Below are 288,358 nucleotides of genomic sequence, written 5' to 3'. Positions count from 1 at the left end.
ATTCATGTGTCACCTGCTGCACCTTCAGTGTGGGAATCACAGCTAGGATTTAATTTGAACATATCAGTGAATGTACAGTCAGTACCAGTCCCATGTGCATATATCCTCAGCATCCAGGACTGGCAAATAGGTATTAATCTCTGTGACATGAGATCAGACACTACAAATCCTTACCACATCTGATGGTATGAACTCATCACTGCCAAGGACGCATCAACACACTCATCTAAGACTCTGTCATCTGTTAAACTGGTCAGTTTTCCTGTGTTTCTTCTTTTGTAGAACTTCATGTAACTGTGAAAGTTCTGTTGCTGGAAACATGATTTTGCCCGTCATTATACTTCTTTTCTAGCTGGATTGTAGCATTCTGGAATACTCTTGTGGACAAAGTGAAAAGCTCTTCAGAATAGCTGTTCTTAAGGGATTAAATGATTATCATCTCTTTCGTGTTTCTTTCATCTTATAATCAACTTCAAGATGGTACTGGATAACTCAGTTTGAAGAGATTAGCTATTTGAAATAGAAAGTATTTGATCTCCTTTTTAGCTGTGTTTAAACAGGTGTATTTCTTTCCATTAATGTTAATATACTTCTGGTTCCTTATAACTGTTCCCTTACTTGAAAATTTGAGTGACATTTGTCTTAACAGGAACTGATATCCTAGGGGTAAAATATCAAACACTCTTATTTACATTGATACTAATAAATACAATTAAGAAATTACAAAATGTTTTTGCACCTATATTGGGTATAGAGAATGGAAGCTTAATTCTTCAGAGAAGGCTTAATAGGAGACAGGACCTTTCACTTGAATAATCACCAGTTTTCAAAAGCTTTTATTATATTGTGATTATATAATTGTTACTGTTCCTAACTTGATTACAGAACAGGTTTTATTAATAAAATTGATATTTTAGTTAATATTGTATGGCTTCTATTTTGATAATTTGTACAGTGTTGCTAAGGTCCATGTGTCCCTGAAGAAATTTCATTTATATTCATTGTTCGCTGAATATAGTGCTTCTGGATTTTCAGTCCTTTTAAAAATTTAATCTTTGCACGTGAGATGTGGCACAAGAATTTCAGTTTTTTATATAATCTTAAATATATTACTGTCTAATCAAAATTAAATGGTATTATTAAAAATGCCTAACACATGCATTACTTTCTTGATCTGTTAGGTATTTACAATTCTGTCTCACTGAAAATAAATTACAGTTTGGTCCTCAAGCTTTTTAAATGTTTTGAAAATTTTTACTACCTAACATTTTGGGTTCTTTTCTGAGGGTTTATCAAGTATTTTGCTTTCATTTGTTGGTTTTTTTTTTTTGGTTTTTTTTTTTTACAATTAGATTAATCATTACTGACCTGGAATATCTGGATTCATGTAAGACAGGCAGTGCCACTACATTTGGAAGAAACAGTGAAATCTCTTATATTCAGATACTTTTATGTACTTTATTATTTTTGTATCTGAGTCCTTTACAGAACAAATAGGGATAACACTTAAGTGTGATTCTATTGTCCTTCATTGGCTCCTATTACAGCAAGCAAAACCTTGCTGTTTTTTGTGAATTTATTTCAAACTGCTGTGTTATTATTTATGTGTATTTATTACTACAAAAGTACTAGTTACTGAGTAACTACCAAAAAAGTACTAACCAAAAAAGTACATCTTATACTCAATAGTAAGAGGTGATGCTTTGGGTATTAGGCACATTTTCAACATTCAACATTCAACTGCTTTAACTATTCTCTCTCAAATCTCTACAAGACAAAATAAGTTTTGTCCTTAATGGAGCTGCAGGTTCTCAGTTGATCCTTTAGGTATTCTGCTCCTGGGTTATTGGACACCTTAAAGATAGAGACATAAAACTTGGCCCAGTATTTCATAGGAGCCAGTGCAGAAGATGAAAGCAGATTTGAAGTGCCTATAGTACCCTGGGCTGGAGAGGAAATGTGCTGCTATGTTCTGTACTATTTTGAGTTTCCCAAGGGCTAATGGCTTAATGCCCAAGATATTGCATTGCTGTAGTCCAGCTGAAAGGTGACAAAAGAATGTACTGCAGAGGCCAAATCATCAACAGTAAAGATAGGATAAATTCTTGTACCTCTTGTACTTAATACCTCTTGTATTTCATTGTCAGAAAGAGATGTCCAGGATCAGTTCTAAATTACAGACTGACTTGTCTAAATGGTGTTGTGTAATATCAGCCAGTAGCTACTGTGCCACAAGCTCTTTGAAGTGTTTCTTCTAACTACCAAGTGTAACTTATCTTTTCCTCAGTTTCTGCTTCCACTTTCTGCTTTTTATCCATGAGCTCAAGTACTGAGGCGGTCTACATAGTGTTTTCAGTGGAGTTCATGACATCTTTCTAGTTCTTTCAGTCTTTGTGTATTTTAAATAAGTTTGAAGAAAAATAGAGCCACCAGGAACATTTTTCTACTGCTCCTCTCTGCTTATGACTCTCTTGAAAGAAACTGTTTCAAAACAGTCAGCCTCTTTTACATGCTGTTCATAATTCATTGGCTGTGTTAAATGTAGAGAGGCTGAATAAAAAGGAGCAGGGAAGACTCCAGTACTCATGATGTGGGTTGTCTAACAGTAACAGTAATGCCCTTTCTAGCCAATGTCCTGAAATAAATTCAGATCATGACAGCTGATTGGTAGCACCCAGTTGAAAGTGTAGGCAAGAAGAATATAATAATCAAGATCTAGCAAGAATATATTTTGAATGTGATGTTGAGTTCAGATGTGTGCTTATAGTGCCGTCTTAACTTGTGAAGCTCAAAGCATAAACTCTGCTGTGATGTGGCAGCTGCACAGTGATGAACAGATGTGCATTTGAAAGCATGAGAACCAAGCAGGCTGTTCACGAAAGATAAACATTTAAGACAGTGAGAAAATTGCAGTGTTCATCAAAGAGGACATTTTCCAATTCTTTCCAAGTTTGCACCATGGGTTTGCAGCCTTGACAAATAATAGAGCTCAACTGACCACCTCTCAGCCTATTCATGTGCCCATGAAGTTCAAAACTCAACTTTTGATCTTTTTATAGAAACAGAATCCTGTTTCACAGAGTATCTACTTTGTCGTTTCTAGAACATTGTCTCAAGAATGACTTAGAGGAATGAGTATTGTACCACTAGCAGGACTGTTCTTCTCCAGAGTGTGTATTTTTTGGAATATTTTCAGATCTGATTCTAACTAGCTTGCAAGATCTGAGAGTTCAGCTTTAGTAAGGCAAAACATGAAATATATATATATCTGTGTGTGGGTTTTTTCCTACAGTCTGCAGGTTAGCTAGAGAACAGTACTTTTTTTTCAGTATGAGAATAAAATATGTTAATTTATGGATGAGACAAAAATTATATATCATCTAGCTACACTGAGTTTAGCTGCTTGATGATGTTTAACTATTTGCATTTCTCCAGGAAACATGGAGATTGCAGGTGATCATGGGCTCAAACTGGAGCTTTAGGTGGGTACATGTCCGCCTCTCAGTCTACCAAAGCTGGGGGAGCAAGGTAAACATCTGTCACACAATGGACCCTTGGCTCAGCAAAGTGATGGTTGGTGAGCAGTCTTAAAGATCTGGCAGCAATGGAAAGCATTGACCATTTGCCACTTGGAATTTAAGTAAGTTTTAAACTAAGTTCCAATTTAGACACCACTTCAATGTAGTCATCTATTTTTGATTAGGTTTTTTCATGTCTTTTCTTACAGGTATCAGCTCATTTATTTCCCAGGTTTTGTCTGTTGTATTTTACAGTTCCTTGTTAAATGTGACCTCAAGCTTGACTAGAATTTTAAGGCAACAGCAGTAGATGAATACTAATGATAAAAATAGTTAAATATGTAAACCATGAAATAAAGCATTTCATGTTTTCAAATAAATCTATTCAGAAGAGATAAAAGATAAAAACTATTAAATACTTTATATATAAATATATATATATATATATATATATATTTATATACATCTAAAGATTTTATTTTTAAATTCCCTTTTTTACTCCTCATCAGACAAGTTAGTATCATGGAACAAATAGTCAGTTTCTGAATCAGCCTCAGGGCTTTTACTGAGTAATTAAAAGCTCTAAAGTTAGTTAGGCATCTAGTTCTCAGCAAGTATGATGGTTTTAAAGCAGTTGTACTTAGTGAAATGGGAAGACCTGAGGAGTTATATATTAGATCTTTTGACCTAAGTACAGTGATTAAGATTTTTTTAAAGATATTAGCTTGAATATTTGTACATTACAGGCTATATAGTTTAACTCATTTTTTCCTAAACATTTTTGGTTTATTCTTCATTTTATCCGTTCTTAACCTTTGTTTCTGGTTCTTGTTCAATAGCTCTTTGATATTAAGTAATAACTCGATGGCGCTACACTATGGTCATGTCAGAAGGGCCCGATAGAAACAGGAATTTCTATTTCCAGACAATTTTTTGGCAGGTTAGGTTTCTGTATCACCTAATATTTTAAGTACTCGTTTTAAAGAGCAGATACCAAAATTGAAGGCAGTATTCCAGTATTGGTGTTATACAGGACATTTTGCATCTGCAGCATAATTAACACTTCTCCATTCTTTCTCAGCTAAAAATGGGTTCATTCTTTATGTCAACATAATATTCTTAAAAGCTCCTGCCAGGTTTTTTTTCCAGTAAGATTCCAGAGCTCTGTATGGTCACCTTTCTATGATAAACCTCCCATTTAGGATACATTTCTTTTTCCCAGACTTCTAGTTTTGACTCTACAAAAAGTATTTTGTTTGAACAGGCAAGCTTAATGCACAATTCAGCCTATTGTATCCAAGTACTTGGCCTTCCATGTTACATACTATTGCATCATTCTCTGACTAATTAATAAATTATTTTTTTTTATAACATGAAATAGCATTTTATCATTATATACTTCTTATATTCTGTATTACACATTACATATTACCTAGTAAGAATTATAGAATGTATTATAGATTATGTGGTACATAAAATTATATTAGACATTATTATAATACATATCTGATTCATTCTATTTAATTCCAAATCAGAGATTAAAATATTTATTAATGATATTGTTCCAACAATTGCTCGTTAAATAAATTCACCAGAAGCACAGGTTTGATGGTGGTTCCAAATGGCAACTTTTCCTTAAGCTCTGCAAGGCATTTTTTATTTTATCTATAAAACCCGGAGATCCTTGTGGATTTCAGTAGATCTTGTCTAAGGGTCAGAAGATTAAGAACAAGTAGTAAACAAGACTCACATAAGCAAGGGTCATTTATATTCAACGACAAATAGTTTTTCCTAAGTGAAACCAAGTGGGAAGATGTGAGAAGACAAACTGCAGTGAGAAGTTGCACAACCAAACAATTCAAGATGTGCCAGTAAACAGATGTAGAGGCTCAGAGATTCTTCTGTAGAGCTTTCCTTGTCAGTAGAAAAAGAAGGCAGAAGTGTTTGAGGGGAGGGGGTCTGGGCTAGTTTGGTCACTGAGAAGGATTCACAGGAAGAAACTGAAGAATTATCTATCCAAGTAAATAATACTTGTACCAAATTATCTACCCAAGTACCACTACTGGCACAACTGGATCAACCATGGCATCGGCAATAAGGAATTCAGAAAATAGGACCAGTTAAGAAAGAAGGGACAAAATTTGTCAGGTCTGCAGTGTCCAAGACTATTTCCATTGTTCAGAGAGAAGAAAATCAGGGAAAGTACACATCAATGGATAAAGTATATTGCAGGTAGAAAATAGGGTATCAAGAACAAAGTGTATTATAGTTACTGAAAGGAGTAGTCAGGCAGTGCACTTATAAAAAATGGACAGTATTTATTGTGGAGAAGAAATAACTGAAGGTAGTATATATTGTTGGTGGAGTTCTCCCCTCTGTTAGTAATTCATTTGTTGTCCATTTTCCAAAATAATTGCAAAAAACTGAACAGCGTTGAAGGTAAATGGAAGTGCATTTCTATCTTAAAAGTAATAGAATTCTGTGACAATTTAAATGCTTCCTCATGCTCTCCTACCTAGCTGAAACTTCTGACTTCCACTACTCTGATAGCAGGTGCTGTTTTAGGAAGCAAAACCAGGGGGATCTCCATCATTTTCTGTGTTTACTAAAGAGCAGAATGGATTTTCTCAACATTTAAGTTTTTAAAGACGTGAAATTAATATACACATTAGTAACAAAGCAGCTGTGAAGCTCTCCAGGAATCCCACCAACAGGGAAGAAAGCAGGATGAGTAGAAAGAACCAGCTGGTTAATCAGAAGAGAAGGCAGCTTGTTGAAGAAGCTGTCATCCCTGAATTTTCAATTGGTGGGTCATTTTGTCGTTGGCAGGCACTCCTTACATTAAGTGTCATTTTTGCTCTCACTACTCAATCAGTATGACAGCTTTGGTTCTAAATGCAGTGAAATTCTTGGTCCTAATTTAAATTGTTCCCTAGTAATTTATTTAGAAATATCAAATAAGTGGAAAAGCAGTAAAATTTGGATGTATCAGATATAATAATTTTTTTACTCTGGATGTAATCTTCATTCTTAAACCATCCAGATTATACATATGGTCAATTTCTGCAGTCTCTAGCAATTGTTTTCAGGTTATTTGGTGGTGGTAGTTGTTTTCGGAATAGTTCTCATGTAATGAGTTTCTTAGAGTGAAATACAGTATTTCAGGTCTGTGTCATCATTGCATAGCTCAATATAAGTGATGTTTCTGCTTACTCTCTGGAATTATATTGCAACAGTATGGAATATTTGTTTGAATTTGTTTCAATTCTTCTCTGAAAGTCCAAGAAAATGTTCTGTTTTTTCAATTGCTGTTTCCATAAGCAGTTTGAGTGTGAAATTTAAAATATTGGGGGGAGGGGTGGGGGTGTCGGCTTTTTCCACTTAATATTTTTTATGCTAATGAAAAGGCAGTAAAGCATTCATCTCTGACTCATGGCAGGCAGACATGTTATTCTATAGACCTTTTGGCATTATTCAAGTCATATGGAATATATTAAAAGAAGAACCAACAGTATGAGAGCCAAATATCATATATCTGTATTACTCTGAAGCTCAGTGCATCAAGGAGAGCTGGGAGAGTGTTGTAACAAGTGACTTTATAGAGCAAATGAATATTGAAAAATATGTCAGTACAAGGGTTAAATAGAATTTTCATACAGTAGACAAACATGATTTGGAAAATTTTATCACTGGGCTACATACAATGAATGATAAAAGTTTTAACAGGAAAGCTGGCTCCCTTGGAAATTGAATCCAAACTTTCTGACCGAAGCAGAGGAAAGATAATGTCAGAAATTGTAGAGAAGCAGTAAAGGAAAATTGCTGAATCACAGGGTAAGTAGCATTTCTTCAGTACTTCAACTTCCTTGAAAATACAAGTTAGATCAAAATCTAATATAATTTGAAATTAGTGAAAAAGGCAGTGGGGTTCTTAGGACCTTTCTCCCTGTGATATCACCATGGGTTTTCTGAGTAGGCTGCTCCCTATGACATTCAATTTAGATTGCATTAAATTATACAATGAGAAAGTTATTTTAATAGAAAATGGGACTTGGATTATCATGGGCAGATCAGAAGAGTGAAAGGGAGACATCATTATACTTGAAATTAGGCATAAAAGAACTATGTCCAGAATCATACAATCATAGAATGGGTTGGGTTGAAAGAAACCTTGAAGATCGTCTTGTTCTAACCCCTTGGACATGGATGGGGCATCTTCCACTAGACCAGATTTCTTGATGCTCCAGCCAACTGGGCCTTGAACACATCCTGGAATGGAACATCCACAACTTCCCTGGGCAACCTGCTCTGGTGTCTTGCCATCCTCACAGTAAAGGATTTCTTCCATGCCTCTAACCTAAATTTCCCCTCTTTCAGTTCGAATCCATTACTCTCTGTCCTATCACTACAGTTTCTGACATAGAGTTCATCTCTGACTTCCCTGTAGGCCCCTTCAGACACTGGCAGGTTGCTCTGAGGTCTCCACACAACTTCTTTTCCAGGCTGAACAGCCCCAGCTTTCCCAGCCTGTCTTCATAGGGGAGATGCTCCAGAACACTTCTCGACTTCTCTGGACTCAATACAACAGTTCCATTGCTTCTTATTTAGGGGCACCAGAACCAGAAGCACTTGCAAAAAGGACTCGAGGCCTAAATAATCCATAGCATTTGAAATGTGGAAAATATTTAATGAGACAATAAATGTATTGCGAAAGGGGCAAGGCAGTACTGCTGAATGGCTCACAGTACTCAAAAGCAGTTCAGATAGTCTAGCATGTTAATTCAAGAAACTGCACTCCTTAGCAGTTTTCTGAAACAATTTAAAGAAAATGCACAACTTTTCTTTACTCACTGTCTACACCTAATAATGAGACAGCAGGAACTTGATAAATATAGATTTTGGAAAATAATGATAGAAATATTTATGAATGCTTAATCTCATTTGCATGGCTACAATAAATAGGGAAAAAACCCCTACTATTCATAGCATGTCCTAAAAGCAGGAAAATGTAAATTGCAGGGAAATCATGATTTGAAGACCCTACCTGTGTGCCTGGCATGCTTCTGTCTCTAAACTAGGAGGACTAGTATTTAATATTGCTGAGCCTTTCAGTGTGGAAGACAAAAATATGGATAACTAAGAAAATCACTTAGTTCATGGACTACTGCAGGAATAATTTACTTATACAAATGGTATATATTTTTATATCTTCCTGTGCTTAAAAAATGGTTGTTAAATAGCAAAGCTTAAAAGGCCAGGTATTATGCCTTCACCTGTAGACATTTGATAAATTGCATTGTGTGTGGAAGGTAGGGGCCTCTGTAACTTGTTTCTCAAAATACCTCAGTTAACTAGAAACCAAAAAACTTTTACAAATAAGTATATGAAATTCCTCAGATTTCAAACTCTGTGACTTGTAACGACAAAGTAGTCATTTTGGATTTAGTTATGGGAAATTTTAATGCTATTTAACCCAATTTAAATGTATCATTATGGGTTTTAAGTCATACATTAGGCAAGAAATTATTTGGAAAGCCAAGTAGCCATTTCTAGGACTTTTAAAGAAATTGTCTGTTTGTTTGTTTGGGGTTTTTTTGAATAGCAACCAAAATGAGCCCTTACTCATGTAGAAATGCTGTGAGAAGGAACTCTGAAATTTTCATTCTCATTGGTGTATCCCTAATGTTATATTTGTCTTCCTGTATTTAATTTATGTGATATATCTGAGTTTCTATAAAAACTTCTGCCTGCATAAAAGAGATTAAAAGACAACTTCCTTCCCAAGGTCAGCTTCAGTTTCTTTAAAGTCAAAGTGAGGACTATCCATCTTTAGTAGTAAAATTAATGATTGCTAAGAATGTTTGCAGAGTGGAGAAATCTAAGCTACTTTGAAGTTACCTTCTTCACTTGCAAATATCTGGTGTATGGCCATGGCATCAGAGGTCTGAGTATAGTTTAATTTATCCTGGCTCTTATTTGGCTTTAGAGACTTGTCCTGCTGATCAAACCTGTTGAAAGCCAACTCAGTGGCAGTCTCTGCTGGCTCTGCAGTACATTCACTACTCCTCTTTTAGAGTAATAGAAAAGATTGTTTAATTCTCTGATTACCACTTAGGACAGATACTGAGTTATCTAGATAAATGCAGGGTTCAATTGCATGTTTTTTACATATTTTGGCATGTTTTATACTGATATGGATCCATGAAAAAAATATTATTATCAGATAAATACACTATATTTCTAACTGCATGACTAAGAGATAGTGCCTATGAGAGAGTCTTTCCACACAAAAAGAATAAATATTTTGGCCAAATTCTGTATTTATGCTTTTACTTCAGGAACTTCAAGATCTGTCTATATGTAAATTGTTGTGGGCTTAGTTGGAAAAAAGCTGAAGTCACTGAAGGATATATGCAGCTGTTTATAAAATAAAAGGCTAGGCTGTATTTGAATGTGGATTCCTTTCTAATAAGTACTTATTTCAGTGAACTAACAAATATAAAACTTCAAAAGGCAGCTTATATTAAACATCAGTCTTTTAGGTTATTCATTTACTCGATTTGGATTTATGGTTAAAATATTCCTGTTAGAAATAAAGTGCCATTTATCTAATCCAGTTTCCTATGAAAATATACTTAGGTGATTTTGGAAGACTTCAATTACCTAAGTGTATAAGAGAATAATTTATATCTCACAGTCAGTAACTTGAAATGCTGATTATTACTCAATTTTCAGTGTCAGATCAGACAACCTACCCGAGGCACTACATACCTTGAAATATCTCTGTATATTTTGCTAAGAGTGTCAAACGAATAGTGACCTGTGAAATAAAGATCAATATGCTGTGACATAGTATTTTCATAATCACAAGGATGAATTTATCATTTGCTTGAGCTAAATGAAAATGGAAATTTAACACTCCAAGGCCATCTTGCTTTCCGATTACTTTTGGCAAGATTCCAAAAATCCACAACTTTTAAATAAACGTAGCATTTCTTCACATTACAACAGCTAGATACTTACTAGTTTATTTGTCATTTACTTATCACCCAACATATTTTGCTAATCTCTGCTGAAAGGCTGTTCAGAAAGTGGTTCTCAATTCAGAGTCAGTGGCTTTCAGGCTGTTGAACAAACACCATATAAAGCTGAGGACCATTTTTCAAGAGCAAACAGCTTCCAAACATTAAAGGTGTGTGTCCTGGTTTATTTATGCCAGTAACTCAGATATTTGGGGTGAAATCTTTGCTTTCTGAAAATTAATGGCAAAATTCCCATTAACTTCAGTTCAGCCAGATTTTCAGCATTAACTTCTAAAACACTCATTAAATGACCTTCCAGCACTAAATTCTGAGAATTCATCATAATATTAAAAAATAATAATTTGCTATTTGTTTATTGTGCAATCTTTCAGGTATTCAAGTCTGTAGTTTATCTTTGAATGAATCTTCTGAATTACTTGCAAATAGCATAGATTATAACAAATATTTTTTTGTTAAAAAGTTCTTCAGTGGTTGATCTTTAAACATAGATGCGTTTTACTTACTCTTTGACACACAGAGTCACTGAGAAGGGCACTTCAGCTATAAAGAGCATCAAATCACTTGCAGGTTCAAAACAAATAAGATGTGGCATTTAATCATAGAGCAGGTGTTCAGGCCATGGGCTTCACAACAGTTCAAAAAGCTCTTAGACAAATCTATGCAATAAATACACATCATAATGACCTGCAGACATACATGTGTGGTTTAAAGACCCCTGAATGTACCAAGGGAAAGCAAATAAAGGAATTGTCACTTCCTAGGCCCCTTGGTAAGTTACTTTAATAGCCCATTAATCTCTTCTTTAAAAAATCAAACCCTTATTTAAGTTCAGAATTCTTCTAGTTTTGACTTCAATTTGTGCCTATCTATGTCATTCCTTGTAAGCATAAAAAGTTATTTACTATCCAAAATAAATTTTCTAGAGTGATACTTATAGTCTTGATTTGAATGGATCAGTCCTTCAATGTCTTCAATCTCTTTTTTTTCCCCACAGAGTATTTTAATATCTTGTTATAAGACATTATAGCAAGACATTATATAATATGCTAGGCATGTTTTTCAGAAGCTGTATAGTTACTGCTCATTTTTCTTCTCAATTTAAGAGAATCTCTCTCTTTTAAGTTCCTCAGTGTCCTTCTTGAAGTATGGGCACCAGAAAATAGACACAGTATTTCCTTCCTAATTTTCCTAACACTGTATTCTGAAATAAAATCAGTCTTGCATTAGTTTTAGATATTATCCTGCTTATACATTCAAGGATTGTATTCACAGTCTTAGGTAAAGCATCAGAGTAGATGATCTTCATTTGATTACTTTCTATGAGTCCTCAGCCTTTTCAGCTCCTGCTTCCAGGACAGCATCTCCATCTCATAATTATGACCTGCATTCATTCTTCACTGGTGGATAAGCTTACATTTCTTTATATTATGACATGTGGTATTTAAAATATTTAAATATAAATTAAATAAATTATGAAATAACAATGAACATGTTATTTATGCAATAATTATTAATAAATTATTAATTTTAATTATTGAAATTAATTAATAATTTAATGAAACTTAAAATTTTAAAAGTGAATTGAAAATATTTAAGTTTCTTTTAAAGAAATCTAATTTTAAATTAATTTTCAAGAAACTGTGTTACTGGTCTATCTCCAGTTCTCATGTTTTCCCTAAAGACTTGGTTAAGGGTAAGCACATCTCAAACTTGTCCTTACCTGAAAAGCAGTAGAATGTCATCATGTTTTAGTCTTATTCCAGAGCCAACAATGACCTGAAGGAATTTAGTTTCAATATTTCTGTAATGTCAGGCTGTCATTCCATATGTTTATTGCCATGTAAGGTTCATCATTGCACCATGAGGCTTGAACTTTGTCTGATCAAATATACTACACAAGAGGTTAATAGTTGATTGATAGTGAAATTAAGCACTAGTACAGATTGTTTATTGCCAACAGGTGAGAGGAATCTTACCAAACAATGCTGAAGTTTCCAAAAAGGTGGGAAGTTGATAGTTTGAGGGGTTCTTGGAATAAATGAAGATAAATATTTATTGAAGGGGAGAATAAAAAAATTTTAATCCAAGTAGGACTTCTTCAGGGAAAAGGGAAGGACATAATGCAAATTGAATTTCAGTATTTTAGGCTGTTGTATATAGATTATTTCCTTTAAATTTTACTAGGTTTTTCTCAAGGGTGTTTTTAGAATAAGAGTCAAACAGGACATCCTATCACTTTGCGTAAGGTTTTGTTGAAAACTGAATTACCAAACTACTTCTTCGGTGTAGAATTCCTTTGAAATTTCCAAAGCATTCAAAGGATAATAGGATGTGCCTCTGCTAAAGAGCATGGATCATTTTGGAATTTTCAGTTTTGTCCATGTAGAAATTAAACCCATTTTTCATGCTGCAAGATGGCAGGAATACTACCATTGAATCCTAATGGTAATGGTAAAGTTTGCAGAACTATAATTCTAGCAATCTTTGTGTCATCTGTAATAGTTGACAGTAATAATAATTAATTTTAATTAAATTATTGATGAAAATTATTGATGAAATCAAATTATTAATGAAGTAATTGAATTATTATTAACTAGATTATGAATAAAGCTATGGTCTGGACATTGGTGTAAACCAATGAAATATTTTTCTAAATGATAAATGAATGTTGAAATCCAACAGTTAATCAGTTTTTTAATTATTTAACTTTTGTAAAAATGTATTTCTAGCAGGAAAGCTATGGAGAACTAAGACAAATACTTTACAGAATACTATTAATACCATTTTGTCAGCCTAATTTATCACTGCATCAAATATTACCAGGTGTATGTAATGAAACTTAGCCCTGTGTGCTAATATCATTAATTGAATTGCTGTCTTCTAGCAGCCTCTGTCTGATAAATAAATATTAACAGTTTTTACTCTTCAGAGATCTTTTTTGACTACTGGAATATTCCCTTTAGGATATAATAACATACAAATTAGTTTATATTTCTTACAGTCACAAAGAGTAGGTCTTCTGTTAACATAATCTTTGTTTCAACATAAGCCTGCAGTATGTGGAAGATCATGGGGCACTTGGGGAAATTTTAAATGTCAGCTTTACCTGTCTTAAGGCTTAGAGGTCATGGGTTGTACTATGAAACTGTGAGGATCTCTACTACAGGTGATTGAGTTTGGGGAATTAGGCATGAGGTGTAGGATCTAAATTAGTGCTAGAAGTGCTAGATTTGCACAGGTTGTACTGTAGTTAACTTTTACCTCCTGTTGATACATCATGATAATTGTTCTTCTTTTTAAAAAACTGAGCCCCTCATATAGATAGACTACACATAAAATATTTTTTACTTCATTATTTCTTTGTAAAGAATTCAAATTTTAGGACTTTTGAGCTCTTAAAAAAAAATATTGGTGTTGGATATCTACAGTTAAGTATGTCTGTTTTGCATAGTCTTTTGGGTTTTAAATACCAAATCTCTTCCCTTATAGAGAAGTCGATCAGGATTCTGATGGCTGCATCAGCTTCAAAGAGTTTGAATCTGCAATGAAGTACGGACAAGATGAAGTATCACCAGTGTACTTTGCCTAAGGAATATTTTCTGGTAAAAAGACAAAGTGAAAACTTCAGATCTCAAGATATTTAAAAATCAATGAAACTTCATTTGTTTCAGCCAGCATTTTAAGAACTTTGACTGTAAGTGTAGCTCTGAAGAACAGCCTTTGAAGATTTACTGTTGACAAGTTGGGTGTATTAATTTACATGTATATGTGTGTAGAATGCTTAAAATATTTGAAATCTCAATTGATTCACAGTCACCCTACTTAGGAACTGTAACTCTGTACTTTTTCTTTTTGACTTTACAGACAAAAAAGGAGCAATTATAATTTCCAGTTACTGTGAAATTTACTTACTCACTTTTTCAACAGACCAAAATATCTCACATATTGTATAGTAACATGTAATAAAAACATGTAAATTAAATTTATGGTAGAAAATGCATGTTGGTTTTGGGTTTTTTTAATCAGTATTATATTTGTCTTCCCTTTATTGTTTTACATACATATGTTGTTCTTTTTTATACATTACATGTTGTTTTTAATTTAACATTTATTAGTTAATTAGCTACATGATTTAGTTCTGAACAATTACCAAGAAATGTATATGTAAGGAAGCAATCATAAATACTTAGCTTTTTTTTTGTGTGGGGGGAGTTTAATAGATTTTAAAATAAATTTTTAAAACGTGGACCTCAGACTTGCAGTCTTAAAATTCTGCTTATTAAAACTTTCAGCTAATGTTTAGGGAAGAATTTGGAGATACACATATGAATGTACACTAGCAAGATGACAGCATTTCCCAATAGCTGAGGGACAGTATAAGGCAGAAGCTTTCACTGGCTATAAAGTTGTCTTCGTCTCTCTCTGTCTCTTCTGTCCAATAGCTGGAAGATGTTCTTACCTGCTATAACTTCATATACATTTATCCAAGCTGTGCTATAATGAGAGAAATCTTTTTTATTCTCTTTATTTTTTCTGTGGTCACTTTGTACTGTCATCTTGTGTTCCTATTAGTAGTAACAAAAAATAGGGATTTCATTACAGGCACTGCCTCTGATCATTTGCCACATGCCATGGCTTCATTTCTGTTTACCTGCCAGTTGTTAACTTGCTTATGTTAGAGATTTTTTTTTTAACTGTCCAGAAGCAGTTCTCTCCTCAAGAGAACTTAGAGTCTGTAGCAGATACCTAATACTGCTGAAAATAAATATCAAAATAACAAATAATAATAATGATCAGCAAGAAGAAGAGAGTACCAATTTTACCCTTAAGTCAAGAGAGTCCCCAATTTTTTTCAATTTCAGTGAGGCACTCCAGAGTACAATTTACAGGTGAAGTATTTATAAAATGATATCTATGTTTTCTGTTCCTGATACATGTATGTTTCTCTCTAGGTACAATGAAACTAGGATCTTCCTCTTTTTTAATTCCGAGGCAGGTAATATGTAAATAACGAGAGGAAGTTGGAGACACTGAGTATATCAGCAGATACACCTGATTCTTTATATAAAAAAGAGGTACCTGCTTGATTAAATGAGCTGTAACTCAAATATCATGCTTTATGTGCTAATCAGTGGGAGCAAACTGGCATTGCCCTTGAAAGGTGATGGTAAGACATGCTAATAGATTGGAGCTTTGCCTTAGAAATGCCATTTCCCAATAGATGAATGTTTTCATAAGAGAATCATCACCATGGATGTTAATTAGCAATATCATCACATGCTCTTCTGAGATGCAGGAGATTGAATTACTATCCCACAGGGATAGTTGCTACAGGTCTATGCACAGTCATGAGAAAATGTATGAGTTTGCTGTATTATTACTTGGACTGTATTTTTTTGTTCAGTAGACCTCAGGTTTTTTATTGCCCAAACCCTATACCCTTCCTAAACACTAAATCCCTGCAGTATTATTTTATTGTGATATATTAATTTATCATTATTTATTATTTTAATTATTTTAAAATAATTATTTAGTTCGTAAGAAGCAGTTAAGAATGCTGTGGCCTCCTGTTTATATTTCTAGTATACCTGTGATTTGTTGTCTAAATAGCTGACAATGTATATGCTATATTGTACATGCATAATATTCTGTTAAATATTTTACAAAAGAGAAATATCTGTGCTTCTAATAGTAAGAAATGTATATACATCTTATATATATGGCAAGGAACTCTAGAGAGGAAAATGCTCTTATCTCCTTTATTTCCACTTGTTCTCAATCCTCATTTTCTCAAGGACTTGTAAAGGTGCTATGAACTTGAATTGCTGAGTTAACATAAACTCTAGGAGAGGCCAATGACATTTTTTTACCGTGTTGGAATTTTTTTAGAAAAGAGCAGATCTATATTAAAGTATGATAAGTACTCTCATTTCTCTTCCCATGGGAACTGACAGAAAGGAACTGCTGATGACCACAGTGAAGTGGAACTGAGTAGGCCATGGTGACACTCTTCCTTTTGAATACTAGAATGGAAATTAATTACTAGCTACTGCTTCTCTGGCTTGGCTAGCAAACTGCAGAAACACTTCAGCCTTGGCTAACACTGGATAAAATTAGGAGTGACATTTATTAGGTGATGGCCTATTCCTACTAATGGTTTGGGAAAAAACCAAAAGCAACGGCTACTCAGCTATTGGGTAAAAGAGGCTACATGCTCCTCAGTTTTTGTTTTCTGTTGCTGGTGTTAGAGCTCAACATCAAATGTCAACATGGTAAGGACTGGCAGAGCTAAGGGCTATGATCAACCTTAGCCTACAAGCTGCAACTCTGTCAACTCAGTTTAACTCCAGAGTGACATAAAATGGGACTATTCACTCCTTAACAGGTTACATTTTATCTGCAACATTTCCAAGAGTGTGAGGACATCAATGATGAAAGTGATATGGGCCAAGATAATAAAATTTTTTTGTTTGATTGCTGCCGTCTTTGCCCCTGGGAGTCATAACTGTCTGAACCTCCAGAACTGAAAAAAAACGGAGTTGCAGTAGCTAAAGAGCTATTGCTCTCTGACAAATAGTTATTCATGTACTTTATGGAACAGGGGATGTTTAGGATTTACTTACCAGAATATTATACTATCTTTTCAAAGGTTATGAGTATATTTGCTTTCTTATTACATAAACTTTTTCTTGTTTTCTGACACCTCATTTACTTAACAAACAGGATTTCCTTGTTGAAAGTATCCATTAAAAATATTTACTTTCCATGTGAGTGATCATCCGTTTAAATTATTTTCAAATGTATCCTTTATGTACTTATCCAATTGTCACCATTTTATAGCAAATAGGTTATATAACCATAAATGTTATCAAAGTATACTTGGTTTGATCCCCTGGGGCTTCTGTAATTCCCTACAGCTTTTGAAATCCAGTAATCTGTAATTTCCTTTTAAAGGATTTGGATGGTTTAGACTTTTTACCATGGTCTGTTGTCTTGGTTTGAAAAGAGAGATGTCTGCTAAGGAAGGCTGAAACTTTCCTTGAAATGGAAAAATGTAAATTCCCCCCTCCCCTTCTGAATTACTGTAATCGTGAAATCAAGGGGCTCTCAGGCAAAGATATGGGAATAGTAATAACAGTTCTTTACTAGGAAAACTAAAATAAAAATACAGTACAAGAAAAAACCAATAAACACTGACAGAGTCAGAATACAAACTGACAACCTGTTGGTCAGGGTGTTGGTAACAGTCAAATCAAATGGTGGCTGCAATCCTCCTGGAGTGACAGATGTGGTTCTGTTGAAACAATGACCCTGTAGAAGGTGTAGTTTTATTCTGAAGGTCTAGTGGTGGTGTAGATGGGTCTCGTCTTCCACTGGGAATCCAGTGGAGAAAGGTTGACTGCGGTGTTCCAAATCTCAGATTATATCCAGGTAGGAATGCTTGGCTTCTCCTCCCGGGTGGAATATCTCACAAAGGCATGATGTAATTTTATCAGTCATGCAGTGGCTTATGGCCCATTAACGGAAGATAATGCCCCTGGAGGGAGGATGGGTTGTGAAAGAGATAAAGAACACTGCCCCCCCTGGTTTTAACAGATGGTAATAGAACTTACTTTTGGTTACATCTTGCATTGCAACCCAAGACATCTGTACTGACAGAAAAAAGGGCAACCTGTTTTAAAATGAAAGAGGGTACAACTGAACTGAACTTTGGACAAGTTCAAAGAAGTTGTGAATGCTCCATCATTGGAAACATTCAAGGTCAGGAGGGATGGGGCTTTGAGTGACCTGATCTTGTGAAAGATGTCCCTACTCATGACAGGGTGATGGACTAGATGACCTTCAAATATTCTGCCCAATCAATCCCATTCTATGTTTCTATTATTTTATTTATTGAATGAACAATTGTAAAACTAGGGTCTTTGGGCAACACAACATTCCTGATGGCCTGGCCAGTGTAATATACTGAAATCTGGGGGAGTTTTCACTGAAAAAGTGTTCAGACAATTAAGTCAAATATCAAGATTGGCCATGCATAATTTCTTTTTTTTACTTTTTACTTTTTTCCCTTATCAAATAATATTTCATCTATTTATTGATAAATCAAAATTAATTAATCAAAATAATAAAAATTAATTCATATGTGCAGTACATCACAGAATAGGCAGTATTTCCATATAAGGTTCCCAAAATAAAACAGTGTGAAGATAGTACAGTAAGTTTGTGGCAGTGTTACTTGTCTTGTCTTTAATCAGCTGTGTGGGTGGTGGCTGACTAGTCAGAGTAACTAGCTGACACACAAAATGTCACAGTTCAAAGAAAAGCTTTGGCATTACTCTCATTTACTATAATATATCAGCTTTACACTTCTCTGGCAATGAAATGCCGTCTTAAAATCAGGATGAATTTCAACTGCATTCTGCATTCCTGATTTGATTCCTTAACGCTATTCTTTGGGAAGGCTGCCCAAACGTAAAAAAGAGTCAGGCCTGTTTGTTTAACATTTTGTGTAGAGATTCCCAGTTACAATCTGAGAAAATACATTGTACCATTGTCTAAAATAAATAGTAGTAACAACTGGGGGTTTTAATCAGTTTTTTTAGGATCCATATTTGAGCCTCTTATTTGCAAGAGGTAAAAAATTAGTGATGAGTTTTAAAAGAGCACAGAGGTTGAAAATGCATTAACATTTTGTCTCAAAGCAGTGCAGTTCTAAAGAGTCTCCTGATCTTCCCCGCTTTCTGTGTATTGGTTTGGTTTGAAGAGTCATTCTGGTGTATGCAAATGAAAATTCATTCTGGAGAACAATAAGCTAGAAGACCATTCTCACATGAAACATGCAGCAGTACCTGAGGGAGACATGAATCTGAATAATGACTACTTTGCACGACCATGAAGTTCTCCTAGCCTTCCTGCATATGTCAAGCAGTCCAGCTGACTATCAGCAACAAGGCATTCCATTCTCCATGTCTGGTTTTCAAATGAAAGAAAAGCCAGTGCCACTGTCCTCAGTGTCCTCTTGAATTTGTGTCTGTGGCTGAAGGCCTTTTCTAGTCCTTTCAATGGGACCTTTGATGTTGATCAAAGAGTAGGGGCAGATTTTGGCAATCTGTTCAGCGTCTTGCCACTCTCATAGTAAAGAATTTCTTCCTAACATCTAATCCAAATCTACTGTCTTTCAGTTTGAGATCATTTCCCCTTGTCCTCTCACTACATTTTCTCATAAAATGTTCCTCTCCAGCTTTCTTGTAGGATCCCCTCAGGTGCTGGAAGGGAGCAATTAGGTCCCCCCAAAGCCTTCTCTTTTCCAGATTGAACAAACCCAATTCCCTCAGCCTTTCCTACTAAATTACTGGTTTTGCACTGAAGTATTTGCTAATGTAGAGTTAGTCAGGGAGTCTGGTGTTTAAAATTGCTTTGATACCCATGCTGTGGAGAACATCTTGGCCTCAGTCAAATGGTATCTCTCACTGACGCTAGGGAGAAGTACCTCCTTGTGTGCTCCAGGCAAGTTTGCATTTGTTTATAAAATTCTTTTAAAGAGTCATTCTAATTTGGCTTTACTATATGCAACAAAAAGTTGAATAATGTGGACAAAGATGGCTTACAAACTAGCTATGAAAATTAAGACAACTACAATGGTACATCTAAGAATGAGTTGCTGTGTTAAAAGGTCTGAGATAGGTCTCCTGAGAAAAGCCTAGTAGCTGCAGAATATTCATTGAATATAGAATATATTCATTTGAACCATAGAAAGGAAAAAAAACCCAAACTTTTAAATACTTAATCTTTCTTGTAAAAGAAAGCTGTGATAGATGTTAAATAATTGTGAAATATTCAGTGGCATATTGAGATGTAGCAGATGCTATGGAATCATGTTATAGTCAAACATTGTACTAATTTTGTAAGTGTCATATATTTGTTAGTATTCTCATTTCTGGCTAAGGGCAATCTTGAGAGCTAGTAATATGAAATCTAGTCATACAAGAGTACAAATAACAAGTCATTGGAAGTTCTGCTCACCCACTCTGTTGGGAAGGCAGCATACAGACATATGTATTTCTCTCAAAAGGCCTCAGAAGTTGAATTACATGACATTCTGATTTTTGACAGAAGTGTCTTGGAAGAGGAAAGCCCTATTCAGTACTGACATCTTGTGCCAAAATAAAGCAGCCCTAAGACTGGACCACAAGTATCCTAGATTTTTCAAGTCCTCATTTGGAAGACTGGTAAACCTGACCCAATAAACTAGCATATATATCAGGAACATGTTTTAAGATTTCTTTTTATTTCTGAGAGGTCTTGGTCTGAATCAATACATTGATTAAATGTTTTGGGAGGGGAGGTGTTACTTGGTTTTTTCATAGCTTTGTAAAATGGACACTTTTTATTGGATATTTAATAATATCCTGAAGTCAGACCTGCAAGGGAAATTACAGAACAGTACAAATGATGGAGCCTAAAAAACTTTTCTGTACAGAGACAAAATTTCACCACGTGAAAGATCAAAAGCAGAGTCTTGAAATTTAAGATAAATGCAAGAAAACTGTAATTGTACTGTGAGACAGAACTAGATCCAGCTCTTTCAAAGTGCAGTCTCTGACAGTTGTAGCAGTAGTGATGTAGCAATAGGGGTGTAGAAGAGTGATGCTTCCCTAAAATGCTGTGTGTGTCCTGCAGCAAGAGGGCCACATCTCCCCTCCCTCACGTACTGTACTATACTATAGATGTGATTCTGCTCTCAATCCACTTGCTCCTCCCTATGTGTCTTTTTTTCAGTCCTGCTTTTTTTTCAGTCTTTTTGAGATGATCAGAACTATGCTCACTACTGAGATTGTGGGAATAGCTATGGCTTTAGAGAGCAGCATAATAATGTTTCCCATTTTATGTTCTATAGCTTTCATACTAAGAATTTAAGATTCATTAGTGAAATGGATGTAGAGTTAATTCAGAAATGTTAGGAAGCAGTTAGATTTATCTTTATTTTTGCCATGATCTTCATTCATACATAATATATAATTGTACAATCATAAAAAATACATACATATATATTATATGTATCATAAATAAGAAATAAAAATTAGAAATCAGACTATTTATAATATTTAAGCACCTAAACAAATAGGAAGTTGGCTCTTTTAATCTGCAAAATGATTGATGCAGCTAAGTGCTAGTTTGTACTGAAATCTAATTGTACATCACTTTGAAAACCCTGCAGGAATTAGCCTGCAGCTTAAGGGCTTTTTGAGAAATTAGACACTTCATATGAATAAATAGGAAAAGGAAGAATTTTAAAAATCAGACACCTACCATAGAAAGCCTCAGACATGCAGTTTACTGAGAACATGAGGTAGATCCTCCGACTGATACTTGACCACTGGTGGATTTATAGACTATAAAGCAATATAATGCAGAATGCTGCCTAGAAACAAGGTTTGAGGTCTATACTCTGCTGTGGTGATACAGCTGTGCTGCTCTGAGTGGGAGGATTCCTCTCAGCATCTGCTGAGAACCCTCTGCACTGCTGTCCTGCGCTCCTTGTTAAGCAAGGAGTGTCCAAATCTCTATGCAATGCCACAACCTCTGTCTGCTTCATAGAGAGATATGCTCTGTTCACAATGATCCATGAGAAAGCTGCAGATTTCTAAACATAGCAAATCACCTAAATTTACTGGACCGTAAGAAAAGTGAGTCATGCAGATTTATTAAAAAATCATTTAATACTGAAATGTATTAAGTGCTTTGACGAACACTGGTCAGAAACTATGTTAACATTGTTGTTGTAAGTTTTGCTCCTAATTGTGAAAACTGTCATGATCTACAGTTCAGGATAATGTGTTAAAATTTAGATCAGGAAAAAACCAGTGTTTAGACATACAGAATAGAAAGCTGTAAGTCACGGGTGGGAAATCATATTGGATCTCTACCTGAGAGCTCATCATGGCAGGAAGAACAGTAGAATCACAAGAAAAAAATATATTTGAAACTCTGATTTGTAACAGTTCTCCATTGCAGTGATTCATCATTGCACTTCTTTGTTCTTTATGGTAGTTCTCTACCTGTAATATGGAACAAAACAAATTTAGAAATGGTGTACACAGGGCAAGGGACATAAAGAAATTCAGGCACCTTTGTCCTCCTGAAAGAATATGAACTTCAGAAATGCCCTATGGGTCAGGTCTGTGGTCCATTAAGTTCAATAGCCTGCCTCCAACTGTGCTCATGGGAAACACTATTTGGAAAGGGCACAGAAGCCAGGATGTTGGCTGCAGTTCAGTCTCCTCGTGCTGACTCAGCATCCACAGACACCAGGTTAAGAAAGCTGGAGGGCACTCTGCTACTCTAAAAGACTTATGAGGTAAAAGCCTCAAACATTTACCAGAAACACAGGCTAAACTAAACTTGAAATGGCTGGGACCCTTCCAATCATAGTTGAAAAAACAAAAGCTAGACTCTGTCATAAGAAAATGAAAAGTCAAAGTCTTTGAAAATATATTTATGATCTTTTATATAGATATATTGTTCAGTATTCTTTTACAGCATGCTCTTTTCTCCTAGGAAGCATATAAATGAGTTTATATTTTAGCTGCTAATTAATAGTGTTCCACAGCCTTCTGACAACAGAGGAAATTCTTCAGTGTCAGCTTTGCTCTCCCTTGCACCTAATTTCTTTGAAATTACTTTTATCATGCTTTCAGCAAGACTATAGCTCTTAACAGGGGCCTTGGTATCAAAGATGGAAAGATTCAAAGATGGACTTGCACATAAAATCCTTCAGTTATATTTTACTTCAAAACTTCTATCTATTTGGGCTAAATATGAGAAAGTTATTTCTCTCAATGACATACCCCTGTATTTCACAAAGATGTTCCCAGTGCAGTTTGTGTATTGCACTAAATGTGTTCAAATGTGGTAAAAATTATGAGCTGTCTACTTAATTATTTGCAGGTCTTCAACAATCTGAAAATTCACACAATCATTAAAAAATAGAATAATAATAAAGAAAACCCAAAAAATATAAATCTTCTATAAAATCTTCAGGAAAGATTCCTCATAAATTTCTAAATGTGTATACTGCATTGCTTTCATACAGTAATTTCAAAATCCGATGCCACTTAGTATGGGATCAAATCCCTCAGAGAGGCTGTCATATCAGACCAACATAAATAGTTTGAATTGGTGATCCTAAAGGTCTTTTCCAAAGTAAATGCCCCCATGATTCTATGATTAATACAATAGACTCATAATTCCAAGTTTATTTAACATGGTCTGATTTTTAAAAATGTGTTGATTGACATAAGTATAGTACCATCCTGTGATTTCTGACTGGGTATGGTATTCTCTCATGCATTATCTGCATTTCTTATTTATAATTGATCCTTTTCATGTCGTTCTTGGACTGTAAAGGGATGTTAGAATGAGTGTAAATGTGCTTTGTACTCCATTTATATTCCTAAAATGTCATAAAATGAACAAATGAAGAACATAAGCAAGGTTATTTTATGTAACTTTTTATGTGTTTAAAGTTGTGGGCTTCTCTGTGAGATTGTACAAAGTATCTCAGATTCCAGGAAATATTACATCTTCCCAAGTGAATGGCAATAATTGAAGTACCTATCTTCCATCTCTCACTTTAGAGGTTTTCTTCACTCCCTCTGTTACACAATCGTTATGGATGTGACATCCTGTTATTACATGAAAAAATAGAGATTTCAGGGAGATAAAATCTCAATTAATACAAGGACGCCTGAGCGTACATTGCTAGGAAGTCTAGCTAAAAATTCTTCAGAAGGAGAATCTGAAGCCAAGACAAATGTTAAACAGATTGCATTTCAGTGTTTTCCAGACATAGTCTGAGTCTTCATACTCTTACATGAATGGCTTCAAATTAATTTCTACGTTTTTCTATGTACTTTTTGACAGCATGAATTTAGTTTACATTATTTTAAACAAGATTTAGACATCTGTTGATAAAGTTGTTATATACAAAGAGGAGGTTTAAACATGTTACTGTCTTTAACAGCCCTGCTGACTGTATAGCAGAAATGCTGATAGAGACTTACTAAAGGCACTGCTTTGAAGAATAGAACTGAAAGGACCCAGAAACAAAAGCACACCAAGCCTGTCACTGTCACATCAGGCTGACCAGAGCTTCTCAGGAACCCTTGGAATATGACACCAGAAATGCATTTCAAGTATTGAGAGAGATATAAAAACAAATTAGTTTGTGGGTTTCATAAAAAGAAGTTACAGTAACATAAAACTATTTTGGGTTTAGATATGATTGTAATAGTAATATTATTTGTGTCTGCTGATTTGCATTCCATTTCACCCAATGCAAATCCAACTGTGGCAGTATTACATAGGCACCAGTGAAGGTAAATGTGGAATTTTTAAAAGTATGAAACTTAGAGCCATGTCTCACTGAAGTTACATGCAACATATTTCTGAAGACCTTAGGGCTTGAGTTGGGACAAAAAGATACACATGAGCTAATTTATATCAGGGAAAAGTAGCTGAAAATCAGATGCTTTCAAATATCTGAGCTAGTTATTCTCTTGCTAACTGTATGTCTCTATATTGTTCTCCACAGCAGAGAAATACCCCTGCACATTTTTCAATATCTCCTCCATAGCCAGTGGAATCAGAGGTGTCAGAGAAGATTTTATTCTTTCAGCATAATCTTGAATGCTGATGATATGTATGAAAACAGTAATCTAGTTACATGTCAACTGTTGGAAGTTTTGTTGGAAGATTTGCAACTACAAAACATCTTTTTACTTGAAACTTATATTTCATTCAAAAACCATTTCTGCCCAATAAACAAGAAATACCCTGATGCCGTTTTGTAGTCACTTTTCAGAGCATAACAGTTAATCTAACTCTACAGTTAGACTGTTACTGTGTATTAAAAAATATATGTGATGTTCAGATACCTGCAATATAGGCCTAGGTTATCTTAAACTTGGCATTTTTATGTCTTTTAAAGCTGCCATGCTGTAAACTGCATGCAATCCAGTAAAAAATCCTGTTTTCTTTCCTTTAAATACAGTTGATCACTATTTCAGGAATATTTAGCACATCAGCATCTATCCTTGCACAGGATCGCAGTAGGCAAAGTACTCTGCAACAATGTCTAAGAGGGTCTCTGCCTCTCAAAATAGGGTATGTAGTTCATCTTTCCTGCTGGTGAGATAAAATTCTTACTCCACTGTTTTATGACTGATTTTACTTATCTCCAGCTATGCAAATGCCACATTTTTGCATGCTTTGCAAAACCTGTTGACGCCCCATCCTGAATCAATCAACAGCAAACCTGAATATTTCACCTCTGTGAAACAGTCTCTGTTATTATCATAAAAATCACATGGGCAACAGTAGGCTGGCAATCTATGTTTGATGTTTCTCCTCCCTGCAGCAGATAATATATGTGCATAATTGCTCAAGTGCCATCTGGTTGCAACTTAAGATGTGTTGCTCATTGATAATGAAAGCACTGATTTGGTCCCCACACATAAAATGGAAGTCTGTTTAACACAAGCATGCATGATTTTGTAGGACCCTGATATAAAAAAAGAGCAATGCCTTGTCAAAACCTTTTAAGAACTGTGTATTTAATAATAGTTGTTGTAAATAGACTGAAAATATGGCTGAAAGAGACGTGATTGTTTTGGAATTGAAAAGTTTAATTGTTGCTATGAGCACGGAGTGGCAGCGTGAAGCTCTCAGCCCATTTAATCACGCTATAGGGAACCTATAGGGCTTCCCTAGCACAGAGGAGAGGGAAGAGTGAGGTTAAAATGTGGTTGGGGCTCAGGCCAGAGTGCACTGCAGTAAATTGCAAAACTGTCTTTGAGACCTGTGTGTATGGCACTGCCCTGGTCTGCTCAAAACGTGAGGTGGTGTCAGAGCAATTGGAAAAAAACCCAGGAAGAAGTGACAACTGAGCACAAATATTATTCAAATGCATGAAAGACTTGCAGATATGAGAAGAAAAACCCATAATAATCCTTTTTTTCATGTCCACTGATAGTGCAAAAAGTAATGTGATTAAACTGTAGCAAGCGAGATTTACTTTAAAGCAGAGGAAACTCTTTAATGAACAGGGAGTGACTGGCAGGGATCTCTTGCCTGAAGCAGTTGTCAAGTGCCCATTAACAAGGAAGCTCTAGAAGAGGTTGAACACATACCTGCCAAGATAAGCTTAGCCCATTCTGCCACGGGGCCGGGAGATGAAAGAATGACCTCTGAGATCCTTCCAACCCCTGCTGTGGTCCTCTGTATTCTGCATAGTCTCATCTCTCATGCCTCTGTAGCAACATTTGTGCATAACTTGTCATTTCAAGGAGCAATGCCCCTAGCAGTTCTTCCCTTTGACCGGTGTTTGAGATGAGAAAAAGGTGAAGTATTATGTATTTGGTTTTTTGAAATAGTTTTTAAAATTTGCTTGTCTATCTGATAATGTTCATTTTAAACACATAGTATTGCCATTTCAAATGTGTGCAAAAGTGATAAGGGAGGTGACTAGCAGCTTATTATTAATTTTCTGCTTTTATTTTCGGGAGATTAACATTCTGGCAAGAAATTTAATTGGACTTTTGTTAATTCTCACAGTGATGCTTTGGTTTTTCCTTTTGGGACTGGAGAGAAAAGCCAGCATCTGGTATTTGAGGATGCTAGGGACTTACACCATATTATGTCTAATATCTCTACTGTGAATAAACAAAATGAATAATTAAGTGAATAATGAAGTCTCCTGAAAGAAGACTTCTCTGATAGTATCTGTGGAATGTTTATACTCCTGTCATTTGTTCTCTTTTGGGCATCTTGGGCAGCACATTGCCCATATGGATATTTGCAATGTATTTTTTTTAAGCAGAACCCAGAATTAATATTAACAGAGGTTGTCAGATATGCAGACACACTTTTGCTCTGTCTGTATGAAAGGGGCAAACATAAGAATAGGAGAATTTGTGTCGTGGCCCCAAGAACACTGACAGTCCTGACTGCCCCTGCCAGGCTTCCCCCAGGGCCAGCTCCACACTGCTTACGGATCAGCACCTCATGTCAGCCCCTCAGGGCCATCAGCCCCTGTCCCAGCAATGCCACAGCCGGGCTGGTCTCCAGCTGCTCACAGCCCTGCTCAGCCATGGGCCCCGACAAGCCTGGCATACCTCTGGGCTCCTGTTCCCAGCTGGTGCCTGCCCTGAGCCTGGCCTTATCCCCAGGGACCTGCCCAATGCCTAGGGCTAGCTCAGCCCCTGGTGCCACCAGCCTGCCCTGCCATCCTGGGGCTGTCCCCAGCCTGCCTGCCATCCTGGGGCTGTCCCCAGCCTGCCTGCCATCCTGGGGCTGTCCCCAGCCTGCCCTGCCATCCTGGGGCTGTCCCCAGCCTGCCTGCCATCCTGGGGCTGTCCTCAGCCTGCCCTGCCATCCTGGAGTTGTCCCCAGCCTGCTCTGCCATCCTGGGCTGTCCCCAGCCTGCTCTGCCATCCTGGAGCTGTCCTCAGTGTCCCCAGCCTGCCCTGCTGCCACAGTGGGCTCCCATGGCCAGTAGGGAGCCACCAGGTCCTGCTGCCCCACAGTTTCTGAGGTGGTTTAAGTTCAGACAAGACTTAAGCTTCATTAGAGGTGTTGTATAGTCTGTCCTGATACAAAACAATTCTGTGACTTGTTGGGATATTTTACTGTTCTTGCTTCAGGGACAGACCTGGGATTTGGTTCCCCTCCTGGATGCAGATGATGTCCTCCAATGGGTCTCCCTGTCCTGCTTGGCCACCTGAGACAACACCAGGCCTCCTCTGGAGTGGAATGAGGCAAGTCCCCATCTTCATATTTTTAGGACTCCTGAGAGAATGATGCCATTCTCTCATCAGCTCCTCCCAAAACACTAAGACTTGGCAGTTTGTTGAACTTGGATATAATACTAGATGGAACTAAGACCACAGTCTTGTGAGGAGCAGCAGAGGGAGCTGGTGTTGTTTAGCCTGGAGAGGGGAGACCTTACTACTCTCTGTGAGTATCTGAAAGGAGTTCTATCCAGGTGGGTATTGGTCTCTTCTCCCAGGTAACAAACAACAGGACAATAGGAAATGGCTCAGCCTCTGCCAGGGGAATTTAGATTGGATATTAGGAAAGTTTTTTCATGGAAAGGGTGGTCAGGCATTGGAACAGGCTGGCCAGGGAAGTGGTGGAGTCACCACCCTTGGAAATGTTCAAAGGGCGTGTGCATGTGGCTTAGTAGTGAAGATGGTCATATGACGTTCATGTTGTACTCAGGGACCTTAGAGGTCTTTTCCAGCCTCAATGGTTCTGTGATTCATGAGTCTATGCCTGTTGGATGCAGACAGTATCTTCCATACGTAACAATTTTGAAATGGATGGAAATGTTCAGATCACTGGTACATCAGTGGCACAAAGGGCGACTCTTCTCATGGTCCACGCAGCAGCTAAGGACAGAGCAAGGGGTAGGAGCTGCTGGCTCCAGCCACAGACCTGCTTCAGCCATTGCTGAACAATTGCTTAGTTTGTCTGTTCATTGCATTTTTAAAATATAAACTGGAAGTAATCTGGTTTGTTGATTTCATTTGCTTTTACAAAAAAAAAAAGGTGACAACACAAGTGACTACTTGATACATCTGTAAATGTGTGGTATCAGGCAAAGTGAAGGTATGTTTGGGGGTTTTCCCCTTGAATATTTTATTAATATTCCTGTGATTAGCTGGAATATTACTGAGCAAGCTGAGACCTGAATTTCTGCTGCTGTGCTGAGGCAACAGGAGACACCTCCCTCAGCCAAATTTCTAGTGAACTTACTGAAGACAGCAATGGGGAAAGCACCACAGGATCCCTAGGGGAACAACACTATCTGCTGACATCTTTAGACAAATTGCTGGGGAAGCCTGACACTGAGGCTGCTGGATTCTGTGGAATTAACGTTATCTCAACTTCAGCTTTCCTCCTTGAATCTAACTCTGTATAAGTAGAATGCAAAGTGATTTTTTTGTATATGTGATATGATAATTAAAGTTAACATTTTCTCTGCACTTGCTACTCTGAACTGTAAAGGAAAGCCAAATGAATTGTCAAGGAGACATGGTGGAAATTAATGATGGGGATAGAACTCAGAAGGGCTCTGGACATCTGTGCTCAGTGCTCTGCTGAACACCAGTAATTGGTTAAAGTCTGTTAATATCACCTGAGGTGAATGTCCTAAGCTTTCCCTGACAACTCTGCTGGCTGCTAGCTATGCTTTTGTGCCTTCATTTCCAGCCCAGGGCCAGACACACTCTTTTCCATTTCCTTGGGAAGAAGACTGAGTGGAATTAGCAGATGACTGCAGCAACTGTATCACCTCTTTGCTCTGTCCCTTGTAGCCTGCACTCACTGCCAGTGGTCAACTTACCTGGTCACAGGTATGTAGTCCCACAGCTTCCTGTCATCTGCTTAGGGTGGAAACTTCAACACCTGGCTGGAAAACATGTAAAATTGTAAGAAGTATTGCTCCTGTCAATGATGGAAAACTGCAAAAATCTCACTCTGAAAATGCAGAAAAACAAGTTAAAAGACACCAATGCTCTGCCACAACATCACTAAGATTTGATGAAATGACAGTTCTTAAAAAAAAAAAAAAAAGATTTTTATGTCTGCTTTCAAACATAATCTTGAATAACAACTCATATTCCCAGTATCATGGCATGAAACCCTAGACAATGCAACTACACAAAGTATAGCTTCTCCAATGTTAAACCACCAGCAAGGACAAACTATTTTTAGAGTTGTCATATATTACTGCACCTGAGCTTTATTGGTCTTCAGATTAAAAGAGGTTTTTCTTCAGAGAAGTTCACTTGAATTTTACACGCATTTACTAAGCCTTATGTTACTATTCAATTTATTTTAAAGCAGATTCTTTGGGAAAAAATTAGAAAGCTAATTTGAATTGATTCTTTGGAGATTCAGGCTTAAATGAAGTGCCATAAAATTGGCAGTCAAAGTGAAAAAATAGAATTGAATTCTATACTTGTACTACTCAATGGACACAGGCACCTTGCTCTTTGATGCTGCTGCTGAGGGTTTTGATGCAGTGTATTTCAGACAATTTAAACACACCTAAGCACGACACTTCACTGAAGTTTTGGTCACTAAGGAACCACAGAGTATTCCTTGTTCAATTGGTTTTTATCAGATAAATTTATGGCTGGCAGGTTCATAAAATTCCTCATTCTCTCCAGGTTTTCAAAACTAATTTTATAAATTCCTAGTGGCATTAATCCTAATATTGGGCAAGTAAGGGAGTTCAGCATTTAGTTGTGGACTTGTCAGGACAATGCTCCTCACTGAGAACCTCCCCTATTTCCATTTCTAAGTGTACCAGATTTGGATAAGAATGTTTTGAGTATCCAGCAGCTTTAATGCTCAATTTAGAACATTCTGTGACAGGTTTCAGATTTAGGTAGCAGATGTGTTTTTTGAGTTTTTTCAGAAACAATGTAACTTTTAGCTTTTACTATCCCATATTACAGGGCATCTAAAATTGTTAACATTTTCAGACAATTTAGGCCACCATGGTCATTCATTATAAAATGAGTAAATATTTTTACAGGTTTTTGGTCAACAGATCAAGCCTGTAGACAGAAACATTTTAGACATCTAGAGACATTTTTCTCTAGAAAAATGAGACTGCTTAACAGAATTTATGCTTTTCTGTAACTGATGCATTTACAGCTTGGGAAATTCACAGAAATAATGGCTGAGGAGATGGTTGTTCAATTTCCCGTCACATAAATTACTGAGTAGATGTTCATTACTCCATCCCAGTGCTGTGCTTCCAACCTAATCAGAGGAAGAAGTAAGGATTTGGAAAAACATTCTGGAGAAAACTCCAGTGCATGGTATTATTTTCACTGCACATACGGCCCTATATTAGAAATGACTGTTATTATGTATGAGTAAATATGTGATGAAACACTGAAACGGAAAAAAATATATATATTGCTTTTTCTTATAAACTTTATTTGAAAACAATTTTACTGAAAGTATCCTTCGTTCTCTGGATTATTTTCTGATGTGCCCAGTTTTCCAAACAATATTAGTCAGGAGCAGACATGCTTATTTGTTTTAGCTCCTGCTGTAAGTGGACACCTGAAGTCAGACACCAAAGTTGATATTTAAATGTGGAAACTAAAATCCCCCAGTCTTTCACACATGCTAAGTTTTGCTACAACCCTCAGTGATCTCAGTGGGAGCTGTGGCTGCTTAACATTTTGAAAATTTGGCAGTTTTAAGTGAGGTGCTTTGTGAAGGAGAGAGGTGTCTGTCTGCCTTGATCCAACTGGAATGCTCCTTGGAACCAGCTGGAAATGAGGGGGGTGTGATGCTTCCCTTGTTTGCTGCACTGCCGAGCTGATGGAGACCTATGGACAGCTCTGTGCCCCTGGCTCTCTGAAAGAAGAGCTTGCTGTTCAGAAACTTTCAGGCACCTGCTATTCAGAAAATTTCTTCTACCCTTTTTGCTTAAGACATTAAGCAGAATTTGCCAACATGCTGGCAGCCACAAACATGTCAAGCTGTTTGGCTCTGGGAAGTGGCATGTGGTGCGTTTTCTCATTCATAGGGCAGAATTTTGACAGAGCTGATCTCTGGATCCCTGGAAATCCTTTAGCATCTGTCATGCTTACATAAAGAATAAAATTTTCTCGAAGTCAGAGACCTGTCCTCAGTGTATCTCAATGGCTAAGAATCTGAAATTTCCCTCTATTGAAAATGGAATTGTTTCTGAATGCTGTGTGCAATAAGAATATAATAACATGAAGGATAAAGAAAAAAATAGAAAAGTAAATTTCATCCAGTTGTCTCTGCTTTGTATTTCTCTTCTCCACCAGAAGCCTGAGTCTTTCCTCTCTGTGCAGAGCAGCACTTTGGGAACAAAGTGATACAACCCTGAGCCAGAAATGCCCCTCTCTTTCTTCCACGTGGGTGTGCAAAAAGACATCAGCACTGTCCAGTTTTTAGATCTCTGTCTTATTTATGTGTTATAATATTAAAATAAGGCAGGATAACCTTTTTCCATAGATAAACATGGCTTTCGGACACCAAATGAAGCACAAGGTTTGGAAACCTGCCTCCTTTCTCCCTGCAGGGTACCTCCTTCCCTCAATCCTGGCTTTTCCATCCTGTGGTTTTCAGTGGCTTCTTGGGCTGAGAAAGTCCATGAAACTTATGCTGGTCCTTGAAGAAACCTGCTGCTCCCTGGGTTCCCACAGCTCAGGTCTGCTCCCTCCTGCCAGCCTCCTGGTATACGCCAAGGCCTTCCCTGTGGCCCCATCCCATGGTCCCAAGCAGAGGAGGCTCCCAGCAAGCTGTTCTACAAACTTGTATAAGGAAAGCAATGGTTTGTTAAGAATCCTGTTTTGATCCTGTTGAATTAAGAGTAAACTACAAGCTTTGTGTTTTACCCATTGATCTCATTAGCAATTTTTTTTCTTGGAGAAGGAAGCTGGCTGGCAGTTCTGGTTGTTACTCAGTTGTAAATAATGATGTAAACTGTTAATTACATGATATTTGTTTATTTGCTGAAGATTAGTAAAGGCCTTTTAAGAGCCCCAGCAGATTTTGGGGGGTTTTTTAATCATGTTGTAAAAGGATGGATCCACACCTGATTCTAAATGGCAAAGTTTAGAGAAAGTATGTGAAGAAAATGAAAGACACTTCCTAATTTTTAGGGGAAAAAAGCTGCATGAGAACAGGAAATCATTGCAAACCATTTAAATAATTTAAGCACTTTTTTATAATTAGGCTTTGATAATTGCAGTGAATTGTTTCTTTTTCATAGCTGTGTCTGAGTCCCTTTGCTGATCTGAGTGCTGTCCCGCAAACAGGGTGTCTTGTGTCTTATTCGTCTTAAGATAAATAAACCCATCATTTTCTCAGGTTTATATCTGATTATAATCAGGTTATAATGATGACTATATTCTAATTATAGTTTTAAATAAACCTGACTTTATTTAGGTATTTATTAGATCTGGTCACCAGAAATAGTAACACAGTAAAACCAGATTTGATTATTAGCTAAACCTTTGACAATATAACTCAAACAGTAGATTAGTTTTCTCTTTGAGTTAAGCAACAGAAGATGCAATTTCCATTCTTTCAGCCAGCATAATAATTTTCTTTAGAAAACCTTTTGGAAATGTTCTTTTACAAGATTCTGACCTTTTTTATTCTCATATCTTTTAGGGGCAATGTGAAAGAAGTAAAGGAGGAAATTCAAGTGCAGGAAGCAGAAGAAGGATGAAACAGGAGAGGGTTTTCTTTTCAGAAAAATGAAAATGGAAAAAAATCTAACAAATCTTTCTATGGGAAGCTGAGTAAGTAGACATTGTTTATTTCAAAAGTACCTACAAAAATAGCAGTATAAATGAAAATATTTGTCATCGTTACAAGCTGCCCATAGGCAGTATTAATGTAATTATTTTACTCCGTATCTAATGCTGAAGTGTCACACCATGCAGATAAGTGCTTTAGAGGTGCCAATAGATAGACTTTTGATATTAAAGACTTGGTATTACCACACAGTAATCAAAGTGAGAAATAGTACAATGGCAAGAGAATAACCTTTATTTGAGAGCTGGGAGCATGTGTCCATAGCAGAGCTGAGGGCAAAGCAGAGCATGTGCTGCACAGTCTGTGTGTCCTTCCTGCTGTCCATGAGCAAAGCAGAGCCTGGCTGAGGTGCTGTGGCCCCCAGGGCTACTCAGCAGCTGCAGTGCCCCACACCTCTGTGGGTGTAACCACTGCTCACATCCTGTGCAGACAAGGCACTTTTGCTCTCTGATGCTTTCCAGGTATAATTTCAATGGGACATCAATATCCAGTTCCAGCCACAGATGCCTTTGCTCTGCTTTAACTATCTGATGACCATGGTAACTCCATTTATTTCATAATTTTTTCAAGCCATCAGAAAAGTAAAATCTAAAAGATATGTCCAAAGAGCCAGAAAATGTACAACATAGACATCTTTATAAAGCTATATTTGTGAGACGACTACAGAAAATTATCTGTCACAAGATTTACAAAACAAGACTTAAAACAAGTAAATTAGTACTGAAAGACTTTACAAGCCTCACAGTAAATCTTGTTTTTCAATATACATAGGAAACATAAAAGCATTGTCATGCCAAGTAACAAATTCCCTTTTCCTCATCACATAACGAGACTTCTGACTGGAACTGTCCCCCAGAATAGTTTGACTTTATCTTTGTTGTTCACATTAAAGCCAGTACATCATTTTTTGACTTTTAGAATCACGTTGACATTTAATTATTAGTAAGCAGAAAATATAATCAATAGAGTTTACTTTAACAGTTACTCACTTTGTCCCACATGATAATGAAGACATAAATTTTTAAATATCTATGCACAAGTGTATTCCAAGAAGCAGAACATTTGTAGTTCTAGAACTCTGTTCCCTTTCTTAATGACTGATGTAGATGAATGAAGTGGTATCCAAATAAGCCAAGTTGCTTCAATTGTTTTACAGTAAAGGTAACTTACAGCTTCCTCTAATCTGATACATCCTCTAAATGGCTGAGGAGAAGAAAGACCATTCACTAGACTGAGGTAAGTGCTCCAAGGAGTGCAAAACTCAAAAAATTTACACCTTTCTGTAACAAAATGCTACATACTTTGTATTTGTTAAGATAATAGTAATAATAATAATAATAATAATAATAATAATAATAATAATAATTTTATTAGATATACAACTAATTTTTTTTTTTAAATCACCATTTTTAATATGCTTCATTCACAGAACTAAATGTAAGCTGTGCTTAGACATGTTTCAAAACTTACCCTGTAATTACAACATATGGAGATCCAGGTGTCATCCCCCTTAAATTGCCTGGCCACTGCACAATGCAATTGAAGGCAGAAATGGACCAGGATCCCTCTGCTTGTATATGTCAGCAAGGAATTATCTATGATGATTCTTTTCCCATTTATCATTTGGTTGAAGATTTTGCAATAATTTCTTCAGCTCTCTTGCATGCCCACTCTACAGCCACGTTTGCACTGTGTTTCTGTGGCATGTGTTGAAAACAATTATTAGCACATGCTGAAGACTATCAAGTGGGATGTTTGCAGCTGTCACTTCACAGGATTATCTTTTGCCTCCTATTTGGGATGATTATGTCTGTTGTCAACAGGCTGTTGGAGGATCATGTAACAGGGGCCAAATGCAAGACTCTTCTCATCAGACAGCACTTAGGGGTAGGAAACCCAAGGGAAATAAGTGCAGGGGACATAAAAAGAGAAAATAAGCACAGTGAAGGAATAATGGAGTTTTGTTCATAGCTGAGTAATGTTTCATAACTTCAGCATAATTTGGCTTTTTGATAAAGCTAATGCTTCATTCAATGCAATTTTATTCTTAAATTACCTGCAAATTCAAAATGATTTTCTGACTACATCATTTGGTCTGACTCAGACATGGCAAATACAATATGAGCAACTCCATTTCACTAAGGCACAGGAGCCTGCAGCTGAGGAAGCCTGAGGCATTTCCTCAAATTCCCATTGAAGTTGCTGGAGGGTTTTCCTAAATAAAGAAAGAGAAGTGCTTGTGATCAGGCTATGTACCTCACAGGGTGGGGATGTGATAGGAAAAATTCCCTGTATCTAAAGGCTTGTCAAAAATACAACCCCCAGAACACAGAGCATTTCACAGCTGAGAGCCAGATGGATGGTGAATACCCTTCACCCAGACCCCTTTCTCCTTTCTTTTTTCATATGTTTAAGGCAGAGAGAAGTAATTAATGATATGTGGGAGAAGTGTAGGGTATTACACTCCAAGAGCTAAAATGCTCACAGGCACTTGATGCCTTGCTGCACTGAGAACTACTCACAAGTTGCTGCTCCTGAAGTCCAGCCATATGTGTTAGAAAAACTAGTGTGAAGTTTTAATGTGCAAGTAGGTAGTTAGACAGGCACATTAATATTTCATGGAGAATTGTTAGATAAATATGCAAGAGGCTTTTATTCAGATCCAAATTTGCCTTTACTCAGGCATTGAATTTGGTAAACAAGAGGTTCAATATTTGATGCTTGAGTGTAGGTATCCATATGAATTGATACTTCTCAGTTAGATAGTGGTTGTTTCTTTGAAATAAGTTCTCAATCAAATAAAGGTTGAAGTCACTGGCACACTGGATGTGCTGCAGGTAGGACAGCAATAAGACAGGTATGGCTCTGTGTAACATGCATTTTTTATATTGCAGTCTTCAGATTTTGTCTGCAAGAAGAGTTTGATGCAATCAGTCACAGCTCTTAAAAGAAAACTACAAAATTCATTGACACTAATTATCTGACTTAAGATAGAGTTTTGTGCCAGTTCTCCATCATCTCCCCCTCCTTGTCTGGCAAAATGAGAGTGAACATTAGTGCAGGTTCCTTTGGGGAGTTGTTTTGGCTGGAGCCTGGCAGGCACAGATGGACAACAAGCTGCAGACCCTGGTCCTGCTTGGCTGAACAACCACACTGGGTCATCTAATGGATACTCAGAGCTGTGAGAACACTTGTTTGCTCTGAACTGCAGCTCCCCTGGTTTCCTTGAGTTGACAACTGGCACACTGTAGCCTCTCAAAAGAATTTCTCTCTGATGCCCATTTTTGGTATGTGACAAGCCTTGTGGCCTCCTTCTTCTCTTCCTTCTCCCACACACAGAGCTGTGAGAAAGCCTCTACCCTTTGTACCCACCACTCAGCTTGCAGGCACTGGTGCTCTGCACAGAACATGCGTCATTAGGCTCATTCCTGGGCCTCCAGCTGATGACAGGGCCTGGTCCTAAGAAGCCCAAATCAGCAGCACAGGCACATGGCATGGTCAGTGTGGGTGCCCCAGGCACTGCTGATGCTTCTGGCCCACCAGATCTCCCTGTTAACACCTGGCTATGTGAGGGTGGCTAGAAAGGAAAAGCCATGGGATAAGGGCAACATATAGAAACACAGGGCTCCCAGAGAATTAGCAGGATGAGGGGAATGTTGGCACTGTGGTGAGGCCTTGAGTACACATCATCATCAATGGCAGTTGATGATGGAAGAGGAACAGCTGGAGAGAAGGGCGTCAAGGCCATTTAGAGCACGGGACATCTGAGCACAGATGCCTCTGCTGCATATCTGCTCATGGTGCCCTCTGCTGCAGTCCCAGCAGCCACACAAGCCTGCTGGTATCCTGTAGCAGCTCCAAGACCACCCTTCTTCCCGGTGCTACATCCCTGCTTTGTCCCTTCCTGTATAGTCCTTTAACCCTGCTAGGCCAAGCTTCTTTTCTTTTATTCATTCCTGCAATCCCACTTGTTGTATGAACTGAGACTAGTTTCTCTGCTACCCCCCATGAAACCAGCAATGCTGCATCCATCTCTTTCTTCCTTGCAATCTCTGATCCCTTCCAGACTGACAACATGGCTTCTGCTTCTCTGAATTCCTTCTGTGCTCTGACACCAGGGTGTTAGATGAGTTTCTGGGAAGACAGGCTTCCCACTCCCAATGTCCTGAAGAAAGCTTCAAGTATGCAGTGTGGCTCCTCTAAAACCCATGATAACCATGTGTAGTCAAAGCAATCACATCTAGACAATGGCTAACATTGCAGATGCTTGGGCTCTTTCATGGTATCCCATTTTTTCCCTATTTTTTTTTTCTCCCTCCCTCTGTTTTATACTTATCTCCCCACCATATCTGGCCCTTCAGTCTCCTTGCCCATACTAGAAAAATGAGGAATCTATGACAATAGTACAAGAGTGTTTTGTGACTATGACACAGTGGTAGATGGCTCTGACAGCACAATTATGTTGAAGCCAGTGGAATTCAGCATTTTTTATCCCACAGCTAAGAATCTGACTCCTATTTTCAAAAGATTCATTCTTTTCAGATTTACAGAAGTCATCCCATGTGTGTTCTTGCTGCTCCTTCTTCTTGTCAAAGCACTTTACTTCTCTGTTCTCACAACAATCTATTTTTTGAAAACAATGAATGAATTTAATAAGAATAATGGTCTTGTGTGTGAGGCTCAATCAATCCAATTTTCAAGCCTTTTCAAAATTTGCCAAGCTCTACAGCTTAAAAATCCACACTTCAGCTTCTCACAGCAAGTGTAAGATGCTTCTTAAATTTCTGGGCAGTTGGAGCATTTGCTATCCTCAGGCAACATCAATTTGTACATTACCACAATGAGCCCAAATTGCTCTCCGTGGTTTGATTCAGTTCCAGAGGCAAATTATAAGATTTAGGCACAACTGGGAAAATGTAGGTGAGAATTTCAAAAGTTCCTTCCAGCACATACAAGCTCAGCTTCCTTAAAACTGCTAGCACTTGTGCTCCAGGTCAGTCAGTATTCAACGTCTGCTCACATAACACTTTATTATACCTCTGTTAAGGTGCGTTAGGAGAGCCCAGCAGGCATACTTCTTATTTCTGAATTGACTGCAAGCTAGTGAACAGATGTGATTCCCTCCCTCTACCCTCCTGAAGAGCCACACGGGTAATTTCACCTGCAGACATGCAGATGAATATTTACTCAGTGCAGGCAAACTACTTACATCTGCTACACTATTTCTCTTGGTTATTTTTGTGACATTGTCAGGAAGGCCTTTACATTTTTTGGCTGAAGCACCCCAAACAATAACTCTATGAATAAGCTGAGAATGGACAATGAACTCATGTGAGTGATTTGTGACCATGGCCTCAGTCAGACTAATGAGAGTGCACATTTCTGCCATGTGGCCATTGCTCATATATTCTTCAGAGGTAGTCAAAACGTAGGCTTTGCAATTAAAAATAAACAAAAACATTTTGGCATAAAACACATTAAAAAGAACAATTACTTAAGGTTTATGCAATGAAAATAACAACTTAAAAAAAAAGGTACTAAACAAAAAATAAGAGTATGTATGAAAAAATATAAAAAATAAGTTGCTACTGTTAAGAAGGCTGAAGTACTGAATTTTAACCTAAAGAATTCTAAAATAGAGATTTATCTGTATTTCTGTGCTATGAGAAATAATCATATCAGACAACATATTTTAGAGTTCCTACTCTATTTTTCTTGTGACACTGCACCTTAGGAAACTGAGATCGGGTCTTTTACTTAACCCTGTTTTTTTAGTTTTTACATTTTTGCATTTAGTAATATTGCACTGCTGTTTTATCTGTTCTTTGTCAATGTTACTCCTAGGCTTTGACGTTTCAATAAAATAATGTTTTCATGTTCAATTAGGAAATGCTATCAGGACATATTTGTGTTTAAACACATTTCAGTGGAAGGAATTATAAAAGAAAGTCCCTAAAAACATGCCTGTTGATATCTGATTATGTGAAGCATGTTTTATCTCAGTTAATTGCTAGATTTGTCTCTTTAACATTGCTTTTACAGGAACAGGAAAGAATACTATTCAAAACACATTGAAGAATAGAAAAGGCGCTGATATTTTCTCTTATTGTTCAAATGACATCTCAAGCATCAAACAAAACATGAAGAGTGAGTCAATATCTTGAAAGCACAAAAACACAAACTGATCTTTTTATTTAAAGTGGTTCCATGTGTTGAGCTGAAGTGGGAGTCCCAGATACTTTCCACTTACAAAAAAGTTTCCACTTACCACATAAGTTTAACCTAAAAACCCAGAAGTGGATTTGGTAGCTTGACATCTTTGAAAGCTCAGCAGTAAAGTTCAGCCAATCTCCCTAGAAGGTTCCATGGAGGAGCAGCCCTAATTAAGGTCTTCTCACCCTGTGCTTTTGCTTTTCCTTGTTCTTGTGCATGTCTTTGCCTTGGAACAAGGCTGAGATTTGGTGCATTGAGCACATTTCATCCCTTGGCCAGCAGCACCATGGATCCCTGCTTGGGGTGGGGAGGAAGCAAAGTTGGACATAGCCATGTAGGGAATTGCAGGACATGCTGCATGGCCTGGGAGCCCCATAGAAGCTCCCCTAGAGCTCTTCTTTCCAAGGAAGGCTTGCCATGAGCTTCTCTTTCTAATCTGACTTGTAGATGTCCACTGTAGGAAAAGGTGCAGGAAAGAGATATCCCGAGACACACCTAACACTGATGGCAGTGATGCTGAGCGTGTGAAGCATGCCCTGCAGCAGCTGTGCCCATGCTTTCAGGGCTGAACAGACTGAAGCAGCTGCCTTGTGATACCCAGAAGCACCAATCTGGCTTCATCCAACTATCCACACCTCCCAAATGTGCCTTCAGAAGCAACTAGAAATACCTGCCCTGTTTGTGCGGTGTTGAGTGTTCTTGCTAATGTACTGCCTCTTTAGCAGGGCACTCAGGATCGAGCTCCAGCTAAGATAACTATGTACACTTTTATTAACCTTGTACACTTTTATTATTAATGCTGTTGCTGTTTGTTTTCTTATTTCTTATCTCAGTCTGTGATCATTGCCTTTTGTGATTCCAATTCTCCTCTTCAGCCCCAATAGGGGAGGGAGAGCAGAAGGAGGGAGTGAAGAAGCAGCACATGGTTTGGAGTTCTGATAGGAATACTAAGTGGGAGAATACCATTCCTAAAACATGACAACACAGCACTTGATTCCTCTGGGCAGGATACAACAGGCCACTGATAAGTGCATGCTGCTGCTAATGGATCTTCCAAAGCTGTAGTTGGTGTAAACACTTTGTGTCTGGCACTTGCCTATGCTGGGTGGAATGGTGTGTCCCAGACTTTCCAAAGCATCTTATGCAATTGTTATGGGGTTCTTCTCTCCATGCTGGGTATTGCCAGGTTGAGAGTAGCTGTGTTGTCTAGGGCAACAGAGGAGTCCTGTCTAGGGGAGGCATACAGAATGACTTGTGTGCTGAACCTTGCTCAGGAAAATTGCTCTGAGCTGACCTCTCAGTTGGGCACCTTTGTGTAACAGGGTACCTGTTTGTACAGACAGGGCCATCTGTGTAATGAGAGCCCAAAGTGAGCAGGATGCTTGTCAGAGGGTATGCTGGAGATTTGGGGCATTACACATGCTGGCTGCATGTTTCCAAAGGTTCCTGCACACAGAGACAAGAGGTATGGGAGATGGGAGCCAGCCTGTCAGAATGCTGAATGCACCATCTGCCAGAGTGTGCGGCTGCCATGGGCTTGGGCCCTGTGATCCAGTGACCCTGAGTCTGAACTTGGATGATTTTTATAGCCAGAAGATATGTAACCTGTGGTGTTTCTGGGCAGAGCTATTTGCTGATTAACCTTGATGACCCTGGATTCTAATAATGCAGTAATTTTGAGGCTAATGTAGCAAATTTAGGCAGAGAAGACCTTTCAGGTGACACTTGTGTAAAGATTCCAATTTAAAAATAAAGTAGGATTAGAAAGAACATAATAGCTAAAACATTTGGCAGCTATTCTGGACTTGACATCATAATTCTTGTGAATTAATGAGAGTTATCTGTAATATTCTGGCAAACCTCTCTGTTCCTTGTTTATCAGCTCTATTATCCCTTGTCATGTTTTTAGTCTAAGCTATGAGACTAATCAGAAGCCAGATAAAATAGCAGAATGATCTCTGCTGATTTCAGACATCTCTGGAGCAGACTCAAATGCTAGTAATCTCTTAGAATATGAACCCAATTTTGAAGGCATTTATACTGATGGAATAACTGCTTGCTCCAGGAAGTTACTCTGCATTTCCATCATTTAAACTCTTCTCCTTTTATTCACCTGTGCACCACCAGACAATGCTTCTGTGCTTTATAAATAACAGTGAGTAACAGCCAGTGATTGTATCCTCATGCCTTCTTTCGATTAAGTTCTCTACGGATTTGGATGGGTAAAAGCTTTATGCTTCAGACTTGCCTTTTATTTGTGCCACTTAAATTTTTCATCTATATAAAGTTATTTTCCCTCTTCAGTCCTTCCCTGTCCTCTCCTGCCTCTGGCTGCTCCTCAGCATTTTAGTCAATAGGAGCTTCAATCGGTGCAAGCACATTAGGAATTAGCCCAAGAGCAAGTGTGATATGAGAAAGTTTCCTATTATTTCCAAAGAGAAGATAAAAGCAAAGGAAAGAACCAAGTATACTGAGCAAAACAAGGACAACAGACAAAAGTACAGGATCAAGGAGGGAAGATCTATTAAACTTGCATTCAACTCAGTGGAAAGAGAAAGGGCCAAGGCATGTAGTGTGTCTGCAATTATCATACAGTGCTTTGGGACAGTGATTTCCAGTATGCTCTTTCCCATTTTGTTTAATTTTTAATTCAAATTGTGTACTAAAAATAGGGAGCATTTTGGAGCTGAAAGAATGTGAATGGCATAGGAATAAAAACCAGAAACTGCAAGAGGAATGCTGCTGTAGCTGAAACAGCCCTGCTGGGATTTTTAGCTTTGTGTCTCAGTCAGTTAGAGTTACAAAATGCAGATTTGCCTTATCTAGGTCATTTTGGCTGGGAGAACACATGGTAGTCCCTTTGTGAAATAAACAATTAGCCGGAGCAAGTGGTCATCTGTCTAATTCTCTGTAGCTACTGCTATTCCCTTCTCTTATGTGAATTTATTTGTACAGATGATTATTAATATCAAGAAGCTTTTAATTTTTGCAAGTTTTATAAAAAAAAGCTGGAACCTCTAGTTTTCAATTTGTATCACTGCAACATGGCTTGTTTGTCCAGAACCAGAAGGTCAAAAGACTTTTATCTAGACAAAATTATGAAACCTTATGCTTACGTATTAGCCTCCTCTCCAGACCGGATAATTTTTTGCCTGAAGTCCCAATCCAGCAACTGCTCTGAAGAGATCCCTTTAAAAAGCAGAGCTATTCCTTCTCTAGGCTAAGAAAAAAACCAAAAACAAACAAACAAACAAACAAAAAACCCACAAAAAACAAAACAAAACAAAAGCTGAAAAATCAGAAAGCAGTTTCATCTAATTCTTCAGCAGCTGTGCTTTACAAGCCTCAGACATCCTCTGCCATGACTGTGTGCATGTGGTGTGGGTACCACTCTTTCCAGCAGCCCCTGGAGGTGGGGCTGCCCCCCTCTGCCTTTGGGTGTCCATTACACTGAGACTGGCATTGGTGACTTTTCATGAAACAGCCGATTTGGTGTGATAAAGACACAAACCAGGGAACTTCCACAACTTCAGCTTTTGGTTTTTGTCCAAGTTACATGTTAAGTGAATTGTAATATTGATAACATAATCTGGTATCTTTGTCTAGATTTCTGTGGGCTTATGGTTGAAAGATGAAATGCATTTGCCTAATTCATATATTAAATCTTACACCCAGGGAGGATAAGAAAGAATAATTACCCTGAATTTTACAAAATTACTGTTTTCTGAGGTTCTCCAACCATGTCCAACTGGAAGGATTGTTACACTCGAATGAACCAGATTCTATTTTTGAAAATACTGGTTCATCCAACTAGAGCAGACAGTATTTTAGAAAAAAAAAAATTATCCATATGTTTCATTTTCTGCCATTTTAAAATCTAATAATCAGTTGTGGTTCAGAGTAACCAAGGACAGGTTAAAGGGCTTTAAATGGTTAAGTCAAGGTGGGACTTGAATTTTCTGACTTACACTGGTATTGGTAGAACTTGGCAACCAAGAGATACCACCAAATATACCATCTGATTCCTGCTTCCAGATCCTGTTTAGCTTTGTAGAATCTGACCTCCTAAATGCTAAGAACTAGGGGAATACTTGAAAACCCTCTGTTGCACTGTCAGTCAAGGAATTTGCTTGCTTCTCCCAGAAAGCTTAGAAAAGTGTTGGGTTTTGGTCGCACTCTATTAGGAATGGAGAAAGTACGACACAGACTCTCTAGCTTTGGTTGCAAAAGACAGCAAGTTTTATTCTTTCTGATCTTCTTTTATAGACAGTTCTGAGAAGGTCCAAGAGATAAAACTCTCATTGGTCATTAAACCAACACATCACCATCACTGAACGTTTAGAAACAGCACCCCTTGACCCTTTCTCACAAGTAAACAAGGATCCAAACAACACCTGCAAAGGTTGTTTTCCTTCTCCAAGGACTGTTTGGATTCCTCCTTATGATTTCTCAGGCCAGAGTGAGAACCTTGTGTGACTTAGTTTCACACAGGCTCAAGCTAATGCCTGAAGCCTAAAAATCTCTTATTTGACCACTGTCAGTTCCCACAGGTTTTTGTTTTTTTAAATTTATTTTTTCCCCCTCATTTTCTTTCATCAAATGTAGCTCCCAATTTCTAATAAGCTGGAGCTGACAGTTGTTCTGGAGTTACAACCAATGTTAAGCATACAGGGATGAATGAGGATTAATTTAAATTTTAAGAGGAGAAATTCAGCTCAGAAGTAAGCCAGGTCATATTCCAAAAGTAGTGAATTGTATCCAGGCCCAGTATGGTGGACAACCAGCATCTGAGCTGCAGCTTACATGCTACAAACAGTTTGTGATTATGTGTATATAAGAAGGGATACTGCAGATAGGTACCCTTATCATTCTCTGAAGTTTTTATAGGTTTTTATAGGTTTTTATAGGTAAATTGTTTGCCAAACGTGAAAATCTCCTGTTTTCTGTTGCTGTTGGAGAAAAGATACTAGAGACAACTGAAAGCAAATTACTGTTGTGTGGCATATGGCTCAATCTGAGCAGTAAACCACAAACCAACCTCATTCTTCCAGAAGCTATTTCATGGAGGTGTCTGTTTGGACTAATACAGCACATTGTTGCTGTGGAAAAGGAAGGCAGGGCTAGATGTCCTGCATCTGCTTTTGCTGACAATCCAGCAGTGTGATTTCTTCTGCAGTAAAATGTGTTGGAAAGCTTAAATAAATCCTTTAGGAGCACAGCTCATGACACAGGCTTGGGGCAGTGGGGATATGACCCTTGTAAGTGATGGGAGACTGAGGTGAGAAAGAAGACTCTTGCATCTTTCACTGAAATAATTCCCCAAACAAGTTTTAAGTTTAGAACAAGTGGGGGAAAAATAGCTTGTGTGGGATCACCTGAATGACAGTGCCTTGCAGAGCAGGATATCCTTGAAATCCTTGATTTCCTGATGACGCACTAGGACAACAGTTCTTTAACACTTACAGGGTATATTTTATCTTCAAAGCTTCACAAACCTTAGCTAATTAATCCTCATAAAGCCTGAGGAGTTACATACATATTGTTACAAGCTATGGACCAACAAAGGACTTCACAGTTGTCACCATGCCTCAAGCTGTGGCTACTGTTGGCATCATCCAGGGCAGGAATTAAGATGATCTTACTAAAAAGCATTCCCCTTCCCACCCCCAACAAGTGGCAGTTCAATGAGACTATCAACAGTGATTTAGAAGTCATGATTCAAAATGAAGTTGGACTACTTCTGTCTACCACAGCGTAACATAGCCTTTCACAGCTAATGCCTGTAACCAAACAGGCAGTGGGCTGCAGCCTGGGGAACTGGGTCACAGGGCATCCAGGGGTGCACTCAGTCAAAATCCCAGCAAGACAGTGCTAGCTCTTGCACTGCTGGAGCCATGCTATAGCCTTGAATGTTCATCTTCACGCCTCAGGGAAATGAAGAAGCAGATCCATAGCAGACATGCACAGAGAAAGTGAGCAGCATTGTAACTCAGCACAATCTGTAGCTATATAGACATATGTATGTATATATATATACATATATATATATTTTTTGTCCTGCTTCTCTTGCTGCTGCTTCTAGAACCATGATACCAGGGGTGAAGCAACTGTCTTGAAGCATCTTGCTGCTGGGATAAAAAAACACCTGTTCCTCCTTAGCATAGATAAGGCCATCTGTGTACAGCTGAAGTGAGATAATATTTAGGAGCCTCATAGGGTACTAAAGACTGCACTTTGACATCTTGTGCTGATCAAGCTCATGGCAGTGCTCCCTTTGAACTTGCTTACTTGTTATGTAGTTCTTCCCACTTGCATAAATTGAAGTAGAATGCAATAATGTGCATGAATAACATGGCCCAGGGAGGGAATGTGTAACACAACCCATGCTGGTAGGAGCCAGCTGATGCTTGGACACCACAGGTCTCTGCACTATGTACCAGTAGGTTTGACATCTGTGTTGTTACATCCATCAGTCAATAAAGCTCCCACTGCCCACCTTTAGAAGGTGAGTTACATGTGAAAACCTGTCTTCTCTGTAGTTACCAGGACTAAAAGAGACCACTGGGATTGTGGGGACCTCCATGAAAACTGCTCTGGTAGATATGCCTTACAGAACAGAGACAGATGTGGCTGCAAGGCAGCAGTTTTCTGCTTGACTGAAAGTCAGACTATGCACCCTGAAGGATATTTGCTTTTGGCCTGTTGTTAAAGACCTACTTTAATGGCAATTCCACTGCCATCTCAGTGAATCTCTTCTAGTGACTCTATATCCTCTTTATGTTTTCCCAATATCTAACCTAAATCTTTCAAATTGTCACTGTTGCAATTACATTCTCATCTGTTACTTCTCCACAATTACTTTCTGTCCAGTCCATCATGGCCATGGAAATGGTTTCCTTTTTCTGTGTGACAGCTTGGTCGTACTTTAGGATGCTGTTGCGTCCCAGCTGGGACTTTTCTTTGATTTAAACAGCCCTGGTTCATTCAGCTATACTTGCAGACTGTGGTTTCTAGAGAAATGATCTATTTTGATCCTTCCATTCGGTATGTCCCTGGTTGTTCCAGGTCCTCCATGGGTCATACTGGTGATCTCACCAGTGCTGAACCAACAAGCAAGAATTACTTCATATGTTTTTAATGTTACCCAGTGAGAGAACTCTGCTTTTTGGGTGTGTCAGTGTTTACTGGGGGCCCGGGGTAGGCACGGACCCAGGTGTCAAGGAGGGACAGCATTTCCCAGTGGCCCAGAAAACAATTAGATGATATATTTACCATCTGATTTTCACTTCTTCCATTTTTCTTTGTACCAAGAATACTAGTAAAGGAACCTTACCTCTGTTAAGAAGTTTCTTCTCTTGTAACATCCTAATTTAGGATTGCTAAAATGCAGCAGCACTAGTGATATCATGGCTGTACTAGAAAATTCATTCCAAAATTAACATACCCAAGACTTGACCAAGTGAAGCAAACTAATTGTAATGGGTGAGTCGTGATATACTGTAGAAAAAAGAAGTTCAGAATATTTAACAGACATACCAAAGGTCACATGAGAAAGACACAAAGGTCAGTATGAGAATTATGTTATTAACATCTTAAGTTTTGCTCCTTCAGAAACTAAGTAATGTAATCCTAATTGAAAGTGAAATACAGCTCTTCTTGTGGAGAAAGACAAAACAAACCAACTAGAAGAACATAAGTACACATACACAAGTATGTAAGAAACACATAATTTTTACCAAAATACTGAATGTGGCCTAGGGGTGTTGCACAGGCGAGTGGCTGCAACTTGGCCAGTGTTGATTTCCATGTGAAATGGATGCACATATTGACTGAAAAATGTGAAAAGGAAAATAAACATCACTGTAAGAGAGAGGGAATTGTGTTTCATCAAAAATGAACTGGTGTTTTGGTGACCGGAAAATTTTCTACTTTGGAAACAGTAAAGAGGGGACTTAACTACAGGTGAATGATCTTTGTGTTTCAGCTACTTCTTCCACTTCCCCAGTCTTGATAAAGAAGCTGATGAACAGAGTCTCCTCCCTACATTTGTCACTATGTGTTGCAGGAAACGAACATAACAAAATTTGGTGCAGGACCTTGTGAAAAGGAAAGGTGTTTTTATTTTATACAAATCTATTTCCAGTCCTTCAAGTTCATTCTTGCAGATTGTTCACGTGTACACACACACGTATTTCTCACGTGTGTTCACACCCACTCAAGAACCTTGTGCTATCTGTGCTCAGGGAGGCAGGGACAAGAGATGCTGAGCCTTGACTACATCTCAGCTATTTCTTTTCTGGCAGCGACAAACTCCTCTTTGGCTAATCCTTTCATACCCTCTAGGAATTGAGAAATTACTGTAGTGTAATAGATTGACCTCAAATCTCTCTCAGTCCTTGCTCCAAGGATGTAAAGCAGGGTTGCTCCCCTTCGTATTTATTTCTGTTCTAAGATTATAATCTAATTTCCTGTTGAGATAAAAGGAGGACAGTGGCAAAACAGCTGAGGTACATCCTTGCTCCCATCTTGCTGTTACCAAAGTGCAAGATTTGAGCTGATGAACCATCTCTGATGGGCTTTATTGCAGAGTAGACAACTGGTCTTCATGGGAATGCACTCCCCAGCATCTACAGCTCAATTTTGCCATTCACATCCTTGGTAATCAGCATGGGTTATTCTTTTAAACCTTGTTCTCATTCCTTATAGTGCTCTGACACACAGGAATTTCCATTAGTAAGTCAGCTAGGTTAATCTTAATAAATATGTCACAAATGTCCACACAGATGATAGTCTGCAGCCAGGATCTTGTAACTTGAAAACTATTTCTTCCAGACTCCCAGAAGCTCCAAACTTAGCAGAGGCTGCCAGATGGAGAGAGCAGGCTGATGCGGCCCAAACACACCTCTCATCCCAGTGAGGAAGGAGATTATTGCTGCCATAGTAGCCACTGTTAGCCTTTGTGTAAGGCTTTGTGAAGGGCATATGTTTATTTTATTTAGATAAACCAAGGGCCAAAAATATAGGCTGGCAACAGTGGAAGTTCTTACTAAAGAAAAGAGCTATAGGAGAAAAACAATTCTGCATTATCACTGAAGACCTTCTTAAATTGTTTCACTATTTCCTGGTGAAGAAGATTTGCCCCCACAGCAGCCCATGCTGCCCAAGAATGGGTGTATCCTGGGGCTTTCTCAGGGCCACAGCTTTCCCCTCCACTGCTGAGGGTACCTCACCCCAGGCAGGCAGGTGAAGAGCTGTCCCTCTCTTCCCCTCCTGCAAGTCAGTCTGTTTTGTCTTTTCTCTAGACGTCCAGGCTTCTTGTGTTAAGGATACACTGGCAAAACTTTATAAATTGCAGCCCTTGAAAGAAAAGACATTTTATAATCACTTTATTTGGGTTACCCTATACATCCTATACAGAGCCTTTCTTAAAGATCAAATATGATGTGGCTATTGAATTAAGCATCCATCTCTTTATACCTATATATATATAAGGGTGACACCCTTAGGTTTGTGAGGAGGAAAAGGATAGTACACTATTAAAGTTACAATTACTGTGTTGGGTCCAAAATATAAATCCATGTGCCAGTTGTTACAACCTAGCTAAAGAGGGGATAGGAATCCATCAAATTATTTTCCTGGAGTTTCATATAGCTACTCATAAGAGTTAAATTAAATGAATGTGTGTGTATGTGTGTGTGTGTACTAGCTAGATTTATAGACTCTCCTTAAAATGTAAATATTTCAGGTCCTGCTGACAGAGCACAGGAACAGAAGCCAGGATTGTTTCACTCACATAGCTGGCTTCAACTCTCATTTATTTGGATGTATTTGGCAGTACTAGAGGGACTTATGCCTGCTTCACACAGCCATTGCTCAGGACACTTGTGAAAATTTGGGGACTTGAGCCTTGAAGCACCATGAAGCAGGAAGGAAGCTAATACTGCAAAAAGCATTTCCTTTGGCAAGTGCTACCCCTTCCCAAGCCAGGACCCCTCAGTGAACCAGAGCCTTCAGGCCACCTCCTAGCTACCACACAAAGTTCTGGTTAATATCTGTGTATTTTTAATGTATTTTTATTCCTCTGTAAGATATTTTTTGCTGGATCTCTAGCCAGGTCAAGCTACTGTAGCTTTGCTGGTTTGGGGTGCTTGAGTATCTAACACTCAGTCAACAGAAATTAAGTCCCTTATTCAGCTGCCAGTACATTATTCAAGTGGCAGGGCAGTCTATACCTGTAAGTATGTGCAACAAGCAAAATAAATTATAAGTGCACTTAACTTCATTATCTGGGGTGGCAGAGAGGGACAGGAGAGATTTTGGCCGGCATCCAGCCTGGCCAGGGTCCACAGTGGCGTAGGCATTGCAGAAGCATTTCTGTCCCTGCAGACTCCGTGGTGGGCTCTGCAGGACTTGCAGCTCTGGCTCAGGCACCGCAGCCCCTGTGCCAGGTGCCACCTCCCAGGCTGCACAGACACCCTCTCTGGGGGCTGCTGCCTGTGACAGTCCTGTGCACCCTCTCTTTGGGACGTGAAGTCTGCTTGGGCTCAGTGAGACCAGTGGCAGTGAGCCCCATCCTGGAGGGCTTCTCCTGCCTCCTAGTCATGCAGCCCTGCTGGATGGTCTGGGTGTCTGCCTCCAGCTTTGACCCATGCAGGACTGATTTACTTTATTATAATAAGTTCTTTTAGTGCCTTCATATTTCACTTCCTTGCCGCATTCTTTTCTCCCAGCCGTGCCTTTCTCTAAGCAAAGCAGTTCCTTCTCTGCTGGACTCCCCGTGCAGGACAGGCAGTCATTGGGCCTGGCAGAAATCCTTTCCCATCTGTTCAGGTTTGATTTCCTCTCGTATGACACCCGCTACCTGAACGCTACAGAGCTCCACAGGGGACCCTTCTCAGTGGCTGCAATGGTATGGACATTTCTTTGAGGATGAGAAAAATAATTTCTGAATTCATTTACCGCAGTCTAGGAGTGTGTATGACCATCTTTTACAAGTACTCACCCTGCAGCTGAGTACCTGTGATTTTATCTTCTTTAATTAATTTTCAGCTCTCCATCTAACTGCAAGAGTTTTGTTACCAGCCTTTGCTTTTCCAGATAAATTCAGCCTTTTTCTGTTTTTCAAAGTAATCTAGGTCTTCCTACATGACATTCCAATCCTTTGCTGTGCCAGCCTACTTCCTAAATTTGTGACATCAAAACATTTATTGATATAAATATATATTTTAAAATTATATATTGATATAACTTTCTTTTTTATAAATTCCTCTGATGAAATTATGGTACAACAGTCTATGAACATTTCTCTCAGCACTTGCCTCAGTAAAAACCTCTTTCAGCACAGTCCCTCCTCCTTCAGAAGAATATATTATTCAGTAAGCTTAGGCTATATTTTATCTCTTTTATTTTCATATCCTAAACTTTTGTTTTATTTAGAAATTGTCCTAACAAATTGCACAGTACTGATCTCAGAAAAATAATTACATAAAATTGTCCAGATTAATTTTAATTTCCTTTCTAGAGGTGCTACCAGTGCTGTTATCCAGTGAGACAGTGCTCCTTGACAGTGTCATTTGGTGTCCTGTTTACTCAGAACTGGGGAGGGATGTCATCCCCTCTTGTTCCCTCCCTCTGAACTGAATATACTGCACTGAACATACCTTTAGGTTTGAAACCATCCTTGAATTACCTTTAAACTTCACATCATTCCCATTTCAGAAAAGTTCTGTTTTTGGTTTTTTTTTTATTTTTATTTATACAGCCGAGGAGCTATTAATTATTTTAATTTTCTTTGCAACTGTATTTCTAAACTCTGACCTTCGAGTCAGTTTTCTTTGCTGATCTGAAGTGCTTTGATTACTTAGATTTCAGGTGATCAACTTTGTTTTGTTTTAAAAGGGACATGAGGTCCTGTGGCAAGAGACACATCCCTTGCGTTGGGATATGTGACCTGGCAAGGGGCTGAAGCTGTCCCAGTCTTTCTGTTGCAGTGGCATTGGGAACAGTGTCTCTCTTGCTGCCTGGAGTGGGGAGAGGGAAAATCGAGAGCTCCATGGTGTCTCAGAGATTTTTTGGCAGGAAATATATATAGGATGATCTCTATATTTCAGGATGGCTGTAGTAATCGGGGATGTCTGATCTCCCTATGAGAGACAGACATTTTGAAGTTATTATTCATCCTGTTAGATCTATAGCATTTCATTAGTATTTTTTCCCCAACTTACTAAATTTCAAATTCTCTCTAAAGTCAAATCCCTGAGTTATTTGATCAGTTTATTTTCACTAGTTGTTTCCTGGTAGTTAGTTCAAGAAATAGTAACAGGTCTTTTTTTGTTCATTATTTGATTTAATTTTAACTGAGCCAGTCCACGCCCACTCACTGCAAAATTTTGTCTATGATTAGTTCTTGTGTGATGCATTCCCCTGCTCACCACTGCATCTTGACTCAAAGTCTCTGAAGAAATCTGGGACTCCTGATCCACAAGTATTTAGGCTGTAATAATTATGGTAGTGTTTGTTCTGCAGTTGAGGCATGGGATGTGACATTTCTGTGAGAGCTTTATTGGGTATTAGAACCTTTCCTGATGCTGTTCCTGGGGGTTGTCAGAGATTCAGCAAAACCAATTTTACTCTTGTTCCTCAGATTTATTTTAGTCCCAGCAGATTGCCTCTCATCCGTGTTGCCTATTCTCTTTATGAACTACCTCATCGTGTTAATCTGCTATGATAATCTCTATTTCCGTATTTCCTGAACAGCATGTGCCTTCCAAGGACTTGTGAAATTTAAGTGATTAAATCAAGTCTTTGTTAGGATAGCATTTTCCTTAGGCTTTTCAAGTCCTTTAATCTGCACTAGTAAAGACTAAGCAGACCTTTCAGTAACTTTCCTTAGCCTGTCTTCTGCCTTAGGCTGACAGAGAATAGAGGCACATACTTTCATCTGGGAATCATGAAGTGTTTCAGTTACACCCTTTTTCTTCTTGCACTGGAGTTTACTGGGAGATCTCAACGAAAACATTAATCATTCCCCCCACCCCTGCCTCTCTTTAAAGCTTGTTTTACAGATCAAAAAAGAAAAAAATAAGTAAATCAGTAATGTCCTCTCTTAGAAACCTGTTTGCCTTGTGTGAGGAACAGGTATTTCTGGGTCTTTATGGGGAATATGTGAGCTGTACAAATACTATGCTAATGATCACCACCCCTTTGGAGGAAAGGAGTGCTCTTAGCACCTTTACCCCATATCATCCCTGCCTGAGGCATGCCAGAGACATAAGCCTCCTTGGTTTTCCCTTGTCCTTTGTTATGTACTCCACCACCCATCTACTATGAGTCACTCATAAACCTAACCTAATTGTGACAAACATGTGAAGAACTAATCTTCAGTTCATAAAATGTTCAGTTCATAAAATGAACTGAAGAGGATTAAATAATGAAGGCATTGATGCCACTTACCTGTTTTGATTTGTTTGTGTTTAGACACATTTTGAAGTCAACAGGGAAGTATACACAACTTGTTGAGCTCAAATATTTCCTGGTTATTTTCTTTTATTTTCTAATAAACAAATACATTTGCAAGTAACCACAATCAAGCAACCCAAGAAGAAAATATTTATGCCATGTTGGCATTTGAAACAGTTACTTAATTTGCAATGGGTGTCTGTTGTCAGGTAGATCCTCAACAGCGTTTCTCATTTTCAGATCTACTTATTTATGTAATCTTTATGATTTACCGTGTCATAGAGAAGAATCCATTACAGTTTCTCCAAGTAAGTGAGATGCTACATTAGATAACCAAGTTTCCTGGAGCTGTTAGCCATATATATTGTAGATAAATTGTTTTTCTGGTGTTGTAAAGTCAAAATAAAGCTGCCAAAACAATAGCAGTATATATCAATATCCTAAATTTCCTATTAAGTTCTCTTTGCCTGTAGCTCCTCCAGCTAGGGGGGAACTGGGTTAAATGGCTCAAGAAAGTAACATTTCTAGCACCTTAATACAAAACAGTGCAGGGCCATATTGTGAAGGCAAAGCTCTTGTGTCATGAAGAAAGTTTTTTTGAATAAGAACTTGATGTCAATTGTGCTTTTCAGTTGTGGAAGCCTGTTGTTTATTGCAGCCCCATGTTTTGTGTAAGTTCCTTCCTCATTTACAATAATTCACATTGATAGTCTTCTAGACTGACACTGCCACCACAAATGATAATTTACAACAGCTTCAGCTCTGATCTTTCAGTGTTGGTTTTCAAGGACTAGAATCAAGATCTATTCACCACAAAGAAATCTAGGAGGAAGTTAACTTACTATTAATATCAATGAATATTTATCTACTATGGGTTAATTTGTTAAACAGAATTTTGGGGTTTTGATAACAGGTCAGTTTACATGACACCAAGCCTATTGGCAACAGAGGGAGTACACCTGTCTCAAAGGGATACAACGACAAGAAAGGCATTGAATTGCTGGAGAGTGTCCAGAGAAGGGCAACAGAGCTAGTGAAGGTTCTGGAGCACATGACAAGTGGCTGAAGGAACTGGGATTGTTTAGCCTGGAGAAAAGGAGACTCAGGGGAGACCTTATCATTCTCTACTATGTGGAAGGAGGTTGCAGCCAGGTGGGGGTTGGTCTTTTCTCCCATGTAACAAGTGATAGGACAAGAGAAAATGGTCTCAGATTGTGCCAGGAGAGGTTAAGACTGGACATTAGGAAACATTTCTTCACAGAAGGGGTGGTCAAGCATTGGAACAGGCTGTCCAATGAAGTGTGGAGTCACCATACCTGCAAGTGTTCCAAAAAATTTGTAAATGTGTGTCCTGGGGTGACGTTATGATACTGGTATCCCCAATCGTCTGGTTTATGTTATATATTAAGTTCTGCACCTTTAAGACTGGCTTTGAGAGCAAGAGAGGGGGAAGAAGAAGCGCGCAGTTTGTGTTAAAGAAAAACATCACTCCCACACATCCCGCTCCTGGACTGTGGTGTCTGCAGCACGGACAGACAGCAGGACAGAGCTTCTCTCTGGCTTTTAGTTAGTTCTAGCTAGCTGAAGCAGAGGAGTTCCCTGGACCTTTGTTTGTTTTTTTCCCAATTTTCTTGGATCTGTGCAAGCCTGCTCTGGACTGAACACCCAGCCAAACCCCGGGAGCTCACGCCTGTGGCCCACCGGGGCCTGGGCCTCGGCACTTTCCAGCGCCGGAGGGACTGATAAGAACCTGAGCGAGCCGAGCTACACCACATGAAAAGGACTTTTTTTTTTTTTTCTTTCTTCCCTCCTAGATTTGCCATCCCATCGAACAGCAAGAGGTTTTATTATTTAATATTACTCAATTTCTGTTAAATAAACAGCTTTTTCCACTTCTCTCTAAGGAATTTTTTCTTTTCCCGGACCAGTTAGTGGGGAGGGGCATTTCCCTGGGGAAATCCCCATTTGGAGTTTTCCTTCCTAATTTGCCCTAAACTAAGACAAATACAGTTTTTTTGGCGCCCAACGTGGGGCAAGAGAAAGTGGAAAAACCTGTACTGAGTGTTGGTTGTATTTATTCTGTATTGGGATAAAGCAGTCAGTAGCCATGTTGTTTGGATACATAATGTCTCTCGGGGTGGAGGCCTTCATGTGGACCTGGTCCCTAAAAGTTTTTGAGGTTTTAATACCTGTCTTTGCCCTCTTTCACAGTAGAGGGGCACGGATTAGAATGGTTATTGTGCTGGGCTCGGTGATAATGATTTATAGGAAGTTTATAGAACTACTGAAGTTTCTGTCAGGTATGTTTGGTTTATGGTTTCTTCGCCCGACCCTGCCTCCCAGTCCCAGTAGCACATTTTAGGAGTTTATTGGTAATTGCACACAGTTTGTTAGAGGAAGATCAGGGGATGAGGCTTTTCAGCCTTTTCTTTCCTTCTTCTCCTTTGAATCTGTTATGTCCCTCTTTGAGAATATCCAGTTTCCCCTGAGTGTTAAGGATACCACATTCCTGGTCACTTTCCTGGTAGTTCAGCTGTTGAGCTTCCTCTATATGGTCTGCAACTTCTCTAGAGTGAGGGTTGAGATATCCAGAGGAGCCAACGAGACCCCTGTCCCAGAAGTAGGCTCAGGTGTGGGAAATCCTGATTGGTGTAGAGAATGGGAGAGAATTGGCCGAACTCTGAAGGAATTTTCTGATCCCCCAGCCTGGGAATTTTCACGTGAACAAATTCAGAACCCAGATGAAGTAGGGAAATATCTGGAAGAGAATTGCTGTGATGATTCTAAGAAGAAAAATATCATTGCAATAAGCTGGGCCCTAGTGTATGCTTATTGCACGCTGCTAGATACTGTAGGGCAGGCAGATAAACCAGCAGCTACCCCAGTCACTCAGGCTGCAGCCAAGCCAGCAGCCAAACCAGACAGTGAGCCTAAGCCAGTGTCTGTTGCTCCTGCCACGAGAGGCATGAAATTCAAAACCAAAACCGATCGGCCAGTAGATGATGATAATGGTGATGCGGGGGAAGGACCCTCAAGACCAGCAACTGACACAAAATCAGAAGGCACTGGTGAACCTTTCTCCCTGAAGGACCTTCGTGGCCTGAGAAAAGATTACACTCGACGAGCTGATGAATCTATAATTAGTTGGTTAGTCTGTCTGTGGGATGCTGCAGGTGAGGCTACAGTTCTGGATGGCACTGAAGCGAGGCATCTGGGGTCCCTGTCACACGATCCAGTTATTGACCAGGAGATGATGAGGGGAGCTGACCCTTATAGTCTCTGGGAACGGGTCCTAAGAAGCGTGGCACAAAGATATCTGTGTGCAGACGATCTCTATATACAGCAAACTCGTTGGAAAACCATAGAACAAGGCATTCAGCGTTTGAGAGAAATGGCAATAGTAGAGATTGTCTTCGTGGGTGACTTAGGTACTAGAAATCCAGACTTGGTGCCATGTACATCTGTGATGTGGCGAAAACTTGTTCGACTTGGGCCACAAGAATATGCTTCTGCTTTAGCAGCAATGAAGCGGGATGACCGGGAGGAGACTGTGCTGGATATGGCGAAGAAGCTTCGAGCATATGCAGATACCGTGCATGGCCCCATGCAGGCAACAATTGCAACTGTGAGAACAGATATGCAAAACTTCCAAAACAAAATAGAGGAGAATCTCAAGAAACTCAGGGAGGACCTTCTTCCAGTCTCGGCAGTACAGACCAGGAGCCCTGGTACTCAACGCAGAAGTTCCCCAGATAGAGAGAAAAAGCTACGAGCTGAGCTGTGGTTTTTCCTACGTGACTGTGGAGAAAACATGAAAAGATGGGATGGAAAATCTACTGCTGCTCTGGCAAAACGGGTGCATGAATTGGAGGACAGCAAGACTCAGGGGGGATACTCTACCAAAAAGAAAGCCGCTCCAGTAGCCTGTAGTCAAACTGACAAGTATGATGATGACATGTCTGACTCCCTTGAAGGAACCTCCAAGACATATACCCATGAAAAGAAGGATAACCAGGCTTAGAGGGGCCCTGCCTCTAGCCAGGTAGAGGCTAGGGAAAACCATGTCTTTTGGACTGTGTGGATTTGTTGGCCTGGCACATCAGAACCACGAAAATATGAGGCCTTGGTTGACACTGGTGCACAGTGCACCCTAATCCCATCAAGATATGTAGGGGCAGAATCTGTTTCTATTGCTGGTGTGACAGGGGGATCACAGGACTTTACTTTAGTAGAAGCTGATGTGAGCTTGACTAGAAATGAGTGGAAGAAACACCCCATTGTGACTGGCCCAGAGGCCCCATGCATTTTGAGCATAGACTACCTCCGAAGTGGGTATTTTAAGGACCCAAAGGGGCTTAGGTGGGCATTTGGGATAGCAGCTGTAGAGACAGAGGGCATCAAGCAATTGAACACTTTGCCTGGACTGTCAGAGAACCCATCTGCAGTAGGACTCCTAAAAGTAGAAGAACAGCGAGTACCAATTGCCACCTCAACGGTGCACCGCCGACAATATAGAACAACTCGAGATGCTGTGATTCCCGTCCACAAGATGATCCGAGAGCTGGAGAGCCAAGGGGTGGTCAGCAAAACCCACTCACCCTTCAACAGCCCCATCTGGCCTGTGCGTAAATCTGAAGGAGAATGGAGATTGACTGTAGACTATCGTGCATTGAATGAAGTGACTCCACCTCTGAGCGCTGCCGTGCCAGACATGCTAGAGCTCCAGTACGAGCTGGAGTCCAAGGCAGCGAAGTGGTACGCCACTATTGACATTGCCAATGCATTTTTCTCCATTCCCCTGGCAGCAGAATGCAGGCCTCAGTTTGCCTTCACGTGGAGAGGAGTGCAGTACACCTGGAACCGACTGCCCCAGGGGTGGAAGCACAGCCCCACCATCTGCCATGGACTGATCCAGGCTGCCCTGGAAAAGGGTGAGGCTCCAGAACATCTGCAGTACATTGATGACATCATTGCTTGGGGAAAGACGGCTGAAGAGGTCTTTGAGAAAGGAGAGAAAATCATCCAGGTTCTCCTGAAAGCCGGTTTTGCCATCAAGAAGAGCAAAGTTAAGGGACCAGCTCGTGAAATTCAGTTCCTGAGGGTAAAGTGGCAAGATGGACGGCGTCAGATTCCTACTGATGTCATCAACAAGATCACAGCAATGTCTCCACCAGCCAACAAGAAGGAAACACAAGCTTTCCTAAGTGCCATAGGTTTTTGGAGGATGCACATTCCTGAGTACAGCCAGATTGTGAGCCCTCTTTACCTGGTCACCCGCAAAAAGAACACTTTCCAGTGGGGCCCTGAACAACAACAAGCCTTTGCTCAGATCAAACAGGAGATCGCCCATGCAGTAGCCCTTGGCCCAGTCAGAACAGGACCAGACATGAAGAACATGCTCTACTCTGCAGCCGGGAGCCACGGTCTGTCCTGGAGCCTTTGGCAGAAAGTGCCTGGAGAGACTCGAGGCCGACCACTGGGATTCTGGAGCCGAAGCTACAGAGGGTCCGAAGCCAACTACACTCCCACAGAGAAGGAAATCTTAGTTGCCTATGAAGGAGTTCAAGCCGCCTCAGAAGTGATTGGCACAGAAGCACAACTCCTCCTGGCACCCCGACTGCCAGTGCTGGGGTGGATGTTCAAAGCAAAGGTTCCCTCTACCCACCACGCCACCAACACTACATGAAGCAAGTAGATCGCCCTCATCACGCAGCGCGCCCGTATAGGAAACCCAAATCGCCCTGGGATTTTGGAGATAATTACAAACTGGCCGGAAGGTGAAAACTTTGGTCTCATTGATGAAGAGGAGCAGGAACAAGTGACACGAGCTGAAGAAGCTCCACCGTACAACCAACTGCCAGCAGAAGAAACACGCTATGCTCTGTTCACTGATGGTTCCTGTCGCGTCGTAGGGATGAACCGGAAGTGGAAAGCAGCCGTATGGAGCCCCACACGACAGGTCGCAGAGGCCACTGAAGGAGAAGGTGGATCAAGCCAACTTGCTGAACTCAAAGCTGTTCAACTGGCCCTGGACATTGCTGAAAGAGAGAAGTGGCCAAAACTCTACCTCTACACTGATTCATGGATGGTAGCCAATGCTCTGTGGGGATGGCTGGAAAGGTGGAAAAGGGCCGACTGGCAACGCAGAGGAAAGCCAATCTGGGCTGCTGATGAGTGGAAGGACATCGCCACCAGGGTAGAGAAACTGTCTGTGAGGGTCCGTCATGTAGATGCCCATGTCCCCAAGAGTAGGGCGAATGAAGAGCACCGAAACAATGAGCAGGTGGATGAGGCTGCAAAGATAGAGGTGTCAAAGATAGACTTAGATTGGCAACACAAGGGAGAGTTGTTCCTAGCTCGATGGGCCCATAATGCCTCAGGCCATCAGGGTAGAGATGCCACCTATAAGTGGGCACGAGACCGAGGGGTGGATCTAACCATGGACAGTATTTCCCAGGTTATCCATGACTGTGAGACGTGTGCCACAATCAAGCAGGCCAAGAGGTTGAAGCCGCTATGGTACAGTGGGCGGTGGTCCAAATATAGATATGGGGAAGCCTGGCAGATTGACTACATCACACTGCCCCAAACCCGCCAAGGCAAGCACTATGTGCTCACAATGGTAGAAGCCACCACTGGATGGTTGGAAACCTACCCTGTGCCTCATGCTACAGCCTGTAACACCATCCTGGGACTTGAAAAGCAGGTCCTTTGGAGGCATGGCACCCCTGAGAGGATTGAGTCAGACAATGGGACTCATTTCAAGAATAACCTTATAAACAGCTGGGCTAGGGAACATGGCATTGAGTGGGTGTACCATATCCCCTACCATGCACCTGCTGCGGGAAAAGTGGAGAGGTACAATGGACTGTTAAAGACTACCTTGAAAGCGTTGGGTGGGGGATCTTTCAAAAATTGGGAGCAGCATCTAGCAAAAGCCACCTGGATAGTTAATACCCGAGGTTCCACCAATCGAGCAGGCCCAACCCAATCCGAGCCCCTGCATAAAATAGACGGAGACAAAGTCCCAGCAGTACATCTCAGAGGTTTGTTAGGAAAGACAGTTTGGATCAATTCTACTTCAAGTACAGACAAACCCATTCGTGGAGTTGTTTTTGCTCAAGGACCGGGTTGCACATGCGGAAAGATGGAACAACACAATGTGTACCTCAGGGAGATCTGATGGTTGGGTGAAGATCATGAATAAATGCCCTTGTCTGTATATAATGTATGTGTTGTAGGGTTAAAATATATATATATTAATTTTGATAATAAGTTGATGATATGGGGATAAGGGGTGGAATGTTCTGGGGTGACTTTATGATACTGGTATCCCCAATCGTCTGGTTTATGTTATATATTAAGTTCTGCACCTTTAAAACTGGCTTTGAGAGCAAGAGAGGGGGAAGAAGAAGCACGCAGTTTGTGTTAAAGAAAAACATCACTCCCACACATCCCGCTCCTGGACTGTGGTGTCTACAGCACAGACAGACAGCGGGACAGAGCTTCTCTCTGGCTGTTAGTTAGTTTTAGCTAGCTGAGGCAGAGGAGTTCCCTGGACCTTTGTTTGTTTTTTTTCCCAATTTTCTTGGATCTGTGCAAGCCTGCTCTGGACTGAACACCCAGCCAAACCCCAGGAGCTCACGCCTGTGGCCCACCGGGCCCTGGGCCTCGGCACTTTCCAGCGCCGGAGGGACTGATAAGAACCTGAGCGAGCCGAGCTACACCATATGAAAAGGACTTTTTTTTTTTTCTTTCTTCCCTCCTAGATTTGCCATCCCATCGAACAGCAAGAGGTTTTATTATTTAATATTACTCAATTTCTGTTAAATAAACAGCTTTTTCCACTTCTCTCTAAGGAATTTTTTCTTTTCCCGGACCAGTTAGTGGGGAGGGGCATTTCCCTGGGGAAATCCCCATTTGGAGTTTTCCTTCCTAATTTGCCCTAAACTAAGACAATGTGGCACTTGGGTTTTTTGTGGTGAACATAGTAGTGTTTGGCTAATGATTGTACTTGAAAATCTTAGAGGCGTTTTCCAATCTTAAGGATTCTATGGTTCTATTATTTACTTCAGAACATTGAAAATGGTGCTATATGGGTGAAAAGAATCAGCAGTCATGTGCTCAATATATTTCAGAGATAAACTTGGTTCTTTATGGTGAAACCTGAAAACAAAGAAACAGAATGGAGAGTGCATAAGCCAATGACAAGTGGTGCTTCTCTGTTCTCTCTAATAATGCAATAAAGAGAAGATGTTCAGCTTCACCTTCTCCTGCATTGCTCTTCCTATGCAATGGAGTGAACCTCTTCAATTTGCTACTTTCTTTTTATCCAGACTAATATGGAGATCCTAATGGAAGTGATTGACACTAAGGCGTGTAGCAGCATCTTGTCACTGAAGAGCATTCATGGAAGCTGAGTGCATGACTTCCCAGCAGAATGAGAGAATACACAACAGAATCATATTTTTCTTTGAGTGTAAGAAAAACAGGAATAGCCAAGGCATTACAGATTGCTAACATGCTTGCATTTTCCAAGTTATAGCATGTAAACATATCCTTTAGTTTTCTATTTTGTTAATACAAAACCTGCACTACTCTTGCTCGTGATCCCTGAAAAATATGTGGTTTGTGAGATTGTCTCTCAAAACCACTCACGTAAATTCATGATATGAGCAGCAACAGCAACAGCAGCTTCAACAAGTCTCTTTTCTGGCACCAGCTCTTCCCTCTCTGAAAGTATAACCTTAAAGGCCAGTAATCCTCCTTGAAGAGGGCTGAGTGTGAGTGGGTGATGCTGCTACCCCTCTGCACCAGCTGCCTGTGTTGCCTTTGCAGCGGGGTTGCGCTCCCCGAGCAGCACAGCTGGTGCTTCCCTAACATTCACTGTGGAGAGGTGTGGCAATGCTGCAGGAGAGTCTCCCTTGCCCATGTACCACCAGGTGTGGCTGGATCTCCCTTTCCTCAGGCTGCTCCACAGGGTCACCTCCTTGCTGAACCAGCACAAAAATTCTGCACTTACACACTGCAAACAGGCTTTCAGTCTAGCCCCTGTCCTCCTTCACAAGCCAGCCCCAGGGACAGAGTCTGTACCAGACAGTTCCCAAGGCAGGCCAGTCAGTAGAGCCTGCTGGGCTCAGGCCTCCTGCACAAGAGGGTGAAGTAGCTGCCATCCCCATTAGGTGAGGACTGTTGTGCTGCGATGCCTCAGCCCATGTGCAGAGCACAGCCCCTCCTCAGCCAGCCCTTTACAACTGCTTTTTCAAAGGGCCTCTTGCTTGCCACTGCTCTTGTGTTGCTAGCTGCTCTCACCCAGCAGGCACAGCAGCCTACTGAGACCTTTCCTTGCATTTCCCATGCAATGCTATATGTTAGATAAGCCTTAAATCGACTGCACCTACTTCAGTAAGTAGTTTGAAAGTGTAGCATATCGCAGAAAAGAAAACCCTTTTTTCCATTAAATTAGATGTTATGCATAATGCAAGCAGCTTTCTCCTTCATCTACACCCAGATTTCATCACGGAAGTCAATTGGAGCTGCATCTTTACAATTAAGAAAATAATTTGACCCAGTTAGGTGTTATAGAACAGACTTCAGTGGATTGCACTGACTGAAGAGAAAGCAGAATGTTACCCATTGAATTTACTATCATGTTTGTTTTGGGAGCTAAATTATTCTTCCTAATTCTGCTAGCAGTGTAATATGCTGTCTCAGTAATGGAAAGCATATGAAAGCAAGCAGATGGTGAAAGCAGAAAAAAATCCCAGCATGTCCTGATAATGTAGTAAGCAAGTTCATTTTTTTGGCATTAGGCTTTCATAACCAAGGAATGGTGATAACAAGTACAGACACATTTTTAGAGCACAGTTCATCAAAAAATACAGCCAGTTTCATTGCAGGGCAATGGAAGATTACTTTTTGAGACTTCTATATAGATAAAACCGAGATGTGAATGTTGTTGAATTAGACCCATGATTTATTATTACTAGAAGATGAGTGACAGAACAGATACTGGTCAGAGTGATTCCATCACAGCTCCTGTGTTCTCTCATATCATTGCAAATGTAGAGTCTTTTGCCCATTGATTTGTAAATATGCAGCCATCCTGCATTACAGAAATACCACAGACCCTTCAATATAGGTTGTGATCACAGAGGACACTATTGGAAATTAAAAATATTTTATTTTCCTTTAAAAGTATGCACCCTCCAGATTGAAATTTTGAAGTATGAGGATGTTGCTTCTTGGATATTTGTGTATATCTGCAGTACATGAAGCTCCCAGTCTGACTCCAGCAGCCTCTTGCTTCTCCTACCCACATGTCCCATTCTTTCAGAACAGAAGGCAGAACAGCCTCAGTGGGAAAAACCCCCATTTGTTTAGCAAGTCTGAGAAAACTGAGACAACCTTGAGTCCCTGGCTGAGCAAAAGGCCCTGAAAGTGGTTTCTGGGGAGGACGCTATCCAGCCTGATGACCTTCAGACTACAGTTTTGAGTCTCAGGACAAAACATGGGAGGAAACAATGCCAGATTCACCACTTATCATTTTAAGATTTGTCAAAGAAGGGAAGATTAATCTTTGTTATGATTTTTGTCTGAAGCAATGAGGCCACATCTTCCTGTAGCTGTAACCTGGACCAACCTGCAGTTTACAGGAGTTTGTTTCAGACAGAACAAGCAAGGAGGAGACATGAAAACCACTGTGGCAGTGCTGAGTTCAAATGCCAGTGTACAATTGTGAGGAAAAATCCAGGTCTGACCTCACTGATCTCTTCTGTTGGGAAAAGAGGTGAAGAGAGACCACCCCATTTCTCATTAAAATATCTAGTTGGTTACAATCCTTTTTTTTTTTTTTTACTAGTACAACACACTGAGTAATGTGAAGGTTTCATTTTTTAAAAGTATATATCATATGTACTGGTTCATTGTTGATTTGAAGAAAAAAAGGCAAAAGTGTGGTTTTGATTGTTTGATCCATCTGAGGACCCTGTGTATTCTGCTTCCTGAGGAAAGTTTTCTCCCTTTATAAATTTAGTAATAACTTGCTGATTTAACCTCCCAGGAGGTTTCTTCCAGATTGCTTTTAGTATCTTTGGGACTTGGTGGTGACATAATTCAGATTTCTTTGATGTCCTCATGTCCCCTTCATTTCATTACTTGGGCAGGACATGGAACAGGGAAGAAATGGAATTGACAGTCTTGTCCTCAGGTCACAACTGTTTTCCTGCTCCTTTGCCTGTGGCACAATTTTTCCTGATGTCACCTCCCCTTTCCAGGTCTTGGACACATGGTAGAGCAGGCAGGTGACCTTTGCTGCCAGGGTCAAGTGGCTTCGACAGCCTGAGCTGGGGCAAAGCCTGAACCTTTCTCCTGGCAGAGCCTTGGGCAGTGACTGACCTGGGGATGGGCCCCAAACCACCTGCTCAGACCCCCAAGCCAAGGCAGTGATGGGCTGGGCAGAGCCCCTGGCTGAAATGGCTGTCAGGACACTGGCAGCAGATCGTGTCAGAGTATCACCTTCCTCTGCTGTGCTGCCACTCTGTAATCCCTGCATCTCTTACAGGACAAGAGCCTGAGGTCCCTCCTGCAGAGAATTGAGACCTTGATCCCAAATTGCTTTAGCTGAGCTCAGAAAGCCTGTTTTCAAAGCAAAGACTGCTCTCTGTGAGTAAATTTTCCTTTCAATTTTTCCTTGAAAATCCTGCAGCAAATGGCTTTAAATGCAGTGTCTGTGTGTAACTGCTCTTTTTGGTGCGTTTCCCGTAATGAGCCATAACATATGTGTGTGTCTTTACACACCTCGGAACAATGCTATGCAAGCATTAGGGGATTTTTCTAACAACTAGTGAATGTGCTGCTTTTCACAGCTCACCCAAACACTCCTGCCTGATAAGCCTGCCTGCAGAGGGACGTTATCTGTATTTCTAGGATCAGCAGAAAAGAGAAAGAAAAAAAGTGGGAGGCATATCTGAATATTTTAAACTGCTAATTCTGATGCAAGCGAGTCACATAGGAGACACTTCTTGGATGGGGAAGCCTGAGGAGGTGTGTTTGTGGTGCTGTAACACTGTCCAGAGAAGGAAGTTCAGTGAGAAGTGCAGAAACTTGAACTCTCTGCTGTTTCCTATCTCTGTGCATCCTTGAGTGAGCTGTTCTGTTTCTCCCTCTGGCAAGCACCATACTGGTATATCCTCCAGTATAGACATCCTCAGACATTCTAATGCACAGTAAGTGAAAACCACAGCAGCATCATATGTACCTTGCACATGTGTATAACAGTGCAGGAGCAGTATTTGCCCCAATGATGTCCTATCTCCATTAGCACAGGGAAGTGCAGCATGCAGATGGTCAATAGCCATCACTCCCCATGGCACGAGCAGCACCTCCAGAGCTGTGCAGACAGGGTGCTTTCCCTGAGCCTGACTTCACCTGAGCCCCTAACTTCTGAACTACTCTAGTCAGAAATGTTCTATCCCTGGGGCTCAGAAAATGTCTTTCTGAAGAGTAAGAATTTTGCTGTTTCTGATTTTTACCTGAAGCAACCCAGCCTGCACTCGCTAACAGGCATTTTTCAGATGGATCTTTAGGCCAAGTCCTTCATATTTCAGTATAGAGCTGCACTGTTATTCAACACATTGCATTTTCCAGGAATAGGCATTTCCAGGAAAATGGAGCTGGATGTTTTTGCCCAGTGGTCGTTCTTCCATCTTTGGTTACTGTCAAAAGCAAAAGATCTTGCTGTAATCCACCTTCCTGGTGAGGATGAGCCTCTGAGACAAGTGTTCCTGCAGAAGCGAGGCAGGAAGCAACACTTGAGAACAGAGGACTGCATGGCTGGAAGGCATGCTTGCTGAGCAAAATATCACATGTATGTCTTTTTGAAAAATCATCTAAGTCAAATTCTGGCTTCAGCAGGCACACAGCACCAACCTCCTGACTATGCCCAATGCTAGCACCAGCTCCACAGCCCTGCCCCACTCTCACCTGGACCATGTCACTCTGTGCAGAGATTTTTGTCTGCACTGAAGTCAGGAAATCCTATTATAGTTCCCACGACAACCATAAATCCAGGTATTCTGAACAAATAATGTAAAACAAGTAGTTAGTTGCACAAGTGTTTCTCAGTAGATGCATAAGAGATCCAAAGGTACAGTAGGCTTGGAGGTCCTGTCTGCAACCTCCACACCTACCCCTGCAAAACCAGAGCATAGCTGAAAGAGGGGCTTGGGGTGAAACCTTTTGACAGCTGCCAGGCACCAGATATTCTGGGGCAGATGTGAAGTTTCTGGTGACTTGAGGCTATAATCCTGGTATTGGAGAAGGTGGCAACCACACTGTATGGCAGAATCAGTGAGCAGCAGGTGTCTGCAGGTGTTCACAGCAATGCAGACTGAGTAGCATCCTCACACAACACTGTGTCTTCTGCTCTATTTATTGCTCTTACGTGGACCTCATAATTTTGGTAGGTGAGGGCTTCACACTTGTTAACATTTATCTCTGCAGAGGCTCTGTGAAGTAAGGAAGAACTGTTATCCCCATTTCACAGGAGACGACTGAACCAGCAAGAGGCCATACATCCACCCCAGGGTCTCAGAGAGTCTGCAGCAGAGTCTGTGCCTCTCAAGTCTGGGGGTCATAACCTCATTTTCCAGTAGTGACAGAACAGATACAGAACCAAAAATTCACAAGTAAATAAGTGCCAGGACCCGCTGGCTGGAGTCCACAGGCTGTGGCCTCCTGTCTCCAGCAGCATTCATATTTTCCTCTGTTGTTTCAAAAATTTATTGTAGCGTTATCTTGTCTAGTCTAAACAATGGTCCCTCTTGCTCTTGAGAGTTGTACTGTGTAAGGGAAAATGTAGAAAATTGTTATTATCCCCAGTGTTTGGGTGCAGACACAGAGGGGTGGATGCTCCACAGCCAGGACCCTACCATCCCTTTGCTACCCCAGCCTCCACTCTCTGTCTGCAGTTGCACAGTGTAAGAACCACCACCAGCCCCCCAGTCCCTCCCCACCTGTTTCAAGGCTGTGCTCCTTTCCTAAGCACAGGGACTCTGATATCTCTCGAGTGACAAGGACGTGTGTGGCGTCAGTGGCATCAGTCCAGATACATATTAATGTCAGAAGAGAGAAAAAACTGTGTCCCACATTCTGAGATGACCCACCATAAAGATCCAAGCTGTGATGTTCCTGACTCTGGATATGCTGTCTCTTAAAGCAGGCAGGAGTTCAAATCTCCAGCTCTGTTTCAGTTCTATCCACTAATAAAAACCCCAGGTGTTACTGGAAGTCCTATCGATGTCTGCTTTGGCATGTGAAGTGTGCATCCCTTGCCTCATTGCCTTAAAAGCAGTAAATGTCTGTTTATCTTGACTGTTACTTAGTAATGAAAACCAGTGGCTAAATCAGGAAAGAGGCTAAACGACAACTTGCTCCACACCCTATTTAAGTCAGGCAGATAGCTGCAAAGCCCTTATCGGTTCCACGTGACTGGGTCTATCCAGAGTGGTTGAAACAGGCCAGCATACAGCACTTTGTCACCCTGGCATGTCCAAGCCATCCTGCTGCTGACCACCCAAGGACACATGGGTATTTCTTAAGTTTCCACAGTGATTAGACACAGCATCCTGTGACAGTTTATGAACAAACAGCAACTCTATTTAGTCATGCCTTAAAATTTGGTAAATGTCCTACGCATAACTGTAGGACTGAAAGCATTTCACAAACCTGGTCCTTCTCTTGATTTAGAAATTCATTGCAGTGCGTAATATGGCTTCATAGGGATTTGTTTGTGTTTTCCATTTTCCACTGGCAAATTGGGAAGAAGGCTATTCAGCTATTTTTGTGAAGAGGTTTGGGAGCTCTGCAAGGAGAGTGCTGTTTAGGTATCAGCTATCAGTAGCAGCCTGTCACACTGAATTCAGCAAGGGAATGGATGGCTCTGCCGCTGCAGCACTCATGGAGGACTCAACTCCCAGATGAATTAAGACTCTGTGTCACTGAGTCTTTTTGCACATTCCTGCCTCACTTGTAAAATGGAAACAAGAATGTTTCTCTGATTGCACGAATTTGGAGAGATTAATGGTACTGAGACCATTACCACAAAACAACACCATGCAACAAATAATTCTGCAACAGCCACACACAGAGCATTCATTTGCCTTTGTATTCAGCAGATTATGAAAAGAGCTGGACTATTAACACCTCTACTCTAGGGCAAAATGCTTGGAGATCCAGACATCCAGGTATCTGCTGAATTTCATGGGGTGTGGTGTCCAAGTTTGGGTTTGAATGTAGAATGCACAGCTAATTCCTACTTAATTTATATTAGCCTGAACCTCAACATGAATGCCAGCCACTGACTTATTAGGAACCTATATCAGCTGCCCATTTTGTGTCTTGGGTCTGTGTCTTGAAATTACTCTATTGCCTGCTGCAATCTACTCTTAAGCTGGAGATTTGTTTCTACAGGAGGCAGGGAAACATGTCACCAAACTACTCCCAGTCTTTTCCAGGATTACAAATCAGGGAATGGTGGGTAGATCTTGTGATTTCCATCCTACAATTCAAGCCAGATGGGCTAGCCTTGCAGCATAAACATTTAAGCAAGAAAAGCAAAAAACTGGAAGAAGTTCTGTTTCCTGATTAACTGTGTTATTATGACTTACACTTTTTAACAAGGTGCACATAAAGCTAGTTTACAAGATAAATTGATCACTGTCTTTGATTCATCCCAATAAAATGTGGAGGTTTTTTTTTTGCTCTACAATACTCTAACCCAACTGCTTGTAACAGGTACAAAGACTAGTATCTGTGACCTTTCCCTCTTGAGAAAAAACAAGGTGAAGACATAAAATGCAGCAGCTATTACATAGCCAGAGCCATTGGGATGTGAATAGGACAGGAATTTTTGCAGGAAGTGAGAGGGAGGATTTAACCTGAATCAAACCTCAAGACAAAAATTATGAACCCACAAGTGCACACTGTATTTTGTTTGTTGCTACCATGCTGTTTACTCACAGTTCCTTCATTTTGATACAGGTATCAATACCTGAAAAGTATTGGATGTGTGGCTGGCATACTGAAGTAATAGAATAGTGGTAAAAATCTCTTTCCTGTTCATTTACCCTTTACATACATGAAAGACAGGACAGTATCAGAAGCAGAGACAAAAAAAGAAACCCAGATAATTAGATGGAACTCATCTCAGAACTTGAAAGCCAGTGAAATAACCAAGATGCTGTGAAAAAATATCTGCCGTAATTAAAATGGCTGATTGGTGAGAGCTGCAGTGAAGGCCAGTGTATGAGGCCATGCTAAAAACATTGCTGGAAGGAGCCAGATCTACATACCTGGGGAAACCCAAAGCCAGAGGAAGTTACATGAGAATTTTAAATCACAGGCTTGCAGGATGAATGCTTAGCTTCAATGGCACACAGCAAACTAGCACAACACCAGAGCAGATCTGAAGCTCCTCTTCCACAGCCCTGGGCACCAGTAGACTAAGATTGACATCATTTGCTCAAGTCTCATCTTGGAAGGCTGTCCAGAACAGCCACCATGACAGGTAAACCACAGGTTTTGACAAATCTCAAAGTAATAGAGATTAAGAGATTAATGGTCTGATTTTCACTCTTTTGACTTTAATGCATGTGCTGTTCTACCCAGGTCTGAGACACTGTGGCAGCCCAAAGCCCCTGAAGCAGACTTGGGGATGGAGTGGCTGAGTTTGCTGAGGTGGCAAAGAGGTCTGGGAGATCTGTCAGCACAGTTGCAGAAGTCGCTTGGAGCAGCATCATAGCACTTTCTGACTGTTCCTCAGCCACAGTGAAGTGGGATGCTCTGTATTTTTAGTCCATGTCTATGTTAAATATTTGCTTGAACCACCTGAGGAAGTGGCCTGTACTGAGCAGGGTTACCTTTTGCTGAGATTGGTGCTGTCACACAGGGCATGGTGGTGATTCAGCAGTGTTGCTTCAGAGACAGAGCAGAGTTACACCAGGGAGCAAAAGCCTTAACCCTGCCCAAATCAGATGTGGGAAAGTGCAACTGCCTGTGCTCAGCAGCATGATGAGGGGAGGGCAGAATGAAGGATGCCACACTGAGAAGGATGAGAAGTGGGAGAACCATAGAGAAGGGAAAAGGCCTGGGAAGCAGATGCTGATGTGAATAAGGAGGTATAGTGAGCATCCCTATGTTTCAGGCTAGATCTAGAACAGCCAGAAAAACTGATTGAATTTTTGTGGTTGCAACCAAAGTAAAAACCTGTAACTGCTGAGTAAATTGGAGGATGACTGATCAACGAACTGAAAAGAAAAACTAATTTTACAAAACATTGAAAACTATCATGCTTCCTAATAATTCCTTCAGAGAGACAGCTGGCTAACTTTGGACAACATAAATGTTTTCTGGTGGTTTTACATTATTCTAAATTCTGCTTCTCAATACTTACCAGTTTTGGTTTTTTTGTTCCCACTAACCATAATGCATATGCTGTCTTATATCCTGGTTACATGAGATTAACAGATAACCTTATTTTTCACAGTCAGTTTTCAGCATTTCTGCCACTGAAGATCCTCTTCTACAGCTTCAAGTCGAAAAAACCTTTGTGGCAGATTTGGTATTGCCTGCAATAATTTATGAATGTGATGTGTTGACATGTTTATTGTGTGCATACATTGAGCTACTTCAATAGCTGGATTGTCAAGATGTGTACCCAGGAGAGAGAAGATGGATCCAGGCATACATTTTTGAGGAAACACTTGGGAAACAAAGCAAGTGCTCCTCACTGTGATGTTTTGGCTGGGCCCCTGTTAGGCTCACTGGAGAGATTTCCCTGGGAGAAATGTGGGCGCCTGCAAAGAAAGACATGAAAGACCCCAGAGGATTTACAGAGGACCATTTAAACAGATGTTTTTGTGAGCAAGATTCTAAAAGGGGTAGAAAGTACTCAGATCTGTAGATGTTTAATTTAGTAGATGCTGGCAAGGCTACAAGAAAAAGTGCATGTGAAATATTTTTTAACCAACATGCTTTATTTCATTGGTTAAGTGGCTCTTCTGTTTTAAAAATGTTTCAGTCATGCGGGAAGGCTGAAGGTCTCTCTTCTCGTGTATGTGTGTGCTTGGAAAATGCATGGAGTATGTAGGCTGGAGCTTGTGTTTGATATAGTATGTGGGAATCAGATTATCCCATTCATGGAAAGGTGAAAGCTTAAGGCCTACCATAAGCAGAAGGCAAGCCAGAAAGATCACTGGCAACCAGAGACATAACAGTAACCATCGGAAGAACATCACCTTTCTTATAAGTCCTTACATATAGTTCTACTAATGACTTTTATTAAACATTTAAGCCTTAGCATTCAAGAGATTCATATTTGTTACAAAAAAGCTGTCCCATTAACACAAAGAACAAGCTGAAACAAAGCTAATGAGCCTTAATACTTGCAGGATAATTCAAAGTTTAAAGGTGGTATTAACAAAAATAAAATAAGAAAGAATGGAAAACTAGTTTCATTGTTCACTAGAGAACCTGAGTTTTTTTCTTTTGGATCATAAAATTAAATCTATTGCTCAACTCTTACACTGTTACTAAAGTAGTGCAAAAACACATATATATGTATAATTAAGTACCCCTATGTGACCATAAAAGGTCTCACTGGCTGTTCAAGGGGAAGGCGAGTGGGATTTGTTGCAGCAGCATGAAAGAGGGAATGGCATTACTACAGTAATCTCCCTGCATTTCTTTACTTTGATGGGGCTCAGCCTTATGTGGTAGAGTGATGGGGTGTACAGCAATGGCAACTGTGTTCCAGTGCAGAGTCTGGGCTGTGTTCCCTGTGCATCTGAGACATAACAGAAAATCGACCAGGAACTGCACAGATATTTATCCTATGGAAATCATACCTCAAATCAGACAAAAAACCTGAGGCACTGGGTATATTAAACATACATGAAAAGTTACGTGAATTTTTTATTTATTTGCCTTCTGGTTTTGCAAAGTCAGATATGAATGGTAAATGGGTAACTGGAAAAAAGTCACTGAATCCTGTCTTGAAAATGTGATCTAGCTTAAAGCACTGGCATTTTAATATTTGTGTTCAAATGAAGAGACCAAACAAGTTCAAGAAACAAACAGGGTAATCAGCACAGCTATAAAATGACATTTTGGAAGTGACAAGTGAGCAGTTGTACAGTGACCTACCTGTACAATCTCCTACCACAGCTATGCTCAATTTCATGTGGCCCCCTTTAGCCACACCACCTGTCCTGGGAGCTCCCCACACATCCCAGTCTTGATTTTACTTCCAAAAAATTTTTGAAGTAAAAAAGGGAATGGATATCAACATAACACAGTGGAGTTGTGGGGCAGGGCACACACAGGAGTACTGTTCACATCTCATGCAACACCTAGCTCCGCTCCTTGATAAATAATCACATCTTGCTACAGCAAGACCTTGAAGAGGCACAAGGGGTTAGAGCTACTCAGTAGATGCAGTCAAGCTCCTTTTGAGCTGCCTCCCCCATGAGACTGGAGCCTTTCCCAAGGGGGATCCCTGTGGCAAAGGACCTCTCACCTGTTTGACCCTGAAGCAAGCACCACACTGTGCAGGCAGCAGAGAGGAGGCAGCAGGGACATTTTTTCCTGAGGTAGGAGAAGAGTCACCTGTGCCCTGGGGCTGCTCTGGGGGCTGCGAACTTGGGCCAAGAGACAGAAATAACCCAGGAATTGTTAGCTGGAGAGCTTGGATTTACAGACTCTCCAGAAGAACAAGGCTTAATGAAAAACTCCAAAGAAAATTAGATACAATGGACTGATGTAGACATCAGAAAACTTCTACAGTATAAATCATAAATTCTCCCCAGTTTGGAGAGAGGTAAGAATTTCATCTCCATTAATTTAATTCGGCAGATAGAGATAACAAAGCAGCCTCTACATGGGAGAGTTAACATTGCTTGGATTGATACAGAGAGACAAGATGCACTTGCAGGCATAGGAAAAATGCATCTCTGAGAAAATTTCCACTATTAATATTTTTCCCTTGCAAATGTGGGTCTTCTAAAACACTCTTTTCTTTTGGAAGGATCTAAATGAGGAGGAGGTGGGAAGTAGAGCTACAAAGCATGTAAGAAAGCCTCAAATACATGAGTGGGAGGAAGGAGGAAGAAATGAAAGAATAATGAAGCTTGCATCACTGAAAGCAAACAACAGAAGAAGGGAAATGCACATACTTGTGGCTAAATTTTGAAGGAACTTAGGCTGAGGTTTCAAATGGCTGTGGTTAGCATAGATGCAGGCACAGAGTAATTCAGATGACCTGATCAAAGAACAAAGAAATGTTAAAACTGATTTAATTAGGAAAAATACCTGCCTTAGAGTTAATGGGTAAGCACAGGAAAAGATGTCTTGTTTGTATTGATGATATGAAGTGGCCCTGAGTAGGGCACTACAGCACCTGTAGTATCCAGGTTCATTACAAGACTTGGGCATTGCTTCCATGGGGCTGGGATTTTACCCTTCATGGAGTCTGTCTATTTGCATCTGTGAGATTTCCTTATGTGATGATGTTGCAAACAGGTATCTATATTTTTAAAAAGAGTTAATAGAAATCTTGTTATTAATGCGGTGCCCAGGGTCCTCAGCTCTAGCTGCATCAACAGCTGAGCCCAAATGTTCAGCTACTCCTGGAGTGTTGTAACTAAAACTAAATCAGGCATTTCTACTTTGGGAGCTTCTCCAGTGGCCATTACTCCAATGGTTACCCATCTGAACCAGGAAAAAAGCCTGGAAGAGGAGCCTGGCGTTGGATTCATTCCACACCTTCTGATTTTCGTCTGTGCTTTGCTCTAAGGGCATTCACCAAGCCAGGCTGATCTAGCTTGACAGTCTTTGAAAATTTTGCAGAGTTTTTGCAGAGCAGTCAGTAGAAAACTTTCAGCTGAACTGAACGAGGAACCTGTGTGTCTTACACAAGAATCCTGTGGGATGGGATTGTCTCTGTGTCACCAAAACCACCTACAAAATGAAAACTGTAACTTTCCTCAGGAAACCCCAAGGCTTTATATTCACTTTGGAATAAACTGAGCCCATCTATCTATTGAAGAGGCGAGCATCAGGAAATCAACAGGAGGTTTTGCCATCTGCACAGACGAGCAGTGCTCAGGCATATATCTAGGACCAAGATGGGGGCAGGGAGAAGTTTCATGCCAGCAAGTTTTACAAATGGAAAGATTTCACTGCTACTCCAGCCTATACTAGCTTTTCAAAATCAACTTGGAGACAGCAAGAAAAAAGGGCAGAGGAACAATTTTCCATTTTCTAGTAAAGCTATATTTGATACAGACAGAAAACCCCATTCCTTCTTTTTTCAAATCTTGTCATCAAAATACAGAGTTGATACTTTTTGTACATTGCTGTGCAGTATGCTGGTGCAAATATCCTTGTGTTATGCCCACAGCAAAGCATGCTGATTTAGGGTTGGCAGTCCAGTAGAGTACTGGAGTTTGGGTAGGCAGGAAAAAGAATTGGGAGGATACAACTGTCATTCTATGTCTATGTCCAAGCTTTGTGTCCAGGAAAGAATGTATCCCTCAGGGGAAAAGAAAAAAAATCTCATCCCATCCTGAACCAGCCATTCCCACATTATGATAAATTGAATCTAAAAGGATAAACTAGACTTTTCCTGTAATCACTACAGCAGTAGCATATACCGTAAGTTCTCATTCTACAGGGTTGGTTAGAGAAAGCTAACTTAAAATTAATAATTAAATGCCCATTACAGGCTTGACAGTCTCCAAGTGTGTGACAGCACGGATGGCACCAGCTCCCTCTGAGATCCTGCCAGGCTTTGCACTTGCAGACGGGCCTCGGTTCAGCCCAAAGCTCCCCCTCACCTGCTTTCCCGGCAGCAAGGCAGAACAAGCAGCGGGAGGAGACCGGGGGGGAGCGCTGCAAAGGGGCAGAGGAGTGGGCAGGAGGAGGCAGGTGCACCCTTGGCATTTCAGGCTCTTCCGACTTGGGAAGGTTTCTCTGTTTTCAGCCGTAAATACGATACAAGGAGGTGTCAGGCCTCGCTGAGGCTTCCGGCGGGTAAGACGGTAAAAAAATAACAGTTTTAGTTCTGCATGTCTCGTTTTTCAACGTGTAAAAGACCGGCTCCGGTGGCACGAAGGCCGTTCCCAATCGCAGGGCGATGGCCAAGGAAGGCAGCCGAGGCGTGTGGGCGCTCACCGGGGGCTGTGCCGCGGCGGGCGGACGGGCCGGGGAGGGCCGGCCCCGGTGGGACAGCGGGCCCGAGAGGGAACCCCTGAAGGAAAAGAGACAGAACACGTGGCACCCGCACCCTCCGCTCGAGCCTGCTGCATCCCCGCTCACCGGCAGGAAAACACCCCCGAAGGGAGCCGCACCTCTCAGTCCGCCCCCGCAGCTCCCCGCTCCCGAAGTTTCCTTCGAGGAAGCCCAGCGCGGGCAGCAGCCGCCAGCTCCGGGAGACGGCTCGGCGGGGCGGGGCGGGCGGGCGGCGCTAGGGCCCGGCGGGGCGCGGCGCCGCCGCGGGGGGGGGGGTGGGGGCGGCAGCGGCGGCGCGGGCTGCGGCTGCCCCCGGCTGCCTCCCGCCGCGGGGCGCGGAGCGGGGCGGCCGCGGGGAGCGCCCACCACCCCGCGGCGGCGCGGGAGCCCAGGACACGGACAGAGGTAACGGCGGGGGCGTTTCGCGGTGTCATCGGGAGCGTGCGCGGGTGCCCGCCCGCCCGGGCTCGCCGCTGTCGCCTCGCCCCGTCCCTCCCGGGCCGGGGAGCCCCGGCCAAACTTTTGGGGCCTCTGGGCCGGCGAATGCCTCGGGCGCGCAGCGGCGCCGCCCCGGGGCGTTAGTGGGGACTGCCCCGCGCGGCTCCCCCCGCCCCCCCGCCGAGCAGCCGCGACGGGCGGTGGGGAAGGGAAAGGAGGAGAAGGGGGAGCCCTGGGGCGAGCCGGAGCCGCGTGCGGGGCGCCTGCCGGGTCGCATCCCGGGCGGGCTGTGCCCCCGACAGCGCGGCCCGTGGGCTCCGGCCCCGGCTCGGCGGGCGCTGATGGGGCAGCGGCGCAGCCGGCGGCGGGCAGCCCCCCCACCGCTCCCTTTTGTTCCTGCGTGCCGCCGGCGCTTGGATCCCCGCCTGGGGAGAAAGCCGCTCGCTACTTCCCGGGCTCCGTCTGTGCCTGCACACCCGCCTGAAGGGCATCCTCCTCCGGTAGTGTCCGTCTGTCAGCCGCTGGGAAAGGGATTTTCCCCTTTTCGCAACAGCTCCCCGTTGCTTGTCGGTCTTCAGTCCCGGCTCTTCACTTAACTGGACTTACCGTGTGTTAATTCCTTCACAATGTATGTGAGTGTCCCTGCGCCCTGGAGAAGGATTTCCTTGTTGACTTGCCGACTGTGATGCGGCCAGGTATTATTTGCATCATCAAAAATATGCCTGTGTAAATCTGCTCGCACGGTTACAGTGCGGCTGCTCCTAGAGCCCAGTTTGCCGAAACTTTAATTGCAGCAGGCGATGTTGTACCGTGAATCCATTTCGGTCAGGGCGGACCGGTACTCGGTGGGATAGCGGCCTCGCCGAGGCAATCGCGTGTCACTCAGGGACAGATCCTGCTGTTTCATGGGATGAATCGGAAACAAAAATCAGAAACAATGAAAATGAGTTTGTGTGGTTTTTAAAACAATCTGACCTGGTAACGTCTGTTAAGGGCACAGTAAATCGGGCAGCAACCCCCCAGTTTTCTCTGGCACAGCCCATGAATCAGCCGGTAAACAGCATAAACTGTGATCACTTTGCAGCCGAAAATCTAAGGCCTCGCAGCCCTGGCTGCCGGAGCGTTACGTGTCATTAAAGTAGCTCTCTTGGAGGAGAGGGACTGTCCCAGGAGCTACAAAATCTATAAACACTTTTCTGATTGGTTTAAAAATTTAGACACAGGAAGCGGATGGTATCTAATAACAGACAAGTGGAGACACTGTTGTCATGGAAACTGAGAAGACTCCCCCCCACCCCCATGTATTAAAAAAAAAAAAAATAGGCAGAAGAAAAAAGTCTGCATATCATCAGAAATGCCTGCAGACCGCCTTGGCTGCTGTTGCCTTTCCCACAGCATCTGTTGAAACCTGAGAACATGCCTGTCAAATCAAGGTCATTTTACAATAAAACCCTGCACCGCCGCCTCCTCCTCTCCTCCCTGGACGTTGTCCCACACTTTCCATCCAAGGAGGAGTTGAGGAGATGCAGCCACCTGCCCCGTGCCCACTGGTGTCCTGCCCCAGCCTGGCCTGCTGCTGGGGAACCTGAGAAAAGGCTCAAAGAAGAGGGATCCTGGGGCTTAAAAGGCAAAAGTAACAAGGGATGACTTTTTTAAAATTTAATGGTCAGGCCATGTTTCTTTCCATGGGCATCTATGGACCCGGGAAATAGAGCTGGGATCGATCTCCCTCTGTTCCTTTGTATTATGAAGTTATATTAAAATGTAATGATTTGGACTTTCATATTAAGGCTGTTTCACAGATCTTCCTCACCTATTAAAAAAAAAAAGGCGATGAATGACTCTTGGAAGCCCTTTGCAATGCTTTTAAGAAAAAAAGGAAACACAGTTCTGTTTTAGCATGCTATGAGGGGAAAAGCAGAGAAATGAGAATAAAATATCCTTCATTGGTGCTGAATGCAGCATGAGAAAATCAGACTATTATTGTCATAAATTGAAGTTTTACTTCGCTGGACTATTGAAAGTTTATTGTGTGTGAAAGGAGAGAGCTATTTTGCTTTTGAAGCAGGAGAGAGCTATTTCATAGCAAACTCACAAGAAAGGTGTTAATGTTTTTGCTTATTTTCTTGGACAGCACTTGCTGATTTCAGATGTTTGTGATTGAGAGATGCCTTTGAGTATTCGCTGCATTTTCTCCAAAACATTTCCTTTTGTTGCTCTCTTTAATCTTCATTTTGTAGTGACCAAGCTGAGAAATAGCACTTCACCCACTGTATAAATTATCACTTTTAAACCTTAAATTACTGGTTTGCTTGTATATTACACTTTCTGCATTATTATTTCTTAAGAGAACCAGAGGCTGGTGAGAGAGGTCTTGCAGATCAGGAGGTAAATTTTGCAGGGGACTGAGGTGAAGATGATCAGTAACCTCTTTACCTGTACCCTTGGATCTTGCTCTCCAGAAAACCCAAGGCCTGACTTTAAAACTTGGTTGCAGTCAGAGCAGGCTGAAGGGATGGTAGAGCCAGAGGGAGCAGAGCCAGCTTCTGATTGAGGAATCCCTGTTGGCAGCTGGGCTGGCACCAGGGTGCAGGAGATGGGGACCCCCCTCCCTGTGTTGGGGACAGGCTTAGGGAGTCAGGCAGCTGTTTAATCCGGCTCACTTCTGATTAGACAGATGCGGCTTTTAATTGCTGTGGGGTTCAGATGGAGAAAGTTTGGCTTGGTAGTGAAAGCGTGCTGTTGCTTCTAGAGGTGAATTTCCTGTTGTTGGGAGCACCCTTATCAGCAGGAAGGTTCATGGGCAGGAAACGTGTCGGTTACTTGTTTTTACACATTGAAGGAAATGAGCTGGATTAGGTATCTTCTAGGTTGACCCTTCATCAGCCTCCACGTCTGTGCAACTTTATTTCTAATGATTTTAGTTTGTGAAAGTTTTATGATGTCAGGCATTCCCAAGGGAAATGCAAGAACTTAAATGCTTGTGTTGTCCTGTCAGTTTTTTGCTGTTATAAAAAAACACCCCACCAGCCTCTCTGGGCTATGTTTTCAGATGTGTCCAATTTGCAATTTTTACCTTTTGAGCCTCATTGCTGATACTCAGCTAGGCTTTTCTTTTTCTTCCCCCATTAAAATGAAAGATCAAAAAATGCACCAGTTATTTTACTAATAGGAGCAGTTCTTACAGTTCTGAACTGCCTTTCATCATGGATCATAAATCACTTTACAGAAATTAATGTTCTAATACCCCCAGAAGTTGTGGGAGCATAGGAAGCTGAAACTTAATATTTCACATCGACTGCACAAAGTTGCAAGGCAAATTAGGAACAGAGCTGGGAGTCAAATTAATTGCCCCTTAATTAGCAATTGCTAATGGATTAAAACTTTGAAAATATGTTTGCGTTTCCCAGGCGTACTCATGCAGCTGCGTGGTGTGTATGTGTCTGGGATGTGGGGCTGGCTGTGAGAATATAAGCAGTGGTTCCAGAAAATGCCAGTCATTTTCTGATCTCTGCCCAGCGTGGCTGGGATGCTAGGTTGGAGACTTGTAAGATTAGACATGGCTTTGGATGAAGGTCCAGAGCAAAGGTGAGGGCTGCGGTTTAGGTCTGTGTGTTCTCATAAGCAGGGAGGCTCAGGGAAATAAACATTTCTCTGATGTCAGCTCACAACAGGGTTTTTATGGTGTTAACCTTTGCAGAGGGTTTTGAGGGGGAAACATGAAAAAGTTATATAAACTTGTGAGAAGCTGCCTGGCATGCTGAATATGTTCAAATGGTGGCTTTTGGTTGTAGGAGATGTCTTGGTGTTAGGAACTGTTCCTGGCAGGAGAAGCTACCAGAGCTGTCTGGAAGCCTAAACTGGACTGAAATGGGACTATCGTGGTTGATGCTGGAATTTGCCAGTTCATGACTTCAGATGTAACATGATGCAGTGTGACTTCGGCCATAATTTTGACTTATTTGTAATGAAATTGCATTTGCCTTGTTACCTTCTCTCATGACCAACCCAAAGTAAAATTGTAACAAAATAATGAAAAAAAAAAAAAAGGACTCCAACAGAGCAGTGTTTTAGTTAAGTGTAAAATTAAAGCTGTGTATTTTCAGAAGTAATCAGCTGATTCTGGGAAACCAGTCTGAAGCTCTGCAAGGCAGGGCAGTTTTTGGGAAGTGATTTCTCTCCTAGAGTTTTCGAAATTCTGCTCCATTTGAAATGCCTCAACTTGAGCTGCCAAGCATGAGAGCAACTCAAGCCCTCCCTAAACTCACTGTAAGACTTTAGGTGCCTTTAGCATCCTTGGAACTTTTCTGAACTGAAGCTGGTTGTCTAGCATAAAGTTTGTACCTTGGATGTCAGCGTAGCCCATGAAAGAGTGAGGCTCCCTGTGTCCCTTTTGTTCCCCTTGAGGATGGATGCAGAGCAGTGGAACAGCCCTGCTTTGAAGGTGCCTGATGAAGGGGACCTGAGGAATGGCTGAAACTCACTCACACAGCTTTCAGGTGGGTTGTGTAGGACCACCCTCACATCAGCCCAGGTGCTGGTGGCCACTTGCTTGCTGTGGATCAGTTTCTCCCCAGCACTCTTAGGGAGGTACAAGGCGCATAAGGAACACATAGAAAACTCTCCATAAAGTGCATCTATTCCATAATGTCTGTGAAAATTGGACAGGCTACGTCTACTGGGGGCAAAGCTTCTACTTAATATGTTGGACAGTATTTTGCTGCTCTTTTATTTCTCTTGTCTGTTGTCTAAGAGTCTCTGCTGGAGATGGTTTTCTCTGCACAGGAGCACTGTGACTGCAGGACAGACAGATGGCAAGGCTGTGTCCTCTGATCAGGCTTGGTAGGTGCCACTGAATGGAAAGATCTGCCTAGATGTTTGACACAGGGATTTTTTTCACAACATTACCAGGAACTTATATCCGTGTTAACTGATACAATGTAATTTCCAATACTGAATGTTTTACCTTTTACTGAAAACAGATTAAAGCCAAATAAAGACAGGTATTATTCCAGGAATGGGATGCGTTTGGCCTGCACCAGTTTCTTCCTTTGTGTACCTCCCACATTCCGAGTTGTGGTGGGACCCTGCACTGAACTGTTTGCTCAGGCAAAGTGTGAGATTCCCTAGGGGGATCCTAATGGCAGACTGCTTACCTGCCACCAGCCTGCTGCTGATAGAGCCCACGTCTGGGCATATTTACTTTTGTTGCAAGGAGAACACTCCAGACTTCCTAACAGATGGGACTTTATGTACAAGGCAATCCAAGCTAGACCCTGGAAAGCATTTTACAGAATGGCCAGAATGGCAGCTTTGTTGAAAATTGCTTCTTAATACTATGTGGTAAAGCCCTTGTTCTTTTTAGTGTAGTTCTCTGCCAGACCTTTGCCTGCCCCTCTAAAAGCAGTGGCCTTATGTCTCCTGTGGCCCTTCCTCTGGTCCCAGGCTCACCAAGGCTGCCCTCTGCACCCCCTGGAATCTCTGCTGACCCTGCTACAGAGCTGCTTTCTGGATTATCTCTTGGGCTTCATAGTGAGGCCAAACTTTTCCCTGGACAAAACTCCAGGCATAGCACACAGACATGAACTCCCCAGCCCAACCCATCCATGTAGAGCCCTGTTCAGCATTACTTCCCTCAGTTACATCTTCCTGTGGACAATTTAATTGCTGGCTGGCCTTGCTGTGGAGAGGAGCAGAGGCATTAGAGGGGTTATGAGAGATTATTAGAGATGGGAGGAAGCTGTAGGTCTGACCCATCTAGATTTAACTGAATTATGTCTCATTTTACTCACAGCTCCAACTTGTTTTGAACTGGATTTTACAGTAGATCATTTGTAGAAGCTGCTCAATTAATATGTTAATTTTAACACCAGATTTTGTAAGGCTTTTATGTTGGAGGTGGTGAAGGGATCCAAATGTTTTGATCCTATTTTTATCATCCTCACTGTGTTTTTCTTACTCTGTGTTTTACAGAGAGGAGTGAAATTTTAATAATTCACTAATATACTTTCATTTCATTAACATTTTATCATTTTGGCATGGTGCATATGGTGAAGCCCGTAGTGTTCTCTTTAAAGACCTGATCTTGCCTCTACATTCTTGCAGCCCTCCAGGTGTGAAAAACCCTAAATGCAGATGCTATTCTACTTCTTGGAAAGTGCTTTTCTTTTTCTTTTAATAGATACTAATCTGAACAAAGCATGTAAGATTTTGGTTTTTTCTCTTTTTTATATTTTTTTTATAAACTGGAAACATTTATACAAGAATAGCTGCAGTGGCTGGGTCAGATACACTAAGTGCCAGGTCTCCAGCCATTACAAAACTTCACTGTGTGGTCTAGAGAGTGTGAATATGCAAGGTGTTATTGTGGTATCCATTGCATCATTTTGTATTGTGGCATGTTTGACTTAAGCAGAGATTCGTACTGGTGTTGAAATGGTTGTGAAACTTTCAGCTCACCTGGCATAGCACAGTGCTTGGTGTTAGGGGGCACAAATAACATGGAACGCTTTATGTAATCTTGGTGATTCGTACATACATTTGCAGAGGTGCTCACCTTGTGTTAAACATGTTTTTTTTAATTGTGATTGAATTTGAAGCTGATGTTCAGCTTTCATGATGGCTCTCCTTCCTTTTTTAAAGTTCCTTTTAAATTTTTTTTTCCTCTATTTTATCATAAATCTGTGAATTAGTGAATGATTTGTTACTGTTAAATAGATATTGTTAGCACACCAGATTATTTCAGGTATACTCAGAAGGCTTAAGAAGCCAAGCACAGGCTTAGGAGTGGGCAGTGGGTAGATACACAAGGCTGGAGAGTGGAAGAGAACGGTCTGGGCTGGGAGCAGTGGAGAGCTAAGGGACATGTAAGAATTTCAGGAGGAGTCATGTTTTGAAAAGAATGTGGATGTTGCAAGTCCAGAGGACAAGAGATCACAGTAATAAATATGGGAGATGTTGAGGGAACTGACTGAAGGTTTTTACTTGTCAAATAGAATATATTTGCCTTTAGAGGCACCAGGACAGAAACTCATCTCTTGTAAGTTGGTATAATATCACTTGAGTTAGTGGAATTACACTGACTTACACCACCTGACGGTGTGTCAGGTGGTATTACAAAAAGAGTGAGGCTGTGGAGAATGGTGGAACTGGAAGAGGTTATAGGCCTAGGCAACAGGGAGAGTGGAAGTTTGTTCAGAAGGGATAGAGAGGCTGGGCAAGGAAAGACAACAAGGTCCATTACAGCTATATTGGGTTTGATTTGATGATGAGATGCCCAGCAAGAGATGTCAGCAAGGCAGGCTGAGAGATGGGCTTGGCTGGAGAGGAGAGTTAGTGACAGAAAGTACTTTTCACATTGGCACAGTAGGAATTGGTGTCAGGGTGAGTAAGATCATGCCCAGGGTGTGGAGACTATACAGAACAGACCAAGGCTAAGGCCACAGCAGGAGCTGGGGGACAGGATGTGGATGTGGAGATACAGAACAATCACTAGACAAGAATGAAGAAGGCCAGAAGACAACATCTCACAAAGTCACGATTGGACAAATATCTTTCAGTATGAAAGGAGGAATAGCATAAAATATTACTTAGGGTTAAGAATAGAAAGGGAATGATGCTGAATTCTTTAGAGACATGAGCTATGAATAATCTGTACTAGTTAGTAAACTTTGAAAAGCTTGACCATAAATAAGCTGCCTCACTTCTGTTGCTGCAAAGTAGTCTTATGTAGTGGTGCAGCAGACCTTAATGTCCTGGGGGTGGTCACAGCAGCGTCACTAATGGGCACTGCGCTGTGGTGCTGCCGCAGCTGCGCTGTGCCGAGCTCTGCGCCAAGCTCTTCTGGGATGATGTGGCCCTGTCAGCCCCAGCTTACCCTGGGGACCCCCAGCTGGGCGCTGTGCCTGCTGCAGCTGGGATCCTGGGGCAGGCTGCAGTCACATTGCTGCTCAGGAAATTCAGAGATGTGCTGGGAAGTCACAGCGTTCTGACTAAATATACCGGCACTCACTGTAGCTGCAGTTGCTGCACCCCAGATGTGAGACCCCAGGTCAGGGAGTGGTGCAGCGCTGAACCACTTGTGGGTACAGGGAAGCAGGGAAGGCAGCAGATGGGTTCCTGCTGATTTGCCGTGGCTGGCAAGAGCACGGCTGGGTTGTGATGAAGAAGGTCTGAGAGAAACATTGCAGCTTCAGTTTGTGTTTTGGTGAACAGGAGATCTCACTTGGGATGTAGTAGCTTTGTGCAAGGAGGAAGAAAACACAGACTGGAAGAAATGAGATAAAATGTGGGAAAAATTAGATTAAAATGTAGGAAAAAAGGAAAAATATAGAAATTAGGCATATATATTAGGATGGTCACCCTTGTTCATGAGCCTGTCTCATTACTGGGGCAACTGTAAGCCATTCATAGTCCTGGGGCCCAGTGTAACAACTGGAACAACCTGCTTGAAAATGGGACCAACTGAATTGTACCGAAACAAGAAAAAAAGGTCCTGAACAGTCCAGCACAAATTGTGTAAAGTTAAGTGTGTTTTTAAAATCCTGTGTTTTTGCCAAGCCAGGGTACCATTTCTGACAGGTGAGGAAATCCCCATTCCCTGTTGGTGACTCTGGTGATCTCCCAGACCAGCACCTCAGAAGCAGCCAGCCTGAGAAAAGTCAGTGTCTTTAGAAACAGAAAGCATTTTGACTTTTCAAGTGGAATGATTTCTCTGTTTCCTATTTGTATGGAAAGCTCCCATTGTAGCAGTTTGAGAAAAAAGGCCTAGCATCTTGAAGCCAGAATGGTCGAAAGATTACTCCTGGGGAAAGCAAGGAAAGATGTGGTGGGCTTGGAGGCACAATAACAGGTGTGAAGCCTTTCAGTGTGGGTCACTCATGGGTGTTCCCCAGACAGCAGCAGTTTCCCCGTTGCAGCGCCTGTCTGAGGCTAGGAATCCGAGGGCCTGCTCCTGTTCCAGCGCAGTTGCTGGGAGGTGGAGGACTGGTGTGTGCAGCAGCCTTGCTCCACTTCCTAGAGGGCTGACAAGGAGGCCATGCGCCCTCAGCTGTCGCCCAGGCTGATCAGAGACTGTGGCTGTAGGATCAGGTTGTCTGGTGGTTTGTGCCTGTTCCGTTGAAGGAATGGAGCAGATGAGAGGGCCAGGCACAAGTATGTAGCCCCTGAGCCCCTTTTAAAGGGTATAATTTTACAGTGCTAGTGGCAAAGGCTTTTTTTTTGCCAGAAAAGCAGTGTTATCTTTCCTCAAAGAGCTGCATGAAACAGCCTTTGCTATGCTGATGTTGAGAATAGTATTAGTCTTGCCCACTTGCCCTTTCTCGCTTTGAGGGTTATGTCCCAAGCCAGTGGACTCTGCCCACTCCTCGTATGGTCTGCACTTGGTTTATTTGATCCAGGCTTCCTCCCGTCTTGCTTTTTTTGCTCTCTGCTCAAATGGGGATGCCCAATCATGGTGTGATGTGGACGGTTCAGAAAATGCTTTGAAATCTGGAGCAGAATTTTTTCTGTAGTGATTTTTAGTCTGAGTTTGTGTTCAATCTTGCTTGCTACTGTTAGCTACTGCTAGTTCTGTGTGGATACAAGCTGGGACCACAGAGAAGCAGGGATTCCAAGTACCCTGCTCTCTCAAAGTCATAGCATGGAAAAACAATTTTCTTTCTGACCCCAAAAACCCACAGTAGATATAAGGTATTTGGAGCAAAAATTGCTCCACTGTAGAAGTCTCTATACCAATATAATTATTTGTCCTGCTTTCATGTTTCACATGCTTTATTTAAGCTCCTGTCACCCACTAATAACATAGGGATATTGGGGAAATTTGGAAGGTATGCACAGTATTACTGGCATTTCTCAAGCAGCTGCTACTAGCCTGCTTACATTCAGTGGATTTCTTACTGTCAAAAACACTTTTAGCACCTGAATGAATGGGCAGGAAACCATCTAAATATTGATTAATGTTGACAGAAACTTCCCTCCCACCTTTCACTCATTCAAAACAGCAATGATGAAGGCAGCAGAATCCAGCTCTTGGGCTATTGGAAAGAGATGGGTTTATTTCAAAAACAGAGCTCTGCTTTGACAGGGTCTCTTGAGTGCTAGAGCTGGGAATCATAGGACATTCTGAGTCAGAAGTGGCCCACAAAGATCATTGGAGACCAGCTCCACAGAATAGCCCCGAGAGTCACACCATGTGCTTGAGTTTGTTGTCCAAAAACTTCTTGAACTCTGTCAGGCTCAGTATTGTGAACACTTCCCTGGGGAGCCTGTTCCAGTTCTCAACCACCTCTGGGTGAAGAACCTTCTTTTTATATTCAACCTAAACCACCCCTGACACAACTTCAGGCCATTGCCTCAGTCCTGTCACTGTCACCACAGAGCAGAGATCAGTGCCTGCCCCTCCTCTTCCCCTCACATGAAGTTGTAACTGCAGTGGAATCTCCCCTCTGTCTCCTCCAGGCTGAACAGACCAAATGACCCCAGCTACTCCTCATGCAGCTTCTCCTGAAGGCTCTTCACCATTTTTGTGGCCCTCCTTTGAACTCTCTAACAACTTGATGGATTTTTTATATTGCAATGCCCAGAACTGCCCCCAGTGCTCGAGGTGAGGCTGCCCCAGAGCAGAGTGGGACAATCCCCTCCCTTGCCCAGCTGGCCATGCTGTGTCTGGTGCCCCCAGGACACAGGTGGCCCTCCTGGCTGCCAGGGCACTGCTGGCTCATGTTCAGCTTGCCATCGACCAGGGCCCCCAGGTCCCTTTTCACAGCACTGCTCTCCAGCCTTTCCATCCCCAGTCTGTCCATACACTCAGGGTTGCCCCATCCCATGCAGAATCCAATATAGATTGATTGTTTCCAAGTGCAAGGGGCAAGAGGTTCAGCCTAGGTGGGACATCTGTAGGCGAGGGTCTTCAAGTTTTGAAGTAAGCAGCGTGGAACTTCGGATGATCATTGGTTCTAGTGCCAGTATGGGCCATGAATGCTGACAAAAATTGAAGCTTGTACCCTTTTCATGACAAAATCTATTGATTGTGATAGTCCTGGCTGATTTTGGTGAAGATTTTGCCTCAGCAAATAGCTTGGCATTTGATCATGTAAATAGTTTATATTTCAACTCCACCTTTGTGTATTCACGTGGAGCTCCCTAGGGATGCAGTTGCAGTGGTTTTATGGATGCAGAATTTGATGCTCCATTGCCATTACTGATATAGTGATGATGATAATGGTTATCACTAACTTGTATCCCAGTCTAAAGTATTAGTATTTGGCTGTTCCTCAGACATTTTTGCTCTGTCAAGTGCATCTTCCATTGATACCAAAGGTGATTTATGTGACTCTTCCCATTCTGGCAGTGTAAGTGATGCACATATGGCTCTTTGGAGCCAGTGGATGAGAAGGTCTCGTAATGCACAGGTGTGCTGCAACATAGATTTTTGTTGTTTAACTGTGATATCTTTATTTTGTTCTGAACAACACACAATCCATTACCCGTTCGTGCAAAATTCAGCATTTTACTGGCTGATGACGCGGGGAGCAGTGGCCAGACTCGGGCCCCTGGAAGCATTGTATTTGTCTTTATTGACATACAGTCTCTTAAGCCCATGGACTGAGATCAAAGTCTTGTGGCACTACAGGAGCAAGTGAAGATGGGCTGTCAACACACTTGTCTTTTAGTGGGGAACTTTGATGTGTAATGACTGAACCCAGGTAGCAGCCTTTCCCTGAGTTACTGTCATCAGGTTTCTGTCTTGGCCACCATGCTGTACTGAACTGCAAGAACATAGTTGTCTCTAGATTTGGCTGGCTGAACTTTTAAAGGAGGAAACAGAAAGACAGATGTGGACAGCAGGATCACTGAAGACTTTTTTTAATACTAGTAAAGCTAACTCCCCTAAAATGCCTAAGTATCAGTCTAAAGAATGGCTTTGTCTATGAGCTTCAGAAGAAGGAAACATTGTTAAGCTATAGAAATGCATATAAAGAGTTTATTACAGTATGTTAATTACCACTGCTTTTAGTTATCCATTATTAATGAAGTGATTTCCTTCAAGATAATGACATGTACATTTTCATGTATCTTTGTCAGTCAGAAGCACAAGAAGATATTCCTGTTCTACTTCTGCCTTGTGGTATAAAATAATGCAAGTCCATTGAAGTCAGAGGTGGATAGCTGGGGAGAAGGCAGCTTCCTTTTTTGCTAGAGAGCTTTAATACAACATTGTTTTATTTCTGCACATTAAAGTTAATAACACAGCAACTGTATTTTGAAGTTAAGTCTTTGTAGGATCTCTATATGTTAAATATCTGCGAACAAACTTTATAGTTGCTCTATAGGCCCTCATGATATATCATTTTGAGCTGCCTTCTATCTATTACATTTTATCTGCCTGCAAAATCCATTTCTAATTCTGGCCATATCTCCTTTGTGATCACTTGCCAGAAATCTATTCCCAGGATTCTCCTTATTTTAGTGAAATATCTCTGCTTCAGCACCTTTCCCAAGGTGGCTGATCTAATCAGGGCACTATCAGTTATCATTTCTCATTTCCTTTGCTAGCTCTGTCGAATGCAATGCACAGCCTAACAGAGTGTCATTCAAATACTCTCAGTGACCAAGGCTATTTCCCTTTCTTTTACCCTGCAAAACTCAGTTTGTATGTGGCTTCTTAAGCATATGCCCTTTGCTTTCTGCATGTGACTTATAAAATGCACTCTGGGAAGAGTTAATGTTAAGCAGATGAAATAGCTGCCTCTTTATTCATCACAGTTAAGTTCCATTGATGGTGGCCATCTGGATTTAAAATCCCATATCCACAACTTTGTCTTTTCAGGTAGAGAAGAGCAATAATGCTTCATTCCTGCCAACTATGTGTAAGAGAGCCCTGCTTTGCCATCAGAGTAATTAAATTTTTTACCTCCGTGTTGCAGAAATTTGTTACCTCCCTGTTGCTAGCCTCTGTTCTTGTCTTTTTCCATATACATGCTTCTCTTTTAACTAGGAGTGTGACTGTGTGCGAAGGTCAGCATACACCAAACAGGGTGCTTTTGTTTCTCAAATAAAGAGTCACCTGTGTAGTTGGATCCTCTGCTAAGGTTAAATGTGGTTTCTATAGACACAGGTCCAGCAGTAGCATTTGGTTTTGGCCTCTTTTTTTTTTTTACATTGGGTGACAAACCTCTTAGTGTTATCTTAGATTGCTATCACAGACTAATGCTTGTTTTAATAAGTGCGTGGCTAACTATTCCATCCGCTCTGGAAGATGAAGTTATCCATGTGCATCCTCACAGCCCTTCCTTCTTTGCACCATTTAACACTTGCTGTCACAAGCCCTGCTTTGCTGCAGACTCGTTTCTCCAATGGTTTTTGTGAGGGCCGAAGCCTAAATCCTGCATTTCAGGAGGAGAACAGGGAGCAGGCATTCACCAGACTGTCTGCGACTGGGGGGTCTCTATACACCTGTCCCGTCTGCAAAACACCGTGCAGTGCAACACTTACATGATCCTGGGAGCTTGCCATGAGCTCAGCTCTTGATTTCTTTTGAAATTCATAGAACCAGGTTTTTTGGGTCTTTTTTCCCCCCACTGTTTGAATGAAACAAACCTGTCTTCAAAGTCTGCAGCAGACCAACACATGTATTTCTCCTGTAGCCTGTTGCAGGCTACAAAATTAAATATATTGTTTTCAGACAGGGAGAGGAAAAATTAGGAAAATGTGTTTTAAGTTGACAGAAAGAAACAGTGTGATTTGTTATTTTATGATAACATTATTGTTATTAAGATACAACACCAACCAGGTGCTCTGTGTTTCAGCTCTTTGGCACATCTTTTGCTGAGCTATGTCCCAGATTGGTGAACTTCTGGGGTAGGATATTTGCAGTCCCTCCTGGCTGTCCCTTGGACACTGTCCCTCTGGTTGGCTGTGGAGCTGCAGAGTGGGGAGCATCTGCCCTAGCAGGGGATGGCAGAATGAGCATCTGGGTGTCCTTGAATGGCAATTTCCAGCGTGGCTAAATAACAAGGATGGTGTCTAATGGCTTAAAAAACTGCTCATAGTGGATTTTTTTCTTGTTATTTCTTCACTGTAGGAAGGTAGAGAAATCTGTGTTAAAATAATAATTAAATGCTGACAGTACTAAATTTCTACCCAGCATGAGTTGGCAGCAGTTGCAAACCAAAACATTAGGTCATTAAAGAGAAAAGAAAAACCTGATTAAATACCTCTGAATGTTTTTCTGATTAGGTATTCTTAAACAGAACCTGTGGCTGTAAGAGAAGGGTGTACTTGACAGCAGCAATTGCTTTTGAGGGGAAAGGTAAAATACTCAAGTTTTAATCTGTATATATGTGTATTTCAAAGGATTTCTTGCTGATCTTAGCTATGAGCCACCACAAAATCTCCCTGCCAGGAAATAGGTGAAATCGCTTCAATGTTACATTTCTGGAAAGAACAGTTAACAGTGACTAATGTGCTCAGGGCTTTGTTTTGGTCTCCCTTTCCTCTTCTCTGGCTGGACAGAGTTGATTTCACACTTGAACAGTCGTGGTGGACCTTGCTGTAGCATTGGTAGTAGTGAAGCACGGTGAGGCTTGGGGCTGGCTGCAGTGTGCATCCTGCAGACACAGAGAGAAGGGTTTCTGCCCCAAGGAGCTTGCTGCCGTGGGGTGGTATGTGAAATCAGGTGAGGATTCAGAGGGGAGAAAGAGTAATATTGGGTACAGAAACCCCCTTCATGGCCACCTCATGGCCAAGGGTCCACTGCTCTTAGAGGTGAGCTGAAGGTGTTTTTGTAAAAAAAACCCTTTTATTTCAAGCATTGTTAGCTGAGGAGACTGCAAAGTAAAACTTGTCAAAAGGTGCATTTATAGGCTGCCACTTTTTACCTCCTGTTTCTTCCTTTGATGCGCTGTATTATATATTTGCTCCAGTGTAGTCTGTAGCAATGTTTTAGGGGCTGATACCAGCAGCACACAGCACATGTCTGGCACTCCTTTCAGGTCCTCTTTAAGGAGTGTTGATGGAGATAGCAAGGAGAAGAGTAATCAGAGTTGCTGGGCAGCTTTGGTCAGTGTAGCGGAGTGGTGGCTGCTGGGCCTGTGGGAAGCCCTGGAGCTTGAGAGGAGTCAGTGGGGTGCTGAACATCCTGTCTCCAAGTGCCAGGAGCATCTCTGAAAGCTGTATGACCTCTGTGGCCAAAACACACTTCCCAAGCATATGCTGAGTGTGAAGAATATTCTGGCTCATGTTCTTGATCCCAGTCCCATTGTATCAGAGCAACTCATTGTCTAGTGTGTTTTAAGATGCCAGCCCTGTGAGACACCACGGGGTCATCCGTCCCTCTTCCTGCCTTCTGGCCTTTGCATACTTATATTTGAGAAACTGAGGAACACGGAGTAAGAGAGAGGATTCACAGATTATTTTAAACTGTTCTGTTGGTCAAAGATTTAGCATAGGGCAATGCAACTTTTTCCTGTGTTATTATACTCTTTCCTGCACCCAGAATATGCATATGAACAATGGTCTCACAAATGTAATTTCTGCTACCTCTAGGACGTAGGGCAAAGCTTCCTCTGAAGGAGTTTGAAGAAGGCTCAGCATCTTGTGCTTAAAATTTTACTCAGCACTTCTACTGGACTCTTCTAAGGTCAGCTGGCATATTCATTTTTCCCTTGGGAGCTGTAGAATTTACACACTTTTTTTTCTTCACTATGCATTCCAGAAAGCAATTTCTCAGGAAGAGCGGTTCTACTTTAATCTCCAGATTATCTGTGGTTTATTTTTTCTCCTAGATAAAGAGGCTAAATAATCTAAGTGTAATTAAGGCAGAGCTGGGGTCTCTGTATGGGCATATGTGTGTCCAAATTTGAGAACTACTGCTTTTAGTTGCAGTGTTGCAGCTGCATGGCCTGAGTACATCAGTTATTTGGAGGTGAGCACAGGTGCTCCAGTGAGCCTGGCCTCTGCTTAGGAGTCAGTTCTTGAGGCCCCTGGAAATACCCTGGAGTAGGAAAGCAGAGCAAAGGGCATATTTCTGCAAATGTTAGAGCAGTGATTTTTTGCAGTTAAATGCAGTGACCAAGAACAACGGAAGATTTTGGCTGTATTTCTCTCCTATATGGAAATGTGCCAAGCAAAGAACAGATGGGGTCAAGGGACTGCCTGGGGTTGTCTGGGTCTTGGGCTGCCTCCATCCCAGCCCTGGTGGGAGCAGAGTGACCTGCTCTCATGTCTCTTGCCTTTGCTGCTCTGGAATTCCTCCTGCCTCAGTCACAATCCTGCAGAGTGGCACATGCCAGGATATCCGTCTGCAATGTGCCATGGGGGAATTAAATTCCCCCTGCATGAGGACTCTTCCTTGTGAGAATCTGCCATCAATAGACCTTTGTGACAGAAAGTGGCTCTGAGAGATTGGACCTCCAAGTTCATGGGTCTTTGTACTACTAGCACTGGGTTGAGACAAACTATTTCTCTACTGACATTAATGTATTTGACCCTATAGAGTGCAAGGTAGCCAAGCAGTTACAGGCCATTAATCTCCAATTGCTCTTGTCAAGTATTATATCCATTAATCTGGGGCCAAATAGTAGTTTAGTTGTTGGCATGGGCCATGATAAGATAAGTTATCTCCTGGTTAGTACCGAGTTAGTATCTAGTTAGCAGCTTTTGCAACCCTATATACAGATGCCCTCAAATTTCACCAGTTGCTGCACCAAAGCTAAAGCTCAGCACTGGTTCTTCTACTAAATGTGCCTTCAGAACCAGCTCCTTTTTCTGTGCTTGGATGGTTGGCTCAGGGAAAGCTGGCTGATGCACAGGTACGTATGGACAGGGGTTGCCTGCTTTTAGCTCTACATGGTGCATCACTTAGCCCGAGACACCCCAGAGGCAGCTCCCAGATGGGCTGCTTTTTCACCCTGTGACCTCTTTAGGCACTGCTGGAAGGTAGGTGGGTTGTGTTGTTTCTGTGCACATTCACACACTGATTTTGTTGCTCCACTTAGCAGAGGAGGAGCACTCCAGGCGTCCTGCAGCAGAAATTCCCCTTATTCTTGGACACTGCCCAAGGGTTACTCGTCAGAACAATAATTGCTAAAAAGTAAAGATGCTGAGCAGTAAGACTTGTGAAGTGCTTTGATAAGCCAGGCTGTGATGACTGTGTATAGAGGGGTGTCCTTTTGTTCCATGAATGGCTATAAAAGGCTTCAGTAGCCTTTCTCTGGCAAACTGCTGGTGTGCGTAGTCAGGAGTTCATCTGAACGAGTTTTGCAAGCTCAGTGCCACCATACACATACTGATCTGTGGTTGCTGCTGAAGTAAAAACTGTTAATGTTTTAATGTATTAAGTTCTGCCTGCACCCTTCTGTATAGAAGTCTTGTTTTGAAAGTATAAGAAAAACATGAAGATGTTTTAACATAGCAAAAAGCATTTCTTCCTACACAGTGCCATTTCGGAGAGGGAACAGCTTCTCCTACAGTTCTGTTTTGGTCTAGGTCTCTCTCTTCAGAGATTTAAACATATGCTTATATCAGTTCCTCAGCTGGTGTATATCTGTTGACATAGTATATATACTGGCATAAAACGTGGTCTGCATTTACACCTGATGTGTTTGCCATTCATCTTCAAACTTAGCAGAGTCCTCAGGTTTTAAACATAGTCCTTTAACAAAACTGTAGCATGAGGGCTTTGGGTTTTTTTGTTTTTGTAACAAGAGCATTGACATTATTCTCAATAGTAAAGGAAAAGGATTGGGAAGTTGCTTTTTATCCTGACATCTATAGGTTTTTTTTGGGTTATGCAGCAGATGGGAATCGTAATGCTCCAGGTAGAACAGGCTGTGACACACCTGGAGCAAAATCCAGATGTGCTGGGTGTTTGTGAAGAGTTGTCACTGCAAGACTTGTCCTTCCCTTGGGAAGCTGGTTGCAGCTGGAAGCAGGTCTATGCTGGTGGGGCACATAACATGCTCTGGTTTTGCAGCTTCAGGTCTGGGTCAAAGCAGGGATTTCCAGAAGTCCATGAGTAAAGCTGGAGCGCAAACTCATTGAAAATCCATGTGTGTCCAGGTAAGTGTCTGCAATCACTCACAAGCCATGGCTCTACTTAGAAGAAATGGAACGGAGCACATTTGTGAAGTGTTGGGACCACTCTTCCTGGCCATGGGAGGTTTTGCTTCCAGGTTTTATTTGTTTGCGGATTTTTTTCTAGCTGAAGTAGCATTTGAGGAGATAGGGTAACAACTTTAACCTCTGTTCAGACCATCTGTAAAGAAGATGGTAATTATTAGAGACTGGGATGAAATCCTGGTCCTAATGAAGGATGTCAGTGATCATCATTTTGAAGATGCTGAGATGATCTGTGGTAGGTTGGCCTCATCAGCTCTTTTAGATAATCTGTAAAAGACTCTGTTAGGCCACAGGAATGCAGTTCTCTAATTTTTGTTCTCTTGCTTGCTCCTGTTGCCCTGGTTTTGTTTCTTTTCTCCCTAAATCTAAACATTTTTAAGCTTTCATTCTGTGTCCCATGCATGCATTCTTTTGCTAATGAAATGATCGTGGTCAGATTTCAGTCTTTAAAAAGTAAGAGCATCAGTTTGATTCTGTTTCATTTTTGATCAGGTTACAACAGATAATGCTGACCTTGTCTGAAGATAAGGGATACAATTATACTTGAAGTGCAAAATTTACTAAGTGCAAAGTGATATGAAAATAGGCTTGGGTTTTTTTTCCTACAAAATTTAAAGGCATCAAATAAGCTGAAGTGATTTTGAATGTGGTGTTTGGGCCTCTCTTTTTCCCTTCAGTTCTTCAAATGTATGCTACAGAAGAGCATATTTTTGAAACTGTGTAGTGGAAATAAGTAATGCCTAAACTGTGTTATTCAAGACTTCAATCTAGTTCAGCTGTTATTAGGACCACTCTTAAATAAGTCCTTTGGACTGATATAGGTGACTTCCTGCCATAAATACCATGAAGTTTCTATTTTATGTAGTTTGATTTTGTTACAAAATTTCCACTTATTCATCTGCTCTGCTATGATTTTTTTTGTGTATTGGCAACATCTGTCACAGAGTTTTAGTGGGCCTACGTGTTACCAACTTGCTCCTTAAGACCTGCCCTTGTGCCACAGTTGTTCCCAGTCACAGGATAAGGCAATCACAAAGTATTCCCATCCCATGGAGGCATCCTCTGCTTCTGCAGCTTGGACACTGGAGTCAAGCAAGGTGATTTTGCCTGCCTGTGTCCATAGGGGTCAATGTATTTTGCTTGCAGCACTGAGGACTATGTAATTGGCAGTTGTGGTGACAAGACTAAGACTTCAGGTGTTCTGTCAAATCTGACAGGGAGTTGCCTGTTTGCTTTTTGTTTGGCAATTCATTGTAAAAACACAGCAACAAGAGGATGCCTCCTGTCTGTGGCTCATATCTGTCATCATGCTGTACACAGACATCCTCTCTTCTACCAAAATATGGAAGATTTCCAGTTAGTTGTGTGGAAACTGGGGAGGGGGCTGTATTTTTTCTTAGAGTCTTCTTGTTACTCTCTTGCATAAGTTGTTCATTGTTTCACATTCACTGTTCATACTTGAAGATTTTTAAGAGGAGGATTGATACTTTGAACCCTTGAAGAACAAAATTAGGCAAAGTGGAAATGGCTTTGATTGCCGATTTGGTGTATGATGCTGTGCTCTCTTCACTGCACCACAGATGAAAGCCTATTTGTTGCTAAAAAAACACAAATCTGATGCTCACCTGAGTTCAGTTATTTACTTAGAGAAAAAAAGTTTTCTTAGACATGAGAAGGCTATTTAAAAATTTGTGTTGGATGTTTTAATTGCAGCAAGTGATGAATCCTTTGAAGTTTTATTACCTATTATATACTCAATTCAAAAGTTACCTTTTGCAATAGCTTAAGGTTTTTTATTTGCGTGAGATTATTAACATTTCTGTTTCAAGCTTTCAAAGAGAAACTATCTGAGCATGATTATGAACATTAGATTAATGCATAATCCCCACTCAAAGTTTCTCCTACATTTCCATGTGCTTGTTTAGAGGCCATTCAAAGGTGCTTAGCTTTAATTGCCATTATGTGAGCACACAGAAATAAGGACCCAAGAGTCTTATCAATTATTCTGTTCACAAATTCGTTTTTGATCATCTCAGAACTGTTCTAAGTTAAATTTGCATTGAAGTTACTGGGACTTTTAAAGGTATTTATCCTATTGGGCTGAAGATTCTATTGTCTCCTTATTTAAATGCTCAGTGGTTATACCTTTCTTGGTCCTCATGTGATTGATGAGGATTTATTTTTTGTGACATTATTTTTGGAGGTATTTTACCTGCATGCAAACTTTTAGCTGCTGACACAGAAATAATACAAGCCTGTGTAGAAATGGCACAAGTGTTTGAGTTTTGTATTTTTTTCAATGAGCTGCAAGATCTTAAGTACTTGAGTTGGAAAGGAAAAAGGAACCTTGTCTTTTAACAGCCTTCTCAAATATTACTTGGGGGACTATAAATGGAAAACGAAACTGAAAGGCAGCTGGACCGACATCTTTCACCATCCAGGAGAAGCCTTTTCTGTAGTCACAGCTCCTACTTTAGTGTCTTATCTAAAGACCTGTGAAGCTCACAAGGGAATTCAGAGTGAGCTATTGTCAAGTAAAAAACTGGAAATACATTTCTAGAATGCAGCAAAGGTCTGGTGTGTGGGGAACTCTCTTTGGTGCAGACTGCCCAATACTAGAAGGACACAATAAGGGTGAGATTAAAAAAAAGAATCTACCATTCATTACACTACAAAACAGAGTAGAAAATATATTTTTATGTGCTTATGCTGTAAAATCAAGAATAGGCTAGTAGAAATCATACAGAAATACCCTGTACTTCATGCAGCGTGCTACCCAAATTATGAACAGCTTTCTAGCACTGAAGATACTAACACAAATGTCAGCGGCATTAAAACACAACAAGCTGAATTCTGTCACATCAGAAGATTTCAAGCCATCCTTGACCTTGCTTGTCCCACCCATATGTATCATTGAGTATGGGGCACTCCAGAAGTTGGGCTCTGTGGGTTTGTGGTCTCTGAGCTATCCATCTTCCCATATGTATGTTGAAACCAATAACATAGTGAGGAGTACAGAAATGCTGTTTTGAACCCTGTCTCAGCCAGATGTTAGGAGCACAAGAAGTGCCTCAGTTAATTGAAATTAGTTAGTTGAGCTCAACACCCTGCTGTCAGGCAGGCAGTGGGAGATGCCACCCAGAAGCCTCCATCCCTGTCCCACTGGTGGTCCCAGCCTGGGTGGTGTGTGTTCATTTCCCCCCAGCAGTTGCAGCACAGTCCCTGCCACTGCCTGCGAGTGATGCTGATCTTGGAGAAATAAATAATGCATGTGTGGAGGGGTATCTTCATCAGCTTCCTTTACTGGCCTTGCAGCTCTGAGTTTCTTGTCCTTAAAGCCACCATATTGTGCCCAGCTCTTTATTTGTACCTGCCCAAAGCCTTGTATGTCACTGTATCCTCGGCATGGCATTCACCTAATGGCATGGCCTGACACCTTAACCTCTGATTCCCATTCAGCTCGTCAGTTGTTTTCCATTCTGCCTTTTCATGTGTTTTTAAAAGAAGATTTTTAAACTCAGGGGTTACAAAAGTATTTTATGTTTTGTCTTTTTAACATTAATATTTTCTGTTTAGTTAAAATTCTCCTCTTTCTGACAAAACAGCCTGTGTGTGTTGGGTGAAAGAAGGTTAATCAGTTTTTCAGTAAAAAATTCCTGTTAGAGTAAAGCTTCTCATATGCAAAAAAATACTGAGGTTATGATGTTTTGGATTTCAAGCCCAGTGCACATTTCCAGGTTATCATGGAAAGCAGTCTCCCCCAAATTTTCTCTGGGAAAAGCAAGTGCAGTTTGTCATGAGTCCCAGCTAATTTATTCCATGTTCCATAAATGTTATCCCCTACCAGTCCAAAGGCTGTCATTACACTGCTGTCATTAACCATCTGTTTAGCATGTAAAACTCCTCGGGGCAGGGATCACATCTTTGCTTTGTACTGTGTAAAGCTGAGCCTGTGGCTAACACTTGAGAAACAATTAATGATAATGCAGCTCAGTAGGGTACTGGGATACGAAGCTAATAAGAGTGGTATAAATGCCTAGCTGGATGGGATTAGAGGGAACTTGTGTGTCCCAGTGGTGTGTCTCCAGCAGGTGAAGGGAAATAATCTTAAAACATCCTATGACAAGGAGCAGTGAAAAAATAAACAGCATTTCTGAAGGATGTAAATGAGAAAAGAATGCAAGAGAATCACAGTTTGGGCATGTGTTATGCTTTATTATTATTATTATTTTAATGAGATTTTTGCTAAATAAATATATTATTCTCCATCATAAAATAAGGGATCACTTCAGAACATTGGTATCATTAGTGCCTGCGTTGTCCTTTGCATGGTCTTCTGCATTATAAGTCAATGCTTTATTGTATTTTCCTTTGTATCTTAATGAACCCTGTGTGTCTGGGAGAGAGAGAGAGAAGCTCAGTAGATTTTCATCTTATGTTAATCCATCAAAATCAAGTTAGTTGCGAGAGATGGAGGAGGTGCGTGTGTGCGCGCAGACGTCAGCGCCCAGACTAAAGCTTGCCAGTTGCCCAGCAACCTTCCCGGAGGAAGATGGATGTCCTGCCACCCGCACTGCTTTTAGCCAAGCTACAGTGTATTCATGGCACCGCATCCCCTGCGAGTGTATCGCGGTACGGCATCCGCTGCACACACAGGGGATGGGCACGGGCTCAGCTGCTGGGGGATGTCGCCTCTCTCAATGGTTGGCTCTCCTGCTGGGGCTGGCGAAAATGCATTTCATGCCATCCTTGTTAAAACTATTAATTCGGTTGACTACATCACGTTGGTTTGGGAGCAGGTGCTGTGGACTCGTTCACACTGATGGTATTGCTCTTCCCCTCCATCAGGGTCTTAAAGCCATATTGCCAGCAGAATCTCCCCCTCTTTTCCGGAAGGGTCCTTACCTGTAGTAACAAATAAAATCATGGGCTGTAGGAGCTCAGCAAATGCGATATGTGTCACTGACCTCTCTCTCTCTTTGGTAGTTTCTTCCTGAATTGGGCTCAGCTGGCATGGCCAGATCTGACCTCCACATTGGCTGTGCTTCCCTGTCCTGTGGTTGACCAGCATTAGGACACTCAGCCACACGCTCAGGGGACCCCAGGCACTGTTGGGTTGCAGCCTAAGAAGCCTTTGGAGGAATCAGAGGGTGCTTTCTGTTAAGAGAGTTGTGCAAAGCCAACATTTAAATGCCAGACAGGACTTGATGGTGTCTCCTTAATTTTATGGAATATTTAATTATAGGATGCATTTGTTCACTATTTGGATTCCTTTAGAAGATGTGTCAGTCTTGTTCTCAGGGATGAATTTAAAATTCTTACACATTTACCATGGCTGGACTAAATCCTACTGAAAACCTCACACAAAATCCTACCTGTGTAATCACAGATATTTTTCACGGTCTGCCTCTGGTGCCTTTATTTATGTTGACAAGCTTTTTACTTAGGGTTTGATTCAGGAAAGCGGTTACGAATGTATTTGACTTTAAATCTTTTTATAGGCCTATTGAAACTAATGAACTTCTCGGCAGGTTGAAACTTGAACGTGTGCTCTGCTGGATCTGGACGTGTGTGAGTCATGTTGAGAAAGCAGGACCTGGGAGCCTGAGGAAGGCAAAAAAGGCTATGCTGTCGTCAGTGCTGTTGTATTAGATTCTTTGTCCAAGCAAATTAGGGTATAGAAACATACAAGGGGTATCAGGGGAAGCAGCAATTCTCTTAAAGCAAAAATATTTTACAACCCCTTAAACTGAGAAAAATCTGTCCCAACCCAAGATACATTGCTCTGCTTCATCTGTGTTGCTCCCTCCATCGTTCCCCTGGAGCAGCTGTTTGTGGGCATGCAGCTGCTGTGAAGCTGTTTCTTACACCTGTGTCCTGGGGTGACTCGGTCCGTGTGCCTGTGACCATAGGGGAGCAGGGACTGCCGAGAGATGGTGTTTGTATGGGCAGGCAGGGAAAACTCCCAGCAGCACTGAGCTGCATGTGGGAAGGTAACATGGCTCTTGCTTACTCTGGGCTTAGGTATGTGGCAGTTATGTGTCATTTCCAGTGCACTTTATGGTGGCAAGCTATTTGTCAACTGGCTATTGAACTTGCTATTTCCTAAAGCATATAGTGTGTGGCTCTTGATTGAAAAGCTGCTGTTCTGTCTCTTTGTTCTTCCACCCTTGCAAGAATTCCTTCTTATTCATTTTGTTAAGATCCTTCAACTCTAGATTGATAACTTCCATCCCCTGGATGCTGGAGCTTTGTCTAATGACAGCTGTTGATTTTGTCTGTGCTGTTTTAAAAATGGCTGTTTACAGGGTGGCAGAGGAAAGTAGCTTGAAGTGGGGCATTGTATGGCTGAAGTTCAAAAGAAGGAACATTTTCTGAATGCTGGTGTGCTTATTTGTTGGGAAACAAATAGGGGGTATGAAAAACTATAATATTTACTGGACAGGAGCCTGGATAACAGCAAAATGCTACATATGTAAGGTTTTGAGTGTTTCATGGGTTGTTGGGGAGAAACATTTCTTGCAGTTGGTTTGTGTCCCAGTCTAAGCAAAGGTCTTGTCATAATCATTACTAATTATGAGATTTGTGTCTTGTCATCTCTTCAGCCAAATTCAGCAGGTGTAGGCCCCACTCCTTTTGACAGAGATAATTGTTTGCTGCTTATGGGTTCCCATTTCAGGACAGGTCAAAGAAAGACCTTCCTTCTCATGGTTAGATCAACTTTCTTTTTCTGCCTTCACTGAGGAGTCAAATGGGAATGTGCTGTAAGCTGCATACTGAAAAGAATGGCAGCTGGGGTCTGGGCAGTACGCTTACCCTTACCAGTGCTGGTCCTAACGAGTACATCATTAATCTGTGAAGACTCCTGGTGAACCTGGTTATGACCTGTGATTCTGCCTTTACTCCATGTTCTATAAACACAGAACAAAAAGGACTGTTTCCAGTCTTAAATGGGTTTATATTATAAGAAACTACCTTGTAGTGGGTGCAGATAAACTGTTAGCTTAGAGCCTTTTATTACAGATGTTGGAAGTGTTCCAGCCTGGCTGTCTTCTGTGCAGTGGGACTCACCTGGCTGTGGGTGCACACACCTGTGCAGGCAGGCAGCACCCCTTCACAGTACACAGAAAGAAATGAGCACTCAGGGTACAAATTGGCTCAGCCAAAGGAGTGCTTCTGATGAGATAATTGCCTCTAGGAATGCTGCTCTGCTGCTCCCCTGGAGCCCAGGTGACCAGTGCAGTGATAGGCAGAGGTCAGCACTTTGAAGCATCTTGGATTGTGTGATACAGCTCACAGGTGTAACACCAAAACAGGCTCACAATCTCATTTTACTTAGCTAGAGCTTAGTTCAGAGTTTGATTCTGCTCCGTGCTGGGTATTTCTACTGTTCCTTAGGGTGGAAAGGAATTGAGAGCACCCAGTACAATCCATGATGTCCTAGAGAAGTGTGGAAGAGTAGAGAAGCAAGGTAGCTGATCACAAAGAGCCACTAAAGCAGCAGCAAGAATATCCTCTCTTTTTTGAGACCATTTAATCTTTTTGAATGAGTAATACAATATTTATAATATTATAGTAGCTCTAATAACTTGCTTAAAAATTAAAAATAGTTAATGGGTGAAGTAGAATAAGCATGGTTAATGCTTCCCACTGATCTGCTGCCATACCTCCTGCTAAAAGTTTTATTTAAATGTGTAATTTTCTTCCATTTTAACAACACTGACTGGAGCAAAACCACTGTCTCTGTATTGCCTTGGATGGTATTTATAAAGCTCCCTCTCTGGTGTGTGTCCCAGCTATGTGGAGCACCACATCCTTATGTGAGATGAATTATCCTTTAGCAGAGGAGGGCTTTTCAGCAAAATGCATTGATCTGTAAGGTCCCTTTTGAAGATGCAGGATGAACAGAACTCAGATCTGTTGTGGCAGGTATTGTTTTATGTCTTACAAGATTCCCTGAATTCGCAGAAGTTAGCCCCAGACTCAGTCCAGCTCTCAGGGAAGTGCTGTTTCCTGCACTGCTTTCCCAACTCAGTGCAAAGCTCTGCTGAGCTTGAAGGCTCAAGCTGGTCACAGTCCTCAGCTGGGCACTGGTGGAGATATTGTAGACAGCCTGGACCTGTTGTGCGCGGACTTGGTGACTTGACAGGTCTGGATTTGATACAGTTGGGAGGTACGAATCTTATAGTACAGCTGTGTCTTATGCTGCTAAAGACGTGCACCAGGGTGTTTTGTGGCAGTCTCCATAGCACTGAAGGTTTCATGGCTGGCAGATTGCATGGCTATTGCTAAATGAGAGGCGATAAAACATGAAAAGTTGCAGCAAGGTCACCATCTGTTAGAATAGGGTGGAGATTCCTACCCAAAGTTGATGGCAATATTTTCTTTCTCAGAAAGAATTCAGAAGGATTTCTGTGAGATAGTTTAGTTGGTGTGAAGTGTAAGCCTGACTGCAGACTGAGTTGACTGACAGGGAAGGGTTGGGAGCAAGGCGGAACATTCCTTAAAATGAAGCGATTTGCCCAGTGTGAGCAGACTCCTTGGAGCACTGTCCATTTTCCACCATACTCATCTCAGTCTGTGACTGGTCAGTCTTTGGTCAGTCTCTGTCCATGGTCTGACCCTGCTGTGTGTGATGAGGTCCAGGAGGAGCTATGTGCCGTGTCACAGCACCCGCAGTTCAGTCTGTGCAATACGGTGAAGTGAGGTAGTGCTTAAAGGTTTTCTGGTGAATGATTATAGATAACTTGTGGTCAAAAATTCTAAAAGAAGTTGATACAGAAGATCTCTGGTCTGTTTCTATTAACTTCTTAAGCCTCTTGGAAATTCACAATGAGCAAACGTGTGCAAGAGGAAGATCCCGGGTAGCTGCCAGCAGCTTAGCATGACATCAATCCCAGGCAAAAGAATAGAACTGAGAGAAGATTTAGAGAATTAAGAGTAGGGAATATAATTAATGCCATTCAGCATTCTTTTTTGGAGAATATGTCTTGTCAAACAAACCTGATTTATCTGATAAGATTGGAAGTTTGGAGGATAAGATAACTGTGTAGATATAATATACTTTAAATTCTGTAAGGCGTTTGATTTTATTCCACATGACATTATTATTAAAATATTATTACTGTATACTTTTACTGAAGCATATCTTAAATGTATTAAGAACAAGGTAACTGACAGAGCTCAAAAAGTAGTTGTCAATAGGGAATCTTTACTGAATGTGAACATTTTTTAATGTAAGTCTGCGGGGATCAGTCAGAAGCCTCATGCTGTTCATCATTTTTGGCAGTGATATGGAAGTAAATATATAATTATTTCTGATAAAATTTCTGGATGACATAAAGATTGATAAGTGAGAACGAGGGCAGTAGGATACAGTGCTCTTGGTTAATTGCCCCTAGTGAAACAAAATTCCAAAATTCCTTTAAATCTAATTAAATAAAACAGTTTTGTTCATCTGGACAGGAATGAAGCACAGAACCGGAAAGCAGAAGATTTGTCAGAGACCTTTCTGTGTGCTGGCCTCTGGAGAAATGAGGCTTTCCCAGGGAAGAGGCAGTTTGCCTGTAGGATTCTATGGCCTCCGTCTGATGGTGTTGGTGGTCCATGGCTTGGCAGAGCTGCTGTTAGAGGAATCTCACTGAGGAGGCTACTGACAGGAAATGACTCTTCATCCTCAGTGCTGTGGAAGGCCTAAGAGAAATGTGGATTGGATACTGGTTAAATTTCCATCTTTGGTAGTGTATCTGTGAGGTCTCCAGTATGTTTTCTCATTACCTTTGTCCATTGGAAGTTTTGAATACAACTGCATTTGTACCACAGGAACCAGACTTGGTGGTAGAGTTTAGTCTGAATATAGAGCAGGGTGCACACTAGTGAGACCGGCTTGCAATTCTCTGTTAGCACTCCAGACATAAAGTAGGCTGCAGCAGCAAGGGGCATACAGCACCAAAATGAGACCACAGAGGTGTTGCATACCCATATTGTGGCTATCTATATTACTTTAGAGGCTCTTGACCACACAAGCTCCTTGCACACACATTACTTGCTCACCATAGGTGCACATGGGTGCAATCTATGTCATGCCAAGGCTTTTCCTGCTGGTGAGATGAGAAGTTGTGTACCCAGTTGTCATGCAGTGACCCCATTGGCAGCAGGGGCATAAAGTACCCTGTTATGAAGGCCATACCAGTCCAGTCCAGTGCCAAGAGCCTTCAGCAGTGGCCAAGTGTAAGTTCACAGGAATAAGATTCTGTAAACATCTTCAGGTTTGTTGGATTTTGAAGAGAGAGATTTTGAAAAGGTGGAGGAGGTAACTACTCTTTGGCTACTGCTTTTAGCTTTGACTAGGCCAGATCTGCTTGTGCATGCAGTGTCAAAACCTTCCTTGTTTCCAAAACCTGACCACAGCATCACAGAGTAATAATTTACACTGGAAAGGACTGCTGGTGGTTGTCTATTCCAACGGCCTGCTAAGGGCCAATAAAAGCCAGCTGCTCCCAGATGGAGATTTCACAGCCTCCCTGGCTCATCTGCTCAAACACTTCACTACTCTCATTGTAGTTTTTGTGGATTTTTTTTTGTTCATAATCCAGCTGGAGCTTTCTGTGCTCAGCTTGTGTCTGTTGTTTCTTGCCCTGTTCCTGTAGTCCTCCAAAGGAAATCCACTCAACTTCTTATACCCTCCCATACCAGGGTGGCTGTAAACGGCTCTCCCTGGAGCCTTGTTTTGACCGAAGAAGCCCTGCTGCCTCAGCCTCTCCATACCTTAGCTCCCTGGCCATAGCAGCCCTCCACGTGTCTTGCTCCTGTACTTCACTGTCTCTGCACCCAGTGCTCTGAGGGTGTCCTACCAGCACTGAGCAGACACAAATGGCCATTTCTGTCAGCCTGCTGTTATACTTTAAAAGGGGAGAAATTAAGGGAAAAAAATAGGTTTTACTGCTGTAAAGCTTAGCTTTTCTCAGCATTTTACCACCCATACAGGGAAAGGTGGGGGGCAATCAAAGAAGGTGCCCTCGAGGCAAACAAACCAGCAGTGAAGTGTCTGCTGGAAACATCCACCTCAGAGTTAGCTATGGCTCAGCCAGCCCTCTGGGATCCTCAGCTGCGTGACTGCCTGGTACCAGAGGTGCAGTGAAGATGGAAAACCCTTTGATGAGACTGACAGGAACTTCAGGTCCAAATAGCAAACTGCACCAGGCTGTGGTCTGTCCTTCCCTGTGCTGCACCGCTGCTCGATGTCCGGCACACGCAAATGGCTTCTCTATCACCATGTGAAGGACCAGAGGCCGTTCATAACCAGACCAACTTTCAGCATAGCTTTCCAGCCACAAGTTTCCCTAAGCTAAAAGAAAACAGTGTATCTTACTAAATAAATGATTAGATGTCAATGATTTTCTGCCTTCTAGAGCAGAGTTATTTGGAAGCATGAAAGGAAATAGCTGCAGCAGTATAAAACCGCTGCCCTTTGCACTTGCATCTTTCCCACAGAGTAATCCTTCATTCATTGTTTACTTAATGAGAAAAGAAAGAGGTTAATTTATAAAACCAAATAAAAAACAGACAGAGGACTTTATTTGTGGAACAAAAAACTGAATTAAATGAACAGCCTGTCCATTAATGCTGTTAATTGTGCCATACTCCACTGTGGAAAACACACAGATCTGCTAGGATTCTGCTCTTGCTGGTGGAGCCCACAGTCTGTCTCCATTGAGGGTCCAAGCCAGAACTCTGTGGCAAGAGATTCCTAAAAACTTTTCTTACTTGGTGAATTAATTCATCTCCCAGTCTGCGACAGGCTCAGCCTCTCAGCGGTTTCTTAAATTTAATAGATAAATATAGGAATAATTGGCAGAGCTGATCTTGTTGGTGAATGCTGCCGTTTGAATTATTTGCAGATTCTCGTGAACATCCATAGAGAGCTGTGGCAAGGAAGAGAAAGAGGGACTGCTTAATTCATTTCCCCTGCTCCAGAGAAGTCTGTAGTACCTGTGCTAGAATTTAGCAGTTTCTAGGTTATTTCTGTTGGCTGTAGGATGTTGCAGAGGTTGGAGTTAAACCCAGGTGGGGAGAAGTTTCACATTTCATCTGTGCATTTCCTGGTAGCCATCCCTCTTTGCTAGTCAGTGCATGTCTGAAATCTCCACCATCCCTGCTGGGGGTGGACACAAGGTAGCTGTGCCCTGATGTAGATGGGAGTGTGTTAGATCTGCATGGATGAGGGTTACTTGATGCTGAGACTGGCGGGGGGCTGAAGCAATCCAATCTCCGTCTGTTTCCTCAGTCAGCCTACAGAGGAGGGCGGGAACAGGGAGAACTGGGCCAGAGTGGGTCTGTGATGGAAGGAGGGATCAATACATGAAGGCATCTACAAGTAGTTCATGCAGACTTCTAAGAATAATGTTTGATTCTCTTTGGGAAGCTGAGTATCACTGTGAAGTGTAGATGAAGAAAAAATGTCTGGGAAAAAAAACGTTGTTTTGCTGGAATTCCCTCTGGTGATTTAGAAGATTTTGTGTTGGAAAAGACACTTTCTTCTGGGCTGTAACTGAAATGAAAGGAAATACATAAAGAAGGTTAATCTATCAACTGAGCTATACCAGCTACTCCGTGAATGCTGAGGCTTCATGGAGCTTTGAAGTCTCCACTGCCACCCTGCTGAAAGGAGCTGGGGACAGTTAGTTCTTTGCTAATTTCTCATCACCTTTGTCAGCCAGCTTGATCTTCAGATTATTACAGCAAGAGTGAAATGCTGTTTGTGAAAACAATTAGTGAAAATTTAAACCAAACTGATACCACTAACCATGTACAGAATTTGACACAAAAGCAAGTTCTGGAGCAGAAGTTTTTCCATTCTTATGTCAGGCAGATTCATGACTTTTAAATTTAAACTGCAGTTTGGTTTATTTCTGACATTATAGAATTATACTTCTTAACTTTAAAGTTAAGACTTTAAGACTTGTTTCTATATATATATGTATTTTATGTCTATATAGAATGCATGTATAAAGTATGTGTATTTTTGAATATAAATTAGTACATACTTACTGTAAGTGTATGTATATGAAAAAATATGTAGTTGTTTCTCTAACATACCTTACTGGCACACAGAATTATATCCAGTCTTTGGAAAGTGGACTTTTTGAAACGCCACCATCTCTTTGTTGAGTATTCAAAGAACATTGTAATTATTGCTGTCAATATATTTTAAATGCTTAGTGGAAAAAGTTGAAATCATTTTTGTTAGAACATGCATTTGTTTGTAACCTGTTCAATACATCACCTCTTTGTATGCCAGCTGGCTACTTTTCAAAAATGTACTATTCTGAAAATATATATGGTTTTTTTTTACCATTGTGATATATTTTATGCTGTTGTCACACATTAATAGAGATCCAACCCTTCCATAATATCTTCTGGAAATATTTAGGTGACATAAGACTATCCCTTTTCTGGATATATTGGCAAAATTGCTCTTGGCCTCAGTTTGGGAATGCAAGCGATTTTTTTTCAGTTCAAAGTAAATGTAGTTGTGCTTGCCAATGGTTACATCAACATGGCTGGAAGGTACTAAGCTGTGATGTCTTCATGTCTGGAACTGTGGCTCTGGAACAGGTCTGAGTCCTGGGAATGGACAGCCGGGCAGATGGAGGCCGTGGCTGGCAGCAGCTCGCACAGGGAGCTTCGGGTCGAGGGGGTGCCTCCAGGCACCGTGTGCTTGCTGGCTTCTTGTTGTCTTTCAGTGGAGCAACTTGTGGTCATGATTCTTCATCTGATGATGCCAAAGGCTGCTTGTGCCTCTCTTGAGGTTTTGAGCATTTCAGAGTGTTATTTTCAATGTTTGTGTTTCAACACAGGGCTGCAAGGTGTGAGGGAAGAATAATTTTACAGTATAAGCAATCTCTGTGTGAATATCACCTCAAACGAAGCCAAGGGCTGTGTTGCTGAAGGTGAGCCTTCCTCCTGGTTGTTGTCAGCTGTGCAGCTCCTTTAGGCTGCCTTTGGGCTGTGCACATCCACTTCCTGCTGGGGCATGAGCTGCCACATGGCAGGGCTGGGCAAATCCTTCTTCTGGTGAAGCCCATATTGAAGTTAGGGTCTGTTAGAAAACTCTTCTGGTTCCCCTGCCTCTGTGTGCAGACAATCAGTGAGTTTGTCCACTCTGTCTTGTGGGTTTTTTCTGCCTCCTTTCTGAGGGCAAAGGTGGTACATTTTTTTAGTGGAAGCAGGGACAATCCAACACCAGAGGTCGTTTGGCTAGTAGATTTTCCCTGCTCACTTAAAAAGTGAAGCTGGCACCTCTTGGAAAGAATCTATCCTATGTTGAAAGTACTTATCTATGCTTTTGTGCTTGTGTCCTTCACAGTTCTTCAGAGCCATGTCTGAACAGGGATGAGAAACTCCTCTGTGGTGGGCTCTCTTTCTCCTAAACTCTCCTTGGACTCTATTGTGGTCTCAAGGGGTAGGCTGTGGTGTTTTATGGATACATTAAAAGAGGGTAATTTTTTGTTTTCTATTCCGCTTAAATCTGGGAGAAAACTGTTGTAGGTTGAGATAGCTAAAACTGGCTGTCTGTAGTTAGCATGGCAAGGGCTGTGGGCTGGATGTCTTTGCCCCCCCCCAGCCAGGCTGCGTCATTCTGCCACAGCAAGCAGCCAGAGGGAGAAGAGAAACCTGAGATGCACAACATGTAAATACTCCAGAAATACTAGGAATTTGGCAAGAAGGCCAGCAGTGGCTTCCTCTCTCCCTGAAGATACTGCCATATGCCCACAGATAAATCCAGTTATTTCAGCAGTGTTGGCAAAACTGGTTTTCGATTCCCCGCAGGTCCCAGGCTGGCACGAGCACTGCCCTGTCTTCCTCGGGGCAAGGGGCTGCAGGGCGAGGAGGAGACGTGGGAGACCAGGGAAAAGCAGTGCCATGGGAATGGCAGGACCTGTGGTATGGCAGCCAGGGTATGGGGCAGCTGCCTTGGGCAGAGGGCCTCAGTGGGGCAGTGCACCTTCATGCACGCCATCCCCTGACCTGGTTTTGGGGTGCAGGATTGAGGCTGGCAGGGGGGCTGAGCACTGGAGGCAGGACACACGCCTCCTGCTTGTGTCCTGTGCTGTCTCCTTTGCATTTTGAGATCTGATGGGATCGTGCCACAATGAAATGGAATAGCTGCAAGCAGATCACTTTTATGACTTATTACTGCAATAAAATTACAAATTTATGGCAGTCAGAGATCTAGGCATGTGCCCATAATTTTTCCTTACTGCTGTGTATTGCCCAGATAGTTGGCACATGAACTGTACTGATCTGTGGGAGAAAGAGATGATGCTGGGTGTGCTGCCCCTTTCCTGCTTAGTGCCTTGGGCCCTGGCATTCCATCCTGGACCGTGGCACCGCCAGGGATGTGGGGCTGGCAAAGCACAGCAGGAGCTTTTGGATTTGGACAGCAGGAAACAGTGTACCAATGCAGCACCTCCTCTGAGAGATCTCCTTTATCAGCTTGTGCCAAACCTCCGTTACCACTTTCCTGGCCTTGTTACTGCTACAAATGGAAGGTGTGTGGTGGGTTTTGGTTTGGGGCTTTTTTTGTGGGCTTATTTGTTTGTTTGTATTTTTATGTTTTGGGGTTTTTTTGGTGGGTTGTGCAGTTTGTTTTTGGTGTGTTTTTTTTTTCTTGGGTTTTGGTGTTGGTTTGGTTTTTGTGTGTATGTGTGGTATTTTGTTTTGTTGTTTTTTGGTTTTTTAAAATTAATTTTTAATGAGAGGGGGAGATACTCAACTGTATAGGAATGCCAGGGTCAAGAATTCACTTCCAGCTCCTGGTTCCACTCTTCTGTACATAGCCCTTCTCCCTCCATGCCATCTGTCTGTTGAAATTAATGCTTTAATACCCTCTGCAGGGTAGCATTGCTATTTATTTATTCCAATGTTTAAATTTATTTTTGACTTTTAGGATTAAGCTGGAGTGCCCAGGCATCATCGTGGACTGTGAAAATCCCAAGACAGCATGTCACATAGGCTCTTGAAAAGGGGGGAAATATGTGAAATGCTGGTTTTGCCTGTTTTCCTTGGCTTGCTTTCCTAGCTGTGCTCCCGGGGCAGGGGAGGGGACCAAGGCCCCTCCCAGAATTTAGTTTCTGTGGTGTGACCCAAAACAGAGAACATTTGGTATGCAATGCCCCAGAGTCCTGGGCACCTGGATACCACCTTGCTGCTCCTCTGCTCCTTGCAATTCTTCCCTGCTGGCTGCACCCTGGAATTCAAGCACAGTCTCCTCAGAATAGCCTTGGAACTCCTGGACTTCTTACTTGCATGGCTTTTTTTCCCTTCTGAGGTAGCCAGAGTCTGAGACCATTCCACAACAGTACTTCTTTAACAGAAGAAAGATTTGAAGTATCATAACCTAATTAGCAATCCTGTGTTTCTCATCTTTATCTGCCACCAGGAACATGTCCCAGGGTGGGCTCAGGGATCCCACCTGAATCTGGAGCACATCCTGGGAACCCTGTTCCTTTCTATTTCCTTCCTTTGTTATAGTCTATTTTCTGTCTGTGCTTGGGGGGGTGTTGTTTGGGTTTTTTTTGACTCCAGTTTAGTGTGTGACTCAGCATTGCTGTATGTTTTGTTCTGCTGCTGGTTTCTGCATTCCCCAAACCTCCTGGTGCTATCAGCTGATAGCACCAGTGTCTTAGCCTAAATTTGTGTCTGTGATCTCCATACAAGCTACCACCCTCCTTTGCTTGCTGAGGTCTTGCCTTGGCCATGCCATCCTATGGTGGAGACCATATTTACCTGGAGATAGCATGCACATTAGCCAGTAATTGTCATATTAATTGCTTCGTGATAATGGCATGGTATCAAGCAGGGTCCATGCAGACAGATTCCCCTGTTTACCCCACTGGCCTGGCTGCCCTGGCCCTGTTTGGGTGCCCACTCAGTTGCTGGGGAGCTCAGCTCCTGCATCAGTATCTGGAGCTGGTGCTTTCTTTCCCGTGTGTCTGGATAGGATATGTCCTTTTTATTTTACATCCTGGAGCCTTTAATTACTCTCAACAAGTCCCTTTCACACTTCGAAAATCCTGTAGCAATTTCAGTTTGAATTGCTTTCTCTGAGGCTTTGGTTTAGATGAGTGCACCTGCTCTGGGGTTCCAGTGGTAATTGGGCTGTAATAGTTATGATCCTTTAAATGCACTTAAGGTACCATGAGCTTTAAGAACTGATAACGATGCAATCTGGCATCTCAGCACTGGTTTTGTCTTGTCTCTGAGCATTTTGGTTTAAATTGTATTGTTTTGCCATTTGTGAAGATTACAGATACTCACAGGTTTTAGAACTTGGATGTATTTAATCAAATGCTGCCCTGTGTTCATGTACCCATCCCACAGATCTGGGTCCTGGGCTGCTCCTCATTTCCCACTCTGCCAAACCCCTGCTGAGCTCAGTGGGAGTTTTGCCAGAACAAGGCCCTAAAAAAGAAATGTGACTCATTTGAGCAGTTGTGCTCATTTGTGCACCAGTCCAGGCTCACGTTAAAAGGATATTAAACAAAAAATACTAAAGAACCTACTTGTCTTGTCCTTGCCTAGAGCAAACATTTATCCTGGGACTGGTCCAGCAGGTTAAAGACAGCTTTTCCTCTGGTTCATGTGTTACTTAGGATTTTGTGGTGTGGATACTGTCAGAGCTTTTACAGTTCTCTGCTGCCTTAATTCCCCTCTAAGGAGGCAGAACAGGGAAGGGGACAAAGAAAAGAGAAAGGCATCTCTCTCAGGCATGTCCAGTAGCAAGAGGTGTACAGCCTGTAGCCTGCTGCTGAACTCAGAAAATAAAATTTCCAAAATTACCAGTTGTGAGTGTGATAATGAACTGGAAGCAAATATGGTTCAGTTTGCTGTGAATCATTCTTAGGGGATTTAACGGGGCTTGGATGAGCTGGCATTGTTGCACTGCAAGAATAGAGTTGTTTCAGAATTAGACAGGCATATCTGCTTGGCAGTGCAGAGCTGCAGCATCCCAATAGTACTGGGAAAATTTACCCTCAAAAAGGCTTCCTAGGATGGTTTGAGGAAGTTCTGTGGGTGGGGAAGGAGCCAACTTCTCCCACAAGGTCCCAGGACCTGGGAATTCACCTGCTGGGACCAAATGCTGTCTCCTCTCTTTGAATTTCCCTCAGATGAATACTTTGAGTTAAGGTAGTCACTTACTTGTGAGATGGAAGATTTTCCTTCACCAAAAAAACCGTCTGAACTCTGCTGGCAGGGAAAAGGGGCCACGAAATTATGATAATGGTAACTGCTATAATGAGATGTTACTGTAAACAAAAATAAGCATTTTTGTGCTCTTCCTTCCAGCAGGAATTTAAATTCTCAAAGCAGAACCACCTGTTCAGAATGGCTCAGACAATGTTCTACATCCAGGCAAGGAAAATACTTTCCTTAGGGAAGTGATTGTAGTTTAGCTCCATGAGAGGTACAGGTATGGGGTGATGCCCTAACTTGGTGTTTGACTGGTGTAGCCTGACTAACCTGTGCTGTACAGAGAACCTGAAAATGGGAACTGCTCTATCCTGTAGTGGGGAGGCACAGAAATTGCGTATCGCCCTCTTTAAAGCCATGGTCGTGATTATGGAATGAGGCAAAGAGATTTATATAAGCTATTCTCATTAATGCCAGTGGGAATTACTCAGAGCTATACAAGTGCATCACAGTAAGAAATGTGCCTTGGCAGTTCACTATTAATATTTGAAGATAGTGCAAGCAAAGTCTCCTTCTCTGAGTCAAGTGGGCAAAACTTAGAGATTTGGCAGGGAGGAGAAGGGAGGGGAAATGTTGTTATTTCTGTCTTTGGAGGGATTATAGAAAGGTGAACCATTCATACATACAGATCCTCAGATACAAGGCGTTGCACATGTATGTGGCATGTTAGCTGTTCCCATGATTATAACTGCAGGTATTTAGCTACTGTCTGCTGGTTACTGATGGGCAAGAGCCCGTCTCTCTTTTTAGGAGCTGCTGACCATCTTTGCTGACCCACTCAGTGCTGGTGCTCACCATGGGGCAAGAAAGGCTGCTGCCATTCTGTTTGCAGATACATGCTGTGCTTAAACAAGATGGGGAGACTGTAGGCAGCAGAAACAAGGCATAAGCAAAATCAGAATTTGTGATTTTAGTCTAGTGAAATATCTCAAAGAGCTTGATTTGTTTGAAGCGTCCATTGAAGCGGGTAGAAAGGACTGTGTATTTATATGAGGTACAGTGAAAGGCAGACATTGACTTCTACTTGATGTTTCTGAGTTAGTCTTTATTCCTTTGTTTGGTTTGTATCACTAACAAGCTTATAAGTTGATTTCTTTATATTTTGCCTTTTTTTTTTTTTTTTTCTTTTGGCTTGAGTAGGCACGTAGTTTCAGTCTTTCAGAAAACGTGAGTTCCAGTAGGAAGTATTATTGTATTTATGGATCCTGTCCTGCAGTTTTCCCAGTAAAGCCATGCAACCACCTTCTAGAATTCACCCTCCTTCCATGGATGGCAGAGCTGGGCTGCAGCTGGTAGCAGTGTGGTACTGTGGTGCTTGTCCAGTCTCTGCAAGAACTGTGGCTAATTCCTGCCAAGCTGTATACGAATTTTCTTTATTATTCTTAGCATTATTTACATAGTTTTTTATGGAAACTCATTCCACTGAAACAAGATAAAGTAAAATTTACTATTCCTGACAGATGTTGACAGCTTTGGAACAATGCAGGACACGCTGATTGCATCCGTGCAGTGCCACTGGCTCGGAAGAAGGTTCACCAAAGCAGATGAGTCCTGCCTCTCAGCCTGCGGATGATAAATGCCAGAGGTAACCTTTATAGCAGCACGTTTCAGGTGACAGTCCCCTACTGACAGGTCCTTGCTCGTGGCTGCACAAGTTGAAATTAATCAGTTTGCACATTCCCAGCAAATGACCTGGTGAGGAAAAGTTGGTGCTATGGATACTTGGTGCAAACCACCTTCAGGACTTTTTACTAAAAGTCTAGGGTCTTGGAGATCATCAGCTGCTACACATAACACTGAGGGTGGTTGTATGTACCCTCAAGTTGAAAGCAGAGGATTTAACAAGAGGACAGCCACAGAGAAAGCACATTTCTCTCTCAGCTGAGCAGTGGCCAAATCCTGACCCAATGTCTATACCTCTTATCGCCCTATATGGCAGGAACTCTGATAGGGTTTAGCAGCACAATGGTATGTGCTGTTTTGATACTTCAACAGAGATAACAGAATGCCTAAATAAATCCTGTTTGATGCTTAAATAAGGATTTCATCCTGCTATGTCTGTAGGCAGATACCAAACCAAGTTTATAATTCACAGTCCAAGAATTTGATCCTTTCTTTCATTTTCTTTTTTTGCATTCCAACTTGGAGTATTTTAACTAGGTGGTAATTATGGAAAGGAAATAAAGAACGTAATCACATAATAGTCCTGTGGAATAAAGTTAGCAGATAATTAGGTGTTGGAAACCATGGACCTAAGAAGGTCCAGTTACTTCCTTAATACTGATATTTAATTGGACATTAAAAAGTAGAAATTCTTGAATGTTCACTGCTTTCCTCTTATTAAAAAACAGTCAGACAAGTGAGGGTGCATGTCTCCGGTGCCTTGCTATGTGGCAACAGTTACAGGGTAAAACTACTTGAACACCCTGCCACTCTTACCATATCTGCTGCTTAACAACTGTTAGCACCATCAGGGCCCAGCCAGGAGCACCACACTTGTAAGGCCACAGCAGCTTTTAGACTACAGTTAAAACTTCTGCTACTTTTACTATTCCTCCTCACTGTAGTTTAAGTAACTGAAGCTGAGCCTAGCTGCAGGAGGTTGGCTGAAGTGTGGTTCCCTCCTGAGTGCAGGCATGGGCCAGTGGTGGGAGCTGGGGACAGCTGTGAGCACCAGGGAGAAAACCCAGGTGAGGGCAGCTCGGTGGTTGTTGGGAAGGGAAAAAGATATTTTTATTCCAGCAGCTAAAACCCTTTTGTATTTTGGTTTCTTTTAGCAGCTATTTATCCAAAACATTTGGGAGAAAAGCTGTCTCTTTATTAAATATTTAACACCCTTGCCTTCAGCTGTGGGCTGAGAAAGCTCCCAATCCACACGTGAGTCACCAAGAACTCCTCCGACAGAAGCAGAGGAATTCCAGACTGGAGATTGCTAGAGGAATAAAAAGTTTCCTGATTTGGAAAAAGTCCAAAATGGTTCGCATCTCTCATATATCATAAAACTAGCACTGCAGTCAGTCTGCTGGGTATGTGGACAAGGAGTCCCAGAGCCCCAGATATGAAGTGGAGAAGCTCTCATAGTGCTAGGGAGCATCACACCCTATATAATACAGATGACAAGTACACCCAGTAACTGGTCTTTTATTAAATGCTGTCTGCATTTGGATCCTGACATGTCAGAGGTGACAAGGTGTAGATCACTGCTTCCTGTAGTAGTTTGTTCCACTGGTGAATTAGTGCTAGTTTTAATCCGTTCAGCTTTCACCTTCAGCCATCCATTAACAGGCATCTCTCAGCAAAGCCAGGAGATCCATGACGTGGAAGTGCCCCTCTCTCTCAGGATGACAGTCTGGGATTCATGTTCAGAGAGCAGGAGTACAGGCTCCTGAAAAAAGCGCGTATGGTAACAAATGGTGTGATAAGAATGAGTTGTGATAACAAAAAAGGTCACTGCTATCCTAGAAGTGCTGGTGGTGAGCACTGTGCTTACATGTGCTGTGCAGGCGTGGAGCATGGGATCAACTGTTATTTCTTTTAAAGTGACAGGAACTGAATGAATAAAATGAAACTTTTTTGGCATGTTTCTCCCTTTAGCCAAATTATTTTATCAACATCCTAAAGAATTTTTCAGCTGCAGAGGTATATGTCAGTCTTTGTCCCATGGCCAATTACAGAGAAATCTCCAGCAGTGGTTTTACACCTCTTTCCACTGTGGACCACTTAAAAATTTTTACTGGTGATGAGGGTTCCTCATATAGCAAACTTACACCTCCTGACAAGAAGTTTACTCCTCCCATTACTATTTGTAGATACTTAAATGAGGTTTACAGTATATAGCAATGTTTTCACTTGTTGAAAACCATTGGTCTGTGACACAGGTAGTTTCTGTGCACTCTGAGATCACTCCTACAGGGAAGACATGGCCATTAAACATTTTTTAAGGCCATGTCCTCTGATTACTTTAAAGGAACTTCTTGTAGCTAATGTGCCTGATTCTGATTTCAAAGAAATGTTTCTATATTGCCTTGTTTTGAGCTTATTCCTGATTTAAGATTATGAGAGAAAGATGATTTTTCTTCTGGTGCTTGAGCTTAGAAGTACAAACCTTACAGCTTTACCACCTAGACCTACATGGTGCCTATTGGAAGGTGAGGAGTGACACCAGTAGCATGTGTTAGAAATGCATCCTCACTTGGACAGCACTGACTGGCCAACATATTCTGGTACAAGTCACTTGGCTCCCTTGAGCAGGACCTCTGCCTTCTGCAGGTGGGACCTGCACAGCTACCTTTTCTGTATGCCTGCCTTTTGGCTAGAAAGGGTTAACAAATATGACTCTTTCTGGCCTGTGCTCTGTTGCCCTATCTGGGAGGAGTGAATGAGGTTGTCCATAGTCAGTTTAAACATTAAAGACTGAAAGCAGTCAGATTTGGTGGGCATTCCGCAAATAACTGTAGGCAAGGTGATCAGGAGGTGGTTTGTACCAGCACTATGGAAAATGTTAAGACCCTTTTTAAAACTCATTGGCCAGATGTGCTGCAATGTGTACCTGGATGAAGGTGTGTGTAAGGACTCCTTACCAGGAGGAGCTGGTGTGACCTTCCACCTGTGCCTGAGCTGACTGACACAGCTGGCAGCCCCATTGCCTACCCATAGCTCAGATTGCCCAATACTGCAATCACCAGCTCTTTGATGAAAGGCGGGTTCATGTATCAGATTGTTGAGCATTAGGGATAGGGGATTAGATTTGCAGTGTAATCTTTCTGTAATATGCCTCTTGATCCAGAGACTGTGCTTTATAAAAGAGCTCTTTTCTCTCTGACATTCGGGAGGCCTGCTTGGGGACGACTATCTTCTACCTTCATATGCCGATAGTAAGGCTGCTGACCTGATGTTTGTGAAGGTCACAGCTGCACCAGGCAAAATTAGTTCTGTGCAGGACAGTTAAGTAGATTGGATTTTCTCAGTTGTAGATGATTTGCTTTCATCTGGGCTCCTCTTGCAAAACCATTTAAAGTTCATTCCCTTCTGCCCCCCCACTACCTATTTATGGGAAAAGCCTGGAAGGGGGATATTCCTGCCTGGGGTCGAATTCTGCTTCAAGCCCTATTCTTATATCTTTCCAGGAAAGTGTCTACAGAGGCTGGGGCAGGCTGTGTAACCACTCTGGAGCCTTGGGTTGTATTTCATCCCATCATGAATGTTGTAGGGCCAGTTGGGTTGGTCCTCCCCTGTGTCAGTTGACTGCAGGTTTGCACTGTCTGCTTTCGATCCAGAACTCTTCTGGGACCCTTCTGCAGATTCCTGGTAATGTCACTGCAATTTTAACTGAGCCCCTTTCCAGTCCAGCTTTGTTTCTGGAGCCAGTTAATGCCAGTTAATCTGAGTCAAAATGCATCAGAGCCTGTGTCTTCTAATCAAGGAAAAAGATTTCTGATTTGAGTACCAGATTTGGCTGGTTATGTTCTGGCCACTAGGAAGCCCATCAGCTACCTGGCTGTGCTGGCAAAACATGACATATGGTTGTGCGTGGGAAGCCTGTTCCTTGCGAGCATGGTGAGGTACAAGAGGAAGAGTGATTTTCACCCAGCTGCATTTTACTTCAATGACTTTGCCAACGGGATATAATTATGGTGGATCTCTGCCTGCTGCCTCAGGTTGCAGAGCAACCACCAATGGAAAAGACCTCTTGTTTCTAGGCATCCTCGTGTTTTCAATCTCTTATTTTAAAGTGTAGTGAAAACTGAAGTCTGCAGAAATCATTGCCTGGTGCATTTGGGAAGAGATAACTGGAATTTTTGTCAGACTCACTGACAAAGTAAGGGCTCTGCAACACTGATGATAGACTGTATGATCCCATTTCATCTCCATGGTGTGAATGGGGAAAATTCATAGGAAGATTTGCTTGAGGGCCTGGCAGGGGCAATGTGGTGTGTGAAGGGGCTATCTCCTTCTTTGCTAAGTCACCTTTAGCCCAACAAAAATCTTTGCTGTCTGGGACTATATGGAAAAAGGGAGTATGGAGATAATTGAAGCAAAGGAGAGCTATTCTATGGTATGTTCCCACCTCCCCAAAACTGTAGATGATCTGAGTTCAAAGGAGATGAGCTTTAATTGCTCCCAGAGCTTCATGTCTCTCTTCTCTGGATACCAGAACAGTGCTGGCAGCACTTCTGGGTCCTGAGGAGTAGGGTCCAGCCTGCCTGAGGGAACTGAGAGGGACACAGAGAGCAGGTTTGTCCCCCAGTCCATGTGTGCCAGGCAGATACCCTTGACCTGGTTGCTGTGATCAGTTGTATTAACACAGAGCCTGTGTAACTCTGTGGGACTGTGGCATTCTGCAGACTGGCCTGGAACTGATGCTGGAATGTCACAGAGTAGAAACTGTTGGAAAAGAGAAGCAGTAAAACAAGATTTTTTGATTTAATTTTCTTTTCTAAAAGCTTTGTTAACTATCCTTGTCCTGTACTGCGCTGAAAACATGCAATAATTCCCATTTGTCTTTGGCATTTTCTTTTGCTTTTTATTGGTATCTCCTCTGACGTTGTGGCACTATGTCCTGTGCTGGATTACAGGTATAAATACTGCTTTGGGGTTGGGCTTTTTAGTCAACATGCATTTGGGAAAAGTGTTAGCAGCTGTCAAGGGGACAGTGCGCAGCCTGTGAACATGCAGTAGTTGGAAACATCAGCATCCTTTGTGTCTGTGTTTCAGAGTAAGTCTGAGGCATGAGGATTTTAGGTTTTCTATTCAGACAGTATTACATTAGGAATATGAAGTATTTGACAGTTCTCTTATATTTACTCTTTTAATGTCAAAATGTGTCACATCTGGTATTAATTGGTGGAAAATTATGGCTCTAATTTACCAATTTGATTGTCTGGGAAAACTGAAGAGAGTGCAACATAATAAATGAATGCCTATTAATCTTTAAAATTTGTCTGTTTACTGTCTGTGGTGCTGTAAACAGCTTTCTGGAAATACTGTTATTCATGGAGAGGAATTACTGCCTGGGAGGGCCATAGCCAAAGTGTTTCAGAGTCACTGAGGGGATGATGTGGCCTGCAGAAATCCTGGCCCAGTGATGGCTTAGACATGCAAGTGAGGAAGGGTCTCCTCCAGGGAGGGAGGAGGCTGCCATTTGTTACTAACCCTGTGGGGGGCAGGCACAGTGTCCCCATTCCCTTGTGCGTGCCAGCCTGTCCCACACTGTCCTGGCTGTGGGGCAGGAGGAGCAGCACAGGGACATGGCCTTTGCTCTTCTCTTCACCTGCAGCTGTTACCTCCCTGTGGGTTTCTTAGTCCAGGGCACGGGCTACTGTTTGATTGATGCCCAAATAAACATATTTGTCCACAGTAGTTGTATTAGTCATTATTAATGAACATTCATTAATAATGAACATTCTCAACCAGAGCTCTCCCAAACCCTGGATTTTTTCAAACCTGCCGACACAGGAGCATAGGCAAACGAAGCGAGGTTGTTCTTCCTGGGGTTGCAGATGAAACAGGTTGTCTGGCAGCAGCGGGTGGATCACACCCAGAGTGTAGATACACTTTGGCAAGGCACTGTCACTCTGTCCTGACAACCCCAGCTCTAACGAGACAGGCCTCCACTGCCTCTGCAAGAGACAGGCAAGCAAAGCAGAGGAAGCTGGTGGCAGCACACTGTTACTTGGGTACTGTGTGTGGATGGTGACAGGCTCAATAGCTTTTCTATCAAAAGACACACATGTGTTTGTGAAAATACTTTTTTGGAGGATCAAATACCAGGTGCTTATTTTAGGAGCAGAAAGCCCTGAAACATGCCAACTCTGGAATAAGCTGATTCTGAAAGCTGACATATTCTGTATGATTATTCCAGTATACGCCATCTGTCACTAGCATATCCAAATATTTATGTATTTTGATTATTATAACTGTTACGAGGTTACTGAAGCTCATAAATAATTTCATTTTCAGCAATCACTTTATTACTCTTCCATCGTTTAATAATGACGTTTTGCATGTGCCTGTTCAGACTCTGACACAAGGAGGCATGGCTATGCAAGTGACAGCCTTCTCACAAAAAGCCTGTGACCGGGGGATGCCTGAGTCTGTGTCCTGCCTGGGTCTGTGCCAGTTCCCACTCCCTTCATCTCCTTGGGCTTCAGACTGCGCTGCGCTTTCATTCAACTCCATCCTGCCTTGTCAAGTGACTGCGCTTAGATTGGCAAATGATATAATATGACTAATTATGTTTAATGCAGATAATGTCTTATAATCAAAATAAAGAGTGGATTGCAAACAGATCCTTAAAGGGCACCAGGCGTAGAATTGATGCTGTATTTATTACCAATAACATCACTGAAGTGCTAACAGCTGCTCGGCTCCAGCAAGTGCAGCCCCTTTGTGGAGTTTTCCAGAAGAAGGGCTAAGTGTATCAGAAGCACATTACAGCTGATAATAGTAATTAGTTCAGTAGAGCTCAAAATGTTTTGTAAAATATTATTATCTTGATTTTGCTACTCTGCAAACCGTGGCAGAGAAACAGCCTCCTTGGCTCATTGGAGTCACTGCCGTCTGTGGGGGTGGTCTTGGCTCTGGTGCAGGGCTGCTGCCCTCTCCTTGGACCATATTGCTGTCTCCAGCTGAGTCTAGAAATCTAAGGGATGTGCCTTTTCTATCCCTGCCTTCATTTTCACCAGTGTTAGCAAAGAGACTTCAGTAGATGGAGGAGTGCACTGCTGTGGAAGTAGATTTGGGTGTTAGATTTTTGAAAAGCCATTGTTAAGCTGAAAAAGGAAACCACAAGCTATAAAGGTTGACAAAGCTCCTCTGAAAGGGACTCTTATTTTGCTGTGTACATTTGTTTTCTCTTGCTTACTAAAGGGATAAGGTGCAATCTAGGTTTCAGAGAGAGATGGCTGATTAATCTGTCTGCCAGGTACATATGGAAATAAATTAGCAAATGGTGCATCTGGGATTAGACTACAGCAGAGATGATAAATTATTGCCATCTTCCATGGCTGTATTACTGAAGCTTCACTGGGTTCCCAGTACTCAGTTGCTTGCTATTCACATGGTATTACTGTGGCTGTGGGATGGAAAGCCTCTGTATTTGATGCAATTTTCTGTGATATGCTAGTTTGGAACTGATCTGGTCAGACCCGTAAGAATATGCTGTATACTTGGATTAAGTATAAGCAAAGAGATTTGATTTGGTTCTTCTGCTCTGCATGAAATTCTACTGGTTTCTGAGTACAGGAATGCTCAGGAAGAAGAAAGGCAAGGACCTGCAAGAGTTTTTTCTACTATCTGCAGTCACCCTCCACCGTTTATCCCAAATAGCAGTTATTTATCTATGCTAACACAAAGTTGTGAGGCCCTGGAAGAGAGTATTCTCTTGCCTAAACCTTTCCCACCCTCCTGGCTTGACCCAGATGTAGTTCCAGATTGCACAACTCCATCTTATCTCTGAGATCAAGAGTGAAACACCACGAGGGCAGGTGGTATTTGCACTGAATGCTGATACAGACTTCTCAGCTGTGTCTCTGCTTCTGCTGCATTTTTATGTCTGTTTAAACTGATGTGTAGCTGATGGGCTGGCAGCTGAGACATACCAGCAATGCCTACAACAGGACACGCAAGTGGAGTAAATGTGACAGCAGACAGTGGTGTACTGCCTTTCTGGAGGAAGAAGGGGAAGTTCTCATCAAGTCTGTGGCAGTAACCGCTGTGGTGCAGAGGTGCCAGATCCTGTGGCACAGCAGGGAGCTGCGGGAGTGGTGGCAGCATTGCTGGAAAAGCTGCAGCTGGGCTTTCAACAGCAGTTTTGCAGCCTGGTATGGAGACCCGGTGTCTCCAGGTCGATCTGGTTGGGCATTCCAAGTCTGTCAAAACCAGTGCTCATGCTGGAAGCTGTGCTGGGGACTGCTTCTGCAGGCTGACTCTGGGGCACAGGGTGGAGATGAGCAGCACAGGATTCCTGTAGCGCTGCTGGGTGCTGGTTGTTATCCAGCTCTCACCTGTGACACTGGCGAGTGGACGCGAGCCTGGCACGGGGAACAGCCAGCCATGTGCTGCACCGGTCTGCTGCACCTTCAGACTGGGCAAGGTGAAGTGCTAGGCTTGAGGGGCTGGGTGGCTGTGGCCACTGGTTTTCTTCTCCAGTCACTCCTTGAGTTCTGTGAGTCAAGCACAATTAGGATGTGTCTTTGTGATTGAGTAAGGCTGAGGAGAACAGTGCCTTTCGTTACAAGATGCATGGATGGGTGCCGAGCTGTAAATCTGAGCTAGCGAGGATTCTGAGAGCTGTGTTCAATTAATCCAAACACAGAAATGTTTACTAGAAAAAGATCTATTTTCCAGTGACTTTATTTGCAAATTTTGGTTAACAACAGCAGTTTAGTCCTAATACGATCATGTCAAGCAGCAAGTGGGACTTACTGTTGTTCCTGGCCTTTCCCACAAAGTATTTTGAGCAGAATGTGGAGTGAGTCAAAGGAAGCACTGGCTGATGGATGAACAGATTGCGGCACAGCCATCTATTTTATTGCGCACTTCCAGGGAAACCCCAGAAAATTAGATGTGCAGTTTTTAACTATACAGAGAAAACTAAAGAAATTACATTATGAATGAAAAATTAGGTGGAAATGTCTACTGTCTCATAAACAATTCAGGAATAACTCCCTCTAAAATATTCTGGTTTATGCACACATTTAATTTGTGCTCTGGGAGCAGAATAAAGTTGCTAAGATGAAACAGTCTAATAATGATTTATGTAAATTTATTTGAACAAAGCAATGATATAGTTGCCTATAGTAAATAGTTTGGAATGTGAAATGGTATTTACGAACTGCTTCTCTCTATATGAATACAATAGATGATAGGGGAAGCTACATGAGGAAAACATAATTTTACATGCAAAAGGGGCTCTGATGCTGTGTCTAGTGAGCAGGACAGCCAGTCAAACAGATTGCTGAGTGTCTGATAAAATAATCTCTAGCTTGATTCTTCTTAGGCTATTTATAGCCTGTGTTTAATTTAAAATTTAGGTATGTGCTGCAGATGACCCTAACAATCCTACCAGGGCCATGTATGATAATACAAATTGTTTGCCTCACATTTCACATATGCCAAAATCTCAAGTTGCTTTACATGCAGAAAATCAGGCTCCATATCCTCAGAATATGGCTGAAAATAGGAAAACAATTGTAGTTCCCAGCTGCTACGGGCATATGGGGCCAAATTTATCCCATCTGTTGAAGGTTATGGAGTTCCGCCAGGGATGACTTTGATCCTGTATGTCTAGCAAAGTGGAACCAATATGTCAATATAAGACATCTTGCTACTTCTGATGTTCTCCCAATAAAACATCATCATTCAAAGTGGCGTGAATTTCCTGAGTGCCCAAGTCACAAACACAGTCATGGGGGATATTTCAGAAGTGCTCTGATTCTTGCTGTGTTGATGTTAAAGCAGTGAACAGCAAATTGGCTTTTTCCTCAATGAGGGCTCGTGGTGTAAGTGAGTGTGTATTGGCCCCAGGCACAGAAACCAAGGGCCATTTGAAACATTTTTAGCAAAACACTGCAGAACAGAAAGCTGTTTCTGCATTCAGGTATTGCAAAGCACGTTCCACTTGAAAAGCTTTTTTCAAATCAGGAATGATAATGCCATGTAGAAATAATAGGGTTATTCACTGTATTTGCTTTGGCATACTAGGGCATCTCTAGATATTTGGCGATGGACAGAGCCACGAAGTCTGCATTTGTCTTCAGCCATTTGCAAGTTTAAGAGACATTTGAATCCCTTGCTTTGAAAAGGACCAATTTCCTTGTCCCCAGCAGCTACTCTCTTGGGGGCTAGAAGGATTCAAGTAAAATGATGCTTGTCATCTGACTAGGGTTCTAGTGACAGTTTTTGCAGTTAAGTTCCTCCTGGTTTATTCTGGACAAGTTCTAAGTGTCATGTGTAGGAAAGCTATGTCTTCTGCTCAGGACTTCACTGGCGGCAACAGAATGGTCTTTCCAGCACCAGGCTCTTGTGTTAAAAGCAGTAATGAACAGAAAGTTACTCTCTTTGGTCTCATGCTTTCAGTAAGGCTGTTCTTTTGGGCCCTTCATGCATATCTGAGCAAGACTGGGAAAATCATATAAGCACTGGCATAAGATACCTACAAATTGGAATCTCTAACTGAGCTGGTGTTTATTTTCAGCAATGCTATACTGGACTCTGTGAAAGGCAGATCTTGATAAACACTGCTCCTTAGCATAGCTGGTAAAATTTTACATAAAATTATTTTGGGAGTTGTTTGTAGAGATTAAAATGTGACTGCAGACATTTATAGTCAAATTACTTTGCCCCCAATCACAGTATATAGTACCTTATAAAGAGGACTTTGAATGGCTGTGGACAGAGCCACTTCAGTCTCTGTTCAGAAAGCACATAGGCACTGTTATCCTGGAGTGAAAAGGTATGAAAGTACAGTGGACTTGACCCACAAGCAGCAAATGGAAGATCATCTATTTTGCTCTATTTATTCCTTTGTGATCACTCTCTTCTCCCTGGGGCTTTCTCATCTGCACACTCTTCATTACTTATGGACTGCTAAGCCAAATCTCCAAAGACATCTGAGAAAACCTGACAGGTTCAGTTTCGAATCTCGATCAATGCTGCATTTCCCTCCAAACCAGAATTAGCCCCTGGAAACTGGGGTGAAGGCATATGTGCCTTTTGTTTGGCTCTATGGGAAGCCATTCCTTTGTTGCAGCAGACGAAAATCAAGGAGATCACCAGATCATTTGCCGAGATGGCACATCTTCCTCCAGAAATACATGGTTAATTTTAATAGCTCGACTATTTAATGTGCCAGGTTATAGCTAACACTGTCTATTACTCGTAATGAGCTAAACTGGGACATCTCTGTCACTTGAGGGTGCTACAGCTAAAAGGAAGGTTTCATAAGAAGCTCTTGATCTGTCAGTGGCAACCACAGCTCTCGCATCTTCAGCTGAGATAAAAGTACTGTTTGCTTAACAGGATTGAATTTTCCTCAAAGAAATAATTGAAACAATAGGAGAATCACCCAAACCTGCACTGAGCATTAGCAGATGAGCTGGTTTAAAATCGATCCGTTTGGAAAGGAAATAATGTGCAGGTTGGTCAAGGTAATGATGGTATCGGATGATGAAATGGATGCAGGGGTGGAGAAAGCTTGTGAGGGATATAGTGTCACCTAAAAGCTTTATAGAAGTGCTTTTATTACCCTGAATCAGCTTGGTTTTGCACTGACACTTAGCTGTTTGCAAAGAATTATACCTGTCTCTGAGATAAATACATCTGACAGTGAACTCTTAACCCCTCTTTTTCTGGCCCCTTCTGGGCAGTGGCAGTGGAGAACGAGATACCTTCAATTTTTCCAGATACAGAGTTAGAGAAAATGGGGTTCAAAAATACGGTACATAATTTACTAGTGAGCAGAACACTTCAGGAAAATTAGAGTCATTATTGAATGTAATGAAACCTGACAAATTAGAGTTTCATAGGCCCTCCCTGAGATTAGCGTGATCCATTAAACATGCTCTCTGACTGCTAAATGGCGTTGTCCCATTTCCCCATAAGAACATGAGAAATTCTGAGGTAACTCTGGCTAACAGCTGATTGAAAGCACCCAATCAAGAGCTCCTTAAAGTAAGAGGAGAAATTATCCTGATTAACATTATTTCCAAGAATGTAGTCTCTAAGTAGGCTGTAAATTGTGTCAGAAGCATTTGGGTATTGCAGGGAAGGCTGAATTTGACACTGAAGTGGCCACAAAATAATGTACGAAGTGGAGTGATCAGGGGAAGAACATTTTGTTGATTGTGGTGGGAAAATTGAATTACTCTCAGTTGCATAGCTATTCAGAATATGTACATTAAAGTGAGTGATACACAGTTTAAAAGAAGAGCAAGCAAATACAAAGAGCAGAAAAAGCCTCTTTCACAAATCCTTCTTGCTTCATTATTTATATCTTAAGATTGTTTTCACAGGGCTGGTCATGAATGCCTTATCCATTATGCTAAGACATCCCAGTGATGCAAACTAAATCAATACAATAGTATTCCTTAAAATAATTGCTTTTTCCTTGACTGATTCTACATTAAAAGCAATCTTTAAATGACAGCCATTAGCATGTGAGACCTGGTCACTGGTACTGACTGAGCTGCATTGAGATAAATGGTGAAGGGTCTGTGTGACAGAGCTGGTGCTGAATTTCACAGCAAAGCCTTCAAACTGGGAATCAGTGAGAGAGTGCATGAGTTGCCAGTTTGGGATAGAAGGTCTTTATCTTGTGGAAGAGGTAGCACATGGATATTCTCTAGTGCCTGGTGCTTCCACCGTAAGCTTCCTTAAGCAGAGGAGATGCTGTGGCTGTAGTTGAGCACAGTAACATTCCAGCCCATATTAGCCTCTCTGTTGGAAAAATGTCTCAAAATCTAAATCCCACATCTGAAAATGTTGTATAGCATATGTGTGCAGTTTAGTTTTGCTTGTTCCATGTTTTGGTCAAACCCGTCACCCATCTCAAGTCCCAGTTTGGGAGGTCCTGCATTCTGCCAGGCACAGTCCACAGTGTTTTTCAGAAGATTCCAGTGCAATGATGCATGCCACTGAAATGCAATAAAAATTAAAACCTGGAATAATGGCAGGCATTAATAGATATTTCTGATATTTCTGTGCCAAATATTTAAGTGAAATGCTAAATGGCAAGTTAAAAGAGCCACATGACTACAATTTAATGCTAAGAGATAGTATGATAATGTCATTTCATTTCATAACATCCTCAAAGCTGGCCAAAGCTGATCTAGAAGATTGATTTGTGGTATTTTTCCAGGATCACTTATTAAAAATGGCTCAGCTAGTGGTGCTTTGGGTGGTGTTTCAGCCAGAGCAATAGCTACTGGTAGTGTTAAAGTGCCATCATGGCATGTAAAGAAGAATTGAAGGAAGAAGCTTTGAAAGGTTGCAAAGGAAAACGATCACTTGAAATACAAATAAGATTCCTGTAATCTTACCTCTGCCTAGGAGTCTTTTCAGCATGGTGTGGTGCAGAGCAAAACATGATGGATGTGAACATAGTCCCAGAGAAGTTAAGTTTATTCCCCCCTAATCTAACTGCTTATAAACATTTATAGTGCACATCCCTGTAATATCTGAGCTCTGTTTGACATTGTTGTTTAGGACTGGCAGCTCATGCCTGCTGTGAACAGGAGATCTTTAAGGAAGATCTCTGTTGGCTATGATGTAGCTTATACATAAAAATATTTACGGTAGCTGCTTACATGTATCCTCCTCTAAAAGATAAAGCACTTGAGTGCAGGCTGAATGCCTGCTACCTTCTCATCTCCCTTATGTTCATTATAAACCAAGAAGACGAAGTTTTTTAAAAGCTATTCAGATGTTTTGTGCTGTAACTTTCTCTGGTAGATATATTCTTATTGATTGCAATGAAACACACAGAGTAGAAGAGAACAGATCAATTGAAAAGTAAAGTTAAGACAGCAAGCATACTTCTTTTCCACTTACAGTAATGGAGGCAGTTAGGGCTGGATCTATCCCAGGTGTAATGCTGCTGAAGTCAATGGGGTAGTACCAGCGATGAATTTGGCTCCCAGTGTTTTGTTTTGACCTTTTCAGAAGGTTGCTCTGCAGGAGTGAAACTATTAAATACAGCCAGCGATACCTTAAGTTGAAATATAGAAAAGGCAAAGCTAGTGTGCATAGCACCTTTTTCATTAAGGAAGAGGCCTGACTTTTTATAGAGTAAGGGCAAAAGAATTGATTCCAGATAAGTGCTGAAGTTAGTCTCAGGTTGCCCTGGTGAATAACAATCCCAACTTGGCCTAAGACGTGAATATCTGCATTTGTGCATGGCTGTCTGGAAGGGGCTGCATTGCCTTTTTGTACACTTCTGCATCAGAATGGGTTTGAGTTGGATATCAGAGCCTGTAGAGATGCTATTCATCTATTCACCAATGATCCAAAACCCAGCTGAACATATTTCTTCATTCAAGTTCAAGGGTCCTGAAATTGCCTGGCAGTACTCAGTGTGATGATCTTTGTTAGCTGGTACGCTTGGATTTCAGTAGACACCGCAGGTTCTTCACACACTGCAGTCGTCTCAGGAGGGCAGGGACTAGCACTGTGACTTCAGAGTATTTACAGTTTCAAACCATTGTTTTACATCTTTGGGTGCACTAATCCAGGCTTAGAGAGTGCAGCATATTCTATGGCAGCTGACAGGCAGCAGTGCATCTGAGAATGGGACCTCCTACTGCATTTCCCTCCACTGAAATTTCCAGTGGTCGCTGAGAGCAGCAACAGTGAGCACTATCCACAGGGACAGAGGCTTTGCTAACAAGGATGGAGATGGAAAAGCTTTGGATCCTCCTCAGGCAGTTGGATTAGCAAGGATGGCAGAAGTCCACAGAAGACTTTCAGAGGTGTGCTGCAGGAGATCCCTTTGCCTGGAGTGGGATCAGGGCAGCTGGAGCTAACACTGGTGCTGCTGCTGTGGAAGGGAGAGCTGTGGGAGGGGGTGCCCAGAGATGTGTCACGCTGTCACACTGCCTTGGCCCAGAGGTGATGCTCAACAGGTGCTCCTGGAGTGGCTGGCTGTGTGCTCCTAGCCCTCTTCTCATAGCTCCTTCTCTTTCTCTTTTCTCATATCCAGACCTCCCCTGCCCTTTCCTTTTACGGCCCCTTCCCTCCTCCTGTCCCTCCCAGCAAAGCTCCTCCCCAGCTGAGTTTAAGGCACTATGGCACTAAACTGACATGTGTAGTGTGTTAGTCTGCTGATGTCTGCAGCCCTAACATGGGCTGTGGGCTTTTAGGGGGCAGGGTCTGATCCCACATTGCCTGGCTCAAATGGACCAAGGCCTCCCCTTCCCCTTAGCTACTTGTACAGTAAATGCACTGATTTGCAACAAGTTCTGATTTTGCTGGTGGGACAGGGAGGAGGAGTAAGTAGGCCTAAAGATTCCTTGAGCCACTTGGACCTACCCATCCTGCACTTGCATGTGAGGTGAGAGGATTTCAACACAGACAACTCTGAATAAGACCATTCATGTTGATGGCAATTTTTTAGTCAAATACAATCTCAGTATCCTCATTTGCCCTATTTCTTGCATCTTGTAATTCCTCTCTTAGGTGAGGTTTGAGTCCCTGTCCCAGCAGAGGTTTCCAAGTAGGAGACCATGAAGTAGTCTCCAGGAAGAGCTTTCTTACTTTCGTAGAGTCTACAGCACTATGTTTACTAGTTTCTTCTAAAGTGTTATCATAAATAATTAAAGCTAAACTGTGCTTGTTAAATAAATGAGGAATGCGCATGTTAAGATGCATTATCTATGTTTTAATTGCACTCATTTGTTGATGCTGTCCTTGGGTAAGGAGGCAGGAGCTTTCTGCATGAATGAAGGGCATGGGAACTGCAGGATCTGGGCTGAAGGACTGGACCCTCATTTGTTTGTCCAGGAATTTTAAAAATTAGCATAGTGGTAAACATCATCCAGTGTATGAGATGCTGTTCCTGGAGACAGGTGCCATCCTTCTGCTATGAGCTTTAAATTGTGGAGAAACTACTTCCTGGGGTGAAATCTTTACAGAGGTGGTTTCTTTGATCCAGGCTGCTGTTCAGGATGTGCAGGACAACCAAGTGAATCCCAGTGTCTGTCATGTTTGCAAGCTCATATGTTCATGCTGAGGACTTAGCAGTGGGCACTGCCCATGCCTGCCCCCCGTGGCCTGCCTAGGGCTGGGCTGCCCCCAGGGCTCCCCGAGGTGTTCCCTGTGCTGCTTCCTGCACCGGGGGCTCTGGTTGTTTTATTTCCTCCTATGATCCTGTGAGGGGCTGTTAGTCCTGCTGTGCCTGCGGGACACGCGTGCGCCGGTGCCTGTACTGCACGTGGTGCCCCAATCTGAGCCCCACAGGGCTCACTCAGCTGGGGGCTTGTAGCATCCCTTCCTTCCAGAAAGCCATTCAACTTCACCTTAGAACTGCTTTTGAAACTAATTGCTGCACAGAGTCTCACTGCTGTCCTGATTAGTGATTTGAAACTTCTGGACTTAGTAACTCCGTCTTCATTAGGAAGATCTGTTTTTATAATTGTCTCTAAAGAGGGTCTGGGGGATTATTAGGAGATGGCATTCATTATCAGTAAAAATACCATGAAGAAATTTCATAGACAAATGTTGATGTTCTGGATGGCGTAGACTTTCTTCCGCAAGGAAACAATTTTATCTAAAAAGCATAGTTATTTTAATAGTTACCTTGAAAACTAAAGGGGATTTTGAAGCTTGGTCAGGGTTTTCTAGGCTGTTGACACCTGCGGTGCTGAGCAGGAAAGGTGAGGCTGGTTATTTGGGGGAAAAGCCTGAACACAAACCAACAGAACAAAGAGTGTGGAGGAAGAGTAGTAGCAGTGTCATTGGTAATGAAGGGCTTTGGTGGAATCTGTCATTTATAAAGCAGGCTAAGTTGGAGAGGAATGAACTCAGGCTGCAGACACCAACTTTGGAGCTTGGGGGGTTAAATGCTAATAGAATATGGCAGGTGAAGAAAAATTTATTTTTGTTTTATTTATTTATTTTGTTTATTTATTTAACTCTAGGAGGTTACAGGAAGAGCTAGTAGCTACAAGATCTGCTGGACAGTGTGACGCATCAGTAACCATCAAGAGAGTTTGCTGGTGGGAGGGGAAGGTGCAGTAAGGCTGCCCTGCGTTAGGAAGAGATAGACAGAGCAAGGTGATGAGCAAAAGGAGTTGGTTGCTTGCTGAATTTCTGGAGATTTTTGACTACAGAAAGCGAAGTGAATATCAAAAGCATTTGGTGCAAATCAGAAGTAAGTACAATACACTGATAAAAGGCAGCTGTCAGATCAGTTAGATGTCTCTATCTATGGTCACTGAAGGAATGTAGGTATCCTTAAGATACTTTCCCACAGCATCTATACTGTGTTTTATTAAAATACTTTCGTCTTTAGAGAGTAATAATAGAGGAAGAGGGAATTAATTGATCTGCTCTTTTTTTCTGTACCTCAGCTTTGCCTTCCTGATGTTTATTTTGGTTATTGTGACTTCTGAGACATTTTTAGCTAGTGTTTCTTTCTTAAGCAGAGTGCCTGTGAATGTTTCAGAATCTCATGTCTGAGGCCACAGAAAATATTATTTTACTGAAGAGGAATGGGAAAGTGAATTTTCTCAGAGGAGATAAGTTTTTGAATGATTGTTTGTATCTGCATCTAGAAGAAAGGAAATTATTATTTCTTATGGCAGCTGAGAGATGGTCATGAGGAAAAGGAAGCTATTATTAATTAATCATCAATTATTATTTTAATATTTATGTAGCACTGTGTGACTGGTGCCCCACAGGGATGGCAGATCACCTCTCTGCCTGAGGAACCTACATTCTAAATTTAGTCATGGTGATGGCTGCTCATGGCAGATGATGTGTTTTCATCATTCCCTGCTCTGCCTCAGCTTTTCAGTTGAATCCCATTTTAATTCCCCATCCCCAATAGAGGGAAGCCTGCACTAAGCAGGAATGGCAAGATCAGAGTCTGAAAGAGTACAATCAATGCAGTAAACAGAGAGGCAGGATTAGAGGTCGGATCTCAGAGTTACATCTTGCAGTCCTTACCCAGAATTGCAATAATGTAAACAAAATCTTTCCAAGAATAAAGAGTGCAGGATTTAGTGCCAATTTGGAAAGACCTACCCTTTCTGGGCCCTCAGTCTGATGTCCAAGTAAAGTTTTGGGGTTTTTTTCAAAGTCCTTACATTTACATGCTTAATGATGAGACCTGGCCTCCATGGAACTGGTGGCAGCCATACTGGGATGTTTCTCTTACTGGTGTTTTCCCTGACCTTACCTTGTGCTGATGTCTCATTCCTGTTTCTGTGCTTTGAAGGTGTTCCTGGATGCACTTGGATGGCAGCAGTCAGTAGGGTAATAAACTCTGATAGATGTATTCTGATAAAACCCATATATTCAGATTGTAAGAATTAGATACATCACAAGGGTTGTATCGTGTAAGGTGGCAGTTCCACAAAGTGTCAAACTGGGCTCTGTGATTCAAAGAACACGTTTATGTGGCAGCCTCATGAAGTGGAGTAGATTTGAAAAAGCAACTGAAAATATGCAGTACTGAGAGAAACCAGCATTTATGTAAAGTACCTATCGTTGTCAAAGTGTGGTGTAGTGGCTAGAACAGAAAATGGGAGTCAAACAGTCTAGGGTTTATTTTTGGCTCAGGCATATCTGTACTGAAGTCAAATTAATTGGAGCTAAATACAGAAGTCTCTCCTTATTCAGGATTTTTGATCCACTTTCAGAACTCTGTTAGAGATATGTGCTGTTTTATTTTTCTAGAGGATGATCTAAAAGCATGGAAGGAAATTGCTACATTTTGTATTAATGTATGCAAGTTTTTTCCATAAGCACGTGAGTTAGCATGAGATGTATGACTTCTGTGCTGGGAGGGATAAATGTGTGGAAATCTATAGCTATTGCCAGGTGCCAGTCTTAATCAGAAATCTGTTGGCTTCACTGAAATTTTGCATAGATATTTTCCCCTGTCAGGTGACCTACTTAAGTAGAAGAATACTGTATAACAGTCTTACAGACATTTCTGGGCAGAGAGTCCCTGTTCGGCAGAGTAGAAGTGCAGGACAAAAAGACGTATTTTCATTTATTGGTACATTTTCATTAATTTAAATTTTAAAAAAAATTGAATAAAGGAAGTTTAAATATTTTGAATGTGACTTTTGCTTGTTAAAAAGATTCTTTAAAGAACCAAACCAAAATAATCTGATGTCTCCAGGGGAATGCCTGCATAGTGAGGTATCCCAAAAAGGTATGCCAGTGAACTCCTGGGGAGTTCTTTTGAAGAAGTTCAGCCTCCTGGACAGTGAGTTTATCTCTGAGACATTGTTTACAGGAAGTGTCATGGTTTGGCTGTCCCTATAGCATACTGTGCAGGGGGTAGCAGATATATCCTTAGAGATTACCACAGGAGAGGATGTTGTAGTTCCCTTTTGTTCCAACTTGCTTCCAAATTGAGACAGTTGCTCAAATGTACTCCTAAGAGTGAGACAAGAGACAGTGTAAGCATATGGGCAGTGGGTTCTGCAGAGACATGATTTGACAGTGGTTTCATCTTTCTGGGCTGGCTCAGGCCTCTGCTGCACTGAGTGTTCTCTCTGTCTGCACAGAGCTGGGCATGTTCCCTTTGAGGATCAGTACCTCATAGAAGTAGGACCTAATCACCCAACCCAGTACTTGCAATGCACAGTCCTGAAATAATTCACAGAAAAAAAGTGTTGTATAACAGGATGTGTTACTATCTTGATCACCTGATGAGAAAAAAAAAGCAGAGCTAACAGAGGAGAGGGAGACACCGGTTTGGTTGCCTGTGTTGCCATCTCCTGCTGGCAGCAGAGCAGGATGGGCACAGGACTAAGCGCAGCCACAGGTGGTTTGGCCATTCTGGTTTGTGTAATGGCCAAGGCCTGGGTACACCCGGGACCATGTTCATTTCTGTGCAGGACAGTGCCCCTAGACAAGCATCTTGTGAGATGAGCATTCTGCTGTAACTGCCCTCCCTTCTCACAAGCGCTGTCAGAGGGGAGAGAAGCAAACGTTCAGGCAGGGCTGTAAGATGTCACTTTTGAAAGTACCTGAAGGCTGAAGCAACACTAACTTCACTGAAAGTCATTTAAAAGTCAAGGAGACTTGGGCTTTTAAATCTTTCTAGTGCTTTTCTTACAAGTTAGCATCAGTACTTGAAAATCTAATCTATTAGCTGTGCCTCCATTGCACCATCCATCTGAGGATCTCTAATCAAAGCTATAAATATCTATAAATCTGTAATACCTTATGAATTCTCTATATTGACTTGAATTTTGGGATGTTTACTGTATGAATGTATTGATTTAGGTTAACAGGAAAAATAACCCAGTCAGTAATAAAAGCTGATGGTAAAGCAGCCCAATTCAGGTGGGTGACAGGCAAGACTGGAGAGATTCAGCAGGCAAAGGCCAGCAAGTCAGTCTGAGTGGCTTGTGGGGCCAGTCCATCTTCTCCTCGCTGGGACAAGGGGGAGTCCAAGGGAGACCTACTGAGGGGAGAGCAGTGTGTCCTGAATCAGGTGTAATCATGTTACCATCAGGTGACACAAGGTACACCCGTCTGCTCTTCTTTAACTTGCTGTTAAGCAACACCTCGGATTTAAAGGCACTGACAGAAGTCCAGTAGAGTCCTTGCAGATGGTTAGGTAAATAGGGCTCACTCTCAAGGTCCTGCTTCTCATAGCAGGGCTGCCTGTCCCGGTAGGAGCAGCTGCAGGATTGTGCCCTGGGAAAAAGAGTGATGCCTCATACCCCAGGGAGGTGCAGTCAGAACAGCAGAGGTGTCGCTCACTGCAGCACACTTCTGGGGGAAAATGACCATGGGTTATCCAGTGCAACAAGCTGGTATGGACCTGTACCGTGTTGCCTGAAGCCATTCTGTAGACTGCAGGGAAAAATATTAGTGATCTGCAGGAAAAGCCAGACTCCCTGACATGGATGTAACATTAGGCTTAGCTGCAAGACCAGAAGCAGTAGAATTTGTAACCTGAGTATCTTTTCTGGTTGAGCTCCTTGGGATATTAACTCGGGTTGTTCTAACTCAATTCTTTAATCCTTGTGGTTTATAAAGCAAAAGAGCTTTCTTTCTCTGTTAATGTCTAGTATATTACTTTCTTGTTTTAAATAAAGCTCCTGCTCTATTTTTGAGTAACATAATGAGTGAAAAATGACTTTATTCATCCTGGTGGCAGGACAGCAATTTGTTACACTGCCAGCTAGAGGACCTGGATCAGAAACAAATTTGGGTTCCCAGGCTCTATGCCAGAAGAGCTGAGACATATTTTTGAGGTGATGTACTTGGACTCTAGGGGGAGATTGTTGACTGAACTGAGCTGCTTTCACAAACATCCTGCCAGCTGAGCCCTGACACACTGCTGGTCTTTGCCTCAAATGGTCAAGTCCCCTGCCCCACACTGTGCACTGCGGCTAGAAACTGCTCCCAGGAGCTGGAAGTGCAGGTGAAGAATGCAGGATGCTTGCAGCAGAAATTAAGTTCATGCTTTCACACTTACTTATCACTTATTATTCCACTGATCCAAGCTCAAGGATCATGTACAATGATGACTGAGGGTTGCTGGGGGGGGGGGGGGGGGGGGGGTGTTGCCCTTTTCACGTGGGGCCAGAGCTGAAACTTGAGCAAGGCCATTGCTTCCCACATGACCACCCCAGACTTGACCTAGTTCCACTTCACCCTTTGAAAGCACTCCCTCTCTGTTACTTCCCTGTAGCCCTTCCTACCATGCTCCATGGTGCTTCCTCATCTCCCAGACCATTTCCACCTTGGCCATGCTCCTGATATCTTAGGCAGATGCAAGGTGGAAGCTGGAGGCACGGACTTCTAGTGGAGCAGCCCTGAGAAGTTTGGTAGCTCTGAAGCTGCAGCTTTTTTAAAGGACTGAACCTGCTTAGGGCCTGATCTCTTTCAGTTACTGTTTGTGTGAGGCAGCATCTTCCAGCTGCTGTTCTCTTCATGGATAAAGATATTGTCAGCTGGAATGATCTGCTTCCACATTTTGTATAGACATATTAAGTGCTTGGAAAAGCTCCAGGTACTTCAAGTGAGACTGTAATGGGAAAACCTACAGGCTGAGACTACAAGGGTGAACATATTGTTAGGACTATTTTATAAAAAAAAACCCCTCCTTTTTCTTTTATCTGGGTAGACACAATACTGATAATTATGACTGTATGATTAGATGGTCATTGATAGGTATGTTTATGTATTATTTTCTGATGTTTATGTATACCTGTAGTTATTTCAGAGGGTGAAATACAGGTTGTTAGTAGCACTGTTGGAGCAGTAGGAAGGTACTATAAAATCAAGAGAAGTCTGCATAGACCTGAGTCACGTGTCCTAGATATACAATAATTACCATAATACACAAGGAATGGGGTTTTCAAGCAAAGCTATGAGGTGACATGTTTAAAGCAAAGGAAGAATTTTTTTCACACAGTCAATAGTTAAAGCATGGAACTTCTTGCTACAGGCTGCTGTTGATGCAGAAGCTTACAGGAACCTTTTTGAAAGTTGATAGGAAAAAAGTATCTTTGGGTTTACAGCATACCCCAACATCTGACTGCATCTTTAGCTTCAGCTTTTAAGCAGTAGGTCTCTGGAAGTACAGAAGAATGCTTCAGAGTATCACTGTGCATTTGCCCTGTTCTTCCTTAGGACATGGCTGGAACAAGGATGTGGCCAAGAGGAGCTTTGCTCTGACTGGCTTCTTCACCTCTTACAGTAAGCATTAAATGGAGTTATGTGACAGGGAGGTAAGGAAGAAATAAAGATAGAGAGTTGGATGCTGATTAGCACTGGCATAAATCCAAGGATGCAATCAAATAGTGCACAAAGCCACAGAGCACTGGGGTACCTGAGGACAACTTCAGCCCAGCTCCCTAAGGACTCTGCAGGCACCAGCATCACACTTCCTGCTCAGTAAGGCAAGCACAGGCATAAATTTCCACCTGGCCAATTTCAAGATCTTATTCCATCTGTCCAACCTATGAAAGAAGAAATGGCTCAAGGGGAACCCATTAACTTCAGTGAGGACCTCTTTTGGGTACTGATGGCTAAAATCCTAGTCTTGAACAGAGTTGAGCACACACTTGCCGTGGTGTGTGCATTCACACACACAAATACATCTATCACCAAGGGCCCAGTTGCAGACTCACACCTAACATGTCAGTGCAGCATGTCTCTAGCACCCTAAATCTGATGTGCATGTATAGGAATTCTGAGTCAACCCTGGCTGTGTACAAGAAGTATGCAAGACCAGAGCTGTAGCAGAAGAAGAGGTAGGAAGTTACTGATGGCAGTGCTTGTTTCAGCCCATTTGTTTTGCCTTCTCCATTTTTGTACAGGTTGTGACAATGGACAGAAATACATAAAAGTAAGGGCAGTGTGTGTATTCTCTGGCCTCATCTGGTCAACACATACAGATTTTCTCACTCAGCAAAGTGACTACCCTGTAATCACTGGAGCTTATAAATCATGGCCTTCTTTTTTTTTGTTGGGACATTTGTGTGGTAACGGATGAGCAGAGGGGCAATTTCTTTCATAAGGAGTTGAGTATTATGCAATTTAAAGGGGCCACAGTTCTTCCTGTTTGTTGAATCTATGAGTTTTTTGCTTTGTGAACACCTGAATTTTCTACTTGCAGGTAAGAAATACCTACAGTTTGTTGTAGTAATACAACCAAAGCACAGAGTAGCCCAGCGTTCCCCACAGACTGGCATATGCTGGGATCTTAAGAGCTATGAGGTTATGTTGTTTGGAGAGCCAAAAGGAAGGAAGAGTAGCAGGACCAGTTTTCCAGTAGAGATAACAGCCACAGAATGGCTTTGAGTTGAGATGCATTTGCCCTGGTACCCAGCATAATTCCGCTGCCCTCACCTCAGCAGCATCAGCTGGCCCCAAAGTGGTGTCGGCGTTACCCAGTGCTGCCTGTGTGCCCTACCCATGGCACGCCAGTCTCGCAGGAGTTTGCAGAGACTGGGATCTGAGGAACCCTCGCAGGTGACCTCTTAGGTCAAAGCCATCCAGGGCACTCTGAGCAAGAGTAGTGGCATTGACCAGTCAATAGATTCACCGACACTTGTAGCCAAGTTTTGATTTTGTTGCACTCAGTTAAAAGCTGTCCTGCCGGTTTGTTTGCTGATCCTCCCCCAGATCTGGCATTCCTGTGATTATGTAGCCAGCTGTAGTTTGTTATTATTTAGACCGAACCATGCCTTGGGCAAAACTGACATCACTGCTCGGCCTCATTAGGGAAATGAGGAGCAGGGTGTGGGGAGCTGGCTGCAGGAGGTGCCACTGTTTCCCACCGCTGAACTGGGAGGTGAACACCCCTTGCCAGGCAGGTTAGTGGGGTCTGTGGTTTCAATGTAGTCCTTTGCCACCACCCTGTAGTTACAGGAGGGGTCGGAGGCTCACTAGGTGGAATGCCTTGGTTTCAGCTGGGATAGAGTTAATTTCTTCCTAGCAGCCGGTAGAGGTCTGTGTTTTGGATTTAATATGAAAATGATATTGATAAGACACTGATGTTTTAGGTGTTGCAGTGCTTACCCTAAGTCAAGGATATTTCAGTTTCTTGTGTTCTGACAGTGAGCAGGTCCAGAAATAAACTGGAAGGGAGCACAGCCAGGATAGGTGACCCAAACTGGCCAAAGGGATATTCCACGCCATCAAACGTCATGCTCAGTGTGGGGGGAGATAGGTGCCAGGGGCTGATCACTGCAGGGGTACGGGCTGCACATCAGTCAGCAGGTGGTGAGCAATTGTATTGTACATCACTTGTTCATCTGTTATTATTACTATTATTATTACCTTTATTTCAGTCATTAAATTGTTCTTAACTCTTGAGCGTTATCTTTTTCTAGTTTACCTTCCCATTCCAAGTGGGACTGGGGAGCGGTGAGTAAGTGGCTGTGTGGGACTTAGCTGCTGACTGGGGTTAAAACACAACAGCTTTTGAAAAGTCAACATGCATGCTATATGATTTAGGCTGTTCCATTGCTGTCTTGTGTTTGCTTTTTTCTAACCACCATTTTAAAGAGCAGTTACTAACGGGGCAACATGGTTTCTATGCATCTCTGGTAATTCCAGAATCATGGATTTAAATAAATGAAGACTAATCACATAGTTGTCGGTAGGTGATAAAGTCCCTGTCTTCAAATAGTGAAGAATTTCTTCGTCTGCTTAGTTACATTGACAGTTTGGAAGAAAGAGAGTGATTAGTGAAATCTGGAATAATTATTTCATTTGCAAACTTCTTTTGCTAACCATTTTTCTTTTCTTGTGTTTAAATATCACCTTGATGTTGCCTTATGTCTCCCATACTTTACCTTACTTTATATCCTACTGGACTTTAGCTATGTAATTCCTGGCTTTCCCTTTTATCTCGTTGTTCCCGACCTTTGGAGTTGATTGTGTAACCAGAGGTGTAAGTTACGTTTTCCCACTAAAGATCAGACATGTCATATAAGACATTCTCTTCAATGTCACTCTGTAGTTCACTCTGTCTTGCTAGTTCAACCTGCAACAAGTTACTAAAGTTAACTTATAAATAGCGTGAGTAATTTATCTGATGAAGAAAAGTACTGTTTGAAGAGAGTAAATGCCTGTTCCAGCCACCACAGCAGCAAGCTCCACCACTTGTGCTGTTAGCATCCAACCATTATCTGCCTCTTATTTCATCCTAAACAGGATAACAAAAGCATTCTTACAAATGGACTGTTTCTAAACATATCAGAAGCTTTCTTGGATCAGCACCTAAGAAATAAAACTGTGGGGTTTTTTAAAGACCTCAGTTTTTATTTTGGCACAAATTATAGATGTTCACGGAAATATCAGTAAGTGTAAGCTCTGGAGATGGGCTGCTTCTCATTACACATGCATGTGCTATTGTCTTCCTACTTCTTTAGACCTGGCCTTCATTTTGAGGTCAGACTTTAATTTCTGAAGAATGTAATTTAAAGCTATGTATAGTGCTTTGTGATTACCTGGAACTACTAAAGAAAAAGACTTGGCAGTGGCAAAATAAATATGTAGGAGCTGTAGCTGCCTTAACTCTGCAGAGGTAGTAAAAAAGAAGGTCTAAACATTTGAGTGATTTTAACAAGGGGGCAGAAGTGAAGTGTCTGTTGCATTGCAAAAAGTTTTACAGGCAGAAGTTGACAACGCAGGAGGCTCCTGCTCCCTGTATTTAAAGTTTACTTTGCCATTTGTCTTGAGTGGGTTCGGTGTTGTAGTGAATAATTTATAGGCAGTATGAATGAGCTCATTAGTCACCTTTTCAGAGTTTAAGTGAGTTTTGTGGTTGTCATTACATGGGTCTTCTGTTCATAGGCATGACAAAAGGACTGCTCGGCGGCTGCCTGTGCTGGCACAGCCCCGACTGGCCTGTCTGCTGCTGAAACCCCAGCTCTGCTGCCCAGCAGTGGTCCAATAACCTGCAGGGCCTTTTCCAGGGATAGCTTATTTCTTTTTTATTCATGTGGTGTTTGGTTTGATATTGTGTTGTTTTTATGTTGGCAGTGTTTTTGTTGTGAAAAAGAATATTGAAGATTATGTAACAGGTGATGTGGAAAAAGTAAAACCCCCTATTTGCATACAAGCAATAAAAGTGACTTTTCTCCTCAAATGTTCTAAAAATTTTTGTTACAGCCTGTCTTGATTTTGGCTGTGATGGAGTTAATTTTCTTCCTAGTAGCTGATACAATGCTGTGGTTTGGATTTATTATGGGAATGACATTGGTAACACGCTGCTGGTTTAGTTGTTGCTGTGCAGTGCTTAGCCCAAGTCAAAGGCTTTTCAGTTTCCCATGCTCTGCTGGCAAGCAGGTGCACAAGAAGCTGAGAGAGAGCACAGCCGGGACAGCTGACTGCAACTGGCCAAAGGGATAATCCATATCAAAGAGCATCATGGCCAGTAGATAAACTGGGGGAGTTGGCTGCAAAGGGCTGATCACTGCAGGGGTATGGGCTGGGCATCGCTCAGCAGGTGCAATTGTATTGTCCATCATTTTTTTTGTCCATCTTGGGATTTGTTTCTCTCTCTGTCCCCCTCTCTCGTATCTTCCTTTTCACTACTACTATTAATGTAATATTGTGCTTTATTTCATTTATTAAGCTGTTCTTATCTCACCTCACAGGTTTTATGTTTTTGTGATTCTCCTTCTCATTCCACCAGGGGTGGGAGGAGTGAGTAAGCACATGCATAATACTTAGTTACTGGCTGGGCTTGAACCACAACATAGCTATAACATGTTTTTGTCCTTGAAATGCTTATGGAAGTGCTAAACTGTGCTGGAACTAGCTGAACCTAGGAAAAGGTCTTAACTATCAATGTTTACAAGACTGCAGATTGAAAGAGAAAAACATTCACAAGATCATTTCATAGTGCTTCAGCAGCTGAGGCCCACCCCATCCTTGTGGCATGCCTGTGAGAAAGCTGTGGAATGTGAAATTTGCCTGCAAAAAGTCTGTGAGGTGCCCAGCTGCACCATACCTCCCGAATCACTGCAGCTGCTCACTGAAGTTACCTGTTGCCATAAAGACTGGGCAGTGCCCAAAGGCCTGGCAGAATTTAATGTCCCAGTGAATAAGTCAGTCCATTACAATAATGCACTCTTGTCACTGTAGAGAAGCCAAAAGCTGCTTGCAGGGAAGCCCATCTCACAGGACATGACTGTAGCAGCCAGGGGAGTGGTTCTTTTGCCACAGAAGTTGTTGCTGGGATGTGAGTACTTGAGCTGTGCTGTTTTGCTATGCCAGCTTTCCTCCTTCCTACCAAAATCTTGATTACCTGCTCTGCCTGATGGCTGCTCTCCAGTTCAGCCTTGGAGGCCACCTCACTTGTGGCTGTGGAGGGGAACATAGGACAAGAAAGAACCTTTCTGCAGGTGGTACTGACTCTTTTTAGTCCTTCCACTGCTGTTTTTCATTTCCTTCCGTTCCTTACTCTGTGGTGCTTTTGGTGGGCTGGTCTGTAGCACTAAAAACACACCAAGGATAGAAATCTGCTTATTCATTTTATGGCACTGAGCATGTTTCCCACAACCTGCACTCTCTTAGCATCTTTTTGCAGACACAATTGTAGGTCAGCACAGCCACGCTTGTGCTTTATCCCTGCACCACCTCATACAGGCTCTCATAGTTGTCTCTGCATTGTTGCAGTTTGGGAATCTGAATTTCACAGGATTTCCTCCGGGAACAGTGTTCAAGAAATGTACAGGAAGAGTAGAGCCAAGTAGTAAGTAGAGGAAAGGACCCTGGAATATCCTGTGCTACAAAAAGCTGGGAAACAAGCTGGGACTCACACAAGTATAGTTGTGGCTAGGAAATGCACCTAGCACAAGCAAATGGTCAGAGAATAATTGCCTTCTGGCTCACAGCAGTAGTGATGGTAAACTATGTTCAGTGTCAGTTGCCAAGAACTTCAGTTGATGAGGTGTGAACAGAAACTTCATTACCTGTGAGGTCCTGTTGCAAACTGAATTTTGCATGCATAGATACACAAATAAAAGACAAATTCATAAAATAATCAATGCAAAGTGAAGAGTTTGTATTCAGGAAAGCTGAGGCAGAATTTGAGATATTGGCTTGAAATAATTTTCTCTTAGTTTTAGAAATTCTACTTGGCAATGCAGTTTGGGAGCTTTATAAAAAGAACATGGTTTTCCAGTGTCATTTTCCCCGAAACTTCTGATCTTTACTTGTTTGCAATGTTGATTGCTGCTTCTCCTCCACACTGCTTTTGAGAAGACAAATACAGTTGATATCTGGTTCTGCTGATGACTTGTAAGTTTAATTTCACCTGCCAAGTGGTGAATACTGATGTTGAGATAGTGCCAGGCCACATCTTGTGGCATTACACCTTTACAACAGATAGCAGAGTTCGAGTACCAAACTCCAGAACAGTTCTTTAATTTTTCAGCCTCTTTAAACACTGCAACTGTACTAGAAATACTGGCTTGTATTACAGTTAATGTATCAACTGAGTTAGGTGAGTTCAGACCATATAGCAGAAGACTCCAGTAAAGATATGTTTATCCCAGTGACATTTTGCTTTCCACTGACTAGGCTATTAAAATAAGCTTCACTGGCAGAAGCTTCCCTTTCCCAGTACGAGCTAGGTTTGTACTTGGGGTCCTTGTATGTTGGGTAATTACACTGTGAAAGCGTCTCTCATATGGACCCATTTTAACAAATATACGTAGGACAAATGAGTATGCATGATGCTCTCCCCTCACCACACTCATGCATAGAAACACAACTGCTGGTAGCTTCTCAGCTGTATATAACTTTAGTACTAAGTGTACTCATTTTCCTAGAAACTGCAAGCATTACTACAATAACATTGTAAATGTGCATACATTAATTTGTAAAGGAGCTATTTAATAAAAATGGTGGATTTTATTGGAAGAAATTAATTTTATTTTAGCCTGTGAAACAGAAATGCTGTAGATAGTTTTGTTTACTCACACTTCTGACAAAGCTTTGTATTGGTGCTCCTTTTCTCACAGATTCAGTTCTGTTTCTGTTGGGTTTTGCCTGCTGGGGAAAATGAGAACTTGAAGACTAATTAAATGCAAGGCTGGGAAAATGCTTTGTAAATCTGATTCCATGTTCTCAAGTGAATGAGCAAAAGATGGATCTATTGGTAAGCTGGAGTAAGCTGGGCCTTCACTGCATGTGCAGCTTATTGCTTAGTGCTTGCTGTGGGTGAAGAAAGGGGAGGGCATGCTTGCAAAAGCCATGGGACTGGCAGGCAGGGTATGACTGCACTGAGAGCAGCTGGGAAGCCAGAGTTGCTCTCTTTCAGGGCAGCAGGTCACTGTTTGTCAGCCCATTAGGTGTGTTACCTCTGTATAGGGCAGAGACTCTAGCTGTTCTGGTACTGTTCCAGGAATTCAGACACAGCTGTTTCTCTGCCCCAAAAGCAGGCATAGTGCAAAAAACAAAAACAGGCTGGTCTGCTGTGGTTAAAAATAAAGAAGTGTTGATACTGCAGGAGAAGAATGCTGAGAACAGGAGTTGTGAAAGAGGAAATGGAGAAACACATACTGTATTCATGATTTAGTTTCTGTAAGTTCTTGGAAGTGTTCAATGTGCTTGTGCTCTGTACAGGATTAAATCCATTGCCTCAGAGAAAACAGAAGATTAGAAATATCAAGGCTGATGGGGACACACCAGTCATTCTGCATGGGGAAGAGCTGACACAAAATGAGATGGTCAGTGTACAGGTGTCAGGGCCTGAGCTGTGTCCCACACTGAGGCTTTGATCACTAGAGTCAGCAGCCCTGTCCACATCACTCTTTGAAAAGTACATCAGGACCCTTAAGAATTAGGAGGTTTTTTTTTTTTTTTTTACAGCTGCATGTGTAATTCTAAATCCTAATGAGCAAACTTTGCTGGCAAACTTGCAACAAACTTCAGGGAAGAAATCTGACTCTGATGTAATGAGAATAAACATTGACAAGGACACCGGTCGATAAAGACATGGTAGTGGGAGACGAAGTTAGAAGACAGGCTTAAAGGTGAAGATAGATAGTGCAGGACTGTTGAAGTGTGGCAGGTGAGGCCAGAAGGCAGAAAGTAGAAGTATTTAGCAAGGTCATGTGACATGGTGTCCTGCTTTTGACTGGAACAGTAGTGCTGTATTTTTGGATTCACTATGAGAATTAATTTGTTATCACACTGATGTTTTAGTTGTTGCTGTGCAGTGCTTGCCCTAAGCCAAGGACTTTTCAGTTTCCTGTGCTCTGACAGTGAGCGGTGCACAAGAAGCCAGGAGGGAGCATGGCCAGGACAGGGGACCTGAACTGGCCAAAGGTATTTTCCAAGCCATACAGCATCATGCCCAGTACATAAACTGTGGGGGAATTGGCCAGGAGGGGCCCATTACTTCTTAGGGATGAGCATGGCATCAGTCAGCAGGTGGTGAGCAAATGTATTGTGTATTATTTGTTCCTCTTGGATGTTATTCCTCTTTCTGTCTTGTATCATTTCTGTCATCATCTTCATCATCATCGTCTTCTATTTTGTTTGAATCATGAAACTATTCCTATCTCAACCCATGAGTTAAGGGTTTTTTTGTTTGTTTTTTTATTCTGATTCCTCACTGCGTGTGCGTCGTGGGGGGAGCAAGTGACTGTGTGGTATTTAGTCGCTATCTGGGGTTAAACCACAACACATGGTCATAATACTAGCAAAGAAAGATTTTCCCAGCAGAGAGGGGGGAAGATGAGCCTGTGAGCCCATGACCCTTGCTGTGCTTGTGTGCTTGATAGCTTGTGGGAAATTTTCAGGGATTCCAATCTAGAGGAGGATAAGAGATAAAGGAGTATAGGGAGATGGCTGGAAATCCTCATTAAATAAGATACTGCAACATCTGCAGTTGGTATTCTGAAATCTGAGTGGAAAGATTAGACTGTTGTATATTAGCCCACAAGGCTAAAGTGCAGCTCTGCACTGTTGGAACTTCTAACCAGCCCTCAGTACGGCAAGTACTTTGGTCTTGATGTACAAACAGTTTAATCTGTCAGAGTTGCAAATCTTATGCTAAATTAATTAGTATTATTGCTGTCTCAGAAATGGGGAAATCAACACCCTAATAAATTTGGGGGCTTGCCTGAGATTACAGTGAGTAGTTACTTGATGGCCATACATTAGTTGTTCTGCTGCTGCTGTAGTCTCTAAGTCAGCAGTTAATGTTCCTTCAATGGAGCTGCATGAGACTGTGTGCTCCTTTCTTAAATTAATTGTATTCGGTATTCCAGTGAAGAGTCAGAAGTTGGGGAACAGTCTTCCTAAGAGGCAAGATAGTGTTTACCTTGTTGCTGGTATTCTAGTGCCCTGCAAGTCAGCAGCTCCAGTTTCTGTTGAGCTCAGGGGTAAGTGGGAGCCAGGGAGAGGCTGCCCCACACTGCCTCTCATGGGGCACCTCAGCAGGGAGCACCTGCCAGCCCTCCGACCCAGCAGGCAGTCTGCCCCCCTGCTCTCCTAACCTTCTATGCCACCTGCCTGTGCTTGGTCATGCCGGCTTTTCTGTCTACACAGCAAGTATCTCACAGTGGCCCTTTGTTGTAGTTTAAGGCCCGGCGATGCGGAAGATTTCGGGATGTAGCAGAAAGTTAGCAAAAACCCCTCTCTGTTAGGATAGTAAAACCTCCTGTAATTGGCCAATAGCACTTAGGTGTGACGTGAGCAGATGGGAGTAACACAATGACCCTAAGTTATAAATTGTCAAATTCCCCTGCAATAAACGCCATTGCTTCGCCATCCATCATATTGATGTCTTATGGGTAGATTGGCCAGGGTGGCCCGGGAGAGAGGCCACGGGCTGGCTCCTGGACTAGGGTGTTTGCCTTGCCTGAAAAACCAGCAGCCCTTCAATGCAATCTCTAGTGTGCGCTCTGGGGAAATTCCTACCTGCCATGGAAAAACCAGAAAGCTCTGAAACGGATTGTATTCCACCAGTATTCACGGGGAATTTGGCCACTAATTCTGAACAGAAGTGAGCTGAATAGGATGCATACATTATGTATTCAGGGTATAATTTTCTTTGCATACTATCCTGCATCTCATGAGGTTTCCCCCTTCTCACTTCAGAAATACTTCTCATTAGCTGAATTCTTCTTGGTAGTCTTTCAAGACACTTGACTTTTACAAGTGATAATAAATGCAATAAATCTCCTTGCTTGCCAATAAAGAGGCATGTTGATTCACTCAGAAAAATGTCTGAAGCATTTGGAGTAAATTCAGGTGGGTGGAGTTATGACTTGATAATTTAGTTTGGGTTTGAAACCAAACGGCCATGAGATAAGAACTGTGTAAACTAATGGTCTTGCTGACTGTTGGAGCGTTAGGGCTGGTGGAGTCACGGGGCAGGACTGCCAGTGGGTAATGATGATACTCTGCTGCCTGATAGGTATTCTTCCCATTCTGCAATTCAGCTGCTGGTGTGTCTTGAAAATATGCAAGAATGTGAAATAGCAGTTCACTGGGTAGGGGAGGGAAAGCTATTGGCAAAAGAAGTCTTAGCTAGTTATGACAGGAATTTCTAGTTCCAGAGAATCAATGAAATGCTTCTTATCCCTGCATTTTGAGAATGAGGTGCTTGCCACTCTTATCTAAAACTCTGAATTTTGTGAGTGTTAAAGAGATTAAAGGAGGTAACCCATCCATTGGGAAATAATGCAGAATTCCCTAAAGGTCTTGAGGCAGCTGTTCTAACTTTTCTAAATAAAACAGCTAAAATGTTTTCCTTCCTGACTTAGTGACAATTTCTGTGTCCAGGGAAGACTGCACTGGGAAGGATACCTGTATTTCTGACTTAAGTGATATTGTTTATACATTTCTGCAGCAGGCATTTTCTATAGTGAAAGGAAAATTTATTTTAAAGCATGCTGAATCTGCAAGCATTGTGTACCCAGAGGGAAAACGTTTGATTTTTGTGGCCCAGCTATGAAACAATTCCGTGTACTTGTTTTGTGGGTAGACAGCAATACTTCAATTTTGCACTGCAAATCACTGACGCTACCTGAGATCTGGCATGTAACATATAGGAGACTGTATGTTCAGCTAGTGCTGTCTAGACTGGACAACTTTATTTTTAAATCAAGTTGGCTCCCTTCAATTAGTTCAACTGATGGCAAGGGTTTTTTACTTAAGTTAATACTACTTATGTGAGGGTATGATAGCAGAGGAGAAAATGCACCATTTTTCCTAATTGAGTCAAGCCTTCTTTTAGAGCAGATTTCCTTCAGGAAATATTTACACACACACACCCCCCTTCTCCCCCCACCCCCGGTCGGCAGTTGCTGCAGATTTCTGCAGTGACGGGGTTCTTTACTGTGCACCGCACACCCCAGCAGCGGCCGTAGTTTGGCGATGCCCGGAGCCAGCAGCAGAGCCGCCGTGCCGGGATCCCGGCCCTGTCGCTGCCCGCAGGGCCCGGCTCCCGCTCACACAGCGGGGCCGGTGCCTGGCTCCGGCCGGGGGACTCGTGTGTGCCGCCGGGTTCGCTCGTTTTCGGCAGGAATTACCTGCCGGTAAGGCACCTCCCTGCTGGGAAGGTGTTGAAAGATGCCTCCCTCGCTCCTCTTGCGGCAGAGGTAGAAGTAGGGCCCCGCTATGCTAAGCCATGGGCTCCTGGGGCTCGTCGGTGCCTTCGGTGTACACCGCGGTTCAGCCGGGGTCGGTCTGGCCGGGCGAGGGGAAAGGAGACTCGCACAAGTGGGAGCGCCGCGGCTGCCGGTTCTCTGCGCATCAGGACTTCCCGAGCGCCTCCCGCCCGACCTCGGACACCTGCCCGCCCCCGGCCAGCGCCGCCGGCCCGGCACGACCCGGACGCCGGGCAGGGTCCAGGGTGGGCGAGCGCCCTGCAGGAGGGCACGGCCGGGCCCCCGCCGGCGGCCGGCAGGAACCACCGCCCTCCCCCACCGCCGGCGGCCCTCCCTTCCGCGGCTTCTCCCGTCGCGGCTGGCCCAGCCCACGTTTTCCCTCTCTCCCCTCCCTCCGTGGTCATGTGTCGCCTTTTTTGTTTGCAGTGGAAACAATTTCTCGCTCTCGGGCTCGCACCGAGGCGGACCGCTGCCCGTCGGGAGCGCGGGGCGGGCGTGAGGCAGGCGGGCCCCATGCAGGCGGCGGAGCCCCGTGCGCCGGGACCCCCGCGGCACCCCCGGGGCTCGGGCTGAGGCGGGGGCGCGCCATGCCCGGCTCCGTCAGATGAAACTTTGTGCCACTGCCATGAAGGGACCGCGGTGAAGCCGCCGCCTCCCGCCAGGTAAGTTGCTGTTGTTGTTGTTGGCGGGGGTCGTGCGGGGCGGCGCGGGCCGGCCGCGGGGAGCGGCGAGGTGCAGTCCCGCCCGGTTCGGCCCGGCCCCGCGCCACAACTTGGTCGGGAGTTATGTGCGCGGCCCGGCGTGCGCGCCGCCGTGACCCCGCCGAGCCCGGCCGTGCCCGCGCCGCGGGGCCGAGCCCGGCCCGAGCTCGTCCCGCCGGGGGTCCCGGCAGCGCCCGCGCGAGGACCTCGGGGCACGCGCGCGCACGTGCAGCGGGGCGCGCGGGGCCGCGCGGGCCGGTGACACCTGGCCGGCCTTGGCGGGGTGCGCGGCGCGCGCCGCCCGGCCCGAGGAGCCCCGGTCGCCTGGCAACGCCATTGATTGGCTGCGGCCGCGGCCAATGGGCGCACGCCCTCCGCTCGTCTGGTGCGGTGGGGGTGCGGGCGGGGCGCTCGCCCCCCTGCGCCCCCCCCCCGCCGCGCGCGGGGCGTGTGCGGGGCGCGTCCGCCGGAGCTCCCGCGGGTTAAACGCGTTTGTCCGGCCGTGGGCTCGGCCGTCACCGGCGCTCCTTTGTCTGTCGGTGGGGCGCCGCTACAGCCGCCATGGGCCTCGCTGCCCCCCCCCCCCTTCCCCCACCCGGTGTGGCCCCAGTCGGGCTCCGCCGCCGCGGGGGCTGCCCTGGGCACCCCGCCCGCCCGCGGCGGACCCGCTGGGAGCCGCTCTTTGGTCGGGCGCCGCCGGACTTCCCTGCCGGCTCCGTGCCGGCCCGAGGGGGCTCCGCGGGGCCGCGGCCGCCCGGTCACCCCCGCTGCCTGGAGCGGGGAGAGAGAGACGGGGGGAAAAATCATGAAGTGATACGGTCCTTTGGGAGGATACTGGCAAATAAGGAAATTAAACAGAAAGAGAGCAGCATGTTGTCATAGCAACAGTGCAATTAAATTACTTTACTGTCAGCCATCATATAATTTTCCTGTTTGGAAGCTCATGGGACGGAACTTCCATTTGGAGTCAAAGTTGAGTGTGCGGTGTAGGTAGGCAGTGCCAGTGCCCCTGGACGCTGGCAATTCCCTTGTTTACCTTCTGGTTGCGCTGGATGCAGTTTTGAAAACTAGGAAGTGGGGCCGACACACGCTTGGCCTCCTGGTGTTTATATCTGCCTCGGCATTTTTTCCTTTTCCAGATACTTACTCATGTAAAACTGCACATTTTCACTGAACGTGTTGAGTGTATTGATGGTTTTTGTGCAGAAAAGTTTGTGTGTTTCAGTAAATATATGCTTTGGTGTAACTTCTTTAGAAAGACCCAAAGAACATAAAAGTTTTCATTTTTGCCCATTTATGACAGCTAAATTAAAGTCTTTTATTTCTTTTTCCCATAATGGCTGTGTTTTTCTATTTTTCCCTGCAGATAGATAGTTCATTCTGTTGTTACCTGCAGTTTTTTTTTTTTGCCTTTCATTTACAGTATTGACTGTGTGACTGCATGACTTCAGGTAACTGCTAGGATTATATTTTAGGTACAGGGAATAATTTTGGTTGTGTTCAGTGTTTGTTCAGAAAGTTTTGTCCATTAAAATTATGTTATTAACTCCGTCTGCTTTTTGTTTCACTTCTGTTCATGTCTCCAGACCTAATTCCTGGCAGTTTGACTGTATGTTGAAGCTAAGGGACCCTTTCTCCTGCTTCTGAAGTACAATTATTGGGCTCACCTGCTTCTCTCTAATTGGGCAGGGGCAATCAAACTTTACTTTGCTTCTGAAGTGCTTGAGTCATTCCAAATGTTAGTGCTCACAGGTGTCTCCCCAGGGCCTGCTGGTGCAGTACCCTCAGCAGCTCATCCCACCTCTCCCAGGCTGTTGTTGAGCATTACAGAGGTCCTTCTGACTCTTGTTTTCTATTGTGTTTTAAATAAGTTCAGCTTATGTTAAAATCTTCTCTTGTTTACATACATTCTTAAAGTCCTCTATTGCTCTGGCACTTGTTTCTCCATTTCTTGGCCCTGGGCCCAAAACTACCGGGTGTTGCTTTCCCTCCTACTTTCTCCTGACCTTGCTGGTTGTGAAGTTCTGCTCTCATTTTCTGTTTTTGGTGCAACCAAGTCAGATTGGATGTTTGTCTGCCTAGGCCATTAGCCAGAGTGATTTTAATCATGGTGCTGTTGTATTGTCCTCAAATGTGAAACAGCTGAAATTAATCTGAAGCAACTGGCCGTAAGTCACTCTTTTCTCTTCTTTTTTTTTTTTTTTTTTTTCCCAGTTCACATCCTTGTTAAAGTGGTACAACTGGAGTATTCAATGGTTTGAAAACACTGTTTCCTCTTTAAAGAGACATGGTTTGGAATTTCCTGTGTGGGGCTTCATGTGCCTGCAGAACTGAGGTGTATCTGGATTGTGATCTTACTCCCTCAACTGAAATTCCTTCTCTTGTGCTGACTTCAGATTATTTTACTCAACTGTTGTGTATGAACGTTATGTGAAACTGTCATGTTTAATACAGATGGCAAAAGGCCAAGTGACCAGTTGGGGAAAAGCTCAAAATGTTACACAGGATCTTTTTATGAGCTAACTTTTCTCTCTTTCTCCCTTTTCTTTGGATTCACTCTCCCAGGAGCTGCTGTCTAAATGGGTCCAGTCATGCCTCCCAGTAAGAAACCAGAGGGCTCAGGAATTAGTGTTCCCAGTGGATTGAGCCAGCGTTATCAAGATAGTGATTTATCAAAGGCACTTCATGATGACGAGGACCTAGATTTCTCTTTGCCTGCCATCAGATTAGATAAAGGGGCCATGGAAGATGAAGAACTAACTAATTTGAACTGGTTACATGAGAGCAAGAACTTGCTGAAAAGCTTTGGGGACTCAGTGTTAAGGAGCGTTAGCCCTGTTCAGGACATTGGTGATGACACACCGCCGTCTCCTGCCCACTCTGACATGCCCTACGATGCCAAGCAGAACCCCAACTGCAAACCTCCTTATTCCTTTAGCTGCCTCATATTTATGGCCATTGAGGATTCACCAACCAAAAGACTGCCCGTAAAGGATATATACAACTGGATCTTGGAACACTTTCCATATTTTGCAAATGCACCCACCGGATGGAAAAATTCTGTGAGACATAATCTATCCTTGAATAAGTGTTTTAAGAAAGTGGACAAAGACCGAAGTCAGGTGAGTTTGGAACCATGGAAACCTATCTGGCTCTGAAAATAATCACCTGCTAATCCCAGAATATGTCCTTAACCATGAAATACAGAATATGCAACCCTGTGCCTGGTAACATAGTTGATTAAGTTCAGAGAGCCAGCATTTCTTTAACATTGCTCATTCTGATTTTATTAAATTCATTGTCTAGACATCTGTAAGAAAGTGTTCAGTGTGTGTGTGTGTTTTTTTCCCCCCAGCTGGTGTCTTCATGCGTAGTGGTTAAATATTGTTTTTAGCCATCATGCTGTGGTAATGGTTTCCAGCTATACTAGATGAATGTAATCATGTTATAAATAGGCTGCTTGCTGTTCCTGGCTTATACGAATGTATAGTGAAAGGGTATGCCTTATGTAAGAGTCCATCACTATTGCCCTGGTCTGTGTTGTAATCCAAAAAAACTTTTCTTTCTTGTACACAAGGAGGGTAATGGTGATGAAGCCTTGCTCTATTTCAAGGGACTTTTAGAGAAACTCTTTGAGGAGAGGAGACAGGTCTGGAGTCAAAGGTGAAGGTTACCATTCACCAAAATTTCTGGCGTTCTTCGGGCTCATGTAACTTCTGCAGCTGATGCAGAGCAGAAGCCCTGGGAGCACATCTTTGCTTTTGGATCTCGGTTGTTGTCTCCTGGTTTCATTGCCGATTCCCTGGTGGCGTCTGCACAGAGGCTGTGTGCAGGGGAATGAGAAAGTGAGTGGGGCAGTCTGTTGCATAGCCTTCTATTCTGTCAGCCTGCCTGGGAGCAGGAATCAATTTCCAAAGGGAACCTTCTCAAGAAGAAGTGGACTGGATGAATCTTTGGCAAAGTATGAGCAGACTGATAAAAATACCGGCTTGCAGATTAATTTCAGAGGCCTTCTCACAAGTTTGGGAAATAAACAGCAGGTAAAATCACATCACTCATGGTCTGTCTCTAAAACTGGCTGAAGACCAGAAAGTGAACACTTTCCCCTGGCAGAAACAATAGATGAACTCAGCTTTTGTATTTCAGTGAGTTTTAAATGCCATGATTGTCTTGTTACCCTGAAACTAAACTTCTCCTGGTGGTGCTGTTCTCCCTGTTTTGTGTGCAATTTAACTAACTTAATAGAAGCTCAAGTAACTCTAGAGAAAGAGTCACACACTATCCTAAACTAGCAACTTTTCGTTTTAGATGAGTTAACTTTTTTTTCTACAGACCTTTCATTTTTAAAAGATTGACATGTCTATCGTTTTTTTCTTTCTTTCTAAAAAGTATTATTACCTAGAATCTTCTGTCCTCATATTGCTGCTCACACACTGTATGTTTGTATTTTTATCAATTAATTGCGGTGAAAGCTTGTGTGTGAGATTAAAAAAACCTTTTCCCAAACTAGATCTTGTTTTGTGTAAGCCAGAGTCTTAAATTCTGGTTTGGAAGTGAGGCTATAATAACAAATGCCACAACAGATTTTTATGACCCTGTCCCAGACTGTAAGAAGTCTTCACACAATGCATTTAAAATCCCACCAAAATATGGTAACTGGCAAGGCATGTGTTTAACTCTACCATTTGTGTTTCATTCTGTCCCTCTTCCTCTGTTTACAAGTTGATTATTTAGATTTCAGCTTCCTTCCTATGAGGAATTTGTGTTCATGTCTATCTGTCAAATATCCGGCCATCTACTGAGCTCATCTGAACAATACCACACTGCACTGCTGCTCCATGGGGAGGTGGTGCAGCACAATGCATGACTGGTCACCCACGTCTCAAATTTGTGATCATGGCTGTGGTTACATAGCTAGACAACAAGGTGTGGTGGGAGGCCTTGCCTGTATGATTCACAAGGTGGAGTTTTATTAATTCCAGGAAAATACCAGATTTTGAGAAAGAATTTCTTCCACTTCCTGAAGATGCTAATAACTGCAGGTAGCCAGCTTTAAGGTGAATGAGATGGGAATCTCAAATGTAAAATGCACCACAGCAGGTCATTCAAGTCCCCTGCTGGGTTTTACCTTGTCTCCTGGCCAAGGGATGTGGCAGACAGAGTCCTGAGTGCAGAGTTGGCCCTGGGTCAGAGTTGCTGAATCAGGTGCTTGACAGCTAATTGCGGACTTGGAAAGCAGTAAATGTCAACGGATGGCTTTGAAAATACCTTAGTGTGTGTGCACACAAACATTTGGGATTGATTTGGTACTTTGCAGCAAATATCTGCTGTTCAGAAGGAAGGTGTCCATCTAAAGGGTTCTCTGGTTTTGGTATGGGGCTTGGGGCAGGGGAAGGATGGGCTTTCATCCGTAAGGAATCACTTTATGCGACTTCTCCTTTGCAGATAGTTTTTGCAAATTGCAGGGTTGGGGTCTTCCGGTTTTACTGGTTTTGCATGGAAAAAAGAAAAAAACAGCATTTAACAAATGGCATGTTATGAAATACTAGCAAGATGGGCTCTGAAACATGTACAGTATGGGGGGAAGGAGTTAATCAGTGCTGAGAATTGCAGGCATTTGCCAGTTGATGTGCATTGACACATACTAAAAAGCTCTAGAAGCTTTTCCTCTCATAGTTGTGCTTTCCAATGTTTGTTTATATAGTCTTTCAGTAATCATTTTACTCAAAAAAGTTCTGCTGAACACTTAATTCTTCTTTGAAGCCCCTCTGCATAGTAGTTTTCTCAGTCTTGAGTTCCACTAGTTTATATTCACAGGGTTAAATATGCATCTAATAGTGTGCAGCTTTTTTTTGCCCGCATATGAGTGCTTGAATTTCCTGATGTGAGGTCATTGTAATGGAGAGGGGAAAGGAAAAAAAGACAGGTTTCATCACTTTGGTTTTTGACTTGCCCTGTCCTGCTGGTGCTTTTAGGTCTGGTGTGGAATGCTTGGAGGAGAGGATTTGTTTTTACATTGCTGCTATTCCACTTCAGATGCAGTGCCACCGGGCTTACCTGGCAAACCAAAAGCCTGATTGTTCATGTAACTGCGATGAGGCTAATCTGCATCGAGACAGAGATCTCTGGGCTGAAGAAGGGAAAATGCTGAGCCCTCGATTGTACAAACCTCTTTGCATTGAGCTCAGCAGTTTAATAATAGTTGGCCAGAGTATGAAGTTACCACATGATGGGGAGTAGATATGGAGTTCCCTGGCTTTGTTTATACTGCCAGACCTGTGAATTTACTTGTTCAGATTAATCCTATTGTGAACGTACAGATCTAAATGTCCTGTAGTCTGCGTCCCACTTAGTACAGCCCGTTAGTCCATGACTTCCCTACCATCTGGTCCTTGGCTATAGAGAGGAATTTTTCTTGTATATGTGTCTCCATAGCAACGAGTTTGCAGTTGATATGGAAAGTAAGCAGTTGCCCTAGCAACGGAGTTACTGATGTGGCAGCTTCTCTGCTTGCAGGGAAAGGGCTAAGCTAGTTCAGACCCATTATGTAGGTTTCCTGTGATTATAGCTATGCCCACTAGTCCTGCTCGAGCTAAGGGACAGCTGAAAAATTTTGTTACAAGCCCTATTTTTGCCTCCCTTGAAAATCTGCTTTATTAGTTTATTTATTGGGATTCCTGCCTTGAACAAAGGCTGTTAGGATTGTCTTTCCAGGGTGTGTGATGTGTCTGTGCCTTTTATGAATTCAAACTTCCTCAGTCATTGTTATCAGATGAGGGGAAATGATGTTTGACCTCACTGGCTTCGTTGCAGTATTTTTGTCTCAGTGAACAGACTACAGTTATAAAGGTTGGAGCTTTTGTCCCCATGCTCCTCTCTGCTATTCTGCTGGTTTTTTTTCCCTGATCTCTGCTTCTTTGGGCATCCATCCTATCAAGAGGGCTCCTCTTTGTGTCTGCTCTGCATTGTCTGAGATAGGGAAACACACACATGCTTCTGGCTGTGTGCATGCTGAAGAAATTCAAGTATCTGAAGGGTTTATTTGGCACTTATGCTGAGGGATGTCTTAATAAAAATGTAATGAGGGTAAAGGATATGTTTATGGGGATGGGAGAAGAAAATTCTCCTCGCTTGATGTGGAAGTTATTCTTAGAAGTACGTGGTCCATAACTGGGTCATGGAGATCCAGCCAGGCTCCTCCTCCGTCTGGAGCAGGCTCTGAGATCTGAGGACTCCTGAGTGGTCCTTGAGCTTTGCAAAAGCTGATGTCCAACTTCTCCTTGTCTAATGCACTGTCTCTCATAAGGACTCTGCCAGGGCATCTTGACAGGAGCCGTGGGAAACCCTTGGGGCACGGGAGACTTTTCAGGAGAGCCTCCTGCAAATGTCTTTCCTCTATTGTGATTATATCTGGGCTTTTGACAGGTAAAATCCTGTAGAAAGATCAGTGCTAGCTGGAGTGAGAGGAAAGGGACCCTGTTTGTTCTTTGTTAGAATCTCCTGATCCAATCTGCATATATACAAAGGTGAGGGAGACAGGACCCTGTCTTCCCTCTTTTAATGTCACTGAGAAGGTTTCCTGTGAAAGTTCAGTTTCACACCGGGGATAGAAATAATCTCCTCTGTTTTTAATGTTATCACCTAGACTGATCCAAATAACAGGAGTGTTAGCATTTCACTGCATTTATAACATCTGGGGAATCTAAAGTGAAAAAATGCTAAAAATCAAACCAAATAAAGCAACCCCTCAGATTCATGTTAAAGGCTTCATGTGATACGGACTCCATTAAAAAATTAGTGTCCTAAATAAGCTGGTGCAACTGTTAATTTAATTGTTAAAAGGATATTTTATGGTTTTAAACCGGAATTCATCTAGTTTAATTTGAAATGTATTTTCTTATATTTTTGCCTGTTCATATGAAAAAGCTCTCTAATATCGAAAATTTTCTCGTCAAATTGGTATACATAGAAGCAAGGGTCATCTCTTTCTAGAGAAATCATAAAAGTCTCTAGAACCATGCTGTAAATGGAGTTGCTGGATATTAGACAATTTATGGAGAACTTTCCTTGAGCCCTTTCAGTTTTGTTTCTGAATTGCAAACCCTAGAATTATACAGAATATTTAAATAATAAATTTCCTAAAGCTGTGCATGGAAATAACACTCTTCATTTCACTGGCTTCCAGCTGCTTGACTTTACATCAGGGCTAACCCTTAGCACTGGAATCTGCCTGAATTAACTGTTTTAGAGCTGTACAAAGCACAAGCAGTTCTTTTCAAGTAATAATGGGAGAGCTGGGAATATCCAGGGAATCCTCTGAACCTTATATCTAAGCTATTTGTGTTATCTTGCTCTCAGTTAAGATAGCCTGCAGGCAGGTGCCCTGCTGTGTAACTGAGGTGTTGGTTGCAGCAGTGACAGGCCACTGACCTACCAGAGGAGACTGGCCACTTAGGTTAAATAAACTGGATTAACTGGCCCTGTCTGTGCTCCGCACACACAGCAAAGATGATGCAAAGTGTGTTTGTTAAGCAGCACTGAAAGAGTGCAGGAAGTCAGGAGCAAGCTGCTCTTTACCCATTGGGCTGTGGTGAGGTTGAGGAGTCCATTTCTCAGCTGTGTTTGCACTCCCTCTCTTCTGACTGTTTGCTCCATCATCTTCCTGGCACATGAACTTTCGTGTTTCTGTGACAAACTACTGATCTGGCTGGATTTATCTTTTACTTTTCTTTTAATTCTTGTGCTGCTTTTCAGCTTAAGTCCCCAGTTCAGGTTACAGTGCAGTCCAGGTAACAGTTGTGCCAACATGACAAGAGGACTAGAGGTAATGGGGAGACTGGGTATTGCCAGTTGGGATTGCTGACACAAACTGTTCTTTACAGAGGAAGGGCTGGCAGCTGCATGATGCACTGCTGCTTGATGGGGTAATGGATGTAGTCCCTGCCCCAAGGTAAAGGTAAAACACAAACAGAAGTTTAAATGAAATGGGACGCTTTTTTCTGCTGGAGGTGTTTGTTTTGGTTTCCCCTTAGGAGCAGGACTGTGCTGTTTGCTGTTCAAGTGACCTGTGTTAGTGACTCCTCTTGGTGTTTTACAGCAGATTTGAAGTGGTCAGAATCTGAGCTGCCATTGTTATGCACGAACCCTGCTGAACCTGGCTGCCTGTTCCCTTTCCTGGGAGGTGGAATTGATCTGGGGCAAGCCCCTCTTCAGCTCAGACTGGCACATGTGTTACTATGTAATGAAAACTCCTTGTATGATTTTCGTTTGGGTTATTTTTCACTGGGCTAATTTAGCTGGATTCATTTTCATCTTCCTGTTTAGTTCATGGTTTCTGTGGTTAGAGGAACGCCAGTGTCAGCACAGGCTATGGGCTCACCTCTGTTTAATTTGGCATGAAGCTGTGCCTGCGGCTTCCAGCCAGCTCAGAGCTGACCTGGTGACAGCAGGAGAAGATGGGGAAGGGAAGGGGTGAAGGGTGCTCACACCTTTGATAGCACGGGCTGCACTTAAACCACTGGGGCTGCTTGCATGTTCAGTCAGATACATGCTCGGTGCTAGATTGGGTCCATAAGGTATGGGTGAAATGGTGCAACAAAAACTGCACCAGGATGTGTGCATATGTGTGTTTTTTCAAGATTTGTTGCTGTTGCCCAAGGTTCTTAATTTTGGCAGTAGAAGTGGGTTTTTTTTTTAAAGGTGGACCTGTGCTGTGCATCCTCTGGAAAGCTTTTATGGAAGAGGAAAGGATGTCTATAAAATCAATTGTCAGGCTTTTCCCATGACCATGATGCTGTCATTATGTCCTCATCACCTCCTGTGTTTCTTCCCAGTTGTCAGAGAGATAATGAAATGCCCTTGTCACTGCCAGCAAAGGAAGCATAGATCTTGTAGCTTCATTCTGGTTTGAGCACAGGAGGCTTCATTGATGACGGGCTGAAGGATGCACTTTTCCATGTCCATTAGTGAATGTGGTGAGGCATGCCCCTGAGCACCAGGCCCACGATGGTGGGGCTTTGCTAACTCCAGCTGTAGCTGAATATCAGAGATGAGCTGGGTTTGCTGGTGTGACTGAGTGTATGCACTTCTGTCTTGCACTTCTGTTCTTCAGCAAAACATCAAAGAATCCATTTTAATTACTAAATATGTGTCCTTTAGACTTCCCCCTTCCTTTCCTAAAAGGGAAGTGTTTTACGTTGTCTGAAAGAGCCTAGAAAATTGTACTGTGTGGCTTTTCCTGGTGAAGACCTTGAGAAAAAACACTTAAAAGTCTTGGTGATAACTGAGCAGCTGAAAATTATTGAAGAGTTGAGAATACTCTTCAGGCAGCCTGAAGCAGCCTTTGAGTTGCTGGAGAAGCTACCTTTCTTTGCTCTGGGTTCAGGCACAGGTTCCCACTAAACCGTAGTTCAGTCCTGCAGCATGACTGTATTTCTGGTAGAGTCATTCACTTGACTGGCCCGGCAGGGTCTGGGCAGCAGTCTGCAAGCTGCTCCTTCTGTGTTATTTTCAGCTAATTGTTGTATCTTCATCATAAATCTGGCTAATACAAATGAATGGTATGGAATAACATAAGCCAAAATCCTTATGGAGAAGGGACCGTGTGTGACTGTTCTTAATTTAGCTTGTTGTCATTTGTATGTTGAGCAGTGGTGGGTTAGCATATAAAAGTAGTTGACTTCTGTCATTGCAAGACTGGGAAGACTTGCTAGATGAGGTCATGGTGCAAGCACTGCATGTAGCTATAACAAAGCAGTATGTCATGAAGCTCAAAAAGTCCCAAGTGCAAGATGCTCCATCTGGGTCAGGGCATTCCCAGTTATAAGCACAGACTGGGAGATGAAGTCATTGAGAGCAGCCCTGAGGAGAAGGACTTGAGGTTCTCATGGCTGAAAAGCTGAACATGCACCAGCAATGAGCACTTGCAGCCCAGAAAGCCAACTCTGCTGGGCAGCATCCAAAGCAGCGTGGGCAGCAGGGCGAGGGAGGGGATTCTGCCCCTCTGCTCTGCATGGGAAGGACATGGACCTACCTGTTGAAGAGGGTCCAGAGGAGGGCTGAAGATGATCAGAGGGCAGAAGCGTGTCTCATGCAGACAGGCTGAGAGAGCTGGGGCTGTTCAGCCTGGAAAAGAGAAAGCTACAGGAAGACCCCATTGCAACCTTCCATTACTTAAAGGGGACTTAGAAAAAAGAGAGAGAGGGACTTTTTTACAGGCAGAGAGTGACAGGACAAGGCTGAACAAGTTTTAAATGAAGAGGAGAGATTTAGATGAGATGTTTGGAAGAAATTCTTTACTGTGAGGGTGGTGAGGCACTGGCACGGGTTGCCCAGAAACACTGTGGGTGCCACATCCCTGTAAGTGTTTAAGGTCAAGCTGGATGTGGCTTGAAGCAACTAGATCTGATGGATGACATCCCTGCACATGATGGTTGAGTTGGAACTAGTTGATCTTTGAGGTCACTTCCAAACCTAACCCTTCTGTGATTCTATTCAGTTACTCTTGTGAATATAGGTTTGTTTAAGAAGCAGCCCCATGTGACTGCCTCTGGGTAAGTTTTGCTTAGCAAGCATCTAGGGAAAGACATGCTCCATGCTAATATGTGTATTTAAGCCAATAAAGCTTTTTATCTCTAACTAATTTGCTATTATCTTTTGATACATAGTCTGGTATTTTTAATCAGTACAAGTCTGATACTTGGTAAAGGTCTTCTAGGTAAAGGAAGATACTGAGGAAAGTTCATTTTTATGAGATACATGAGAATTTTACTGGTTTTGTGATGCTTCTAGTTTGTCAGTTTTTAAATAGTTTAGAAACAATGAGATTTTTGCTTTCTTCAGTAGCAACAACTGGCTTGTTAGGATTCAGTAGTTAAATTTTGGTCTCAAGGAAAAATGTATTTAGCTTCCTAACATCTGTCATACAATCTAATTCCCAGTTAAAATCCCCTCCCCAACCATTCCTCACCTGCTCTGGTGTCTCAGAACTGGCTTAAAGCAGGGTACCCTCTCAGCTCCAGAGATGGGAAATTATTATGGATTGACTGGGAAAGAGAGGAATTGCCAAAATTTATTGTCTGGCAGTACTTCATTGGCAAGCAGCAGAGAAACATGAGTGGTTGGTTCAGGTGCAATTATGAGTCCCTGTTCCTGATACACGAGCTCTGACATCCTTAAAGGTAAAGTGGGTCCTGAATATGTGCTTGACTGATTTTTTCTAGTCTTGTAGCTTAGTTTTTTGAACTTAATTCCTGTGTGTCTTTTCTCTGGCTTGAAAGAATTCAGGCACAGAAGTAATACCATATGCTTTCTTTAATGGTGTGGGCAAAGGAGAATATTCTGGAGGACCAGGCATGTTGCTGTTGGGAGAGTGGCCCTGTGGATGATTTCATCAGTCTGGCTGCCCTGGGACTAACAGGCCTCGTAGATGGGGATAAGAAATACCTTCCTCAGTTGCTGCTTTTAGCAAGAGCTTCCTGAGATATTTTCACTTAAGGCAAAATCAACATCCAGGACTGAAGCTCACAGCAGTTCTTACCTTTAATTACACAAGAGAGCGTAGAACACTTTGGCTCTGTCTTGCCATTGTGTCCAAGACTCCTCTTAGCCTGCAGCCTTTGGATCTCAGTGATCAGGTGGCTGGAGCTGCTGAGTTCTTTGGTAGTAGGGATAGTGCACCCACACATGCTCATCATCACTGCCATGTCTGGGTGTTTACTGCAATGGCAATAAAACAGTGGTTATCCTTTCTGAAGAGTAAGCACATTTATAAGAGTCTTGATGCTGACAAAGTTTATCTACATTCTGGCAACAAAACTGGCTTTTAAAGAGTCCTAAATTTCTTGTAGCTGTAAGTGGTGTCAAATTCATCAGTGACAGAGGTCACATAAGATGAGCAACAGGGGAGGGAAAGAAAGGCACTGACCTTCCTGCTTTGGCAGACAGCATTTTTTCCTCCTGAATTTTTTGTGGGTCATTGTTGGCCCTTCTTAGCCTCAAACATTACTTGTTTTTTTTTCTGTTCTCCCACCAATTTGGGCTCTTGACTTCAGAAAAGCTGCTTTTACTCTTGAGTATCAACAACAGAATTGGGACTGAGAGCTGTGGAAAGTAGCTGTTGTGGCCATAAATGATGCCTCTGGGTCCTTCTTAGTTATCCATAATAATAATTTTGGAGACAAACTGTTAATTTAATTCTGTTTAGTTGTTCACATTTCATTTGGGCTCTTACGGAAAAATTGTCCTGGGAACTAGTGTAGGAATTTGTGGGAGGACTCATTCTAAGGATCTTAAATGTGAGTGGATTTTTCTTGTTGCAGTAAAAAAGAAACCAAATTGCTGCCCTTAGCCAGTGACTTAAGATACCAAAACACTATCTATGGCATGCTGAATTGCTATATTTCATTGCAGCAGTGAAGAGTAGCAATTTACCACTAGCTGAGAGCTCTCAGGATTTTGAAGCACCAGTGTAACTTGCTGAAAGATGACTGTTGGTAAGCAGAGAAATGAACAGGCTTCTGTACAGGGAAGTCTCAATAGCATGGAGAATTGTCTGTGGCAGTACGTGGAGCAGAAACTTACTGATGGAATTTTGCATAAGAGAATCTAGTTGAATGGTGAATTCACACTCATTCAAGCTTTGAGCAGAAGATTAGCCTGTGCTCCAGAGCTATGTTTATGAGATCCCACAGCTGCCTACTTGTGGGAAGGTACTCAGTGAGATGAAGCAACTATTATGAATATATTTCTGAGTTTACAGTTGAAACACAGTGTCTACAATGCAACGTGCAGGGGCTGTGTGGGTTAACGCAGGACTAGGGTTAGTTGCTAGCATACCTTATCTCAAACTTTCATTTACATATTTTTATCTCTTTTCCTCACCTTTTGGTGTGGAGAGTGGGAACACATGTCTTGTGAGTTCTGCATGCTTCAGTAAAAATACAGAAATCATTCATGAAATGTTTTGGTTTTACATTAGTGGGAGGGATGTTAAACATCACTGTTAAGGTTTAGTGGTTCAGAATGTAATAAATGTAAAAAATAAATTGCACTTCTGCAATTAGATCTCTTTAAATAGTTGAGAAGAACTAAACACACCTTGAAAGTACAAGATCTTCATCTTTAGAATTGAAGTCCTTGCTATGCAGGAAAAGCTGTGTTTGAAGGATTCTCCTCATACCACTGCTTTGCAGTGCCTGGTTGTGTGCAGCCTTCTCAAGCCCCAGAAAAACACAGAATCACTGCATTACCAGAGATCATCACTGCTCCTGGGAGAACTTTGAAGGCTTTTGGTGAGAATGTTTTATACATTTAAGAACTGCCTGCTGCTGATGTATATGGAGCTACAATTATACTTAGGCTTTGGGAGAATACCATGGGTCAAAAGGTATTCAGTGCTGCAGGAATTCCGTTCAGACATAATATTTATAAACTTAACTAGAAATTATTATATGATTCTTACATAATTCCACCCTTCCTGAAGTACTTGAGGGCTAAGGGGCTGCACATTAACAGAATGACAGAATCATGGAACATCTTGAGTTAGATGGGACCATTGAGTCCAGCTCCTGGCCCTGCACAGGACACTCCAAGAAACACACTGTGCCTGACAGTATTGTCCAGACACTTCTTGAACTCTTCAGGCAGGTGCTGTGATCACTTCCCTGGGGAGCCTCTTCTGGTGCCCAGCCACCCTCTGGGTGAAAAGCCTTTTTCTGATATATTGGTGTAAGTAGTTTGCTGGCTTTTCTGCATAGCTGAAGTAAGAAGGAATGCGTGGTACGCATGGAAAGTGCAGGTTTTCAGTCTTCAGTTCAGAGAGATGGGAAGTTGGAGAGCCAGGATGTGGCTGAGATGGCTGAGAATTAGACAAATGCTGACATTTGTACTGTTGCATGGTTTGCTTTGAAGCAGTAGGATGAACTTGTCCAAAATGTTTTTCCTATTTTGGCAATTAGTGTAATGCATTTATTTTTATGCAGTTGCTCATAACACTAATTCGTGTTTTCTCTCTCTTACCCTTCTTCTATACAGATTAAAGTTTTTCCCTTCAATGCTTAGGGTTAAATATACAGACCTTGCTTTTGTAAAAGAGTGTAGGTTTGGTTTACAATTTTAAATTGATATGTAATGCTTTCTAGACTTCTGTCTGCATGGCAGAGAAAGGGGAAAGATGCTATCATAGACACAAATTGCACAGAAGATGGAGGGTGGTGCTAGCTCCCAGCTCTTGAGACAAATGCAATTTTATTGTTCATTATGTGCCTCCCTTTTCTGCTTAAATTATTTTTTTTTTTATCTTTCTATATATATGTGTGTGTATATAAATACTTTTTATGTATAAAAAGCATTACAGAGTCACACTGTTTTTTTAGATCATCCAAACACTTTTAAGGTAAAATGGGAGCAAAAATTGGGTTGTCAGATAGAGCTTTCTGTCTGCTTATGTTTCCTGTGCCAGGAAAGTGAGATGCTGTCATAGTGGTACCTCATAAATCATAGAATATTCTGTGTTGGGAGGGATGCACAAGAACCTTCAAGCCCAGCTCTGAAGTGAATGGCCCAGACAGGGATCAAACCTGCAAGCCTGGCATTATTAGTACTATATTCTAACCACCTGAGCTAATCTCTGCAAAGTTTCCTTGGGAAAGATGTGTTGCCACAACTGGTTACCAGTTAGTCTGAACAGATAACTCTAAATTAAATGTATTAACTAACCTGAACCGTCTCTCCTGTTTTTTCCAAAACAAAACAGCATTTAAAATTTAGTAAAACACCTCCACTTTGTCTAATTTTTTGTTGTTTTTGGTTTTGCTAAAACACCTGTAATATTTCACTGTTTCTTGGGCAGTGCTGCATTTGTTCAGAGGAATAAAGTTCCTTGCTCTTGGCTTAGCAATTCTGCTTTGATGTGTCATTTGCTGTTAGGTTTTAGAGCTGACTAATTTTGAATTTGGGAAAGCAGAAATGTAATTATGACCCTTTCCATTAAGAGACAAGGTTTTCAGTCATTCTTGTTTGAAAAAAACAAAGTTTTCATGTAGAAAGCTTTGATTTTAATTTGTAGCAGTGAAGTTGTAGGAAAGGTTTTGCTTTTTCATCCTTTTCTTCTGTGACTAGGAAAATATCTTTCTCCCGACAGCTAAAATACTTGCATTATTTTAATTTCAAAGTAAATATGCTTGTGATCTAACCATTTTTGCTAATTACCTTCTGCTCTTTCACCAGCACTCAAGTTGCACTTGCCCTCCAGTAGTATCTAGTATGCCGAAAATGTATTTGGCTGGCTTGGGCTGATGGGAAAAGAGTCTGTGTCTTAATTATGATAAGAGTTATCCACTTGTATGCCACATCATCTTATATTTATTCCTCTTTCTATTTATAAAGGAGGGTTTGCAAACTTGTTGGATTGGCACTTTGGATCTTTGATTTAGGCATGCATTTAAAAGAGGAAGAATTTGCTTTGTCAGTGAACTTGCCTTTTTTGTGTTTTGACTATCTGTTGATTTGTTGTTTGGCATCAGGTGAAAAATTAAAACATCTCTGGAGTGGTTTAAATAGCTTTTCAGTCCATGCCATGTGTAGCTTCAGACCTTGCATTGTGTACCAAGACACGCTTTTGTTTGAAAAGGAAGGGAATTTTGCAATTGCTCAAATAAATTTTCTGCTTGTGTTGTGTGGTTTTAAAGTCAGACCAAAAAATGTTAGCATCTAACGGTGTGTTTGTGTAATAAAATGAATGGGTATGGTAAGAGTGGTGTGGGAGGCTATTTATATATAGAGATTTGTATCTTAAAAGTTACAAAATTGGCTTAAAAATCACGTTGTCATTTAAAGCAGTGAGGGGAGGAGCTGTGTGCTTTACTGTAGAGCCTCTAAGAACTTCTTCAAGGTCTTTTATAGAAGCAAAGACAGCTGGAAAGGTTGCTTGGTTTGGCCCCCACCATAATTTTGCACTATCTCATGACTTTCTAATAGAAACATCTAGAATACCAGCATGCTAAAAATGCTATGAATCAGCAACGTTAAAGCCAGATTCTGGAGGGTGCAATAAAGCTATAATATCTCAAGTTTCTTTCAAACTCTTGTGTTAGTGGTTTATTTAGTATTGCTTGAGAAAGTCTTTTGCAATAAAAACACAGAAATTACAGAAGTCCTTCACCATACACTACAGATGTCAGCATTTGTGGTCATTGGGTGCAACTACGAAGAGAGATGGACCCTTTGGAGCAGCCAGCCCTTTTTATGGGCTGGTGCTTTGGAGCTGTTATAAGTGGCTTCCTCCTGTGGGTGCAAGCAATGGTGAGTTTCCACACCACCAACATCCTCAAGGCTGGTTACTGGTTTTCAGCAGGGTTTGATACATGATGCAGCTCTGAAAGGTAAGATGACTGCTGTTGGAAGTGTTTCAGTGTTGGTAGGATGAATGGAGTCAATGTAAGGCATCCATTCCTCTCTGTTCAGCCTTTGGATAGCGCCTTCACCAGTTTGGACTTCATTTTCTAGCTATGCATTTTTCTCTGTAGGGGTGTTTGTATGTTAATTTTGGTTGCTTTTCACCTTCAGCTGTTCAATTCCAACTGCTGTTTCTGTGGTTCCCCCCCCGACACACACACCTCTGTTCTCTTTTTTTTCCTACCTGCGTCATCTCTAAATGTAACTAATCATAAGCGTCTGTCTGAGGAATGCAGGGACAAGTGCTTTCAGTCATCGTTGCACTGTACCGGAAGCACATTTGCATTCTGAAAAAGAAAAAAGTTGCAGCCTTTTTTTGAAGCAAGATTTTCATTTGTATACCATATACTATTTTTGCCATGTCAGATATAAAGGCTTCCTGTGTGAAACAGATCAAGAAAAGGATCACAGGAGACCTGGAGCAGTGACTCAGGTCACAGCAGGCCTGGTTGCATGACACCTGTGTCATCAAAATAGCCTTGCTTTGGCATCCCTAGATGAGATTTTCCTTTCCTTTAGACAGCAGATCTGTTCAAAGGCTTATTGAATCATTAATAATTTGGAGGAAAACAACTTTTTAACCTTCTGAGAGTATTATACATCTTTTCTTCTTTGTTACTTCTGAACTCACATCATCATCTGATGCTGGGCAAGTTGTCGATTTTCATCACTGGAGTCTGCTCAGAAATTGTTTCTCCCTGTTTCCTTCCACTCCAGGGGCATGTTAAGTCAGATAAATTCATACACTGATGTTTAATCACTGATCACTTACCACTCTTGTGCAATATTGATCAGCAGCCTTTTTGCATGCAATGATCAGAATGAGTAATACCTTCCTAGTAAACACTGAGGAGTGGGAGGGTGAAGATGGTGACTTAGCCCCATGTAGAAGTTGACACAGGTTTTTTCCAGAAGTGTCTAGACTCCATACAATTTCTTTTTCTTTTTCCTGCTCCAAACTCTTTTTGTTTCCTTGTTCTGTTCAAGCCGAGTATCAGTCCTTTCTGTAGATGGTGCGTCTTTGAACAAGTGCTCCAGTCCTCTTCTCAGGGCTGCTGGTGCTGCTGAGGTTGTCCAGTCTCTTTTTCCTGAGCAGCCTGTCCTTTCTTCTTTGAGTACACTACAAACACACAAAAGCTTCTATTTCATGGGGGTGTCCTGTGAACATCATACCTAAAAAGGAAAAATGACTGTGAGATAATTCAGTTAAGAAGAAGCCAGGGAAAACCCAAAGAGGCAGGGCTGTGGTGTGTAGGTTGAAAGCTGTTTTTTTACCCCCTCCTTCCTCCCACTCTTTCCTTACCAGGTAAAAGACCTGGTCTGTGCCTGAACTTGCTATTCTGAATAACCTCTTATCTGCAGACAGTGACTGATGCTCACATCCTGTTTGCTACCAGCTTAGAGCACCCTGAAGAGGGACATTTCTATTTCTGCTGGGTCTGTTTCAGTGAGTTTACAGGCTGGCTGGCTGCTGCTGCCTCTGTCATATGCCTTTTGATTCTCTCCTGTGAATTTGAGGAAACTCACTTCTTTACTGTTTCTATGAAATAGCGAAATCGTTGTGGGATTTGGAATGGTATCTGGAAAAATTAGGTAGACTTTTAAACAGAGGAATAATTTATATTGAGTCAGGATTTGGTTAAGTGTTTAGACTTTGATTAATGTTCTGCTAATGTAGAACTAGTCTGCCCAGGAAATAACATGAATAAACCTGTGAATTCTATTCTCAAGCTGTGGGTTTTGATTAGGGACTTGCTAGCTTCCTTGGAAAAAATTGTAGATTTAAATATTCCTTTTTTGCACACCAGTGAGTTCAGCTGTTATTTCTTTAATGTAATCACTTCGCTGTGTTTAAAAATAAACTATTTGCACAATTTCAAATCTGTTTTACTGATGCAGGTGCTCAGGGAAGCTGATTATCTGCTCTGAAATGCACTTGATTCAGCGGCTCATGCTGCAGAAGTTTTCCGTGACAAGCTTTGTTGTGTCTGCCACTTGTAGTATTTTCCCAGTTGCAACCTGTGTAGCCATGCTTGCAAAAATGCAGTCACCTAAAAAACCAAAGACAAAAAAATCTTATAGTCGTCAATCTTATAGTCGTGTTTTGAGACCGCTGTGTGGAGAAAAATATTAAAGGAAGTCTTCTTACAGTTTTAATGAAGCTTACTGTGAATTAAACTTTGAAGACTAAGGAAGTTCATCTTCTTGCTCTTCTTGCAAGCCTTGGCTTCTGCAGCAGACTTAAAGTAAAAGTGGGAGAAAATATGTCTGAATTAATGGCTCCCACAACGAAAAATTCCTACACTGTTCTTTTTAGTTTACTTCACTTTGAGGATGATTTGGATGAGACCTGACCAGTGTAGCTTTCTGTCACTCCCTGCCACTGCAGGCTTCTGCTGAGAAGGGCACTTCTCACCTGTTTCTCCCTCCCTGACTTCGGGGTGGGCTTCTCATCTCCTGGGTCTGGGTGCAGGTTACCCCATTATGGCACAATGGGGGCTGGTGTTCTGCACTTTCAGAGAGGGTGAGAGGGCTCTGCTTACTGCCAGGGTGGGAATGCTGTGTTTAATCCACATGCCACAGTGTCTCCTGTTTGTGCTTGTAGTAATGCCATGGCCCTGGCTATCTCCAGCCATCCATGGGCTGGAGATGGTGTGAGAAGAAGCTTTGTGCGCTCACGCCCTGCTGCCAGAGGAGACTAAAGGTACAGCTAGGGCTGGGAGAGGGTGCTTGTGGTGACCTGCAACATGGCAGTCAATGGGGACAGGTACAGGTGGCTTAGCAGCCTGCTCCCTGTCTCTGCTTGCATATATAATTTCCTTGCCATCTTGAGATTGGAGCCTCCCTATGTTGGAAAGCTCTGGTGCAACTGAGGTGTGTTTTTGACTCTCCCAGAAAGACTTTTATGGCCAGCACTCCAGAAGACACAGGGAGAGGTTACTGCCATAGGTGGTAGTACTCTGACTCTGCAGATGGTCCCAGTGAGGGTTTGTTGCTCTCTGGCCATGTGTAGGTTTCAGTGCTGTGCCTCTCAGGTGAGATTTCTTGCTCAGTTAGCATTACAGTAAATATGAGATGCCAAATCCTACTAGGTGAGGAAAGCCCTCTCCCACAGGTGCTGCAGTTCCAGTCCCACCAGGGTTCCCAGTGTGTAAGAGGGTGTGTGTGTGTACCGTAGGTGTTGGGTTTTGACCTCCCCACAGGAGACTAGTTTGCTCCTAGAGCTAAACTGGTCTTTCCCTGGTTTGTCTTCATTGCAGAGCCATTGATCTTACTGTTTAATTTAGGAGGCATTTCTCCAGAGGCTTGTGGTAGTACCTGGTGTTTGGGTGGAAGGAGGATTTGTGTAGGCAGCTTCCAAAAATGCCAAGTCGCGGTGAAGCCCCTGATTTTTTTGAGTCCTTGAGGTTTCGGGTTATGACATTTGAGCTGTTGAGGCTCCTGAAGCCATGCCCTGCCCTGATGAGTTTGTACTGATTTGGGCTGTGTGAACGAGAGGAAAACTTCACTCCAGTCATGCGTTGCTTCATTTTGGAGGATGTTTGCAGCATGGGGAGGTGTTTTGTTTTGCTTTCTGGGGTTTCATTCAGCCATGAGAAAGAGAGGAGGATGAAAGAGGAAGATAGTAAAAAATAAGTATCTCTAAACCTAACATAGAAATGGGACACAAGCAGAGTAGAATGCGTATGTAAGTAGCCAAAGTAATGTGTGTGTTGATGGATCTGGGTAGCACTGAGGTCTCTGTTGCAGGAGGATGGTTATTCTTCAGTGTGTGCCTGCTGGAGGTGACAGGGACCTGTTGAGGCTGCTGAGTGGGGCTTGGGATGGAGCACAGCTTTGTTTCTGTAATGAGCCCAGGGACACTTGGGAACCCCACATCCAGGGAACCTCTCAAACCATTTATCCAAGTGCCTGTTTTTTTGCCTCAATACATCGTGCAAACCAGTATTAAACACTAAGCAAGTAAAAAACGTACATTAAATAAACAGTTATGAGGGAAATAGTGCAAATCCATTAGCTTTTGTCATATCTTCCTTATTTCTATTTTTATTTGTCATGGGTAATGGATTTAGTGCAACCTACTCCCTGTCACACATTTCTGCTAGCTGTTAACCCCTTCCCCTGGAAATTCACTCACTGGCTTATTTTGTCATTAATACAGCAGTAAGCAAAAAGTGACCTGTAAACCTTTGGCACAGATATAAGTGTTGAATAATTTTTTTATTATCTGTTCTGTGAAGGGTTGTGTTTTAAAATTGTACCTATGTTTTCATATATGATGTGACTATACGTTTGTAAGAAAAGGCAATTTATGTATTTTCCAATTGTAGATAATGTAGATAATATGAAGGACATGGATAAGCTGTGGGTATTTAAATTAGTGCACCTCTAATATGAAATTAGCATACCTCACTAAATGGACTATCGGTGTGGAGTCTGGGGTTCTTTTCCTTTCTGACATGGATTTTATAGGTGACCTTGAGGACTTCTTTTTTTATTCTTTTGTTTCTGAGTCTTCTCAATTTTCTTTTCGATAGTGTAGGGATAATTAAGCTTTCCATGTATACACAGAAATTCTGTAGGCTGAAGCAGCATTATTAATGCTACTTGCTGCCTGATCTCCCTCAAGTATGCCTGTGATTGCCCATCATGATGACAGGCTTGTCTTCTGAGCTCTCCTGCTTTGCCAGCCCTGTCTCCCTGCATCTGTCTGATCTTGTACTTCATTCCTCCCTCGCAGTGTCTTCAGCACTTGGACTTTGCCTAGCCTGGGGACACTTTGGGCAGTGTCTGGGGTTGCTAGGTACTGGCATGAAACAACATCAACTCTGTATAGGAGGCAGGCGTTGTTTAAGGGCAGTTAATGACACTGCTTTCTTCAGCTGTTTGCAGGGTTTCTGTGTGGCAGCCTGATAGCTTTGTATGGTGGTTTCCATATAAACTCAAGGAGATATCTAACAAGCTAAATAGGACTCTTGGAGTTGGGCAATGTAATGCAACACCTCCTGAGCCTGTTGGAGGAATTGTTTTATGATGAGAGCAGTGGGAAGCTAATGTGGTGTGGGATCTGTTAGCAGTCATTTTGTGTGAGCTTACCTGTACTAATGGACACTTGCTGGTGTGCTGGAGGAGCAGTGGACCAGCTGTGCCTATGGGTAGTGGGTCATCGTGGCTGAAATAATGGTAGAGAATCATTCCAGAGCTGGTGTTGAAGTGCCCCTTGCAGGTTTAGGAACCTGGACTCTAGATACATGCTTTGGGTTGGCAGTCTTGGCTGCAGCTCAGACTTGCTGGGTGTCTAGGTCATGCACTAGAAGACATTCCTAACTTCTCTGTACACAAGAGGAAGTGCTGAGGTAAAAAAATTGCTTAAAAGGCCACGAGTGCCTTCATTAGTGTAAAACCCAAAAACAGTCAGTCCCATGCCAGTGTTTCTTTACCTGTGGCAGATAGACAAAGCCGTAGGGTCTGTGCCTGGGACACTACTAATGGGGCTCTCTCTGTGGGTTTGGGTGGGGGGTGGACAGGCTCAGAAAGCACTGCTGCAGAGGGCTGGGCCTTTCACTCTGATAACACATACAAACCCAGAGGTACAAAGACAACTTCTGATGATAGGTCTTGTGCTGGTGGGACTTCAACTCCTTTAATATTGGAAGACCACTGGACAGTGTGCCTTGTGGTAGCACTTTGATGCATTGCAGGATGTTGTGCTGCATCTTGCCTCTGAAATAGGTTCAGTTTTTTTGACTATGGAGTACCGTGGCCTTCCCTTTCCTCAGGTGTTACTTCTCAGTGCTGATCCAGCCTCTTTATTCCCATATCATTGTTTATTTCTATGTTTGGCTTCCTCTTTTTTAAATTTCATTTTGAGACAAAGTAGTCCTTTTCCTTTCTAACCATACTTCCATTCTCAGGGAAGTAATATACCTACCCAGCCTCTCCAATGAAAAAGACAGTGCCCATTTTGTGACTGGAAGAACAGCAGAGACGTGGAGGTGGTTCATGTGGCTGCATCACTTGGGGAAGAACCAGGCTGTCGCTCTAATTAGGAACGGCGAGAAGAGAGCGACACGGACTCTCAAGGAAGTCAGAACAGGAGAATTCCTTAGTTTATTACTTTAAACTTGTTTTTATAGACTAGTTCGTGGAAAGTACAGAAAGGAAACTCTTATTGGTTAGTAAACTGCTACATCACCATCATTGGTCAGTGGTGTACAACACTCTCTGACTTTCTCTTGCCAAGAAAACAAAGAGACAGGAAAACAGCACCTGGCAGTTGTTTTCTGTCTTTGAGGATTGTTTTGAAATCCTCCCATGAATTTCTCAGGCTAGCTCTCAGGCAGGACTGAGCTATGTAGCCTGTAATAGCTACAGGCACTCTGGTTCAGATTTAGCATCCATACCAGGCCACTTTGATAAAGTCAAATCAGGGGAATAAAAGGTTGATGGCTGGGTTTGTGTCTGGGGTAGCTTTGTGTCTGGTAATATACCAAGAGATGAGCATGAAAACAAAGACTTGGACTTGTATGATCTGAAGTAATGGATGTTTTTACTTGGAGCAAAATAAGATTTAAAAAGTCCCAGCCTTTTGTTTTCTTGAGGAATGCTGATGATTTTTTGATGCAACTGGCTTGCTTGGGTTGAACACTGTACTCCAGCAAAGTTTTGCATCAAAACTTTAATTTCACGCATTAGATGAGCATATGTTTATGGTCATGTAATTGTGTTTTAGCTAGTCTCTTCACACTTTTTCACCTTTGTGCTTGAGCTGAGCTATGACTGCTGCTTTACTGAGAAAAGGGTGAAAACGTGCAGAAGTGTTTGTGAGGGTTTTGTTATGTTGCATGCAGATACTACTTCAGATTTACTTCTTAGTGTCAAGCGGTCACCTAACATTGCCAAATTTTCCTTGGAAGAGAAGGGGATATTTCTAGCTCTCTTAAATTTCTAAGTTGGGGAATTTTTATGAAAATTAAAAGCTTAGTAAGCAGTTGTCACTGTCATTAAGATGCAGTCAGGGTCTTCAGTGCAATTCTTTAAAGCTGGACATAGAGAATTTCATTTGTCTGTGCTAGAAATGTTAAAAGAGAATGGAGAAAATCTGCCTTTAAACTGCATGAATAGTTATCTGTAATTTTTATGTAAGATTGCAGTGAATCTGAGGAATGTGTTTTGTAATAATAGGAATCATTGGCAGTGGCTTTGTTTTTCTTTCTTTAAGAATTCTGTAGCTGTTGTACTTGTTAATTAAAAAAAAAACAAGCAAAAATCAAACCAAACAAAAGAAAAACAGAAAAAACCTAGCTGACCTCAGATGATTCAGTGCTTTGTCTGTTTCTGCAAATAAGTTCAATTGTTTAAAAAAAGGAGTGACTAGAGAACCCACCAGACTTATATGCAAGGTGTAGGCAAGCTGTTACAGAGGATAAAGTTTTAGTATTATCTGTGACCCCCATAAAAAAACTACTTAAAACTGGAGAATCTGTGTAGGAGAGCTGAGCAGGCAACATTATTCTTGATAACTTGAAATACCAATGAGTAAAAATAAGCGATAGAGTTTGAAACAGACCAGCAGACTAACTTTGGCATCTGATCTTAAATCTTTCTGAGCGCTTGCCAGACAAATAGTTGAAAATTTGTTATGTAATATATTTTCCAAGTTTTGATACTAGTATGCTAATTCTGCTTCATGTAAATGAAGGAACTACAGTTCTGAGTTGGTTCTTTTTTAGGAGTGATACCCTTCATTTGGAGGAGCATGATGCTAACATGAGGGATGGGTAGTTGGAACTAAAAAAAGTAAGGCGCGTTGTTCTTGTCACCACTGTCTGCAAGTGAATGGCATACAGCTGACCTTTGAGCAGTGATCCTGGTTGCACAGGTTCTCTCTCCTTGGATATTGAAAAATATCTCTGACCTTGCTGTTGTGCTGATTCAACACAGCATCAGTGGTCACAACAGACATGCATTCTCTAGTCTTGGTGAAGTTTGCAATCACGAACCACTTCTTTCACATAGTGCCAGCACAACGCTTGCAAACCTTCAAGAGTAGAGGTATATTTAGTGAAGTATGTGCAATTTGTGTTGTATTGTGGGATGGCTTTGAAGTCACTTGGCAGGTTTCTTTGCTTAGTACAAGAAAGTTATTTAAGCAAGCCATTCTCTCCTGAGGTGGATTTTGGAGAGATTATTGTGTTCCTCTCAGCGCACTTCAGAGCTGAAGACAAGATGTCATAAGGTGCAACTTGGAAAGTATTTTATTTGCCTTCGTTCTGCTTCACCGTTTCCTCATGAAAATACCTCATTTTTCTTGTTAAGTACATTTTTTCATAGGGTGTGAAAAGGGGAATTTGTGTTTAGGAGGAATTCCTGATGATAGTTTGCTGGGTGACTGCAGTGTCAGGTAGTGAGTGAAGTACCCTGCTCTTTTTGTGGATAGGTTCTTCCATCAAGCCTTTTGTGCTTTTGCAGGTCCTTGCTGCCTGACAGCCTTGGGTGTACTCTTACCACCCCCAGAGGCTTCCTGCACAGGTGTGAGCAGTCAACAGTGACAAAAGTGTCAGCAAGGTGGCTGATGGCTTTGTGCTGCTATATTAGATGTGGTACATTCATAGAAGTTGAGAAATGTGATTCTGGTCTAAAACAATAATCTTTTTCAAATTCTGCTCCTGGATGTAGTTACTCAAACAGTTGTTTTAAATTCTGTGGTGACGTGTAGTTCTATCATACAATTATTTGGTTCTGTAGAAGGCCTTTTGTGCTCATATTGAACACGTGGACCTGTAGAAGCTGTTGGGCATTCCTGTGGATAAGCAAGGTGGCAGATATGTGTGAAAGGTTTGATTCAAGCCTGCTGTTGCAGCATAACTGGACACAATGAGCTCAGGATAAATATTTCTTTAAAGAAAGAGCCTTTAATACCCAGTAATCTCTCCACTATTACTTGTAAAGAGATCATCTGTTGTAACAACAATTTCATCAAGGAGAGAAAACCTTTTGATGGTGAATTACTGACAACAAAAGGTTCCTAATCACTGCAAAAGGTATCCTTAATGATATTCACAGGTCCTCTGTTAACGACTGCAGCAACCTACACTGAGTTAGGCAGGGACAGATGTCGCAGTGATATGATTTCAGTATTTGATAGCTTGAGGCTGCAGATGTTTTTTGGAAATGCCCTTTTTTGAGTAATGGGAAATTTCTGCTTTTTCTCATTGCTTTTATGGTTACTGAAGCCAATGGGATGTACTTCTCAGATGGTGTACATCTGCACCCCTCAGTCTGTGGAGCTGCCTGATTCGTACCGCTGATCATTTTGGTTCAAGAAAGCCTAGCCATGGCCACTCATCCCCTCCTGATTTGACAGTGGAGAAGTGCAGATCTACTCAGTGGGCAGCTGTTGTTTGGTAGTAGCAAGGTCCTTAACTCAGAGCTGTTTCAAAGTTCTCAGCCTGCTGGCATAGCTTAGGTGCCTGAGCTGAGCCGTGGAGTCACTTGTGGGTGTCTTGTTCTGGTTTCTCTCCTCCCAGCCTCCAGGCACCTGTGTTGGTGCCCAGCCTCTCGGTGTCCCTGGCTTCCCATGCACAGCCTGGCCTTGCCCTCAGGGCTGTCTGCCAGCCTTGCTGCCCAGCTCTCCCCTGTACCCCTGCTCTGTGTCATACTGGTTTTGTCATTTATCTTACAAGCTGCTTTGTGTCCAGCCAGAGTCCTGGTTTTCATTTTTGAGTGTGCTGTTTCACGAGGTGAATCAGGATGTGTCGCCAGGGGTCCTGCTGCAGAAGGGGAGAGCTCCCATTCCCCTTCCTGGCTTCCTACATCCCTGGCTCAGCTTTGCCACAGCTCTCTGGATGCTTGTCACACCCTTCATGTGAGCCAGCTTAATGAGTATAAATTACATCAAATTGTGTGAGAAAAAGAGTTTTCTTTGAGGAAAATGACTGAAATGGGCTTATAGAAGAAGGCCCAGACACATGCAAGGCATCAGAGAGGAAAAAAAATCTTCCTTTTAGCAGATCTCCTTTAGGGTTGTATTCCCTTGGGGACCATCTTGGTGGTGATGCTGCTACAAGAGACATGGGTACCCAGAGCTGCTCCTTCCTGGTGCACATCCAAAATGAGTATGTTACCAGAGTTTCAGAAGGCAAAATTTGGAAATGCTAGTATCTGCTTTAGCCCATGTTTTGTGGTTTCTGTGTCCGCTCTCTTCCCAAAGCTTTGTTTTGTTGTTTTGACCAGACTTGTTTTTATGGCAGTAAAAAGAACAACTCAATGAAAAAGGTTTCGTTCTTAACACCTTTCAAGTCTGTGCTAAAATAACCGGGGAACAAATTTCTTCAAATAAACACTATCTGGAATGTTTATATAGATGGATATATGCAGTACCAAAATCTGGCCATGCAAGCCCAATGCAATGAGTTGTGTATTTTTTCCCAGACACTGGTCTCGGAAAGAGCTCAACACAATTTTTTTAGTTGTGCTTTGGGCAGGCAGTTAGTTGCAAGGTACTTGCAGGGAAAATCTTTGTAATGAGGAGTTTTACTAGTGGATAATGCTATTAATTCCCAACTATAACAACTGAAAGAGCTGACAAGCAGCATTTTAATTATTTAACATTTTCAGTCTTTTTCAATTCTAAAAAATGACCAAACATAAAATACTAATAGGTTGTGTAAAGTAGTATTTAAAAACTTTTAGATGCAGTCCACTGGAAGAAAAAACAAGTGAGCATTCGAGTGGATCATGTTCCTTTTCATGGCAATGCACTGACTTCAGTGACTGGGAGGGAAACAGAATTGGATATTTGTGATACGAGAGAGCAAATTTATTAATATATAAATTAGGAGTTAGTACACAGTATTGTGCACAATCTACATATATATTAAGTGACCTAAAAAGGAATAACAATTTCTCCATATAAAAGATAACAAGGATTTTTTTTTTTTAATAAAGTATTCAATCATGAACTTTCATGGGATAACTCCTTATGTTTCTGTCTCTCCCCATTAGCACCTCTGAAATCGCTTACCTTCAACTATAGTTTACTCTTGGACGACATGAAGAGGACTTCTATTGACATTCCCCATTTTTTAATTACCTTAACCAGGAATCAGTGCAGAAGCTGTGTAACCTGTGTTGGGCAGGAAGAAGGTGGCTGTGCCTGACCCTGGGAGGAGTTGGCATGTCAGGAGGTCTGAAAGCACTACAAATGCTGTGGATGTTATCCACTCCTCAGTCACTTGTTGCCTGGGAGACAAATGTAATCCAGAGATTTTTTTTATTTTTTTTTTTTTGACCCTTCCTTGCTGGTTTTTCATTGGAGTCACTATTGACTTTTAGCTTGGAGGAGGTAGTGAAGCAGCACGCCAAGTGTCATAAGATGGAAATTAATCACTAACCAATGGGTCTGAGCTCCAATGATTTCCTTTCCCATGATTGCTCTGTATATAGTAAGACTAATGACACATCTGAACAGTTAACCAAGCTCTTCACACCTCCACACAGTCAAGAAGGTTTCTTAACCAGATGTCACTTAAGTTTTCCTTTTTATTCATGCTTTGTTATGTGATTGTGGAAAAACAAAAATAAGTGTCTTAAAAGAGAACATTGCAAAGTTGGCGAGCTTTGCCTTTAATTACATTTGTTTTTGCTAGTAAATTATAAGTCAGCTCAGTTGCAAATGTCCCTGTTTGGGCACCAGCTGTCGCGGTCTGGGCGGTGGTCCGGGTGCCATGACCTTCCCAGAGAAACGTCCTTGGAAGGACATTCTTGGCACACAGGCCCTCCCTGCCCTGCTGAGAGTGATCTCAGCTCTGAGCCCTGAAAAGGGCTCTTGAGTGATTGCAGCTCTTCGGGCGACATCTGGGTGACACGGAAGGAGGGACGGGGGAACCTCATGTGGTATTCTGGAAGGAGCCTTTATTCTCTGTCCAGGAACAAGGAGAACTCCAGCCACCACAAAGGGGTCAGGGATGACTCCAGATAGTCAGAGGGAAACAGGGATATGGGAAATACGGGAAAAGAAGGGGGCGGGACGGAACATCAGGACCAATCAACTGAGGCTTTGGGGTGGAGCAAAAGGGGAAGGGCCAATGGGGTACATAAATATTGCATGGGCCGCAAGGCATGCATATGACACTGCTCTTACCACCTTGAAGGAGGAACTCGACTGGGAGTTTTCCCTTCAAGGGAGAGTTGTGGGTTCTTTGTTAATTGGCCCACTGGCCTCCACATCTCCCCTTTATTTATTAAAAATGCAGCGACATAACAAACCTGCATTTCCAGTGTTTTTTCTTAACAAGGCATGTACTTCTCAATTTTTTTTTTTTGAGAGTTCCTGTTTTTCAGTGAGATTATTTTTGGCTTTTGCAAGAATCTGGGCAAGCCACACTAATTTATCTTAACAGTAATGAAAGGTTTTGAAGTCACTGTTCAGTAGTAAGGCCCTCAGCTTAAACTAACTGGTGGGTTTTCGGGAGTAATCTCTTCCAGGTAGATGAGAAGTCTGTCTTGGAAGTAAATGAGAAAACTGAAGTTTGAAAACAATACGTTGTGTTCCAGTAAGTACAAATAAGGTATATGGTAGTTAAGTGTAGCTTTTTTTATAAGCTTATCCCATGCTGTAAGAAGTAAGGAATCCAGTGAAGGTTTTCCCCTGAAAAAATGTTCCTAGTTTTGCTTATTGCTTGCTTAAAAGGAAATTTTATGTTCTTAGTCTGGGTCTTGGATACAGCATGGAAGTGGAATTTGGGATGTTTGGATTCTATTTTTGACTCTGTTCTTTGCCTAAAAATCACTTACTGGGCTTATCATGTGTCTGGCTCATTGTCCCATATTTAAGAGGGCTAAGTGTAACAACCTTGTTATTGTAGACTGGTTTGAGAAGTGTGGTGCACAGCTTTCACAGCTGACAGCAGTACTGGATCTCTCAGTCACTGGCTGTAGAGCTGAAGAGTCTTGCTTGCTGTCTCTCTAGCCCCTTGAGCCTGGGGCTTTTTGGCCATATTGGGGCCTTGCTTCACTTCAAGAGCTGGAACATGTCTCCCCTTAGACTCTCCTGTGGCCTCCTGGTAGGGCACCTTTGGGCAATAAAAGGATGGATGGGCTTGAACCCTGGAAGCCATCCTGAAGAATCTTGACCCCATGCTCCTGTTCCACCAGAGCAGCATGCAGCCGTGCTTCTTTCTGACAGAAAACTGTCACAGCTCCTGTGGGTTGTGTTGCCTGCTCTCCTTTTCTTTCAAGCTAAGTCTCACATGGCACTGAAAACTTTCTAGGTGCACACGCAGCCATCCAGTGACATCAGAGAAGACTTTCCTCTTTCATTTATTTTTGGGTAGGAGAATTTAGTACAGATTTGCTCTCTGTAAGCACTTTGCATGTTGCACTGTGTATCCTAAAGCTGTCCATGGGGCAGAGGAGCGCCTAGGAGGTGGTAGGGCATAGATACAAGTTTTCAAAAGGAAACAAATGTCTGGTTATGGTCTTATAGATGGTTAAAGAAAATAATACCCCTCTTCTGATGTGATTCTGTGTGTGTGTGTGTGCGCTTGTTCTTCAACACATTAACTGAGAGCTTTGTTTCACTGGTAGAAGTTTAAGCAGAGAAAAAGGATGGCCCTGGGTTGAGAAGCAGCTAGAAGCAGTAATGCTGGCTCCCCCATCTCTTCCAGAAAACATCAACACTTACCAAAAAATCTTAACATAATGCCTTGAAAAGCCTGCCAGTGGAGTTCAGTCAACAGTTAGGATTGGTGTTTGTTTTTATGTATGTTCAAGCAGAGCAATGCTGCTCCTGAACTATCATTCCATATGCTTTCATAGTGAAGCTGAGGCAAAGTTTTCGTATTTGTTTGAGAACTCGCACAAAACAATCCAAAATATCCTCAGCCTGACCTCACATGGGATTGAGACAAGAAATGAAATTGCACTGCCTGTAACTGCAGAATAAACACTGAATTTTAGTGTAATCTTTGCCTTACAGATTGACTGCTTGTGTTCCTTGTATCTAGAAAGAGTAATTACAGTAACTGCTGTTTTAGCTGATCACAATTTCACAACACCCTTAAATGGTTATACTGTGATTATACTGTAGTCTCTTTTTTGTTTTTGATTAGTTGGTTTGTTTTGGGTTTTTTGGGTAATTTTTTCCCCTCTGGGGAGAAAAGATGATTAATTCCCTCTTGTAGTATAATGGCATTGATGTCATGTGGGTTGGAGGATTAAGTCCTTTTATTTTTAAAACAGTTGCTAGGGTGTTTAACCCCATCCTTTTTAGCCTTGTTTCTGTTTGTATAACAGCAAAAGGAAAAGAAAACCACATCTAAAAACAAGATACTTTTCTTCTCTTTTTAACAGTTTACGGTAGCTCCTTATTTTTCCAATATGGGGTGATTGGAAAATTGCCAAATATTATTCAATTATATTAACTGGTAACAAAAGAGAGGGGTAAAAGAGCAATCAAACATTCATTCTTACTTTTTTCCTCTCAAAATTGTGATTTAAATCATATAGTCATAATATATTATTAATGGAGCAATAATCTCTGGCAAGCAAAGATTCTTTGCTTCTGTCAGACAAAAAACCCAAACCTACTGCTTTTCCAGACAAAAACTGCTAAATAAATAAGGCTGTGCCATTAGATCAAATATTTGATTTTTTTTTCAATTCTTTTCTCTTTGCAGAGTATTGGAAAGGGGTCCTTGTGGTGTATAGACCCAGAATATAGACAAAATCTTATTCAGGCTTTGAAAAAGACACCCTATCACCCATATTCGCATGTGTTCAATACACCTCCCACATCTCCTCAGGCATATCAAAGGTAAGAACTAGATGCGTTTTACAACTCTAAATGTTTTCCTGCAGTGTTGTGTATAATTCTTTGGTAAGACACAAAATGTAATCACGCGATGCAGTTTGGAATGTGCTGGTGCGGAAAGCCCGGGAGCGCCGATGGTGGCCTGGCCTTGTTCGGCATGTCCATGCTCATGGCTTTTACCTGCTCATGCCCCTGCCAGCATCAGTGAGTTCCCCCAGCAGACCTGCAGGCTCCCTGCAATAGCCGCTTGGCAGAGGAACGCCTGAAATTAAAATGCAGATAAGCAAATGGAGAGCTTTGAAGTGCCCACTTATCCCATTTGGTGAAGGCACGATTCCTCACTCAGAGGAGATGGGCTCATTCTTCTCCTGGGAGAGCTGAGGCCCGATGTTGCCTGTGCAGCCACGAGATGTCCATCTGGTGAGCCGATGCCCAGGTGGCTTGCCAGCCCTTGGTGGTGGATAGGTGCCCGTGGTGGCCCTTAGGATTAACCTGGATTTTCTCCTTTGCTTCAGTGGAGCAGACGTGGGGTGGGGTTTTTCTCTTCGTTTTGCGGTTTTTTGACCTGGCCTTCACTTATAACCAGCGTTAGCAAAGAGACATAATCCATGGCTGCCATCCACAAAGCAGGAAAGCAGGCGCTGAGGCTTGGCGGCACTGTTTTCTCCTCGATGCTAATAAGGACCAGGAATGCGGCTCATGGCCCGTGCTGGCCCACCCTCCTCAGGATGGGGGAGGTGTGATGACCCAGCCGCAGCAGGGCCCGCAGCAGCACCGGGGCTGAGCTCTGACGCTGACGGCTCCGGTGGCGGCCGAGGTGGTTTTTATTATTTTTCCGCCGTAGCGTTGGGGCTGGCGGCCGGGGAGGGCAGCGTGATGGTCGCCGTGGCGACGGGGCGTCGCCCCGGCAACGCGAGGCCGGGCCGGCGCTGCCGCGTCACGGGGCCGCGGGGCTCGGCCGCGCCGTTGCCGCGGTAACTGCGATCCCGGCGCGGCGCTGGCAGTGGGGACCCTGGGCCCGCCGTTCTGTCGGGGGATCGTCCCAGTGGCCGGGGATTCCCCTGGCCCCCTGGATTTTCCTTTGGAAACCAGGGAGTGATGAGGCTGCAGGCTCCCGAGGCGGTGCAGCCCGGCTGTCCTGGTATTCTGTGGGGTGCCGGGGAGATGCTGTCCCTAGTACCACCTGTGAAAGTACCCCCCGCTACTGTGCTCTGCAGAAGGACAGGTAAATAACTGAGATAATGGATAAAAACTGCAGTTCGTGCATTTGAATGAAACATGATTCTTGGCCTTTGGTTTATTGTTACTGCTGCATTTTTAAGGGTATTTTAATTATGCTCATACAGATATATTGATATATTCTCATATTGAGTAGAAGTATAGTGCACATCTGACATAGAAATGGAGGGATTTTGATCCTTTCTAATCCTCACAAACAAAGAAATCCAGCATACACATGCAGTTGAAAGCCAGAGGATCTGCCATTTTTTTATGGCTGAAGTGGGTGCTCACTCAATGGGCTGGGTGTGCCAGAACCTCTGTGCAATAAGGTGGCAGATGTTGCTGGCAGGAGCATGGACATGGACAGCTCTTCTAGGCTAAGCTGCAGGAATCAATGCAGCAGCACTGCTGTGGGCAGTCCTTGCAGGGATGAATCCTTAGACATTCCCTGTGTGTGTGTGTCAGGGTGTGCTCAGTGGGGTAGCTACCCTGTGATCTGCACAGCCATGTGCCCACTGCTCCCCTGTCCTCATCCTGCACAGCCGTGTGCCCACTGCAGCTCTGTGCTTGCTGTGTGTGACAAAGGAACCTGCAGAGTCAGAAACCTTGGGCAGAGGCTGTGCTGCCCTCTTCCAATGGACTGTGTCCAGAACCTTATAGCCTGTTTTCAGGAGTGGGAGAAGAGAGGAGTACTGGCAGGTGCCATACAATATGGGATTTAAGAAATGGATTTCAGTCACTACCTGCTTTCACCTGTAGCTGAGCAAGGGAGAAGGAGGGGTCTAGCAAAATACTGACAAGTGAGTCCCAAAACTGGAAGGGAAACTTTTTCTCCTTGGAACCCATGGGATATCTGAGCTGCTGCTACACTGCTTGTGATGCCAAGTGCTTTGGAGTCTTCCTTGCAATGACTGCATCGTAAAACAAAGAGCTTGTGTGGCTGAAGGAGCAAATGCCTTGCAAATACAGTGAAGGCCAGGTTTTATATGAAGAAATTGTGGTCTCATTGTTACTTAGTTGGCTATTTTTCAGCATTTCCACTGTTAAATAAAACTTAATATCCCCATAGTATTCTAAAATATTTATTCATTCTGCTACTAATGACTGGTGAAACATCAACATGAAGCTGGTCTAGGCTATCAGTGATTTTTGAATTAATTCTGGATTGGCAGTTATATGGTAATTTTCTGAATATATTTCCAATATATTCACAACTAGTTGAACATTCCCTGTGCATTTGGAAAAAAACAGTAATCCCATGTGTAAGTGATTGCTTTCTCATGTGTACAAAAACTTCAGTAAGGGTAGAAAATGTAAATCCACTCCACTATAGTCAGATCTCCAGAGCAGTACATCGTCATAGTAACAAGTTCCAAGGGGAATTTTTCTTATGGTGAAAACAGTACACCTAGAAAAAATCCTTGGGTGGCAGAAGTTTTTCTCTCCATTTTGTGTAATGGAAGTCCACAAGTAAGAGAAGCTATGTCACTTGATAGTAATTAAATATATCTGGAACCAGATAATTTGCCAGTATTATTCCCGTCACTAGCAACAAGGTTTATAAGGGTCAGTTGATAAAATTCCACAGGGGCAAATTGGCCTATTCCTTGTCTTTATCAGATATTTTAAAAGAATAAAGATGCACAGATGAATCACGTGTTCTGTTTAGTATCTGCATAAGCAGCTTAGGGTTGAATTGAGCACAGAGTGGAGGAATGCATTGCAAAAATATTCCAAGCAAGATGATCGCTGAATACACAAATTCTCCTTTTCCTGATCGGAGTTAATGACATAAGATAATTCGGTTTCATGACTTCAGTAGAGCATCCTGCATAAATGTGACAGGCGTGGACCTCTTATGAAGGAGTTTCATGATGTGAACCTACACATTTGGATGGCTGAATCAGTGTTATACCACTAGCATTTGAGATAAAAATGACTCAAGCCATGATATGTGGAGTACATTGGAATCCATGTAGAGGAGACATTTTGGGGGAAAAGGCAGCCTTGCTATGTTTGTACATAAGAAGGAACTTCAGACTGCAGTTGTCTGAATTGCTGCTTCAATTCAGGGCAGAGGTTATCTGCAAGCTGTAAGAAGTAGAATATCACAGGGTGAATTATTTAATTTTAATTGGCTTGGATGTGTGTTCTTAAAAAACAATACAACAAACATAAAAAACAACACCTTGGGTTTTTATCTGGTTCTAATTGAAGCATATGTCATGAAGCATGTAATTTATGATGGATTTCAAGAGTGAACTGTTACACATCATTACAAAGGAAAAGCTCTCCTTGCTATGGAAAAATAGGGATGTTAGACTAATGTGTTTCTTCTAACTTTACAATTATATTGGTAATAGAAACTTTGAAATATATTTATAGGAATATGCTTGGTTAAGTAACTGTACATGTCAGTGCTCTGATACTTCATCTGCATGTTTTATTTCCCGTTTTCTGACTCTAACTGAAGTGTAGGTGGGATTTTATCTTCTAGTAGTGCTTGGAGGAGGTCTTGAAATGGATTTTTTTCCTGTGTATATTACATAGGGCTATTTCTCAATTGTATTTCTCTTTGTACTGCTGAAAACTGTCAGGAGATGTAATATAAAATAACAGAAATTATTATTTTCACAGTATAATAAAAATATTTGAAAATTTGGGTGATTACCCAGGAATATAGTCTTTATAGACTTGTGGATAATTACTTCATGACTTTTCATTTTTTCAGTATGTTTTCCTAATTGTAGTTTGTTAGAGCAGTGTCAGATGTTGACAGATCTGTTCTGTAGCTGATGAAATTTTTAACATGCCCAAGTTAGAAACTAAAGAGGTATTTCTTTCTTGAGCTGCCCCAGACTGCCTGTTTGTAAAGGCTTTGATGTGTTCCCTGTTGGTTTGCTCCTTCCTGTTGGAACAGCTCCTTGGGTGAGCTTGGTTCTGCTTCAGGAAGGATTGAGACCCCAGACAGACCTGAATTAGATTTGTGTTCGGCTTTGGACCTGGAGTCTGCCTGTGCACATCATAGCATTTGTGTCAAAAAAATACATCTTCTGGCATCCATCACTGCATTTCAGCCAGGCTGCCCTCTGTAGAGAGGGTTCAAGCCTTGCAGGGCTGGAGCCAATGGGAAACTGTGTAAAAAAAGCTAACCTGCAGCACAGTTTTGGTGGTTGTAGGGCTTTCGGTGTATGTGGCATCTGCTGGTGGTTGTGGAGCAGATGCTGCAGAGCCTCTCACCCCACTGTGCTGCCCCACTCCCAGGCGGCCTTGGTGATGGAGGAGAAACAGGCCCTGCAAGGAGTCAGCAGAACTAATCACCTCTGCTGCTTGTGTGGAGTCACATCCCAGAGCAGTATTTAATTTCAGTGAGTGTGGCTTCATCATCTGGTTCTCCATTCTGCTTCCCCTGCTGAAGTGTAGGTTACAGAGGTAGGCCAGTGCGTCACAGAGAGCCTGCAGGTCCATGAGTGACCACATGTTTTATGTAACGCTGCTTGCCAGGGATTTGGAGTGGTTTCTTTTTTATTGAATTTAGTATCTCTTTATGGCATTTTCTTTTGCTACTGTTGGATTCCCAGAAAAAGCCACAAGCCCCTTAAACATTCATCACTTCTCCATTGTCTTGTCTTTTGATACATCTTTCTGATAAAAATATTCTTTATCCCAAGGTTGAGGTTAGAAAAAGGGACTTTGTGGTTACGAACCCTTGTCTAACTTCTGAAATTTATTCGTAGAGACACAGAGAAAGATTTGTGAAACATGGTGGCTAAAGCTTTGTTCCTGAAGATCCAAATCACTGTGAGAAAGTGATGGCCATCACTGTGAGCCCTGTGGTAAATGGCAGGAGAGGTGACCTGGGCATACTTACATTTGCATTTTTCTGTTTTAAGGCTGAAAGCACACAGGCTTACCAGTGAGTCCTGGCTTTCTGCTTTCATCTCACCAGTAGGAGCCCTCCCACGTTCAGTGCAGCCCTGCAGTGGGAGATCCCAGGCAGTGCCGGTTCAGGTTCACAGTCTCGCTGCACCCACAGCCCAGGTCCCTGGGCACTGCAGCAGCTGCACCTCCAGCAGTCACATCGGCACTGCCACGTGCTATCGGATGCAGTTTGCGTACAGCCCCCCTCAGGATGGGGAACTTGGATGCTGTTCCAGGGATGTGAAATGGACATGTGTTCCCAAGAGGGCAGCTGTTATAGATCAGCTGCTGAGGAAACCGCTGGAACAACTCCTTCAAATATTTGCAGGTTTTGATTTTACTATCACAGCTTCCACCTTTCGCAGTTGTTTACTGAAGCTAAACCTGCGTCGAAGTTGTAGGTTATAACATTAGACAAATTATAAACACCCTTCCTACCTGTACATGTTACAAGTTGAGATCAGAAATGATCTGTGGTCATTTGGGGAAGCTGGTGGAACAACCTTTTACCATTCACTAAAAGACTTTGCAGGGTGTCTCACTGCAAGAAGGAATGCAGAAAAGACGTGATTTGGTTGTCCTTTGCAGTCTGGAAACGTGGATTTAATTCTGTGTTACTTTTTTACTTTTGATGGGAAATGAAGCTGATCACAGGGTAGTCTAATAGTAATTTCTGTGCATGTTACAACCACTTTATCAAGAATGATCTTACTATTTTATTTCCTATGCAGAATCAGAATTGAATTTTCTTCTCTTGATGTGGTGTTAAGGTAGAGTCTTTGGGGAATTTTTGTTTTGCTGTTTTCGTAGTTTTGTAGTTTGTGAGATCACAGAGAATACAAGTTCTTCTAAAGTGTTCGCTCTGTCACCATTAAATGCTTTAATTTGAAGAACATCTATGCTTTGGGATTATGCTGCTTTATTTCTGTTTTCTGGCAAGTTAAGTAATACTGGCTTAGTTTTGTGTCAGATATGAATAGCAAAGAGAACTTTTGCTTGAGTGAATGCACTGGTAAGTGCATAAATATTTGAGGATTTGCCAATCCAGGACTTGTTTTCTAACATATTCTTACCAGTTCTCTACTTCAGTGATGCCACTGAGCATAGTTTCAGGAAACAAAACAGATCAACTCTTCTTACTTTTTAAAAGGCTTTTTTTTTTTTTTTTCTTTCTAACATAATATTTTCATGCAGGAACAGCTAGTAGAAGTACAAATAACCCTCTAATCACATCTTCATTCCTCTCAAAATCAGTGACATGCTTCTGAGACTTCTCAGCTGAAATGTTTTCAGTTCTTTCTCATTCATACCCCCAAAACGAAGAAATGTCATGTTTTCCATTTGCCAAGTACATGAAGATTTGGTTGAGTCTCTGTTTTGTTTGCATGTGTGTAGACTTCTGCTAAGGAAGGGTCCTCAGTCTGTCTTCTTTCTCTAGATGCCAGGCAAACACCAGCTCCTTACTTTATGTTGTTATTTTTCATAGTTCCATTTGTAGACCAGTCTTTCCAGTTACTTGGCTTCTTAGGCTCTTTTTCCCTTCCTCTTTGCCTTCTGTAGGTAAATACAGCCTTATTCCAAAGATAACTTGGAATGGTACCATAGATATTTCCACTAAGTTCATGGGAAAAAGAAAGTGTCAGGATGTGATTTGAAATTTTTGTTAATTTGTTTGTAAAACCCTCTGTAGCCCTGTGTGTTTCCATATGAAAATTTTTAGAGTGGCCTCATTGATAGAGCTGTGAGTTGCCGACTGCAGAAACTTGAAGCACGTGGCTGCTGTGCTTCTGAGGCTGTTTTTCTGCAGCTCCTCATCCTTCTTCCTTGCTGTCCCCAGAGTGTGTGCTGGTGCAGGTAGGGCAGGGTTGCACAGTGCATGAGCTGCAAAAAGCAGAGCGTGTGAGGGACACCTCACCTTTGGTCCCTGGGCAGTGTGAGTGGATCTGTCACCCTTCATCCCATTAACCTGACTTCTGAATTTGAAAACAGACTTGTGAAGTTTGGGAAGCCACAAATAGTATTGTAGTGTGTCATATATTGCTGCTATTGGATTAAGAAAAGTTTTTTCTGCGTTTCCATAACTCAAGTTAAATTTTTTAGTTTAGTTTTAATCATGCTCTTGTTTTTTCTTTCAGATTTTCTTCACTTCTCTATTAGTTATTGGACCTTTCTTTCCTTTGATGCTTATAAAAAGAAAAATTGACTGGGAAAGTCACATTATTTGTAGTTCTGTTGTAAGACTGATGTCCATAGAACAGTTTCAAATGTTATGCTAATAGTGATAAACTATTAGTAAAAAATATTAAGGTAATTTGAATATTTCAAACAGTGGGTAAGGGGTGGCTTTACTTGTAATGGTTATGATTTTAAGGCATTCTACAAATTAAATCTTTATTGTTTATTTAATATTTGTTTAAATTCAAACTTAAGGGGCATTGACTGTTTCCAAGATTTGCAGCTGTGTCTTAAACAAAAGTCAGTGTGGACCTTTCATCATTTCACCTAGCATTTTAAAATATTTTAGGGGATAGAGAACATGTTTTAAATGTGAGGCAGCTGTTGTAGTTTATGCAAAACTCACAATATTTGTGTAACCAATTTGTTCCATATGTAATCTTTCTTTGATAATACCAGTTTTACACACAGGTTCACAGGCCTTGGCTGAGGGAAGAGGCCAAGCAGACTTGGGATAGTCCACTTGAGTCCAAGAGCTATAGGAACTGATTGCAGGTGACCCATCTTCTCCCCAGGTCATAACAGAAGGTGACAGATGTACCGAAAATCCTGGTTGTCCATAGAGAAATGTCCCGGGAGGTGAGCATGCCCACTGAGAACTATTTCCTCTTTTCTCTGCATGGTGTTAGTGGGAAGCAGAGCATAAGAGGGACACATTTTGTTGCTGCTCACAGAATGACTGTGGAGAATGCTAACAAGGTGGCATCCAGGTGATTGAGGTGGCCCATCAGGCCTTGTGTTAGCCAGCAGAGGTACAAAACTGACTCACATGGTGGACCATCAGCCTGGGCTCTGGGCCATCTGGGAAGACCTTTAACTTCAGTGGGAGGTAGACTTACATTACCTCGCAGACCAGCTGGGCCTTGTCCTGAACAAAATCCTCTGATTCCCTCATCTCCCATTTATAAGGGCCACCCATGTACCAAGCCAGGCTTGCTCTGGTAGTGTTTCCTGTTATCTTACACATAGTTAAAAGAAAGTGCATTTTCATTTCATACTGTGTTGGGTGTATCCATAATCCCTGTCTGGGTATTAGACCCAGTGTTTCTCAAAGTATCAGTCTTTCTGTGAATGTTTTTTTTGAAGTACAGGTGTCCTATTTCTTCAGTATCTATGTGTTTTTAAGTAAAAAGCTTGAAACAAGTTTTAGTGGGTTAGTCCTTTTGAATCTTTATTGACGAATTCACTTTTTCTGTGTGTTTCTGTGGGAGGTGTGTTGTATCTGTATGTGTATATACAGAGTGCTGTATGGTGGTGGTGCAGTATCTTTGTGTCATTTGGTATCCTTTCTGGAGAAGGCAGGTTTATTAATTTCTTTAAAGAAAATACATTTTGGCAGAATTTCTTTTGTTAGTATTTGAATGCTTGAATCATGATTTTTGTCATCATCAGTTATGGCTTAACTTCTGATGTCAGAAAGTCTCAACTCAAGGCTAGAGTTGTGTCATGCAGGTTGTGATTACCGACCATGTTTTTTCTGGCTTTTATAATTCTATCACCATGACACCTGGAGTCCTGTTGTATCCAGTTTTCAGTGTGTGTGAATCTGTCCTCTGTATGATCCTGAGTAAAAGTTCCTATTTTGATGGAACTAGCTTTTGTAGGAATAAAGCTTGCAGGTTTTGCTAGAGTAGTTTCCTTTCACAGGAACCTCCAGGGTTCAGATGAATTAAACCAGAAAGGACTTAAATGGTATTAAAAAGCCTTTTTCTGAACTTTTAGAACAAAAAGCATAGAGACTTTCTTAACACAAAACCTACTTTACATTTGGGTTTTGAATTTTGACTTGGAAAAATCAAGCTGCTTGTTTAATCAGAATAAAGAACTTAGATAAAAACTGGTTTCTGGAGGTGTTGGAGGTTCCTTAGTAGAGAAATTTCTATTCTCCTCAAATATCTCTGTGGCTGGGAACACAGATTGTTTTCCTCACCAACTGTTTGTCCTGGAGTAAAAAAACAGGGTGAGAGGTATGTCTCATTGCCTGTCCACTGTGTCCAGTGCTACAGTGGCTCAATAAAATGGTTGTTCCCCTTTCCTCTTGCTAAACAGAAGTACTCAGCACTTGCACTTCTTGTTCTTTTTCAGTAAAGCTCTGATGAAACTCTGGAGGTTATATTTGATTATCTGTAGTGTATTTTTTCACAGATATTTTGACTTTATTTTGGAAATCCCATAGTTCTGTCAGGCAGTTTTGTTTCAGAAAAAAGGTGATAATTCAGTGGCCATGTTTTAGATAGATTTCAAGAAACTTTTGTTGGCTTTCTTTCCATTCCAAGTGTCCCTGAGACTTGTCTGTATGCATGTGGTAGTCACTTGGGGTTTTTTTCTGAATTGTGAACCTGTTTGTAAAATGCAGCATGTTCCTCTTTTGTGTTTGAGGTGGTTGTTGTTTGGGTTGTTTGTTTGTTAGTTTGCTACTGGTTTAAAAAAGGGGATGGGAGGCTTAGGGGCAGGCTGTAAATTACTTAGTGGAACCTTAGTGGTTCCGCAGGAGAATATTGAGGCTAATGATTAAGTGGCAATCCCATAAAAGGTGGAATTTTGTTTAATTACTATGTCCACAGCTAATACAAGTGCATCTGAAAGAAGATCCCAGTCCTTGTGGGTTTTTTCGGTTTAAATCAATCTCTCCAGTAGTTCAAGTCCACATGGGCTGTAGAAGCAAGCACAAAATTTACTGTGCTATGTTATGTTGTTCTTCCACTTTCTGTGAAAAATTCATCTTTGGCATTAGGTCATAGAAACCCTGGACTAAACAGGCTATGGGTTTCATCCAGTTTGGTGGTTTTCGTGTTGTTCTGCTTTTGATAAGATTCCCCATTTTGTGTCTGAGGGTTTTTTCCCTATGACTGCATATGGTTTTAGTAATAAACGTGCAAATCTCCAGAGGTTTCAATGCACAGATACGTGTATATACTGCAGTGTACTTTTTATTTCAAAAGACAGCCTGGCTGCCAGGGAAGCTGTTCTCTCTTGCACTTAGAAACAAAATGTACTGTTTTAGGGCAGGTGACCTATTTTCATTACAAAAGAGCAAATACTTAGAGAACAGTAATAGGAGAATTGCTTGAGACAACTAGTCTGAAGTGGATTTGTGTTGTTTTTTGACTAGCAAACATGTTAGGGAAGTTCATTTTGTTGGTGAATAACTTGGGGCTATCAGAAGAGGAGCATGGGTTGAGCTGCAGCCCAGCTCTCTCTGTGGGATGAAGTTGTTTGGATTGTCACATACACCTGTGTATCTGTTTACAAAGGAGCATGGTTTCCACATCCATGCGTCAAGATCCTTTATTCCTTTGTGAAAGGCAAATGACCGAAGAGGTTGGCCAGCTGAGATATGAATGTGCATCAGAGCTTTATAAAAGATCTTTCTTTTCATCCTGACTCATTTCTGCTTTGTTTGCAATCCCCTCCTGTTAATTGCCAGTACTCACTCAGTTTATATGAATGGTGCAGTTATGTACAGTAATATTTTATTGCTCTGCTCTTAAAGCATCCAAGATAGCACAGCCAGTGGATCTTGCTAATACAATTGTAAATGTATTTCTTTCTTGGCTTGCTGCAGCATGTGTGCACTTGTTCAATTTTCCTTTCATTAGCTTGTATGACATATTTTTGGTATTAGAATCAGGACTACACAGACTTTATTTGTAGAAGTAGAATAATTGTAATTTATTATTTTGCCCACTTTTGAAGGTGTAGTAGTCAGTGTCCAATTTTATGCAGCTGGTGGGGTTTTGCATTTGTTTCTTGTGGCCCCTTACACCTGACTGCTGTTGTCAGGTATAACACAGTTGTTCTCTCTGCTGCTGTTTTTAACTTCTCTGATGGGTTCTCTGTGTTGTCTGCCTGGGTGATATAAATATTGCAGAGCTCTACGCCTCTCACTGTTTTTTTTTTTTCCTGTAACTATTTTTATCACAATTCCATTATATATCCTTCTAAAAGAAATTCTGTTCAAATAGTGGTTACAGGCTTGGTGGAGAACTTCCTAAAATTAGTTTGAAAAGCTAAGATGCTCAGAACAGATTCTTTTTGACACTTCCACTTCAGTGTTCAGAAGTGGGTATAATTCTGTGGTTTAGTCTAGTGTGATGGTGGTGATGGATGTGTGGGTGGTGTTTTTTAAGATAGAATATATGGAATTTGGAAAAATGAATGGCATAGTAATGCAGATACTGTAAGTTGGGTTATTAAAAATGTAACAGCGCTTTCAAATGTCCATGTAGCATTGGGAATTCATAACTGATGGCAGTGCAGGATGCAGGTTCCACTAAAAGTATATGAAAGAAAAATGGAAATTTAGCAAATTTGACATCATTTGGGTTTCATTAATTTTTATGTTTAATCTGGATAAGCAGAGAGAGAAAAAAATACAGACAAAAATGAATTGGGTTACTTTTAGTTATGTAACTTTCCTGAAAAGGTGCTTTTTTTTCAGGCAGCTGACTGATCAATGGCAAAATTCTTAACAGCTCCCCAGGTATTTAAGATCTCTATTAATTGGAGTTCCTTTTCTGTATAAAAAAATTGTTCATGCTTTAGCTGTTTTGCATATGAAAGATGAAGAAGACCATTTTTCTCATGAGGTTAAAAAAATAAATAAAACAATTAATTAGAATGAAAAAAATTCTAAACTTAAGGGAATTAATTACAAACAAAGCTTCTAGAGTAGCCAGCTTTTTATTTTGAAACTTACAAGTATGATATAATGTAAAAGGCTTTATACAAACAACATTTATTCCATGATAGTTTAAGAGCCACAGTCAGCTATATTGCTAAAGTGATGTAGATATTTTGATTATTAAGTACATTTTGCAGCTTTCGCCTGCCTTCATATGTAGAAGTAGACTCGGTCAGATTTGGGGGGAAAAAGAAACTGGAAATTTCCCCTGGAAGTGTTAGAGCTGGTCTTTTTCTGTCACCCTGGGAATATCACTGTCACAACTCTGCTTTGAAAATGGGGTAATTTGTATTGATGAGCTCTATATTTTGTAACTGCATGGAACAAGAGCTGTAGGAGTTTGGTTTGTGTTGAGCTTTGAAGACCCTTGGAATAGTATCACCTGCTTGTTCAGTAGGGGGTTGCTTTTGGGCTTTGATATGGAGGTTGGTTGGGGAATTTTTGGTGTGTTTTCTTTGTTTTTTCTTTGCAAAGTCATTTTAAGATGCTCTTGCTGCCCTTGTAGAATAGCAAACTGTTGTTTTAGTTGTGCTGGTGAAAACACTTGAGTAGTTGTGCTGTAAGTGTGATCCTGATGATTTGTTGTGGGTTTTTTTAAGGTTGACAAGGGGCTTGTCAAGGGCTTTCTTAAAGCATTCCTACCAGTGGAAATCCATCATTGAGCCATAATCTTACTGAGATGCTATAGTGCCATGCTAGTAAATTTATGGTACGCTTGGCTCCCAAAGCAGGTTCTCTCCAGAAGAGCATGGGGGCATCATCGTGGTTAGTATTGACTGTTATGATCTGGTGGGTGCATGCCACAAACCTGCCTTAAAGGTTTTGTGGCAAACCTGTTGTTTCAAGTCACTTAAATGCTATAGAAAAGTCTTCCAGTGCCAGGTAAAGCAGGGGGAAAAAAAATGCCTTTCCTCAACTTCATGATTACTTGATGTTCACAGGCTTGGTGACAAAGGGTCATTTGCAAGGCACAGCTTGGTGTTCTGCTGCGTCTTTCAGCCTGGTGCTCCAATGCAGTAGCAGTGCAGCAGCTTGGGCTGGCACAGGCATTTGGACTGCACTGAAGCAGACAAACACTACCCAGGGACTCTGACCTGAGGAGAGGGGACTGGCAACTGGAACTGATCTTCTCTTGCTATCTTCTGATCACCAGGTTTCAAACTGCAGTGTAGAGAAGGGAGGTTGATTTGATGCCATAAACAAGTTAATAATATCTCTCTGTAGACAATTGCTTGGTTTTCGTGGGGATGTCTCTCTGCTGCTGTTGTATTGCTGCTGTGAACAGATTTTGACACTAGGATAGAAAATGTCCCATTTTAATAGCATATGAGAAGGAGACAAGTACACAGACCCTGGCTTATCTTTCCTTGGATGTTGACCAGGTGTAAATAATGAACTTACTAGGCTGAATTAGTCCCTTAAAGGAAATTGTCTGAAATCCATCTGGTAGAGTGCTGAAAAGCAGACTCAATAAAATTCTAGCAAATTGACTGTAGGGGTTTTCTGCTGGCAGAAAGCTGAATTGAATGACCTGAGGAGAGCCCTTACTCTGAAATTTGTGATACAAAGGTAAACGGAAATAAGCGTTGGATCCTGAGCACATTTACAAACTGCATTTTCAAGAAATGTTAAATTTAAATGTCTTTACTCCAGCTGATCTATAATATGGATTCCTCAGCAAGGTGTTGCATTGTGGATGGCTTTAGTGTGGTGGGAGAATCCAGCAGTTTGAGGATGGTAGTATGTGCAGAATTTACTTATTACTCTTAACTTATTACCCATCTTAACTCAGCCACTGAGACACCACTTGACCTCAAGCTATGATGCAGATGAAGAAAAATCGTCAGTAGTTTTAGCTCTGTGTTCATACTTGCTATCAGTTTCTGTGACAGGAGGTAAGTAAGTGATGTGTTCTCATTGTGTAACAGTTATATACCCACACCATTCCAGAAGGTTCTTGCAGTGACAGACTGCTTTTGTGAGATGCTGGCATTCTTTTCTACACACGTATCTTTGGTGTTGTCTCTTTGCAGTAATGGTAGATTCCCTAAATCTAGTGACACCTGAGTGTCTTGTGTGTTGACTTCTGCAGAAGTCTCAACATATGACAGCTTGTCTCTCACTGATGCTCCACAAGAAGTGTTGATCTTTCAGAAGAGTGAAACAAGTTGTATCATTTTCCTTTTTTGATGCTAATCCTTTCTTCATAAGGTATCTCCTCATAGATGTCTGAAGATGGTAGTGAATAGGAATGTGGATTTAGTCCCAGTTGTGGTTAAACTCCAGAGCACTTCTGGGGGAACGATGGAAGCAGTGTGTATCTTAGATGGGGTTTCTTGTGTTGCCCTTCAGCTTCAGGACAGTAAAAGGCACTATACAATATCAAAGTGTCAAAACTTAATGTATACACTTTAGGATGTAAAAACCAAAGAAAACTTCTGAAGCTTTTGGCTTACTTTGCCTGAATCAAAACTCAAGGTTAGCCTTAGGTTCACTGCAATGAACATCCATTGGAAACAGCTTTTTTATGGTTTCGTTTTAATGCACTTCCTAGATTGAAGTTTCCAAATACAGAAAAACTAATTTTGCTTCCAAGTCTGAGAAAATGTCAGAAAATGGAAAATGGTCAGAACTGCTATTCCCTTGGTAAGAGAAGTAATTGTTCCTTTTTGGCACCTGCAAATACAGTCATGAGTTGAAAAGTAGTAGCAGGCTTTCTTAAATCTCCCCTTTGCTTGTTATTCTTCAGGGAATTGTATTCTGTAATATTTCTTAAACACAGGCTGTCCTTTCACCACACCAACTTAGTCTCATCATGTTGATGCGTTCCTTGGCAGCTGCTGTAGATGATGTGTGCAGGGTGCTCCTCGTTTCCCTCCTTGCTGCCATGGGGAGCTCTGGAGAGGCCGGCATTGCCTGTGCTGCCCTGTGTGTCCAGCTGGGAGGCTTGGCCTGGGCTTGGTACCCTGCACGCTGCCCTCCAGCCTGCACATCACCCACAAACCTGGGGAACTGCATGAGCAACAGTGAAGCAATTCTTTGGCTCTGTGAAATAGTGCTGCTCATGCTGTGCAATTTAAAGACAAAATGCTTCCTGCTAATTATTAACAGCTACTCTGTAGGAACAGACTCATTACAGGGGCACTGCACCCTGGCCTGCTGTCCTTTTCGGCACCTGAACAATGAGGTAGGGAGGGGACAAAATGGCGAGAGAAACTGGAGTGCTGGCACCAATTAGTCCCAAGATTAGCCCTGAAAGAGGATTGCAATTTCAAGGCCAAAAAGAGAAGGGAGTGGGTAAAAGGATTTGAAATGAGATTATAGAACCTAAAAGCGCCTTTCTTTTGTTAGGGAAATAATTCAGCAGTTTTGCTCGAGCTAGTGAGACAATCCAGTTTAGTGGCTGAAGCAAGAGATGTGTGTCCTGTTGATTTTTAAGGTTCTTTAGCAAAGTTGATCCCCGGTTGTGTTTGTTACTGCTTCCTGTGAAATCCAAGTGTTTTCAACAAACAAACAAAAACATGGAGGAAAACTATTACCTCATCAAAAGGCCTGTTGTTTTTCAGGAAGCTTATTTATATTCTTTAAAAGGGAAGCCAAGAAAAGGAGGCAGATTGAACTCCCTCTTTTCCTTTAGGGAAACTTTTTCCCCGGTGGTTACTATGAAACTGGCACTGGAGTCACCCTTTCACAACCCGTCCTGCAGATGAATTTCAGTGCCTGTTTTTGTTTGTTGGCCTGCTCAAAGATGCAGATCAGGCAGTTCCTACTTCAGTTAAAAGCACCGTCTCCGGTCAGTGCCATAGTGGTGAACATCGTTCTCTTCCTTGGAGAGGGAAGCAGGCACTAAGCCTCGCTGCCCTGTTGAAAAGACCACAATATGCACTCATGTAACACCATAATGGTCTGGGACTGAAGACTGGAACTTGCTTGGAGACAGGAGAAAGAGAGGTCTTCCCTCTTCCTCTCCCTCAGAAGGAGAATTACAAAAGGGGGAATTACAGACGTGAACTTAATAGGAAATGTTTTGATGCAGTCTGTTCATGCCTATGTTGTTCAAGACTACATGAAATAGTGACACTTCTGCTGTTCCCAAGAAGCTGTTTCTCTTGTGGTGGCTTAGAGTCAGTAGTTGTGTAGGGATCACACAGCTGTTATGTATTACCAGCTTTTTTCTTTCTTTATTTTTTCAGTGGAACGTCTTAGTGCAAAACACCTATGCAGTCAGGCTTGAAACCTTTGCTTTCAGTTTACTGTGCCTACAAGTTTAGGGAAGTTTCTTATCATGAAGGTAAGGAATCACATAATGAGTTCTGTCATGCTCTTGATTTCCCTTCTGCATTTCACATAAGCCTTTGTTAAAATTACTTTCATAGGCAAGTAATAGAATCATTAAGGTTTGAAAATACCTGTAAGTTCAGTGCTTAAAGCTGTTTTCCAATGTGGCACAGAGAGGTTAGCAAGCATCATCTTGCCATTCAGGTTACTGTAGCTTGAATAACGGACATGATTGAGTTGTATGGGGCACACAGAGAATAACCTTTACTTCAAAAGGGGGACCCCTTATCTCTAGACAAAGCCATTAAAATAGTGCATTCTGCATACCTTGCTTTGAGTTGAGTTGTCATCTTTGGACTTATTTATAACCAAGTATCTTAGCTCCCATCCAGAGCCCTTCTTAAATGCTAAATTTTTGTCCATTTTTTTTTATTCCATTACACTTCTTTTGCATAATCTAGTGAATCTCACTGCTTTTCAGCCTTCACAACCTAGTCTAGAGTCCCTCCAAGAAAAAAGGGAGAGACTGAGAGACAAACCCATCAGCTGAGTTTCCACACAAGTTGATGAAGAAACACAGGCCCTTGTCCTGTCCATAGGAATTGTGTAAATAGCTTTAATAAGACTTTAGTTGTGAAGTTATCCCATGCTGAGATGCTAAGGGCTGTACAAATGAGCCGTAAATTTTCTGAAATAGAATAAAGACAGTAATAAAACCCAAAAACAGATTCAGCAGAGGAGCTAATGTGGAGGAGGAGACGGTTTATAAACAGGGATTGGTAATGACAGCAGAGTGGTAGGTCCTCTTAGGAGTAGGACAGAAAAATGGTTTCAAAAGGGTTAAGAATAGAATGAGATGGCAGCATTTTTGCTGAAGGTATCCAAGGCTGCTTTGCTTTGAGTTATGTTTCTCTGTGATCTGAAATTTAGGTGCAGGGATTTCTAAAAAGGAATTATTGCTTGAGCATGTTCCAGTTGAACTGAGAACTGCAGGTGTATTGGCCACATCTAGTAGAGGCAGCTATCTGGATGGTTCAGTCCTGCAAATGGCTGAGCTTGCTGCTTTCATGCATATTTACTATTAGCCCTTTGTGTGTTGGCTGGAAAATTCAGTGATGTTCTGTACATGACATTATAAAAAACACTTCAGCTATCAATGAAACCACCAACATGAGAATTAACTAGATTGGCTTGGCAAAGTAACTTGTTCCATTTTTTTCCTTCCCTGATTTGTCAGAATTTACAATTGACTCACAAAGAAAATATTTCTGTTTAATTGGTTGTAGTAAGTGGATAATTTATAAATTATTGCCTCATGAATGTTTAAAAGATAGAGTCCCATTCATTTTGTGACTGATTAGTATCATCTCACTAGAATGAAGAAGCTTGCATCATTGTTTGAAAAGCAGAGTTTGATACTTTCTGTGATTTGCAGCTTTAGAGGGCTCAAATGCTGTCTGGGGATGTTAGGATGCCACTGCCTCTTTCTAAACAACAGTGTACCATAAGTAGTTGTTTCCTGTAATCTAGCTCACTGATATTCTATACTTGAGGTGATCCAAGGAAGAGCTTTACTCTAGGGATTAATTACACAGAGAGAGAGTGCATATACATTCTTGAAATATTTTTGCTAGTTAATATTAATAAGGGTATTTTGCAACTTCATGGCAGATACTAATTCAACTGAAAGAAGAATTACGCAGTATCTGATAGGTAACCATGCCCATCCTTAGCAGCTCCTTTTGGTGCCTCCAAAGGTTGTGCTCTTCATTAGTGAAATACATCTAGTTTTGGGGCTGCCCACCAGCTGATGGTCCTCCCAGAACCTCTTGGTTTGTTGAGGAGACAACTTGTGGTCTCCTCCACTGGCTGCTAAACCAGAGCTGGTCAGGGAGGGGCACTGAGGATTGCTGAATTGCCATATTTAGGTTTATTCTGTAACTTTCTTGGGCTTTCTCAAGAAAGAGTAGATGGCCTAGACTCTTCCCTCTATGGTTTTGTGTTTTGACACAAGGGTGCTAAAAAACTGCTGTACAGATACACTATGCAGAAAAAAGAAACTCTGATGTTTGTGACTTTTTGTGACTTTTTTTCATGTTCATAACGATTTTTTTCAACCACTATGGAGTTGCAGTGGATAAAGCAGAGATGTAGAAATAAGTATCTCATTGCAAAAGCAATTGTAAAGCTTCACCTTCTTCATATATTCTTTATTCCTACACCTCTGCTTTCTACTGCAAATCCCCAAGTGAAGAGCAGTGTTAAAGCCTTGTCTCACTGAGTCCATCCAACTTTTGTACAAACAGCTGAGGAGAAGCAGAAGAGGGAAACAGACCACATCATGAATTCCACTGGGGAGGCTGAGATTTGTTGAAATGACAATGTTTTATGGCAATTTTGGGAAAAGTAGTCTCCTTTTTAGCCATACAGCTTCATCAGTCATATGAGAAATAACTGGCCTAGGGGTAGAAGAGAGACTTCTCACTATAAATTCTGTGGAGGTCAGCTTTTCTTTTCCTCACTGAGGTCCTTCATTCACATAGATAATATTGTAACTTGAGAGAATTATTAGAGTATTATTAAGTACAATGTTCATATTCTCAACAGGCTGAATAGCTGTTCATAGACATAAGGATTAGAGATAAAGATGCACACTGAATTTTATTTCCCATTACTGGTGGGAGGTTTATTTTTCTGTTAAATGAAAGTGGCTAAAGTGAATCAAAATTAAGTCCTCTGAGTATTTGTCTACAGTTAGGTGTGCGGAATGTATGAAATTATTTATTTCATAGCTTTGCTTTGAAAATTTTAAGTAGAAGATACTGGAAGTTGGGTGCTGTGGTTATTGCTCCTGTAAAATTAGGTAGGAGCACTCTTGTTCCAGAGACCAGAGAAGTCCAAATCACACACACTTCCCTGCCACAGTTCAGTGGGGTTCTTCATTCTGGCAGAGGCTGTAGGGAAGGAAGGGACTTTGGCAGTGTAAATATCTCTGAGGTCTCATCTGCTCTGCCCCTCGAATTTGAGACCTTGTTAAGTTGAATAGTTCTCAAGAGTAAGTGGAAAATTTTCATCTTCTCCTGACTGGACTGAGCTGATAGGATAGAATTTGGTCAAACTTGTGCCACTTGCTTTAAATTTGTTGCAAAGTAAAGGGCATATTAGAATTCCACTTTTAATTTCCTCTGCAGCCAACCTGAAACATTTGGGATACCTTTACGAGAAAAGCTGAGCTCTTGTAGGTGCAGCTAATGTCGGTCAGTGATGAGGAGCCCTGACAACAGCAGTGTGGGTTGTGGGCTGTCAGCAGGGGCCCAGAGCTGAGAGGAGTGTCTGGGGGCTGATCCTGCTTGGCCGCTGTTTGCTGGGTGGCTTTGGAGGTACCTTGTTACCTCTGTGTGTCTGTTTTCATTTCTCAGAATGGAAATTATTTCTCTGTAGCACTGTGGGTGGGAGAATTGATACAGGTAGTGTTTCTACAATGCTTCTGTGTGCAAAAAATGCTATATTCTCTTTTGTTGAGTCTGTAGACCCAGACACCGAGGTGAAACAGCCTGTTGTTGGATGCTGTAGGGTTTTTTGTGTGTGGATTTTTGTACGTATGTCTCTCCCCATCCCTAAAATACAGCTCTCAGTTCTTTAAAAGGAATAATCTTGGGAATATGAATGAGTGAAAACTCACACATTTTGATACTAATTTTTTTATGCCTTAGCACTTTATTTCTAAAAATGTATCTCTAAGGATAACACATTATTTATACATTAAACTTCTGTATTGGTGATAGCATCCACAAACTGTCATTTATGTTTTGAGCACCTGGCATGCTGTGCAGTGTGGTACTCAGGCTCAGATCTTCCAGGGCATAAGTGTTATCATGGATGTAGGTCTCGCGTAGTAGATAACATGTGAAGAGGTAGAATTGAGATGATTAAATATGTAATTGGGGCTTTTCAAATATGTGAATGCTTCTGTTTTGATGCTGTTGTTTCATCATTATAATTATATTTTCTGCTTTTACATAACTTTCTGACATGTACCTCAAACACTTTAGTGTATGGCTCATCATTATCATTATATTTTCTGCTTTTACATAACTTTCTGACATGTACCTCAAACACTTTAGTGTATGGCCCAGTGAGTACAAATCTCTGCAACCTCCTCTGCAGCAGTGTTGCAGATCCTATAAGCACATTAAGCTTCCCAGGGAAAAGTACCCTTAGCATCTGGGAGAGGTTAAATGTTCCAGGGGAGAGGTTAAACATTTGTTTGTCCTCTGCTGCTGTAATTCCAGAAGCCAGATTACTTCTGAATCATCTGAACCACATTCATTCAAGATTAATGAGAAAGACCAAGTATGGAAAATTTCAGCTGGTAAGCGCCTTGGCTTTGAGCAAGTGGTGGAGGGGGAGTTCGTACTGGCAGCAGCCTGCGGGTCATGCTTAATTTTAAGTTCGCTTAGTTCTTAAATTGGTGAAATAGGGAATCACACCATTCCACAGAAACAAGAATTTCAGCAAGCAACATGAAACAGTTGGCTGAGTGCATGCGTGCGCACATGCACACGCAGACACACACACACTCAACTTTTAAGGCCTTGCCTCTCTTTTTCCCATCTATTTCTGTTTCATTTGAGATCAGATTTGTCCTTCTGCGTATGCACATTTATAACTTCGTGCATGTTCAAGGTACATTGGTGTCTTTAAAATGGGCAAGAGGTGTGTTCTCAGGAATGGGTGACGAGCCATTCCAGCGGAGGTGTGTGCCTGTCGTCACTCTGAAGTCCAATTGAGTGACAAGCCATGGTTAAGCTGTGGTTAGAGATGTGAGTGGGAGCCTCGTGTAGGAAGGCTTCAGGAAATATTTCTGAAATCCAGGCAGGTCTATCAGCAAAGCTGTTTGAAATTCTGCAAGATAATAAATGGAGAATTCAGGACTAGAATAACAGAAGTCAATTGTGTGACCTTGGTCTTTTTAAAAAAATAATTGGTTTTGATCTGGGAGAATCCTTGTTTTAGAAGAACATTACAGTGTGGTGTTGTGCCTGGTTTCACTGCAGCTCAGTTGTTCAGGTGGTTAGTGTGGATGTTCTCTAGAGCCTTGTCTGTACTGTAGCATTAACTATCTGAGCAGACTCTTTACATGAAGTTTAAAGTGAAAGTGGGCCTTAGATATAGACAATGTCTAGGACTCATTTGTTTTCCAGAACCTGAGTTTCAAGAATTTTTTCTCTTCCAGTGTAATTTTAAGCAAGTGAAACCAAACCTGAAATGAACCTCTTCTTTCCCGCTTGTTTTGCAGCAAATGGAAGGAGAAAATGAAGTGATCCATTTCTGATTTCGTAGAATAGAAGAAAATCAGACTTCTCCCTGTTGGCCAGGTCAGCGTTTGATGCTGCTGTAGCCCAAAAGAGGCCATAGTCCTCTGTAGTCTCAGAGGCCAGTGCCTGTCTGTAAATGGAATATTCTATTCATTTGGGCTTCAGGGCGCTGACTTGTGGTTCCTGCTTGAGCTGGCACAGGCATGCTCTGTAGCACAAGAGCAAGTTTAAGTAACTCCGAAGATTCCCCTGCCTGACAACTACCAGTTATTCATACCAGGAAGCTTTTAATAGCAGTTAAGCAATAAGGAGAAAAACAGCACTTCAGCAAGTGAAGAAACCTTGCATTTTTCATTACTTCAAATAAGGGAAGTGGGAACAAATAACAGCTGTGCTCTAGAAATTAGCTGTGTTGGTCCCTCCTTAACTACATGCACTTCAAAATTCCCTCACCTATTGTGTTGTTACCTAACAATTCTTTATTCCATCCAGAGATATATAGTGTGTGTCAGTAAGCCTGTTTTTAGTACAAAAGAAGAAAAATAAAACTCAGACAGAAAGGATGAAATTACTTGCCTGGAGTCACTGTAATTTCAGTGGTAGAGGCAGAATTAGAACTGGAGGCTGATAGGCATCCTCTCCCCATTCCCAATGGAGACAAATCCTTTTTAATTAAAAGTAACATGGGACAGTTGCATCACCATGAATTTTCAAATATATTGACTTTATCCTGTTTCAGTATTCATCCTAGAATTATCTTGTGTTTGCAAAATGCATCTTAAAATATTTAAACACAGATTAATGAAAGATTCTCATTTTGCATTGAGGCTGATGTATCTCAAATAACCATCTCTCTTGAAGCAACTACTCTCTAGAAATTATGGTATTTTTTAAACAACTCCTGTATTCTTGTCCATAAATATATAATATTCGTCTCTCTGCAAAGACCAACATTCTGGCCGAAAGCTAGAGAGTCTCATACAGGGGAGAAGAAGGCTTCATATATCACACTAGCAGTGGGAGGGGCCTTTTGAGCACCACAGCAGAGTCACTGATGGGCTCCAAAGGACACATGACCTAATTTTCTTGAAATTAGGAATTACCATTTTTATCCCTGATTCTGGAAATTTGTGAAATATCTTTTAACCTTTTTTTTTTTTTTTATCTCTCCCCCCTCCCCACCTTCCCCCACCATGTTCTTGCTTAATTACTTAAGTGAAGACCGTGGCAGAATGGCTTTGGCTATTTGGAGAATGTAAAGTTTTGATCAACTTCTCAATTCATCCTTAGAAAGCATTAAACTTTATTTTCAGGCATTTTGTTCATGAGTGGCTTTCATGAGCAACTTTTCTTTAGTCTTTAATGTAATTTAGATGTAATCCCTTTGGCAGTTGTGTCATATAGAAAACTCGTTAGAGTTCACAAGGGATCAAAATTTTATTGTTCACTTGAAAATGTGTTAGACACCCTAGAGAAACCAGGAAAGACTCTATCTAGGAGCTTAAAGTCTCGATCTCACATGTTGCAGTAAGTGAGAGATACTGAGAGACAGTAAAAGAGGGAATTGCAGAGAAAAGAGAAGCATTGCCAGAATATTAGATTAGCAGTCATAAATTAAAAATCTGTATTGTGAATTCATAAATCTCTTCAACGGTAATGTTTTGTCAGTTACGGAAAATTCGAGAAGAGGGAGTAATGGGTTTATATATTTAAAATCTCTAAAGTATTAATCAGTTTTCACTGAAGTCAGGAAATACCTTATCACCAGCCTTTGAGATATTTTTTTTTAACATATTGTCATTGGCCCGGGTTAGTAGAGGGTTTTTTGCTTTGCTTGTAGAAGAAGCTTGCTTGTTTTGTTGCTAGATGATGGCTAGTTGTGATATTAATTACCAGCAAACTGCTGGCAAGAATTAGACTTTTTCTTTTTCTCATTAGCAAAACACAAATATTGCAGGTACAGCAGTATACGAATACTTCTGTATTGCTCAAAAGGTATAATGACAGTGACCAATTCATTAAAACAACTATGGTTATATACCCAGATGGAGAGAATTAAACCCTCTTTGCAGTGCAGTAGTGTTGTTCACCCCCATGCAGTAATGGCATTAAAATTGCATGTAGAAAAAGGAGCTGATACAACAGTGGGAGGATGTGAGGTCTCTGGTGCAAGCAGTGAAGAGCTGACAAGTGTTAAAAGAGTCACCAGTCAGTCTTGTGTTCACTCCACAAGCTCATGGCAGTGTGGTTTGGACCAGGTGACCTCCTTCTGTGCCATTCAACAGCCACTGCAGACCACATTTGTTCAGCACAGGAGCCAAGAAGGCTGCTCACCGCTGTAGTTGGGAACATTTCCCATGCTTTTTACAGGGTGATTGCCGTAAGGAAGTACTGTTCATCTTCCAGCATTAAGGAATGCAGTATTCCCACAAAAACATACTTAACCTTTTTTCCTCAGTTACAGCAGCATCCTGAATTTACTTCTCAAGTAATGGTAAAAACCAAAGTCTTCCAGCTCAGTTGGACAACCGTTTATATACCCTATAGTAGCAGTCTGCACCCTGCTGGCATCAGGAGCTGAATGTGCTTGTCAAGAGCATCATTCCCTGCTGTCTCTCGATACAGGGTTTAATGGGCTCCATCCAGATAAGGCATCTACAACTATTGTTATCAGCAACTTGAACATAAGACTAACTGTGATTTAGTTGCTTCTCAGAAACTTTTGGAGATGGGTTTCTATGCCTGCAATATGCTTCATTGGTTGTTCTTTGACAAAAGGATTTATTGCTTCTAGGTTTGGTGTTCTTGACATTTTCTTCAGTTCACTCTTTGTCAGAGGTGTTGGTGAGACTTGGCAGAGAAGTATTTTGCACTCTGGATGGTTGGTAATGGAATACTTACAGCATGGATACAGCAATGCCTTCTTTCCCTTCACCTGGCAGTGGCAGCTTCTCTTCCCAGGAATTTTCAATTATATAGCTGTCCTCAAAGCTGGCATTCCCCAGGGCAAAGGGAGGTTGCTGCAGTGTATTGGGTTAAGCTGGATCTTTTCTTGTTCCCATCATTTTTGCCACTGGGAAGGGCTGGAGAGGACACTCTCTGTTTCCTTGCTGCCTGTTTGTGGTCTAACAGCTGTTTGCTTGCTGCAGACCGTGTTGGGTATTTTGTGTGCAAGAGCTTGTTAGCTTACAGCTGACACTGTTCATACTTCTGTCCTTTACTGAGCGGTCCTGCCCTGTAGTCCAGGCTTTCCTGAAACCAGGATGTACTTTGGCATCAGCCATGCCCCAGCAGCTAATTCCACCTTCTCTTGGCCATGGTGGGCTAAGGTGTGTGTGTGTGTGAAGCAGTTTCTCTTCCTCTCCACTGAGTTATCCTTCATTGGGATAATAAGTGTCAACTTAAAAGGTCTTTGTAATGTGTTTTCAAGGGCTGGTGTTGGCTTGTATGTTTGCTTTCCCCTCCTTGTCTTCCTGCTTTACCATTACTCCCTGGACATATTTGGTAACATAGTCATTGGCCTGTATTTATTGCCTGGCTTCTGTGTTTTCATAATCCCTTAATTGTGGTGTGTAGTCCCATACAATTGAGTTTGGTTTGAATTTTTAGTTGTTTGGGTTTTTTTAATCTATTAATCAAGCCTCTCTGACAAAGAGGCCTATGAGAGCATTTGGCATAATTGTGAAATACAGCAACTGTGCAAGAGAATTCTTAGGCTGGCTTTTTTTAGTGCTTGGCTTTAAGACTGCAGTCTCCTTGCTCTAATGTGAATTCCAGAAGACAAAGGATTTATGTTTCCTTTTTTAAGTTTCTTCAAGCCTATGCACCTTTTGAAGAGTTTTATAAATGTCCACCATACGTTTTGATAGAAATAATTAATCAGGGGAGCTCACACACATTATTGCTTCTGTATGCCCTGGGAGCTCCTGGTTGGGCTGGCCAGCTGCCATGAACCCTCACTGGCTGGACACTCTTCATATTGTACTAGTTTCCAGCAGAAACAGTATTCAAATCAACACATTCCTGTAGAATGTTTTAGATTTCAGCAAAGCAACATTTTCCTATGGAAAAGTCTTTCCTCAGAAAAACCCCTGCAGTCAAGAAGCTTCCCATGCCTGGGGCCCAGTGGCACAACAAAGTTTCCTGCTGATTGTGTCTTCAGAGAAAGAACAGTTCATCGCTTGCCTTGAGTGAAAATCAAGTTCCACTTGCCATTAAAAATTGCTTGCACATCTGTGGGAAAGGTGGGCTTTGATCAGAGGTGGCTCCCAATTCCTTAGGGGTTAAGGAATTAGCCATAAGCAATAAGCCATCCTCCATCAGTTCTCTCAGACAGAGGTTCAGCAGGCTGTGAATGCTTCAGTTGCTCTCTGTGGTGCTGCACAGATGCCACAGTGCCAAGTACTGTGCCTTGGAGAGAGGTGGATCCGTGCACTGGATGCCTCTGAACTTGTACCCCTGGATCCTGTTTTATGCATTTGCTGCAAATACTGTTGCAGCCTGGACATCCTGTTGTCTGAGTGTACACTTCAAACAGTAGTATTTTCTGAAAATCAAACCAGTGATCCCGGCTGGTAGCTGTTGATGTTTTGCATGTACTCAAATTCATAAACTATACAAATTGTTCTTTCAAGATGTTTGCTTGAAATCTCAGCTTACTATGGCTGATCAAGGTCCATTTTCCACCCACCCTCACAAGTGCCCTGTGCTCATCTTCTTCTCAGACTTAAGGCCAGTCCAAGCATTTCCAAAGCAAAAATGTTTCTTCTTTCCCTAAGTTTCTTCATAGTGAGATAAGAGTTCAAAGTAGTTACTGCTTTTTTCCAAGAGATACTACTTCAGTCAGTGTGTTTAGTTGGTAAATTTTGGGAAAAACTCTTCCATCAATAATGGCGTAAATATTAATTTTATATCAGGTATTGATTACAAAAGAAAATCGTAGACCCAGATTTTGCATTTTTATTTTGCCTAAATGCAGAATATGCTGTTACTTCTGTAGGAGAACCAGCCATTCTCTTGTAGCTTCCAGGCTACACTGAATAAACAACTTGCTTGAAAGAATGCCTGAGATGGACCAAATGTTTTGGGTTTTTATTGATGGTCTTTGGAAGAATGAACTTCTTCAAATGGTTTCTTAATCTGGAACAGAGAGGAAGCAGCTTCTGAACACTTTAAAGTGAGAGATAGTTCAACTCTGTCATTTGTCAACTTGAAATATGTTTTAATAATTAATACCCTCTGAGACTTCACATACAAAAGTTTGGGAATGGAAAAAAAAATTACCCTATGCAGATCAGACATAGGTAAACTTATGCAAAGCCCTGCAAACACAAAAGTTTGTTGTTTTGAAAGGCTTGACAGTTGCTGCAGTACATTATTTATTTGCTTTAATTCTTTAGCTTCCTTCCCTGGGAAGACACAGTTAATTTTCTCAGTTCATGTGGGTTTGTGCTGAATCAGATGGAGATTTTTATGAGAGCCCTGGGTCTTCTTTCAAATTGGAAAATAAGATAAATCACTATGGCTTTGTTTCTCTAGTGGAGACATTTTGTCTATTCAAATATATTCTCCTTTCTTTAACCTTCTTCCACCCACTTAAAACAGCCTGGAAGTGAATTTCTTTTGCAGCATCATTTCAGAATTTCACTCATTTTTTTTTTTCTCTTGGGCTTTTGAAAGGCATGTACTGTGATTTCTGACTTGCAAATCTCTACAGTATCAAGACCATGCTATGGCTTTCCATTTGCAGCCTGATGGGCCCTGTTCCAGAGATTATGCAGGACTCTGATGCACTGTAACATATGTTACAGGAGTGAATCCTACAGGAGTGTGAATGCCCTCAGCAGCTCTTGACCTTCCTATGAGTTGAGGGGCTACACTGAAGAGCGGGCACTTACTATAAGGAATGCAAACAATTGGTTGCATTAAGCACTATGAAGTGAACATGTGTTCACACAAGTGTGTGCCCCATGCTCTCCAGCACTTAGAATGTAGACCTACTTAACTTCTTTTTGGTCGTTTTGTTTTCTCTCTCTCTTAATTCCCCTTTTTGTTCAGGAGTATTGTAGGATTTTATTACTCACGTAATTGGTCTGGATTTATATACAGTCCTTATTTTAACACGGTGAATTTTTTAAATGTTAGCACAAGACTATGCAGAATAATTGTGGAAGAATTGGTTTTCTCCTATATGGCATTTTAGCAGAACTTTGCTAATGCTGTCAATGTAATAGACAGCACCTGTTTTCATTTTGTTGCATTTTGTTTAGCAATTGTCAACACAAGAGGAGACAGAAGTGATTTTGACTAGAAATGGATTGTAGGGCTTGATTCACACTTTGCATCCATAGAGGAAAGGATTACCTCCTTAAAAATGCAGAGTGCCTTACAGCAATCTTATCGAATGAAATTTAGTCTCTTACTTATAAATGGTGCCCAGATTTGGGCACGGGACAATTATTTATATATTGGTAGCATGGTTGCACGATGCTGATTTCAGTAAAAGCACAGCATATTAGAACACATACGATTGTCTTTAGGCTGTAGAGGATTTTGTAACCTGTTTCCTGGCTACCGGAAAAACTCTGTGACAGCCTGTCTCTACCACCTGCATTGACAGTGCTGCAACAAATAGTTACTTCCCCCAGGTACTGTGGTTTTAAAATACTTGTTGTGCCTGAGCCCTTGGATCCCATCAGCGAAATCCTACAGGCAGTGTTTCCTGCCGAGGATTGCCCACACTGCAGGAGTGGGAGTGGTGGTGACATTTCTGCTCTGGGCAGTGCAACCTGAAGACAGCCATGGAGAGGATGAACTGTGCCACAGGGGAGGGAGGGACGGGTGCACCTGGGCTGCAGTCAGTGGCACTGTTAGATAAAGTGTGGTGGTTTGTAACATCAGCGACAAATTAGACTCCAAATAAGCAACTCCCCCTTCCCTCACCCCTACTGGTAAGGGAGGGACAAGAGTGGAGACTGTGGGTTGATACAATTTACTGAAAGCAAAAAACAATAGAGTAAAAAATGCACAATAACAACAAAAATATTAATACCATGAGTATACAGAGAGTGAAGGTATTTTATCCACAATAAACGTATTCACTACTGGAAACAAAAACAAGTTGGTGGACACTCCCTGTAGGTTGTATCCATGTGGCTTCCCCAGACAAAAGCAATATGCTTGTTCCTGTGGTAGTTGAGATCACAGGCAAGATGGTGAGGGGGCTCCTGTGGATAGTGTTTTCTGCCACCCAGCTCAAAACCACTAAGAACAGTGACGAGCAAACCTCCCAAAAGCTAGGTCATCTGAGTCAGGTTGTGCTGCTGCTCCACTGGGTTCAGTTCCTCACAGGTGCCTGTGCCACCATTTCTATCGCTCTGGTGTGGTCAGCCCCAGGGTTGCTGCTGCTTTCCAGCCATTCCTCTGCGCTCCTTTGGGCTTGGTTTGGCTGGGCTCCTTTCAGCTTCACTCAAAGGACTCAGCTGGGTTGGGGTCACCCCCACCTCTCCTTTCCCCCCAGCGGCCTCCATGCTACCACTGTCTGTACAGCATTACTGTGGATTCACACTTTTTGTCATAACCATGTCTCGTAACTGTGTTCCAGCAAAAACAGGAGGGAGACCAATGGTGGTTGTAGGGACCAAGTTCTCAGCAGCTGATCCCAAGACATTCCCACTATGGAGGCAAAACGGCACGCTTCCAGTGAGGCACCTGGCTTTTCTTCCCAGACCATGCCCACAGTGGTGATGTGGGGGGGTGTAGAATAACAGCTTGGCCCTGCCACCTCCTGCAGCCAGGGCAGGAGCAGGGTCACCTCATCTCAGTTCTCTCACCACGAGAGGTGGTGGTGCGTGGCTGCTGCAGGGAAGCTTCCTCACAGCCTCTCCTCCAGTTAGCCAGCACCTCAGGTTGTTGGAGCATTCCACACTCTATTGCCCACAGTGTGGGGCACTGTGTAGCACTGTGGGGCTGCTCTAAGGCATCAAAAGGGAACAAGGTTTAGACAATCCTACCAGTACCCTCCTCTTTCCCCTCCTGTTTGAAATGTTGTTGCCTTCAGCAGCACTCGATTAGGAGTGGCCTCTTGGAGGCCCTCACCTTGGGGCAGCCAAGAAGCAGAAGAGTGCTCTAGCCCTGAGTTCAAGCAGGCAGTGACACCTGCCAGGCACACGGTGGCCCCCATGCCCTGACAGGGTCTCCCAGGAGCCACGGTGGTCACCAAGCACACAGCAAAGGCCAAGATTTGTCAGTGCTGGTGCTGTTGGATGCTGGTGTTGAGCTGGTGTTGAACTGGGTGTTGAGCTGGTGTTGAACAGGGTTTTCCAGTGCGGTGAGGGGACCTCTGTGTGCGAGGGGGTTCGGTGGGTAAAGCACGGGAGCTGCCCAGGGTCTGGCCAAGGCTGTCCCTGGGCAGATACATTAGCTGGGGCAGCATGTTGTCACAGCTGAGTGAAAGCCATAGAACATTGAAGTTTTTAGCAGGTATTTTTGGAAAAGGGCATGTATTTTGCTGTACTGAGAATTTAGTAAATAATTTTGATGTTGATTTGAGGTTTTTTTATTATTTATTCAAAATTGCATTTTTCTTTCTTCCTCCAAGAGAGTGTGGGTGTGTGCTCTGCTGAGGAGGTTTTTCCTCATGAAGAAAATGTCAATCTTGAATCAAATTAACCTATTTTTAACGTGAAATTTTAGACCCTTGCTTGAAGGCAAAAGTGCCATGATGTTACATTAGCTTTAAGAACAAAACAGAATTCATGCGAATAGTAACTTAAAAATGCAACTTATAATGCAAATATGATTTTCTTTACACTTGTTTCTTATTCCCTTTAGCACATCAGGTCCACCCATTTGGCCCGGAAGCACCTTTTTCAAGAGAAATGGAGCCCTTCTACAAGGTAGGTGATGGACACTACATCTTGGACTAACTGCTTGAGAAACAACTTCTTCAAATTGCACAGCTTTTTTGATACTCACCCGGGAAGAAATAACCAAATGTTTTTTTGTTTCCTTTACCCTTTCTCCTTTTTTGTGCATCTGGTGCCTTGAAAATGACGGTTTACCACATACAGTGAGTGTAGTCTGTGAAAGTTGCTGCTTTTTTTCTTTCCTCAGATCATTAAATTGCTTGCTGTAATATATGGTGAAGGGTGGCTTTTTGTTTTTTTTCCTTTGTTTGTATAAAGAGTGCCCAGAAGGAAATGTTCCAGGAGCACCACTTTTAGCTCTGTGGATGAAACAAGGTTGTACTTTGAGAGAAATCCTTTTCTTTACTCCTTAATTGTGCTGATAGCAAAAGGTACCAGAAGGTAGGTAGCCCTGATGTAGTGGGGAAAACAGTGTCAGAGTGTTTGTCTCAAGAAAGCTACCATGTTTAATAGTGCTTATATTCATAGAACAGTGTTAAATGTCTAATTTCCATTGTATGGACAACATATGCAGAAGCTATATGACTGCAGTTTTGATAGCTGAAAATTTTCAGTCTACCTTTCCAGACTTCTTTTAAATAGTTTTTCACTGCTGTGTCTGTTTATATTTCTGCCATTGAGTACATCACTCTTAAAGAAGGTGTCTTAGGAGCACTGTGTCTCCAGACCACAAGTGTTTCTCTATGGTGCAAAGTAACTGACACCACTGAGGTTCATTTTTTGGTCTTTGGAGAGATTTATCCATGAATTGTCTGTTCATTTTCCTGCCAAGACTCTTCTGGTCTTTCTTCTGACAGAAAATGCTATATAATGTTCTCAGGAGCATTTGTCCAAATCACCTGTGATGGAGCTTTACTCAGTACGAGACACACAAGCAAATAATTCATTGTCAGGCAGTATTGCCTTCTACATACCAAAGTAATCCAGCATCTGAGGTTTACCTGAGAAGATTTTTCTGAGTTAATTCCTTGCACATATATAAGAATTTGCATAACTATTTAATATCTATGCTGAGATTTGTTCAGGTGAATTTTAAATACATTAAAATATTCAGATTATTTCTTAGCTCTAGGAGATGGTATAAATTGTAGAGTTTAGCTGCTTTTGGCTTTAGTCTGATCAGTGAGGTCTGCTGCCTTTACAGTCCTTCCTAATGAGAAGAACCAGATTTTAATTTTTTTTTTTTTTTTTTTGTAAGGAGAAAGAACTATTGTGAAATAGCTTGATTTGTTTCATGTTTTCAACAAGTCTGATTTTAAATGGGTATTTGCACATATGTAGTCTTCGTAATCCGAGTTGATAAAATGTAAACTTGCTCTTTCAAGTCTGTGTGGCAGAAATGTTTTTTCTTAAGATGCAAGATACCAGGAATTAATAACAACTGTTTTTGTAGTCCTCTCTATCTCAGTTGTTGATTAAAGTCTTCTCACAATAAAGAAGAATACACTGTTCTCTACCCTTTCCTCCTCTGCCCTCTTCTGCCTTCCATATTGGGGTGGAAAATCTAAAAGCCCAAAACTTTTCAACGTATTAAAGAAATAGAGAAAAGAGATGAGTGCCTTTTCAAGCAACTAGCAAAGCTTAACAGACCTTTAACTGAGCTGGCATTCTGCATTCCCATTTCAAGTGGAAAATGCAGCCAGTTTGGACTGTAAATATGCATGATACAACTGAGGTTGGAAGGATGAGAGTGTGAAGAAAAACCTCATTAAAGTAATTTTTTAACACTTCCCAGTTACAATTTTAAAGCAAGAAGATAAATCAGTAAAGCTTTCCTTTCTGTCTTTTTGCTTTAATTTCTGTCTTTGCCTACAATAGTCTCTTTAATATAGAGGCTTTAGCAGGTTGCACAGAAATAGCACATCCACCACTTTGCTGCTTCTGAGTGTGTTTTTCCAGAAGAGCCATGTAGAGAAATGGTAGCAGTGCAGGGAGGTGTGAGGTGAGGTGTAGATGATTGTCAGTACCCATGTTACATGACCCTCTGAAGTCTTTCTCCAGTGCTTATAATTAGCTTAATGCAAACAGGAGAATGAAAAATTGACTCAATTACTGGTTTCAAGTTATAGTACTGCCTTTTGATTGGCAAAAGTTGAGGTTACAGAGGGATTTTAAAAAAATTTTACTTGATAATTGTTCCACTATGTTTGAAAAGAATGTTCACTTTGTTACAGACAATGATACAGAATAATTCTGTAATTATAGTAAATGTGATATTCACGTGCACTTGTCACACCTCATTTCTTCTGAGTTGTTAAGGAAAATGTTCTTTTTCTGGTCTGAGGAATGAAGAGAAAAAAATTCCACAATGTAAGTAGTGCTTTCTTTAGCCAAGAAGACTTGTAGATGCTCCTGGTTTCCACTCATTTTATATCAGAGCTATTTGGCAAAATAATCTTAACCATTTGAAAGAGTTTAACGTATTTCTTCTGAGAAACTGACTGAGAAAACAGTCATCTGTGTACCTCAAAATAGCAAAGGAAGTGAAACAGAAGCTAAAATTTATTTTAGCTATTCTCTGTCCTTAATACTTTTGACATGAGTGGGATTAACTCTGTGTTACTTTCTGGCTAGTTTTTGAAGAATTTTGAAGTATATGTACACCATTCTCTTTTTGCCTATGATTTTATTAGATATGAGATGGCTGCCTTAGTTTTTTTTTGTGAGGATCATAGTACTGTCGTTCTTAGCATTAACTCTGTAACCAGTTACTCTGTATTGAGTCAGCTGCCTAGGTTGTTTTTGAGGTCTTGAACTCCTCCTGCTAAGTGACAGCTGCTCCCTATATCTTTGTGCTTCTTGGTGTTCTTCAGAAGTCTCACGCAGAGCTCAATTTAGATAGGACCTTCAGTCTTACCAGACTCTTACGTCTTCTCTCAAAACTTACCTGCGTGTCCATGGAAATTGCTGTGTTCTAGCCTTCAGGATTTCCATATAAAACAGTTTTTTTGCTCTTACTGCTTTTCTTTTTCTGTTGTTTTCTTGTAGCTTGTTACTGTACTGTAATATACACTGTGTATTGTGTGTTTGTTTCAAATCGTGGCTTCTTTTTTTTAATCTGCTGTATGGAGAGCCTTTGTTCCCACTATTTTTTCTGTTCTGATCTGTCATAACACATTCATTTTTATATAATAAAATATGTGTGAGGTAAAAGTCCTTATGGTGGAAAATACCTAGACATATTCTAAACCCTGCAGGAACTTATACTGGGGGAGATAGGTGGGGCCATAGTCACATTAATTTCCAAGACCTTAAAACTAATATATGGTGTTCTGAAAAGGGCAATTTCGTTGCCTCAGCTCTGATTTTGGGTGTTAAGCTCGTGTTACAGACTTGAGCATGCAGTTGCTCACAGATAAGTGGTAATAATAAAACTATCTTGCTGTTAATATAGCTGACATTCTTCTTGAATAAACTAAAAATGCATCTTCAAATTACTTTACAGCAGCAGTCATATAAATTCCAGTGGCTGAGTGCCTCCTGTAAGATGTAACTGGATTGTGGAGAGCTTTGGTTTATTTTCTTCAAGATGTAACTTCCCTTTTGAGGGAAAAAAACCACAAAACAACAAAATTACTACTCTTTTTTTAATCTTATTTGCCCTCACACTTCAGTAAATTAAATACAGCATAGTACAATGCCTTTTCTATCAAATTTGTTATGTCTTCATTTGTCTTTGTTGTCTGGGGAAGGAAAGTGAGCTTGGGTCATCCAGTCCCTATTGCTTTTGGAAAAAAAACGGAGATGGGCCTCCTCACTGAGTCTTGATAGTCCACCTTCCAGTTGTGCCTGACCTGCTATAAATGGAGCCACGATCCTTGCCAAGCTGTCTGCTTTCTGGTGCGAGCAAGGTCCTCCACTTCCTCTTATGACAGTCAGCACAGTTTAAATCTGCTGCCTGTGGATATTATATCAAAGATATGAACCCTATCTTCAGAGATCCTGCCCACCTGGATTCACACCTGCAAACTGGATTGCAGCAGTCAGTGAACTGAATTCAGACAGTCCTGAATTCAGGCTGTCCTTGGAAGCAATGATTCTCTTTTAATGAGAATGGAAGGAAAGATTGGAAAAATCGGCTCCCTTGAGAATACAGAAGGGAAACAATGAGGAGTGCATGTGGCCTCTGGTCCCTCTTGGCTGAAGGAGCCTGAGAAAGGAGGGATTGCCCTCCACAGATCTCATGGTCTGCTTAGTTCTTTCTCCACTAGCAGCTGCAGAGAATAGGCATCCTCATGCTCCAGAACAGAGCAAGGGATAGGATGCTTACCTGGGGATGACTTGTCCCTTTCTGCTCTGGGAAAGCACTGTATGAGAGAGGTACTTTCTTCCCTGATACTTGAAGCAGCCCATGTGCGAGCTTGGCCCAGCTACCATGGCTGTAGCTGACACCACCTGTGAGAAGCTTTGACAGGAAAGAGTTGGAAGACACTGTCTTTACAGGGTCAGGTGTCACCAAAACCAGCATGAGATGGAGACTCCACAGTTTATTGCAGAATAGAAATGGAAACTCTGGGCACTGCTACTCCATTGACCCTTAATGCCCTCAGTCCAGGTTGGTGGCTTTCACATTTTATTGTGGTGACATCTGACACCTGGCCATAATGTGAGACTTAAGGAAGGTACCAAAGCACATGGATCATTTTATTCTTAGTTCAGAATGGTGAGTTCTTTGAGCTAGAAAGTTGCATTCCTAATAAGAAAGTTTATTTTGTATGAACTGTGGACGGACCAGAAATGAGGTGTCCTACGTAAAAAGATCAGGAACCAGTTTATTTTGAACATGTGCATACAATTGTACAGAAATCTTTTTCTTCCCTAATAAGCTTGAGAATCCTTGAAATGTCAAAACAAGCCATATAATCAATTTCCCATTAAGTATTTGTAAAAAATGAGAGAGGAGATTTGGGACTTCACCTTTCCAAGCATTAGCTATTAGTAGAAGCAGTTGCTGAGGTGGAAATAAACCAGCAGGGAGGAGGCAAAAAGGGGGCATTTGTTGCTTATTTCCCTTGAAAAGGCTGAGTTAGAAACTTTCACTCCTATAAATGAAGACATCCAACCTATGTTTTTATATTAATAGTGATACTAGGATAAGATTGTAACAACAGCAGAGCCTGGTTTCTCTGGACAAGTATTGCCCACACCAACTACTCAGCCTTTACTCTGGAGAAGTCGGGAGGAGTTGTTTTTTTACTTTCAAGACTAAAGCCTTTCAAGAGGGAACTTCACAACAAAATCACTAAGAGAAAATAAGATGCCTGTGTGCATGCAGCCACATGTATTTTCTGTCTAATAATGGGAAAATTTGGAATGTTTTAGTCAGCACCTCCAACAAATAGCCAGGATCCCATGCAAGCACAGTGGGCTTCTTTCTCCTGGTGGAAATTTAGTTCATCTATTCTTTTGCAGTGGGCAAGCAGAACAGGCGCAAGTCCTGGGCATGTAGGAGAGGGGTACAGCTCATCCTGGAACACAAGGTATCTGTACCTTCTGGTGCTAACAGGGCTGAGGAGAAGGAGGAACAGGGGAGAGTTGAAAGACAAGAAACTTCAGCAAGTCTCATATACATTTAGCCTTCAGAATTGTATGTCACACCTCAAAAGACTAACCTTGGAGAAAAATACTCTTCATTCTTCTACTGCCTAGAGGTGCAGACAAAAAGAATGTGGAAAGGTAGCTAGCATATTTATTACAGATAATTTAATGTTATGTAATACTTATGGTCACCATGACATTTAAGAAAGAGACCAAAAGCAATACAAATTAATCCAGCCTTAGGGCTGGTAGATTTAGGTGATGTGATCTGTAACAGTCTTGGGCAAAACTCTAAGGCCCAAATCCAACTAAACCATAATTTCTTAATGCATATTTGGGCATCTCCTGTTCCTAAGAATCTAAATATATTTTCTTGCTTTGGGGTTTTAATTTCTAGATTTTGTGCTCTGTGAAATGAGGGTAATAATGGTGCTTTTCACTGTCCAGAGCTGTCAGTCTACAGAATATTTGCTCTGCATCATATTCCAATGCTCCACTAATGGAAGAACTTTACAGGGGGAACAAAACTGTAAAAAGCAGCAGAGCTGTCCATTAGCTTTTGCAGGGAAGTGAATTTTGGGTTTTGGTTTGTTTTTCTTTCTCCCCAGTTGAACTCTTTACTCTGAGAGATACACTTGGAAAATGACTGTTTTGTGTATAGACTTGGGGGGCTTGAATGTCTAGTTCCAATGTAGTTACTTTCATCAGCAGAGCATTAAACCTTTTTTCTTTGCTGAGCTGCCATTCCACTGTGTTTGAAACAATGGTGACAGTTGTGACAATCGTGCTGTTTGCTGGTGACTTGGTTTGGGTCAACATACCAAATTAACAGCAAAGCTACTATCTCTCCTTGTTAAAATAAATCACTTTTCATTCACATGGCATAATTATTGAAATCAGCACCTTTTTCTTTGCTTTTCTTTTGCTTTGTTATTTTTTTTTTCCGTCCCCACACACGCATGAAGGATACCTGACAATCTCTTCAGGAGTTTCTTTTCAGGAAGATGATTCACATGGTGCTTCCGTAGAGACTGAATATTTGAATAATTTATTTATTATTAGCATTCAGTGTGTTTGCAGTAGTATTACTGAAGAAGTAAAATTAAGTCAGAGGGGTTGTGCAGTGTGTCCCTAAGGGAGTAATTTGAACAGCAGAGCTCTCCTTTGTTTGGGAAAGTGGGTAAACTCCTAGTGGGGCTGCTGGGGTCCTGAGGGTGCTGGTAAGGGCTCCTGTTTGTGAGAGGATTTTGTAATGGCCTTAGCACTGTACAGTCAATAAAAAAATCCCAGGGAGTGCCTGAATTTTGCAGTGATTCATATGGAAATGGTGACTCTGGGATGACATTTTTAGCTCTGCATTTTGTGTAGGGTGTGTATATACCTGTGCAGTTTGTATGTAGTCTTTTTATTCCTATTTTTCTAGTTCAGTGTGTAAAATATGGTAAAAGCTGTTATTTATTAAGTGCCTGAAGTGTGGTCCTGCTAACACTGATGTTAGAGCCATTAGTATGGCAAGGGGGATCTCCCTGTTGACCTAAAGGTCTGAGCTACCTTTGGTCTCTGAAGTTGAGAAGGAAGGAAACAGAAGTCCGTCAGACAGGTGTCGGTAATGGTAGATGACTTTGCAGAATACACAAAGATAAGTTGAATTCCTAATGTGTTTAAACTCAGTAACCTATGTTTCATATCTGCAGGAGTGTCTTTACTATCTCTGCTTATTTTGTAACAGTCCTGTGTAGTGACTTTTGAAATTATTCCATCTGAGTGACTCAAGATGAAGTTTACTGACTTTGTTTACTTCCCTTGACAACTGGAGAATGTGGATTAGTGCTGCAAGGCAAGTCCTACCACAGTATTAACCTTGGGCAGAGGTTCTGAGCACAGGTCTAGTCTCCTGTTCTGCCTTCAGTCAACTGCTGTGTGAGTGGTGGCAGTAAAACAGCACTTTGCAGAACACACCAGAGAGAGAAGTAACTGCTGCAAGTTCCTGCAGTACTGGCCTGGCTGCCTCAGTAACTGCTGTAGTGTCGGAAAGAAAAGATATGGGAAGTTACCCCCAAAGCATGAAGAAGGTAAGAGCTGAATAGTCCTTTCCCTGGCAGTTCAGTACTGAGGTAACCTACAGGTACTGTTTTTCCAAGGATGCTGCTAAATGGCTTCAGATCTCTTCTTAGATTGTTTTCAGGTTGGTCCTGCAGGTGATGTGGGTATGATTTTGCAATCTGAACACTAGAACCCACTTCCTTTAAATTGCCTGTAGCTGATCTCAGCTTTTTTAGGGAATGTATTTTCTGTGACTGACCCTTCTGGAGACATCAGCACAAGTGCTTTTGTCTAGAGACGTGTTCCTCCCACAAACACACATACTTGACTGACTTAAAAATGGAAAACTGGCCATGGTGCTCTTGAGTTTCAGTTGGGTAAAGGAAGATGGAGACTAGATTAAGTGGAAGAAACTACAAGTTCCTGTTTAGTGACTTTTTCCTTTACTATGACTGCCAAACATCCTCCAATGTTTTCCTTTCCATGCCAGGAGTTGTAGTCTGCTCAGGAAGTGAGGGCTGTTTTCCTGTTGTGATTGTTTGCATCCAGCATAACTGGATACCTGGTGGCCCAGTGACAGCATCTCCTAAGGGGCTGTCATGTAGCTGGGAAGTGTACTGGCTGTGATCACTGCAGATACGGAGACAAGTCTGGCAGCAGCTGGTGTCAAACCTTTCCTCTAAGTGAAGTTTGGGGCTAGGCTACTTCTGCCTAGGCTGGGGCTTAGAGCAGAAAATTTCAGTGGCCTGTGACAGGAATATAGCACACGACCAGTTAAATCCCATTTTACAGGAGACATTCTCTGAAAAAGTCACAGTTAGAAATTAGTGGTGAAATTTGTATAGTATTGTGGAAAATGGTAGAGTATGGAAAGATTTATTTTCTGTAACTGCGAAATTATTGTGACTATTGCCATCAAAATCTCTGGGCTGATGAGCTGGAGCATATGCTCCGTGCTGAGAGCCTGTGAATGTTTGGCATTCCTAAAATGTGAAGGTGGCTGATATTAGAAGCAATCTTGGCTTTCATAATTCTAGAGTCTGAGAGCACAGCTACAAGACAGGCATATGCCTGTGCTTTACATGGAGATTACTAAAATAAGAATATTATTGCAGTTGTGTTGCTATGAGCAGTTTTGGTGATGTGCAGATTGCTATGAGCAAGGGAACGCTGTTGTCAAGTTGGGCTTTTCCTTGACTATGTCAGATTTCTTGAGCCAGACCTATTTTAAGAAAATTAAAACAGAAGGTCTAGGAATTTTCAAGATGCTCTCCTGCTAGGATCTGCTTGTGTGATGGGCAGTCACCTGATTTTGGATCCTTGGGGAAGGCAAAGCTTCCTTACTAGTAAAAGGAAGAAAATTATGGGACAGACAGTGATGGTGATCAAGTCTAAGCAGTGTTCATGTCTTGTGAGTTTTCTTGTATGCTCTCTGTGTTAATGATGGTTATGGTTAACATTGGCAATGATTTTTCCCTTTTAACATGCTAGAAATTTCTTCCTGTCAGTCAGAGCAGATCTCTGTTCTGCTGGTAACTTCTTGATTATATACAAGGCATTTCTTAAACATCCAAAAAATGGTAAATTAATAGAAATGGAATATTACTAGGAGAGCTTAATTTTATCTGAAATGCTAAGAAAAGTAGAAGCTATCTTGAATTGATTGGGTGGTCAGTGGCTTGCACATTTCACTGCTATGCCTTATTTAAGCTAAATGTGAAAAAATCCATTGGTTTCAGATATTGGAATAAATCTTGCTGTTAGAAATTCTTGAGCTGTACACTTGAGAGTATGCAGAGCTCTGGGATGGCACAGTTTGTTCTTACAACTATGAATTCATAATTTGATCTTCCTGAAATTGATAACAGACTAGAAAATGAATTGGGACTGCAAGAGGAAAGGAGGCAGGGTTTTTTTCAGGAGAAGTACAGTGTATTCAGAAACCCCAAAACCAAATCCTGGGAATCTGTTGGGGTAAGTAGTGGTTTACACTAAAGATTTCGAACTACTAGAAGTACTCCTGCCAAGATAGTAGACTGTGAACATGAACCTACTGTACACAGCATTTCTTCCTCACATCCTTTGTAAAAGAAAGGGAAGCTGCACCTGGATCTTGACAAACTTTTACAAAACAGTCCTCTCTAATCAGCAGAGTGGAATAAACTCATTTTCTTACAAGTTTAAGAGTCTGTAAGACTTTTAGACTATAAAAGAGTGTATCCTCTCTTGAATGCATTTAATACTGATCACAAGTTAGAAAATATAGAAAATGCAGCTTTTCTTTAAATTGTTTTTGGACAACCTCTGTCAACTTGGAAATAGGATTATAGGATTTTTGGCTTCATCTACAGGTTATTTCTTCGTTTCCTTTCTCTTTGCAGGTCAGAATGTCATACTTAGAATTGTCTACAATAAAAATAATAAATTCTGTTTCTGACATTATTTATTTCTCTGTCTAGCCTGTCATTCTGCTCTCTAGTGCACAAGAAATTGAAATTAATTGAAATTAAAATTACTCAGACAGTGATGGGAAATTCCTGTCCTAATTTTTACTTTCACTCATATTTTGAATTAAGATACTAACAACATTTCCTGCATATCATTAGTTTTTATATTTCAGCATCCGTGCTTTTCATCTTTTAAACACCATTTATTTATTTTGTGTGAATACTTATATTGTTTTTTTGTTATAATAAAATAGGAAATGCTGCTTTAGGAACCAGAAGTTGAGTTTCAACACTGTTTCTGATATTAATACATTAAGTAACTTGTTTCTCCTGAGAAACAAGAGCAATACCTGATTTTTCTTGGAGACAGAAATGTAGCTGAGGCCAGCCCCACTTGATCAGCTGCACGTGTACAAATACTTCTGTGCCTATATGTATATTTAAATGCATTTAATATCAGTATAGGTAATGTATTGAACGGTTATAAAGAAATACATAGATTTTTTTGTAGAAAATTTTCCCTTTTTGTGCTAAAGATTTGGTGCATGTGCCCCATTGTGATTGTCATATATTAGTGGTTTGGCTGCTTAAAGAAACATCATCAAAGATACTGACGAAAGTAGGATTTAACATGAATTTGTGAAAATACAACTTTACAGAGCTGAACGGCAAGGTTCACTCCATTACCTAGTACACAGGTTAAAGCAAGCAAAGGAGGATCAAATTAGAAGCAACTTAGAATGATTTATGTGGAAGCCAGGAATGCAAAAGGGGGTAAGGGTGCAGAGTATATGGATGCAAAGATAAAGGTGCAAAGCGGTTTGGCAACATTTAATCATTGATTGAGTACTTTAACATGAACAAAGTGATTCAGTAGGGTTCACTACAATTACAGCGACTTAACTGTAGGTTTGAGTTAGTCATGCTGATGTCATAATCAATTTGCTCCCAGAGGTAAAATGATAGGTGCACTTGTTTCTATGTGTGTAAAGGTGCCTATCAAAGATTCATCTCAGGTTCAGTGAAATACATCAAATCCCTTTGAGTTTCCCAATGGGCAAGGATTGCACCTTGAGGAGCACTGACATATCTACAGGGGGAGACTTTCAGCCTAGGTCTCATCATCCATAATGGTGCTTCGAGTATCTCAAGCTTAAGGTTTGCAAGCTCTATAAACATTCTTTTCTCTCTATTATTGTGTGTTTCTGTCAGTTCTTCCTCTCAGTCCTCTGAAGCAAAAATGAAGTTGTTCCCCTCATGCTTTTTCCTCCCCACTCCCCTTCAAACAGTTCAAGTTTTGATTATTACAGTCGACATTGCTAATGCTTGAGGCAGTTAGGAGTTAAATCAACAAGGTATATTATAGAATTGTTTTCATATTTTTAAAACATTGTTTAATCTTACATGACTATGAATTTGTGTTGGCATTCTGTCCATAACAGCTTACTCTATTACCAGAGATAGGTTTCTATCTGTGTCTTAGGTTGCAGACACCTTATTTGCTGCATTAAGTTTCAATAGGGACGTCAAGGAATAGTTCTGGATTTGTCTCTTGCAAATTTTGCTGATGAGAGAGTTGTTTTGTTTAGTTTTTATAAAAATAATAGCACAACTTCCCTTGGTCACTGAAAATCCACAAGCTAGATCTGCATTTTCAGACTTCTTGTAGAACTGAGTTAGTGGCTTAAAAACATAAATTAGCAAATGCTGGTCAAGATGTAGGATTGATTAAGAAATTGAAGAATTTAATGCATTTATAAATATATAAATATATAAATATATGTTTATATTATATAAATTTATTTATTTTTATTTATTTTATTGTCTGTGAGGTGTTCTGGCTATTTGGTTTTGCTTTTTTGGCTTTTCAAGGTAGCTCCTTTTACTGTGTCAGTAACTTAGCTGCTGCTTTAAATGGTTTACAGCATCTTGCACAAATACAACTCTTTCTACTCTTCCTGTGTAAATGAAGCTGCTGTATTATTTGTAAAAAGATGAGGCTTTAAACATGTGAGTTGTTTTCTGAGTAAAGGCTTTGACACAGCTGGTACAGAATACAGCACTGACACTTGTTCTTAGTACTTTGGACGGTATTAATCACTGACAAGGCAGCCTGTGTACGACATGGGTGCTCAGCAGACAGTTTCGTACAGAAAGGCACTTCTACTCAAATTGATTTCAAAATACCCAGCAAACCCTTTAATTTCCCCATACCATCTGTTGAACAGCTTAATGCTTGGAGGCAGAAATAAGACAGGGCAGAGCTGGATGGGGACAGAACTGAGTGAACACACAGTGCTGCAAGGTCATGACTCCCTGGCTTTTCAGGTCTGTCACGATGGGGCTAGCAGGGCTCCAATTACTTCTGAAGGATGGGATCCAAATTTACTGGAAGATTTCTGAAATGAATCCTTCTGAAATTTTGTTCCTAGGATCAGCAGTTACTCTTTTGCCAGACTTGCAAGTGCATCTAGTTCCATGGCATCATGATTTATTTTTTAAACATTCCATGATTTGACTGCTATCTTTAGGGATGCCCCTCTGTTCTACACAGAGATGATTCTCTTGAAGAGTGACACACTTTAAACTCTGCCAGGTAGCTCTTAGTTTTTGCTCTTAGGAGGATGGCCAGCAAAGATTGTTAAACAAACATTCCTGAGTTTTTCACTGATATTTTACTTATTCTGTGATTAACTGGAAGAAAAAATCTTTTTATTTACTAGAGGAGGAAAGAGATATGTAGAGGTTCAGAATGAGACTTGCTAGTAGACAAGACCACTGAACAGCTGTTCAGCAATCTACAGATTGAGTAAAACAGCTTAAGATGATGCTAGTGAACTACTAGTCTAATTAAAGGCATCTCTTACTTTTTTTCTCAGGGTTTTGTTTTTGGGGGGTTTTGGAGGGGTTTTTTTGTGTGTTTTTTGAGTTTATCTGAACAAATAAAGATGTAGGCAGTACTTTGAGTGGAATAATCTTTTTCCACTGAAAATTAACTTAAAATAATAAAAAGGAATAAAGTGTAATTTAGAAACAGATCTTCACAGTTGCATAAAAACAGTTTGCAGTTCCTGTAGATGTTTTATTGAGCTGGTAAACCTGTTTTATAAGCTGAAATTCTTTTCCACATAATATCCTACGGGAGTGTACTGTGTAAACCTGACAGGAGGTATGGGACAGCTTTATAGAGACAAGACAATACGGAAAGAATCTTAAAGCTGCATTTTTGAACAGCCCATAACTTGCAGTTCAGGACACACCCAAGCATTGTAGCCCCTGGTCAAGGGTCCTGAGAGAGGAGTGGAGCTTCCGCAATGCTGCCTGTCTGTCACCTTGGAAAACTCGGGTTTGAAACAGTTAGCTCTGGTTTCATTTTGAACTCTGAACTCACGTGAGCACCCATGTCTGTAAATGCATAACCCCTCCACCATGCTTTTCACATGTTTTTGTTTTACATTTTTTACTTCATAAGTAACTTGATGAAGGTTGGACCATGGTTCCTTATTGAAGGATATGAAGAGCTTGAATCACTCACTGTAGCTGCTATAGATGGCACTGTGAGCCTCCCTTTCTATGTGTGTGCTGGTTAAAACAGCCATCTACACTGCTTTTAGGGACTGCCTGATGTGCTCAAGTGCAGCATCCTACTGACTCGAGGCTTTGTCATATTACAGGTATTTCTTTCAACCTCAGCTAGCCTGGATTCTTCATGTAGGTTATTTCTCCAGTATTTATTTTCCAAAAATCAGGAAGGGAAATGCTGTTGACTTTACATAGGAAGCCTGCAAGCTGAAGCCTGTAGTTCTTCCCTGCAGGCATGACATTTGGTCATTTAGATGCAAAAAAACCGCGTATCATAAGTACCCTTAGGTATGCAGGCTGCATCCAAAATAATAAACAAGAGTTTCCTGCTGACCTTGCTCGCTGGAAGGCAGCAGTTGCCTTTGGCCAGGAGACTGCCCGCTTAGGGAAGCCAGTCCTTGGGGACAGTGGTGATCTTCAGCTGGCCAGTGCCAAGAGGCCCCTTCGAGGGGCAGAGCTAGGTGGCCTCTCCAAAAGGAAACTGTCAGTTTGATCCCACAGTTCCTGTGAGCAGCTACAGTTTTGAAAAGAGGCAATTTAAAAAGCAACGTTGGAGACCTGCGGAAGGGGAAACTAGCTGATGAGGGCTAGTTGGAGTAAACCATGGTTAGTATTCAAGATGTCTTTAGAAATGCGTCTGAGACACCCTTCTGAGAGTTCAGATATACTTTTTCTTCTCTTCTTGGATTCCCTGAACTGGCTGGCGGGGAACTTGATGTTTTACATCAAGTGCCAAGTTTCTTAAATTACTCAAGATTTAGCTAATTCTCATGAATCCGGAGCAAATGCTGAAGTTTGTGAAGATTTTGACACGCTGTTCTTGTTATACCAACACAAAGATTCATCCCAGCTTTCTCTGCACTGCTTTGTGATGGTGGTTTCACAAGTCATAATTCTTCTACACTTGTTGAACCCTGCCAGACTGCTGTTCTGCCATAATGCGTTCTACTGACAAAGCTGACTGTCAGTTATGTTAATTGGCTATTGGTAGCGATTTGTCTCCTACAAGTCAAATATAGGCTGGAAAAAAATAAGCTTAAATCTTTCCATGCAATTTTAATTCAGCTCTCCTGTTATGTGTACTTTAGGATACAGATCCTCTTATTGTATAATTGCTTAACCTGTGGGTTTGGTTTTTTTTTCCCATTAGTCTCTTGCTTTATTGATTGCAGTAACTGTGGAAATGGTGATTTGGAGGACAACTTCAATCTACTGAAATGCAGTATTTTTCTAGTTTTTAAGTGAGTCATCTTTTGGTGGGTGGAGTTGGTTTGGGATGTTTTGGTTCTGCCACCTTCATGACTTTAATTTAGGTTTGTTATTTGTATATGGAAGAAATTCTAGACCCAATTCTATCACATTTCTGCTTGTCAGTTCTGTAAGAGATGGAATGAGTTCATATACTGCATTATCTGAGGGGCTCAAAAATAATAAAAATGGAACTCTTGAGCACCCATTCTGAAAGTTCAAATCTACTCAGATTGTAGTGAGGTATTCATTTAACAAAAAAGAATTCTTAGTTGTTTAGTTGGGTGTTATTCCCTTTGCCTTTGCCCATGTAAGTGTCTTTACTCAGTATTTGATTCACTAAAATTTGAGCTCTGGGTTAGCTATCAAGTAAAACCATTTCCATTTTTTAGGACTTCATAAGCTTGTTACTGTAATAGAAATATATTATACCTAAGTTTATTCAGGCAGGGCTTTTCTGTAGTTGGTATGGCACATGACAAAATGAAAATGAGAGACCTTGGCCCTCATTACCCAGTAGATACCAGTGTCTAAATCTAACATGTCTAAACAGAACCCCTTAGATTTTCTTTTTTTTTTTTTTTAAATTTTCAAAAACTGAAATGTTTTGAAGAATGATAAATTACTTGGATTGTGATAATAACTTAGAGCCACATAGAGCACGTCTCACTCTCAAAATACTTTCAAGCACTGTCTAATTAAATCACAAAGCATCCGTTCTGGTGTGTTTAGGTGAGCACCAGTACCTCTGGCTAAAATTGAGGGTTTGAGCAACTTCTTCAGAGTGAGGCCTATGCCTGTCAGGTATGGCAGGAGCCACAGGATTGCAGAGCCCTCCTTGGTTCCTGCATACTTTTTTAAAATTCACCTTGTGAAAGATTCCCATCATAGTCTACAAATGTGTCCTAAAATTGTTAATTATCTGCTTGTACATTTTGGACATGGAGTCTCCAGTGAATGCAAAATTGCATGGTCTCTCAGTTGGGTAGGAAACTTGCCATAGGTTTTCTTTGCTGGTAATGGACATTTACTGCAGGATTGCTTTACAGAAGGTCAGAAATAGGCAGGTGTTAGAGGGGGTGAGGGACCTTCTGCCCTTGTCCAAATGAGATGCGTATCATGACCAAGGAGCGGAGAAAGGAACTAGGGAATAACGGGTTGTTTGTGAGAAGTGGTTATAAATCCCATCAGCACTTCCATGACTAAAGAGCGTATCTTTTTATCTCCAGTAATCTGTTTGAGTCTTCACTGCAGGCATGGCTGCTGTGTAAGAGCTGGGCTAGCTTTCCTGTTTCAAACACCTTCTGCCGTGGGTTCCCAAACTTTGGCATGGAACTCTGGAATTTCTGTCAGGTCACTTCAGATATCTCAGGTGTTGTCCCTTGGGTGTCTGTACTGGCAGCTGGGGCTGCACATACACGTGCCTCTGTCCGTACAGCTGTTGGAGCAGTCACATAAGCAAATATGAGGTCTGTAATTTCCTGCAGTATTTTCTCTATTTAAAGTACTTGAATCACAGCACTCAAATTAAGTAGTTCATGCACTTTGGAATTGAAGAGACTGCCTTGGAGAAACTCTCCAACTGCAGCTGAATTAATGCTAACCAGGCCTGAGTATTGCTAGAAATAAATAATGAGTGGATGAGGGGCTGAGAAACCTGGCAGAGTTTCAGAATGCAAAGGTGGGGTGGCTGGGGAGCATTATCTTATCTAAATGGTAATTTCTATTCTGTATGTTAATTAAAACACATAGTGTACAAACTAGCATTTAGGAAGTCTTTTGGAGGATCTTTTCCTAAGGGACTGTTTTGCAAGTAAATTGTGAGTTGTACATGCCTGCTCAGTGCAGCCGTAAGAACTGCACTGAAGCAAATAGTCCCAATTATACGCCCTCTTTAAGCAATGGGATCTTATGTATGTTGATAGTTTTGGGAGAACTGGTTTTATTTTGTTCATAATAATACATTTTAGATATCATTATGTCAGAGAAAGAACAAAGCTATGTTCATGAATCTGTAGAGATTAACAGTGTGACATTGAGGAATCTGGTTCCAGAATACAGAAGAGTCACCAGTTTCAAAAGAAGATTTTCTGTAGGAATTGAGACATTTTCTGTATGTCTTTACTTATATCTTTATGATTTTTTCTCATGAAGACTGCTTAAACAAACTGATTCATGAACCAGTTTGGATGAGTTAAACCTTAAATATTACTGTCTATTTATTGTAGGTGTAAAAACAAGGTTCCCATTTAGTAATCAGAAGTTATTTACATAACAGGCATGGTTTTTGTTATTTTGTCAGTTGTGTTTTCTTTGCTGTCTTACTGTACATTCATGACTGATTTGTATTCATTCTTGCTTCTGCATAACATCCTTTTTTCTGCATCTTGGGTGGAATGATCTACTGCCCTGGAAGAGATAGCTACTGCTTTTTTATTGGTTACTATGCCTTATTATGGAACATAGGCACATACCACTTCAAAAAACAAACACAACGAATCCCCCTACAAAATGTTTCTCACTTGAAAAAGGTAGGATTTCTCAGCTTTGTAGTAATTGCAGTGACCTCAGGTACAGCAAGTGAATAACAGTGAGAGCCAAAGAACAGTCTTCCACTAGGTTTAGAGGCAGGGATTTTGATTTTTAAATTTTTGCAAAGGGACAAATATTTCCTGTCATGAGAAGAAGAAGTTACAAATGCCTGTGTGGAATTAAAAGGGATTTGGAAATGAAATGCAACCCTGTGCCCCAAATATGAAATTGCATGTGGCTTGCCTGGGCATTTCAGGAAAATCCACTGATCCACTGTCCTAATATAATCCAAATAATTAGATTTTGGATTAAGGTAGGCTATAGTCATCAAAACCAGAACAGGTAGAGATAATTTTTGTCCAGTCTGAACCCTGTCTTATTATGCGTAGGGCTTTTTCCTATTTATAAACCTCTATATCTTTCACTTCAATGATTAATCTACAGGCAGAGAGCAAAAGTTATTAAGGCTAGAAACAGACAAAAAGATAAATGCTGACCTTTCTAATTGGCTCTTGAAACCTGAAATATTTACCGCTCAAAGGATTTATAATGTTTGTGGAAAGATTTGTCATCCAAACTGAGTATTTCTTGCTTCTTCATGAATCCATGCTAACCTCAGATGAGTAAGTATCTGTTGGTGCCTCCACATAATGGATTTTTTTGGCATCGTAGGAGAAAGAAATCTAACTTCCAACTGATGCACAGTAAACTTCAGTAGCCAAGTGTACTTTGCTGTTGGTTCCCTCACTTGCTTTGCTAAGTGCAGCTGTGGCTGGAAATGAATGGTTCACTTCTTTATCTGAAGTCTCTTTGGCATCAGGAGTCAAGACTTAATCATTCCCTACATTGATGGGTAGCAGAGCATAATGGATCTCTCAAAGCTGACAGGGTGATATTTTGTTGTTTGCACATGTTCTCTGGAGTTACTGGAGAGGGCTATAAAACCTGTGATTCTCTGCTCCACTGTGGATTTGGGATTTTCAGGTCTGCCTCCGGGGTGGGTGGAGGTTGTTCTCTGCTGGTACGGAAGCTGAGATATCTGACAGTACACTAGAGAGGGAGCCTGACTATCACCACCGAGAGCGTGCTTGTTTTAACTGTGCTCTGCAAAGTAGCTAGGATTAACCATATGCATTGTAATGTATTACAGCACATTTTATTAACAGAGAATAGTAACTTCAGCATTTCACTGACAAATCTATAGTCTCTCCTCACAATAAGGACTCAGGAAATGTGATGAAATGGATTGCCTTTGTTGGAGTGTTGGGCTGTGAAAAGTGGCTGTGAAAAGAATGCTAGAAAGTACTGTACTTTTACAAAGAGGAGAAAAATAGACAAGCATTAAAAAAAACCAAAAAAGACCTTTCCTGTGGATTTGTTGCTGTGATAAATGCAGTGCATTCCAGGGACTTAGGAAAGTGAGTCTTTAAAACTGGCCTAACACACAAAAGTGCAAATGCACTGATCTAATCCTTTAAAAGTAAAATCACTTTGACTTTAAAAGGAGTGGTAAGCTTCGTACTGGGTCCCTGATGGATAAACGAACATTGATGTTTCAGAGTCAAAGTATCCCATGTAAACTCATTCCTAAGTATTATGTAATAGCCGAGGATTTTAGGAGAATTATGATGTAAAAGCTTGATGCCTATTTAATAAACTGGTCATTAATTAGACTTAAACAATTTACTTCAGGGGTGAAATGAAGAGTAGGTTTGCAGCTCTTTTCATTTTAATTGCAGCATCTGTTGTAAGCCTGGATTTCCCTTCCCTGCTACATTGATGCTGTATGTATATTTTTGGCAGTGCTTTGGCATGGCTTGACTGCATTTTGGAGAAGTGATATCTGCCCATGCCATGAGGTACTGAGGTTTTCTCAGGAGAAAAAACAGGAGCAAATTCTTAAGCCACTCTAGCTGTTTTGGTCTGGTTTCCTAGCTATGCTTTCCCTTTTTTTCCCTATCTCTTCTACCACTTCCAATTAAATCATGTAGAGGAAGGCACCAGTCATTGTACCAGCCTTATAAAAAGATATGTTTCTAGGTAAATTATGATTAAATTTGCTCAGAACTTCTGCTGTGGCTCACGAAGGATTCCATCAGTACCTAGCAAGTTCTCCAAAAGCTCCAAATAAGGTGCCAGCTACTTAAAGTTTGGGACCAGTTGTCAGCTGTGTATTTGAATCCGCCATGTACTGTGAATTCAGCTTTGAACTTGTTGCTCTGAAATGTGAAGTAGGCTCACACTCAAAATATTTGAACTTCAGAATTGCCTCAGTTTCTGCAGCAACCGCTGTCTAAATCAGAACAAGAATGGGCATTTTATAGTGACACTTCCCGAGGCATGAATGTCCTGACCTAGAAGGACAATAGGCACAAGTGCTGTCAGAGAAGGAAGAGTCAGTACCTTACCTGCTGTAAGGTCCTCAACGACCCGAAGCAGTACATGGAAGTTAAATTAAAAAGGAAAGAATTATCTTGTTGAACTAAAACCAGAAAATCTTACAACTTCATTTCTTCCTGAAAAGTCTTTTCTTTTTCCCCAGAATAATTAACCCCAAACTTTGCAATGAAGACCTGAGTTTCTTGTTATTCAGAGATAAGTATAAAATTTTAATTTCCTGAGAGAGTAAACTATTTCAAGATAGCGATACTCCAGATTTGATTGTAATTCCTGAAGTTTTTTTCTCCTGTGGCCATTGGTGGAACAAAAACAAATATGTTGCTCTTACTTGAGCCAGTGGTATGAGGCAGTGTACACAGCAGATGTTGCTGGATGTTAGTAAGAACAGTTTGGGGGAAATTTTGACCAGTTCTTTTTAGGTGGAAAACATTTTATTTCCTCCCCCACCAACCCTTTGACAGTGTTTGTTTGTTTAGTTTTTTGGGAAGTCCTGATTTCACACGAAGGCATTCATTAAGGAAAACCACATGCACAAGTTTTGCACTGTGTCTCTTGGACACAGAGAACAGTGTTCAGGTGTTGCCTTGTCTCAATAAAAGTTTTAATTGCTTTCTTATATAAAGGACCTTCAGGAAGCAATATATCAGCTGATGGAGCAGAATGAAAGCTTCACATACACAGTGGGTGAACACTGGTACTGAAGCCACTTCTTTGTTACCCATGGGCTGAGTCCTTGTACCAACCTGTGTGTGTGATACACACGGTGCACACATCACCTGTGGGCTAATCCATGGGTGCTGCAAGCACCAGCAGTGATGTTCCTCTGTGTCACATGACAAAGTAACACTTCAGCCCCTGGAAGCCTGTGGAGTTACAGGAGCTTTCACCAAGGATTTAAGACTGTGTGTGTTCTCAGTGAAAGTAGTTTTAAGAAAACTTTCCCATAAGGACCAAGAGTTTGTTGTAGTAGCGCTGACACATGCCCTTCATGTAGCTGTAGTTTGAATAGGCAAAAACGAGCTTGTTTCATAATACTGGCATTAACTGGGGGCTTTGAGCTTAACTAGGGCATGTCTGTTGTAGTATGAATTGCAGGAGCAGAAAAGTTCCCAATATTTAATCATATTTGTACAACTTTTTATACAATAATTATGTGTTTTACTCCGAACATCATGTTATATTGGGAAATAAATGGATAGGCTGAGTCTGAATTTTAAGTGTGAGCAGTGTTTAAAAAGCAATTAACACAGAGAGGTGTACTGAGTGATAAATGGGGGAGGAGGCAAACAACTGAGAATGAAATGATCTTGCTGTAACAGTTTTATGTTCAAGAGATGCAATAGGCAAGTGACTCATGCAGTGCCTGAATTTCTGCTGGGCTTTTGCACAAGACAAATCTCGGGGCAGCACAGTGTATGCAGGGATTCAGCTGGCAGCTTTGATTTTTCCTAGTGGCTTTCCTTTGCCCACAGTAAGGATGAGTGTTTAATTGCACAAACATCATTTACTGAATATAACATAATCAATGATAAAAAAATTAGGTTTTACTGTGGGTTGGGAAGACATTAGAAAGTGAGATTCTTATGGGTCTAACTTTTTCTCCCCAGTGACTCATGGGACCTGTATTGCAGCACTCTGACAGTTGTGCAGATTACAGTTGAAAATAAACAGGGTGAAACTCGGATGAAGTTGCAGTCAGGTTGTCTAAGGGACCTTTTGACTACTAATCAACTTAAATATTTTCTTTGTATGCAGTTCTGTCACTGGAGCAGGTGTGTCTGACTGCCAGTCAAGTTACAGGGGGCAACACTTGTTCAGGAGTAGAACAGCCCCCCGTGGTTTTTATTTAGTTGGATCTTTCAATCAATCATTTCCCTTCCCTCCAGAAATGACAGAGCTTGACGTAATAGAATTTGTGAAGCAAATTTAGAGAGATGCAGTCGGTGATGAGTCAGTACTTCAGTTAATTCAGTAAATCCTTTCTGTATTTTAAAATGTTTATTTTGTCTGTAACCTAAAAACTCTTCCAAAATGTTGGGCTGGTTTTAATCCATTACGGTGTTCAGGAAAGAGAATGATTTACTGAAGATAGGGAGAGTAAATTATGATTCAGTTTGCCAAAAGAAAGAAAACTAAGTTTCTGTACTGTGTTGAAAACTAAGTTCTTTAAAGACGTTCCAGATTTTAAGGCTTCTAGCTCTTGCAAGTGCTGTAGAAATTATTTAATATGCGAAGCACCAGTGTTTTGAAATATGAGTCACTTCTAAAAGCATTGCTGCAATTATTATATCTAAAAGTACTTATTTGGAAATAATTCAGAGATTTTTTATTTTGCTGTATGGGTTCTGCTATATTTTATTCTAGAAGAAATGCAGAACTGTAGCTGTACCTTCTGAGCAGTAAGTTTGGGCACATTTTGTCTTAGTGTTTATTAATGTGGTTTTACAGGTAAATTCTCCCTGAAGATATACTATGCAACACCAAAAAAGCATTTTGCTGGCACAGCTGCATTTGCTAAGTAGAATAACTTACTTCACAAGCATCATCAAATGCAAACAGGTGACTCTCCCTGTGTTGCATTGTCCCTCATTGAGTCTTGGTAGTTCCTGAGAACTGGCTGTGATCTGGTTCCTCAGGAGTATGGGACCGTACCTGCCGGGACCATGCCCAGCCCTGCTGCATTCTGCTCACCCTTGGCTTCATCCAAAGGTGACAGGGATGTGTCCCTGGCTGGCAGTAGGGCAGGATCTTCTTGCACCTGGGAGCCCATCAGCAATATGCCAGCTATAACTGGGGAAGTTGGAATTGGCAAGTATCTTAATGTATTATTTATCTTTATTAAAACTGGAAAATATTTTAGTGTTGTTACTGCTGAGCAGCTTCTTGGCTGTGTGGGTAAGACTGCCTTTTGGTGAAGAGCTGCTGCTATTTAAAGCATTTCAGAGCACAATGATAAGTACAAGCAATAAGCAAAACTCCATAGCTATAGATTAGATCATACCTGTGGCAGAAAGTTCCTATTGGGAAGGACTATGTCTTCTGACACAGTGCTGCACACCTTGCCTTTGTTTGTGTGGTTTGTTGGCTCTTTGCTGGCTTGCAACAAAAGCTACTCCAGACCATTGTTGCTGTTTCTGCAAATGGAGCACAAGTTTGGATCCAAAAGCCTTTCTGAACTTGAGGTTCCAGCAGTCACCAAGGAGGGCAGAAAATCAATGCTGCTTGTGGCAATGTACCAAGGAACAGAGGGAATAAATTGGACTCAAAGTGTCAGAAAATGAGGTTACAAGGATTGCGTATGCCATTAGTTATGGTGGAGTTTATCTAGGAACAAAAATGTCATATATGTTTGTAATCCATTGCTTATATTGTTGAGAAGTACATTGTAAGTTAGCATTTCTTTGCCATAATTAGTTTAGAATACAGGTGTAAAGGAATAGGGCTTGGATCATTTTTTTCAAGTCTTTGTTTATTAGTATGTTTAAAAATGTTTTGTTTTATATTGCCAGTGTGAAGTGCAGATCAAGTTAACACTGCAGCAGCTACCCTGTATGGGTATATGATGAACATAATTTTGTAAATATCAGTCAGGGATCTTCGAGTGTTTTGTGGAACATAACATAAAAGACACATTCCTTGCCAAAACTTCCTTTGTGCTGGGCTTCTCTCTAATGTAATTTCCATCAGTAGAAGAATAAAGAGAGCATGGTTTTGGGCCCATTTTGCTTGGCAATGCACAAAGGAAAAGAAGGTTGGGGCAGGGGGGCTGAGAGTATTATTTCTCAGCTAGTTCATCAAAGAAATACTGTAGTGCTTTCAGAAATCTCTTGGTACAAATGCCTGCTGTCACAGGCAATCAGTGTTATGCTGGTTTGACACAGCTGTATGGAATACTGTGGTATGTTGTAAGATTGTTGCCCTGGACTTAGTACAGGAGGTCTGGAACTGAGCAAGAGATATAAGTCGGATTTTTCATATTCAGATGGTTGCTCCTTGTAGAGTGAGAATGGTTTCAGTGAACAGCTCTTTGGAAACAATGTTGTCTAACACTGCACTTCAAGGACACTCTCACCTAGCGCAGAGCTGCTTGAAGATAGGCTGGCTTGGAAGGACTGAAGGTGTCTGTCTGTCTTTGGGTCTGTGCAGTTATGGTGTACTGTTGTACAGGAGGGGGTAAGAGACAACCTCTGCCACTTGCAGAGCATTCATGTTGGCTTGGCCTTCTGATTTTGTCAGTGTGTCTCATCACAGTCCTGTTAGTTTAAAATTGGGTTGTTTGGTCCTTCCCTAGTTTCATTTTAGACACAGCAGCTTGGTTGAATGCTCCATCTTAAAAGGGATGCAAACAGTGTAGCAGAGCTGGACATTTTGAGAGTTTGTTATTTCAAGCCTTAATGTCAATAACAGTAGATGTCTGTCCTACCAGTGCATCATCCCAACGTGATAAGTTTGACTGTAGAACATGAAGTGCATGGCTCTGTCTAGTGCTGGCAGAAGTGTTTTCTGTCAGTTCTCTTAGCAGCAGCCAAGGTTTAACTGTGAAGAGCTGAACCCTCACTTTGGAGGGGTGGAGAGAGACGAAACCAGAGAGCCACAAGCTCTGCCTAAAGCAGACAGTGCTGCTGCCAGAGAGAGAACAGCCGTGACCACGAGCAATTATCCTGGTTCAGCAGCTGCCTAAAGAGGTTGGGAGGAGAGACTATGCTGTGTGCCTGGCATGCACTAAAGTTGTTCTGCTGTTGTAGCCCCACATGGGGGAAAAGCAGAAGGTAAAGAGCTGAAGTTCCCCATGGCTGTTAGCATAAACACATGCACACGGACATGCTTCATGCTCGGTAACTTATATCCCTGTTGCCCTCTTTCAAATGATCTGTGTAATACTGAAAATGAGATAACAGTAAATAAAATGCTCAGCCTATTTTGCAACTGTCAATAAACAAATGTCTCCATTTTATTTTATGTGCACATGATTGGTTATCAGATGTTTCCTGCAATCCTGCTGCTTGATTCTTCCTACACCTCTCCTTTTGGGATGAGCACATGTGAATTTTGTCTCCTAATTACAAATTGCATTGCTTAAGCTAGTTTAGTCATTGTAAGAGTGGCCGTTACTTCATTAATGTGTGAAAATAAAGAAAGATTGAACTCACTGTGCTTCTTCTGGTCAAAAGTATTTTGAGGACAGGTGACTTTATTCCCACACATAAAATTTGAATATACTGTCTTCTTTATGCTCAAAACAGGAAACTTCTTCCTTAGTTGACTTACTGTGAGAACAACCTCTAGATCTGTCTCTTTGACATAAAAGAGAAACTGAAAATTTTATCCAACTTATTTATGTTATATTGAATTCCATCAGATTTTATTGACATTTTTTCATTTTACAGTTTTCAGGAAAGTGGTTAATTTAAAATTTTATTTTAAGATACGTTTTCTTGATGTCGGTTCAGTATTGCAGCCTGTTACATTTGAAGTATGCCTCTGGTACCTGGCCCAATACATCATGCTGCCTGCTGAGAGGGGAGAGGATGTTTGGAGATTCAAGAGGAGGTACAGGCCCGTCTGTACATTTTCATATTTGTTTGGGCTTTTGTTGGTATCAGCCATTCAATTTCCAGTGCCAGTTCTGTATTTTTTTGTTCTTGAAGTTGAGGAAACACATCAATATGTGTGATTCTAACATATTCTGAAATGGAATTGGTGTATTTGTTTGCTAGTATATTCTAGGAAATTTGCACAGGCGTTGCATGATGAAGACAACTCATTTTGCCTCTGGGTATCCCATTTTATTTACAGCAAGAAGAGGAATTGTGATGTGCGAATGAAGGGCACTCTATTTGTGTGGACTGTTTCCTTTTTTAGTCTTTCAGTCTGGTGTTTCCCTGCTATTTTGTTTCTCTCAGGCATTTATATATGGTCAGTTTAACAGTTTCTTTCAATAGTGTCTGAGGTTTTGCATGTTCTTTTTTGTGCTTGCTCTTGTATTTCCCATTTAAAGAAGCTTCTCTCTGTTTATAGATAGTTTTGCAGCTTTGCTCAAACTATGAGGTCACAAATCCTGTACATTCAGGTGAACTGTAACTTTGTGTTTAACCTGAGTCCAGGTTTAACTTTGTTTGCTTTTAAGCATGGTTCGTGCTTTACTTTCATAGTAAAGTCTTGCTGGCTGTTTCTCTACAAGTACATCATGTTCTTTTGTATTTGCTGTTGGTGTGGATGTAGACTACAACTAACACAGTAAGAAGAAAGGTTTTTATCAATATTTATATAAGGTGTGTGGTTTATTTTTCCGTACCAGATGTGCTGTTAAATAATAACCACTGTAGCTCAGGGCTACTTCTAGGTAAGTTCATACAAGAATACACATCACTTGAAGGACCAGGTGGGGTATTTTTCCCTAACTGTTGCATGGACAGTATTGTTCAGTATATAATGTGTGGTGACATGTATATAATTAGTTCTGGGAATGCGAGAGTGAGTTATGGTTTGTGGTAATCTGTGTCTTAAAAGAGGTTTTTGTTATTTCCTGAAACAGATGTAGAATGCTTTTAACAAATTGAAGTAGTTCTGGAAGTGCATTTTCCCTCCCCTTAGGTAGAACAGCCTGCACCTGGGAGGGCAGAAGGGTTAGCATGGCACAAGAAACATTGATTGCTTCTGCATATTATCTATAGCTTTGGTTTTGTTCTGCCTTGATGTGGGAGGCTTTGGGACTGCCTGCCTGCTTGGTGGCTACCTCCTCCAAATACGCTGGGTCTGGCTTTGTCACCAGCTGGAAGTTCTGTGAGGAAGAGGGATGTGCAATTCCAAGGCGGTGGACAACTGCTTAAAAGGAGAAGTAAATGCTAAAAAAACCAGGGCTGCCTCCTGTCTGGCTGAGTGAAATGAGGCCAGATGGGTATTTCAGTCAAGCAGAACACGTCCCTCAGAGTGATTTAAAGCACAGTCTGAAGCTGAATGTGCAGGGTGGAGAAGAGGTTTGTGATGAGCAGATTATTTCATCCAGCATCTGCCAGTCAGGGTGTCTCACTCTCTTCTGTGTTGTTTTGTTTTGTCTTTAAGGAAGGTGACTTTAAAGTATGGCCTGTGCTTCCTGTCCTGCCGGGGTGAGGGCTGCAGTCCTCTGTGGTGGTGGACTGCTGCCAGTTGCCATGGTAATACAATACCTCCCCATCGATGCAGCGCTCCGCTCCATTGCTCCATCACTGTGTCTTCCCTGGGAATTGGCTACAGGGCAGAGACCTCTTTCCCTGCTGGGGAGCTGAGCTGCCTTTGAGTCTCTCATGGGTGATTGAAATGTAGTGACCCTACCTGACAGGATTGGGGATTATGGGATGAGGGTGTTTATTTTTAGCCTGAAAGGGTATCATGGCATATTGAAATACATCTCTGCTCTCATGTGGAAAAACATACATTCCTGGAGTAGTGTGTTTCTTCTGCTTAGCAGGGATGCTTTCCCCTCACCTGTTCCCATGTCAGAACTCAAGCACCACGCTGGACTTTCTTAGCTGAATCATTCAAATCTTGTATTTATCATTGTTCTCTTGCTTTGTAAGTTACATCTCAGTACTCCATAAGCAAGTATAAAGACAGTTCTTACATAAGCCACTTTAATTGAGGTTATTGACTTCAGTATTCCTTTTTGAACTCATTTGCTGCTCTTCAACTTTAGTGACTTTAGCAGTATTTCTGATGTACAGGATGGTAAGGGAGGTTCACATCTGAAATGCCCAAGTACTACTGCAGTGAGGGGCTGCAGCTGGGAGCACTCCCTTGCATGTTGCTGTTTTTGTGATTTGGCCTTTCCATCAGAGGATAATCTTGGTACGCACATGATCCAGACATCCATTGGTTAGAAGGGAAAGTAATAGCTCCTTCTGTCTACAGACAAAATATATCCTGAGTTTTAAAGCTGTTACTTTCTCTCACTCTCTCCATGCACATAGGAATGTTATACCATGAAGTTTGTAGACCATGGCCCGTATTTTTATAACTTTTTTGCCTCATTTCATCTGTTCTGGGGGTTGTCACAATATATAAAGAAAACAATGAAGGGAATCTTCAATAGGATTTGTTTGAAAAGCCTTTATAATAGTTTATTTTAAATCTTTTAAACCTCTGTGTGGATAAAATGTAATTAAAACAAGAGATGCATAGTAAATCACGCTAATTCAGAAAATAATTAGGTATATATCATCAAAGGTTTTATTTCTGAAAGTTCTAGTTTTGTAAAAGTATGGGAAAGCAATGGAGCTAGAAGCCTGGTTGCATTGTAAGTAGTGCAGAAGTATTTTAGTAACTCTAGTACTAATGAGCAGAACTTACTTGTTTCTTTTAGTTTTTTTCAAATGTCATTAGTATTCCAAACAGCAAAATCCCTGGCTGGAGAATTGTAGAAATGATGATTGCTCATTAGCAAATAGAATACAGATGTTCTGTTCAGTTTGCCTGAGTGCTTCACATAAACACCTTGGGGAGTGACTGGCACAGAGTACAAAACTTGATAGCTTAACAGTGTGCTAAACACTTTGGGGCTGGAAATAAAAGCAGAAGCATACCATGTAATTTTGTAAAATTTCATGTAATTTTTAATCATTTGTAGTGCTTGTGTAACGCAACAACCTTCATGTGGGAAGTGCGGGGGGAGAGGTGTTTCTACAGGACTGTAATGAACACCAGAAACCAGAGTTGGGTCAACTCTTTGAAGGTCTGTTCATCTCTTTTTGGTTGGCTTTCTGCCCTCAGCTTACAGAGGAGCAAAATGCCATCCTCTCTTGATGTCTGTGAATCTTGTATCAGTTGCCTGAGCTGCCCAAAATTTCTTGGGCCTCTGAGACAGCATCTTTTTGGTTCTTTTCTTATACGTCTTCATGTCTCTGCTCCATTTCTTTTGTTCTTCCATCCTCAACCCCACAAAAATAATCCCAACAATTTTTTTTCCATTTTATTTAATTTTTGGTTGTTTATGTACAGCAAATGTTTCTGAGGCTATATTAAATAAAGACTGTATTCATAAGGCACCGTTAGGAGCTCACTGAGAGTTGTGTGTTAGTGGCTGTGGGATTTTGCATCCCATTGTGATCTTACTAAATTCAGTTTTCTGCCAATGCCAGTGGTGCTTAGGGAACAGCTGAAAGGGGAGATGCCCCATCTCTGCTAAAGGAGCCAAGTGAGTTAAGCTTCTCTGTATCCCTTGCTCTTGGATTCTGCTCCTTGCAGGGTTTTTTAAGAGAGAGTTCCCTTTAAGTGAAGTTGCGGGAATCGTTTGTGTTTTAAAACCCATTTTAGGAATTATGAATCTTATTCATTCAATTGGGCAGACTTCTAAAGAAAAGGAATTCCTAGCTGTGATGTTACTTTGGCCTCTTGCCATGATGTGCGTTCGTGTTGCGCTTATTTATTTGCCAGAGCCAGCCTGGAAAGAAGCTGAAGGAATTTTGAAAGTTTCAAAATGCATTTATTTTATTAAAGAATAATATTCCAGTGGGTTCTTTTGGGTTGTTTTGATGGGTTGGTTGGTTCGGGGTTGGGGTTGTTTTGCTGGGTTTTTGGGGGAATTTTTTGTGTTAGTTCTGTTTGGATTTTTTTACATTGGGTAAGAAGTCTTCAAATTGCTGCCATGAAGGCGTGGAGCAGCAAAATTAGCTTGAAAGCACTACCAATTTCAGGCTGCAGCTGAACTATCATAAGCCAGATTGCCTGCTGCAGCTATGCTGCAAAATTATTATGCATTAGTACATTCTTGGCAAGCAGTTATTAAAAAATTATTTTGTGGGGGCTTATTAGACCATTTACAGTAGCTTTTCCACCTTAGTGGAAAAGTCCTCAAACTATTAAACCATGTCAGCACTGGAAACTGATCATATGATACAAATGTAAAGGTAGCATTGGATACACAGAGAGCTGGTTACAGCCTCAGGGTTTGTTCTTGTGAGCTTCCATTGTTTTTTAGGAAACATTCAAAACTAAATGGAACCTAGGTTGTCCTGCTGAGTTGAAAACAATCTGTGAGTGTAAAAAACCATGCTAGGTATCACATCACTTCCAGAGGCAGAATTGAATTAAAATGAATTGAAACAAGTTGGATCAGCATGAAGTGACGCTGTCTGTAAAGAGTACTTTGCATTTCTGTATCTTTTCACAGGCATAATTGAGAGAAGACTATCAGACAACTTCACTTACAAAGCTGCTGTTTGCTTCCTACTCTTGCCCTAAAGCAAACAAAATAGTTAGGTTCACAATTTGGAATTTATTGAATGAACCCAAATCACTTATGTGCTCTTTCATTGTAGTGGCAGGAAGACAAATAGATGTAAAAATATTAACCAAATAAAAAGGCAAAAACCTTGGCCCACTGGTAAGCATTGGGAAACTCAGTTAAAACGTTCATCAGTAATTTGGGCTGCAGGATAAAATCTGTAGGAAGAAGCAAGCTGAAGGTAAAACGCCTCAGCTGTGAGATGTGTAAGAATACTTGTGATAAAAATTTCAATTCTAGTATTATTTCTTCCTTTCTGTTTCTGTTTCATTGCACCTTCAGTAAGTACTGAAAATCCCATTAACAAATAGCAAGGGTGTGAAGGAAAGCATGTTAAAGAAGAATATTAATGATTGTGTTAGCTTGATGACTGAGGCACTGTCCTGTGTTGCAGAGAAGGTATATCCAAGGCAGGTATTAGTGGGGACATGAGGTTTCATATTCAATCACATTTTAAAAGTTGGAGAAATTGTAGACTTCAGGCTGACTATAGCAGTTATTGTCAGCCAAGACACATGTAGTCTTTGTCTCAAAAAGCTTGCAGTCTTTACTAAGGAGGCAGTCTTTACCTCAGAAAGCTTGCAGAGTGAGTACACTAGCCAGGCAGCCCACGCAAAGGAGAAGAATTAAGCTTCATCCATTTGGAAGAGAGGATGAAACACATTACCTGAAACCACGGTGTTTGCTTGGAAATAGAGTGTGAATTTGAGGCTTTGCTACTCCCAAGGTTTTTCTGGCACAGGTTTATGTCCTAGTCCTGTTGTTCTTTGATAGACCTAGATACTGGTGAAGAATAATTGTTCCCATATATCCTACTATGGGGCTCATCCTTGAATAGGGATCCAGAGTTTAATAGAAAGGGTCCAGATGGATTGAGCCTTCCCATCGCTTCCCTGCACTGCAGGTCTGATGTACTTTACTTTGAAATTGATAAATGGAGTAGTAGAGAATTGTTGCTGTGATATGAATTATTCCCACTGTTATTAAATAATGAACATGACCACAGTGACCTACTCAACTCTCTAAACTGGATTCCTTCTTTGCTTTAATCTTGGAAATGGCTTCATATTTGAACTACAAAATGTCGTGGGTAAGCTGTGGACCTCTGAAGACAGGGACAGCAGAAGGAAGCTGGTAGATTGATACTGTATCATGTGTATCATAAAGTAAGGTAGTAAAAAGCCTCAGGAAATTATATTTCTTAAGTAATGCAATCAGAATTGCACTTAGACAGAGAAGATTGCTTTGTATTTACTAGCTGTGTTTACTGCATTTTCTAATGTGCCTAAGGAAACTTCAGGAAGTGGAAAATGGAGTTCTAGACCCAAATCTGTACAGTTACTTTTGGGAATAACAGTAAAATGAGTGAGCTTGATTTGCTACACAGCAGATGCCAGGATTATATGATGTGGAAGGAATTTTTTACTTTTAAATCTTTTCAGTGTGGTGGCATGCAAGGGAGGAGAGGAAGGAGGGGCTGACATAAGTGCCCTTACATTTTTTTAACTTCTTCAGTGTTCTGAATCCAGAGGTAGCAGTTGATTCATGTAAGCACAATCTATCTGCATAGGTGGACTCTCAAAACAATAATTAAATATAGTGTATGTTTCTGGATTAGAGCTAAATGGGAACAGAAAATAATACTATTTATTCTGTGGTTTAAAGTCACACTGCTATAAACAGAAAATGCAACAAGCAGAGAGAACTGAGTTTGCATGAAAATGGATGAAAAGTACAGTGTGTCTTTTTTGGTATTTATGCATTATTTAAAACAAGTTTAGCAGTCTATAAAGCTTTTGATTGTAGTCAGCTTGTAAGTGTGTTCTGCTGCATTGTGCAACATCTCAAAATAAAATGGACCAGCACTTGTTTACAAAAGCTAAAGACTTTCCAAGACAAAGGTCATGGGAGGAGCAGATGGTATTTAGGAATTGTGTTGCGGTCTTGCAATCCACTCAGTGCCATGTTGGGCTGATTCATAGAGTTCCATTTGTGGAGGCATCCTAATGAGCAGCTTCACCAAGAGAAGAAATATTTGAATGAACTTTTTTGTCTTTTGTGGTGTCTTCAGTAAATGCCATTGACTGCTGCCATATTTAAAGAAAGTGACAAGAGTGTATCATAGTCTTTACTGAAATGAATCGGTGTCCTTTGCAAGCAATCATTCTTCTGTTCAGGAGAGCTTTTCCATGTTAGCTGTGATAAGGTGAGGAAGCCATGCAGGTAAGGTTCCAGCCCCAGGTGTTTGGGGTGGGATCATAGAGGATTGTCAGTGGCCTGTGGAGCCCACGTGTGCTCCTGAAGGGCAGTGTCCTACCTTGGTACTTCTTCACTCTGGGATCTGCTTCATTGTGCAACTAAACCTCCTGCAAAAGGAGAAGGGTTCCCACTGCAGGCAGCGTGCTGCCCCTCACCACCTCCCCTTCCCACAGTGTTGGGGGGCTTGACAGTCTCAGTTGGACAGGAGGGGAATGTGTTCTTCGATAATTTAAAGTGGGTGAAAATACTTTCTTGCCAAAGGGGGAGAAAGGGGAGGAGGGTGGTGGGCTGCAGGAAAGGGCGGGACAGTGTGAAACCTCAGGTGACAAGATCTTTGTGGTGTTTCCCTTTTAGATGCTAATAAGCATCAGGATGACTTAATATGCAAAACCTGTTGAACCTGTTGGCAAGAACAGAGCCCCAGATCCTCATTGCAGAGGGTGTGTTTGTTGCTACCAACTGCATTTCAATTGCCTAGTGTTTGTTTTGTTGGAATTTGATTTCTGGTGCAATATTCCAGCTGTCTTGACAGCAACCCTGCAGAGGTGGAGTTGCTGTGGGCCAAGGCATGGTGGGGCTGCGGGCACCCCACAAGCCCAGCCCTGCTGCAGGAGGGTAAAAGCAGAGGAGTGTCCTGGGTTCAGAGGGGCTGAATGTGAGGAACGGGGGGAAACTGCAGTCTTTTCTACTCTCACTGGCAGGCACGGTTGGCGTTAAACCCATTGCTTTTATAGGAACAGGCTGACCTACTTATTAAGGCATTGTATTTCAGTGTTGAGCTATGGCTGTCTGCCCCAGAAGGGTTGTGTTTCCAACCCTGTTGAAACCCTATTTCCAGCCCCCAGCCATGTCCCAGCCTTCTGGGAAGTCTTGGACAGGGCATGTTGATGTGTGTGTCCAGTGTGAGGAGCTCTGGTATCACAGCAATGGGCACCACATCTTACCCCTGTGGAAAAAGGGAAAAAGCCTGCTAAAAGAACTGCCCAAGATGAAGAGGAAAATAGGAAGAAAATTGGAGAGGATGATATTTAAATGCTATGAAAGGTTTTGACCAGAAACGTGTTTTTGATTGCATTCTGTGGGGTAGAATGGCAAGCCACTTGTGGCAATAGCTGTGGGTATGTGGGGTATCTTAACACTGTTTTGCCAGCTTGTGAAATTCAGATGTGATAGTAATTGGCTGTCCTTCCCTAGCCACATTCGTAAAGCTCAAGGAAGGGTTGGTTCGCAAGAACAGATGCAAATGAACAGGCTGGGAGACCACCAAACGTCTCTGTGTGGTAAGGGGGGAGCTCCCTCTGCATTTGGTCAACTGGTGGCTGTGTGTTGATGTCAGATTTTGTGTATCTCAAGTCAGGGAGAGGATGGTATCAGCCATCATGGGAAGCAGTCCTGCAGCTCTTTCCAACCAGGGCTTTGGACTATCATAATAAATCTAGGTTTCTGTGGTGGTGGATAAGTTGAGACACAACTAAGGTATGTCCTTTTCGTGACAGACCATTGCTTCTTCCTCTGCTCTGGGGGCTCTTCCAGAGCATTTTTCCAGAGCTACTGGATGTCATGTTGCTACACCAGCAAAAAGTATTTGCTCCATCCATCTGTAACAGTGAACTTAGACTCTCTGTTGCTCTGACTGGAATATATACACTTATATGGCTTTAAAATAAAAAACAGATTTGCTGCTCTGACAGGACGTCCCCAGCTGATTTAAAAGAAAATTTTCTGCTGTTTCTGTAGAAGCTCTTACAAATATATCTGTTAAATTTCCATCCTGGAAAATTGAAATACTTGTCTGGATAGTCAGAGCTTTCTTGAGATTTCCTCCAGTTTTGCCCCTGAAAAGCTGCAATGTCCTTCAGTATTTGCCGTGAACCATGGAAGGAGGAGTTCATGTAGACATGCTTAGCCAGAGTGTTGTCACAGATTCTGCAAAATTCTCTTTCCTGCCTTTTGTGCTTTTTCTCCAGTACCTTGTAGTTACATGCATTTCTTCTTCTTTGATGTATACATATACCCTTGTCAAACTACTTAATCTAAAAGTTTTGGGAAAAAAAAGATAATTTCTGTGTTTAAATTCTTGAGAGGCAGTCTGCTATCATAATGATAGAGCTGTAGGACTATTTCCCAGAGATACAAAATGACAGACATCATAGTTAATACTCATCAGCATCCTTTCTAGCAATCTCAAACAGTCCCATCAGTAAAAAGCCTAAGCAAGCTGTGCTGCATTATCATGATTGAGGGCCAGATCATATTTGATGTTGCTGGCTGACATGAGTAGAAAATAACATTTTCCCACTTCTAAAAACTAACTTTATAAATAAGCTCTTTGTTATATTGCAAATACATCCTCACACTTCTGTTAAAATACACAGTAGTGACATGAAAACATGTTCCCAGATACTTTGCCTTGAAACTAAAAAAAAAAGGGAGCAGCTGGCCTTCATGTCTGTAAAGGAAGATGTAGATCAGTGCACACACGGCACTAAGAGTTCATGGGTTTATGAATTCCAGGTCTTTTCCTACCAGTAACAGGTCTAGCAACATTGATTTTTAATCAGGCATAATTACCACTCTTAGTCTTTGAAACAAGTGACTAATGACTTCTCCCCAGCCATTTTAAGGCTTTACACTATTTTCTGTAACTGTATTAGAGCAGTACAATGTAGCACTTGTTTTTTTACTCTAAGGAGTCCTGTAACTATCAGATCTGTAACTGCTGGAATTTCACTGACAATTTTGCATAAAATAGAAACATCTTCATTGCTATATTCCCAAAGGAATGATACTTGTTGTTTTTATAACAAACATCGTACAATTCTATAGTATATACCGTTAGCATGTTTGTTGTACTGGATGAAATGTACCATATTTATGTATGATTGTCTCTAAATCAGGGCATCAGGTATTTATAAGGGGGAGAGGATCCCTATAATGTTTTCAGTTCTATTCCGGATTATGTGCAAGACAGCTGTTTGCTGTAAATAATGGCACTAAAATGAAAAATAAATCAAAGGTTTTTTTCTTAATACATTTGCTTTTCTGGAGGTTTGCAACCCTTGTCCTTTGAGATTTCCCTATACCATGCTGGGGACAGGAAGGAGAGGAGCAGGGAGATGTGGAGTAGGAAGGGAAATCTTCAACAGGCAAGGCTGGGAAGCTTAGCAACTGCTCACGGCCTTCTCATGGCTTTCTGGCCATGCAAGGGAGGAGGCGTGTGCATTGAGAGGGCCTCTGTATGGAGGGGTAGTGGGGTGGTGGGTCCATGTGGCATGCCCAGGAGAGGGCAGGCACTCATTACTGATAAGTGCATAGGGATGGGAAAGGGGCAAGACAAATGTGTTCTCTCTGGTTTGTTTTGTTGCAATCGATCTGATTACCCAACATTATTAAGATTAATTTGCCTAGACAGCCCATGTTTTGCTCTCAACAGCCACTCAGATCTGATGCACAGATCATGGTAGTAAATAGGTTTTGCATTGGCAGAGGTAATACAAACTGTGTGCTGTACGTATATGAAGTAGAGCTCTGTGAAAGGCCAGAGAGGTACCTTTGTGCTGCACTGACGAGGATTGCAGAAACTGCTGCTTAATATCAGTAAATCAGCTCTGTCTAGAGTTTGTTGAAATTTTGGAGTACAAAAGGAAATGTGGGGCTTTTTCTCTATTTGGTTGTAAGCAAACAAAGTTGACAAGATGACTAAATACTTAATAAAAGCAAGCTCCGTTTCTTCATGGGACTTTTTGCCTTGCCACCCACTTGGCGGGAGCAAGGACTGTTCCTTCCCACCAGTGACGTGGCTGCTTGGTGTCAGGAGCTGTGTTTGGTGGGCTGCAAAGAAATGAGATCTAGCACCATTTAAAAAGTGTTTTCTTCTCCGGCCTCATTGTATGCCCGTGAGAATTGTGCAGAACATGCTTATGATTGTTGCTAATGAAAGCACTAGTCCTTTATGAAACTGTCCTGAGATGTAGCTAAACTGCCTAGTTCTTGCTCAGGGCTGAGCCCTGCAGGATGCTGGTACCCTGATCCTCTTCCATGGATGCTACTCATTCTCTGGCTTATATATACATATAAGTGTTTTCCTGGATTACAGAGACAGCTCTCACTGTTTTTCTGGATAAAGCTTTATTTCATTTAATTTTTTTAGTGTCCCACAACTTACTCTAGGTATGGCCTGTACACAATATCAATTTGGGTCCTTGTTCAGCATAAAGAGAAGGGGATGAGAGCTTCTTAGCTTACCCACTCTGTTTTGGTGAGTAAATACACTTCACACCTTTCAGCTGATGAGCTGAAAGAGTCTGCATTATGTTCTGCCCGTTTCTTATTTGGTAACGTCACCTGTCTAGCTAGTGGCCATTCAGAATTCAAGGAGTTTGAACATGATCATTCATAGCAAGTCAGAGGTTGGCAGAAGTGGAATTCTGTGTGTCTGCTTCATTTTAATTAAATTAATCATAATAGAAAATAGTAAAATGTCATTTCAACCGTTTTGGCTAGAAAGGAGCTGCATGGTAGCAATTTTGCAAGTTAGAAACATCAAAAGGGGCCTGCAAATGCAACTTAGCAGCAAAGTCTTGTCTTGGTGCTTGTTCTTCAGGCTCTCAAATGAATTGCTGTCTTGCCACATTTCAGTTCATAACATTTCATACTTCCTCTGCTTTCAAATGTGTAAGTAAAAATGCCAGTGATGACAATATTGAATTTACATGTTTGCTAGTATATAGCATAGATGGTGCCAAATTAGCAATGTGCTTAGTGGAATATCTGACATGCATATGCAACTGAATTCAAGGAAAATGTAAATGAAAAGGTTTGATAAGTTTTTTCAGGTTTGCAGCATGCATATCTTCCACAAAATCTATTCTGTGAAGTATGGAAGTAAGAAAAAAACCTTGAGGAAGCAGTGTTAAGTCTAAACAAATGGTGTTGTAGTTCTTTTAAATAATTCCTATTCTTATGTGTGCTGTTCAAGCTAAGTTAAAGCCCCAGTGTAAGGCTAATTTCCCTGTAAAGCCTCTTCAGCCTGTGTTCACTATGTTGCTTTCACCAGAAACTTTCACTAAAACAGGCTGGTGTGGTTTACAGTATTGACTTGTACTTTGAAAGTAATTCTGGTGCTCCATGAATTATCTTGTAGACATCTGCAGTGAGACTGTCAGGATCTTCAACGCCTATTTTTGTTTTCATACTTGATGATAGTAATCCTTCAAAAATGGCATTGATATTTCCTCAACTGCCTTACCTTTGGCCTGAATCTCATCCCTCAGCCTGCTTGGGAAGCTCTCTGGCAAAAAAAGTCAAAAGGCCCTAAATACTAGATTTCCTGCTCTTTTGACATTTCCTTGATTTGAAAATTAAAGAGGTTTAAAAGGAGTATTGCAGGAAGAATGGAACAAGTTTTTCAGATGATGGCAGCGTGGCTGTCTTCCTCCATTGATTTCCTTCAGAGAAGCAGAGGAGCGCCTTGTTCCAGCCATGTTAAACATCACTCCCAGTGGAGAGTGCTCAGTCATCACCCACAGAACTGGAGAAGTCCTTAGCATCTCCATGTGCTGTCTGGGGCTTGCTCACAGTAACGCAAAATGATGATTGTCAAGTGCTCAGGTGGAAAATAGACTTTAGTCTGCTTCCATGTGGGTAAGTTTGTGTCTAGTCCTGTTGGTGTCTAATAGGGATACAGCTGCAAAAAGATTGTCAAGGGAGACAGAGCTGCCCCAGCAGGGTTTTCCAATGTATTTAATAATAGGTTTTCAAAACTAGTAATTTGTTTTATTGATTGATTGATTATACTAATGACTGTTTGTTGGTCTCAGTCTTAGGGAGAAGCAAAGTAAATGGTACAGAATTCGATTTTTCTTCATTTAAAATATCTCTGCTTTACTTGTACGTAACTACAAATCTCTTCTCTCAGGTCTGACTTTACTAACACACCTTCATGTATCCACTGTCCTCCTGGAGGAAAACCATCTAGAAATGGAGGATATGCTTGGGCTGTCTGGTATGGCTGTGTGGCATGGAGTCGAGTCGCAGCAGACTGCATGCCTTCCTGTCCGTGTACCCAGTAGATAGTCATGCTTATCCTGGCTTTTTTTAACATACTTCTGGTGACAGCTGTAGCTTCCCTGCCTTCATCCACACCTTGAAACCCAGGATTGCCCAGCGTACACCAAAATGGAAGCTGTAGGGTTTATAGCAAATTTTCCCAGCCTTTCCTACGTTCATGGAGAAGTGCATAGACCTCACTAAGCTGTGGGCTAGTGTCCTTGCTCTCTGGTTCTCCCAGTCCCCCTTTTAGTCCTGCTGGCACTTCTCTGCACCTTACTGCCTGGATCTGCTCTACTGTCTGGCAGAAAGGGAAAAGGGAAAAGAGGAAAGCAGAAGAGGGAAGGTGAATTTTGAACAGGAATGGAGTAGGCATGGAGTGCCATCAGAAAGGTGACATCACATGCAAGCCAGGTCTCAAAGAGCTTGTCCACTGACTTTCTTCATAAGTGCCATGGTTCCAGTGCTACTGGAGTAGCTCCTGGCCAACTGTCTTCATTGCACCAGGAGTCTTCTTTATATGCTTAAAGCTGCTGCCAGGGCTCAGGCTGGGAGCGTATGAGAGCTAGGGGCTCACATCACCATTCTGCATTGGTATGAGGCTCCAGCTCAGCAATTGTCTCCTCCAAGTGCAGCTTGGTTTTGTTAAGGTTTTGTGGTTTTATTTTTAAAGAGTGCATCTTCCCTGTTTTTCTCCGGATACAGGTTTGATCTAGGTCTTGGTGCAGTGACTTGCAGAAACTGCAGCTTTCCCAGGCTCAGGTATAGAGTTCCTCAGTCCAGTCTGTTTTCCAGAGGTTCCACAGGAAGCATTTAGTTCATCAGAACTTGCTCTTTCAAAATAATAGATCTTAAACAAAATTAGGCTTGCTGTTATCCTTCCCACTTAATCTAAACCAAATCACTTAATGGTCCCCCGTTCCAAAGTCATCCTCATTATTTAACATAAAGAGCAGAATAGAATCTTGTTCATTCAGTAACATGGATAAAGAAACTTGTCAGCTGTCACATCCAGGAATAACTGGTCTTACCGTGGTTAATAGCATTTGTTCTCCAATCTGTACTGTGAACTTAGCCTGCCTTGTTGACGTAATTCCCATTTCTTTAATGATGCAGAGCTGTATTCAGATCTGTATCTGGAGTAAGAAGTCAAGAGCAGACCCAGAGTCTCTCTCTTACAAATCTTCTTTGACCATCTGCCCACAGCATTTCCAAACATTTTCTTTTATATTCTATTTCCAAAATTTGCTCTTATTGCGTAACAGTACCCTACCATATAAAAATCTGTATTTTCTTTGAAAAGCGCAGACCCTTTGACACCTCTTTCACTAATAATTGCTTTTCCACCCTGTTTGTGAATTTTCCTGTAATAGCACTAGTGCTTTGAGTTCCTTTTCCATTATGGCAGTCTGCCTGTGTTATTAGCATACAGCTATTTTAGCTGCTGGATTTTTTGTTCACCTTTTCTGCTCTTATTTTGGTTTTAGACTGCATTTGGCTCTTATGCTATATACAGCGCTTTCATTGGCAGTGTCACATGCCTGACCTTTTCCCTCATCATTAGCAGCAACCTTTTTTTCTTCAAATCCCTGAAAACCCTTCTCACTGTTGTTTTCATGTTTATGTGGTATTTTCCCCTTTTCTTTCTGGATCCTGAAACCAGTGAGGAATTTATGTTCACCTCCCCGGACCTTCCCTTGCTTTGTTCTTGGTGTGGATTGTGCCATGGTCATTCCAATAGTTGGATATTTGGGTGAAGCCCTCCTGAAGACTCATCTTGTGGTGAAAGTACCCAGAAGCCACCTTATCCTGCAGAACAGCAGGAAACTGTAGTGGCTGAGGGAGGCAGGGGAACTGAAGACATTTGCTCAAGGGTCACTCAAGCTAAGGGAAACATTCCAGGTCTTTTCCAGCTGGCATGTCCTGTGCTTGCAGGACTGAGAGAGGTACTTGGTTCTCAAGGCCTGGTGGACGCAAATGTATTTTGAAATAGCAGTGAGAAGGAAATGAGTGCTTAGAAAAACACTGGTATGGAACAATATAGGGTATGGTTTATTTGGTCTTAAATGGTCACAGTTTGTAGAGGACTGCCAGAGGACTGCCTCCTGGTCACAGTTCTACAGAGGACTTCATCTGCCAGACATCCTCCCAGTTTGGTGGAAGAGAAACCTGTTGTTAGCAGCAGGGACATTATGAAAGCTTGAGCAATGATGACCTCGATGTCCCAGAGATAACACACATCTGCATAACTGGGTTCAAAGAGCATGTGTGTTTATGTGTATGTGTATTCTTCAGTCAAAAAAAATGTTTGCAGCCTGTAAACAAGGAGTTACAGCCCTCATAATCACATCTTCCACTATAGAAGCTGAGGCTGCAGCAATCAGTTAAGAAGATGGTTGAAATTCCTGATCAAAAATTGGGTAAGTACATGATGGAGGAGCAAACTGTTTCTCTCTTCTGTGCTAGCTCACTGGCCAGTGATTTCTCTAGCTGATGTTCTCTGTTCAGTACTCCAAGCCACACAGGCTGGATGGAGTAAAAAAACTTCACTGTTGCCTTTGTGACTGGTAATTTTATTTTCATGTCTTTCTGCACTGAAAGTTAAGCTTGCCAGTAATGTGCATCAAAATGAAATAATTTTAAAATAAAGGAACAAAACCAAAGCAAAAATCTCCACCCTGCTTTTAAGCAGTGCACGTACTATAATACATCAACTTTATGTGTAAGATGTATATCTCATCTCTCTTTAGTCAGGTATCTCTTAAAATGTTTTTATTTTGCACTGGTAAAATGACTATTAGTATTGTGAGTCTGTCTTTTAACAGTTAAATGAAGTTAATCTTTTCTCCTGAGATAAAAAGTTATGATGCTTTAGTTTCCTCCAGCTTTCTGAATGATGAACCTCTGAGTTAGTGCATGTATAAGACCTACTGTAACTCTTTCTACTATCATTCTTTTTATTAAAGCTAGTATTTTTAACAAGAATACATTGTAACTGTATGTTTGGTTTACAGTTTTTCAGCTGATAAAATGGTATTGTTAGAGAATGGAAATTGTGTTGCTTCATGACAATACAAATGTAACAAAATAGAGGAGCAGGAAGAAGGTTTCTGGTAGAAATGTTCTGTATTTTTTAAAATTAGACCTCTTATGATACTTGTGCCATAGCTTACTTGGCAGTGCTGGAAATGAACTTTAATAGGAAAAATTATAAGTTCATTTAGACCTGTGCCTTTCTTCTTCTGTGTCTCATACAAGATCTGTTTAAAGGATTGGGCAATGCTCCACTGTGACTTGGCATTGCTAATGAAATTGCTTCCTCCTGGCCTCTATTGTATAGCTTCCAGAATTCTCATGCTTGGTCTTTCATGCACTGTTGTTGAGATGAATATAACTTCTTGTTTCTTTCCATGATCTTGGTTCTGAATCCTACTGGTTTACTGTACATTTCCACAAGTATTCTATTTATTTTAAGAGAACTTCTCAACCTTATTTAAATATTTCAGAAGTGGACTCAGTGGCATCCCACACCAAGGAGTTTGACAGAGTTACAGTACTTACAGTTCTCTTCAGGTATTTCTTTCTGTCTCGCACATTGCAACTTTATTTTAAAGAGCTATATTCTTATTCTGTCATTAGGCAAAATAAAATAAAAATAGAAAACTAAAAATAGCAAATGGGGGAAAAAAGCCTCCACTCTGTTCATTATTCTCTGTGTTTTTCACCTGACTCATACCAAGGTTAACCATCATGATGTGGGAAGAGAAAAAGCACATCTGTTAACAAGCAGGTTAAATAGGGGCAAGCTACAATTTGCTCTATTGCAGTTTAATAAACCTGAAGGTAAAAGATGGAAGACAGTGTTGCTTTTGCACCATTTACTACTGATGAAAATTGAAAATATCAAAGAATTAAATAACAAGAAAAAATGTAGGAATGGGCTGTGCTAGAAAGTGAGGCAGGGAGGGAGTTAAAAGACCTATTTGTAGACAAGGAATAATCTGAACTTCTGCCTTTTGAGTACAGTGGCACTAGGTTTTAGGCATTCCATCTACACTAGGAACATAAAAATGGAAAAAAGCAGTGGAAGATGCTGAGGCAGAAGCAGAATGGGCCAAAAACCAGCCTACTGAATGGTAAAGTGAAATATTTTATAAAAATAGTTCTATTTTAGATGTAGTAACTTCAAATTAAAAGAAGATCTTATAAATTCCTTCCTGATGAGATAACATAGCTATAGCTGTAGTGTACAGATGGTGCAGTTTATTTACTAACTACATCTTTTACATCAGTTGGCTGTAACATTTTATTAATACCTAAATATGCATCCTAAGTGCCTCTCTCTAGGCATCTGTGCTGGAAAATTCAGGCCGTGGTTGCTCAGAACTGCTTTAGCTGCTGTTTTCTTTAAAACCTTATAGTATGGCTGTAAAGATAAATATCCCTTTGCACAACCAAGAGGGCACTATGTTACCCTAATTTTTATTTAATTAGAAGAGGATGGAGTTGAAGGGTTTGATTAAACCAGATCAAAATTTAAAATAATATCAAAATAATATGAATTACTGCAAATTACTTTCTCTCTCTATAAAATGAACTCTGATCAGAGATCACACATTTAAAATCACAGCTATCACATCTGGCTTTCTCAGGTACATGACTGATTTTAATTATGTTTTGTGAATTCTAGATTAAAGAGTCTGCTACCTGAGGGCTATGCTCTGCATTGCTTCTCATGCTAAATATTTCATGCCTACCATTTTGCCACTTCATGTGTCCATGCAAGACAGATTCTGATCTATACAGGTACCATGCAAAGCAAAATTTTGCTCAAAGTACATCTTGACAATATGCATAGATGTAATTCCACAGAGTGCTAAACTGTAGGTTATTTTTTCACTGAAAGAACTAGATGCCACTTACAGATTTGGTGTTCACTGTTGAAGACTGCTGACAAGGGGCACGAATCAAAAATGCAGCAAACAGAATTGCCATGATGTTTGTACCACCATTGATACCATCTTCGACATACTCTTACTTCTTTGTACAACACCCACAATCCTTCCTTTTCTTCATTGTTCCTTTCTTCCCTCTTTCACAGCGAAGGCTGGACATCTGCCTTTCACTGACAAAAAATTAACAGTCCATATATGCAGTCAGTTCACCATTGACTTGAATTAGCAAAGAAAGAAACCTGAATGCATTCATTTAAATACTTAATTTTCTATATTCCAAAACTTTGTATGTAGTTATTTTTAACCTGGTTTCCTAGGGAAAGATGTTCCTGCAATCATGTTTCACTAACCACCCACTGTTAATAACTTCAGGAGTCTTTGTGTTGATCGCAGGTAGGGCAAAGATATCATTTCTGAAATCCACAGCTTCACAGAAGCAGGCCAGGTAGAAGGGACAGGATCCAGTTAGCAACTGGTGGGGACGCAGCAGTAAGCAAGGCCAAGCCTTTTGGCTACAAATACAAATACATCCACATGGAAGAGACTTCAGAAAAACGGCAGTGGGGAAAGGGCCATCAGCATGGAGGCACTGGTGGGGACCAGCAGCCATAGCCAGGCGAGCCAGTCCCAGGAAAGGTGCCCTTCAGTCCCGTGCCTTTGGTGCTGCTCCTCATGGCTACTTCCTGGCTCTTCTTGAAACGCTGCTCATGAGAACGTCTCCAAATTGTGAACAAAAATGCTGTGAAAGAATGTGCCAGCTTTTCAATCTGCCTCTTTGTGTGGGCTCAGACAGCTGGCCCTCGGCCCTTGTCTCACTTGTGCACCAGTCTCTCCTTTTCCTTTTTTCCTTGCAGTAGGAAAACCCACAGCACATTTTCCTGGATCCTACTGACATCATTCATCATTATCTCTACCACAGCATTGTGGAATAGCTGTCTGGTTTCTTCAAGAGTATACCAACAGAAACAGAGCCAGGCACCATAGCAGGCGTGGATGGGCTTGAGAACATGGCTATGCTTCAGGAGACAGCTGCTGCAGATGCAGTCCTGCGTTGTGAGCAGATTGTGTTCATCTCTTACGTCATTGCAGAAACACTGTGGTACCATTAATGGTCCAAAGGCTAAGAATGCACCTTTCAACAGAAACTGGTTGCATCAATTTTATCTCAAATCACAGAGCTTGTTACACAGACAAAACCCAAAGTCATCAAGAAATGTGCTTTTCCTAGTAGTGTTGCTTCTTTCAGCAGCAAAATTTGGATTATACTACAATGTCATCCACTGAACTAAAACAAAACTAAATTTAGGAATAGCCAATAAGCAAATCCTGAAGTTGGCTGTATGAATTACAGTACACTAAATTCAACTTCTGACAATCTCCTGATTCTGTGGTATGAAAAAGGGAAGAATTCTGGTTTGATTTGTCTTTATTTCTCAGGCTTTTTTGCTCTTTTGCCTTGCTTTTTAACATTTGGATGGATTATTCCTCTTTAGTTTGAAAGCATACTCTTGCTGTGTGATGTGTGGATCCAGTCTTGCAACATGGCACATATTTGGGAACGAAGCTGGAGGGAAATGGCACTTTCAGTATATACATAATTGCAGCAGGAATGCTGCTTTTAAGGTATCTCCAGACTTGAAGATGAATATAAGTTGGTAAAAGCTGCTTTTTGTTTGGAAAATGTTGACCTGTCCAGAAGACACAGGTACCTTTTATACTAAGTCTGCTGCTTCAGCTTCAGTTTGACACTCACTACACTGTTTCTGTTTACTATTTTAGCCATTAAATAATACAGTAGTAGCCTTTAGAAGAGTGTTTGCAGCTATTCACAGAAAAGTAGTACATACTTAGACTAATAAAAAGTCCGTTTTTTTAACTCTGCAGTCAATTGAATTTCTGTTTAGCTTAAGCAGGTTTTGAAATCCTGTCTACGTCATTTGTATTGTTAATAAATTACAGGGCTTTATACCACATCACATTACTGGGAATAGATTTGAAATATATAAAGATCAAAAATACGGATATTTTTAACAGTGGTAAGTAATTTTCTGTCATAATAGCCAAAATAAAGTGCCATGAAGCTATTAGTAGTAAATTAATTTTTTTGGTATGTAATTTGGTATAAACACTGACAAGCTGAAAAAACCCCCAACCCCAAACAACAAATGCATACTCATTAGTCATTCACTTTAGCAGCACAGAGGCAGCAGTCAGCCAGGGTGTGCGTTTTTATGTCTACTTCAATTGCACACTTCATTTATTTGGACATGGCATAGGCGGCTTTCTCTGTCACACGGCATCACTGCACGATTAGCAAGTTGTGCCCCAGGGCAGCTGGGACGCTTTGCTGGGGCAGATGTTCTTTTCAGCTTATTCAGTGGCCGTTGCGGGGTTGTTTACTGTTGTCATAGATACCTGCATTTCCATAGCAGCTGAGCTGTTGTGTGTGAAGCAAGTGAATATAGTTATAAAAGGATCATATTTTGTTCTGTCTCTATAACTTACCATCTGTCAGCTGACTGTTCATGATGGATTCAGAAACCAGTTTAAGAATAACAGCAGCCAGCTGATCATTTTTGCCTATATTAAAGTGACAGTGGAAAAGGATGCAAATAAATTGATGCTTCAATGAAATGCTAGTTTCCTTTTTTTTTTTCCTTAATTGCAGCAGTTTGTCTTCCAACACTCTCTCAAACTTTGCTGAAATCTTTCTTGTCAAATAGAAATGACCAAGTGTCATCTTGTGTACTTGCTCAGGTATTCTTTGTGCTTTCCCACTCCTCAGCTGTCAGCTCATCCCTCTCTGTTGCTTCCAAATTGTGATGTTGCACCTGCTTTCACAGATCCTTTGTACTGAAATCTAAATACTCTCCACAGAATTAAACAGGGAATTGGTGAGGTTAACAGCAAAGGTATCATGCACACACAAGCACAAGTATGGCTCAGTGTCACAGATCACTCTGTTTAGTAGTAACAATGGGATCCCATACAAATTCGGGGATAAATTTAATGTGTAGTCAGTGAGCCCTCTGAATAGTGAACTCTCATTCCTTTTCACTCGGAGACATGGTCGAACCTGTAGATTAGCAATGGGGGTGAGAAGATTAGTCCAGTTGTAAATAATGTATTTATTGGTTGATTTTTCCAGATCCTGACATTGATGCTGCCACTGCCATGATGCTTTTGAATACTCCCTCTGAGATACAAGCAGGTTGTGAGTAGATATTTCTATAGCATATAGCAACATAGACGTATGAAATTAATATTCTCTTTTATAAGTATACAGCATACCAGATAAAAAGGATGTAATAAAGAAATATAACTTCACTTGTAGACCCTTGCACTTCCTTGACCCTTACATAAGTATAATTTTGTGGTTCATATTACATTCTTTGTTACATGAATAATATTAATCTGTGATCTCTAATGTAAAAGAGAGGTTATTGTTATTCATGACATACACTCAAATGAGTAACGTACTATTATCCATACTGATAGAAAGACCTGGGGCAACAGCCAGGAGAAAGGCAGGAAGAGAGAGAAAGAGAGTAAGAGAGTGAAGGGTACAAGGCATATGGTTCTGTTTTCATTTTGTTTTGATTTGACTCCTATCGTGTAAGTTACCACAGCCATCTGGATACTTTCCATTCACTTGGGCACTGTTTCAGCTCCTTCCTTGCACACATCCTGCCCGCTTTGGTTTTGTTTTTGCTCTGACTGATGCAAGGCAGTAGGCAGGCGACAAGAAGCAAAGAGAGGTCTCCTTTCCTGCCAGTACTGTCCTCCCTGTTCTGTGACCAGACTTAAGGTTTTAATGCTGTGTATTAATAGAGCACTGAAGAGGCCTGGACCCCCATTGTATCAGGCTGTGCAAATACTGCAGGAACCATCCTGCCCCACAGAGCTTGCAGTGAAGGTAGTGCAGGAATCCATGGTGGAATACAGCTGCACAAGGACAGGGAATACAGGAAAACAAACATATCACTAGTCAGCAAGCATGGTAGTAATGCCAAGTGACAGGCAGCTCTAAAAAATAAAGGCAGAAGTTAAAATAGAAACCATTACCAAGACTGTCTAGCATCACTGCTATTGTTCTATCCTGGGCAACCAACTCCAAATTCCAGGGGAAGCCTTGATTTGCCCTTTGATACTCTGCCTGGGGATGAGAGTCAATTACCATCAAAGCATTTCCCATGCAGCTGAGGAAAACTATTGTCAGCTGCTTTGTGACTCTGCCAGAGAAATGCTTCTTTAGAAGCTTCTCTCAGGAGAGTGTGATCTACCAAGAAACTGTTTTGGAAAGAGTGGTCCTTGTCTCCTCTCCTAAGCAGCTTTCAGGAGCTGTGTATGGTAAAATAGTGAGCAATCCCTGCTGTGTGTAAGTAGGAAAAAGGAAAGATTTTTATTGGGAAGAGGAAGTTACCCTTGGGCATAGTGGGAAGAATTAAAATGAGACCGCTGCCAAAGGATTGCAGATTTAAAGGAGCCAGATTTGTGGGGTAGAAAAAAGGGGGAAAGGAATTGGCATAGAATTGAAGTGCAGGGGTAAAAGGGTACGTGGGAGAGGGAAAGGGACATAAGTGGTATGTGTGTGGAAAAGGATGGAGAAAACACAGAACAATTGAACTCCTGGAGAATGAGTGAGGACTGCAGACAAGAGCAAGAGGAGATCCATAGTACTAAACATGTACTAAACATACTGCTGATTTTTGTCACATGCATATCTTTGCCAACATTGCAGTGCAAGTAATTTGAAGACCTGTGCACTGTAATTTTGTAGATATCATAGTTGGATAGTTTTGGCTTATTACTGTTTTATGTTGTAGAGGTCATTCTGAGGAAATTCTAGCCTCCTATGAGTTTGGCATATCTCCACATCCTGTGTCACCTTCCCAGTGGGCTCTTGTGAGAATGTCAAAACGGGGAGATGAAAGCAAAAAGATGGCTCCTCATTGACACCGCTCCCCCCTTAATATCTGCGAGTAACAAGAACTTCCTCTGTGCCCTTAAACTCAAATGTAGGGTCTGCTCAGAAGTTCATGGATCTTTCTAGACACTGATAGAATTGCCAGGAGGAAAGGCCAGAAGTTTTTATTGTAACCTCAGAGGCCCTCTAAATTACAAAGGATAAATATTTTGGTAGGGTTGTGAATGGGTATTTTTAAGAAGTAAATCAGCCTGTCCTATCAATTGCAGTTGGGTCTCACTTATGGGCCACGTCAGGAAAATCTTAGTCAGCTTAAAGCAAACTCTTTGCTACTTTACCTTAAGAAATAATCGCATGAAAAGAAATCACACTTAAAAATAGTTTTCAAATAAAAGGTAGGTTGGCTACAAAAGTTTCACTGCAATGTTGAGCATTGTGTGGAAGTTCACAGTTCATTCTCTATTCTGTCAGTGGCTGCTGTGGTCTGTAAATCAAGCTGGGAATTACCAGGGCAGTAAGTGTGCTGATAGTGTATGATCTCTTGAAGACTGAGAATTCTGTTCCTGGTATCAGACTGTGGTGTCAAGTATGTACATATGGGCTGCAAAATGCCCTGTCTTCTGAAGACAAGATTTGGAGAGTGAAGGACATAGTTTGTAGTTTGGCCACAGGTTTTAATACCTGTAGGAAACCCTCATTTGGTCTGAGAGTCTGACTCCGAACTTAGTGCCACAACAAAGATTCAGCTGGAGGCAGAACCTGAGGTCATTTCACCTTATAACAACTTTACAACTCAAAGTTTAAAACTCTGGTCCATTAAGACCTTTGCCTGTCCTACAGACATTTAACCATTGTAGTGACAAGTGGATACCTCCAAGGCAGATTGTGACAGAATATGGATTAATTTTCTATGGATGGTTACATGCATTGGCTTTTGAAGACATTTTGGATTAAAAACTGGTTTTTGAGTGGTGTAAAAACCCATGTTCATCTAGGCAGTGTGGGTACTAAAAGCATCTTTAGATTGAAGTTAGCTCCAGCAATTATTCAAAGTGTTATTGAAATTTATACTATTAATATTGTCTGTATGGAAGGGAATCCCATCTCAGTGGTATTATAAAATCCAGAGTAAATTATTCCTGCTTTGTAACAGATTGATTAATTACCTCTGTGGTTTTAAATTACCTTTGAAAATTCCACACCCATGTGTGAAACACTGGTAACAATCACAAATGAATTCTAAAATCAGCTGTTGCTTTTATATGAAATCTTGAAATAGTGTCTGACAAACATTGCTTACCATTTACCCCAATTCCACCATCCTTTAGTTTTCATTCAGAAAAACGAAAAGGCATAGTCAAAGAGTAAAATACTGTTATTGGGATTATTTTGTGTTTGTGTAGGTTTTACTCAGCCTAGACTCATAAAACTGATTGTTCACATTGCTGCTAAAGGTTAGGAATATGCAATTATAGTTAATGTTAATGTCAGAAATCAGTTTCTCAATTATTAATACCTTGCAGTATATTCACAGGCCAAATACTTACTGATTGTAACTAAAAGCAGAAGTTCAAAGTAGCCAGCTGTGTACAGGTTTCTACTGAAACCTGCAATCCAGCTTTCACCAGAAGTTAAAGCATGAAAGATACTGTGATATGCTAAGAGAGGGCATGTAGGAACATAGATTTAATACTTTTGCTTCACTTTATTGAAGTCCTTATGTTTCATCAGGTTTTGTAGGTTTGTGTTTGAAAAGAAGCAGCAATTGAAACACCTGTTTCCTTTAGAAGCAGCTGTCACAAGTTACAAATACTTGGGATTTTTAGTAGTAGTCAGTTCATGAATATTAATGCAAAAATATTTGACTTGCATTGAAAACTGTATCTTGACCTGCAAGGCACTGAGTACTGTCTGGGCCATCTTGAGCAAGTTGCATCAAATTTATGGGCCTGTTTCCCTCATGAGAATCTAATTTGGAGAGAGGACACAAGAAAACCAGATGGTGAACAAATGGTTGAGCTCAGTTTAGAACTCATGGGTACTAAATCAGTGAAGTCCATGAGTTAGTTCTGTGCAGTTACTTTTTGGTGCAAAATATTTTCAGCACTTCAGTTCTTACCAATGTCTTGAAAGTCAATATTGCTAGATGTTATTCCAGCATAATATTCCCTACTCCAGAGTGTGGTGTCCTGGGGATGTAACTGAGTCTTGCCAAAGCATGATGTTTTGCCATGATTAAAATGGAGATAGATTTTGGTGCCTTTGCAGTGTGTTTGAATTCCTGAGATTCAAGTCACTGGAAGCATGTAAGTAGCAACACCTTCTTAATTGGTGAGGTCGTTCTGAACTTTGAGCCACTTGCTTTTCTGGAGGAACGAGTAAAGAAGAGATGGTGTTAGTGTATGGCTGCTACTGCTAGTGAGCAGTGCTGTGGTCAGAGGGATTATCCTGGAAATACTGATTTAATTCAAGAAACTTCTCTGTGCTGTTATACATAGGTTCAAATTCATGCATAGTCTTTCGGCCATTGGTATGTAATTTGTGAATTGCACACAAATGCAAGTACATTGCTCAACCTGAAGTTTAATACTGCAAACAACTATTAAACTGTGCTCACAGAAAGGGTTTGTGTAGAAATCAGGAAGCTGAGAATCTTCCCAGCTGTGACATCCATCTTCTGGTTTCAGTACTGCTCATCACTACTTGGTTGGGTTAGCTAGAAAGGGATGCCCTTCAGATAACTCAGCAACACCATTTTTGTGGGTGGTTCCTTATAGGAGGCTGAAGCACTGTGATAGAGATGTTTAGGAAGATATAAGCATGGAGTTTCACTGGGTGCTTCTTTAAAAAGATAGGTTTTCCAGGACTGAAAACAGTGTCTCTCTGATTTGGAAGTCTTCAGTAATTTTCAACTCAAAACATATAAAACCCAGACTAGATACATATATTTTAAGTTTGGTGGGAAGAGAAGGAATTCCCTAAGGACATCTACCCCTATACTTCTAACATTGTACCCCAATGAAAATGGCTTCTTAAACTAACGCAATTGGATTGTATATGAGCAAGATGCATATACAGGAATCAAGACCAAAAAAAACTGCCTTAATGACAGTCAGAAGTTCTCCAAATAGGATAAAATAGAACATGCTGTTTCCTTGGGACATTTTCTTTGTACATGAAACTTGATAGCTGTAATGTTCTATTTGTACTGCCTATGGACAAGTCACTTACTGTAACTGAGACAGCTTCTAGCGTAACTTTGAGTATCAGAAAATGATAAATCATTGAGAGTAAAATGTTTCATGAAGCTATTTTTGCTGACAATTTTGTATCAGAGCAAAAAACTAGGAAAAGACATTTTCATAATGTTTTATTGCTGGTTTCATAATGTTCTGTTGCTAAGTTTCTAACTTTCTATTTCTGGGTTTTGGTTGGGATTTTGTTTTGGTTTGTTTTACTTTGGTGTTTAATATTAAGCCATTAAAGAGACAAAATAAATTTGGAAAGAAGGCTTACTTTTATGAAACACTTCCTACTTCTTTCTCTGTACTCCTTATAATATTTTTAGAAAAAGTATGAGTGTGATAGGATTATCAGGATACATTTTTCTCTCCCACCTCAATTTTTATTTAGAATAAATGGCTTGTTGGATGCATCCTAGATTTGTACTTTGTAAGGACTACAGAGTATGGATTTTAAGAGCTATAAAATGGTTCTTGAGTAGTAAAATAAAAGTTGGGCAGATGTCATCAAATTTGTGTCTGGGATAAGATAGCTGAATAAAGTTACACATTTGGCAGAAAACATTTGCTTTTGGCTACTTCTGGTGTCCCATCCACAATACATCATCAGCAATTTCCTGCTTTCGGTTCTTGTGGCCTGATACAAAGAATTCTGCTGAACACCACTGAAAGAAAGCTTGGCAGGAAAGAGCTGAAGCTGACAGATATTAGCTGAAAGTCTGTACCTCTTGTCTGTAATGATTTCTTCAGTGCTACAAAAGCTGGGTTAAGGAAGAGAGTCCTTAGATCGTTATGTGCCATATGATGACAGAAGAAGCAAAGAACCAGTCTATCCCTACAGGATACACACACACATTCCACTTCTTTAAAATTCATTTCTCAGTAAATACTATTCATTCTTCCTCACTAAGTACTGGCTACCTTGAGCTAGACAGTTTAATGAAGTGTATGTTTGTTTCCCAGATCACACAAAGAACATGTTTTTTACCCAATTCATTGTCTTGACAAATCTCACTCCTTGCTTATACTTCATTTAACTTTCATGTGCCAACGTTTAACCAAGAAGTTAGTTTCTTTCCTTTTTTAGTCAGCTGTTGGGGAAGTCAGTGTGTCTGGCAACTATCCATTACTTCCTCCTTCTTTGCATTTCAGTTTTACCAAATTGCTACATTGTTTGTTTGACAATCAAATCTTCAGGGAAGGACCCAGTCTGACATGATTTTTCTGACACTGTTGTGAAGATCTTGGATGAGGTGGTTATCTCAGCCAGAACAGGACTTGCTTCACCTGCACGCACCTGCAAGTAAGAGATCAGGGATGCAGTCTGTTGAGAGATGTGATGAAAGAAGCCCATAGTTGGAATAGTCTACTCAGCTAATGTGCACACAAGAGTATGCTCTGGATTGCAATAATCCTGCACTGGCTTTGAAGTAATCATGTAGCCTTCTACTTACTTTCTACCTACAGAGCCTGAGTACAGGCTACAAAACAACATTGGATTTTTGAAGGGCTTCTGTTGGATCCTTTTAACAGTGTGTGGAACATAGTGCTTTGATGGATTCAGATTATGGTGTGTTCTCCTACTTGTCATTTACTTTTTTGTCTGTTAAACTATAAACGTGAAAGTCCACTACAAAAGGAAGATATTTTTTTTCCCCTTGGAGAATTTAAGAGGTGTAGTCTTGATTTTTTAACATTGGGTGCATTGGTTTCTCCAGGGTTAGCCAGTGGAGATTCAGCTAGCTGAGTCTACTCAGGTTGTCAAATTCCAACAGAGCAGCATAAGATCCAAAAATAATTTCTCCATTCATGCAGCAGGTTAGGGGCAGATCCTCAGTACACAGTTTAACTGTACTCCAACCTGAGAGCAGAGTAGACCCTTGGAAACATAGCAGTGATGAAAGTTGAAAGGTGAATAGTAATTTTATGTTTCAGACTCTTTGTGTTTCACTGGGAACATTATGTGAGAAAGGGAACCTTCATCAAAGAGATGCACAGGTCTTCTTGCATTGTTTTCCTGAGCTGAGTTTCTCAGACATAAACGGCTTTCGGCACTCGCACAGAAAAGGTGTAAATTACATTTCACACTTCTGCCTGGGAATTGGGAACCTGTAACCTGCCTGTACTGTTGGTTAAAGAAGCATTAGAAGAGAGGGGTCAGGACTGTAAGGTGTTAGTCCAGATTGGCACTGATTGATGATACAGCTTGGAGTAAATTATCTTACCTCCACACCTTGAATCTTCAGTCTAAAATATAAATATCTCACCTCAAAATATGGGTTTGAAACGTAATTAAAGCTTGTAAGGCGTAAATGTATCTTTGGAGTAAAAGCACCACATAATTACCAGTAAATAATCCACAAGCCTTCAAAAGCACCAAGACATAGAAATAATTTCTTGAATATAAGTAGCTGCTGTACAGCCTGCACAAAGGCTGGAAGACTCTATGGGTGCCAGAGACAGTGTAATAGCAGTTTATATATGTAATCTTTTTAAAATTAAGTAATTAATGTTAATTTTTGCAAGGATCAATTTTGATGCTTTAAATGGTGTAAGTAGAGATAAATGAGCAAGAAAGATCAATCTTACCATGGCACATTGGTAATGTGGATAACTAGAAATTAATACTTTTTACTACTGAATTATTTTAATCCTCCTTTTCGTTTTAGGTTTAGTGTGCTGTGGGAGCTGATTTACCAGCAGATTGGGATACTGGGGTTTTTTTTCTTTATGGTTTCATATATTACCTGAAAGAATACACTGCACAGTCCACGTGCTTCTTCAGTGATTCCTTGCATACAACCTTTCTGTTTGTCTGTCTGAGTGATGTAGTGGTGTTGCTGAATCATAATTCAGAGTCCGAGGAAACAAAAACAAAAGTCAGTAGAAATAACACTGCAGTTGCAAGCTGAAATAGTTCCTGAATTCTGAGTGATGATTTCATTATACAGAGCTGTGATGTACTTTAGAGAAAAGTTAGAATCACAGAATCATGCTTAAGGCCTCCTCTGGCCTGAATAGTCTTATTGAAGCTTTTTGGTGAGTGGTGGCATGAGGCACAGACTGGCCATGATTGAAGTGAATTTCACAGGCAGGACAAGAGACCAAGTTGTCTCTTAGGGACAACTTTCTTTGTTTTCTTCCATGTTTTCTTTCTTTACAAACTTTTGTTACTTCTTGAAGGGAGCATGTGGAAAGCGAGAGAGAGTGTGTGTGTGTGTACATGTGTTGACATGGGAATGTTTTCAATGTGAAGCTTTTGAAGAGAATGTTTCCTGCATAGCACTGCATGACTTACAAACCTGCAAAGGGTCAAGGAGAATGAAGGATGGGCTCCAGTGAGGGTGTCAATGTATAGAAATCCTAAGTTGTGAGACTTGGCAGTGTATTTGATATAGAAACTGGTATGGATACGTACATAGGAGTGCAGGGAAAAAAGGAAACTCAGAAGGAATAAAGAAGGAAAGACAGGAAGCTAATTTTTGAGAATTGGTGAGGAAGCAAACAGGATGTTCTAAAGAAGCAATGGAGGTTGTCAATAAGGGAGAGAATAGAAGAAAAGGGATAAAATAATCATCAGTTAACTGTGCCAGCAGACCAGGATAATTAGGTAACTGTGGAAAGAAGAATTTGCGCATCGAGGAGCCAGTTGCTCTCTTTTTGCAGTAGCACTTTCAGTATGTTTGCCTTGGAGTTTAACAGTGTATATTTAGACAGTATCCATAACTAACTGAGGTTCTGTACATATGCATAAATGTTACATTTCAGTATAAAACTATGGTTTGTATTATAGTGAAAATTCCCAGATCTTTCTCAGTCAAAACTCCGGGTTCCTTTCTTTTGATTGGACATTTAAGCTTAGAGAAACCATACCATGTAGTGCAGTATAAAATCTGTCCCTCTTGAAAGTTTGTTGGAATAACCATGGCCACTGGAAATTATGTCTTTTTACTGATCTTTCGGTATTCAGCACATTTATCTGTTGCTTTGAATTTACCTGATACCTTTGCATTTTAGATTAGCCATATCCTTGAGCAGATTGCTTTTCTTTCATAACACTGGTGTTTCGACCATCTCAAGGGCATGCTGTTGAAACAAACATAATAAGAAATTTAGCTTTTTGAGTTTTAACATGATAGTGTTCCTCTACAATATCTACAGACCAGAACATCAGAGCAGCAAAAGCCTTCCAGTGTCCCCTGAGTGAAAGAGCTTTGATCGATTCCTCATAAACTAGCAATGAAGGAAAAAGTCTATAGAGTAGTGAGGTATAAATAGCAAAATGCAATTTTAAAATTATTCTGGTCACTGAAAGCTGACCCAAGTTGTTATAAACTAGGTTCTGTAATTTTAGCCATTTGAGGCTGTACTTAAGCACCTAAATATAACTGACCTGCTCTTCAGAGGTGCTCAAAAGCAAGAGTGGGTGTAACACAGTGACAGGATTTGATGAGGGGAGTGATGTGCTCTCACAAGCAGGAGAAAGAAGATTATTTTCCCAGAACTAATCTGTGTGGTCTGGAGTGAATTAAGGTGAGCACCAGGACAGCAGGAGGGGAGTTGTCGATCTGGCTTGATGTTTAGAGAAAGTTGAAGTGTGCTTCAGCAACTCAGAACTAACATACTTCTGAGCCTAGACTCCTGCCTCAGAATACTCCAGTATTTTGGGGTGTGAGTATTTGAAGTTGAGCATGTAAAGTGTGTGTGTTGATTCTGAATAGTTTTTCTAGTTTCTGTGTAATTTGTTTAAAAATAAATTCTGTGGGTGTATATAAAGTGATACAGTTTACATTTATCTTACATGTGTTTATATAATATCTGTATGTTTAAAAATAATATAAAAAGAGTAATGATCATCATTCTCTTTTTGGACATTCCCCATGGGGAGAAGTTATGGTATGAATGATGACTTACAGTAAATAGAACATGTGTTAACTGGCTGGCTGTGGATGTTAAAGGTGCGAGTTCAGGTGGAGGCTGTAGCAAGGTTACTGTTCCAGCCTGAAGGGACATAATAGCAGTGCAAACAAATGCCATTACATGCAAGCAGGTCCCTGGTAATCCTGCATCTCACAATGGAGGAGGAAAATCTTGAAACTTGCTAAGGACACCCTTGCTTTGGTGGTGCCTGCGTAGTGCTTCTCTGCTGCTTGTTCAGCTGTCTGTCCGGGCTGAGCAGTGTGCAGAAACATGCCTGGGTAGAAAACAAGTACTCAGTTGTAGCTTAAAATCTTGTTGGCCAGAGCTGCAGTTTTTGATGTAGACCCAAGCTGAATGGCCCAGTGAAATGTCTTGTCTGCAGTGGTCAGGACCTGCGAGTTTGGTGTCAGTGGCATCAGCACGTGTTGGGTGAGGAAGGCTGGGCCGTGATCTGGCCGTGTGCGGGAGGCACGGGACTGCTGCCAGGCTGTGTGGCAGGGTCATCAATGGCCAGAGACAGGGCCTAATTAGTGCCATGGAGATAATGCTTTTTTAGCATCTTCTCTTTCTCCTCCTGGTAAATACATATTTTTGGTTAATACTTTGTTCTGCAGAGATGGGGGGCCAAGATATTGCTGCTCAGTAAATAAACTGGGATGATAAAATGCTGTCAGCTGTGATCTTGCAGTGAAGTACTTGTGTTCTGTTTATCTGTAAGGGGTCATTGTTTCTTTTTGTGGACAAAATAATTACATCTGTGCTCGTAGCTGGTTTTGACTCTAAGCACATACATTCACAGCAGAACAGTAATTACAAAACAAAAGTGATTCATTTGTACAAGGAATGATCTGCAGCAACTAGGTCAGGCAGTGGCTTTGGCAAGCCGTGTTATTGTTTGCCATGAAAATAGCATTGGAAATAGATTGGCACTCAGAAGACTCGAGGCTAAGATGTCCAAGGTAAGCAGTGTACTGCATGAGCCTCTCTAATGGTTTCTCAGCACATTGGAAGGCTTAAGTTCCACATTTTGCTCCTGTATTTTTCTAACTTTTCCTTTAGAAGTAAAAAATGTTCCATGTTTTGTTTCGTTTTTAGTTCCTTCAGGAGTGATACAAAATGGAGCTCGAGTGCTGAGTAGAGGAATATTTCCTGGAGCCAGGCCATTGCCAATCAACCCTATAGAGAGCATGGCTGTCGCAGTAAGGTAAGAGTGGATCATTGTGGGATCTCTATGAAATAAATCAGTATTTTGCAGAAAATGTAGAAGTATATGTAAGCTCTGGTAAATGGGTGTTTTGCTGCTTGCCCGTGCTTCTGAGGTTCTAAATTAAATAAAACTCTGCCACCTAAAATTTTGAGTCTCATTCTTTGCAAGACAGTTGTGGTATATCTGTCTGTTGTGCGGTGGTTTGTGAAAAGCAGTTTTATTTTCACTAGCAAATTGCAAGCAATTTGTGGTGAGAACCTCCTATAGTGGCCTGTTCTTCCAAGTGCAAATGCTTTTTTCTGCTTCTCCCCTCTCTCCCTTTCCTAAAAGACATTTTCCTGGATTAAATACCAGAGAGAAGAGTATCGCCTAATATTAAAGCAAATCCTGAAAGCTATTTCAACACATAGCTGTCATTTTGTTACTAACTTAGATCTTTGTGAGGCAGTTTCTTTCACTAGTTTTATTTCAAGGTCATGCTGAAAAATTCAAGGGTAAAATATTGTTAAGATACTCAACTATCAGGAAGCAGGGCAATAAGAGACATCTAGTGATGGCAGCAGGAACTGTGGTTCAGTGGTTTGTTTCGCTTAAAGCAGTACTGGTTTATTGGTGGAAGAAAAGTTTGCCTTGGGTGTAGCTCCATTTTCAGTCAGTCACAACAGAGAATAATTTGGTCAGGTGTACTGCCAGTGTCCTCCTCTTTCAGAACTCTCAGTATCTGCAAAAGCTATTTCAGCTCAGGCAGTTGGGTATTCTGTATGGGGTTTCATAATTAGTGCTGACCTCACTTTACTGCACTATTCCAATTACACTCTTTTCTCAGGAAAGGGCTGCAAGGCAGTGAAATAAAATATCTTGGTAGGTCTTATTCCATTACTATTTACATGTGTTTTTTTTAATTTTTAATCCCTTTTCAGTGTCTAGCCCTTTGGGTGCAGTATTTCCATAATGGAGAGAATGACAGAGAGAGCCTATGACATTCATGTACTCTTGATGCTTAAAATGCATAGAGGGGAAGACACTAATTGGAATAAAATCCATATTTTTTGATGAGCAAGTTCTTCAGCTGTTTTTCCTATTTGCTACACTGAAGGGATGCAACCCCAAGGGTCATCCTCCAGAATTCTGCAGAGTTCCTCTCCATCTCTCTTTACCACAGCTTGGTCTTGCTAGCAGCAGGGGTCAGCTCTCTTCATCAGCTTTGCCATGGGCTTTACCCAGGACTTGTATTCTGCTCCAGTGGGGATTGCAGAGCCATGGGACTACTAGATCATTAATTATATATAATTTTTATAGTTTTCAAACTAAATGGAGGACATAGTGGTCTCAATAATCTCTGTAGAGTTTATATGTATTTCCTGCTTAGACTGTTTCATAATCAGAATTGACTCATAGAAGAGATAGAACTGTTTTACTTCCGGGCCACTCAAAAACTTAATTCTGTGTAGGCATCCTCAAACTGCTGTTCTGTAAAGCTGTATATAGTTAAATTGTATACATTTTCAAAGGACTGTTTCTCATGTTTTTTTTCCCAGCAGGTAGAGAATGGGATTTTACCAGCTACCTGTTAATGTAGAGATGTGAAATTAGGGATTTTATCCCTCCCTTGCTTACGTTCTTTTTGCTCTGTCTCACCAAAAAGCATTTATAATTAGTTAATGCAGACATTTCCAATTCTTTTTGTTCTCTTCTCCAGCCTTAGGCAGTATTAGAAATAGCTTGCTATGAATATAATCTTGGTGTGCCTGATGTCTGCTCATATTTAAAATCTCCTGCAATATCCCCTCTTTTAATTCTTGAAAGGCAGAGGGAGACACAGACAAGAGCCTTTGAAAGCTTTTGAGAAGTTAGGGGGCTCTCTTAAACAGAGCGAGTTCAGCAGGCAGCTTTGTCTTGTTTCCCTCAGGGATATTATGATTCAGACTTTCTTTAGGAAGAAGATCAATCTGGATTCACAATGCCTCTTAGAACATCATCTGGTCCTCTTAAAACTGGATACCTCTGTTATCAGTTCCTGTTAAAATGACACTGTTTCTCAGTGCCAGCCCCTCTCCTCAGATACACAAGACTAAACAGGACCTGTCGTGTTGAGCTTTTATGGCGTCTCATAAGAATAACTTCTGCTCATAATGTGCAGCACAGGAAATTTACCACAGCATCCATGCAGCCTGCTTTTGCAATTTAAGAGTAGGTAGACTGCTCAGATTGAGCTGTCCTTCCTGCTCAGGGGACGATGGTCCAGTCAGGCTGGCAGGGGATGTTTTCAGACCTGTTTAGGTGCAGGAAGGCTGATATTCCCCACTAGTTTTTACCAAGAGGGAGGTCTGGGCAACCATAGGAGGTGGTACAGTCTCCTGTTACGTCTTTTGCTGAAATTGTATGCCTCTGCCTATATATTGAGAAGCCAGACAGCTTCTTTCTAAGACTTTTTAAATCAAGTGTCTGTTTTTTTGAGAAATGTTCCTTTGGTGCTGTAAATAAAAGGCCTAAAGCCACCTGATGAAGGTAGTTTTCATCATAGCGTTTTCTTGGTAGCAGACAGTTGCATAATAAATTAAACCTCTTAACTGTTTTTCTTGAGTTACCGTATGTAGGAGTCACAGGTTCTTCTGTAAGATGCTGGTCTTCTGTTGGCACTTCCTTGCTGTCTGAGCTGTTTATTTTGTTTTGTGTCTCATTTCCTCAATATTTTAATGGTCTCTGGTTTAGCAGTCCCCCAAGCTGGTGGAAATAACCTGCAGTATGTTTTCCTGTTGTGAAATGCCATTAGCGCCAAGCACAGTAACAGAGAGTTTGGTCTTGGGTTAAATTTGCAGTTGTAGTTAGGTGGGATGTTTTGACTAATCTGTTATTCAGAAAGGAGGCCAAAACTGTAGCATTGGATGAAGAAGCTGAAATCTGTGATTTAACTCCCATCAATAGAAAAGTTTACTGTGCTGTTCATCTTCAACAGTGTGACTGAATGCATTGGTATATCTTGTTCCTGCACAAGGTATTGATGTGTTGCTCTTCCCTTGTAATTACATGTAATTATATATAAAATAAGGTACAATTGAATTAAGTACTTTGGGTTAAAACAACCCTCCTGAAAACTATTTAACAAACATGACTTTCCATGAATAAAGAATTGCACTTGAGGAGATCAACATTATTATGTAGTGCATTTGGCTTAAATTGCATAAATAGGCCTTTCATTCCAAACTAATCTACAAATGGAAAGGCATCCCACACTATTTTTACTCTGAAAATCATCCTCTGGTGTTAAATCTCCACAACAGAGCATAATTGGATGTGTTTTGACAGTAGCTTTTTATTTACTTTATTCACACCACTTTTAGCTTGTTTATCTTCCATATTTTCCATGTTGTGGCTGACAAGTCCAAGACACACCCAAAAACAGCAGGGAAAAGTAACGCTTCAAAGCTGCACAGCATGGAGCATGTCTCCAGCATGAGATCCATCATACTTTGGGGATATTTTTGGCAGACCATATCCCTGTATAGTTCCCTGAATCTAAAAGCAAATGCAGTGATAGTCTGGATATGTAGGAAAGAAAATACTGACTGACAGAGGTATTCAATGAAAGCAGGCAAAGCCAGTAGTTCCTTACATGCACCAAGGAGATGGTTGTGAAAGTGAGCTCTTGCTCTTCGTATCATCATCCATTGGAAAATATCTTTTAAATGTCTTCCTGGGAGGACTTCTGTGTTGCTTTGGTAGGGACATTATCTGTCAAAGTGGCCAGTGCATATGATATTCACGTATCTTGGCAAGGTGCACGAAGCTCTTACCACATATAATCATCTTTCACAGGAGTCAGGTATTACCTGTAACATTAACCCTTGGGAAGAGTACGAGCTTGGAAGTTGATCTAACATTTGAGATTACGTAACATCAATTTCACCATGATATTTGTGATTTTCTCCAGTTAACCGTAGTCTGTGGGTGGTTTGTAGCTTTGTCCAAGTCCTGCTGCTGTGCAGTAGAACAACTCAGCCTAAGCCTCTCATCTGCCTAATGTGGACAGATCACTGAGATGAGGTTGATGGAAATTCACCCCACAGAGAATCTTGCCAGCTGTTTAGCATAGCCCTTGTAATTAGGTTCAGGTTATTTTGCAGAAGATGTTTTACGAAATACCCTTGGTAATTTTTTTAAAAAAAGCTTGTTTATATGCTGTGTATGCCTAGGTAATAGGTTAGATGACTTCTGGTACTGTGTGTTACTGTTTTAAATTACTGCAGGTTAAAAATAAAATAAAAATCAGAATTAATGGGAAATTACATGTTTTTTTCCCATTCTACCCAATTCTTCTTGTTTTTAGTTTCTCTGTCCTGGTTCTGGCTGGGATGGAGTTCATTTTCTTCTTGTAGCCAGCACAGAGCTGTGTGTTGGCTTTAGCACAAGAATAATGTTGATAATATGCTGATGGTTTAGTTGCTGAGCAGAACTTGTCCCAAGTCAAGGACTTTTCAGTTTCCCATGCTCTGCCAGTGAGCAGGTACACAAGAAGCTGAGAGGGAGCAGGGGCAGGGCAGTTGAGCTGAACTGGCCAAGGGGATATTCCATACCATTCCATTCCATACCATAGAGCATAAACTGGGAGAGTTGGCAGGGAGGAGCTGATGACTCCTGAGGAATGGCTTGAGTTGGGAGCAGTTGGGTTGCACATCCCTTATCTTTCATGTGTTTAATTCCCCTTTTTGTTATCTCTCTTTTCATCATCTTCATTGTCATTGTTGTTACTGGTTTTGTTATTATTTACTTTATTTCAAAATGTTTGTATCTTAACTCATGGTTACCTTTTTCCGATTCTCCTCCCAATCCCACCTGGAGCAGGGAAGAGCAAGCAGCTGCATGGGACATAGTTGCTGATTGGGATTAAACTCAAGGAATTAAAACATTCTTAAGGAATTTCCCAATTATCTGTAAATTGTAAACAGGTTTCCCAAAGAATTTCCCTCAGAATTTTTCTATTCAAGTTTCCAAGGTAAAATTTTTCTTCTTCATAGGGAAAGCAAGTGCATCTGCACTGGCAGAGCTACAACTCTTCCTTGATTTTGAGGAATAATAAAAAAAAAAAAAATCAACAAAAAACGAGCAGAAAAACAACACCACAAAACACAACACTAACAAACCTTACTTACTTCATCATGAGTAGGTTTTAAAGTACCTGTTATTATGCTATTAATGCCACAGTTCCTTATGCAACTCCTGATCAGTGGGGCGTGGCAAGAATGAGTTTTCTGCTTAACCTTATCTGAAGATGGAAAATGGATATTTAGGATTATTTGCACTTTAAAATTATAGGGCAATTACTAGATTATTCCTTGGACATAGCTTTTATTATTGTGATTTTATTTCTCATGCTGGCTTTATTTTTACTTCTGTTTTCCTCCGTTGAAGCAGCCATTCAAGCAGTGATTAAATAAAAGAAACATAAGAAGCATGTGCAGAGTAGATGCCAAAGCATAAGTAGAATTATTATCATTCACTTACATTATCTGTAAATTATTATTTTTGCTTAGATAAAGGAATTTGTAGGTATTTCCTTTCATAAATTCTTAATTGTATCTTTGTAGTGCTTATCACTGGCATGATCAGCTTAACAAACCCCAGATCATCCCTGTTGCATTGCACTCCCCTCCCCACCTGTAACAGGCAGGATGAGTTATCCTTGGGAGCCAAAGGGATCTTTTAGTAACTAAAGGACAGTAATGCTGACTGACTTGATTATTCTTTCTTTGCAAAATGCACAGGGCTCCATTTGTCTTAATTTTAGATCTGCTGCTGATACTGCTGGCAGTTCATGAATTGTATTTACTGTGGTCCTTTGCATACAATTTTTCTCTGGAGTACCTTTGTAAGAGCTTCTGTCACTGTTGTGAGCAACTCACTTAACTCAGTAACTCCTGTCAGAATCTCATCGAAAACAAGTGAGCACCACTTACTTTTCATATGCTTGCTCATCTTTCTGTCTGCTGGTTTTAAGAAGCAGTTCAACTGGCTGTAGCCAAAAGTTCTGACTGTCCTGAATTTCCTTTTGAAATAAAAAAGTGATTTTTTTTTTTTAGAAAACCTGGAATGTGTCAAAATCTACAAACTCTGTTTTTCTTGTATCTTCTAACTGTGTTTCCAGTTACATACAAAAACTGTCATCTATGGGTACACAGTATCTGTCATCCAGAAGGATCAGAGGTAGATTAAGGTGATATTTAAACTCCAAGTAGGTTTTCTTTGTTCATCAAAGGAATATACCTGTCTCAAGTGTGAAATGCAGTAAGTATTTTTCAGCAAAACCTTTGCCATTTTGCAAACAGAATGTGATTACCTATCTTTCATTCAAGCTAGCAGAGAAATTTAAGGAAGATATGTCTGTACTTGGTAAATGACAGATTTACATTTGTCTCCTCCTGAGGAAGACCTCTTTGAAAGGCAGAGGCACTAACAGTGTGCAGAGGACATTATTTCCTCTAACTTGAGACCCAGCTGCTGTGAGTCTTGTCTGGCTTCTGATGACATTGGTAGCAGAATTTGTATCCTTTAACAATGGGAATGAAGTCAGACTTTCAGAAGTCCAAACTTATATCTGCACTGCTTAAGGATTGTGTCATTGTGCTACAACCAAATTGGAAATATTCTAAAAAGAATCTCTGCACATTGCTTTAGGCTCAGATCCCTCAAGCAAATAAGATAGTCCATGTCAGTAGGATGAAAAGCTCTGGAGACTGTCCCACTGACTTTCCTGAAAGAGCAAGCCACTGCTTTAAAACATGAAAATATGCCTGTTTGTGGAAATTTTGAAACAAAGTTTTGAACAAAAAAGGGAGGAAAATTAGGTATTACTGAAAATAAATTTCCTCTTATTGTTATAGTAAGCACAGAATTCTTAAATGCCTTTTCTTCCCCTCTGTAATTTAAAAATACTCAACATCACAGCAAGCACTTGTTAATCTGTTATTGTTTCAGTAACAAAGTGAGTTACAACCAGAACTGTGAGCAAAAATAGATTGAGCTGGCCAAAATCCTTGTCCTGAAACACAGGGGAGTTCTGTCCACTGATGGTCTAGATTGAACTAAGTAGATCACAGATTCATTTTGTAATGAATATATGGTGGTGTAAAAGCAGTGTAGAGCTTGAGAATGTCTCAGAAGCATGTGTGCAATATGAATTGTTTAGATATTAGTTCATTCAACTCTTACTAATCTACTAATATCAGTTATAAGTAATTCATCTAATGTTTGAGCTATTGCATATTAAGATACAGATCAGATTAATTTACTTTCAGGGTACATGACTTGATGTTGTGAATATCCTAAAACACTCTGCCTGTATAACTTTTTACTTTTCTGCAAATATCCTTTGCTAATTCTCACCTTGACCTGCTTTCTCTTCCTTTTGTATTTCCTCAAGCAGAACTGGTTGGAAATCTTTCAAAATGTAAGTGAAACCCAAAGATTTTTCTGAGATGCAAACACTATACATTTCCTGACCAGTTCTACCATAGAAGCTTTTCTTCTGAAGTGTATTGGTATTTCCTTTTCTCCCCTTTTTTTTAAAAGCAGTTCTTTTTTTGCACCTTTTTGTGAACATCTGTTTTTCTTTACCAGCATCTCTGTTTGCAGACACTCACTGGGGATGCTAACCCCAGAGTACACCCTCCCCTGGGATGTCCCTCTGTACTCCCCAGGCATTTCATTCTATTTTTATGTTGATTTGGAGGAATTGGGATCTGGAGTAAGTCCCATGGGCAGAGCTTTAGAAGCCAAATTATAGCCCCTTTATGTAAAGGCAACACTAGAGACTCCAGAGCAGAGCAAGTCAGGGATATTTCTTTGGCATGTGGTTGCACTGCTCGGTGGAGCTGTGCCTTTCCTTTTATTGATAGTCTCTCTGCGCAAACTAACAAGAGTAGATCTAAGTAGCATAAAAATGGGCATCTTGGTTTAAATCACGTCAATTAGAAGCCTTGTTCACTTGCAGTCAGTAGGAATTTCATTTGAGTTCCCACCTCTTCTGTCCTGTATTTGTTTCCTTGGAACAAGAATTGATTGTTATTTCTTAATGGAAAATTAGTAGCGTGTGATTTTTAGTGAGCCATATTGCTCTGACTTTTAGCTGCCTAGTAAAATCAAGTAACTTTAATTTTATGCTAATTTATGATAATTTTTAACATCTTTAAATGTAAATTTACCCTAAAAATGAAGAATCTGTCACTTAAAATGCATCACATGCTTCCTTGTAATGGCTGATCTTAAGGAGTTGGTTATAAATTCACCTTATAACTAGCTTAGTATGGATGATTTCTTCTTCTAAGCATTTGGCATCCTCTAATGACAACCCCTGCAGTTGCAAGCCATCACAGAGTAAATGCAGCTGGCTTGCTGCACACTCATGAATGACATTGCACTTAGTTATTAATAATTGAAGGAGCTTTGTGTATTCCTTCTGGGTTCTATATGGAATTTATGGCTCATACCTCTACTCAGAAATCTAGGTGAAAGTAATTTTGTTGAGCAAAAGAGGTTGGCAAGAGGCTTTTTTGCTAATAAGTGTACCTTCTATTCTATACATTTCTTTGAAAGAACTGTAAATAACATTAGGAATGACTGATGAATTTGCTGCCTTCTAGCATTGTCCTGTCTGGTTCATAAATGCAAGGGGGTTTCTTATCTCAGTGAGCTCCTGCAGACAAGGGCATTTAGATGAACAGGAGGTGTGGAATTACATACCACTCTTATTTTTCCCACCTTTCAACCTTACCTCTCAGAAATGGGTAATACTCTGCTATTTCTTGTGTAAGGAAACAATACATGAGGCCCATTGCCTGAAACCTAAGGTACTTTCCCATTTTTTAAAGTAGAAGAGCATTAATACTCTGGACTTGCCATTGTGTCATTCCTCTTAAGAAACATCTATGTTCATTGTGTGCATTTAAGAAAGGGCTTTAGTCCAGAACTGCCCCAAGTGTGCAAAAGTGTCACACTGTATTAGGAATGGTGAAAGTACGACACTGACTCTCTTAGCTTAGTTGCAAAAAAGAGCAAGTTTTATTCTTTTGGATCTTCCTTTATAGACAGTTTACCAAGAGGTAAAACTCTCATTGGTCATTGAACCAACACATCACCATCATTGGACAGTTAGGAACAGCACCCCTTGACCCTTTCTCACAAGTAAACAACAAGGATCCAGACAACATCTGCAAAGGTTGTTTTCCTTCCCCAAGGACTGTTTGGATTCCTCCTTATGATTTCTCAGGCCAGAGTGAGAACCTTGTGTGACTTAGTATCACACAGGCTCAAGCTAATGCCTGAAGCCTAAAAATTTGACCATTGTCAGTTCCCACTCCAATGGTAGCACAAAGATAGCAAGAGTAGGCTTTAAATCAGTTTATCATGTGATGGTTTAAACAGCCTTGCTTTTTTGTTAGATTTTTTTTAACTGACAGAGAGGTTCAAGGCTGGTGAACTGGCAGGTAGCAGTGATTATGGCTTTACTCAATGACGAGCATCCTACTCTCCTCCTTTTCAGCAGGAGTTAAGCATTGCACAGAATCAGTGTCTTCTTTAATAATATTGTAAGTGTCGTGTTCTGTTTTTTAAAGTCAGTGGCAATGCTCTTAATACTTTTCACTCCCCAAAAAAAACCTGTTAGTTTTAAATATATTATGCTGCAGTAGTTCCCACTGTACAGGGTGCCATAAAACCAAAGGAGGAAATGACAGCATCTAGAGCAAATCCAGATTTATTTTTTCTACTGCTTGTTTTTTGAACACATTCTAATATTTTCTTGGCAGCTAGTGCCTTAAGATCGTATTGCTTTTAAAGTTATTTATTAACCAATCAGAATCAGAACTGTGACTGGACCTGGTTGCTCCCTCTCTTGAAAAGAGTGCTGAATAGAAGTTGTGCTACTTCCAGGTGAAACATCTCCTGCACTTGGAATGCAAGTTGGAATTAGAGTTGGGAAGTGTCTTTCAGAGGGGGCAAGGAATTGCCCCAAAAAGCTAGTGTCTCTTCTCCGTGTTTTTGGTAGTATCACTTTATATGAAAAAGATGAGGGGCTATTTATGCAACTTAGTAGACTTTATTTACCCAGTAGATAAAATAATGTTGGGGGTTTTTCTTTTTAATTTTTGGAAGTGTAAACTATTAATTGAAATTGAAATCAATACTGTTTACACATCATTTATTTGTAACCATCCCCTACTTGTTCCCGCTTCTTGTGCTATTTTGCATCTTTTGGCTTGTTTTGTATGTCAAGTCCAATCCACGAGCAATTAGGCTTTGAAACCAGCTTGCATGGACATTACTTTGATAGTCACAGTTTCAGATTGTAATTCCAATTTATCTGTCAGTTGGCTTTATCATATTTTGCTTTGAAGCAGAATCACATCTCTGTGGCTTCTAAGACTGCTTGGATTTGTTTTTACAGGAATGGAATAACAAACTGCCGGATGAGGACAGAAAGCGAACAGTCCTGCGGCTCTCCAGTTGTTAGCGGTGACCCAAAGGAGGATCACAACTACAGCAGTGCCAAATCTTCCAACCACAGGAGCACATCACCTGCCAGTGACTCTGTTTCCTCTTCCTCTGCTGACGACCAGTATGAATTTGCAACTAAAGGTAGCCAAGACAGCAGTGAAGGAAGTGAAGTTAGCTTCCAGAGCCATGAGAGCCATAGCGAAACAGAAGAGGAGGACAAAAAGCAAAGTCGGAAGGAGACCAAGGATTCTTTAGCTGACAGTGGATATGCATCCCAGCACAAGAAAAGGCAACATTTAATGAAGGCGAAAAAAGTACCAAGTGACACACTGCCTCTTAAAAAGAGACGTACAGAAAAGCCCCCTGAGAGTGACGATGAGGAGATGAAAGAAGCAGCAGGATCACTCCTGCATTTAGCAGGAATTCGATCCTGTTTGAACAACATCACCAATCGGACGGCAAAGGGGCAGAAAGAGCAAAAGGAAACCACAAAAAATTAGAACAAATCAATGATTTGTTTGAACTTAAAAGTTTTGTTTCAGCACGTCAGGTGAAATCTAATGATTTGTGGCAATATCAGCAATTTTTTCCTTTTTTGTTTTTCTTCTATTTCTGTTTTGTTTCTTTGGGTTTTTGTTTGGGTTTTTGGGTTTTTTTTTTTGACCCTTAAGATTTTTATTTTTAAAGGAGATTGAAGCCATAGAACTCATACTGACACTCAGCTAATTTACAAAAGCTTTTCATTACCTGAAGACAAAAAGTTAACAAAAAAAGAAAGCCAAAATCGCCATTGCTTTCTCCAGCTTGTCAAAAATGCATGGTTGAATACGCAGTGATATCAACTTTAATGTGATGGGAGGAAAATTGGGCACTTGGAAATCCCTCTTATAGTAGAAGAGCTGTGCATAATTTAGTATTCATTCAGGCCTGGCCCTTAAGAATTTTTTTAATGGCCTTACAATTGGGTTAGAAGTGAATGTGAATAAAGAGGTTTGTGGGAAAGAGGAGGCGTGTACTTCTCAACCAAGAGCTGTTTAGTGGCACTTGGAGATGTTGTGCCATACAAGTCTTCAGACAGTCACTGGTGGCAACTGTGGAAGCAGTAATGCATTTCTAGTGTGTCACGTATTCTATGTGGCTCATAATATGAATGAAGACTGATAACTCTAAGGAAATTTAAACTATGTATGCAATGGGTTTCAGTGAAATAATGAAATGGGAGGGGGGTGACTGTTAGTAACATTGTTAACCATTGAATTCTGTCTTCTGTATTAAATTGAAAGAATATTCAAAAAGCCATAAGCCTGAAGATTGGCACTGCGTGCAAAAAATGATAGTAATAGGGAAAAACAAACTATGTCTTCTAAACTGCCTGAGTGAAAAGTAATCAATTCTAAGAAATTACAGTAGATACAATGTACATCAGAATCTTTTTCTGTGGATCACATCTTTGATCTAACAGGGGAAACAAAGCTACAAAACCTGCCATTAGTAGTATTCTATATTTAAAAATAGAAGGAAAGCATATTGGTGAACAGTAAAATTCAGAAGTTCAACAAAAGAGCTCCTACACTGCCCTCAGAAATGAGTGTGCAGTGACCATCAGTCAGGATTCATCTGTGCAAAAATGACAACAAATTTCCAGATTCAACCAGCATAGCCAGCAGAAGAAATTTGATCCACAATGCATGGATTCTTTAGGGAAGGGGGAAAACAAAAAGCAAACAATTTTTTTTATTCAAAGATGACAAAGTTCTTGTAAGGTAAATAATGTATTTAGCATGAAGCATGAATTATTTTCATATAAATATAGAAAATAGAGAAAAAGGCTATGCCTCTAATTTTTAAGCCCTTAGGCTTAGAGTTTGTTTTTTGGGGGTTTTATTTTTTGTTTTGTTTTTGTTTTGGTTCTTTTTTGTTGTTGTTGGGGTTTTTTTGAAGCAGGTGTTTAAGGTTTAACCTTCTTCAGGGACAAACACTGACTGTTGGGGAACTTACTCTGCAATATTAAAAAATAAAATCTTCATGCTCTGGTAGGGCTTGGATGGTTGAATTATACTGCCTTGTCTGCACATTCAGCCCCCCTCTCCCTACTTCTGTTTAAAAAAAGAAAAAAAAAAAAGAAAAAAGTAAAAGTGTGTCTTTTCTTCGTCTGTACATGTGTAACATGACGCAATAATCTGAGGGCAAATTTAGTAGTGAGTGTGTATGACAGAATCAAGAGAATAATGGGAGGTTAATTGAGGAAAACTCTCTGATTTGATTCAGGAACAAGTAGACAAGAAAATAACTTTGCTTATTTGCCATGAAAAATTGAAGTTAGTTAAGAGCCTTATGGAGGTGTCCGGATAAAAAACAGTGTTACAGAGAGTGTGATTCAGGTACAGTGCTACTCTCCTGGTAAGGATGACTATGAGACTGAAAATCACTACAGCAGAGAGAAGCTGTGAAATAAACAAAACAGTCTCTCTCACCTGGATTCTTGCATTTGGCATGAAAAATTCTACACTTAGAATATCCTAGAGGCAAAAAGAAATCCCAGAAACCAACCACTTGAGAGAACAAAATGGGTCGGTTTCTTAAAGAGTGTAGGTTTAGATTCCTCACTTAACAGCTGTTTCAGGCAGCAGTTTCACCAAGATGGATCTAGTTTATGAAATAGAGTGAGTTAGAGAAGGGTTTGACTTCCTACTCAGTGCAGTGAGCTAGAAGTTGTATTTGGAGATGCCTGTGGTGTGTGCCCAGTTAGGAGGTGGAAGGACTGAAGGACAGGCTGGTCTGGACCCGGTCCTGTGCTCTTCAAGCATTTTGTAAAGAGCAGGGCAGCACAGCAAAAGTGTGCCTCTCCTCCCATCTCAGCCAGCATGTCCTGGGATCCAGGAGCTGCTTGACAGCTGCCAGAGCTCAGCGCAACTGCCAGCTTTGGAGATAAGGAAGGAGAGAGCCATGGATAGTGTGAGAAACAGCCTTGTTCCTCTCAGTGTGCAGGGGCTGATGCATGCAGGGTTGATTCCCAGCATTAGTTACATCAGGCGTACATAGATGCTAACTTTTGTTGGCTGCCTGCAGCCCTTGAGATAACATTGGGGAAAACAGGAAGGACCAGTCCCTTGGCCAGGTAACACAGAGATGAATGAGCCATAACATTTCCCTTGTCTGATCAGACTGGGATAATCCGCTTCTTCCCAGATCCATGCTCTCCACAGCCAAAGTCTGTAGGCAGTGAGCCACACAACCCTGTACAAGAGAACTTGGCCTTCATCTTTTACAGACCTTTGGGAGAGTCATTTGAAATAGAAGATACTACAGTATCATTTTGCCACCACCTTTGCTCTTTAATGCATAGTTGCATCAGCTCAGGAGTGGCTTAATATTTACCAAAAAACAGCACTGAAAAATCTAGTGGCAGAAATTGCAAACCATGGCTCAGCCATCTCTGTCCTCCAGGGAAAGTAACGTGTTTGTGTGCCAGTGGCCAGATTCTGTCCACAACACTAATTCCAGAGCAACTTCTCTGATTGCAGTGTGTCAGTGCAAATGAGATCAGTATCTGCTGAACAAGTACCATTCATTAATGTGGACTCTTGGTGGCTAAATATATAATTACCACTAGTATTACTCATCTTAGAAAACAGTCATTTTGCATAAATATCTAATTAGGCAGGTTATCTTTATACAGATATATATAGATATATATATATAACACCTATCTAAGACTTCAACAAGTCCTCTGTATACTTGCTGGTAAACCTAAAATGTTGGCAAGCATGTATTTTCATATAAAATTTGTTTTTCCTAGTCTGATCTGCTAGGAAGGTATTCTTTGGTAGGATTTTACAAAGTTATGTTCAGGAACCAGCAGTTTGGGCTGCCATCAATGGATTATTTCTGGTGTTTAAAAACAACTTGTCCTTATTGATGCTTACTCTGACTGTTGATGAGAAGTACGTAATTTGGATTGTATAAAGTATTTAGGAGTCACCTTTTAAACCATATTTGTGCCTGGCTGACAATGGCAACTTTGTCAGAACTGGTTCTACTCCATCAGAGAAGTTCTCTTTTTTTTTGTGTAAGAACTGAAATTGATTTGTTTTCCAAGAAATACGATGTCAGCTTTTAATCGAGTTGTCTTTACTTCAACTGAATGATGTCAAAACGGACTGGTAATTGCACTGTATTACAAATTCTCTCACTTGCCAGATAGGAGGTGGTGTGGTTTTGCTTGTTTGCTTTCCTTCTAAGCCATTTTGGAGTGAGAAGTTGTCAAATCTCTAGCTTTCCCTTCTTCTCACTCTATAAATATTGCCAAATTAGCATTTCTCCAAGACAGGTGGGGGCAAGGTCAGCAAGTGTTTGGTGGCAAGTTTCACATAGGCAGGAATTGTAAGGGTTGCTGGACTTCATGGCAAGTTCCTTTGGAATATGCCTTTTGCAGCAAGAAGCTCTTGCAGGCCAGAGCTAATGCCATAAGCAGATTTCACCAGCATCTCCGGGGAGGTGAAATCTGCTGATCGTGCTTGCATTCTGCAAGCAGTTGGATGTCCTACTGCATTTTGGTGCAGATTCTGCTTACATTTAAAAATGCAAGCACAGGTCTTGAACAGCTTAAATGTATCACCCCATAGCTGTTTCTGAAAGCAGTGTGCTTCTGATCTTCTGGCAAAACTGGCAGTAGTTCTACAAAGATCACAGGGCTTTTACAGCTGAAAAGCCAAATGTGGGAGTGAGGAGGTGTGCCCTGTAGTACTAGAGAACTGTCCTGAGATTGTTCTCTTCTCTCCAGCAATTGAGTTGAGGTCTATATTCTGGTTCCTCTCCTACCTTAATGGGAGAAGGGAATCCCAGAGGAAATGAAATGGCTTCCAGTGTTCAGCTGAATTACTGTCTACCTGTGGAAAAGATACAGAAAAAAGCTGGATGCTGCATTCTTCACTGGAGTGAGGTAGAGATACATCAACATACTTTAGCAGGGAATGAAATCCCAAATTGTACACCAAATGGCACCATGGATAAAATCACCAAAACAACACTTTGTCTTGGTTTCTTAGTAGTGGTAATTTATTTTTACTGAGATTTTGGCTTCCATCCCAATCCATCTAAAGATGTAGATCATAGAATCATAAAATATGCTGAGTTGGAAGGGACCTGTCTGACTCATGGCCCTGCACAGGGCACCCCAAGAATCACACTGTGGGTCTGAGAGTGCACAGTCTGAGGTTTTCTAGAGCTTGAAGGTGTCTGGTCTCCTTTGCAGTCAGTAGAGCCATAGACACCCAAGTGCTCGTGGAAACCTTTACCATTTCACTAGTATTATTATTATTATTATTATTATTACTACAATTTTTGCTTTAATCTGACCTTAGGCATTTTTGAAAACATTACTCTCCTGTGCTCCAGGATCAGAATAAAACTACTGAGAAAGTGCATTTCCAATGAAATTTACTTCACTTCCTGGAGAATGCAAACCCAGCTCCTTTGGGCACATCACTACCGCCTGAATAGCCCATTGGCATATTTTATAGGAAATATTTTGAAACATTTTCTTAACTTTGCCACCAGAAGAGCATTTGAACCATACATCCTCCTGATTGTAACAGAGTATCAGTGTTGACTGTCTGACCTGTTAAGTTTTAGTAGTGTTCTTCACAGCCCTCCAGTAATATATCAAACACTGTTATGCACATAATGCAGCACTGTGATCTAATTTAAATAATACTTTTTTATTATTTATACTACTCTATGTAATATACATCAACACTTTGCTATATAACCTAAGTGATAACCCTCTTCTTAGTTACCTGCCAAACTCTGAATTTGTTTGATTTATATTGCAGTTAGCACAGTTGTAATGATGTCTCTTTTCCTTTGAAACAGGATGTGTAAGTCAAACTATACATTTTGTGTGTTTCTGTTTTGAGATGAAGTTTATAAAGATTTACACACAACATTCGGTGTTCTGTATAAATCTGCATACATTTGTAAATTCATCTGTTAATCCCCTTTTCTTTAGAAAGTATTAATTGATGGTGGTTTATTAGGGATTTTTATTTTTGCATTTTTATTTTTAGTACTGGTTATTCTTGAATTAAGCAGAGACTTGTCAGCTGGGTTGCTTTATCTTTGATCCTGTACATGACCTTATAATTCTTCCACAGTTCAGCAAACAAGTACTAGCTTCACCGACCAAAAAAAAAAGTCTCAAACTAATGTGTCTATGGTGCTGTATTTTGCTGGTATGCATTTAAAACCAGAAATGATTTAAAGGTCACTTTTGAGTTGTTCTAATAAGTAGCCTTTCCTGGTTCGGGGAGTTTGGGTTTTGTTTTAGCATTGAAAACAAGGTATATTTATCTGAAGCTATATAATGGTTTTTCTACTGTATGGCGTTTCCTTTTGCAAAGAGGGGAATATTGGCCTGATGTAACATCCTTTCACAATCAATGGAAGGGGGTTTTGTTTCACTTTTTTATTTTCAGTGGATTTCATGAGGCTTTGGATCAGGCCAGCAGTTACAGGAGCTCATCATCCAAGGGTTTAAGGGATAAATGACAACTTGTGCTGGCCTTTAGTGCTAGAAGGGATTTTACTGAATAGTAAAACTACATGGTGGATTCTGGAATGCCTGACAATTTAGAAATGGGAATCTTTTTCATTTGTTTACTCTGGCCTGAAATCCCAAGACCTTCTTTTTTTGTTTGGATGACATTGAACTTGAGTACATTTTTAAGTTACTAGAGCATTGTACATTTCCTGAGTGTGTGGGACAGCAATTGAAAGTCATACCTGTATCTGATAACCAGTTCCATGCCTGCATCATTCACACTCACTACTTAAAACTGCCATGATGTAAAATGTTGGGGGGAATGATTTGTGTGTGTATGAAAAGCATTATGAACTTGTACATTTTTTTATACTCTGATCTGTAATTTCTGAAGTATTTTGTTTTACAGAAAAAGTGATAAAGCAATCAAAAGACCAAGAGATTTAGTATCAATGCTTAAGGGTCACAGGACCTTAACTGGCCAATAAGTTAATTTAGTACAGTGATAAGCCAATTTTTTTTCCTGTACTTGGCGTCTGAAACTGCCAATTTCATCAATATTAAAATACGAACTGTGACGGGGAATGAACAGTGATGTTAAGTTGTATTGTTGTTTACCTAAATGAGCAGTCCGAAGGCAAGTGCAATCAGCTGATCTTTAGGAAATATGAAATTGTTGATTTAGAGGCATACTTGCATTTTACATTTTCTTGATGTGTAATCATGTTGCCAAAGACAAACTATTTCATCAATTATTATTGTAAATAACACTTTCCCAAGACCTACCATAAAGTTTCTGTGATGTATTGTCTTCCAGTTGCAATAAAAATTACTGAGTTGCATCAATTGAACAGTTGTATTTGTGTGAATATTACTTTCAGAATATGCCCACATATTAAGACAGAATAACAGTGGTTGTTTAGTTTGGGGTTTTTTTAACAAATGAATTCCTTCATTATTATGTAGTTCTTATGGGCCCTCATGGGATGTTATCTGGATCTTCACTGCAGTAGATGTCAGCTCATGTTAATTTGCTGTCATGTACAAATGGCTCGACATACTAAACTGATGTTAAGTTAGTGTCTGATCTTCCTTTTTCATCAGTTTTGCAGCCCAGAAACAAAAGCTGATTTCATTGGGAAGTGGTTGTTTTGTTTCAGTTTGGTTTTTTTAGTTAGCTACAATTAGAAGAGATCCAGTAATAAAATGTCTAATGGCATGTATATAACATCTTGAAAAACATACCTTTGTAATCAGTGCATCAATCCTCCCACCTAAGTCTAGAGTTGAAGAAAACATTGCAAAAGGATTCTCTTCTGAGAATGAATGAGTATAAAAAAATTGCAATGGTCTCATAGCTTTCCCCGATTAAAATTAAACTGAATAGTACAATCTCACAAGTCAGAATTTTCCACAGACCCTGTTTCTGAAAGTGTTCTGTTAACAGCCCTAGATACCTATAGGTTAACTTTGAAAAGGACTGAGAAGAAAGCCAGCCCCTCAGTTCCTCCATCAAACTTTCTCCAGGCCGGTTTGGAGCGCTGCTGAAGCAGAGGGGGTGGTTTCTCGGCCATGTAAGGATAATGTATGGCTGCTGAAGCTGGAACTCAGCTGACTTAAGTGTCCTCCTCTCTTGCCTTGATGCCATCCAGAGTGGTTGGTATGGCAGACT

General features: G+C 41.4%; 1 protein-coding gene across 7 annotated transcripts; it reads left to right on the top strand.

Annotated features, from left to right (window-relative positions):
* The first annotated feature begins 76,226 nt into the window (after positions 1-76,226).
* On the top strand, positions 76,227-287,537 carry FOXN3 (forkhead box N3). Of its 7 annotated transcripts, none has more exons than XM_088057355.1 (8): positions 76,227-76,309; positions 114,178-114,302; positions 151,764-152,320; positions 181,334-181,470; positions 211,957-212,021; positions 258,510-258,572; positions 269,546-269,654; positions 280,096-287,537. In XM_088057355.1, the coding sequence occupies exons 3-8, from the start codon at positions 151,778-151,780 to the stop codon at positions 280,643-280,645; spliced, it is 1,467 nt and encodes a 488-aa protein (XP_087913481.1). In that variant the 5' UTR covers positions 76,227-76,309; positions 114,178-114,302; positions 151,764-151,777; the 3' UTR covers positions 280,646-287,537. The 7 variants fall into 7 exon arrangements, with proteins under 7 accessions (XP_087913481.1, XP_014105326.1, XP_087913482.1 ...); XM_014249851.2 differs by having other exon boundaries at positions 258,510-258,575; XM_088057356.1 differs by lacking the exon at positions 258,510-258,572.
* The last annotated feature ends 821 nt before the right edge of the window (positions 287,538-288,358 follow it).

This window comes from Pseudopodoces humilis, chromosome 7, assembly GCF_049639895.1.
Source record: "Pseudopodoces humilis isolate 2021_Gansu_Grassland_sample_001 chromosome 7, ASM4963989v1, whole genome shotgun sequence".
Taxonomy (NCBI): Eukaryota; Metazoa; Chordata; class Aves; order Passeriformes; family Paridae; genus Pseudopodoces; species Pseudopodoces humilis.
This window is presented reverse-complemented; position numbering and strand designations above follow the sequence as displayed.

Bases quoted from the DNA above. Each gene is read 5' to 3' on its own strand.
- FOXN3 (XM_014249851.2), top strand. From the start codon at position 151,778: ATGGGTCCAGTCATGCCTCCCAGTAAGAAACCAGAGGGCTCAGGAATT. The intron at 212,022-258,509 runs GTAGGTGATGGA...TGATTTTTCCAG, and splicing joins AAATGGAGCCCTTCTACAAG to ATCCTGACATTGATGCTGCC. The intron at 258,576-269,545 runs GTGAGTAGATAT...TTTCGTTTTTAG, and splicing joins CTCTGAGATACAAGCAGGTT to TTCCTTCAGGAGTGATACAA.